The sequence below is a fragment of the Nothobranchius furzeri genome, chromosome 7, assembly GCF_043380555.1.
Source record: "Nothobranchius furzeri strain GRZ-AD chromosome 7, NfurGRZ-RIMD1, whole genome shotgun sequence".
Lineage (NCBI taxonomy): Eukaryota > Metazoa > Chordata > Actinopteri > Cyprinodontiformes > Nothobranchiidae > Nothobranchius > Nothobranchius furzeri.
The window spans coordinates 35,705,596-35,925,396 of record NC_091747.1 but is presented as its reverse complement, the minus strand read 5'-3'; the positions used below and the strand labels follow the sequence as shown (position 1 = coordinate 35,925,396).

Genomic DNA, 219,801 nt, shown 5'->3' with positions numbered 1-219,801 from the left:
TCTGTTACCTGTTCCTTCTCAAGTTCTTTTCTATCCCTGTTAAACCCCTAACCCTGAAGTGTAGCTCTAATCCTAACCAATCTTACTTTCTAGATGCTAATCATGAGGTGTAGCGCTAATCTTAATCTAGACCCCTTGTGGCCAATTAGTACTGATTTAGGAAGAATGTTTAAAACTAGGGAAGTTAGTTTGTGCCATCTACCCACTTTACTTTTCACCTATAAACTCTACACTCCGGCGTGATCTACCTGCTCATCTCTTTTTCCTCTCCCATTCCTTCTCCTATACTTAGGAGAGGGAATTGGGGGAGACAGGTTAAGCCTAGACCGGCTCGGGTGTGGTTGAGCGTCATACGACGACGCCACATCTGTTACCTGTTCTTCATCAAATTCTTTTCTATCCTTGTTTCTTTCTTCTTTTTTTCTTCCTTTTTTCTGTATTCTCTATTCTGTCTTTCTCGTTTGTTCTTTATTCTATCTTTTCAATCTTTTTCTATTCTGTTTTTCTATTCTGCATTGATACGAACCAACATTGGAGGGGAGTTTCTGAGTGACATGCGCCGGCCCGTGCATTGCCAGTGACTCTCTACTCCAAACTGTTTTGGTCAAGGTACTGATTCAGGGGGATGTCACTGAGATACATCTACTCCATCTACTCCACCTAACCTAAAAACTCAAACTGATGTGGCAGACCAGTCCAATAGGCTGAATTACCACACACTCACTCTCACTAGAACTACCAGTGAATCATGCGGTGAATGAACCCAACGTGCATGTTGTTGATCGGTGGGAAGAAATCAGTTTACCTGGAGAAGCTGTCTGTATGCACAGGGAGAAAGGCATCAGCCAGAGTTCAAACCTTCAACCTTCCCACTGCAAGTCAATAGTGCTCCCAGGTGCACCACCATCCTCATCTGACATGCCTTCTGTGACATTTTAAAAGCATTTCTCATGAATCACATTTTAAAATTCCAAGCCACAAACGGAGCTAACGCCTCTGATAAAAACACGACTGTCTGACATTTTAGATGCAACATGTAAGCATACAATGCACTGGCTGGTAGCGATTCAGCATTTACACCTGGAGCCAAACATGTTTAACACACATATGTTCATGTGAGATGATTTTTATATTCATGTTATTGTTGTTCAAACAGAACAAGAAGTCAAAAACAAAAGTGGCATTTAAAACAGAAGGTGGTTTTGCACCCTGGAGGTCTTTTCCCAGAGTATAATTGTGACACTGCCCCCTGGTGGTTAAGCCCTGTAGACACACTGCATCTAAAAATTAATAACACTTCTTTCATGCTCCGTTTTAGCCTGGCCTGCCAGACTCCTCCTCTGTTTAATTCTGCATAGAGAAAGGGTCTGGGAACTCTCCAATTCAAATAACCCCATCCTGTGAGAATTCTAACCGAGCCAATCAGCGCTGAGTAGAGTAGATCACACATCACAACGCTGTGCTTATCATAAACATGGTGACTGAAGTGGAGTTCGCTGCGGCTCTTTCTTTTGTTCTAAATTATTTGAACATTTCTTTAAAACCACAACAAATAGAAGCGCTAAAACTAAAAGCCTTTCTTCTAAACCAAGATGTTACCAGACTCTTTCTCTGTGCAGAATTAAACAGAGGACAAGTCTGGCAGGCCTTTGCCTTTTGGCTTATGCATATGCAGACTATTTATAAGGTCTTTTGTGTTGACCATTTATTACTGGGTGTGTAGGAGGCGACATATGATCCCAAACCACCTAAGCATATTTCTAGGACAGGTGTAAAGAAGGATTTGTGTGCAGCTGTGGGTACACAGTGTTTTGTAGGTCACAAACACAGTGGGGCAAAAAAATATATATATATACAAAAAAGCTGTCAAAGGACACCAGAAACAAAATTGTATACCTGCACCAGGCTGTGAAAGCTGAATCTGCAATAAGTAAGTAGCTGTAATCAACTGTGGCAACAAGTATTAGAAAGTGAAAGACATACAAGACCACTGATAATCACCCTCGATCAGGGGCTCCACACAAGATTTCACCTCATGGGGTCAAAACTCTAAAACATGTGGGATAGCGGCCCTCAAGGACCGGAGTGTCACACCTGTGGTCTAAAGGAAAAAGTGAATGGGGCCAAGTATCGTCAGATTTTGAGTGAAAACCTGCATCCATCAGCAAGGGCACAGAAGATGAAACATGCAGTGGCGGCTGGTGAAAAATATTTTTGGTGGGGCTGTGCTATTTTTTATTTTTAAACAAACTTGTGCTTTCTGAGCTTTGTGCACAACTTCACTATTTCCTGAATTAAGCACAGCTCTTTTATTTCCTGTCTTACATCATTGGACAAACTGATTAAACCAGGTGTGTCTGACTATTGGCACGCTGCCTTGCGGACCAAGGTTGAAAAATACTGCATTAAATTGCACATAAAATAACATGACCATAAATGGTAAATAGGCAATGCAAGAGGCAAGTAACAAAAACATTTTGTTTAATTTCAACATTTGAGTGAACACGAAAAATTATGAGCAGGTCACTGTTACAGTAATGGTAGTAAACACTACTTAGACAAAATGCCAGAAATTTACACAGTTAAATATTTCTGGAGTGTTGTGCCAAGGTCAACTTTATACAAAGATCAAGTTGATGCATGTGTGTGTGTGTGATACATCATTTTTACAGAAATTTTGCCCTTCTGTCCTTCTGAGTGGCAAAGCTCTCGATGAGCTTTTTATTGAAGTCAGGAATGTTTGTGACAAGCTTTTTTTCCATGGAGAGCATGGCAAGAGCATTCAGCCCATCCTGTGTCATGGTGTTCCTCAAGCAAAGTCTTAATCCTCTTTAAAGTAGATAAATAAAAAAACAACAGATAAGTACATAGGAAACACTTTCATAGGAAATAATGTCATCAGTATCCTCTTACAAATGTCATATTTCCCAGTTTTTGGGACAATAAAACATTTCTGATTCTCAATCAGATGTTTTTACATTTGAGGTAAAAACATCTAATTGAGAATCAGAAATGTTTTATTGTCCCAAAAGCTGGGAAATTTGTTTGCTGCAGCAGAAGTGTAACAAGTAAAATGGAATCAGATTGATGTATGTACAAATTTACATGAAATACACATTTACGTGATTAAATATGTATAATAAGTATGTTTGTTGAAATTAGTTTTTACAGTTATTGCACATTAAACATGTTATTAAACAAATGTCCCGGTTTGTGGGACAACCAAGGATTTCTGATTCTGATTGTCTTGTACAGCTTACCTCTGCACCCAGCTGCTGTTGTTCTCCCTGACCAAACGTCCTCCGTTTCTTCCGTTTCCCTCGTCAAGCTGTATGGCAATGTTAGCTCTGCCTAGCATGGCTAGCTTCACCGTGTTGTTGTCCACGTGTGCCCCGGATGACTCGTGTTTCTTCACCTTCTCAGAAAAATGTTTCTTGTCTGTAACTCCTGACTCATCCATGCCTCATCTGTCCCAGCCTTTTTGAATAACAAACACGGAAAGCAAAATAACGCATTAGCGTGATTGCATCCAGCTAGCCAAGCCTTCCTGGTGTACCAATTTCGGGAGAAACCTCGCGTGTACAGTTTACGTCTCTCCTTCTCCTGCTGGCTTATCTTTACGTCGGGCTGATCTGGTCCAAGCTCTTTGACATTAAGTTTTTCTACCATAGTTCTCCTCTCGAACGGATGCTGGAGAAGAGACCGAACTGAATTCAGTGGCTGCTGAGATCCGGTATCCATGCTGGTTGTAGTCACCGGCGGCGTCCATGTTACATCTGCGTCACGACCAAAAACGACTCTGCCGAGTTCTACCGAACACCAACGAAACCTTTGGCGGTAGCTCAATCGCCCATCATGCTTCTGAAACAACGTCGACGCTGATTGGATACATTCCCATTCCTACCCTTTCATTTCCTTGTCAGCAATTGGACGGCTGGTCCCGTCCTGTTTGGGCGATTCAAAAACAGCCTACAGCCTCCACCGCTTGGCAGAGACCGGCAGAGACCAATATATATATATATATATATATGATTTATTTTTGTTACAAAACACACAATTAACTTAGAATATGTGATTATTGTTAATTTTATTTATTTATTTTTTAAATAAAAATTAAAAACACTGGGGAAAACTGGGAGGGCGGCGCCCTATCGCCCTCTACTGGCCAGCCGCCACTGGAAACATGTCTTCTTCATGACAATTACCCCAAACACACCACCCGGGAACGAAGAAGTGGGTTTAGAAGAAGCATTTCAAGGTAGCCTGGCAAGCCAGACTAAATAAATGTATTATGCAAAGCAAGAATTTGGTCTAGTTCACTAGGCTAATTTCAAGGTCCTGGAGTGGCCTAGCCAGTCTCCAGATCTCTACCCTGTAGAAAATCTTTGGATGGAGTTGAAAGCCTGTGTTGCCTAGCGACAGCCCCAAAGCATTGCTGATGTCAGTATTGAGATGGACTTTTGTTATGGACCAAATACCTTTTTACCACCATAATTAGCAAATAAACTCATTAAAAATCTGAGAATGTGTTTTTCTGTATTTTTGTCTCTCATAGCTGAGGTCTACCAGCGATGGCATACCTCTCATTCAAGAGGGAGAACGTGCTTTATAAGAAGCTGACTAAGGCCTAGTCCACACGTAGCCGGGGTTTTTTAAAAACGAATATCTGCCCCTCAAAAACTTGCATCAACACCACCGCGTTTAAAAAAAAAAACTCTGCCCACATGTACCCGGATAAATACGTTGTTAAGGACATGCCAGACCTGTAGGCGGCAGTACTTCCCCCGTTCTTAACCTCATCCTTCGTCTGTGGTCTTCCGCAAGGAGCAGTAATTCCGCTTGCAAAAACAAACAAGCAGAAAGCGCTTGGACAATTGATGGATCGGGTAGTGACAGAGCGCAGCTCTGAGGGCTTCCATGATGCCGGCTAGTGTAAACACAGGTTGCACACGTGATGTCAGCATTTTTTTGTCGCGGAAAGTGACGTTGCGGACCTTAAAACTCCGGTTTTGTCTGTCCACACGCAGACACCCAAAACAGAGAAAACGCAGATCTTCACTTTGGCCGGAGTTTTTAAAAAGATCCGTTTTTGTGTGAAAAAACTCCGTTTTTGTGTGGATGACAGGCCAAAACGTAGAAAAATATCTACGTTTTGGCAGATCCCCGGCTACGTGTGGACAGGGCCTAAACTTTTTTTTTGCCCCACTGTTTTCTACATGTAATTTATTTTGGGTTTATTTCTGAGCTGAGGTGGGGGGTTTAGTAAGGATTCCATGTAAAGTTTAATAAATGAGGCAACTACCATCAGGCAAAAGACGGAGGACACCTTGGACAGGTCCCCAGTACACATGGCCACAGAGAGACAAACAGTCACAGTCTCACTCACACCCAGGGACAATTTACCGACTCCAGGTATGAATGTATGTTTTTGGTCAGTGGGAGGAGACTGGAGTACCCGGAGAAAACCCACACATGCATGGGGGAAACATAACCCTGACCCTGGATTGAACCCGCAACTTTCCTGCTGCTAGGCAACAGTGCTGCCAACCATGCCACCCTGCATGAGCTCATTCCCTCTGAAAACCTTCTTTACTCATTTTCCTCTACCCTTAATAATTAGCATTTTAAAACACTGTTCATTCTCTAACATCATTCTCTGCTTTATTTAATGGAGTGAAGGTTTTATTCAAAGATGCTTTATTGCCAAAACAAGTTCTGTAAACATCGTACTCCGTCAAGTACCCTAAATCTTATAGACATAAAAAACACGGTTAGCGTTTCTGCTTCAGTTTTGGATAATTACAGAATAACACCTACATCTCTTTTGTGTTTACTTTGCAATCTGCAGACATGAGCTGAATGATCACATGGCTGCATAAATATCTAGATTATCATCATCCGATCGCTTGTTTGTTGAAGGAGACGTTAAAAGCTGCTTGTATGTTTCTAGCATGACAGATACCAGACCCACCTGGTTTGGTTTAACATTTCTAAATCCTTGTCTAGAACCGGGTTACTTCATTTTGTTGGTGAAGTTTTGTTTTAGAATTTAAACACGACTTGTTTTAATTCTGTAACTGAGCCATTGTTTGGACCAGGTCCTCCAGGACGAAGACATTAGATCTCAACAGGACCTTCATGGTGAAACAGCGTAAAATAAAGTTCCACCAGATTTAACACTGATGGACAAAAGAAAGAATCATCTTGACCACCCAAACTCATTGGTTGCTGCCATGTGTGACTTCTGTCCACCACAAGTCACTATTAAAGGCAGATTGAAGCAGAGGATCAGTTTCAGCTAAATCTGAGTAGATTCTAATATCACTCACAACACACACTACTGTTTGTGCATGTGTGTGTTTGAACTTCATGAGTGTTTCTCCTAATAGACCACTTCTTGTCAACAGAGCAGATGGAGATGATGATGTCACAATTTATTTCTAAGATATTTTAAATCATAAAATATCAGAAAGATAAAAGTTTGTGTGTTGGTGAAAATGAGAATTTGGTGCAAAGGGTCATTTATGTCAGATAAATTATTATTATTATTATACCATCGAGCGAACATACTAGCAGAAGAACGAAACCGTAAACAAGAGGAGCAATCCAAAAAGCTGCGGATACCCGACATGGGCAATAAACAAAGGAAAACAACAAACAACAACAGAAAGAAAACAATAACAAAAACAGAAAGACAAGAACCAAAACCAGTGAGAACCCCTCCTTACGTCAAAGGCATTACAGAAAAAATAATTCCAACGATGAAACAACACAACAAAAACACACAGATGAAACAACACAACAGTAGGAAAAAGACTTGCACACCCAAAAGACCAGATATCAGCAGGGCATACGTGTGGAGTAATTTACAAAACACCAAGCCTCAGTGCTGCCCTCTCAGTTCTCCAGGCGACGCCTTAGGACTTTTCTAACAGGAAGTCTGGTTGAAGTAAGTCTCCACCACACTACTCACACTTTAACATTCATGGGCCCACCCATCTTGAATCACGACAGAGAAGGTAGTTGCGGGTATAGCGTCCAGGAAACAGCAGAGAACATCCAACTAGCAGAAGCTAACCATTAACATTAGCAACTCCAAGAACTCTTTCAGGCTTGTTTTACTCGTGGAGATAAAACATCCCTGTTTCAAGTCAGTAGAGCTGCATTGCTGTTATCCAATCTGAGGATAGAAGTCCAAATATCAGGAAACAAGACTCCAAAGCCTGGTGAGTGCACAGCTGTGATGTGGTTGACTTCAGTTCCTAGTAATGGTGCACCAGTATATTGTTTCCCCCAAATGACTTACAAGGAATGTATTCCCACTAGAGACAAATGTATTAATAAATAAGTTGCCCACACCTTTAGTTCAGCCAGCTGTTTTCTTGGTCTGGTTCTTCATCAACAGCCATGGTTTTAGATGAAGACCATAGCTGACGTTTGGAACAGAGATCAGCTGGTAAACCCAAAGCTTTTTTTCTGGTTTGTCCCTCTTTTCCAAAGCACTGTGGTCAGTGTCACATCAGCAAGCCAATCTCCTTCCATCACTCGTGAACATGATCCAGAAATAATTTAACTCCTCTCCTAGGACCTCCACCCTTTTCCAATTGAGAACCATGGCCTATAACAGCGGTAGTCAATAGGCGGCCCGTGGGCCAGATCCAGCCACGCCCCCACTCCCGGTCCGACAGACGAGCTGGAGGGGTAGGGACAGGTGTACAGTGCTGCTTCATTATATTGTAAGCTTTAGTGTTGTGTGTAGAACCACCAGCGCTTCAACCCCCTGCCCTCTGGTGCTCAAGGGATTAGGAAGGTGATGAAGAAACTCCTCTGTCTCCAAACACTTGAATTACAAAACATCCCTGGTCAAGGCTTGTGTGAAGATGTAAATGGCTTGGGGGGTACTGCCTTCAGGAAATAACCCTTTTCCCAAGCCCACCTTCAGATCCCAGATGGAACATGCAGTGAGACAGCATGGACAGAAAACAAGGGCATGGTAGGGAAGTGGGCAGGCTGGAGGTCAACAGAATGTGCTAATCGTTGAATGCTGGATGATTTGGGATTAAGTATAATCCTAAAGAAAAAAGTGGTTGGGGTGTGGCCCTGCCCCAAATCTTACTCAATACAGTCCCTTATTAGGCACCGACACACAGCTCTAATTTAGTTGCATGTGTTTCAATGACAATATATACATACACACACAGATATTGAATACACACACACGCGATTTTACTTGGGGTTTCTTTTTCTGGCCATTTCAGAAGCTGCCCTTAGGGTTGTCCAAGAATTAAGCAACATTTGCTGTAATAACAATAACAAACTAAATGTGTGTGTCAAATGAACACTGTGTTGGTCATTTTTCATCTCAGAGGAAAACAGCTGGAAAATTCTTAGTTTTATTTTCAGTTATTTTCCCATCATACAGTTTATGAAGCTGTAAAAGAAAAACAATTATTTATGAATTATATAGCTGTTATGAAAGACTAAATTCTGCTCTGAACCTGTTAGTTCCTCCTATACACAACAAATTCAGCTTGCTCAAATGAATGCTGTCAGAGTTGATTTCAACACTTTAAAGTGTCTATATGTGTCCACACCAGCAAGAGTTAACTTACCTCTTTCTGAAGAGTTGATACTTTAACTCTGATTTAGTGTTAAAAACCAACTCTTCTGGAGCTGATCATTTAACACCAGTGTATGTGTTGATACAGGCTAGGCAGTTATCCTTTAACTCTATAAGGTGTTGATGTGATTCTTCTTTCTAGAAATTACAATTTTTTTTTAAAACATTTAACAATGTGGAAACGTATTCTCTTACACAGTTTATCAAAGGGCCTTACACATGAGAGCTGGTCAGTGCAAATAGTAGCATGCTCAGTGTTTCTTTAAATAAAGGGTTCAAAATGCAGTGTGTTAAAATACAGCCTATAATGAAAGAAAGTTCACGTATTAACGAGTACACAAGCGGGCCACTGCAGTTACACAGAATAAACAGACTGCTCCTATACTAGTTTTAATTTAGTTAAGTTTAAAAAAATTGTTGAACTAAACTTTCTTAAACCGTTTATTTGATTAACTTTGAAAGCTACAGAGTTTTACTGATCTTGCAGTAGTGATGCTCTCAGTTCTTTGACTTTTTAGCATTCTTTCATGTTTTAAACATCATTTATGTGAACTGGTCTGATCAGGGCGATTTTAGCATTAGAGGTTTAGGGGTACTGAGCACCCAGAGATCTGCCTGGTCAGGCAAGATACATCTCAACATTTACTACATTCTCACATTTATGAAAGAAAACAAAAACACTGTTTTCACTAATCAAATTACAGTTACTTCACAATCTACATGTTTATCAGAGCAGAATCTGGTTTAGAGAGTCTAGGTCAGTGGCTCCCAATCTTCTGCCCTTAACCATCCCTTGGCTGTGTGGTAACCTCACTATCTCGACACAAATATAATGTAGAAGATCTAGAAGAAGAGGAAGAAGAAACAGTCTGGTATATAGCCTCTCAAGATAAAAATCACAAGGCACTTGAATGTGCTGAGATCCTCACACATTTTGTGGGGACCACGGACCCCAGGTTGGGAACCACTGGTCCAGGTGTAGTTTTAAACTATGAGCAGATTAAAGATGCTTAGTGAGAGGGAAAACGGGTTTAATCAATTTTCCCCTGGGATTAATAAAGTTTTTTTTATTAAATTGAATTGAATTGAAATGTCCTTTAATATTTGGAAACTTGACTTTGAAGCCTGTTTTTTATTTAAAAAATTTTTTTTAGCTTTGTCTGAATTTTCCAAGCCCCCACAACGCGGCTCAAAAATTGAGTCCAACCCGGAAGTACCAAAAACTGCAGTTCCACACTCATCCACTGGGGGCTGGTGTCAGAAGCGAGCAAATCCTCATTGACTCCCATGTTAAAAATACCAATGTCACAGCAGAAATAAACATGTTTACAGCCTGGTACCAGGACATGTTTTTGGTTTAAATGATCTAGTTTACACTCATGACAACTCTGAGGGGGGTGAACTTTTTTTCTCACTCTTCTGTTTAAGTGTATTAAAAGCCTAAAATTCTGTATAATTAATGAGCATCAAACCCACGTGACCACAGAGCTTGCTCCGTGGAAAGGCCTCAGTAGAGCCTCGATCTGGCTTGGAAACTGCTCCGGCATTTTGAGTCTATGTGTTTGTGTATTCTTTTTTGGATATTTTTTTGTGCAATTGTTGGACAAAATGACTTGCTGGCATTAATTGCACTAATAGAGCATCCAAGGAGTCTCCACTTCATTTTTTTTTCGGTAAGTAAAATTATATTTATGTATTTTAGGTCACTGCCGAGCTGAGCTTAGATTTTAACATGTACTGTTTAACCGTGAAATTTAAATGTAATAGGGTAAAACCCAGTGCATTTAACATAATGCTGCACTTTAGAAAATGGGTTGAATATAAGATGTTGGTGGAGCTGGGTTCCGACCATCGGCTTGTGGAGCTCTCGGGAGACCGATGTTTTCCACCCGTTCTCGCCTCCCTGCAGCTCGGCGCATCTCTGTCTGATCGCAGCTTCTGTGTGCTGCGTGGGCTGCCGGCTGGTTCTCCCCGCAGCTCGGCGCATCTCTGTCTGATCGCGGCTTCCGTCTGCTGCGTGGGCTGCCGGCTGGTTCTCCCTGCAGCTCGGCACATCTCTGTCTGATCGCGGCTTCTGTCTGCTGAGCGGGCTGCTGGCTTGTGGAGCTCTGGGATGGAAACCTTTCCACCCGGTTCTCCCCAGCGGCAGCTCTGCGCATCTCAGATCGCAGCGGCGCTTGTCTGCTGTGTGGCTGCTGGCTTGTGGAGGTCTCGGAGATCTCTGTGTTCCACCCGGTTTTACCCAGCGGTCAGCCCGGCGTATCTCTGACTCAGAAGCTCTGGTGTTGTGCACAATTAACTCCGATTGAAGCTAGGTTGCTACCTCCGTTAGCTCGGCTCCCACCTCCGCGTTAGCTTTGGGTTAGCGTCAGGTTAGCTTGTAGCTAGTTCGACCGGGTGTCGTCAGTTGATCCCAGCCTTACAGCCCCACCCTCAGCTCCACCTCTCTTCCCTTTTGTGGAATTGTTTGGGCTTGACGGAACCTGTGACACGGTCAAAATGGTGGTGGTGGCCACCTCCCATTTGGCCTCAAAAACGTGTTATTGGAGCCTATGGAAATGAATTGTCCAGTATATATGTCAATGGATTTTCCACAACAGAATGACCCTAAAATTACCAGTGATATTTTTAGATGCATTTATACTTACTTTCACCCAATTTTTCCCTAATATCAACATCCCATAGAAAAATATCCTAACTTTTTTTGATAATTTTTATTTTATTTTTCCTTCTTGATATTAAAAATTAACTAAAACAAAATGGTTTTTGTTAGTTAGTAGTAAAGAACGAGATCGCGGATACAAGCGGCTGAAATTAGTTTTCTCCAAAGAGTGGCTGGACTCTCCCTTAGGGAAAGGGTGAGAAGCTCGGTCATCTGGGAGGGGCTCAGAGAAGATTCGCTGCTCCTCCACATCGAGAGGAGCCAGTTGAGGTGGCTCGGGCACCTGGTCAGGATGCCTCCTGGACGCCTCTCTGGTGAGGTTTTCCGGGCATGTCCAATTGGCAGGAGACCTAAAGGTAGACCTTGGACACGTTGGAGGGACTATGTCTCTCACCTGGCCAGGGAACACCTTGGGATTTCCCCGGAGGAGCTGGCCCAAGTGGCTGGGTAGAGGGAAGTCTGGGCCTCTCGACTTAGGCTACTGCCCCCGCGACCCGACTCCGGATAAGCGGATGAAAATGGCTGGATGGGTGGATGGAAGCAAAATGGTGGTTTTGCAAAAATGACAACCAATCTCTTACGGTAGAGATTACGTTGATCTTTGCTCATAGGCTCTCCACTCATGGGATGGACCAAAAAGGTTGGAGCAGATTGGCAGTTGCTGAAAGAGGGGGCATTTGCGGTCTCATCCTGGGCTAGAGAAGCTGTTTCTTGGTACATAATCTCACACCTGTGGTCTGACTCACCTTGAAGCTTGGCTTTAGCTCCAGAACCAGTTTCCTTCAGAAGGGTTGGACATTTCTACTTTGGAATAGCCTCTACTGAGAGGTGCTGAGCATAAGTAAGCATACTTCAATTAAATACCATTTTTTATAAAGCACCTTCCGTTTTGTGTTAGAACTTCCAAGTGAGGTGAGTCGTCCGATGTCAGCAAGGAGGTGGTTCAGCAGTTTGGGGCCATGGGGTCTCCTGAAACTTATTGGAGGTAAAGCCTAATTTATACTTCACTGTCAGCTCTGTGAGGGAAATTGACGCATTGACAGAGATGTTTTTCTTTTGGACTTCTCCGTTACCTGGGGAGTGTTGCAAAGCAATTCCCCGTCATGACAACAGAGGGCGTTGCGCTGTTCTGAGGTATCCTGCCACCTGTACAGTCATGTATCTGGACCAAGGTAGTGTATTTACCATTGTGTTTACATTGTTTTAATTTATTTCAGAGACTTTTGAACATGGACAAATTAGTCCCTCATTCCCCTCCACCTCTTCATGCCATCAGCACTTCAAAACCCACATTTCTCATCATTTCCATCCATGAATAAAATGCTTGCTGCATATCTTTGCACTACTTCAGTCATGGATGAATAAATATTCCTATTTTCAGACGTTTTATGTGAGGCATTGTTCAATATGTTACACGTCTGCCCCTAAATATCTTTTTTGACAAGGCAATGGCAGTGCTGTTGCTGAATTAACAGGAAGTGACGTCCTGACCAATCACAAGCTTTCAGTCTCTGTCACTTTCGACGGATAGTTAAAAAGTTGGGCATATCTCCATCTCCCTCTGTGAGCCTGTTGGAGAGCCCTTGCTCCGATGCATAAGGGTGTTGCGTGTCTCCGTACCGACTCATACGAAGAAGTATAAAGTCTCTGCCAAGGCTGCCCTTTGTCATGATTCTACTCATAACTTTTATGGACATGATTTCTAGGCACATCCAAGGTGTTGAGGGGATCTGTTTTGGTGGCATAATGATGATTAACATCATTTATGAAGTCTGCTTTTTGCAGATGATGTGGTTCTGTTGGCCTTATCTCTAACTCTCAATACTCACACAGCGCCCTGCGGTCTTCAGCAAAGTGCACTTGGAGAAAATGCGCAGTAGGGTTCGAGTGTGTAGTACACAAGTGTGCAAATAATTGCAGAATTGATACAGGGAGCATTGCGTCATTGATCACAACTCATGCCGGGATGCTGGTCGCTGTGAAACTTTCTCAAAAACTTTTATTAACAACTTTCAAACAAATCAATTATTTGAAATAAATGTAACTTTATTGCTGCTTTGACTAAAACACCCAGAGCAACAACCAATGCTTTTAAGGATTCCGTCATTACTAACAGAGCAGTTTCAGTGGAGTGGCCCTTTTTGAACCCAGATTGGTAAGGGTCAAGCAGACAGTTTTGAGAGAGGTATTCTGTGATCTGCTGTTTTATACAGTTTCTAAAGAAAATGTACACCTGAGTCCACAGTATCAGAAAACATTTATTAATCTCCCAGGAACAACACAACAGTCTAAACATGCAAAAAAGACCAATTCACAGTTCTATCCATTGGATCTGTGCCACAACACTTTAACTTCACAACCCTTCAGAACACACAGAAGGTTCCACGTGTTTATGTTCTTCATGGTCATTCTGCATAAACGTGGATCAGATATGTTTGAGTGTGGTGATGTCTGAAACTCTATGTAGTCATAAAGGGAGTGGATCAATTTAAGGCTTTGATCTAAAGCACGTAAATCATTTTCTGCACCTCTACTTATGATTAAGTGACATCCCACAAGCTGGTTTCATAGTACCTGTAAACAGTTCTTTTAATAATTCAAGTGTAGCTTAGTACAAAATGTTGATTTCTCAAAATTATGTGAATATATGGTCCTCAAAAAACTTCAGGGAATTCTTTGAAAACAGCTATCGATTGGGAAAGCGACCATGCCTGTGTTATGGAATCTCCCCATGATCTGTGCTTGGAGACACAAACCTACTGTTTATTGCACATGTTGATGCAACATCCTGGTAGACGAGCACCTGTGCAACCCCTTATAGTACAAGTAGTGGACACCCTTCCCACACACTCACAGACACTCATTAGATGAGCCAACACGTTCTCACTCCCAGCGCGTCAAAAACAAACGCTTGGTCAGCCACCCTCCGCGTCAGACCCCCGATGCCAAAAGTGCCCTTTGTCGTCACTTATGTGCGAAAAGGGGGTTTTCTTCTTTCTGACTGCAGATCCCAATGCAGCGTAAAACTGACACGATGGGATATCCGCTGATGCGGCACTGAACCAGCTCATTTAACCGCACCTAAACCTTAACGTTTTACTATTTATAACCTTCCCCTCTCCCTCATCCCAACCATAACCCTCTAGCTACCTAAAACGTTACTCTCATTGTAATCAAGCGTTTGTTTCCCATGCATTCTGACTGTGAATTTTCGTATTTGCCGCCCAAGGGGACCGTTAGAATATACCATCTGGCGAGGGGGAGGTTACACATACCCTCTACTTTTAACCTCCACCTTGGTAGTTGAATCCTCAACCTCGCATTGCCTCGGTCCAAACCCAATCAATGACGAGGCAGCTCCCACCGGCTTTTAGAGAGACCGACACATCACTAACGTGTTCGCTAGCAAGATGGTTAAGGTTAGGATAGGGGTGAGGGGAAGGTTAAATAACAAGAGGATAAGGTTAGGGTGAGGTACAATGAACTTGTTTGGTGCCCTGGCTGCGGACATCACATCAGTTTTACGCTGCATTGGGATGCAACGGTAGCGGATACACCATCGCGTCAGTTTGACTCTGCGTTGAGATTTGCAGTCAGAAAAGGGAAAAAACCCTTTTTGCACATAAGTGACGAAAAAGGGCACTTACGGCGTCAGGGGTCTGATGCGGAGGGTGGCTGACCAAGCGTTTGTTTTTGACGTGCTGGGAGTGAGAATGTGTTGGATGAGCATCAGCTACTTCAGTAGTGTAACAGATTTTATGTAATAGGTAAATACAATGCTTTAATTTTTGACTGGTGTATCCATAACCCCCCCCCCCCCCCCCCCCCCGTTATGTCAGCATTGTCTTTATTCAGGAATTGTTATTTTAAATGCCGTGTCGGATTAAAGACTGAAGCACTGTCAGGTGGCTAGGCTAACCAGTTAGCTCTACACTAAAAGGTTTTACATTTATAACTTTTATTTTTATTGATTGATTTATTTTTGCTTTTGTTGCTTGAAATGTACACAGTTGTAATTGTTTTATAGAGCATGAATGCATTAGCTAATTTTGACCAGAAAAGTGGAAGCTGCTACTGTAACTGTGTTATTGCTATGTTATACTTAGGCATTTGTGAGAACTGATTTCTAGGGGTTTCTGCTATTTTTACAGTAAGTTTAAACAAATTATAATTATATTTGTAGTGTTATTCTATCTTTCACAACATAATACTAAATTACAAGGTACATTTGTTACAAGAGTGTATTGGGACCACTTAGATTTATCAGCATTACAAAATCCAGAGAAAAGTTAAAAATATTATTTCAACATTTCCATTACTCTGAGGTTAAAAGGGAAAGCAGTGGAGCAAAGACACTCCTAATCCCCCGTGTAAATGGGTTTCTGACATCCGAATAGACTCTACTTGTTTTTTTTAGCTTGTACATGGAAACTTATGTTTTTGATTTCAACACAACATGACTTGCATGCATCAGAAGCTTTACCACAAATCTATAATAACAAATATTTCATCAGCTTTAGATGTTTTATGGTCCATTTTTAAGACCTTTATTGTGAAGGATTGAAGCATGTCCTCTGAGATCCAATGCAGTTGGTCTGGGGAACAGTGGGTTCCCTTCATTAGGATTGTTCTGAAATAGCCGAATCTAAACATTTCTACTTGTTTCCTGACTTTTGTCCCTTCTGAGTGGCACCAATAGTCACATTTGTAAAGAACATGTGAACAAACATCCTGTTGGGGTGCAGTTTTAAAACCAATCACTTTAGTGACTCAAACAATAAAGCACACAATTTAACAGAAAATACATTTTAGTATTCAAAATATATGCACCGCTTGAATTATTTCGAAAATACTGTAAATATGTTCCTTCTGAAATATTTAGCATTAAAACAGTTTTTTTCCATACCTCTCTTTAGTATGTACACAATAGTTCATATAATAAATGAATGGCAGCTGCAGAACAGAACCAAACCCTACATAGATGCCAAGATTGTCGTTTGACACAAAAACAAATAAAAAAAGAATTTTTCTGTAGGTTCTACAAAAAGTACTCTACAGAACCTGTGATACACAAAACATAAGTCATGCATATGTTTCTGGGGTTTGGAAAAGGTCTACAAAGAATTGAACACAGGCTGGCTGCACAAATACTTATATATGTATATACGTGTGTGTGTGTTAAACTAATATAAAACATAAATGTGTCAAATATTCTGATATAATTACTGTACTACCCACACTACGGCTGATGCAAACACTTTCCAAACAGTTCTGTGTGTGTGTGTGTGTGATGTCACTGCTACACACACTGAAAACTTAAGACCCACTAACAATCCATGCCCTCCCTCCCTCCTACACACACACACACACACACACACACACACACACACACACACACACACACACACACACACACGCACGCACGCACGCACGCACGCACACACGCACGCACGCACGCACGCACGCACACACACACACACGCACACACACCCTGCCTGGTGACTTAATGGGCACGGAAGAATGGCAGGGAACTTTTTTGGTTTGACAAGAAACCTGCTGGTAGCTTTTATGGCACAAAGTAAAATCGTGTTTATAATTTTTTTTAGTAAATTAAACTAAACTCCTATAATAAGATTTAAACGCAGTTTTAGGTCATAATTGTATAGTGAGTTCAGGTTAATGCTACATAACCAGTTATGGCTACAAAAGTGAATTGATGGTTAGCACAGTGCAGTTTTCTGTATGAATTTGTTTTTAGAGCAGATAAATAATTAATTATGTACAGTACATATACACACAGTAAACCTGTGAGAGTATCTGGGGCAGAGATGGTGGATCAACACCACACATGTAAAAATCACCCCTTTAACTCATTCCATTTTACAGTGTTCCATTCGTTTGCCTTCAGATTTTAACCCGTTTAGATTTTAAACTCTGTAACTGGCTGCAAACACAATTCTAATTTGTGTTCAGGTAATAAACTTCTACATTGGGATAAATCAAAGGAAACAGTAGAATGACAACAGCTACCCACTGCTTTGTTATCTCTCTGTGATGGAATGGCATGGCTGGCATTTATGTAGCTAAAAGTTGGACAAAAAGGGTCAGACATTAACATCTGTTTGTTCAAAACCCCTGTGATGCTATCTGCTGTAAAATGTTCTTGTATGAGCATCCAGATGTTTTAAACGTTCCCTGAAAATTTACGGTTCACATCTTCATCCATCTTTGTGTGGGAGTAACTTTAGTCACCAAACTGTTCTGGATGTTGATCTGAGTTTATCGGCATCAGTGGTGAGTCAGTCCAAATCCTGATGACTCCATAAAGTCTCACAGAAGCTGTAGAACACAACAACGTCTGGACGCAGGGGTGGGTAACTCCGGTCCTCGAGGACCACTGTCCAGCATGTTTTAGTTGATTCTCTGTTCCAGCACACTTGCTTCACCAAGCTCTGCAGAAGCCTGTTAATCAGCTGCTGATGAAAATCAGGCATGCTGCAGCAGGGAGATAAACAAAACATACTGGATAATGGCTCTCGAGGACCGGAGTTGCCCACCCCTGATCTGGTTGCTGTTTTCATAACAAAGGATGAGCTCTATCAAAAACCCCGAACAACTGAGGGCGTCTCTGAAGGTTGGATGGAAAAATGAGCTGATGAAGAGCTGAAAGTAAAACTGAGCTGGTAGAACATGACTCACGGAGATAGAGGTCAGTTGGGTCAAACAGTGTAATTGTATTTACACATTGGGGTCAGTACGGTTGGGTACAGGACCGGGATTTGATTTCACACCTGGTGACACCACAGAATTATTGGCCAGCTGAAATTCACGCCTACCGTTTCTGATTGGAGAGTAGAATCAGTCAGCAGAGGTTTCACTTCCATGCTGGATGCTGAGTAAGCATCTCTGTCTGTAGAACGGAGCTCCCGCTCAGTGGGAAGGCAAAAGAGACAGTTGTGTGTGTGTGTTCTCTGAGCAGCAAATGTCTCAATTGGAGGAGAGAGCAGTGTGTGTGTGTGAGCTGAGTTTGAGGACACGTACGGCAGTGAGAGAACAGGGAGCAAATTATTAGAAAAATGTGGTTCAGTCTCCAAAAGCAACACAGTTTGCGTCCACCTTTTATTGTCTTCACTGCCATTGACGTCTAAAGTCGTCATTTGCATTTTTTTACCACGTGGGCATCGGAACGAGCCCCCGCACCGTGAGGACAAACATCTCGGCTCTAAAGCCGATCTTCATCCGTGTACATCACATGTCACGTGATCAGGAAGCAGAAAATCCATGCGTTAGGAGATCGTTTTGGGCCGCTGCTGTAAAAAAAAAAGTGAGGCGTGAACCAGAAAAGCTTTTGCCGATCACAATTCAATAACAGATTATGAAAGAACGGATAACACTCGAAATACGCGGATTCTTCCTGATGTAAGAGGTGAGTCTCCGCTTTGTTTTGGTTGTTTTGACGTCCACATCAGCCTAGCACGCAACGTTCTGCGACTCTTAAAAAAACTGTAAAATGGTGAGGAAAGTTGGCAACAAAGGGCTTTTCTGATCAGGAAATGGCTGGCAGTGAATGAGTTAATAAGGAGGACACCACAGACTTTCCCACAGATCATAAACGCCGCACGTGCTCGGGGATTTCAGCGATCCCGAGAACTCCTTCGGAATTACATGTGAACGCTACAAGGGCCGTATGAGACTGAACTGATGCTATCTTCCCCCGACCGTACTGACCCTAATGTGTAAGTGCCATAAGAGCGGTCTGCTGGGAGAAAAGGCCCAGTTCACCACGAACCACCATTAAACATGTGCTTTAAGACCAAATATTGATGTCACAGGGTCTTTGGAACTGGCTGCTGTTAAAGTCTGGATCGTTTTTGAGTCTACACCATATGCGGCAAATGCTTAATTCAGTGCAAGTGACAATAAATCTGACTTTGTAGCTACGTAATGAAGGCTAGGCACACTTATGGTTAAACAGTATTTTGTTGAAGACAGAATCTGTACACAAAAGTTACAATATAGAAAAAAGTTTAGATAAATTATTGTAATCATAATCGTTTTTGTAAAATATTTTTTTAGAGTCTACAATACGTTTATGTAATGCTAACTATATTAGCTGGTGTAGCACCGCCTTCAGGCATAAACAATATTTACAATTTTGGGAAGTAAACATTGGTTTCACAGCTACAACATGATCCTTTGCAGTGCTGAGTCTTAATTTGGGGATCTTAAAAAAAAAAAACTCCAAACCATATTATTCTGTAAAAGGTGCTTCAGCCCCCCAAAGTACTGCACAACATCTAAATCAAAATATGATTCTTTTTTAGGAACAACCACAAAAGGTACACCGTGATCTCTATAACATATAAACAGTTGTGCTTTAGTGTAAACACGTACAAAATTCATGCTACATAAAACCATCTCGTTTTCATGTTTTAACGGTTACCTGCTACCGGGTTCTCTGAAAGCTCTGTTAATTTGCTACGTCTTCGGAGAATCGTCCAACTTCATCATTATTCAGTCCTTGAAAGCAGGAGAGATCGATGTTCCCTTGTAGAAAACGTTCCTAGCATTATCAGGACTGTTGGCTCTCTCTGGAATCAGAATATTATTGCCTTTTCGCCGCAGTGTTGACTCTCGACTGGAGGCAACTGAGTGGATTTCTGAAGCAGTGTCTCCACCTCCTTCAGCCCCAGAGCCACTACCATCTCCAGGAGTGACCCTTATTGTAGAAAGGCCCTGAGGGTGGAGCCTCTGCTCGGACTGAGAAGCATTCTGGGTGTGTACAGTAACTACTGGTGGAGTCTCAATTGTGGAGGTTGTAATAAGAATGTGTTTACCTCGTTTTCGGTCAACAGACCCTTCACGCATTGAATCTGAGCTCTCCGAGTCAACGTTTTGATCATTGTGCTCAAAAGACTGCCTCAAACTCCCAGGTCCTGCAGCTGGCCCACCACCTACACAGCTGGTTTCTGTGCTTCCACCAACTCCAGTACCATGATCCAAAGACCTCCATCTCCATGACCCACTTCCATCAGTGGACAGCGCTTGCATTACTGGTCTGTTGTTTTCAGGGTGGGCATCTACTCTAATGATTGCGCCAGTGCTTCCTGACATGCTGCCTGTGATGCTGCCCTGTGAGCTGAGCCCTGGGGTGGGGATACGGTCTGGATCAGCTTGCACGTTGCAACGACCAACACTCTTGCAGCTTCCATTGGTGTTGCAGCCAATGCTGCTCTCATCTAAGCTCTTGGAGTGGCTCTGCAGTAGCCCCTGCTGTTTGGACATGGCGATCACTTGCATGATTCGTGGCTGGGTGTTTTGCATATCATTAGTCCTGCATGCTACAGTCTTCTCAGCTGCCTTTTGCCAGTTGGCCTGAACTGTGCTGTTTCCTGATGTCATGCCTTCACTTCCTCCTTCCATTTTTCTTTGGGAAAGGTTGTAGTTTTCATGAGCCTCTTCTGGTATGTGGACCAACTGTGAAGACCCAGGTCTGGACTGCATGGATATCCTGGCCCCTCCAGTAATGCCGCTACAGTTACTGGGTAAGGTGGTACTAGCACCTGTTGGCAGCTTGGACAAATATGCATGACTGTCAAAGACCCCATTTAGAGCCCCAGCCGTTGGTTCTGAGGTGGATCTGAGCTCCATGCTGCCATGATGGGGACGCTGGGAGGACTGGCCAGAGGATGAATCCATGGAGGAGGAGAAGGAATCTGAAATGATCACGTTGCACTTATGATTACTGTTCTTGCTTTTCCACTGAGAAAGAAGTTGCTTTGAGCGGCTGGAGTCCATGGAAGCATGGTGGAGAGTGGCGGCATGACGTCTGGCAGCTTCCTCATAAGCTGCTATGGCCTGTGGAGTGTGAACCCGTGGGAGAGTATGGCTAAAGGTCATAACAGCATCTTTACCCTGGGGGCTATGAGGGGATATCACTTCCACATTGGCACTGGAGCACTTCAGGCTGTCCTCAGGCCTTTGCTGCTGAAGGCTTCTGTGAAGGAGGCCCTCAGAGTGGGAGGTGGGTATGCCAGGCTCACCAACCATACCAGCTTTCATCTGTAAGTGGTGGAGGACAGCCTCCTGGCTTACATGGGGCAATGAGCAAGGAGCCTGGTGTACAAGTAAAGAAGAACTGCTACTCATCTCATCACTGGACTGAAAGTTCCCAACTGCATACAGTCCCTGGAAACACAAACGTTATCGGGTTTAGCATTTTAATTAAAAGACACCAAAAAAAAAACTGTGAATTATTTATTGTTCTCAAGAACTGATGGATTGAACTTCTCAAGTAGTTTTGTGCCAGGGAGGATGATTTGTCCACCCATGGCCTGAAACCTGAATGTAGAGAGAGCCTCTAAAAACTACAATAATCGATTTATGCACATGAAATTTTGTCATAGAACTTATTTGACACCAATTATTAGACACAAAACGGGCTCTTGGGTGAGGGTTAGGGTTGGGATCTTGTTTTGTTTTGACTCTGGGTTCATTTTTTTTATCCTGTATGAGAATGTTCCGGGGTTCAGGACATCTGGGTTAAAGTGCCTCCTTGTGTTACTGACAAGTGGTGCCCCTCTCTCCTTGGATCCTGTTTGTAAATGATGACTTGTGACTATCACATACAGAGAAACCCCGTAGAATCTGGGTTGCAGAACTGACTGCAATGAAGAAATCATACTTCAAAGATGGAAACCGCCTAATAACTTGTCTTTAGACTAGCTACAAGTATACATGAACACTGCCAATATGAAAGCATCAGCAAGAATAAATAACGCCATTTCAGATGCCAGTGTGTAACCTTAAGAGACAACTCGCCAAGTAGAACGGGACGTAATGACTGGTGCACCTGCGGGAAGGGGTGGGAGGGGTAGGTTTTGAGTTGATCATGTGTTATAAACACAATAATCATTGGTTTTGTTCTTCAACTTCCTGGCAAAATTTAATGAAAAGTGATAACAAACTTGAAAACCCAAACCTCTGACAGCTAACTCCAATCCAAAATGTACATGGGGCTCAGGTAGGTGTGGCAAAGGCTGGATGGAGACACATGGATGATCCCATGTAGAGTGTTAAGGGTCCGTATGCTTTTTCACAGATTAAACCCAAACTCATTCCACCATAGATGTCAAGAATATAAAAAAAAGTGGCCAAAGTTTTTGAATATGTTTTATCTCTTATTTGGAGAGATGAATCAATTGAAAATAAAAATAATAAAAATAAAAACTGCTAAGTAGCAAGCTGTGAAGAAGAAACAGTGTTCTGTAGTTAATGGCAGTATAGCAGTGACAAGGACAATCTAACAGGACATATTGTGAGGTGACAGTGGATATGCTGGAGCAATCCATCAAGACCTTTGTTTGCTTATTGTTGAAGTTGATGGTTCATTGTGACAAAGTTGTTTCCAGAAAAACAAGAGGGAGATCTGTGTGCTGTAGCTGACTTACCAGATAGACAGCAATGGCACCTCCAATCAGAAACCCCAGGTAAACATCAATGGCATGGTTCTTGTACTGAATAATCCGGGTCAAACCACAGATGATGGCACTCATGATGAAAGAGAAGACCAACAGGGGCTTGAGCAGCTTGGAAGAGTCAGTCAGTGTGCTGTTGAAGTACATCTGTCGACACAAATTAGACCACTCAGCATGAATATTATCTTCCACAGTCAGGGGCGGGGCTTTAGGGGGGACTGGGGGGCAGCGGGCCCCTGGCCCAGGCCACTGCAATGAGGTGGATGAGAGGGAATGACACCTCTAACACAAACCAAGGATGCTGGATAAGACAAGCACTTCCATAAAGTTCTCAAAAGTTCTCAAAGTTGTCTTTGTTGTCATTTCTACCACATGTGCAGGACATACAGAGAAACGAAATTGAGTTTCAGTGCACACAATTCAGAGATCAGACATACATGGGTAAGACAAGTGACAAGAATTGGTGACTGCGGTCATTCGCAACATGAGTCGCGCTACCTTACTAACTAGAGGAGCGTGAGCTCCATTCCTAAAGATTCCTCTCACACAAGAGTTATTTAGGGTTTATACAGCTGCCCCAGTCAGGATTGAGTCATGGTTGCTCAAAACGTTACAGAACCGACTGATTTTAGAGATGTAGAAGGTGTCAAATATTGAATAAAATGTTGAACTGCATGACTGGCTTCATTTTTACTCTCACATGTAGCTTTATGACCTGCACATTTCCAAGTGGATTTATTTTTTTCCCCAACTTGCCCACTTTCAAATGAGGAACACTCCTTTTGTTTTGACATTTTTTTTCTAGTGCTTGCTCACTATATTTTTTTGGGGTGCCATCTATCCAGCTCCACCTGCTGTTGTCGCATTTAACCACCGGTTGGTCAGATGCTGCTGCTGTCAGTCATTGCGGGAGCATGCACGGTGTCGGATAACTTGTCTTTTTTTTCTCCTGTGCCTGGACTGAAGGTGCTGTGCATGTAACGCGCCTCACGGCAGATGATGAGCGCACAATGTGGCATCTCATGGAGCGTGGGACATATCTGGAGGGGCAGCGATGGGTGGCCTGTGGATGTCTGATGTCTGAGGACGGAAATATATTTGATCAGAAATTTCGGAAATTTCAACTAATAAATGACAGAAATACTAAAAATTGGAAGAGCCCGTATTGGTTTCCCAATCTTTTTTGACTTGTGGACCCCCTGAGCCGTTTTCTTGTACCACGAGTACCCCCTTAGTCAATCGTGTTGACGATTCCCCAAAATTAGAACATAGAACTGATTATTACATTAATATAATTTAAATGAAGTCTCCTTAACTCTGAACCACATATCACTTTCTGTCTGGCTCAGGTGAATTCTTTAACTTTAACAATCCTCATGCAGGATCCAGACTTCATGTGGAAACTTTCTGGAGCTCTGCATCTGGGCCCGCATCACAGCTGCTGTAAATGCTCTGACTAGAGCATTTACAGCAGCATTTACAGAGCATCTTACTCTCTCTGACAGAGAGAGTAAGATGGCGCTTGCGCACGGTCACGCTGTGAGCTGCTCGTCCTCTTTACGCACTGATGCCTTGCATTTTATCGGTTTTTATTGGCGTTTTATTGGCTTTTATGCACTTTTCTTGTCGCTGATCCCTTTTTTGAATGGTGTGGATCCTCTGCTGACATATGATCGAGCTGCGCTGCTGAGGCTTCGTCCTTCCGTTGATGTAGCCGGCAGCGCGCGCTGGGAACCGGGCTGTGCGAGCTATGAACCTCACGGACGATGCTGCTGGTTGAACTGCCCGCGTGCTCTCTCCACCCAAGCCGTGATGTGTCAGCCCACTGTCCGCCCCAGCTCGAGAAGGAAGCATCGGAGAAGACGAGGAAAGAGAGGTAGCCGGCGCGTGAGACGTCGGCCTGGATCCCTGAACAAGCGGCTGGCCCGATCCGGCCCAGCTTCTGACCCGATGGTTCCGAGATGTCTCCTGGATTACTCGGCGCCCTGCCCAGGGAACTCGGCCGGCTCTGATGGTGTATCGGCACCGCGCCACAGCCGATCGGCTCGAAGATCTCGCCAGACTGGGGTTTGCTGGGAGAATCTGCGCTCGGTTACGGGCACAGAGTTAGAGGGGACTGGGTCCGTGCGCGATCTCTGTGCTGCAGCCCCGCTGCAGACCCGGTTTGGTTTGGTCAATGCCAGGTCTGTGCTGAACAAAACTTTTATTCTTCGTGACTTTTGTATTCAGCATGACCTGGGTTTTCTCTGCATCTGTGAGTCCTGGATCCCGTTTGGCGACACAAGTTCCCTACTCGAGCTCATACCACCTGGCTGCTCGTGTTTTAATACCCCCAGATCACGGGGCAGAGGTGGAGGGATGGTTGTTATTTTTAAATCCAGCTTTCCTTGTAAACAGCTTACACCCACCATGTCATTTTCTTCCTTCGAACTGTGCTTATTTGAGCTGTGCATCTCCCCCCGCCTGCTCGTTGTGCTGATTTATCGCCCTCCAAAGACTGACTCTAACTTCCTTAATGATTTCTGTGATCTTGTGGCAGACTGCATCCTAAAATATGATTATGTCCTATTTTTTGGTGATTTTAACATCCATATCTGCTGTCCTGATAATGTGCTTGCTAAAGGTTTTTTTAATTTGCTAGAGTCATTCAATCTAACTCAATGGGTATCATCCCCAACTCATGCCAGTGGTCACACCCTGGACCTGGTTATCTCTTATGGTCTACCCGTCATGAACCTTGTGACTTTGCCTCCTGTGTTCTCTGACCACTCTCCAATACTCTGTGATGTTACGTTGCCATGTCCTGTCCCTGTGTGTGAAGCTCCAGCTACTAGGTTCAGAGCCCTGGATGCAGAAACTATTTCAAAGTTTGTGGACTGTATGTCTGTAAAGTTAGAGACCTTTAACCCAGATCCATCTAACGTTGATCACTATTCACAACACTTTGATGTACTTTGTAATCAGGTCCTGGACGTGGTTGCCCCTCTCAAGCTTTGCAAGTCTCGGCCTAGGAGGGAGCCTTGGCTCTCTGATGTCACACGGGCTTGTAGGCGGGCGTGTAGATCCTCGGAGAGAAAGTGGAAAAAGGATGGCCTACAGGTCTCGCGTGAGTTGTTCAGAGCATCTCTGGTTGCTTATCAGGATGCAGTGAGGGCTGCCAGAATGGCCTATTTTGCAGACATCATTGAGACAAACTCCAATAATCCTAAGATTCTCTTCAAAACACTAAACTCAGTTCTGGTGTATCAGGAGCCCAGCTTCATGTCTCCTACAGCTGCTGGAAACTCTGAAGCTTTTCACAAATTCTTTGTAGATAAAGTGTCAGGCCGTAGAGCAGTCATTTCTGGTAACTCTGTTGACCCTGTTCCAGTTCATCCATTACCACTCACCCTGAGCTCCCTCAATACTGTTTCATACTCTGAGCTGAGTAAGCTAGTTGCGAGGCAGAAGCCATCTGGCTCTCCACTTGATGTTCTACCGCCTCGTCTCTGGAAGGCTGCCTTTCCGTGCCTTGGCCCATCACTTGGTCAGATTATCAATGGGAGCCTCAGCACAGGTGTTGTCCCAGCTGCTTTGAAAGCAGCAGTTATTCGGCCGACCCTGAAGAAACCTGGTGCTGATGTCTCTGTGATCGAAAATTACAGCCCTATCTCTACCCTACCCTTTACATTTAAACTGCTTGAGAAAGTCGTTTATCAGCAGCTGGTCTCACATTTAGCTGACTCTGATCTGTTTGAGGTTTTCCAATCAGGGTTCAGGTCTGGCCATAGCACAGAGTCTGCTCTACTGAGGGTCCTAAATGACATCTATCTATCACTAGATCAGGGAACATCTGTGCTGCTTCTGTTGTTAGACCTAACAGCAGCCTTCGACACAGTTGACCACGCGATTCTACTCGATCGCTTGGAACGATGGGTTGGGATCAAAGGGTCAGCTCTGGATTGGTTTAGATCGTATCTCCAAAACAGGACATTCTGTGTTAAACTGGGTGATGTTTTTTCTTCTTGGGAGGGGCTGCGGTGGGGGGTCCCGCAGGGGTCGATCCTTGGTCCACTTTTGTTTGCCATTTATCTGCTACCTCTGGGGTCAATCTTTCGTAAAAATGGCCTATCATTCCATTTGTATGCTGACGATTGCCAGATTTACTCTCCATTGTGTCAGGAGAAAGGTCACTCTATTCAGTCCTTTGTCTCCTGTGTTAATGAGGTGAAGTCTTGGCTAATGGCCAACTATCTACATCTGAATGAGGGAAAGACAGAGCTCATTGTTTTTCACCCCAACAGCAGGAATGTGGATCGTTATGCCGATCTTGGCCCTCTTTCTCCATACTCAAAACCAGTTGTTACCAGTTTGGGGGTGAAACTTGATGCTGGACTTAAATTTGATGCTCACATCAATTCTGTGATCCGGTCCAGTTTCTTTCACCTGAGACGCCTTGCTAAAATCAAGCATATGCTGTCGAGAGCCCACCTGGAGCGGGTACTGCATGCCTTTGTAATTTCTCGGCTTGACTACTGCAACTCTCTATATGCAGGGTTGTGTCAGTCAACACTGCGTCGACTACAGGTTGTGCAGAACAGCGCTGCCAGGTTCCTGACTGGGACCAGGAAACGGGACCACATCAGTTTAGTTCTGGCCTCCCTGCACTGGCTTCCGATTTCCTATCGCTCACAATTCAAAATACTCGTCTTTGTTTATCATTTCTTCCAGGGTGGTGCTCCCCCCTATCTGGCCACTCTCCTGAACAGACATTCCCCATCACGCGCTCTGCGCTCCTCTGACCAAGGCCTGCTCGCTGTCCCTCGGTCTAGGTGTCGTACCCGTGGGGACCGGGCTTTCTCAGTCCTAGCACCGTTACTCTGAAACCAGTTGCCACCCTCAGTTAGGCTGTCCCCTTCTCTGCCAGTCTTTAAGAATCACCTAAAATCACACCTCCTCCGCTTGGCGTTTCCAGAACATGTTTGATTATGGCCCTCTACTATGTTGAATCCATTCCACAGTTTTCATTGGTACACTCAATCCATCCACTCAATCCAATTGTGTTTCACACATTTGTATTTTACCGGAATGTTTCCTCTATCTTGTAATTTCCATTTTGTATTTTGTAATTTGTATTTTGTAATTTGAATTTCTTTTATTGTTGATTTATTCAATATAATTACATACAACTGTACCATGTTCAGCGCTTTGGGCTTCCTGACAGGGCTGCGGAAGGTGCTTTATAAATAAAGCTTTGATTGATTGATTGATTGATCGATTGACTAGACTCAATGATTTCTGTTCCATCCGAAACTGGATCATATCCATTCTGCATTTGATGTGATTGAGGTTTCAGGTCCTCTCTGAGTAGCAGCTGCAGCCCTGCTCTGGTTTTCCTTCATGTAGTGTTTTGGTCCTCAGCATCTCTCTGTTTCCCTGCAGCCACTCTGACCTAAATGAATGAGTGATTAACAGGTTTCTGCAGCACTTGATGTTGTTGTATGTTTTGGGTCATTGTCGTGCTGGAACACACACCCACAACCCATTTTCAGTTTTCTGGATTTGACGATACATGGCCCCATCCATTTTCCCATTGATGCGGTGAAGTTGTCCTATGCCCTTAGCAGAAAAACACCCCCGAAGCTAAATGTTTCCACCTCCATGCTTGACTGTGGGAAAAGTCTTTCGGGGTTCATAGGCAGCTTTTTTCTTCCTCCAAACACGGTAAGTTGAGTTAATGCTAAAGAGCTCAATTTTGGTCTCATCTGACCAAAGAACCTTCTCCCAGTCACTCTCTGAATCATTCAGGTGTCCATTGGCAAACTTAAGACGGTCCTGCAAATGTGCCTCCTTGAGCAGGGGGACCTTGTGAGCACTGCAGGATTTTAATTCATTGTGGTGTAATGCGTTTCCAATGGTATTCTTGGTGACTGTGGTCCCAGCTCCATTGAGGTCATTAACTAATTCCTCCCGTGTAGTTCGAGGATGATTTCTCACCTTTCTCAGAATCACTGACACCCCACGAGGTGAGATCTTGCGAGGTGCCCCAGACTGAGGTCGATGGATGGTCATTTTGTGCTCCTTCCATTTCCGAACAATTGTTGTACCTTCTCCCGCAGAGTCTTGCTAACCCCTCCTTTCCACCGGACCTATCAGCAGCACGTCATAGCTGCTGATAGGAACCGCTGTGGTCAACAGAACCTTTTCCACTGGAGCCGTCAGCAGCCGTCCGTAGTGCGAGTCGGCCGCGTCTCAGGAGAAGCATGTCACGGCCCTTACACGCCGGTTCTATTTTCTACGCGCTACGCCTCTGAAACGGGTCAAGTTCAACATTTTTGGGGAAGGAAAGACAGGAAATCGGACGTGGAAACGGAGCGAAGCTTCCCGAGATTTTCAGAATAAAAAAAGTACTGCCTTCCGGTTGCTTTACTTTAAAAAAGGTTACTAACTGTGCGGCCCTGTGAGAAGTTATCACCTAGCTAGCAGCCTCCTTTGTTTTTCAGGTCCGTATTGGCGATAATAAAATGGACAGAACATAAAACACAAACCTTTTGGAGCCATGTTGTAGTTTTCTCCTGCTTGTTGTTGTGTTTACTGACTAAGTCACTCGTGTGACTTTGTGCTCTGTCGGTGAAAGCTGCTACGCGTCTCTGGTGGGAAGGGCCAAGCAGCAGCTTATGTAAGCAAGACGTGCTGCTGCAGTAACGTGCTGCTGACGGCTCCAGTAGAAAGGAGGGGTAATGGTTTTGTAGCCCATTCAAGCCATATGCAGGTCTATAAACTTGTCTTTGATATCCTTGGACAGCTCTTTGATCTTTCCCATGTTGGAGAATTTGGAGTCCATATTGATTCTGTGGACAGGTGTCTTTTATACAGGTGACTAGTGAAGACAGGAGTCTTTAATGAGGGTAACTTATTGAGTAGGAGTGTCTAGCCACAACTCTTGGTGGTTGGTAGGGGTTCAAACACTTATTTCATTGAATGAAATGCAAATGATTTTCTATCTTTGACTTAAATGTAGTTTTTGGATTTTCCTTTTGATGTGCTATCTGTCACAGTTAAAATACACCTATCATTAAAATGATACTGTTCTGAGACTTACAAATTCTTTGTCATTGGACAAACTTACAAAATCAGCGAGGGGTCAAATAATTATTTCCACCACTGTTTGTGTTTTTTTTGTAAATTTATACTTTTTAAGTCGTTTTTAAAATCTGTACTTTTACTTTTACTTGAGTAAGTTTTTACAAAAGAATTGTAATTCGCTCCATTTCAAATCATATCCGTTACTGAGTAAAAATAAATTGTAGGCTTAATAAATTAAAAATATTACGTGTAGCAGCGTTGGAACAGAAAGAGACACCTGCATGAGCGCTGCGTCTAAACCGTGGGGGGTGTGGGTGTACACTTTAGCTCAAAGACATCGGTTCAGTTCCTCAACTCGCTGTTTACCTCCTCTCTCCTCCCTCTCCTGTGTGTTGGATCCCGCACCTTCGCGCACCGGTGTGACGTCATCAGAAATCTGCTCGGTTCGGTAGCGAGACTCGGTTCCGTGTTTGAATTGCGTTTCTCTAACGCTCAGCACGGCAGCGGCAAAATAACGTTTAGCGCTCATAACAAGCGGATTATCAGCGCTCTGCTCATAAAACAGAAGACCTGCAGGCCTCTGCAAGTTAAAACATCCTGATACTGTTCAGGTGTAAACATTGTGCTCCATCCCTGTGTTTGAACTCAGAAGATGCCACAGATATGTGATGATTTAGCTTGTTTCTTTATTTTACTCCAGAATAAGAGATTAAATTATTACTAAAGCAGTTCAATGTAGTTAAATTAGTCATTCACATGATTCTAACATGCTGCAGTGTGTGTGTGTGTGTGTGTGTTACACATATAGAACTGCATGAGACAGCATGGTTTCATCAAATCCATGCAGTCCTATATCTTGGCTGAAGTAATGGCTCAGGAAAATAACTTATATTTCATAAATAATGATGTCTCAATAGTGTCTATGATCATGTTTTATCTTATCTTTGGTCTGGGAGGTGTAACTTATCATGATACAAGCCTTTTAAAACATGTTAAAGTGTTACAAGAGGTGATTAATGCATACATTTAAAGTTCATGTTTGGAGACCAACCTTCACAGTTTGGAGGCTCACGCTGGTGAGGAGACACCGTTAATTCTAGTAACACCTGGGCTCCCAAGGCCTGTTCTGACAGGATGGACGTTACGGGACCCTTAAGGATTCCAGTCGGATGATTGGAGGATTATTTAGGAGGATTGGAATGAACAAACTGATTTCAGTGGTGAAGGGTTAAATGAGTAAGTGAACCCACTACCAAGGATGAACTCTGCTAGCTTTAAAAATCAGCTGCTCTAAATAAGCATGAAGGTCAGAGAGGAGCTCTAGGATGGACATGGATAAAGGAACTGTAATGCAGAGGTAAAGCAGGGCAGGGCCAACATTAGCAGCTGTCATACGGTCCATCTGAAATGTTTGACTTCCATTTAGCTTGTTATGTGACAGGTTAGAGCACAGTCTCATGTTAGAGTTTTGTCATGAGAACACTGAGATACCTCACATACTGATGGCATCCCGTAGATCCTCATAAACCAGCTGGACAGCATACTCTTGACCATTACTTTCTAAGAATAGCAGCATGTGTTATTGCTGTGCTTATTGCCCAATTATTTAATCTGTCCATAAAAACCGGTGCATTTCTGCAGAACTGGGAATATGCATTTGTTACTCCACTTTTTAAAGCTGTTATAGGCCTATCTCTATTTGGCCTCGCCTCTCTAAAGTCACTGAAAAGTTAGTCAACAAACAGCTAACTCACTATCTGGAATCCAGCAATAATATTACCCCCATACAGTCCGGCTTCAGAAATGGCTATGGATGTGTCTCTGCAACATTTAAAGTGCTAAATGACATCATGTGTGCCATTGACAATAAGGAATATTGTGTAGCTGTGTTTGTTGACTTGGCTAAAGCCTTTGACTCTGTAGACCATAACATCTTACTTAGCAGGCTCAAACATAAAGGACTTTCTCAGGCATCCATGGCTTGGTTCAGAAGTTATATCTTAGGTCATACGCTGAGTGAGAACAGAGGGTTACCAATCCTCTCCTCTACCTCTATCTATGGGCGTTCTTCAAGGGTCGATACTGGGCCCAACCTTATTCAAGATCTATAACATTGCTCATGCTGTTGACAGTTCTCTTATAGATTTATTTGTGGGCGACACCATTTTATATTCATGCAATTCTTCCTTGAATGCAGCTTTGTCCTCCATGCAGGACAACTTTTAATTGTCTTAAACATGCCTTCATCAATCTTCATCTTCATTTAAACACATGTAAAACAAAGTTCATGATTTTCAATCGTAACTTACTGCAATCAACTTTCCACCATTGTTTCCCTGGTACAGAACTACAACTTGGCAGTTCTTATAACTATCTGGTTATCTGGCTTGACAGCACACTTTCATTTAACATTCACATTAATTCATTGCCTTCTAAAGTCAAGTCAAGAATTGGGGTTCTATAACACAACAGGTCCTCCGTTACTCATTCTGCAAAGCAAACCTTCCCCTCTTAGATTACGGTGACATCCTTGATAGAACTGCTTCCAAAAACTGTCTTCATAAACTCAATGTCATTTATCACTCAGCAATCCGTTTAATCACTGGTGTCCCTTTCACTACTCATCATTGAGATCTGTACTCACTTGTTAACTGGCCATCCCTCCATTCCTACAGGTTGTTACATTGGCATCAGTTCATATACAAAACAATCATCGGTAGAACACCGTCATATCTTTGCTCATTACTCATCACTTTCAACAACCAGCACAATTTACATTACAGTAGCTTAATCTCTATGGTTATTCCCAAAGCTCACACCTCCTTTGGCCGCTCTGCATTTCTGTTTGCTGCTTCCAACGACTGGAATGAGCTGCAAAAATCACTGAAGCTCACTACCTACATTCTATTATCTACCTTCAATAATTCATTGTAATCAAGGGAAAGCTGGAGCGTGAGATCGATAGGCAAATTGGTGCTGCGTCTGCAGTGATGCAGGCGTTGTACCGAACATCGAAGTGAAGAGAGAGCTGAGTCAGGAAGCCAAAGCTCTCAATTTACCGGTCAATCAATGTTCCTACCCTCACCTATGGTCACGAGCTTTGGGTAGTGACCAAAAGCATGAGATTGCAGATTGCAGCCAAAATGAGCTTTATCTGCAGGGTGTCTGGGCTCTCCCTTACGCCGGGGACACACCGGCCACGGAAGCGCCGCGAAGCGCCGAGAAGCGAATCGCTCACGAAATTCGGCCGCTGCTCGCCGCTCCTCAGTTCAGATCAGACGCGCCCCAGTCGAGGCGCGCCTCGGCTCAGCTGTAGTTTTTCTTTTAAACACTTGGTGTCCTCCATTTCCTCTCTGCCTTTTCTCAGCTCTTTTCCTCTACGTTTGTGTGTGTGTGTGTGTGTGTGTGTGTGTGTGTGTGTGTGTGTGTGTGTGTGTGTGTGAACCTATGGTATGAGTTGTTTCTGCCAGTTGAATCTCTTGGAACCCGCTCCAATTCTGCAGCTGTATCCTAGCAGTTTCTTCCGAAATGGGTAAATAACCATGTTTATCGGGGGTCGTACAGCTCATTGTGTTTCTCAACTTCCATAATTAATTTAAAGTCATCCATCTTAACTGCTTGCCTCAGACTTTCTGCCTCTGTCCTGTTTGCTCCGGTGAAAAGACACCCAAAACCACACACCCCTTCACGTGGTCACACACGCACACAAGTTCAATGTGTGTGTGTGCTCGTGTGGTTTTTCTGAAGTGTCTGATTACGAACACATTTGACTATTGCAGAATTTTATTTTGAAATGCTTTATTTTGTTAACTTTACCGGCCTGCCTCTTATGTCTAGGTTTGACTTCCTACCAGAATTGACGCGATTCACCCGCGGCTCGCGAAAAAAATAGAGCCGACGCCGAAATGATCGCTGCACGGCGCGGGCTGGAGCGCCAGCGCGAGGCGCTTCACGACGCTTCGGCAGCCCATGTGCTCTATATAATAGCTTAACAAGGGCGCCGAATGAAGGCGGTCCCATTTTTTCGGCGCTTCCGCGGCCGGTGTGTCCCCGGCTTTAGAGATAGGCAGAGAAGCTTAACCATTAGGGAGGGGCTTCATGTAGATTTGCTGTTCCTCCACATCGAGAGGAGGCAGTTGAGGTGGCTCAGGCATCTGGTAAGGGTGCCTCCTGCACGCCTCCCTGGTGAGGTTTTACAGGCACGTCCAACTGGGAGGAGACTCAGGACACCCTAGAGGGACTATGTCTCTCAGCTGGTGTTGGGAATCCCCCAGTGAAGCTTCCCCAGCCACTGGCTGGCGAAAGAGACGTCTGAAGCTCTCTGATTAGGATGCTGCCCTCACTACCTGACCCCAGTTAAGTGAAGGAAAATGAATCTATGGATGGATGGATACCAGCATTCAGAAGCATAGGTATGATGACAAATAGTGTATAAAAAATCTTTGTTATTAACAACAATGTTGTGATCATTTTTGGCTATGATTGGATTAGCCCTTTTATTGTTATAATATTTGTCACCCTTGAGCAGTTGAGTTTCTGTAAGAGATCAATTACTCACCGAAACATAAACAGCAGCAAAGGATGCCAGTGTGGCATGCAGCGATGGAAAGGATTTTCTGGAACATAAGAAGGAACAGAAATAGATTCAGCAACAGTTTCATCTGCATGAGTGAGCTGAGAGGAGGAGGAAAGAAACAAACATAATGAGATCTCTCAAGCATGACTATCCATCCCCATGTTGCTGCTCTGAGTCAGATCACTCAACCAAATTAGATCTCTAGGTTTCTATCAGTAACCATAATTTTAACAATATTTCATCTTTTAGATGTTCTCTAAATAAAACAAATGTTACGCTACACAGTCAACGTACCAATGACATCATTACATACTGTCTTAGTTCTACAGTGGGCCCACCAGGTCCTGGACTGTGATCTCCAGAGGGAAGATGAACCTGTGGCCCAGTTTCTCACTGAGCTCCATTCTAGTGACCTACTTCTGACAACTCCTTCTAATCATGCCTTAAACCAGCTCAGCTCTGCATGTGTAGGGCTGAGTGGATCTTTGTGTGTCTCATTTTATTTTCATTCGTAACATCTGTGGAGTCATAAAAAATTAATTCATATAGGAAAACAGAGTGAGCTGCTTCTCCCTGCGCTGACCCAATATCAGAGCTGAAAACCTCAAACTAAGCATCTTTTACACCCTAGTCCCAGTTCTCATGCTGTTACTCACACTTGTAACGTATGGTGAAAGTAAAGCTTTTCATAAAGTGAAATACTAACAACACAATGAAATGAATACAATCCAAAAACGTCCACCACACAACATTGGACCCAAGCAATGCTGACATTTTATTTCAAAGCAATCGGACAAAATATTAGATTATATAATGAGTCTAATGATAAAGCAGGTATCTTGTGCATAAAATAACCTTGCTAAAACGTAAACAATTGTGCTAAAAAAGTCCAATTAAATATTTGCATTTAGGTCCGTTTGAGCTTAGCACGACATCTTGAGATTGGGATTAAAGCTACAATAGTAAATCTGCAAAACAAGCTAGCTTCAAACATTTATCATGCTTAATAACAACATACTAACATAGTATAAATGCATAGTGGAAATGAAAAAATAACCACGTGGTTCTTTCAGATTTGTATAAAAACCTCAGCCAATAACATTGCTTGGTGTGAAACTAATGATTGGACCATCCGGTTGTCTCACCAAACCCCGCGTGTCCATACTTCCCTGGGTCCTCCGTTCATTACACACTAGAGCTGGGCGATAGGGCCTAAAATTAATATCATGATATACTAGGGATGCACTGATCAGGTTTTTTGCTGCCGATCACCGATACCGATATCAAAGAATGCTGATCACCGATACTGATCACCGATACCGATCACGTGGATTGGCCAGAAATTTTCTACAACATTGTAATGAGTGCTACAAACTACATAATCTGGGAATAAAGGAAATGTAACCTAATCTAAAATGGTCTGTATTAAGGCTGTCACGGTGTGAAAATGTAACCTCACGGTTATTGTGACCAAACTTACCACGGTTTTCGGTATTATCGCGGTATTTTTTTAAACGTGCTACATTTTCACACAATTAAATAAACCCTGTATGTCAGGAAATATTGTCCTCAGTTTGTGTCTAAATTTTGCCTAAAATGTGTTATTTTGTAATTATGTTGTTTATTTGTTTACATTTTTTCCCTTTAGTCTTTAAAATACCAATATTTGCACATAACTTCTTATTTTATGTCTGTTTGATGTCGTCATTTAAAAAATATTAGATCAGATGATACTTAGTACTCAAGTAGCCTTCTAATCAGATACTTTTTTACCCTTACTTGAGTATTAAACCCTATATAAGGAAAATATTGTCCTCAGTTTGTGTCTAAATTTAGCCTAAAATGTGTTATTTTGTAATTATGTTGTTCATTTGTTTACATTTTTCCCCTTTAGCCTTTAAAATACCAATATTTGTCCATAACTTCTTATTTTATGTCTGTTTGATGTCGTCATTTTAAAAATATTAGATCAGATGATACTCAGTACTCAAGTAGTCTTCTAATCAGATACTTTTTTTACCCTTACTTGAGTGCTAAACCCTATATCAGGAAAATATTGTCCTCGGTTTGTGTCCTTCCAGTGAGCTTTGCAGATGTGGGAAAATGTCATCAGGCAGTAATCATTGTTAAATTCATAATTATTCTCGGAGAGAGACCAACTCTTATCTGGCCCTGGGAGCCCCATAATGCATAGCGCCATTTCAACATGGGGGTGTCCGCGACACGGTTTATCTGCAGGTAGCGGCACTGCGGCTGCTTTATATAGCGACTCGTTGCATTCTCCCTCAACCCAAATCCTCGGATCACGCATTTTAGCTAAAACGCTACCGTTAGCTTGCCTTGCGTTGACTGTAGAGTTGTGGGTGATGGTCACGCAGATGTGTCATGAGATTTGAAGCGTTGCTGCCTTTCACAGACACTTTTTCTGCACGTGCTGCAAACAGGATAGCCGTCCGTCTTCTATAAACTCCCTCGGCATTCTTCAAATATCTAAAAGATGCCCATACTTCTCACTTTGTCTTCTTTGAGGGATAAAAAATGTCCTCCTGAGCGCTGCCGTCTCCTCCTTTGACCATTATTTCAGCTTTAGCTTCAAGAAAGTTTTGGCTGTAAACAGCAAAGCGCGCATGTGCCGCCGGCAACTTCAGCAGATGATACGGTGGCTGGTAAGGGTCACCGCGCCTACACCGCAGACACGGTAATCCCACCAAGATAATATAGTTTTTTTTTAAAACAAGACGGTTATTATTATTGTCAATTTTGTTTACCGGGGTTTATCGCTACACCGGTTACCGTGGCAACTCTACCTGATCGGTCTGCTTTGATCTATTTTGAAAACTCAGATCAAAACCGATAGGGGCGCTATCGGCCGATTGGGATCAAATGCCGATCCATCGGTGCATCCCTATGATATACTGAGGATTTCACCTCTAACGATAAATGGATGATAACTACAGGTATGTGCAGAAACAAAAGTTGTCTACTAGATGGGGCTGTCACGTGAATTACATTGAGTCACATTTTTACGTGACTCAAGGTGGTACAACTTCTGAAAGGGACATGAACGTTGCCAACCTACACACATCTTTTCATTTTTTATTATCAAATTTGTTGACATGAGAAAAATTATCACAATAAGAGTCAGAAATTTCGATAACAATGAATTTCGATTTATTGCCCACCTTAAAGAGTCCTTAAAGAAAAACACCATCTAATGTTAAATTCCCATTAGTCATCACACACTGATGAAATTCATCTCTGTATTTGACCCATCTCTGAGGGGAGAGGTGAGCTGCAGCTGTATATGAGAACTATTTGGTGGTTTAACCCCCCAATCCAACCCCTTATAGGGATATTCCACTCCTGAGTAAAATTTTGTCTATTTCCGTATTCCCCAGAGTTAGATAAGTAAGAAAAAAGCATTTTGAAACCAGCGCAGTGAGCTTAGCATAAATAATGTATGTGAATAGCAGGAACTAGCATTTTGTGTATAAAAGTGATAAAAATTAGTCAATAATGATACCAATTATTCCTGGTGAGCTCAATAATCATGTCGCCTGCAAAAAAAAGTAAGACACGAATGATTTCTAGGAGCTGATTTAGACTTGGGAGGACAAGGAAGCCGCCGGTGCATGGATATAACATGGAGGTCGAAGCTTACCTAACTCTGGGGAATACAGGAGTTGACTAAATTTCCCTTAGGGGTGGAATCCCTCATCCCAAAGGTCACTGAGAAGAAAAACGGACACGGACAACAAAAGACCTTTGGACATAGAAAACAGCGACTGGTGTTTAGCGCTATCTCGTTTACCGTGGCAAAGTGGGTTTCAGTGTCCGGTAAACATAGCCTAGAGGAGATATCTGACAGGAAGGGTTAGAGTTCTGTGACCGTGTTTGGGTTTAAAAGCTAGCTTGTTCTGTAGATTTCCTATTTCAGCTTTACGGCAGTAAACTGGTTCAAGTATTCTTAATCAGCTTAGGTTTAATTATTAAGCTAATCTAGCTTAGGTTATCCTGACTCATGCCTTCAGTTATGCTGCTATAGGCTTAGGCTGCTGAAGGACGTAATGACCACTTTACTTTCTTTACTCTCTGTGTTGGCATGTTCTGGTTTTGATGCTATAACCTATATTGTCTGTTTTAAAAATGATGACTGGTCCTGTCTGTCTGTGTTTGTCTCTCCCTTGTCCTCTCCGACCACCGTCAGTCTGGTGATTCTTTTATTTAGGGACAGTTTCACTAAATGGTATTTTACAATGAATCTACTCTCATCACTTTTCCTGAATGGACCGTAAAGGATTTGTGTCATTACGAATCAACAGTTATGAGGAGAGTAACAGGCTTCTTTCCTTTCAAATTCTCAACATTTAAGAAGGAATACTCACTATTGAGGAGTGTGTGTGTGTGTGTGTGTGTGTGTGTACTTGTTCAACTATTCTACTAAGGACCAAAACTGGCATATTCACTAATCTTCTGAAGACCGATGGGCCATATTAGGACCAAAACCCGGTCCTAATATGGTGTGAGCCCCTGTTGTAGGCTTATGCGTGAGGTTTAGAGGTAAGATGTGAACTGAGTCTGTTATCAGCAATACACTGGTTATAGTTATGGTTAGGGTAAGGGTTAGGCATGAATGCAGTTACTAAAATGACCAGAAGTCAATACAAAAACCTAATATGGATTGAAAAACAAAGTTGTGTGTGTGTGTGTGTTATGTCTGGGTTTCAGGTTATGAGTTAAAAGTTTTTAATGTGAAAAAGCGATAAAAGAAATAAGTTCTGAGAAGTTTCTTTCTTTTGAATTGATATCTTTTTAATTTTCTATATTTAAGTAAATGCATCAGGCCCTAAAAGTACTTGCATCCTGACTTTTAAACAATACATCCTGAAATAAGAGTCAGCTTTTAACAGAAAAAAACATCTGTAAACATTTGTGTGTCACGTTGCGGTGTTGTAGGACCCAAAATGCAGAAACCCAGGATGACACGAGGCAGAGATGAAGAGTAAGAAAAATCCTTTATGTTAAGGAGAACAAAAATAAGTCCATAGGCTGGAAGCCAAAGTCCAAAGTCCAGATAACGATCTGGAGATCCAAAAATACTTGAGACACGAGAAGAACAAGAACATGAGTAATCCAAGACAAGACTGACAGAATTACATCACAATGGACCGACAAGACACTGAGACAAGACAGGGCTTAAATACACAGGGAGGATGAGCGGGAGATGAGCTGCAGGTGTGTGGGGTATGGGAGGAGGACCAGGTGAAGGCAATGACTAATCAGGGGAGAAACTAACTTGACCTAAGAATAAACCCTAATACAAAAGAGCAGGAAACATAACTACAATTCAAAGGGAGGTGGGAGAAAAATAATAAACACTGATAAGAAAAACATACTAAATGATGAAAGGCTGTAACTAAAGGAAATGACCTAAGAAACCTAGAGGGCTGGAGATCTAGGGGCAAATGGGGAAAACCAGAAGACACATGAGGAAGACGCAGACATGACACATGAGGGCGCTAGGACACAGAAGGAGCACCTAGAGAGGATGGAGAAACACCAGGAGGCACATGAAGGAAGGGTCAGACGCAGACCATGACATTGTGTCTTTTTCTAAATAAATGGGTGCGGTGGTCTGTTGATATTAACCAGGTTTTACACCCCCCCCCCACCCCCACCCCCCAGGAATATCTCTCATCCAAAGAACAAAATGCACAGTGTCAAGTTTAAAAATCTTTGTTAATGGGAAGTTAAAGTTATAGTGTGAAATTGTCAGGCTGATCAGACTGGATGAAGGAGACGAACAAGGTGAGACGTTTAACAGTTTTATTATTTCTCTGGTCATATCTCTGTGAGGAAGAAATGATGACTGAGATGAGAATCCGGTCACGGCGTCTTCCATATATAGCCTTGCTTGGCTGTGACGTGGAGGGAATCCCCGCGAGGAGCACGCTGGGAGCTCCCCACGAGGGGCATGTCGGGAGTTGTGGTCCGAAGGTCAGCCGGGAGATACCTGAGTCCTGACAGGACCCCCCGGTCCAGGGACGGCTCCAGAAGTCCCAGCGCGACCCCGGCGGACCCAGAAGTCAGAGATCAGGGAAGGGTCCAGGATGGACCGAGCCGGCTCCCAGGAGCGTTCCTCGGGGCCATAGTCCTTCCAGTCCACCAGGTACTTCCAGCCCCGACCCCTGCGGCGAGCGTCCAGGATGCGCCGGACGGTGTAGATAGGCTCACCGTCGAGGAAGCGGGCAGGAGACGGCGCCGGAGCCGGAGGCGGGAGAAGGGAGGACTCCACGTAGGGCTTGAGCCGGGAGGTATGGAAGGTGGGATGGATGCGGAGAGTAGCCGGCAGCCGCAACCGGTACGTGACCGGGTTGATGACCCTTTGGATGGGGTATGGGCCGAGGAACCGAGGGGCGAGTTTCTTGGACCCGGCACGGACCCGAAGGTCAGCCGTGGACACCCAGACCTTGTCCCCAGGAGCATAGGAGGGACCAGGACGGTGTCGACGGAGATGCTGGTGAGCATAGCTGGTGTTAGCTCTGGTTATGGAGGCTCATGCTTTGATCCAGGCGCTCTTGCAGCGTCTCACCATGGCTTCCGCTGCCGGAACGGCGACCTCGGGTTCTTGGTGGGCAAAGACCGGGGGCTGGAAGCCATAGCAGACCTCGAAAGGGGACAGCCGAGTGGCAGATGAGGTGTGAAGATTGTGGGACAGCTCCTCCCAGAGGAGGTATTTAGGCCACTGCGAGGGTTGAGCCGAGACAAAACAACGAAGGTACCGACCCAGCTGTTGGTTAGCCCGCTCCGTCTGGCCATTGGTCTGCGGGTGGTAGCCTGAAGATAGACTGACCGATGCTCCCATCAGCCGACGGAAAGCTTTCCAGAACCGGGCCGTGAACTGGGGCCCCCGATCCGAGACCACGTCGACTGGGAACCCGTGGAGGCGCACCACATTCTCCAGGAACAGTTCCGCTGTGCGTTGGGCTGAGGGGAGACCCGGAAGGGCGATGAAATGGACAGACTTGGAACAGCGGTCCGTAACCGTCATGACAGTGTTGAGGTTACTGACCGGCAGGAGACCCGTGATGAAGTCCAGCCCCACGTGGGACCAGGGGCGGCTGGGCACCGGAAGAGGTCGGAGGGCACCAGCCGAGGCCTGGTTGGGGTTCTTGGAGCGGGCACAGACGTCACAGGCGCTGGTGTATTCTTTCACATCCCTCGCCATGCCTGGCCACCAGAGGGCTCGCTGGAGGAATTTAAGAGTTCTGGAGAAACCAGCGTGGCCAGACAGGCGTGATGAGTGGGCCCAGGACAACGCCTCGCTGCGACAGGCCGTGGGGACATAGAGGCGACCCGCGGGGGTCTCTGGAGGCGCGGGGTCGTCCCGGAGGGCGTTCTGGATAGCTTCCTCCAACGGCCACCTCAGTTGGCCCAGGAAGCGGTGTTCCGGGAGGATTGGCGCTGGCTCGGACGAGGGCGTGGAGTGGGTGAATTGGCGGGAGAGGGCGTCCGCCTTCTGGTTCTTGGCTCCCGGGCGGTAGGCGAGATGGAAGTCGTAGGGTTCAAAGAAGAGGGCCCAGCGAGCCTGGCGAGGGTTAAGCTGCTTGGCAGATTTAATGTGGGTCAGGTTCTGATGGTCAGTCCAGATCGTGAAAGGCCGAGTGGTGCCCAGAAGCCACTGCCTCCATTCCTCCAATGCCCATTTTATGGCCAGTAACTCACGGTCGCCCACACCGTACTTCTGCTGGGTGGTGGAAAACTTCCTGGAGAAGTAGGCGCAGGGATGGAGCCTGTCGTCGGGCCCGCCTTGAGACAGGATGGCGCCGGCGCCGACGTCAGAGGCGTCGACCTCGACCACAAAGGGAACTGCAGGATCTGGATGGCGGAGGATCGGGGCCGAGGTAAAGCGGGTGACCAGGTGGCGGAAGGCCCAAATGGCGTCGGGAGTTAGACGAAACAGCTGGCCAGGGGAGCCTGGTCGAGTGAGAGAGGTGAGAGGGGCTACGAGGGTGCTATAGTTCTTTATAAAACGGCGGTAAAAGTTGCAGAAACCCAGAAAACTCTGCAGTTGTTTCAGGCTGGTTGGCAAGGGCCAGTCCTTCACCGCCTGGATTTTCTGAGGGTCCATGGTTATCCCTTCGTCCGAGATCATGTAGCCCAGGAAGGATATGGACTGCTGATGGAAGGAGCATTTCTCGGGTTTACAGTACAGGTTGTGGTCCAGGAGCCGGGTCAGGACGGCGCGAACATGATGGATGTGTTCGGCCTCGGATTTGGAGTAGATCAGTATATCGTCCAGATAGGCGAACACCCACCGTCCCAGCATGTCGCGGAGGACATCATTAATGAGACGTTGGAAGACAGCAGGGCTATTGCATAGTCCGAAGGGCATAACCAGGTACTCCCAGTGGCCGGTGGGTGTTATGAACGCGGTCTTCCACTCATCCCCGGCCTTTATACGGACCAGATTGTAGGCGCTCCGGAGATCCAGTTTCGTAAAGATCCGTGCCTGGGAGATGGCATCCAGAGCGGTAGTGAGGAGCGGCAGAGGATGGCGATCCTTGACCGTGATCTTGTTCAGACCCCGATAGTCTATGCAGGGGCGAAGATCGCCTTCCTTTTTCTTCACGAAGAAGAAGCCAGCGGCACCCGGAGAGGAGGAGGGTCGGATGAACCCCTGCTGGAGGGCCTGGGCGATGTATTCTTCCATCGCTTTGGTCTCGGGAGGCGCGAGAGAGAAAAGGCGCCCGCGGGGAGGACTGGTTCCGGGTAGCAGCTTGATCTCCATATCATATGGCCGGTGAGGTGGCAGGGAGGTGGCGCGCCGCTTGTCGAACACCGCGGCCAGGTCCCGATAGGGCAGCGGCAGGTGGGGCGGTGTGGAGCCGGGGCCCCCGTCCGGAAGACCCGCCGAGGATGGAGGAGGAACGAGGTGGATCTGGCACGAGGTCCCCCAGCCCAGCAGGCGGTTCTGGGACCAGGAAATATGAGGGTCGTGGAGACGGAGCCAGGGGAACCCCAGGATTAGAGGAGAAGAGGGAGCAGAAATGACCAGGAAATGGAGGGTCTCCTGGTGGCCTTGGGTGATCATACGGAGTGACTGGGTTCGGTCTCGGACTGGGTAGGGTTGGAGAGGCCTACCTTCCACCGAGGTCACTGGTATAACTCTCTCCAGGGGTTGTAGGGGGATCCGTAGGCGTTTTGCCAGATCTAGGTCCATGAAATTGTCCGCGGCCCCCGAGTCCACCAATGCGTTTACGTGGAGTGAGGCCTCACCATGGAGGAGGGTGACAGGAATAAGGAGACGGTTAGTAGCGACAGGGGTAGAAGAAGACCCAGACTGAGCGACCCCAATACTCAGTGGGGCCCCCCGTTTCCCGATCGTAGCGGGCAGTCCAGGCGTCGGTGGTCGGGAGAGCCACAGTAGGCACAGAGGCCCTCGCGCCACCGTCGTTGTCTCTCCTCGGGGGGAAGGTGGCCGAGCTGCATGGGCTCCTCCGCCAGCATGGGTACAGGAGCTGGCGTGGGTGAACGAGGGCGAGGCACCGGCGTCCTGGGTGGACGCGTGGATAACTTGGGTCGAACCAGAACCCGCTGGTCGATGCGCAGCGCCAGATCAACCACCTCATCCAGGGTCTGAGGCAGCTCCCTTCCCGCCAACTCATCACGGATGTAGGGTGCCAGCCCCTCCAGGAAGGCGGCCCGCAGAGCGGAGTCATTCCACTGCAGCTTGGCGGAGATGGTGCGAAACTCCGACGCATAAGCGCACACCGAGCGTTCTCGCTGGTGGAGTTTGAGAAGGCGTGTCTCTGCTCCCACTTCGCTGCTGGGGGGAACAAAGGTCTTCCGGAGAGCGGACACAAACGCAGCATAGTCGTTGCAGGCAGGGGATTTGGAATTGTAAAGCGCAGCAGCCCACTCCGCGGCGCGTCCGGAGAGCAGGGAGGTGAGATGCGCCACTCGGGAGCGCGCAGATGGGTAGCGTCCAGGTTGGCACTCGAACTGCATGTCCAGCGTGGTGAGCAGACCATCGGGGCTCCCCGTCTCCCCGTTCCACCTCTCCGGCAGGCTGAAGTGGGGCTCCTCCCTAGGAGCAGAGCGGGTTGGCTGCTGGAGTGCAGCGATCTGTTGCTGCTGATCGTTTGCCTGTTGTTGGAGAGCCGTGAGAGCCGTGGATAGACGCAGGGTGTGGTCGGACAAGAAGTTCACCTTGGTGTTGAGCTGGTCTACCATGGAACGCAGCTGCACGTTCTCGTGGCGGAGACGATCGATCTCCGTCGAATCTACTCGGATCTCAGTCATCCTGTCAGGCTGATCAGACTGGATGAAGGAGACGAACAAGGTGAGACGTTTAACAGTTTTATTATTTCTCTGGTCGTATCTCTGTGAGGAAGAAACAATGACTGAGATGAGAAGCCGGTCACGGCGTCTTCCATATATAGCCTTGCTTGGCTGTGACGTGGAGGGAATCACCGCGAGGAGCACGCTGGGAGCTCCCCACAAGGGGCATGTCGGGAGTTGTGGTCCGAAGGTCAGCCGGGAGATACCTGAGTCCTGACAGAAATTTGTTTTCCACATTTGGCCCATCTCCTGGGGGAGCGGTGAGCTGCAGATACGGCCACGCTCAGGAACACTTTGGTGGTTCAACCCCCCAAATCAAACCCCTTATAGCTCAGTGTCAAGTGGGCAGGCATTGGGTCCCATTTTTAAAGTCTTTGGTATGACCGGACTGTGGATTTGAACCCACGATCTCCCAGTCTCAGGGCACACACTCATACCACTAGGTCACCGAGCTGGTGACTCACAAATCTTTCCTGATGGCCTTGGTAGTCCTGGTCCAGATGAGAGATGCTTCTGTTCTAGGATTTGATTCAGCCTGAAAGCCTAAACCTCCTCCTCTATATGATTCTTTTTAGGAGGACTTCTCTTAGTCCTGACTCAAACCTTGATCTTACACCCTAAATCACGCTGACTATAACACAGAAACAACTCAGAAAAGAAGCATTGCACAAACAGGAAACACTGACAATATAACTATTACAAATCAAAGTGCATCCAACTCATTCAACCTACAGTGGTGGATACTAGTAACATGACTTTTACTTTAGCACTGCTGGTAAATGACTGAGTGCAATACATCTTTAGGATCAACAAGGTTCCTCTGATAGAAACTAAGGTATTTTTGTTGCTTGTGTCCTCACCTGCCCTGGTTGATAGCTGACGGGTCTGATCCCGCGCAAATATCCTCTACGATATAAGGGTTCTGCTCACAGCTGGTGTTAAGGGTGGTATAGTTGGGTTTGCACACAGTGAGGAAGTAGGGTGTTGGGTAACCAGTCATTAGTTGGAGGATGTCGGTAATCAGGGCCGTTGCACAAAGACCAAAAGCGTGAACACCTGAGGACAGAAGGCTGGATGTTAAGGTAGTTAAAGCAGAAATCTTGAGTGTTTTCTCAGACAGCACCATCTAGAGGTGGGAAAAATATAATGCCCCTCTCCTTACGGCATATGTATATGGCACTCCATTCAAATTGCATGGAGCTTTACCAAACGGGGGGGGGGGGGGGGGGGGGGTCAGACTTCACTATATCTCAGTTCAGGGTTAGATTGTCACTTTTAAGGAATTCTGGAAATCATTCACAATTCCTGAAAGGGGAAAACTCTGGAGGGCTGCAACACACAACCAGTGTGTAACTAGCTGAGTTTACAGAACCTTTACTCAGTTTTGGCACTTCTTGTCACTTTGGAGAAGGTATTCAGTAACTGCAGAAGCATCTTTCTGCATCACTTAAGTTAGTGGGAGGACGTTCCCCATTTAAAAAGTTAAATAAAAACTTTAGTTTCTGACACATTAGGGTATGAGCGTTAAATATAACATGACCATGTTGGGGATTTTTCGGCTTGAATCAGAATTAAACTGACTCCAAGCCTAAATTATTAATAAAACCATGTGGACTAAAAGTCTATAAAATTCCATTAATGTTCTATTATTTTAAAGTAGCCAGTTCATTTATTTAGACAGTGATGCTCAAGTGACACATACCAACGAATCGGACCACTCTGCGAATGAAGGAGTTGAAGTTGCAGCCGGCTGCGTTGATGTTGGCCTCAGCACCAGCACCACTCTTCCTCCGAGACAGGCAGCAGAACACGATGGCCTCTCCAATCATCATCTGTTAACACATTTTTCAGGCAGATGAGGTAAACATACAAACTCTTTCCATACTCTGTAATCTTTTATGTGTTAATGAACAGATTCAAGAGTGTTTCCAAGGAGCCACTTCTTCACTCTTTTTTAGGTCTCCTCAAAGTTTGATTTAAAGTGAGTAGAGCCAGCTGGCTCAGAAATAGCCAGCACCATGTCCTTTACATCTGAGTGTTTTGACTGACAGCTTGATGCGGGCGTAAGACATTGATTATCATTGGTTGGTCTAATTGAATGCCTTAGAGACAACAATCCAAGTGTTCTGTTTAAAACTCCACGCTTTCACCTACTGCAACATTTTTTTCCTCTGTCTCTACAAGCCTCGTACCTTCAAACAAATGCTGTTGTTCAGCCGATTTAGAAAAAACCTGGTCCTGATCCCACTTTTTCCTCAAATCTCCGACCAATTTCCAAATGACCTTTTTTTTATCAAAGGCACTTGAAAAAGTCATGCACAAACAGCTACTAATGCATCTAAATGACCGTCAATAACATACATTTTTCAGTATGGGTTTAGATAACATCATAGCACAGAATCAGCTCATGTTCATGTGTTTAACGGCATATTTATGGCTCTGGATTCAGGGTCCCATATGATTCTGTTGCTTCTTGATCTATAGCAGCATTGTAACATCCTGATCTCCAGACCACACATGGGCTGGCATCACAGGTTTGGTCCTTAACTGGTTCCGGTCATACTTTTCTAACAAGACCATCAGGGTCATGCTGGACGTACTACTCTTCCCAGTCGGCCTCCCTTCTGGGGGGGGGGGGGGGGGGGGGGGGGGTCCCTGAAGGTTCCATTCTCAGCCCATTACTGTTTTCCCTCTATATTCAGCTTTTAGGAGCCATTCTCAGACAGCATGCTATTTCATACGGCCGAGAACTTCCTCCATCTGAACAACTCTAAAATAATTGTTTTTAGTCCCGACAACATTAGAGCAACCCAGTCACCGGACCTCCACTCTCTTTCTCCTCATGTAACATCCTCCACTTCAAACCTGGGAGTAAAAATGGACCCGGAAGATGGATGCTCAAGTTAACAGCAAAGACCTGTTTCTAACACCTTGGGCGAATTTCTAAATTAAAGCCCATCCTGAGTGTCCGTCTTTTAGAGTCAGTAATTAACGCCTTCATTACATCCTGGCTAGACTACTCCAACTCCTGTTTATACAGCATCAGTAAAGCTGCTCTGTCCAGACTTTAGCTCATCCAGCATTTGGCAACAAGATTCCTGACTGGAGCTGACAGCACATCACAGCCATTCTTAAATCACTGCATTGGTTGTCCCCTCAATTCAGAATCAATTTCAGAATTCTGCTCCTTGCATTCAAATCTTTGAACAGTCAGGTCCCACCCTATCTGAGGAAACTCCCCTATTTCTATCACCCCTCTTGTGCTCTTACTGTATATCTGCTGATCAGCTCCTCTTCACTGTCCCTAAGGTGCATTTGAGGACTTGTGGGGAAAGAGCCTTTTCTACCTGTGCCCCAAAACTGGAACTCATTACCCTTTCAGGTTAGGCAAGCACCCTCACTTGCTATCTTTAAATCTCAGCTAAAAACAAACTACGTATCTCTGGCCTTTTTCTTAAAGCATTACTCCGTTTCATCCCCCTTCCACTTTGGTTCTTTATTTTTAAATCAGTGGTCTGGCTACTTTTACATCCCTGGTCTGTTTTTAACATTCCAGTTTGTTTTTTTGACCATGCTTTGTTGTACAATTTTTGAATAGTTTTTTTTTTTTATGATGTGACTATTTTATGCTTTAAGTTGTTTTAATAGGTGCAGTGTTTTGGTTATGTTGTAATGCCATGTTAAAAGTGCTTTATAAATAAAAGGTAGGGTAGGGTAGGGTAGGGTATGGCATGTATGTTTGGTATGGTATGGTATGGTATGGTATGGTATGGCATGATATGATATGATATGATATGATATGTCCTCCTGACTGTCACATTGTTAATGAACCGAGACTCTCTGGCCGTGGTGGTGGTGGTGGGGGGGGGGGGGGGGGGGGGGGGGGGCTTGCTGTCCCTGTACTGTTCAAATCTCCCACTTAAACCTCTTGCTGGGCTGATGGCTCCGACCAGTTTTGAAGTCTCAGTATTAGAGCTGGGCTTCTCTCCTCCCATCCTCGTTTTACTGTGCTACAGGTCACCAAGATACAATAAGGATTTTATAAATGAATTCTCCAACCTTTTAGCTGATGTGCTCCCAAAATATGAACAGGGGATTATTTTGGGTGATTTTAATATCCACGTCTGCTGCCCTCTGAAACCACTGGTGAGGGATTTTATGAATGTTTTAGACTCATTTGGACTACAGCAATTGGTAAATGTTCCCACTCGTGCTGACTCGCACACCCTGGATTTGGTTTTATCTTTTGGACTGGATGTGCATGATTTATCTGTGGATCTTGTGGCGTTTTCCGACCATGCTGTGATCACGTTCAGCATCTCACGTCTCCTTCCTCCAGCCCGGCGACAGTCTGCTCGTTACTCCAGGCGCTTATCTCCGAGTACGACTTCCAACTTTCTGTCGGTTTTGGACACTGATGCCCTCGCTCCGCCCTTGTCGGTTTCCTGCATGGATGTAGATGGCCTTCTGCATCGGTTCAGTGTGACCTGCTCTGCTGCTCTGGACGCTGTAGCCCCTCTGAGACCGAGGCGGAAACAGACAACATCTGATCCTTGGCTGAATGATTACACCCGTAGCCTCAGGCGACAGTGTAGGGTGCTGGAACGGAGGTGGAAGAGAGACAGACTGTCATGCTCTCGGCTGCTCCTGGTTGATGCACTTTCACGCTACCAGAGAGCAGTTAGATCTGCTCGTAATAACTATTTTTCTGCTATCATTTCACAGCATCATGGAGACCAGTCCAGGCTGTACAGCACAGTTAACTCCCTGCTACTGTTAAATGAGTCTGATGGTCTAAATCCTACTGTTGCTTTATGCACAGAGCTACAGAGCTTTTTCCTCAACAAGATCCTTGGTATTAGGCTTAGCCTCCAGCCTCAAATACACACTATCCATGTAGAACCGCCGGATCCACCTGCCTTCTCAGACTTTGCTCCTGCTCAGCTTGCTTACTTGATTAAACTGATTAGCTCCATGAAGCCAGCTGGCTCTTCGGTGGACTGCCTCCCGGCTAAATTGGTGCGTGACGCGGTGTCTGCGCTGAGCCCGGCACTCATGAACATTTTTAACATTAGCCTCAGCACTGGAGTGTTCCCTAAGGTTTTTAAAGATGCGGTTATTCAGCCGTTATTGAAAAAACCTGGGTTGGATCCCTCCACTTATGACAACTTCCGCCCTATATCGAAAGTCCCATTTCTCTCGAAGGTCCTTGAGAAAATTGTGCATGGCCAGATCTCTGCCCATATGAATAGCAACTCGTTGTTGGATGTATTTCAGTCAGCCTTTAGACCAAACCATAGCACTGAGTCTGCTTTGATTAGGGTGCTAAATGACATTCTGGTGGCATCTGACTCTGGGTCTACGGTACTGCTGCTCCAGCTGGACCTTTCAGCGGCTTTTGATACAGTCGATCACCATATTTTATTGGATCGGCTTGGGTCTTGGGTTGGGGTGACGGGGTGGCACTTAAATGGTTCCGCTCCTACCTATCAAACCGTACCACCTCTGTACAGATTGGTGACTGTGCATCCTCCAGTCTTCCACTGCCTTGGGGGGTGCCGCGAGGTTCCGTTCTTGGGCCATTGCTGTTTTCAATCTACCTTCTGCCTCTGGGCAATATCCTGAATCAGCATGGACTGAGCTACCACATATACGCAGATGACTGTCAGCTATACGTGGAAATGGACGAGGAAAATGCAGGCTCGAAATTGGCTGCATGTATGGATGACGTGAAGGGCTGGCTGGCATCCAACTTCTTAAAACTGAATGAAAAGAAGTCTGAGTTTATTGTTTTTGACCCCCGCAACCACCATGGCTCTCACCCTGTTTGTGACTTTTTAACCCTTAACCCCAAACAGTGTGTGACGAGTCTCGGGGTCAAGCTGGATGCTGGACTCACAATGGCCCCACAGATAAACTCTGTAGTGAGGTCTTGTTTTTATCAGCTTCGCCGCCTTACTCACCTCAGACGAATCCTGAAACGGAGGCATTTGGAGTCAGTCATCCATGCATTCATTACCTCTCGCCTGGACTATGCAAATGCCCTACTCATTGGTGTTCCGGACTCTGCCCTGAATCGGCTGCAGGTTGTTCAGAACGCTGCTGCCAGGTTTTTGACGGGTACACACTGACGTAGCCACATTACCCCTGTCCTGGAACATCTTCACTGGCTCCCTGTCATTTTCAGAGTGCAGTTTAAGTTACTGACTTTTGCTTTTAAAGCACTCAATGACCTGGCACCTTCCTACCTCTCTGCCCTTCTCACTCCATATGTGCCCACCCGCTCGTTGAGGTCGGCTGACCTTTTGCTGCTGTATACGCCGCAGATGAGACTCAAATCGCGGGGGGACCGAGCATTTGTCCATGCTGCCCCAAAGCTATGAAACTCATTGCCCATTGGAGTTCGGCAGGCTACATCTCTGGCGGTTTTTAAATCTCGTTTAAAGACCCACTTTTACACTTTGGCTTTTAGACAGTGACTCGTTTTAGTGTTTTATTGTGTCATTGTTTTAATGTGCTCTTAGTATTCATCATGTTTTTCTGCTTTTAATTGAGATTTTTATTCTTTGTTTTAGCTCCTTGTAATGGTGTGTTTTGTTTTAGCCTGTGCAGCACTTTGGGCAGCTCCCATGCTGCATTTTAAATGTGCTATATTAATAAACTATGCTATGATATGATATGATACGATATGATATGATATGATATGATATGATATGATATGATATGATATGATATGATGTGATGTGATATGATACGGTTTGGTAGGATGTTGTATAGTATGGCAGGCTATGGTATGGTATGATGTGATAGGGTATTATATGATATGATATGATATGATATGATATGATATGATATGATATGATATGATATGATATGATATGTGTAACGTCCAGCAATGGTCAGTTTTTAGGTACAGTTTGACTATTCAACATCTGGTCAAAAAGGAGACACAAGACTGCATGTGCCCCTTTAAATTGGCTTGCCTTCATCCCACCAGCTGGAGCTCAGAGTCTCTGCAGCTCTGAACACAAATAATGAAATGTCAACAATAATGTTCGCTCCTCAAGGTCCAATCTTTCAGGATTCTTCATGCATCCATATAAGGAACAATCATAGCCCGGATTAGTTGCTAAATCAAGGAAAGATTTCCTAAATCAGATATGAACTTCTACAACTTATAAGCTAGATAATCATTAAATAAAAGTTTGTTTATTGCTACTTATAATAATTATAATATAATGAAATGTTTCATTAATCTGTGCTCAATGATTGAAGTTTGAAATGAATGTTATGTTATGAATACAGTGATTGAAATATGTTTCAGCATGTTTATATGACAAGGTCATAACCATTTGCACTCACACAAGGACAAAGTAAAGTTAAGTTAAACTCATGACACATAGATAGTCCTTTACCCAGATCAGAGCATCTGGTATCAAGGAAGGCGTGTTTCTGAGATTCTTGGTAATATTCCTCAAACTTGTCAACCTCTGGTTGGCTACACAAATCATAACATGAGAACATTAAAACCAGATTACTCTGGTGATTCCTCAGTTCTTGAGAAAAGCTTCAGACCGGCCATCTGAAGCAAGACCTCTTTAACCCATCAAAGCTTTTGACACGTGGTCAAAACCTTTTTGCACCTGCGAAGCTGATAAAGCAACAGTTCCTGCAGAACAAGCTGATATTGTTTAGATTCCTTAAGAGTCCCCCAGACGCGTGGTTCCATCCGTCTGTTGTGACATGGAGACAACTCTAAGACCGGTCTAGTAGCGCCACAGTTTCTTCTATGGACCTCAGTGCCTGGAAGTCCGAGGATTTCGACATTCCGGATCTATCACGAGGGTCTTCGAGTGGGTACGTAGACATGACAGATTGCATCTGATGTGCTTTTGATAATAATCAACTTCATAGCTTAACTCAAACCAAATTATTTTACATCCAGAACTCAGCTCTCCTAGATACGGAAGTTCTGACAACATCACATTCACACATTGGTTTCATACATCACATCTAGTTCCATCCATCACAGTAAAATATTAGTTAACTTGTCATGTTTTAATTGTTGGTAAAATAAATTCTTACTTTTATAAACCTGACTCTTTTCTGAATCAAAACAAAGTGTGTGTACAATCCCTTAATAAATAAAGAATCCTAGAATCTTCTGATAAACACAGTAAAGACCAAGCAGGGTTGATATTCTATACAGTGTTGCCAACTTAGCGACTTTGTCGCCATTTCTAGCGACTTTTCAGACCCCCTTAACAACCTTTTTTTTCCAAAAAAAAGCGCCTACCGACAAATCTGGCGACATTTCTGACCCCCCTCAGCTACTTTGACTACAACTTTGTAGCAGACTTTACCTGCAGATTAGAGATGCATCTGAAGCGACAGGACCGTCCTTCCTTCCAGAGGATCAGAAAGAAAATGATCTGCGCATGTACGTGCAGCATGATCACGCTACCCCATTGACCATTCAAACCTTTTGTGGGTTTTCACATGTCCATTATTTGAGATAGCCACCGGAGCTACATAAGGGGCGACCGCTCCTTCCGCCATCCTGCTGCATTTTAGCAGCTGAGCTCGGCTGGCACTGGCAGGCAGCATCGCACTCAAACATGGCTTCTTGCACCACTTGTGGTGCATTCAAGGAGCATTGGAACTCTATGATGAGTTCAATAACGTAGCATATTTAAAACTTTTATAAAAAACAGAATAACACTGTAAGACAAACACCTCAGGTCATTGGCAGTTTGCATGTTACATTTCTGAATACTAAATACGGCCTGCTTCTTTTTACACAAAGGTACTAAAAACAACAAAACCAAACAAAAATAAAAAATATATATATTATCTGTTAGGTCAATATATAGCACTGAATCACAACAGAAGAATACATCTCAAGGCACTTGAAAACTACACGAGAAAATTCATTTTAATTCAATCATACATACATTCCTATCAATTTAATATTTTTGTGTTTACGAGTTCCATTCTCTTCAGACAAAATAAAAATATTCTTCCATTTTTTTGTGCCATCTTTCCTTGATGTTTTAAAGGCTGCTGTTTTGCATTCTATGGGGTTTTTATTTTAATAAAATATAAAAAAAATAAATTAAATAATTTTAAAATAAAATGACGTGGGTTTTATTTGATTTACTCTGACGTCATGACGCAAATGTGGTGACGTCATCACGCAAACCAGATGACATCATTGTGTTGTATGCAAAGTAGCACGTGACGTCATCTGGCGACATCTAGCGGCTTTGGGGGGGGGGGACTTCAGCTACTTTCAGTCAAAAACAGTTGGCAACACTGATTCTATATTTAGATAGAGTATCACAGCTTATTGGTCATAAGTAAAGGCAATATATGAGCTCTTAAAGCACTCAATTTCCTAAACCCAACATATGATATGATATGAAATGATATGAAATGATATGATATGATATGATATGATATGATATGATATGATATGATTGAATATGGTATGGTATGGTATAATAGGGTATGGTATAATAGGGTATGGTATGGTATGGTATGATAGGGTATGGTATGGTATAATAGGGTATGGTATGGTATGGTATGGTATGGTATGGTATGGTATGGTATGGTATGATAGGGTATGGTATGGTATAATAGGGTATGGTATGGTATGGTATGATATGGTATAATAGGGTATGGTATGGTATGGTATAATAGGGTATGGTATGGTATGGTATGGTATAATAGGGTATGGTATGGTATGGTATGGTATGGTTTGGTATGGTATGGTATGGTATAATAGGGTATGGTATGGTATGGTACGGTATGGTATGGTATGGTATGGTATGGTATGGTATGGTATGGTATGATATGATAGGGTATGGTATGGTATAATAGGGTATGGTATGGTATGGTACGGTATGGTATGGTATGGTATGGTATGGTATAATAGGGTATGGTATGGTATGGTATGGTGTGGTGTGGTATGGTATGGTATGGTATGGTATGGTATAATAGGGTATGGTATGGTATGGTATAATAGGGTACGGTATGGTATGGTATGGTATGGTATGATATGGTATGGTATAATAGGGTATGGTATGGTATAATAGGGTATGGTATGGTATGGTATGGTGTGGTATGGTATGGTATGGTATGGTATGGTATGGTATGGTATGGTATAATAGGGTATGGTATGGTATGGTATAATAGGGTACGGTATGGTATGGTATGGTATGGTATGGTATGATATGGTATGGTATAATAGGGTATGGTATGGTATAATAGGGTATGGTATGGTATAATAGGGTATGGTATGGTAGAAAATCTAACCGGTGGATGTTTGTGTAGATTTTCTGGCTAACAAAATAGCGGTAGCTTTAACCAAGTTAACCACATCTCTAACGTCAGAAAAGAGTCCCTAAAATGTCCCTTAACACCAGAAGGTAGCCAGATGCGTGTTTGGTTTACACAATAAAAAATGTTATAAGTGAAAAGCACATTAAATAAAGCCCAACATCTAGAGACAAATCTTAAATATTTATGTCATGAAAATCTTCTGTTTATTTCATGTTTATACTCATAAAGTAGAATGTTCGTCAGTTGTTTTGTGCCTCAGAAGGTCCTCTAACCACAGATCAGACCCACAGCTGGACTATGATCCAGAACCAAGTCAGCATTATTCAGTTCAACATTCAGACCCAAATCCAACTAAGACACTTCAAAGAAATTAGGTGCAAACATATCAAACTAAAATTAAATAATTAAAAATCAGAAGCAGTTAGGAGGCTGTTTTGTGCTTCTAGAGTAGACTCCTCTGGTAGGAAACCAGAGTACCTAGAGGAAGCCTGCACAAGCATGGGGATAACATGCCAGGATTCAAACCTACAACCCCCTCACTGCTAGGAAACTGTGCTATCAGCTGCATCACCGTGCAGCCCTCTTTTTAATTACTTTCATGAAATCACTCAAGTTTATTTCAGCCTTAGATAGTTTTCTTCAATGTAATTGGACATAAGCAAAGTTAGTAAACTCACTGTTATTATGTTCTGATGTTGTGTGTTTGTATGTGTATATGAGGCTTGTTCTTGTTATGGGCCAGGAAAAACAGAAGTGACACGTGTGTGTTACCCTTTGGCCTGTGACATGAGGAAATAAAAGCGAGCTTCTGGCAAAGATGGGCGTGTGAGCGCTACTCGGATGGGAAGGACTGGCCGTCTGAAGCCGAGCTCAAAAAGGGTGAATCTTGAGTCCGTGTGAGTTTTTATGAGTTAACCTCCATCGATGCAAAAGACTTACGTCTTGATTCCGTTGTGTGGAAGATATCGGCTAACACTCACCAATCAGAAAGTTGAAAATTAACTCAGTTTGTGTAAATGAAGAAGAGTTTCATGTTCCAGTAATACATTCTGATGGGAGCTGTAGAACACCAGCATCACCTTCCACTACCACTTAGTATAAAAGGGTCTGCAAGTGTACCTGACCAGGGTGGAGGTAAAATGAAGAAATATTAATTTACATCTCATTTTATAGCATAAATTGTCAGAAATCTTTATTAAAATTGTAACGTGAAGTCTTTTAGCACACTAATGAGTTAATCCATCAATGACTTCACTGAATTACTGCATCAAGCACCTGCATTCACTTCTAATTGGGCCAGTTTTGGTTCTGCAAAGTTTTCTCTGGCATCTTTGAACCAAATCACCAAAGCAAGGATCCTCAGGGAGAGGAGAGAAAGGACCCTCGTCACTGCGGTGCACTCAGCCCACAGTTGCACTCACAGGCTACAAATGCTTTCTTGCAAATTATTTTTTTATCACCGGTCTATAACGTCAGCTCTCATATTACTTGGACACACACACACGCACACACACACACACACACACACACACACACACACACACACACACACACACACACACACGCACGCACGCACGCACGCACGCACGCACACACACACACACACACACACACACACACACACACACACACACACACCAGGGTTTCCCTTACATAGGCGTAGCCGTGGCGGCCCGCCACAGCTGAAATCCCACCGCCACGTCTACAAGATCCCAAGTTTGTTTTTTGGTTTTTTTGCGCTGTTTCCTGAAGAAGCAGCGGGAACTACTATGTTGTCGCTTGTGATCACAGCCGGCAGGCAGCAAGGAGGAGCAGGCAGGGCAAGGTGAAGTTACAGCATAAGTTACTGAGTTTAAAATTAGAATGGTAGCAGTGGATGTAATGCTTTTTGGTTTACATGTTTCAATAGCATTAAGATAAACGAGTGTTGACGATCTTGCCAGGGTTTCCTCCAGTGCTAATTAGGCCAGGTTTCCTCCCCCCCACCAGGCTAAGCATCACTTATTCATGTAAAATTTATTTATTTTTTCATGTCTAACTTTAACTGCATCTAATACTGTATTACGGCGTGAGCGCAACAGCGACAACTTAAGATCGATGTGTGAGCAGCCTGAGAGGTCGGGTGTTTTCATCTGAACCCTTAAAACCTCCAGCAGGCTACGCTGCACTTTTGACGTTTTAGTGCGCGGCGCTAACAACTTAGCGACTTGACATGTCTCGGAGAAAGCGTAAAAACACGTTGGATGCTTCTTCTGAAGCAGGAAAATAACACTTCTTCTTAAGCAGAGCATGACGTCGCCTCGGCTCGTTCACCCTCTGCCGAGCCGGACTGAGCTCGATAACAATGACCCAGCACAGCCACTGGGTCGTTGGAGCTGCCACAGGGCCTGCCTGATGGAAAACCAGCGGTTTCATCAGACTCCTAAAGTTTCTTGTTTTTGCTGGGGACCCCCTGTATTTTACCGCTCCCTCCTGCAGTCTTCCCATATTAACATTTAAAATGATTCTGTAAATTTCGTGTATCAATAGAAAAAATCTCTGCCTCTGCCAGCTGCAGTAAATGTAGTCTCCAAATAATAAATAAGAGGTGCATTCATCTGTGTATCGCCTTTGATCCGCATTAGTGATATTCTCAGCACCAGAACAGTGAAGCAAAGAAAGATTCCTGAGTTTGTTAGTAATTTTATTTATTAGATGCATCTAACCTGTTCTATTTTTCTCTGAAATGAGATCAAATCAGTGCTTCTATGGGTTGTCTCCAATCTGCACTGGAAAATTTTTACTTTATCTAGAGACTTGTCATAATTTCTCCCCAAGCCCCCCCCCCCCCCCCCCCGGCCACAGCTGGAAAAATTCCTAAGGGAAACACTGCACACACACACACACACACACACACACACACACACACACACACACACACACACACACACACATATATAATATATATATATATATATGTACACATATAAAGATACATATATATATACATATATATATATATGTATATATATATATGTGTGTGTGTGTGTGTGTGTGTGTGTGTGTATCTATGGACATCATGATGACCATAGATCTGAGCAGCAGAAAAAGATGCTCAGAATATTATTGTTCAAACACATTTTTGACAACATTCAAACGTCAGTGACATTAGAATTGAACATAATTTGAATTATATCTGCTGAGTGCTGATCATGTGTGTAAATACAGTGTGTGGTATCAGTACTTACTGTGATGGCTGGTCCAGCAAAGGCCAGACTGAGCAACATCAGCAAAGGGATGGCCTCATGGTTTGGGTCAATGTAGGGTAGGCTCAGGCTGCGGTCATGACAGTTGAAGCCGGACTTGACAGGCTTGAACACGTCCGTCCACTCCAGGAAGTAAAGACTGACTACCAATGATACCAGAATGGGTAGCTACACAGGGACAGGAAGGGAAAGTTATTTCAGCCCTAGAAGTCATAACAGCAGCAACATTAGCAGATTGCCAATGAATAAATACATAGATAACTAAGCAGTGGAAATGGCAGATGTCCCCATATGGTTTGGGTCAGTGACCACAGTAATTTGATTTGATAATTGGGACAGAGGCATGGAAATATGACCTGAGGAGTGAGATGCAAGTGAAGATAAAAACCTATCGAACCCATCTGTGGTCTGCTCATGGACCTCTCCTGATCCCAAGCAGCAAAGTCTACATGTATTAAATCATGTTTATTATAGCTAGTTCTTAGACAAAAGAGACAATGTGTAGCTATTACCACTAATCTCTGGAATTATCCATTGAAATGTTGATCAAAAGGAATGAAATTATGTCGTTCTTGAAAAATATTGGCAGCTTTGTAACACGTAACCATAAAAATCGGGTCTAAAATACATGGTGCGGGTCTAATTCTCAGGGCGACGCCATATAAGACGTCGTTTTGTCTTCTACAGGAGCCCGTGAGGACAAAATGCAATTACTGATTTGTAACAAATGGTTACAAAACTTTCACCATTTACAAACGTTGTTGTTTTACATATTTACCTCTGCACTCCTTGCGAGTGATGAAAGGGAGTCTGATGTGCTCGTCATTTTGCTGACGGGATTTTTGACCCTAATGGCCTTCCGTTAGTAAGGTCTTACTCAAACACAAAAATACAGCTTGCTTGCAGGGATTTAGGTATGTACTCCACCCTTTTAGCCAGGGAAAATACACATCGTCACTTTAAAGGTTTAAAAGCTATTTGGAGTACTGTTGCTTGTGTTCATATATTAGGGCAAGTGAAAGTGCCAGACTATCAACATTCGAGTAGCACGTACTAAAACCATTCTGAAAATCTCTGCTGGACTCACTGAAAGGCTTTCTGCAGCTACAATGCAGCTAGCCAGCTGATGCTCTCTCTAGAAAATCATCCAAATCTGTCAGAAGGACCAGGAGAACAGAGGATGACAGAGTGAAGATCAGCTATCTTCGTCATAAATATGAGTTCTGAAACCACACAAACCCAGTGCCCCATTGGACTAAAAACCCAGTGCCTCACTGGTTCATCTGGCATATCTGGCATAGGTAAACCAGACTGGAGTGAAACTAAACCATGCCAAAAAGCCTGTGTTCTGGAGTTTAGGAGATAATGGGTTTATGCTTTTATCCAAACATCACCAGACCACATCAGGAGAACATGTGTGAATCAGAACGGGAAGGGGGCTGATGCAGATTGAAGGCGAACCTGCTGTAGATGTCTTCAGAAACTTTCATATGGGTCTCAGAGGAATGGTAAAAATAAAAACACTTCAGTCTGGGTGAGGCTAAAGGTCAGCCTCCAGGGACCTCTACATCCATCGTGCAGCCATTATGGATGAGAAGCAGTCTCCTCTCCTCCTCATGGCTGCATCACGCCTGTAAACCTGGCTGTGCAGCCTTTAATCTGCTGATGGAAATATTTCAGCATGAAGATTAAATATCATGAGAAGAAGTCTGACTCTAGACTGACAGATGAGGTTTCGCTTATATCATGATGATCCTGATGTTTCCAGTTAATATGATTTTATTTTTAATACATATTTAGTCCACATTCATCTTTGGATCTGAGTCTTCAATCTGCGTTGATGGAGCTGCTCCACCTTCTGATGGAACTCACCTCCACGAAGTAGAAACAGGGCAGCAGGCTGACGCTGTCTTTGGTCTGGACCCGGACCCCCTTCTCCCGCGCAGACATGTTCAGGCCTCCGTTTGTCCGAGCACAACCGAGATGAGACGAAAGGAGACGGCCGTCCAGCGGGATCAGGAGCGCTCCATCATCCAGGATGGCTCCAATCCGACCTGAAACCTGCTCTGACCAGGTCCGGATCGGTACTGATGGAGCTCAGAGCGCTGTTCCGAGCATGTCTTCCTGCCAGCCGTCAGGTGGAGCAGAACGTTACAAACGGAGACAGAGAAGGAGGCGGGGCGGGGGGTGGCGCATGCGCCCTGAGGAGTGATGCCACGGTTCAGATCTGAGAATTTTCTTCTTACCGGTTTGAACATGCTGGGAACCGCCGAGTCATTCATTCATTCATTCATTCATTCATTCATTTGTAATAAAGTCTTAAACACGGCCATACAAATGGATCACAAAAGCCTGCTGACTGCATTTCTTGAGCTGAGAGTTACATTTACACAAAAATGGAATTTACTGTTAAATATTAGACAATAAGCTTATTTTAGAAGAGACTAAAGGATGAATAAAATGTACTTTAAATCCATCATAATAATAATATTAAACACTATAATGAACCCTAACCCCCCACACTCAACACAAACCAGTAAAGGTCTTGTTCTCCTGCCAGTAAACTAACTGGTGTGACTTTTACATGATGCTTTTATGCTGATCTTTAGACTCAGTCTGAGTTTGCAACCAGCATCAAAGTCCCAGAGGGACACCTGGGAGAAGGTTTCACGTTAACCAGCTCATTTTTACAGCTTCCTGCTGCTCAGGTAAATGGACACCACAAGTCACGTGACCACTCATCTTCAGCACCATCTTCCACACATCACCTGGTGTGTGTGTGTGTGAGTATGTGTGTGTGTTACTGCCAACAGCCTACCTCCCTTCTATAAGATCCAGAAAGTGCTCCACAGGAGAAATATTTGTAAAGTTTAACATTAATATAACATTTGATTTATTTATTTCGTGACACTTTGGGAACATTTTGAAACAACATTAACATGAAGAATAACAATAAAACTTCTTCAAAAATAAACTAAGGTCCCTGTTTAAATTTCTGGATACGCATTTTATTTTGAAATGTTACGATAATAACTCATATGATTCATATCATTATAATAAAGTGCACAGGTACAAGAATCCAAAGTATTTTATGTAAGAATTACTATTCCACGACCGAAGATGCTGCGCATGCGCCTCAGCAGCTGATGAGCTCGTGAACGCGGTGTTCGGTGAACACCCGCCGTGATGTTGTGACGACCAGCTGGAGGCTGTCCTGTCCTGTGGGACCAGGCGAAGGACCGAGGAGCTGGTAAGAGGTCTGCTTGTGTCACCGAGGATCCGGTAAGGCGGAACCGTGCTCCCGAGTCCCGGTACCGTCCCAGGTAAGAAGTGCTCCCGGACTGGTTCATTCTACACCTTCATATCCCGAAGAGCAGAGCCAGGGGCGGGTCTACAATCATTGTATCGGGGGGCCGTACGGGTAACAATTGGACCATTTACATACAGACATAAGAATTATGTGGACTTCAATGATATCTAGTTTTTCTTTGTCAGTCATTCTTTTCATGTTTATTTTTACGGTAAATCCTGACAAAGTTGTGATGCAACAGAGCTTTCCACTGTAATACGGACATGTTACAGTTTTCAGACCATCTCTAATAGATGTGTGCAGAGACACAATACCTACATGGTTCTGTATGACTTTAAAGATCAGCTGATTCATGTCACCAGTGAGACGAGGTAGGCTACTTTTATTTGTTTTACAACGTTTATTCATCATGCACAAGTCCTTTAAATTCAATAGTTTTTTACAGAGATACTCAAGCTGAGCCAAATAATAATAATAATAATTAAAATAACTAATAAATGTATTATTATTATGAATACTACAACAACAACAACAACAACAACAACAATAATAATAATAATAATAATAATAATAATAATGTTTATCAATTTTGTTGGATTGTTGGTAGTTTTATTCAGTTCAGTTCATTGCTTCAGTGACATACTGTAATGGGACTAAAATGTGAGCCAGATAATCATGTTACAGGGTCACCGGGTTAAGGTGTGCTCCGTACCGCCTGCAGTTGGAAAGCACTTATTTCAGAGAAAGAACCTGATCCTGTGAGTCTGAAGGTCTTATCTGAGTCTCTCTTCACAACGGCAGAACCACACAGCAGAGGTGTGGACTCGAGTCACATGACTTGGATTCGAGTCAGACTTGAGTCATTATTTTAATGACTTCTGACTTGACTTGATAAAATCTATAAAGACTTACGACTTGACTCAAACTTGAACACCAATGACTTGCGACTTGAATCGACTTGCATCTGTTGACTTGATGATGACTTGAACATATTTGATATTTTAGCACAAAAGTGACACGACGTGGACAAAAATCATAAATCATTCTTGGTTCTGGGTTTGATTTACTGCTGACTGCAGCAGCACTTTGTTTATAATCAGTTTCACTTTCTGCTTGTTTGAGTAAATAAATAAAGCTTTAAGAAGTTTTATTTCTGGAATTTATATATTGTCATTGTCATTAAATAGAAGTTTGACAGATGACTTGATTATGACTTGAAAATTCAAAGTTAAGGACTTGGGCTTGACTTGGACTTCCACATCATTGACTGTGGACTTGACTTGGACTTAGTTGTCTTTGACTTGGACTTGACTCAATACTTGACTGGAAAGACTTACTTGTAACTTGCAAAGTGACTTGGTCACACCTATGCCACACAATGATGTTTACCTGTGTCAGATGGCTGCCATCAGAGAGAGATCCAGTCTAAAGTTTACCAGGTAGTCCAGCTGTGGATAATTGAGCCCTTTGTTGAAGTCAAACCCACACTAGTCCCATTTTAAAGGTTCTGCTGGGGAAGCCAGTCATCGGACCTCCGCTGTATCACGTAGAACTGGTGTCATGTTGACTGGAGGGTTTCTTCGGTTTTGAACGGTCAATATATGAGCAAAATATGAAGTATCTTTTTCAGTATTGGCCTAAGGATTGGAAATGGGGAAAAAAACGATTAAAATTCATAAACTATAAGCTGATTAGACTTACATATTTTTCTCTATGAAGGTGATTTATTTAAATAATTTGATTTGCTCTGAGAAGAACTGATTTATCTTTTCTTATTCTTGCAGAATCAATCAGCATGCCTTCAACACACCCGCGTAGAAAAGAGCAAAGGAAACTGTACCAGTCTCTGGGTTGGGAGGTAAGACCACATCCATCTCCCTCTTTCTAACACGGGACTCTAAAATGCTCTTTCAGGGATGCTAGCTCTGAGATGCTTTGTTATAGAGGTCGGATTCTCCTTGCTGACATCTTTGTCAGGGGTTGTTAAACATTTGAAACCACACCTTGTTGTTGCACCTTGGCAGCTTGGGGTGTGCTATATGATAACGACCTGCTTCCTGTGCAGATTAGTACTGTTGAAATGGCCACAGAGAAAGTGTTTAGTCTGAACAAAGCTGCCATAACTGGTCATTGGAGCTGTTCCAATCCACCTCACAATAAAGGTGGTGATAATGTACCACATGTGCCAACTACAAAGCAAGCCCAGGTTACTGCTAACGCTCCAGTTTAAAGGTGTGGAACACTGAAAAATCTTTTTTTAATGTTTTTTTTCTGATTGTAATCAGTCACTGAGATTTTCTTGCAGGCTGAACATGAAAATAGTCTCCTACACCTACCTCCTGCATTAGCTTCTGACAGAAAATAGACGGTGAAACTCTAGGATTGGAAAATCCTCACAGATCTACATCACACTCCCGAAAGTCAAAGTATTGCCCTAAAAAAACTCACATCGTTTTTGTTTAATTGCATGTAAACGTGTTAGCCTGGCTGAAGGTGAACTAGTTCTAATCGAGCTGATGCACCCAGATACTGCGGTAGCAATCCGATGAAATTCCGCTTGCAAACTGGTCAGCTGAACTAAACCGGGATGCTCGCGTTGCGGAAGTGAGGAGACCATGGAAGCGGTCGTCTGATAAGACTATTGTCACAAAGAAACATGCTTTCAACGACTCCTCCTAGTCGGACGTGCCCATGGAGCGCCCTAGGTGGATGATTGATTGCGTTGGGGGGGTTGAAGAATCCTAAGAAGGTGCTGTACAAATTTACAAGTTACCATAGGTAAACTGGCCAATCAGCATGCAGCTAATTTAATATTAATTTCTGAGTGGGCAGGGCCAAACAGTCTTTCTGTTGTAGGGTGTATTAAAGGTTTGTGTTTGGCTAGTTATCGGGGCTCTGGTCAGCAGTCCTCCACTCACAATATTAACAGCCTAGAACGAGCCCAGCTTTTCTTTTCCGAGTCACCGTTTGACAGTTTGCCAGAATCCCCTCGAGGCCAACAGGAAGTCCTTCTCCATGACCTCTTATTGTTCTCACACCTGAGATTTTCCTTATGCCATCACTAAAGCTACCGTCCTTTTGGCCATCTGGTACCTGTCAGCATACAGGACAGCCAAGCCCCAAAGGCCTTCTTTAGACTGACAGCTCCCATCACAGCTGGTGTTCACCAACGTGCCCTCTGGGTGCACCAATGCCCTTCAGGCCACAGCTCCTGTAGGCTGTAATAAAAACATATGTCTGTTTCACCACTGCAACAATGCACACTTTGTCTCTGTTATTAGCAGGACGGCTCTTCTAAAATGTTTTGGGGGAAATAAACTTGGTTACAAATAAAATTCACAAACTGTCTCATTTCAAATGTGTTTTCTGATTAACGGCACACACTAAACTGTTCATGTCATTTGAGTATGGTAATAAAAAATAACAAAGTCTAAACCTTTTTCTGTCATCAGGAGCTCTGGTCCCCTGCTGGGACCTCAGACCTCCACTTTACCACCCACAGAAGAATGCCTAGACCTTTCCTTGTACTTAAGAGTTCTCCTAAAATTGGATTTTTTAGGGTCATTCATTCCACAGAGTCTCGCTGGAGCATCTTTATTCTGCCTCCATCTAGCGGCGCGACAACAGAATTACACCAGCCCCTGTCTAAGCCCTTCCTACTCTCTAAAGAGAAGACAGAAGACATCATGGAACACCTGAAATCAGTCAGGTCACCTAGGGAGGGCTTGAGGAGAAGTTTGGTTCCTCATGGATTTGAAGTCTGCTCTACAGACGAGTTCCGGAGCTTCAGGAATCAGATCGGTTCCAATCAGTTATTAAAAAGTCTGGCTGGAGAGACGTCTAGGAAACTCTACATAGAAGACTTTTTAACAGGAATCCTTTGACAGATAATCTTTGGGAATGTTTCTGTAGTTTTGACTCTGAAAGCATCTGAATGAATGAAAAGTTACAGTCGTTTTTAATCCTCACATCTAAACCATTCCTTTGCTGTAGCTTGATTATAACCAAATTAAATCCATGTAAAGATGAATCTGAGTGTTGGAAGGTTCAGATGCTACATGCAGACTAAAGATAAGTTAGATGAATCTGCTTATTTATTCTAGAAATATTCATAAAGACACACAAACATTATAGAAACAGATATTAAACATTTACTGGAATAAAGTTTGATATTTTTCAGCCTCTGTTTAAAAAAATTAAACCAATGCAAGCTTTAGTTCCTCCCGTGGTTTTACCACTAGAGGGAGCCTTTTGTGGGGGAACCTTCAGTGGTTCTACTGCAGGTTCTACGTGTTCTGTTCTTATAGAAGAAACCAGCAGCCTTCTGGAGACCAGCTGGGACATCACTCTGGTTTATAGTAAATGGGCTCTACAACAACTAAACCAACATCAATAAAACAATCCATTCGTTTTCTTTGTGCATGCTTTAGTTTAACTGCTGCTGGGTGGCTCCTGGTTGGACTGGGTATCTCCACGAGGAGACACCACACTGCTGCAGATGGTTTTTCTCCGAGGAACTCGGTGAGAACCTCTGATCCCACCAGCCTCTCACGCCTGCAGCTTCACATCAGCCGGTTGGCGGAAAGATGCTGCATTAATTTCTTATGAAATCTGACATGCTAGATAAGGCTGGCTGCTCGAAGTGTAGAACTTTGATGTTTTCTTCTTCTGTGCTTTGCCTTTTAACAAGTCATGTTTATTTACGCTGCCTGCAGCGATATGAACTGCTGTCTGCTCCATCACAAACCAAATGTGTGCTATTATGGTCTAGCTTGTGATGACTTGTAGGCTGGTGTTCCAGTTTACCCCAGTCAGAGACATGGTTTGGGTTATGAGGCGTTGACCACCTGCTGAACTCCCTGCTCAGATATTAATAGCTCAATATCACAAGTCCTAACGGGTAATGTCAAAGATCTGGAGAATGTATTAAAACGGAAAGCATGTCTGTCAAATTATAATAAACACAATGTGATATGATTAAACATGTTTACATAAACAAATGGACTCAGCAGTATAAATCAGCTGATTTCATCCTGAATGCTTAAACCAGCCTGTTTACCTCCAACAGCTGATCAGGTGTCGCGGAGCTTTGAACTGGACCCTCGCTTTAGTCTGCATCTGGATCTGATCTGACATCAGTTCCCTTAACCAGCTGATCTGCTCCTTGCGCACACGCGCGCACGCACGCGGGTCGCGTTAGACCAGCCTCCTGCTTAGCGCTCTCTCCATAGGCTACCCTCTCCCCACTTCCACACGCTCCCGCGCGCTCTCGGTGCCCAGTCAGTTGCAGTGAGGTGAGCGGAGACACCGGGACCACCGGACCGCCGGGCCGTGATGATCGCTGCCGAGGAGGAGGAGGAGGAGGCAGGCTGAGGGCTCGGTTCTGATCACATGCTCTGTGCTTTCCGTCTCCATCATGCTGTATTTCCAGCTGGTGATCATGGCCGGGACCGTCATGCTGGCCTACTACTTCGAGTACACCGACACCTTCAACGTGCACGTGCAGGGCTTCTTCTGCTACGACACCACCTTCACCAAACCGTACATGGGTCCGGAGGAGACCAGCGCCGTCCCGCCGGTGTTGCTGTACGCCGTGGTGGCCGGTCTTCCCACGCTGCTGGTGAGTCCACTCCTCCATTCACAACACCTGATGAGTGTGTGTGTATGTGTGTGTGTGTGTGTGTGTGTGTGTGTGTGTGTGCGCGCGTGTGCGTGTGCGCGCGTGCGTTTGTGTGTGTGTGCATGTGTGTGTGTTCATTCATCTTTTCACAGCTTGGTAGTGATGAGCTACATTGTGGCCACAGCTGCCCCTGACAGAGGCAAGGCTGCAAGCACATGCACCATCAGTCCCCCTGTCAGGCAAGATGAGTTGAATGTCTTGCCCAAGGACACAACAGCAGAATTCTGTCCGCAGCCAGGATCTAACCTAGAACCTTCTTGTTACTGGACCCACTCAACCTCCAGGCTACTGCTGCCCTGAGTTTGTGGTACTGATCTGACTCAGTTATAATATACATTCAGCTGTTTCTAATGTAGCAATAAATATAGATTTAAATCTATATGTCATGGTGGGTGGCAGTTTCTTGACCCACGACATGCAGAATCACAACACGGAGAGCAAGAAGGTAAGTAAAAAGGTTTTTATTACTAAATAAGGAGCAACGGGAGAGACGGGAACTGACGAGATGCAGGACTGGCACCAGGATTCCAGGAGGAGATTCTGAGGAGGGAGACAGAGTGAATTTGAGGTGGAAATAATGGAAACTTATCTGGAGGCTGGGCTTACCGTTTCTTGGTAGTGGTAAATGTACAGGGAGGGTTGCCAGGTCCGGGTGAGCTGAGGAGATCCAAAGGTAAGGGAATTGGTTTATCCAGAGGCGTAGGAGCAGGAATGGATGTTGGTAGGTGAGCGGCTGAGAGCGGGCGGCCAGGGGATGAAGCAGTGTGGTCAGGTAGGCTGAGATCCGGGTTTGTTCCGGAGATGGTGAGAGATTAAGAGGAACCTGGAGGAGAGCAGGGAAGGGCATTCAGCGATTTTCAAGCGACAGGTTAACAAGAACAAAATACAAATATCAAAGTCAGGTTGGAGGCTAGAGCTACCCAAAAGAGTAATCATCCGGCGTGGTGAAGTGTCACACTGCTCCTTAAATCCCCTGGGCCTTGATGGTGAAATCAGCTGCAGCTGGGAGCTCTCAGACACGCCCACCTATGAAAACAATGCTCAGAGGAGAAAACAGGGTTACAGGCTGGCAGCTCACCATGGACCATGACACTATATATCAAATGTGGCGTAGATTTAGCTTGTTTATAATCTTATATTAATTAATCAGGGCACCAGCAGTTTTTGGAACTGGACCGTTGGATTTAATACCTATATCTTCGCAATGTAATCAGTCTCAGAGTTAACACCACAAAGTAATCTAAAGGATGAGTTCTTGACAGAATGCACCAATAATTCTCGAAAATTGCTAGACATTGATCCGGCGTTATTTACGTGTTATTACAAACACCAGTTAAGGTATGGACAAACAGGACCAAACACAGCTTATTGTTTCATGCATGGAATCAAGACAATTGCTAACCCAAAGCTTTATGGCAGTGATAGGGAATAACTGATCTGTAATAAAGTGGAAATTTGGTGACACCAAGATTATAGGAAAATGGTGTAGCATCATGAAGGTCCTCTAATTTAGGACAAAGGTTTCATTTTCCCAGCTGGGTCAAGCTGGGTCAGACTGTAACTTTTAAGTCCACAGATTAAACCAGGAGCCCTGATGTCTGCTGAGTACCACCCCTTATCTGCAGCTGTTCTGTCCCAGAAGAAGGACACTTCAAGTTCACGATAATAATCCAAATAATAATATTAATAAACTCTTAGACTTTATTACTGTTTATTATAATCATCATAAATAATCACTTGGTTTAGTATAAATGTATTTTAATTACTGAAATGAATTATTATGCTTTGGGTATAATTATGACTATGGTTGATGATCAGTAATGTGTGTTCAGTAATCAGAAGGTCAACTTCCACTTATCCATCCAACACAGAACTGATCCAGAGTAAGGGTAACTTTCGTCATATGTTTTTTTGACTCATGACCAAAGTTTTCTTGCTCTGAGAGGGCGTGTTCTGAGGACTTTGTAAAACTAACTTCCAGCAGCTTTCACACCAGTTCGTGAACCAACCACCATCAGAGGATCAGGGAATGGCCGTCCCTGAAGCCTCCACCTGCTGTTCTGTCACGCCGATGAGAATAGCTACGAATAAACGTAACTGTTGCCAGCTGAAGCAAAACTCAGAGTTATTGATTTTTGAGTTAAGTAAGACGAAACTCCTTCAGAGTAAGCCAGACGCTCGACACTGTGTACCCGGCGACATCTTCGGACCAGAGAGTCGTTTCCTCCAGTCTCCTCTACCGGACCGAGTACCTGGAGGAAGAAACCATCCTCCCTTGACCTCCAGATCCTCACGAAGGGTCGTCCTTGCTGGGTGAGGTAGCACACAGTGTCATGACTCGAGGGAGATGTTTAACCCAAGACATGCAGAATCAACACGACTTCAATGGGTGAGTAGAGAAAAATCCTTTTATTTCAAACAGGAACAAAAAGCGCACTGGTAAGTCCAGTGAGGGTGTGCCGTTCGGCTTTAGTCCATATAAGTGTCCAAGATGTGCGGAAAAGGTGGGTAGCCAAAGTGAGTGTAGGTGGTGGCTCAGCAGGCTGAGTCGGGTGAGGCAGCGGAGATCAAACGGGCAGGCGTTGATGAGGAGGATGGGACGTGGTTCTGGAAATCCGGGGTTCGAGTGGCGAGAGTAGTGTGTAGAGTTGAGTATCCTGAACAGAATAAACAGGCTTCAGAGGAAAATCCAAAAGCGTAATCCAGAAAAACAGTCGAAGGTTCAGAGCCAAAAAATCGAATATCTAATTCTAACAACCAAACGAGCAAACAAAGTCAAGAGGCTGGGGCTACCTAACAGGTGCAATCATCCGGCATAGTGTGGCGTCTCCATCCTCCCTTTATACCCAACCTCCAGATTGGAGATTCGGTGCACCTGCAGCTCCCTCCGCTCCTCACCTTTGGAAAATTGCCTCAGAGATGGTTAGTGTGGAGAGAGTGCTCACCTCAGCTCAGGAACATGACACCCACTTCAACGGACGCCCCTCGGCGTCCTTGCAGTGGATCGGGAAGCTTCAAAGTCAATGATGAGGGAGGGTTCTTCAATGTAGGACTGAGGTATCCAGGACCGCTCCTCTGGACCACATCCTTCCCAGTCTACCAAGTACTGCACACCCCTTCCCCGGGGGCGTGAGTCGAGGATCCGTCGAACCTTACAGACAAGACCCCCCTTGTAGAGCTGGGCAGGAGGCGGCGGAGCAGGCACTGGACACAAGGGGCTGGAAACCACAGGCTTGACCAGGGATACATGGAACACGGGGTGGACCCTCAGCGATTGCGTGAGGTCCAGGCAAACGGTCACTGGGCTAGGAACAGTCGCCACCCTGAACGGACCTAGGTACCTTGGAGCGAACTTCTTAAACGTCGCCTTGAGGGGTATGTCCTTTGATGACAACCAGACCATCTGCCCCGGGGAGTAGGTCGGCGCTGGGCAACGATGCCGATCCGCCAGCCGCTGGTTCTTCTCAGCGGTACGTAGGAGGGCAGACCTAGTGGACGCCCACATTCGGCGGGCCTGGCGAAGAAACTGAGGTGTGGAAGTGGTGGGACCTGTTTGGAGCAGAAACAAGGAGGGCTGATATCCAATAGAAGCCCCAAACGGAGACTGACCTGTGGCAGTGGAGACGTGGCTATTGTGGGCGTACTCCACCCAGGCGAATTGGTCACTCCAGGCAGAGGGGTTTGTTGCACACACACAGCGTAGCATGGCACCCAGCTCCTGATTCATGCGCTCACACTGGTCATTGGTTTTGGGGTGGAATCCCGAGGTTAAGGCGACCCGGGCCCCCAGGACGGTGGCAAACTCCTTCCAAACCTTGGACACAAATTGGGGGCCGCGATCCGAGAGGATCTCAGTTGGTATACCATGGAGCCGAAACACATGCTTGACCAGGAGCTGGGCGGTCACGACAGAGGAAGGACGGGTCTTTAAAGGAACCAGGTGACAGGCCTTGGAGAACCTGTCTACAATAGTCAGTACAGAAGTAAAACCATGGGAGGAAGGTAGTCTACAAACAAAGTCTATTGCTACGTGTAACCACGGGCGAGAAGGAACAGGCAGAGAACACAGTAATCCAGCTGGTGGTCGGTTGGTACCTTTCTGTTGGGCACAAACATGGCACGCCGACACGTACTCCTTGACGTCCTTGTAGATAGCGGGACACCAGAAAGCGCGCTTGATTAGTGCCAAGGTTCGTCCAACCCCGGGGTGTATGGAGAACTTTCCAGAGTGAGCCCAGTGACTTTTCCTCGCAGACTCTGAGGAACAAACAGTTTATTTGATGGTCCGTTACCTGAGCCAGGGTCGACCTTGAGAGCCTCCAGAACCTGATCCCTGATTGCCCAGGTGACCCCTGCCACTATGCAGGAAGGAGGCAGAATGGTTCCAGGCGTGGATTCATCCCCTGAGGTATACTGGCGGGAGAGAGCGTCGGGCTTAGTGTTCTTAGATCCTGGGCGATAAGACAATACAAAGTTAAAACGCGAGAAGAACAAGGACCAACGGTATTGCCGAGGGTTATGTCTCTTAGCTTCCTTGAGGTAAGTCAGATTCTTGTGATCTGTCCAAATCACAAACGGATGTTCAGCCCCTTCCAACCAGTGCCTCCACTCCTCAAGAGCCAGTTTAATGGCCAGTAATTCCCGGTCTCCCACATCATACCTGCTCTCGGTAGGTGTTAAGCTCTGGGAGAAAAAGGCACAGGGATGGAGCTTGTGATCTGCAGGGGATACCTGTGAGAGGACCACTCCCACCCCAGTGTCTGAGGCGTCCACCTCCAAGGTGAACTGCTGCGTGGTGTCAGGCCTGCAGAGTACCGGGGCCTCAGAGAACCTCTTCTTGAGTGCCCGGAAGGCTGCCTCGGCCTCTGGAGACCAAAATACAGTTTAGAAGTGGAGGTGAGAGACGTTAGTGGAGCAGCGGTTTGACTATAGTTTCAAATGAACCCTCTATAGAAGTTGGCAAAGCCCAGAAATCGCTGCAACTGTTTTCTGCTGGTAGGAGTGGGCCACTCTGTCACAGCTTGCACCTTGTCTGGGTCTGCATTCAGTCGCCCGCTCTCCAACACAAAACCTAGAAATTTCTCAACAGGTACATGAAATTCACATTTCTCTGCTTTAACAAGAAGTCTGTTCTCCAAAAGCCATTGTAAAACAACTCGAACATGTCTCTGGTTCTGGGTGATGGACCTGGAAAAAATTAAAATGTCATCCAGATAGACAGTCACAAAGTGATTCAAATAATCACCCAGAACAGAGTTCACCAGTCTCTGGAACACCGCTGGAGCATTGGTGAGACCAAAAGGCATCACCAGGTGTTCGAAGTGCCCCAAAGGTGTTTTGAAAGCCGTCTTCCACTCATCCCCTTGGCAGATCCTAACCAAGTGATAGGCGTTACGGAGATCCAACCGTGTGAAGATGGTAGCGTCTTGGACTGGCTCGAAAGTGGATGACAGTAGGGGTAGGGGGTACTTGTCCATGACAGTTATTTGATTAAGACCCCGACAGTCAATGTAAGGGCGGAGAGATCCATCTTTCTTGGCAACGAAGAAGAACCCCGCCCCCAGGGGTGAAGTAGATGGTCTGATGGTCCCGTTTGCCAAAGCCTCAGTTATGTAGGTCTGCATGATGTCACGCTCAGGTTTTGAGAGGCTGTACAGACGACTGGATGGCAATGGAGCACCCGGTAACAGATCGATGCCAAAATCATAAGGGCAATGAGGAGGAAGAGTGGCAGCACGGTCCCGGCTGAACACCTGTTGAAGGTCGTGATAAACCGGAGGTACCTGGGAGAGATCAGGAGGCTCAGTTGGTGCCAAGCCGGAGTCCTTAGACACTAAAGGTGCCGAGTTTAGACTTGTGAGATGACACTCCGGACTTCAGGTTTCGACTCTGCTGGCTCGCCAGTCCAGAAGTGGGTTGTGTTTCAGGAGCCACGAATGTCCAAGCACCACAGGGTTCTGCGGGGATGGGAAAACAAATAGCGAGAGTGTCTCTGTGTGGTTACCTGAAACCTGGAGCTGGAGAGGCAATGTCCTGTGGGTGATGGTGGACAGATCTCTTCCGTCCAGTGAGGTAACTGACAACGGCTCAGGAAAAAGTTCAGTTGAGATACCCCATTCACGGACCAGTTGTGGATCCACCAGAGACTGCTCGCACCCCGAGTCTACTAAGGCAGTAGTCTGGTGGCGTTGATTGACCCAAGTCACAGCACACTCTATGAGAAGCCGGGAGGATTTATTTCCTGTGTTACTACCCACCAGGACTCCGGGTCCTTCTGGTGGGCTCGACCTTTTGGCACCACAGGCATGTCGAAATAAAATGTCCTGAAAGTCCACAGTATAAACAGAGACCTTTGCTGATATGCTGTTGTCATTCCTCTGGGGTTAGATGGGCTCTTCCCAACTGCGTAGGCTCCTCCGATGACTCCATGGGAGGAGGTCTAGCGGTAGGATGGCGATGTGTAGAAGAAGGTGGAAAATCCACTGCTGACGTCCTCTGGACGTCCTCTTTTCTCCTGGCACTCACAGAGCACAGACGCTTCTGCTTTGCTCCCTTATCTTTTTTTTTCCCAAGGCTCTTTTGTCCTGTCTACCTACAGAGCGCTTCTCTGCATTTCTTCTGGAAATCCCTATTTTTCAGAAATGGATTTAATTAATTGGTCATTCAACACGATTGACAAGATTTTTTCTATGATGAGAATGGAGGAGGGGTCTCCCACTTGCCCTCATGGGACACACGCAGCGGGATATATGCTCGATTCCTGGAAGGAGTGGAAGGTCGTATGTCTCTCTTAGCTGTCCATTGAGGACGTCGAAGATATGTGGATATTTGGCCTGATGATCACTGGATTTCTTCTGATTGGAGTGGGAGGATATCTGGTTTTCCGGAAAATTGGGAAGACGGGAGCCATTGGAGGGCGACCCACACCCATGGACAGCACCGTCCGGGTGGAGACCTCACAGACTGGGACGTTACTCAAGGTGAATCGTAAGCTGGACAATGTCTTAGCCGCGTTACCGGTGTTAGTGCGCAAAATGGATGTCATCTCGGAGAGGGTCACCGGACGGTGTGGAGATGTTTAATAACCCGAATTGGCTTCACTGAAGGACTGGAATGACCAGTTACAGACTGAAGGCAGAGGGGAAAATTATCTCTGCCTGACCCAAACACAGTCTTGTTATCCTAATCTGACGCCAAGGCTGCCTTGAAGCTGCTAACAACAACCCATACGAAGGAAGGATTGCAGACAGATGCTGTGGAAACCCGTCCTACCCCCCCCCCCCCCCTCAGATTGTGGACTTCTGCATAGCGAGGCCATCAACCTGCAGGAACTCAAATGTGCTCTGTGCTTCTCCCAAGATCTCCCTCCCTCCTTGTGGATACAGCTGGCTGAGCGCTGCACATGGCTGCTTGCACTGGATAAACAGGATCCCCCCCCCCCCCCCCCTTTGTTTGAGGTGTTTGTTTTTTTTTTGCATAGTATAGCTACGCCCTGTCGGGAGTAACTCTGGTATGCATTTTTTCCCTCCCCCAACTTATCCTAATGTAATTCCCTTTTCATCTATTAAGGTAGCGCGACTCGTGTTGCGAATTACCGCAGTCACCAATTCCTGTCATGTTTCTTGCCCATGTACGTCTGATCTCTGAATTGTGTGTACTGAAACTCAATTTCATTTCTCTGTATTTCTTGCACATGTGGTAGAACTGACAATAAAACGACTTTGACTTTGACTTTTGACTTGACTTTGACCTCACGATATCTCTTATCGATCGAGATGGATAGTGAGTTTAATCCATCCAGGTTGGATGGCTCGGGATACAGAGCCAGCTGATTCTTCACTCTGTCACTCAGGGCCTCAATAAAAGCTGCCTTTAAGGCATCGTCATTCCACAACGTCATGGCCGCCAAGGTCCTGAGTTCCAAAGATAACTCTGCCTCCGTTCTCCTCCCCTGAGATAAGTGCAAGAGCTTATTCCTTATGTCAGTTGTGGTCTCGGAACTGCAGAAAGTCTGTTTAAACTCCTCCAGAAAGTCAGTGTAAGTCAGTAAGAGCCTTTCCCCTCATGAGTCCAACAGTAAAAGAAATCTAGAAGAGTCTGTCATAAAAGGATTTGGGAAACGCTCGAACGCCGGGCAGCACTGAAGCAAAACTCCATAACACTCCTCGAACTCACCCAAGAACGTAGGACATGACAGAGGTGGAGCTGAACGGAAGTGGGTGGTTTCCGTAGGACCGTCCATTTCCGGTCCGGGCGGACTCACTGTTCGCAGCGTTGGTTCCGAGCTTGAAGCGGAAATGGCAACTGGAGCTGAAGCTGGGATCGGGGCTGGAGCTGGAGCTGGAAATCGCTCATGGAGCTGTTGGACCATAGCCTCCAAATGCTTGTAACGGTGGTTAGCAATTGTCAGCTGCTCCATGAGCACCGGAAGAGTCTGCTCCTGCTGGGACATCCTGTTAGCCAGATCGGCGAGTGCTGATTCCGCTGGGTTAATGTTATGGCCGGATGATTCTGTCATGACTCGAGGGAGATGTTTAACCCAAGACATGCAGAATCAACACGACTTCAATGGGTGAGTAAAGAAAAATCATTTTATTTTAAACAGGAACAAAAAGCGCACTGGTAAGTCCAGTGAGGGTGTGCCATTCGGCTTTAGTCCATATAATTGTTCAAGATGTGCGGAAAAGGTGGGTAGCCAAAGTGAGTGTAGGTGGTGGCTCAGCAGGCTGAGGCGGGTGAGGCAGCGGAGATTAAATGGGCAGGCATTGACGAGGAGGATGGGACGTGGTTCTAGAAATCTGGGGTTCGAGCGGCGAGAGTAGTGTGTAGAGTTGAATATCCTGAACAGAATAAACAAACAGGCTTCAGAGGAAAATCCAAGAGCGTAATCCAGGAAAACAGTCCAAGGTTCAGAGCCAAAAAATCCAATATCTAATTCTAACAAGCAAACGAGCAAACAAAGTCAAGAGGCTGGGGCTACCTAACAGGTGCAATCATCCGGCGTAGTGTGGCGTCTCCATCCTCCCTTTATACCCGACGTCCAGATTGGAGATTTGGCACACCTGCAGCTCCCTCCGCTCCTCACCTGTGGAAAATTGCCTCAGAGATGGTTAGTGTAGAGAGAGTGCTCACCTCAGCTCAGGAACATGACACACAGATTGTGTCTGATGCTGTTTTCTCTAAATAAACAACAGTTAGCTGCGAAACCATCATTTCCAACCCAGAACGCGTTCCTCTCTCTGAAAGAAACTTTCTGAGGAATTCATTCACGCATCCAAACTCGTATTTTCCATTCAGCTTTCATCCAGCCACAGGTTTGCCCTTTCAAACAAGTTTAATATCAAAGCTGTTAAAAATTTTCATTAAATTGTCATCCATGAATTGTCATTTCTAGTTGTCATTCAAATCGTCAAGTTTAAAATTGTTAGTAATAAATTCTTCATTTTTAAACTTGCCTCAGTCTTTGAAATGAAACACAGAAAGGTATAATTATTTCTGGTTATTGAAAAAGCAAAGATTCCTAACTTCTGATTCAAAAATAAACTTTTGCTATTAAATTTAATTATCTTAAATTAAACGTTAATCTTTGGATTACAAATAGACCAACAGGTTGGTGTATGAACTTAGATCGATTATATAAGTATCCTGGATATTTATACATGATAAAAGCTTCATAGATTAATCTGCTTGGTCATTCTCAGAATCTACAACTGAATAGCAACAGTTTTGATTCTAGTATGTAGATAACCCTACAATGGGGAATAATCTCTAAACGGGGACAAAACGAGTGTGTGTGTGTGTGTGTGTGTGTGTGTGTGTGTGTGTGTGTGTGTGTGTGTGTGTGTGTAAGAGGGTGTGTGTGTTCAGGTGGTTGAGTGGATGCAACGAGAGTTGGCGTGTGTGTGTGTGTGGTAGCAAAAAAAGAGGATTAATTTTCAGAGCTAAACGTGAATTTGGATCGAAAATAACCCACCATAAAAGAAAATGAAATAATCTGAATTCACGAACTGGCTTATAGCAGGAAAGATCAGCTAGTTAGAAATGTTTTCACAGACCTGCTTTCCGTCGCCGGAAAGGTAGCCAGCGGCTGCAACAGCCTGGGGTCCTGGCTTGTGCCAGGGCCTTTTTGGAATAAATGGTGCTGGCTCCCTGGTCAGTCGACGTCGGTCATGAAAGGGAGTGTGGGACCTCCTCGATCGTGGCTTGACCCTTAGGTTCCTGCAGCTGCACCCAAACGTGGAATTCAGACCGTGAGTCCGAATTATCCAAACGAGATTGAATCAGAGAAACTGTTCCAACCTAGGTTTAACTCTTAATGCGAGGACTCGACCGGGCCGCGCCGACTTCCGGTTTCACGTACAAAGTCAAAACAAAACAAACGGAGCTCTGAGCTTACTGTAATTTTTGAGAGCTAATGGCTTAACAACTTTTATGAGCGTTGATTATCGTTTGCTGGGCCCAGATGGAAGAGCCCAGCAGAGGTTTGCTTAAGGCATCTTTCTTCTTTGTTCTGCCCCCATGAAGTCTGAACTTCTGGTTTTATAAACTTTCTTTGTCACATCCACATGTTTTTCACTCCTTAACCACTTGATGGCATTGTGGCTCTTTCACATAACCTCTGCCTTTCCAACAATGACCGCAATTTACCAAAGTTGGTCCAGATGGGGGTCAAAGTGTTACTTTAAACAGAGAAGAACTAAATTTATGTCTTAAAACTAGACAGTTTCACCATTAGCATGAATTGTAACTGGAGAAACACAAATAGACAGAGGTTTAACATAAAAGAAAACACAAAACAAACCATTTAGGTCTGTGACTGATAAGATTTTAAACTTAGAGCACCTTGATTTCTATTTCAAGGGTAAATGACCTAAACACCTTCTTTGATTGTAGATAAACAGGAATGCAAGATTTATAAAGACTCAAGTCATGAAACTCCCAAGAGGACATTAAGGGAAGCTTTACGACTTCCCCCATCTTGAGAAAAGGGTTAGTTTGAGAGTTGATGTAAAGCAGACCAGTTTCTGATATTTCTTGCATCTCCTGATTGGTGCAAACGAGAAAAACACGTCACTTGGTAAAATTTATGTCCCTGGGAAAAAGGTAGGAGATAGCCAGCTCCGAACTCCCCCCGTTGCTTAGTGTGAGAGAAAGGAACTTTGTGTGAATCCAAACTAAGTAAATCTGAGGATATAAAATGTGGAGTTCCTCTACACTAGTGATCATCCAGTTCCTTTTTGGTATTTTAGTCTAGTTTATAGAGACCAGGTTGTCTCTTTCTAACAATTCTGCCTTTCCGGAGATCCACTGATTACCTCTTTCTTAACCATTTTCTCTTTCCCTTAATTTACATTGTAAGGACACAAATTTTGCACGCATATATTTATAAATTTTATGATATTTTTGAATAATTAAAAAAAAATATATATATTAAAATATTTGTGAAGTGCCTCAGGATTTTTATCTTGAGAGGTGCTGTGAAACATCATTTTCTTTCCTTCAAGACGTGCATAATGACTCGGTTTGATTCCCTGTATGCTTTTTAGCTATACTTTTTTTTTTTTTTTACCAGCATTGTGTTTTTATCTCTATTGGTAAACTGTAAATATCAGGACTAATCATTGTTTCATTCTTTGTGAAGTGAAGCGAATTGCATGGGGAGATGATGCCAACTCGACGCACGCCTGGGGGAACATGCTAATTCCATGCATGCATGGGGAGAGCATGCTAACTCAATGCAGAAAGGCCTTAAATTGACAGTGTGTTTTTTCCTGGCGATAGGGGGCAGTAGATATCTAAACCGTTGCAAGGAAGCAGTATTTCTTGTGTTGAAGTAAGACCTTACCAATGAATACCCATTACCCCGGTTTTCCACGGGAGCCGTCAGCAGCACGTTACTGCAGCAGCACGTCATGGCTGCTGATAGGAACCGCTGTGGTCAACAGAACTTTTTCCACTGGAGCCGTCGGCAGCCGTCAGCAGCGCGAGTCGGCCGCGTCTCAGGAGCAGCATGTCGCGGCCTTTACGCGCCGGTTCTATTTTCTACGCGCAACGCCTCTGAAACGGGTCAAGTTCGACATTTTTGGGGAAGGAAAGACAGGAAATCAGACGCGGAAATGGAGAGAATCTACCGAGATTTTCAGAATAAAGAACGTACTGTTACTAACTGTGCGTCCCCGTGAGAAGTTATCACCTAGCTAGCGGTCTCCTTTGTTTTTCAGGTCCGTATTGGCGATTATAAAACGGACAGAACATAAAACACAAACCATGTTGTAGTTTTCTCCTGCTTGTTGTTGTGTTTTCTGACGAAGTCACTCGTGTGACTTCGTGCTCTGTCGGTGACAGCTGCTCCCCTGCTGCTTCGCGTCTCGTGGGAAGGGCCAAGAAGCAGCTTACGCGAGCAAGACGTGCTGCTGCAGTAACGTGCTGCTCAATCAATTTCAATCAATCAATTTCCCTCTGGGATGAATAAAGTATTTTTGAATTTGAATTGAATTTTTTTGATTTGTTAACAGCTCCCGTGGAAACCCGGGGTTAGGGTCAAAAACCCCTGGGAAGTGCAAACTTAAGCAAAAATAACAAGCACATAAGACTTCCTTTCATCACTGGCAACAAGTGAGGAGGTAAATTTGTAAAACAACAACATTTAACAATGGAGAAAGTTTTGTAACTGCTTGTTACAAACATGAACGTAATTTTCACTTTAGAAGTGGGGGGGGGGGGCATGGGGGGATCTTTACAGTATGCTCTAAAGGGAAACAGGTTTCAACACAAACGGCTATTTTCCGCTTGGTCTTAGAGCTCAACCAGTGTCAATTTAATATAGCGTAATATTGTTTTTGGATGGTAAAAAGTGCAGGGGTCAAAACTTGATTTTGGAAAAGGGGGGGGGGGGGGGCGCGCATGTGTCGTCCCCCCCCCCCCCCCCCAAATTACGTCCATGGTTACAAATCAGTAAATGCATTTTGTCCTCATGGGCTCTTGTAGAAAGAAACATGGCATCTAATATGGCGTTGCCCAGAGACTTAGACTCGCTCCCATGTACTATAACCCTTTGAGCGCCAAAGTTGCAGAACTGCGACAAGCAGCAATGTTGGATTTAATAAGCCACAGCAGCAGAAATGAGCCCTCATGCAGTTAATGCGTTACACTGCGGGGTGGCAGACAGCTGTAACTTCAATCCAAGCAGCATTTGTGGGTGTGTTACTATTCAAATTTATGGATTATTTAGCGCTTGAACCCCGCCCACCCAGTAGCGGTTTTAGGCACGGGCAGACAGGGCAGTTGCCCGGGGCGGCATTTTTTCATGACACAAAAGGGGTGCAGAAGCGCTGAGTAAAAAATAAAAAAGAAAGAAATCTGCGCCGCACCGAGGTTTTCTATTCTATCTGTCATATCACAGTGTCTGGATTGGAAACAGCAAGTTGGCGCCTCCTGCAGCTGCATGATGCATGTTTTCAATTTTTTCAACCAGTTAACTGGGATTTTAACGGTTAAGTTCGGTCAGCTAATTGCTAACAGAGCTAATAGGGCGGAAATATTGAAACGAATATTCAAATTGTTCGAAAAAATTCCTTGAATCGTTTTTTACTGATTCAAACTAGGATTTGTTAAATGCTCACTGCAGCCTGTGGCCTGCCTGAACAACAACAAACACATGTTGATCATGTTCACATAATAATAAATAAAACAACTCTACAAGCAGAAGAAAACTCCCCAGTCACCACTAACTATCCTGTTTATTTATTGCAGATGGCTGCACTGATTATTTTTTACATGGTTTGTTCTGTAAAAGTTGGCATTTTTGGTAGTCTACAGTTTTTTATGTCAGTTTAAATTACAATTTCAGAGGCAATTCTAAAATATTATGGGTCATGATAAAGATCTATTGGAGATCTACCCCAACTTTTGGACTGCTCTGCCAGTCACTGTGGCTCAAGCTGAGAGGAGCTTTTCAAAACTTGATCAAGTCATAACTGAGGTCACCTATGTTTCAGGGGCGGCTCACTAACCTAGCTCTGATTAGTATCAATCACTCAGTAGGGGAGCAGATTTCATATGATGACATTATTGATGACTTTGCATCAAGGTTAGGTTTTAATTTTAGTTTGTGTTTACTGTTCTAAGTGCAATGCTGCAGTGATTATCTTTAGTTTTTTATGTGTGAAATATTTTTGCTATTTAGAATATTTATTATATATTATGTTCATATATTCTTAATATTTAGTTATTGTTTGTTTTTGTATATTTGATTCTATATATTTTGATACAGTGTATAATGTATATGTTTATGTTTATTCATTTGGCAGACGCTTTTATCCAAAGCGACTTACAATCTATAACCTACAGGGCATGTTGTGATCTGTGGTACCCGAAGGAAACCCACGCATGCATGGGGAGAACACGCAACTCCACGCAGAAAGGCCACAGCCGAGTTTCGAACCTGCAACCTTCGTGCTGCGAGGCAACAGTGTTAACCACTGTGCCACCATGCAGCCCATATTGTTTTATAATATATATACTTTATATTGCTTTACATTCTAACAACTTCATAGTGGTGGGGGTGGGGGGGGGGATGTGGTGGGCCGGTGAAAACTCCGCTGGTGATCGATTCAGCCCCGGGGGTGTAAACCGCGGGAATTACAGCAGTAGGGGGAGGCGCCGCGGGAAAAAAGTCACTGCTAGCGGGGGGGGGGGGGGGGGGGGGGGGGGGGGGGGGGGGGGGAGAGGAACACAGCCTCAATGACAATAATGATGATGGCTGGGTTAGTTTGGGAGAAGAGGAACAGCATTCCAAGTGGATCAGGCATTTTGATGAGCCAGTTGGATACTGTTGAGGCAGGGATCTGTCAAATTCAGAACACACTGATTTTCTGTCAGTTTTTTTGGATGAGGAATTCTGGACCCTCATCACAACTGAAATTAACCAATATGCTCACCAGTATTTAGGGAGGGAGGAACTGAAATCTAGCTCCAGATATAATGACTGGTACGATGTAACTGTCCCAGAAATGAAAGCGTTCATCGCCGTTCAGTTCTGCATGGGGCTTGTGGAAAAGCCTGAGATTGAGGATTTATATATATATATATATATATATATATATATATATATATATATATATATATATGTGTGTGTATATATAACAATTATAACAAAATAAACCAAAGAAGGGATGAGTGAAATGTGTTCTTGATTGATACGCAGTAAACATAACAAAATGCCATTAAAGTAATAAATACTATATATATATATATATATATATATATATATATATATATATATATATACATGCATAGTCATATATGTCTACATAGGAATATGTATATATGTATCATAAACAATAACAACACCAAGAAAATAAGACAAAAACATAAAAAAAAATCTGCAAATGTGATGTAATCCAATATGGCTGCCACCTGATGACGTCATAATATGCAAATTATGTGAGTGAATTTGTTCCTATCACAAAATTTGGCTTGTACTGAAGATGTTTCTTATTCACAATATTCCTCTATCTCTAACCAGATTTAAGCTACAAGCTCTTTAAATAGTGATATAAAAAATTCATATTTTACTGAAAGAACTATGGCGCCTAAAGGGTTAAACCTGATTTTTATGGTTAAATGTTACAACGCCACTGGTATTTTTCAACAACTGGGCCTCATTTAATTCATTTTCAACAACATTTTGATGGAAATTTCCAGAAATGAATGATAAAAACTACACAATGCCTAATTTATACTTCCCAGTCTGTGTCGGGACGGACGCACGCAACGCCATTATCCATCATTTTGAGGGCTCTCCAGCAGGCTCGAAAGGATGGACGGAATCGAGTTCTCATTTCTAAACATCCATCCAACAAGATGGAGAACACAAGCATGTGATTGGTCAGCATGTTGCTGTCATCAACAGCACCGCCATTGTGCGCTCAAAAGCATAAAGAGAGCCGAAGATATCTCGAAGAATATCTCACGGAAAAACTCTAATAATATGTAGGAGTTAAAAGATACCAGTGGTGGCGAGCGCATGAAGAGGTGGAGGAGACATATTTGTCCGTGTTAAAAAGTCTCTTACATACAAAAACACAATAGTACATGCACAAACTTGGACCAGATACATGACAGCATACCACAGAACAGTGCTACGCCATCTGTTGTCCTGGCGGGAAATTGCTTTGCAACACTCCCCAGGAGACGAAGATGTCAGAGAGCAGAACGTCTGTCTGTGCGTGCACGTCAATTCCTCGCGGAGCTGAAGGAAAGTATAAATTAGGCTTTACTGCATGTTCTATGTTTGAGGAGCAGATAGTTTTTATTATTGAGTACTAAAAGCGAAATCAGTGATTTTATGCCTAAGTGAGTAAAACTAAACTCTGGCTTACTCACAATAATAGAATTACAATTTAATATCTCCAAACAAACTACTGTAAAATGAGTAATACAAATGATGATTTTCAGTTTTACATGTCTTTGGGCTCAGGAACAAAAACCCTTTTGTTTAGAATATGAATAGATGAGATAGATTAGATGCTTTAATTAGGCTTGTGCGGTATTGCAGTAATACCGTATACAGCTGGCCGGTGTTAAAATACAGGTGTCAGTTCCAATACCATCATGACAAAAAACTGCATGTAGGAAACAAGGATTAAAAATTGTAATTAAAAATTAATTAAAATTTATGAAGATGATTAAATGTTTAAAATGGATGTGTGGTTTAATTATCAGTTTCACTTACATAGTTTGAAATGTTTTGTCCAGATTTTGGAGAAGTTCCATAAAGTTTATGAGTGTAATGTCATCACGTGACAGCGCACTGAGAGGAAAATGGCAGAGATTTTGTGTGATGAACACTTATGTAGTTCCATGTAACTCCCTCTGCTTGAGGCTTCTTTACTTTTATTTCACTCACAACAAAAGCTTCTCTTGATGTTTCTGTCTGTTAAACTCTGATTGTTGTTTCTGAACTCAGCGTGTGGAAACCCTGATCCTCAGCTGTTCTTACCCTTATCCCCTGTAATGCTGCTCCAGATCACACTTCTTAATCAAAGCTAGCACCTCGTCACAAACTAAGTTTAGTTTCACTTCCATCCATCCATCCATCCATCCATCCATCCGTCGGTCCGTCCATCCGTCCGTCCGTCCGTCCATCCATCCATCCATCCGTCCGTCCGTCCGTCCGTCCGTCCGTCCATCCAATTTCAGCCACTTATCTGGAGTCGGGGGCAGCAGCCTAAGAAGGGAGGCCCAGACTTCCCTCTCCCCAGCTACTTGGGCCAGATCCTCCAGAGGAATCCAAAGGTGTTCCCTGGCCAGCCAAGAGACATAGTCCCTACAGTGTGTCCTAGGTCTTCCATTAGGTCTTCTATATGTCATTAGACTGTTTCTAAGGTCTGTTTGATTTGTCTTTTGACTGTTTCTAAGTTCTCTTTAGACCCTAAGGTGTCTTTAGACCAGGGGTCACCAACCTGGTGCGCGTGGCACCATGGTACCCCCTGGAACTATATAAGGTGACCACAGGCCTTTTTCTCTAAATTGCACATGTCCACAAACAAAAAAAGAAAAAAAAGAAAGAAAAGCTTCTGCCCGAAAATCAGCTTTTTAATCACAAATGCATTCATAGAGATTTGAAAATTACAATATTCTTTAAAAAATAAATTATGTTCATTAAAAATTAAGTTTAGTTTAACTCTGATGTATTCCAGTTCAAAGGTCAGTATTGTATCAACCTGGTAGCCCCTCGTATGGCTCAGTACCCAAGAAGTCGCTCTCAGCTTCACAAATGTTGGTTGCCCCTGCTTTAGTCTGTCTCGAAGATCTCTTTAATTCATCTTGTCTCTAAGGACTCGTTATGCTGTCTCTAAGGTCTCTTTATGCTGTCTCTAAAGTGTGCTTTTAGACTGTCTCTAAGGACTCTTTATGCTGTCCCTAAAGTCTCTTTAGACTGTCTCTAATGTCTCCTAAATGTGTCTTTAGACTGTCTCTGTCTCTTGATGCTGTCCCTAAAGTCTCTTTAGACTCTCTAATGTCTCTTTACTGTGTCTTTATACTGTCTCTAATGTTTCTTTTGACTGCTGCCAGCTCAGTGGCCTAGTGGTAGAGTGCGCGCCCTGAGCCTGGGAGATCAGGGTTTGATTCCTGGTCGGGTCATACCAAAGACTTTGAAAAAATAGAACCAATGCCTCCCTGACACTGAGCATTAAGGGGTTGGATTGGGGGGTTAAACCAACAAATGGTTCCCGAACACAGCTGTGTCTGCAGCTCACGACTCTCCCAGCGGATGGGTCAAATGCGGAGAACAGATTTCGCACACACATCAGTGTGTATGACAAATAATGGGACTTGGACTTGACTGTCCCTAAGGTCTCTTTATACTGTCTCTAAGTTCTTTTTTAATTTTAGACTGTCTCTAAAGTTTATGTTTATGTTTATGTACAGTATTTAGCAGAAGCTTTTGTCCAAAGCGACTTACAAGTGATAATCGGCATGTTGCCCTTGAGGCTAACAACAACAATAACAACAACAACTTGACATCAATCATGGAGAGGAGGGAACAAAGGAGTGGACGGTAGAGAGGGGGGACGGGTGCAGGAAGGGTGCTAGTTAAGAAGATGCTCAATGAAAAGCAGGGTCTTCAGGAGTTTCTTGAAAATTGAAAAGGAAGCCCCTTTAGAAAGTCTCTCTAAAGACTTTCTAAGGGCCACTTTATTTGTCAAGCGCATTTCAATACAGCATGAGAGCCGACCAAAGCAGTACATACAGTACAGAAAGAAGTACTAAAACATACATCAGATCTGTAGAGAAGATGTTCTTACATTTAATTAGAAACCATAGAATGTGAAATACCATAAAATATGAAATATCACCTTAATGGATCTTTGAATAAATATAACCAGAAGATCGGATCTTTTTATTGCAGGGATTGAGCAGCATGTCGTATCAACTCCAAGAAAGAGAGAGAGTCAGGTTTAAAAGTTAAAAGATTTATTTCCAAACAAATTAAACAAGACTAACTTTAAACACTAGGTGTATGGTGTAACTAAGGTAGAGTAAGACTGAGGATGGTGTATGGGTGAATATGTTCAGCACCAGCAAATCCAGAGAAACGATTAGTTGGAGATTATAACACACATTGAGACGCCATTCTGTCGGTCTACGTACCCCAACGGAAGTCCCCGTTTAGATCAGGAGATGTCGAGGTCCAGCTTGGACCTTGTCTGGAACCGAATCCTGTAGCAAAGCCGCAGTTGCCAACCAGTCCCGTCTTGAGATACTCCCAGGTCATGACAATTTATTGGCATCTAGCGAGACCCTGAAGGGGTTGTGATTGTTCAGCTTTTATTCTGAAGGAGCCGTTACAGCAGTTGGAACATGCAACTGATTTAATCCAGCTTGTCGTTAGGTTATTTTGGCTTTAAGAGGAAAGTTACGGATTGGCCACTCCGATAACTTCTCTAGAGCGCTTGGAACTCAAGATGACGTGGGGCATAGTTTTATAATTTGGATGTTTTGATTTACTGTCGAATCAGAATTTGACACAAAAGGGGATTTAACAAACAGCAACAAAACCACGCCTTGCGTCTGATCTGGAAGGTTCTAATTGGATCAGAAAAAGGAAATGTGTCATGTGACTTTAGCATTACGTGTGATCAGTCTAGTGTCTAGTTTAAAGTTATATTACTTATTAAAATACTATCATAGGATTATAATATCAAGTAATTAATATTCTCATTTCACAAACTGATTGAACATTTAGCTTCACATGATTACTTGGACTAACAAAGTTATTTGATTATTATTTAAAGAGAAGAGAGTTTTTCGTCTTCTCTTTCTTCTTTCTTGTGCTGTCCGAGGAAGCAACAGTTTAGATAAGAGCACAGAGCATGAGTGGCCTTGGCCCATATCTTTGTAATGATTTAAATGACGTGTTATTTAATAAGCCATAAGACGTGGGATTCCATAGGAAATATGAAATCAACCTTATGGATCTGTGAGGTTATTTTAACCAGAAGATTTGAACTTTTTATTGCAGGGATTAGATAACAGCTTCGTATTAATTCAGAGACAACAGAAGAGAGAGTCAGGTTTTTAAATTTTTAAAATTTATTACTAAACAAATTAAAACTAGACTAACTTAAACACTAAATGTATGGTGTAACTAAGGTGAATGAGACAGTGAATTGTGTGATGTGGAATGTTGCTCAGGACCAGCAAATCTGAAGAAGCGATTAGTTCTGATGGGAACTGAAGGTGATGTCTTCACATTAAGCTTTGATTAGGAGATTCATAAACACATTCAACGCCATTTGTCGGCCTACATACCCTTAGTGGAAGTCCCCGTTAGATCAGGATTGTCGAGGTCCAGCTTGACCTTCTCTGGAACCGAAGCTGGTAGGAAAAGCAGCGGTTGCCGACCAGACCAGTCTGAGATACTTCCGGGTCACGACAATTTTGTTGGCGTCTAGCGAGACCCAAACCTGGGTCTTGATGGTTCAGCTTTTATTCTGAAAGGAACCGTTGCAGCAGTTGGAACAGCAACAGATTTTATCCAGCTTGTCGTAGGTTCTTTTGGCTGAAGAGGAAAGAACGTTCTCTAGAACGCTTTGAACTGGTGTTAAAGATGGCGTGGGCATAGTTTTATACTTCAGATGTTTTGGTTAATGGTCAAATGAAAAGTTGACAGCTTTACCAAACACCACCAAAACAACGCCTCCGTCAGATCTGGCAGATTCTGATTGGATCAGTAAAAGCAATGTGTCATGTCTTTTAACGCTACGTGAGATCAGTCCTATAGGAACATTTAAAGTTATATTACTTATTACATTCAATAGAATTATAATAAAGTAATTAATATTTTGATTTCACAGATTGGTCACATCTTATTTATTGACTAACACTTTGCATGATTAGCTTATTAAAATCGTGTTCTTTGATTAATTAAAAGGAGAGAGTCCATTCTTCATTCTTCTGTTGAGCAGAAAAGAAGCAGTTTATAAGCAAATGCATGAGACCTTGAGGCCATATCTCATGCAGATTAGTTCTGTGTCAGAGGAGAGGGGAAACAGTCATTTAATTCCATTACATCTTGTAGATTAGGCTTGTGTCAGAAACTTATGGTTTTGCTTGGGCAGAGCAAATAGAGCAGAGCCTTTAGGTCAGAAATGGACAATCCATCACGCTACATATCATAAACACAGCTAAGGATAAAACAAGTAAAACTGCCAAAATGGCAATTCTAAAAAATTAATAAAACCTAATAAAATATGAATTAAAAACAACTACAAGTAATAATTTAACAAGAAACAAGTCAATATGTAAAAGCCAGGTCATAAAAGTGCATTTCAGTCGTGACTTGAAGGCAGCAATAGATGTTGACTGGCGGATTGTAAGAGGTAAGGCATTCCACAGAACAGGCGTCACATGTACAAAAGCACACTCCAGTATCAGCCAGTTAGACACGTTTCCACTACAAACAAAATGACCTGTATGAAGAAAAGAGACACAGATTCATCAGAGACAGTATCTGCAGCCGTCTTTAACTCTGCTCCAGGATCTGTTTGTGTTCTAGTCAGTTGCCTCGACGATTGAAACAGATGTGTCCTTTCTTACGAAGGTGTGAAAAAAAGGAGGGGACAGTTTAACAGACATGGCTGATGGAGAAGAGCCAGACAAGTTAGCCAATCATGGCATCCTGACTCAGGCAGCAGGGTTTAGGCCTGGAGGTGTCAGAAGGCAGGGAGGCAATGAACAGGTAACACATTGTTAGTGTGGCAATGTCAGCTAATCGGACATTAGGACAAACAGCCATTAGCTAGCAACAACGCTCAAAGGTGGACCTGAGTTATATCTGAGTGGTTTCAGGGTTTCTGGTGTTTTATCACAACTATAGCATAAATAATAGAATAGACTCGCTGTTTCTTGTGCTGACACACATTTTTAAACCTAATACACGAGTGTGAAGACTTGGCTCCATGGATTGGCTGGGAAGAGGCAAGTTAAGGGGTATTTCAGTGTGTTTTGACAAAATAAGCCGTGCATCAACCGGACAGCCTCCATACAGTGTTCGGTGTGAAACTGACTTATGTTTCTGTGCTGTCACCAGTTTGACTTGGTACATGGTCCCGTGGCTCTCTTGTGGGCTTCAGCTCAGGACTCGGGCTCCCTTGTGACCACACACACGTCCATGCACACATAGCTGCACAGTCGTATCAGAGCTTAACTCTCTGGATGTGTAGCCAAGTGGACACAATGAGTCCAGGTGGGTCAGGAGGTTACTGGTTCAAATCCCTGTGAGGAAACATGTGAATTAAAGATGAGCACATCAGAGCAAGGAGTGTGAAACCATGTTGTTGATTATGGGAGAAAGCAGACCCTGTCCTGGTGCCAGCAGCAGGGTTCTGTTCTAGAGTTGGGCCTGCTGACCCAACAGCAGGGATCAGAATAGACTCTAGATTTATTCCTGCTGTTCTTTAGCTTTACTGACTTGCTGGAGTGGGGTTAGCCAAAAACCTGTTCATCAATAACTGACTGGTGGGAGAAACAAACCAGAGCAACCAGCACAGAAACACACAGATCAGGATCAAACAGGTGTGAAATGATAGAAGCCAACATTAACCCTAACACAAAGTATAAATGATCCACAATAAAAACCCACAGAGGTTAACAAACTCAATCAGCAACAGAAACAGATCCTGGTTCGGTAAACCCACCAAATCCTGAACATTTATTTCTAGAGACCTGATAATTCTGGGATGTACTGCAGGTGTTTCATTTACTGTATATCATGACAGGAAACCAGGTCAAATATGAGATAAAAAAAAGTCGATTAGCTTAGTAACAAAATGATGAAGTGTTTGTGATGAGTGATGAGGCAGCATGAAGCTCAGGTTATTTTGGTCCCTGCAGCTGCAGCAGCCTCCAGTGACTGAAAATACCAAACCTTGTTTCCTCTACAGTGAGACAAATCAGCCAAGAACACAACCCCTCCTCCAAACAGACTCCACAGTGATGCTGCTGCCTTTTCACCCCGTTTGGGGATCCTCATGTAGAGTCAGAGGATGCTGCGGCACCAGAGATCTTCTGGTTCAGGTGGTTCTCCGGTTATCCAAGCATTTAATCCCGCTTCAGACTAAACATTTCAGTGTACCCATTCATCCATCCATCTATCTATTATCAGCCGCTCATCCGGAGTCCGGTCGCTGGGGGCAGCAGCCGAAGACAAGAGGCCCAGACTTCCCTCTCCCCAGCTACATAGGCCAGCTCCTCTGAGGAAATCCCAAGGCATTCCCTGGCCAGCAGAAGAAGATAGTCCCTCCAGCTTGTCCTGGGTCTTTCCTTGGGTCTCTTCAGAGTTGGACGTGCCCGGAAAACCTCACCAGGGAGGCGTCCAGAAGGCATTCTAATCAGATGCTCGAGCCACCTCCACTGGCTCCTCTCAATGTGGAGGAGAAGCGGGTCTACACCAAGCCCCTTCCGGATGAACACGCTTCTCACCCTATCTCTAAGGGAAAGCCCAGCCCCCCTGTGGAGAATACACATTTTGGCCGCTTGTTACTGTAATCTCATTCTTTCAGCCACTACCCAAAGCTCTTGACCATAGGTGAGGGTAGGAACATAGATCGACCGGTAAATCAAGATGATTGATTTCTGGCTCAGCACTCTCTTCACCACAACAGACCGGTACAACGCCAGCATCACTGCAGACACAGCACCAATCCACCTATCAATCTCACACTACATTTTTTTCCTTACTCGTGAACAAGAACTCAAGATACTTTAACTCCACCACTTGGGGCCGGACCTCATCCCTGACCTGGAGAAGGCATTCTACCCTTTTCCGATTCAGGACCATTGTCTCGGACTTAGAGGAGCTGATTCTCATCCCAGCTGCTTCACACTCTGTGACAAACTGCTCCAGCAAAAGCTAGAGATCACTGTCCGATGAAGCCAGCAGGACCACATAATCTGCAAAATACAGATCCCCTCAACACATTGGCTGCACCTAGAAATCCTGTCCATAAGATTTACTGCCAGCAGTGCGGACCAAGCTCTGACACTGGTCACACAGGGACTTAACAACCCAAATCAAAGGGCCTTGTACCCATACTCCCGGTGTACTCCCCACAGGGCTCCCCAAGGGACACGGTCAAATGCCATCTCTAAATCCTCAAAACACATCTAGATTGGTTGTCAAACTCCCACACACCCTCCAGGACCCCCTAAGGGTATAGAGCTGGTCCAGTACTCCACGACTTGGACGAAAACCACATTGCTCCTCCTGAATCTGACGTTTGACAATGCAACAAACCCTTCTCACCAAAACCCCTAAATATTCCTTATCAAGGAGGCTCAGAATTGTGATCCCCTTTGCAGCCCCCCTTTTTAAATAGGGGAACCACCACCCCAGTCTGCCAATTCAGTGGAACTGTCCCCGGTGTCCACCCAATACTGCAGAGCCGCGTCAACCAACACAGCTCCATCACATCCAAAGCCTTGAGGAAGTCCAGGCAGATCTCATCCATCCCCGGGTGCCTTGCCACCAAGAAGTTTTTTGACCACCTCAGTGACCTTGGCCCCAGAGATTGGAGAGTCCAACCCAAAGTCCCCAGATTCTGCTTCCTGGGGGGATTGAGGAGTTGTTCAAAGTATTCCGCCCACCGATCCACAACGTTCCGAGTAGAGGTCAACAGCAAACCGTCACCACTGTAAACAGTGTTGGTAGCACACCTCTTTCCCCTCCTGAGATGCCGGATGGTAAACCAGAATCTTCTTGAAGTTATATGGATGTCTTGCTCGATAGTCTCACCAAACTCATCCCACGCCCGGGTTTTTGCCTCCTTGACCACTCGAGCTGCATTATGCTTGGACTGCCAATACCCATCAGCCAAAAATATGCGAGAGGACTCTTTCTTCAGCTTGACAGCATCCTTAACTGCCGGTGCCTACCAGCAGGTTTGAGGGTTGCCACCACGACTGGAACTGACAACCCTGCTGCCGCAGCACCGGTCAGCCACCTCAAAAACAGAAGCATGGAACATGGCTCACTTCCCCGCTTCCCTTGAAACATGTTTGAAATTTCAATCGGAGGTGGGAATTGAAGCTCCTTCTGACAGAAGACTCTGCCAGACATTCCCAGCAGACCCTCACAATATGTTTAGACCTGCCATGTCTGACTGGATTCCTCCCCCACCATTGAAGCCAACTTACCACCAGGTAGTGGACAGTTGACAGCTCCGTCCCTCTCTTCACCCGAATGTTCAAGACAGTTCAGATTAACTGACAACAAAATTGATCATTGAACTGCGGCCTAAGGTCTCCTGGTGCCAAGAGCTCATATGGACACCTTTATGCTAGAAAATGGTGTTCATTATGGGCAATCCATGACATGCACAGAAGTCCAGTAACACAACACTGCTCAAATTCGGATCAGGGGGACCGTTCCTCCCAGTCACACCTCTCCAGGTCTCACTATCGTTGCCCACATGAGTGAAAAAGTCCCCCAGCAGAATGAGGGAGTCACTTGAAGGAGCACTCTCCAGAACCCCCTCAAAGGACTCCAGAAACGGTGGGTAGTCTGAGCTGCTGTTTAGTTCATAAGCACAAACTACAGTCAGGACCCGTTCGTCCACACGACGGCAGAGGGAGGCTACCCTCTCGTTCACTGAGGTACACCCCAAAGTACAGGCACCAAGATGGGAGGCAACAAGTATGCCCACACCTGCTCGGCGCCTCTCGGTGTGAGCAAGAGTGGTACAAAGTCTAACCCCTCTTGAGGAAACTGTTTCTGGAGCTAGAGCCATGAGTTGAGGTGAGTCCAACTATATCTAGCCACAACCATTCAACCTCACTCACCAACTCCGGCTCTTTCTGCACTAGAGAGGTGACATTCCGTGCACCTTTCAGTGTAGATAAATATTATTAATAATTCAGTTAATCAACCAAAATGTTAGTTATGATTAATTGTATGAGTTAACCCACAATTAATCACACATTAAACATAGATTACAAATGTACCGTAACATGCTTTTTCCAGTTTCTATAGCTAGCGTATGTTCTACAGAAACATTCGTCTGTAGTTTCCATCATTTCTCTCACGCCATCCTAAGAGCTTTGCTTTGGCAATTTGGATCAAAGATGTCAGAGTTCACAAATGTTGTGCATCTACTGTTGTTATTAGTTTGACATGTTAACAGACTTCATTTAAAATCAGCTGCATCTATCAGCCATTGGCTGACCATGACCTCTACAAATCAACGTCAATAATAGGAAAAGTCTTATGGGTGGATCTCTAATGCTGCTGGGAGAGTCTGGACCTTTGCATTCAGCCTCCAGTTGTTGTTCTGCAACAGGACTGCAGCACCAGGGGAGGTCTGGGACGTGACTACTAAAGTGGCGACCAAAGGAAGAAGTGCTCAAAGTCACCATCCACAATTTTCAGTTTTAGCCCTTTAACCGTTTAGCCCCTGCTAGCTCCTCTAGCTTCTGTGGTCCACAATATAAACCAACTAGGAAGTTGTGTTTGTGTCATCTTCTTCTCACCCAGAAACATGGAGACTTTTATTTATATATATATGTATATATATATATATATATATATATATATATATATATATATATATATATATATATATATATATATATGTATACATATGCCTGGTGGTAAGTTGGCTTCAATGGTGGGCGGAGGAATCCAGTCAGACCTGGCAGGTCTAAACATATTGTGAGGGTCTGCTGGGAATGTCTGGCAGAGTCTTCTGTCAGAAGGAGCATATATATATATATATATATATATATATATATATATATATATATATATATATATATATATATATATATATATATATATATATATATATATATGTATATATATATATATATATATATATATATATATATATGTATGTATATGGGTGTGTGTGTGTGTGTGTATATTAGGGATAGGTGAAATGGCCCAAAATTAAAATCACGATATGTTGAGGATTCCACCTTGATAACAGTAAATGGACAATAACTACAGGTATACGCAGAGAGAAGAGTTGTCCACTAGATGGGGCTGTCACATGTATTAAGTTGAGTCACATTTTTACGTGACTCAAGGTGATATCGCTTCTCAAAGACATGAATGTTGCCAAGGTACACACATCTTTTCATTTTTGTATTATCTAATTTATTGACATGGGAGAAATTATCTCAATAGGAGTCACAAATTTCGATAATGATAAATTTTTGATTAATCGCACAGCCCTAATATATATACAAACATTATTTTGTCCAGCTGGATCAGTCCATGTTGCTATGGAGACTGATTAAATCAAAACAAAAGCAGTCCCAAAGCGCTCTTCTGTGAGAGAGGGTGTGGGGGTGGGGTGGTTGCACAGGGCTCTAGTTTCGCTGCGCCGTTTGTGTCAGCGGACACGGTAGGGTCGGGTCGGGGGGCGGGGCATGGCGCTTAGGTGGGTGGACAAGCAAAGCCTGGCGGCCCGCCAGGCTTATAAAGCGCCGGGGGGAACCCTGTATATATATTCACTGAGATTGTAAATCCAGTCACAAAGAACTTCCACATAGCAGATGACATCATCGTCTCAGAATATAAAACAGACATGAAGGCAGACAGATGTATCATGGCATGTGAGCAGAGAGGCAGGCAGAGTCTTACTTTTCCCATAGAGATAAATCTTACAAATTCCAACTTGCAACATAAATATTTCCCAGCATCCATACTTAGAAAATCCCAAAGATGTGTAGTAATAAAATAAGAACCTGGTATTTTTCATTCAACTGAAACAAAACTGAAATAATGTAAAGTGTACGTTTCTAGTTTTTATCTGAAATTATTCCAGTTTTGTCTTATGTAAGCTGCTGAGTCTTATATAACCTCCAGTTTACCTGGGTGAACAAAAGCTATACAAATGTGTTCTGAACACGATATTAAAATAGACTAAAACTTATATTTTTAGTCTCCTGTCATATCTGTGACATTTTTTGAATTATATAGCCAGCAGACCAACTGGTCAACCTGAAACAGATTGTGTTTCTAATTTCTATCTGTTTCATCTGATCTGACCATTTACCAATAATAACGGCTTGCCATTCAGCAGCAGGTAACTCCCTGCTGCTGCTGTGGATCACTTGGAGATATTTCCACCTGCTGATTTGGAACAAAGCGTTCGCTCTTTAAGCTTCTGTGTTATTGTAAATCAGAGACTTCTCACTTGCCCTGATTCTGTTGTGGCTGTTAGCAAAATGCTGCTACATATAGCATGAACTTTTAGATTAGAGCTAGGAGATACAACATCTGAATCTCACATGGAAAAAAACATCTTCAATTCAGTTTTAATCAAATCAAGACCATTGCACTTTACAAAACTTAGTGTGGAGGGTCACGTTTGTATACATGTGAGAATATCTATGAAGATATTAAATCAAATGATTTGTTAAAAGATGGAACCAAGTCATGATTATTGCTGCACACTTTTATCCCCAACTTCATCCAGATCCATGCAACTTAAAACACCTGCTACGTTAGCCCCAAGTACCCAAAATGCAAAACGCTGAATTTTATAGTGACATCATTATTATATAGCAAAGGCGTTGTGGTATGTGATCCCATTATACCAGCCTGTGTCCACAGTCTCCATGGTAACCAGCTTCCAATAGTGGTGCCAGTACTCCAGTTGTGGTGGAGGTCAGGGCAGTTGAGGGTCATTGTCTCTTCTAGAAATCTGCTGCAGGTACAGGTCTGGCTTCTCTGTGAGGAACAGACATTAGTTTGCCCAGCTGGATCAGTCCGTGTTGCTATGGAGACTGATTAAATCAAAACAAAAACAGTCTCTCATTTTGTGCTACATGTATATATATATTACAACACCAACAGTTCAGCTGATTTTCTGAGCGTTAGTGAGGAAAGATGATGTCTTCATTCTGAGCTCGTTAGCTTTGGCCTGTTTCTGTTTCCTAATGCATCCCCCGTGTTCCCTCGAGGAAAAACAGCTGTGATAATGATGAAAATATGATTTGTAAAAGGTTTGTATACAGAATTGTGTTCAGTGTTATATTGAACTTCACTCATTCATTCATCTTCTGTAATGGACCCATTGAGCTGGTTCCTAACTCCTACAGCCGTGGGAGTTGTGACACACCCCGAGTTAAGGCTAGTTAACTTAAAAGGCATATTTTTGATCTGTGGGAGGAAACAAGGCTACCTAGAGATAACCCATATATGCACAAGCAGAACATGCTGAATCCACACAGTCATGAGGAGCTCATGCTAACTCAACACAGGCATGATGAAAACATGCTAACTCAACACAGGCATGATGAAAACATGCTAACTCAACACAGGCATGATGAAAACATGCTAACTCAACACAGGCAGGTGGACAACATGCTAACTCAACACAGGCATGATGAAAACATGCTAACTCAACACAGACATGATGAAAATATGCTAACTCAACACAGGCATGATGAAAATATGCTAACTCAACACAGACACGATAAGAACATCTTTGGTACGTTATTTCTGTGTTTGGCTTCTAATTCCATTTTTGGTTCTTTTTTAAAACACAGGAAAGGTTTCTCTTGACCTTGGTAACAGTTTCGTTTGCGTCTGCAAACATCCTCAGAGCTGACGCTGCGGTGGCGTCACTTCCTACTTTGCCTTCTCCAGTTTAACCTTAAATCTGTGTGGTTTAAAACAGACAGAACAACCAGATTAGTTTATTCAGTGGACTTTAGTTGTTTTCCTTTTCTATTTTCTGATAAAAATAAGTACAAAACTTTGTTCCCTGATGCTTTAATGTGATTATGTGTGTTCATTAGTGCTAACAAGCATTTAAACTTTACTTGAATCATCCCCAGAACCTAAAAAAGAGAGGACCAGAGGCATGTAGCTACATGGTGAAGGTGCATCGCTGAATTATTGTGCCCTAAACCATCTATAACTTTAGGTTACTGTCGTAACCCCGGTTCTCTGAGTAACATGAGTGAGATGTCTCACTATGGGATACACCCCTCCGCGGATTCCTCAGAAGCACTTATCTCAATACGCCAATCCTGATTGGCCAGTGACCATGACGTACGCGTCCCCCTGCTACTATAAGTAGCAAGCGTCCCAACGTACACACTATTCAAGATAAACACCTCTTCTCGCTTCGCCCAGCAAAAAGGGTTGTCTGGTGAGACATCTCACTCATGTTACTCAGAGAACCGGGGTTACGACAGTAACCTAAAGTTCTCTTTCTTAACATTCGTTTCGATGTCTCACTATGGGATATGGAAACTCCCGTATTGCCAGACAGCTTATCCAGCGATCACCAACCTACAGGGATACGTCTTGGCCCGCCAAAGACCCCACACTCAGAATCGTGTGAGTCATTGCAGGGACCGAAACATCAAGCTTATAGAAGCGTGCAAATGCAAGTGGAGAAGCCCAACTTGCTGCAGCACAAATCTCCTGGATTGACAGCCCCCGAAAAAGGGCCCAAGAAGCAGATAGGCCCCTAGTAGAATGGGCCCTGAGCCCAACAGGAGCCTGAATGCCCTGACAGGAGTAAGCCATAGAAATAGCCTCCACAATCCAGTGGGAAAGCCTCTGCTTTGTGACGGGTTTCCCCTTACGAGGCCCACCCCATGACACAAAAAGCTGGTCCCCCCTGCGAAGGTTCTCCGTCCGATTCACATACTCCTTGAGCGCGCGAATCGGACACAGCTTGTGCCACCGCTCCTCCTCAGGAGAGGAGAAGGGTGGCGGGTAGAAAGCTGTGAGGATAATAGGAGAAAAGGAGCCCACCACTTTAGGCGCAAAGGCAGGGTTGGGTTTAGGGACACCTTCATGTCACCGGGTGCAAACTGGGTGCAGGATGGGTGCACAGAGAGAGCCTGTAAGTCACTAATCGCTTTGCAGATACCAAAGCCAGGAGTAGCACCACCTTAAGAGACAGGATCTTAAGGTCCAGGCCGTCCATAGGTTCAAATGGAGGCCCGGAGAGGGCCGACAGCACCAAGGACAGATCCCATGAGGGCACCAGGGGTCGAGACACAGGGAGAAGCCTGTGCGCGCCCCTCATGAAGCTACACACCAGGGGGTGTCGACCTGCCAATTTCTTCCCAAAACCCAAGTGTCGGGCGGAAATGGCTGCTAGGTACACTTTAATGGTGGAGAAAGCCTTCTTCCCATCCAACAAGTCTTGCAGGAAAGACAGAATGACGTTCACCGGGCATTGGAGGGGTGAGACCTCCCTGCCCTGACACCAGGCTTCAAACACCCTCCATTTACAGTCATATAGGGACCTAGTGGAGGGGGCCCTAGCATTCTGAATGGTTCGAATGACTGCCTGGGGCAGCTCTGCTGACACTAGCCCGCACCCCTCAGGGGCCAGGCCCACAGGGCCAGCCGTTCTGGATGAGGGTGGAAGATCGAGCCTCCCGCTTGGGACACCAGGTCCCTGCGAAGCGGAAGTTTCCAAGGTTGGCCCTCCAGGAGCTGGAAAATATCCGCCACCCAATGCATGGCTGGCCAGTATGGGGCCACCAGAATGAGAGTGTGGAGCCGGGTTCGTACCCTCAGCAAGGTGGGTGGTATCAGGGCCACTGGGGGAAAAGCGTAAAGCAGTCCCCGTGGCCAGTCGTGTGCCCGCGCGTCCACACCGAGTGGAGCGTCTCGGTCGCGCAGAGGACAGTGAGCATTCTCCTTGGAGGCAAAAAGATCCACTACGGCTGTGCCGAACCGGATCCAAATCTGTTCCAACACTGCTGGATGCAGGCTCCAATCCCCGTACAGGGGTGTCCCTCTGGACAACAGATACGCCCCCCGATTCAGAACACCCGGGACATGGGTGGCTCTGATTGAGAGGAGATGCCTGCTGCACCATAGGATCAGTCTGCGTGCCAGCGTGTGTAACCGCATGGAGCGCAGCCCCCCCTGGTGGTTTATATAAGCCACAGTCATGGTGTTGTCTGTTCTCACTAGGACATGATGGCCGGAGAGAAAAGGCAGGAAGCGCCTCAGGGCTAGAAAGACCGCGAGGAGTTCCAGATAATTTATGTGTGTCCCCCAGAGCTCTCTGCTCCACACACCCCTGACAGAGCGACCCTCCAGGAGCTCCCCCAACCTGACAGGCTCACATCTGTCGTGACCACTTTCCTCACGAGAACCAACCCCAAAAAGGCACCCCCTGTGCCAAGAGGGAGGGGTGACGCCAACAGCGGAGCGCCGCAACGCACGCTGCAGAGACCGTCCCCCTGCGCGCTCTGTGGCGCACTGGAGAGAGACCCAGAGAAGCCACCCAGCGTTGAAAATCTCTCATGTGTAGACGGCCGAGTGGTACCACTGAAATAGCCGACGCCATGAGACCCAAAAGTCTGAGGCATAACGCAAACCGCACCGAACTGTGTAGGCGGAAGCGCGCCAGGCAGAACGAGAGCGCGTTCACGCGCGGTGTGGAGAGACGGGCCGTGAACGCCCCTGAGTCCAGATTCAGACCTAGAAAGGTTATTTTCTGGGAGGGGAGTAAAGCGCTTTTCTGCCAGTTTATTCTGAAACCCAGACCACACAAGTGAGGGATCACAACAAGCGTGTTTGACGCTGTCTCCTCTCTGGACCGTGCCAGCAGGAGCCAGTCGTCTAAATACGTGGCCAGCCGAATGCCCCTCCCTCTCAGAGGGGCGATCGCCGCCTCCGTACACCTGACAAACACCCTCAGGCTCAGCGAGAGGCCGAATGGGAGCACGGTGTATTCGTAACACACTCCCTGAAAGGCAAACCTCAGAAATTTCCTGTGTGGAGGGTACACGGGAACGTGAAAGTATGCGTCCCTCAGGTCGATTGAGGTGAACCAGTTGCTCTGGTGAATCAGATGCAAAAGGGATGAGAGCGTGAGCATTTTGAATCTGTACTTTCTGAGGCATCGGTTCAGGGCCCTCAGATCCAGGATCAGGCGAATCCCGGTCCCTCCCCGCTTCGGGACCAGGAAGTACCTGGAGTAGAAACCGCTCTGAGACCGATCGGGAGGCACAATGCATATCGCTCCCTTCTCCAGCAGGGAGGAGATTTCTCCCTGAAGGATGTGAGCTGACGACCCCTGGGCGTGGGAGAACACTACGCCAGAGAATCGAGGAGGAACAGAAGCGAATTGGAGCCTGTAACCCCTCAAAATAGTTCTCAGCACCCAACGTGAAGCAGAAACCGCTGTCCATTCCTCCATGTGAATGGAGAGCGGTGACACAGCCGTGACACACGGAGCACCAGCTCCCTCCAGAGGTTGTGGGGCAGCGGTGCTCGTGGCAGCCACTGCGCATGCGCGGGGGCTTTGTGCTTTGACGGCCCAGGCTTACGGTGACGACCCGTGGCGCCGCCCCCGCCTGGAACCGCTCATGGGTGACATTTTTATTGATTTTTGCTGCGCCCTTGACATCTTGTCTGGATGCGACAGCGAACCTTTTAATGCTCCTTGAGCGTGACATGTTTGTGAAAAACAATGTGAATGCTTGTGACGTGTGTTTTGAGCCGGCACCGCCGGCTGCACGTCCTGGCCCCACCCTGGACCGCTCGGGAACTCTGCCGGAGGGGTTCTGTGAGGGGGGGGAGAAAGCACCATGGCAACATCGAACAGGAGGAGCTGGCGAACGGGGAACCGCCAGCTGCAGCGTTGGGAGGGAAGAACTCCGACAGGCTGCCCACTTCTTCCTCCTCACCTGCTGACCGCCGTGTCTGGTGGATTGTCCCGGCGGCGGAGCAGCTTGGTTGCCAGATCTCTGAGGCCAAACTGGTCGAGGCTCTGAGCCCGAAGGAGCTGGTTGGACAGCTTGAGGCTTCGGGCGCTTTGGGATCCGGAACTGAGGCTGGGCTCGGGCAGCTGCCTGAGGCAGGTTCGGCCGAGCCGGCAGCGCTGGTGAGGGTTTACGGGGAAGGCAGAGATGAAGGGCTTCATCCTCTTTCTTTTTGGCCGCACACCGTTGCTGCATTGATGCCAGGGCAGAGCCAAAAATGCCTTCAGGCACGATTGGCATGTCCAAAATGTCCTCCTTCTCTCTCTCAAGGAGGTTGGTGAGGTTCAGCTATCGTGCACGTTCCTGAAGCACCATCATGCCCATAGCTTTCGCCGTAGCCTGGACCGCGCAGCGCTGCACACGCAGGCAGATGTCGGTCAGTACGGTGATTTCCTCCCACACCTCCGGGTCCGGCTTCGTATTAATGCCCTCACAGAGCTCGGCTTGGTACGCCGAGAGCATGGAGGAGACATTCAAAGCTCGGACCGAGATGGCGGCAGCCTTGTACGCCCTCTCGTTCAGCGCCGACTGGAAGCGGTCCGCCTTCGCAGGGAGAGCGGGAGGCCTGGAGGAAGTCGCCGAGAGCCGTGGGTGCAGGTGGGCTGCAACCAGCGGTTCCATCGGCGGCATGCGAAGCATGCCAGCCTTCTCCATCCCTTCGAAGTCCAGCGAGGAGGCTTCTTGGACAGGAGACCTGGAGCTGAACGGGTGTTTGTCCCAGGAGGACCTCACTTCTTGGAGTAGCTCCGGGAAGGCGGGAAGGAGGGGCTTTGCCGCCCTCGTGGCCTGAGGCAGCTTCTTTCCCTCGTAGCGGGATCTGATAGCCTCAGTGACCACGGTGGGCCAAGGGTTGTTGAGCCTGGTCGCAGCGCGTCGGCAGACTGACTGCATGTCCAGGTGGGCGGCCGGAAAAGCCGCTCCATCCCTGGGAGAGGACAGAAAGCTAGGCATGGAGGCCTGAGCGATGGGGAGAAAGACGTCGTCCTCCTCTGAAATGAGGAGTTCCGAAGTGTCCTCGTCATCTCCGTAGTCCAACTCCAACACGTCCTCGGCGGGGTGGCTCGGACCGGCCAGTTCGAGCTGTGAGCCCCAGCTGAGTTCGGCACACGGTTCCGGCTCCGGGAGGACATGTTCGCTGGCGTCCCCAGGCGGTGGCCCAGGGGCCGGCAGGCAAGGGTCCTTCCCCGACAGGCTAGCTTGGCGCGCTAGCCACCGGCGAAGGCTCTTCAGGGTGAAGCAAGCGCAGCTCTCACATGACCCGGGGACTTCCAATGCCAGCTGGGCGTGTTCCAGCCCGAGGCAGCTCGAGCAGACCCTGTGCGGGTCTTTGCTTGAGATTTTGTTCCCACAGGTACAGAGGCGAGCTCCTGCGCCGTCGACTCCTCTGGTGGGAGGAGCGGCTTCTATGTTGGCTAACTGGTGTGTTAGCATAGAACGAACAGATGCACTGTAGTGTGAAGCTGCTCGTTATGCCCCGAGCCTATGGTGAAGGCCAGGACAGAAGGACGGTAAGTTAACGTTCGGCGACGGAGAGAATATTAGAAGGCTCCGTCTGTGAACAGTTGAGCTAACTTACCTCAGAGATAAGCGACCACCGAAGCGAGAAGAGGTGATTGAATAGTGTGTACGTTGGGACGCTTGCTACTTATAGTAGCAGGGGGACGCGTACGTCACGGTCACTGGCCAATCAGGATTGGCGTATTGAGATAAGTGCTTCTGAGGAATCCGCGGAGGGAGGTATCCCATAGTGAGACATCGAAACGAATGTTAAGAAAGAGAACCTTATTTTGTTCTATTGTTGGATGGCTGCTGCATAACATGGTTTTATCTTCTAGTGGTTTTGTTTGAGATAATTAATTTCTTTTTTTTCTACCCTTCTTTATTCATGTATTTTTTTCTGTAAGCGTTGAGGATTGTTGAGAAGTTTGTGAGTTTAGTAAAAGGATAGTTCTCTGTTTCTAGCTTATGTGCAGTGTACAGAGCAACTATTCCTTGTTGACACTAATTCTGGGATACACACCAACATCTGCAGAGCGATCCAACTGGGTTACAACATGAATCAATGACTCCTGGAGCCACATATTTCACACACCCTCTACCTGTTGTGCTTGTGAGACATCTGCCCCTTCCTTTCACAGCTGTCGGTACAGATGGAGGCATATGAGCTCTTGGTGGTGTGGCGGAGTGTAAATAAGGTTGCTAACAATTCTGCCTCTGATAAACGTCCTCTCTTCTCAATATGTTCTTTTTATTCCTCCCTCCCAACTCCACCAGATCACAATAACAGAGACGGTTCTGTTCCTGGTTCAGTATACGTCCAAAGAGTTTGACCGGTCAGAGAAGACGGTGGCTACTGGGGACTGCTGCTACCTCAACCCGTTGGTGCGCCGGACCTTCCGCTTCCTTGGTAAGTCCCGTAGAGCTTTTCTGTGCTAGAGAATAAACTCTGTTTTGAATCAGAAGCAATGGGGAATCTGGAATCAATTAATTAAAGACAAATATTCAGTATTGTCCCAAAAACAATTCATGTTCCCTTCTAGGACATGATCTTGTTTTTTGACATTCTCTTGTAAAGATTTAGAGGACCCAGACTCCCAGGCCTCTGGTAGAGGACCTTAGCTCCTAGGCTGGAAGTCAAATTATAAACAAGTGTAAGCTCATCAAATTCAGTAATTTTCATGTTTTTTTTTTCTTCTCTATAAAAGTTTCTCTTCTTTGTCCGAGACATCTAATACAAAGTGGAATACCTTTATTGTATAACCACATGTCCATTAACACTGTCCATCTAGTTTACCAAGATCAGACTACGTTTGCACATATAGCTGAAGGGGCTATAGATGTCAGAGAACTACTTGCTGGTGAAACCTGGGACACAGATTCAGTCTCTGGCTGTTAAACAGACATGTATGAGAACCCTGGTCCTGTCTTCTTCATGCAGTCGTCGAGGATCTGATCTCTGAGGAGAAATCCACTTGCTAGTGTCAAGGTGCTTGACACTAGCAAGTGTGTTAATTTAGTCTGAAACATGTGATCCGAAAATGGAGAATTGAATGTCCTCCAAGATCACAATGAAGGTGTGTGTGTGGAAGATTAAGCCAATAAACCAGGAAACGTGACCTTCCGTTAGCTCTATGAATGATGCTGAACATCAGGCATATTGTTTAGTAAAGCCACTTGCTTTATATCCTCCAGCCTACTTTCAGTAGAGACGGTACACCATGTTCTGTCTGAGATGTATTTTAATGTGATGAATAAAAACAGAGAAGCAGTTTTATCCTTTAATGAAATGCTTTCAGCTCAGTGAGGCTTACAGCAGACATTCAGCATGTGTTACTAACTGATGTGTGTGTGGTGGGTGTTTACAACAATATTATCAGAATTCAACTCAATTCAACTCAAATTCAAAAATACTTTGTTAATCCCAGAGGGAAATAGCTAATCCATCTGAGGCGATTCATGCTGCCTTAGATCTGCGACTTCTGATTACTAACTGCTGACTTATTGAGCTTCTAAGGATACCTGATTGTTGCAGAATCTGTGTAATAATGATCTCTCTCATCCATCAGACTTTTAAGTTGTCTCCTTTTCTCTGATAAGCCTGATCTGTAGAGTTGGAGCTGAATCAGATTCATTTTCAGGTGGCTGCTGTTTATTGGAACCTTTAAATGACTCAGTTAATTTTGAACCCACTGTAACTGTGCTGACTGCTGGAAAGAGATGATAGGTAACGACCAGGGGCCTCTTTTATCAAGCTTGCTTACGCACAAAACGGGGTCGGAAAACTGCGTAGAGCAACTTTGCATGCAAAATTTGGGATTCATAAAAGAAAACGTAGCAGAAAATTGTTTGCAACTTTAAGTTGACTAAGGACGTGGCTTACGTGCATTTTGAACATAGAGCACCTGCAGTGCTCCTGCTGAGATGGATACAATTATGAATTCCAGCAGCATTATCACTTGTACTGCTTCGTTGTCACACAAAACAAGCATGCAAGGGAGATGTCTGTTTGGCTGACTGGTTAGTGCGTGGACGCTCACCTGGTAGTCTGGGGATCGAATCCTGATAGGGCCATATTTTTTAATCCGCCACGGATCTCTCTGAAGAACTCACAGCATTGACGGCTTCAGCAACGCTGTGCAACTCCGTGGATTTTCTATTTGTTTTGCAAAAGCACTTCCTTTCATTTCTCCACCTCACCCACAAGTACCTCAATTTCTGCTTCTGTGAAATAGCGCTTCCTTGATCTGCGGTCGCTATCGTTAATGTTGGAGCACTGCAACGAGCCGGCTCATGTATATGCCTGAGATCCACAAGCCACTTTGCATTTATCATTTATGGCAGATAGTGGGCGTGCGAGCGTGATCAAAAAACAGCTGAGCACATTCCTAGGAAGTTTGTGATTTTTAAGCGGAGATTGCGTGAAGCTGTGCGTACTCCATGTTTTATAGGTCACAAACCTGCCGTGTTCTGGCAGGGGCTCTCATGTCGGCAGGCGGGGTTAAACGAACTGTCATGTGAGATTTTATAAATAAGTTGTGCAACTATTCAGTGTTTTTATGCTGCAGTAAATTGTCTGCACAGCTAGACAACAAAATGAAATGCTTACTACACAGGCTTCACAAGTGACTCCAGAATGCTGTCGCTACCTCAGTTTGCTGGCCTGTGGCTTTAAATAGCATCTAGTGCATTGTAGCACCTCCATGTATTTCTCCCATTTCCAATCCAAAAAAAAAATCCATTTGGCTGTTTCAGTCCTTAACCGACCTAACTGTACTGCTCCAGTAATTCCTGGACCTACAACAGAAAGGGGCCAAAAAGAGTCCTGTGACTTGGCGCTGACCAGGCAGGCTGTCTGTACTGGTTTTACAATGGGGACAGAAAAGTTAGCAAGCGGACCCTCCCTGTTCCATGCCAAAACAGTCGGTGGAAATTAGGCTTAACCCTCCCACTGTCCTAATGGGTGACTCCACGAGGAAAGTTGATCATTGAGCAGGTTTGATGGTTTATCCCTTGAGGTCCATGTGGCAGGGGTGAGGTGGTGCTCACTCCTCACCCCTGCCACGTGGACCTCAAGGGATAAACCTGCTCAATGGTCAACTTTCCTCGCGGGGTCACACCCATTAGGACAGTGGGAGGGTTAAGGTGGTGGTTTAAGAAGGAAGCTCGTCCTGCTGACAGGAGGCCGCCAGGTTGGCCCAGGACTCACCTGCAGGCCACACCTTGGGATCCCACCAGTGGAGCTGGTTGATGTTGCTTAAGAGAGGATTGTTTGGGCTTCTGTCCTGGAGCTGCCCTGATAAGTGAACAAAAAAGGGTGGGTGGACTGTTCATGGACTGGATTAACTGGTCCACACTGGTCTCTGCTGGTCTACATCATGGATTTGGTGCCACAAGGACCCTCGAATGCTGCTAGCATGGTAAAAATCCATTAAAATCTCAGATAGTTTGTTCATGCTCAGAGAACCACCTTTTATGTTCTGCCTATACCCCAGACACTCAACATTCCTGCAAAGATCATCTAAATTCTGTTAGGCTGCTTCTTCTTCCTATACTTTTGGACTTTCATTACTTCACTTCAACACGGCAGCATTTAGAAGATTTTTCCTACGCCAGCAGGATGCACGTTGAGTCTGTAAATCTGTCTTTCTGTGTCATTAATCTCTTGTATAATTAAATCAAAAGCAGAAAACGAGCGGTATCTCTGAGAAGCTGTTAATCTTCCACCCATGATGCTCGTCTGTCCTCCAGCTTTCAGACGTCAGCCAACACTTCCAGCTGCTTCAGAAACTTTTTATTCATTTTTTAAAATGTTGTTGCTCATTTCAGAATTAGCCAGCGTCCACAGAAGGCATGTTTATGTAATGTTTTTAAAACTATAGTGTGTCCGAGTGCACACGCTTGCTGTCCGCATTACGAGCAGAGCCATCTCACTGCTCCACCCTCCTTCTCCCATTCATCTTGGTGTTGCTTTGCATAATGACTCGCAGGGGCTGAAGGATTAAATTTAGAACCCAGCCAAGGGTTCTGCTGTTCTCTAGCTGCCAGCTGAGCAGCACTTTAACCTTTCTACATTTTGAGGCTCATTGAAGTTTTGTCTCGTTTTTCCCCAATTAATAAAGACATTTTTGATAATGTTGTCATAATGAAATCAAAAAGTGCTGCTGATCCTCCAGGAAGTTTCCACATATGGTCTGATTTTTCCGGACGCCACATACAGATTGTCATGGGGTTGAAGAAATAACATGAGCTAGATAGGAAGTGAGACGTGGTTCGGCGAAGTGCATCCATCCATTTTTGTCCACTTCTCTGGGTTCCGGCTGCGAGGACTCCACTCAAAGTGGAGAAGCAGCAGATCTACTCCGGACCACTCCTGGATGACCAAGTTTCTCATCCTATCTCTAAGGGAGAGCCCAGGCACCCTGTGGAAAACACTCATGTCGGCCGCTTGTGTCCGCGATATTGTTCGTTCAAATACTACCCAAAGCTCGTGACCATATGTATGAATAGGACAATGGTAGGAAGTTAGATTGACTGGTAAAAGTGTGAGCTTTGTCTTCTAGCTCAGCTGTCTTTACAACAGACTGGTGCAACGCCCTGGACGGCATCTGCTCCATTCCTGGTGAAAACCGGGTGTGAGAAGGGATCCAGAAGCAAATGAAGGGCCGTAAAGAAACCAATTCAATCCAAACTCAGATCTAGAGATGAATTGATACCAGTTTTATTTTTTCAAATTGAATACAAGTATAAGTACTTATTGTATGTACCCGTTGTCCTCGGAACTCAGAATTTTTCAGCAGGAAATATCATAACAGGATCGTTTGGCATTCCAGCTTCGAACTCAGAAAATATTTATACTCAGGGTTATATTTTAGCCGTGATGTGTTTTATTATTGGTGTGTTTTTAGTTTTCTTCTATGTTTATTTTTAACTGTACAGCACTTTGATCCACAGCGTTGTGTAGAAAGTGCTATTGAGATAAAATTTGATTGGAATTGGATTGGACACCGCGTGTTGTTGAGGACTAAACTAAAATAATTGTATAACCAAGTATTCTCTGCACCTAAATAATAGTGACACAGACACCCTTCAACAGTCGCCACACACAACCAGAAAAACATTACAAATCAAATGTAAAAATATAAATGCCAGGAAAAGTAAAACCCATAAACAACGGTCAATTTTGGTGGCAATGTTCAAACTTTCAACAATGTAACTATTGATAACAACAATAAACAGCTTACCGGTGCTGTTAAATATCAAAAAGAAAGAAAACAAAACATATAAATGAGAAAGAAATAGCGATAGACGATAAATGCTTCCTGCACTGCACTGGACGCAGCCATCTTTAAATATGGGATCTCGGGGTCCTCTGAAACCTATGAGCTCACAGCTTGGAATTCCGAGTTCATTGTGTTATTTCTGGCCAACTTAACTCAGAAAAACAAGATCTGAGGACAACTGGAACAAACCATTACAGTGGGTACAGAAAGTTTTCAGACCCCTGTCAATTTTTCACTCTTTGTTATATTACAGCCAATTGCTAAAATCAAATAAATTAATGTTGTCCTCATTAATGTTCACACAGCACCCCTTGTTGACAGAAAACACAGAATTTTAGAAATTTATCCAGATTTATTTAAAAAATATAAAAGCTGAAATATCACATGGACCTGAATATTCAGGCCTTTTGCTGTGACTCTCATATATTTAACTTGGGTGTTTTCCATTTCTTCTGATCATTCTTGAGATAGTCTTACACCTTTATTTGAGTCCAGCTGTGTGTGATTACACTGACTGGACCTGATTAGGAAAGCCACACACCTGTCTCTTTAAGACCTTACAGCTCACAATGCATGTCAGGCACATGGAAGCTGGACTGTTCAGGAATTCGGAGCGCTGACTGTTCGGCACGGCGCGTGTTTTGGATTCCGGCACGGCACGTGTTTTGGATTCCTTTGTGGATAGCTGGGCTTCAGACTGTGCCGTTTGGCAGTGTTTGTGTGTGGTGGGAGCTGGTGATTAGTTCAGCTTGAGTTGGTGTTGGGTATTTTTATATCCTGAAATGAACCACAAAAGAGAAATGTCAGTAGGTTTTATATGCTGCGAGAGGCAGCGGAGAGCAACCGGCCAAGAGCCTTCAAAGGCCCATGTCCGATCAACTCTGGCCTCCCCTCTGCACCACAGGTTTTATTGAAACACTGGGAAAAAAGGACAAAGAACAATCCATCACTGTCTACACTTAGCCAATTACAGTGTTGCTTTTAGGCTAAGGTGGGACATTCCAAAAAGGAAGTCTTAATTTATGACTGACAGCCAGAAACTCAGTAACCATGGATACCTGTTAGGCAGGCTACTCCCCAACCCCCATGCAGACAAACATCAGGGCTTATCAGCCGCATTCCAGAGCCAAGAGGAAGAAGGAGAAAGCCCTGTAGCTTACTTTACAATCATAAGATTAACATGTGATTACTTAAAAAGGAACATTTAAGACAGTAATACATTAAAATTCCAAACAGTTGGCCTGGAGGAGTGTTCAGGATATCGGCCGAGGGCCTGTACAAGCCCGGTACGACAGTGTCACGGCTCTGGTCCGGGTCCTCCCTGTTTGGATAGGGATATGTTTGGATAGGTATGGGACAGAAGGCTGTAGGTGTAGGGAGTATGGGGTCACAGGCGCCTTCTCCGGGGATGGAAGGTGGCGGCGCATCTAAGAGGGATCGGCGAGGTCAGAGCGATCCGTCGCCGGAAGGTCTGGGAGTTGAAGGTGTGGCAAAGCAGAGGAGGTCGGATGGAACTGGTGCGGTGGACCTGGCAGTCCGAGTCCGTGCGGTGTCAGGCAGGGGGTTTGTTGCGTCGAGACCAGCTCAAATCTCTACTGCTCGTAAGGTTCCTAAGAGCACAGTGACCTTCATAATATCTAAATGGAAGATGTTTGGGATGACCAGAACCCTTCCTAGAGCAGGCCGTCTGTACAAACTGAGCTACTGGGGGAGACAAGCCTTGGTGAGAGAGGTAAAGAAGAACCCAAAGATCACTGTGGCTGAGCTCCAGAGATGCAGTCAGGAGATGGAGAAAGTTGTAGAAAGTCAACCATCACTGCAGCCCTCCACCAGTCAGGGCTTTATGGCAGAGTGGACCATTAAAAGCCAGTACAAGACTCGTGAAAGTCCTCATGGAGTTTGCTAAATGACACCTGAAGGACCCAGGGATGGTGAGAAATAAGATTCTCTGGTCTGAGATCAAGATCGAACTTTTTGGCCATAATTCTAAGCGTTATGTGTGGAGAAAACCAGGCACTGCTCATCACTTGTCCAATACAGTCCCCACAGTGAAGCATGGCAGTGGCAGCATCATGCTGTGAAGGTGTTTTTCAGCTGCAGGGACAGGATGACTGGTTGCAATCGAGGGAAGGATGAATGCAGCCAAGTACATGTATATCCTGGACCAGAACCTTCTCCAGAGTGATCAGGACCTCAGACTGGGCTGAAGGTTTACCTTCCAACATGACAGTGACCCTAAACACACAGCTAAAATAACAGAGGAGTGGCTTCACAGCAACGATGTGATTGTTCTTGAATGGCCCAGCCAGAGCCCTGACTTAAACCCAAATGAGCCTCTCTGGAGAGACCTAAAGATGGCTGTCCACCACCGTTCGCCATCCAACCTGACAGAACTGGAGAGGATCTGCAAGGAGGAATGACAGAGGATCCCCAAATGTAAGACACTTGTTGCACCTTTACCAAGAATATTCATGGCTGTACTAGCTCAAAAGGTTTTTCTACTAAGTATGGAGGGATTAGATACTCAGGACCAAGTGATGTTTCAGTTTGTCTTGTTTAATAAATCTGCATACATGTATAAAATGCAGTTTTTCTGTCAACATGGGGTGTTCTGTGTACATTAATGAGGAAATGTCTGCAATATAACAGAGTGAAACATTAACAGGAGTCTGAATACTCTGAGTACTCCGTACCCACTGTACTTGCTGATACTGAGTACTGATAAAAAAAAAGAATAAATATCATTACATTTTTTAAATGAGCATATAAACTGTTAATTTTTATCAGTCACAATAAACATAAACTAGATCCGCCCTCTTAATGTAACAATGTCACATTTTACCTTGAAACTTTCTCTGATGTTTGCAAAATTCACTCGGTTGGTAGTACATTTTAAAAACATCATTAATGCATAAGTAAAACGTCTAATTTTTGAAGAAGAAAAATTCAACTAAAATTAATAATAATAATAATAATAATACAGCTGTGCTGTTACGCCAAATGTTTCTTCAAATCTCAATGTTTCTGAAGTTAGATAACACCATCACCAGCACAGAGTACAGAAAACTCTATGTGCTCTTTAGATTACACCAATATCCAGCTATTTCCTCTGTTGTTGTTTACACACAAGTTGTTGACTGCTGGGTATGTTTGACATTGAGTTGTCCTGCTTAAAACGTGACTTGTTGCATACGTGACCCCCCTGAGCGAGGCAAAAGAAGAAATCCTATTTCTCTTTAGAGAATAAATGAGAATAACCAAAATAAGGAGCACACAGTGACCTCACTCCCATTACTTGTTTGGAAACAGTATAAGTAAAGCGGCTTTCACGTGCTCACTTTTGGCCGATGCGGTGCTCGCATTTAGTAAACAGATCCCTACATGGCGGACAACATGGATTCAGAAAGTAGCAGCAAGGACAAGGAAAAATCACCAGAAAATTCAACAAAAATGAGTAAACTTGTAGGAAAACTGCTACGCGCACAGCATCCGTGAAGCAGGAGCAGGATTTTATGTTTACTTGATGGAATATTTACATGTAATCCATCACAAAATGGCTTGGACTGGTGATAGTCGAGTGTTGTTATCGAGATATAGAATTGTAGAATATTCCCGACGCCTCTGCCTTTCACCCCACCAGCTGCAGACGTTCTCTTGATTAGAGATGCACGGAACAAGCTGAGAAACGTATTACACGTGAGGACGCCGTCGCTGACGTTACAGAAGAACATGTGGATGTGCTGCAGAGTGAAACCAGCAGCACAAAAGAAACTCCAAAGAATAAAGTCTGATCCAGATCAGGCCTACCAGCTCATGCTGGTCCTGTGCTTCTGAGCCTGTGTTCACGGAAAACGCCAGAAAGCACAGTTGGTGCAGGCTGAAACATCTGCTGATCGGTAGCACTCGCTGTCTCACACTCACACACACACACACACACACACACACACACACACACACACACACACACACACACACACGCACGCACGCACGCACGCACGCACACACACACACACACGCACGCACGCACACACACACACACACACATAGACAGAAATTTAAATGTGAGGAAAAACATCATCATTTTCCTTCATGAACTGAATTAGAATTTTTGAATTGAAGGCCAGGTGCATAAAGCTGCTGAGAAAAAGCAAGAGGATAACATTCTGTTGCTCATAAGGATCAAGAGTGTGTGTGTCTGGAGGTTTGGTCCCGCACACGCTGTTACAGACAGTGCACCAAATTCTTGTCAAGACCTACAACAACGGTAAGTTATGTGTTATTATATTTATCATTGTTATTGTTTTGATTGCATTTGTATTCATAAATTCCCTTGATGTATTTTATGAAGTCTCCTTTCTGACCAGATGTTGAATAGATGGTGAAAGGTCAAGCTGTACCTAAACTGACCATTGCTGGACGCTACACAACTATTGTATTATCTGTCTGGGTTTGTGTTTTCAGAAATGAGCCCAGCGTTGATGTCGGGTACCAGATCTTCTGCGAGAGGAGAGGAGAGAGGAGTTGAGAGCCAGGAGGTGCTGAGTTTGAACCAGCTGACAAAGTCCTTTTCAGATCTGGTAAGACAACATGAAGGTAGTGATGTTTCAAACCACAGGTGACTGTAACAAGTTCTGCTACAGACTGACAGTGTTTTTACACGGTTTTGCTTTTGTAAACCAGCGAGGCACTCCCGTCTGTCCTTACAGTAACTTTGCAGCCTGTTGGAGAGTATTAGAAAGTGTTAGGAAGTTAAAAATCTATAAAAATGAAAGGTCAATGTGAAAATATACCCTTATTTGAATCCTTATAACAAACTTTTACTGTATTTATATTTTTCAGACGAGACACATTGAAGAGGAGGTTGAGCTGGTGTCTCATGCCTCTGGCAAGCACAGAGCTGCTTATTGTGGAGACGTAGACAGAAACGCTGATAGACAGGCTGTTTGTTCTGTCAGACACCTCACAGGAGTTGGTAACAGAACAAGAAGCGTTGAATTCCCTAAGGTTTCCTCTACCTCTGGCTACAGCCTGTGTTCAGCGCTTATTGGGATTCAGGTTGTGACTCTGCAAGTGCTTTTTATGGGAAGGCCAAAAGAACGACATGTTCTGTTGCTTGTAACTGCATGACCAGCCAGCTGCTCAAAATGTAAATAAAACTAAATACAAAGCATTCTGTATGGCTTCATCAGCTTTTCACCCCCCCCCCCCCACCCTACAAACGATGCCCTGTATCAACATCTGGATGACTAGAAAGCCTGCCCCTGACAGTGTAATGCAGGTAGTCCACTGCAGTTGCAGGAAAGGCACACGTGAGACAGCAATGTGTTGCTGTACGTCCGCAGGACGGTCGTGCACATATTCATGTTGGTGCCAAAATGATGCAAATGATAAAAAACAACCATATCTAACTACAGCTCTGAGAGCAACAGTGATGAATGATCAATTGTACACTCAGTTATTGTAAATACGTAAAAATGTTTTGTGAGAATTCGTTAAAAAATCTTCTGTGAATCTTTGAGGAAATCGGCACAGAAGACTGGGTGATGCAGTAAATGCACACCATTAAAAAAAGTGTTTTCTGTGCATCTGTAAACCACGTTCATGCAATTATTGTAAAATATCTTTCTGTAAAAAAGTTGATGTTCTGATTTATTGATTTCGACATTTGTTTTGACATTTGTGGATAGACTGTATAAATGTTGCTCATGAAAAATACTATGTATTAAAGAGGCAATGTGTAGTTTTTACCACTGATCTCTGTAAATATCCATCAAAATGTTGTTGAAAATGAAGGAAATGGCCCAGTTCTTGAAAAATACTTACAGCTTTGTGGCATAACCATAAAATACATGGGAGCGGGTCTAACCCCCAAATTCCACTACCTCCGCTCCGCTCCGACACGAACGCCGGAGCAAAATCGGTCCCGTTGTAGTCAATCAGAGCAATTCCACTACTGCGGCCGTGCTCTGGCAGTGCGGCGCCGTGCGCTGCCCTCTGTTCCGGCGTCCGGCAAAAATAGAATCTATCCTATTTTTGCCGGACGCCGGAGCACCTCCGCAGTAAATGGACAGAAATCACAACGGCCCAACAGGAAAAGGAGCAAGCACAACTTCCGTTTTTCACAATAAATAGATAAACAAAAGGCGTTTTTTGTTTCATATGCACAGGTTTAACAACTTTTAACAACTATCAATGGCGGCTGAACTTTAAATGCACAAAAGTAAGCCATAAATACAGTTTCCACTATCAAAGTAGTCACACTTTGTTGATCCAAACACTGCTGATCTCAACACAAATGATGGGCAGATTGAACAGTTCATTTCGATGCTTCTCCCACACAACGGGTGTTTGGATCTAACTTCCGCATTTATTGCTCGGACTGTATCGCAAGATCTCGAAAATCCCGCGCATGCTTGTTTGCCCACCTCAGGTCTCCGCACCGGAGCGGAGCCGTTGTAGAGCGCGTACCAGTAAAAATTGAGTTCGGAAGCGAGCGGCTGCGGAAGGCGGGGGCGGACCGGAGCGGAGCAGAGCGAAGCGGAGGTAGTGGAATTTGGGGGTAAGGGTGTGTCCGAATCCACGGGAAGGATGCTTGTAAGAGCGCATTTTGAGGTCCATGACATCACAGCGCAGCGACAAGTACTGTCCGAATTCCAAGAATACTCATTCTCGCGTCCTCAAATGCGTCCTCGCTCCACCCACATTTCGAGGACAGGTCTGCTGTATCCTCACAGAACAAGGCTATCCCAGCATGCTTTGTGCGCCAGCTGTGGATTTTCAACAGGAAGAGAAAATGGGGAGAGCTACGAAGTTTTAAACGTAAGTTTGTTAAAAACTAGCTGTAGAAACCTAAAAAGCTTAAAACGGTTCAGTTTATAGACATTTTTCGTTTGTATATTTGTTTTTAAATTATATTTTAGGCAGAAATCAGCCAGAACGAGTTTGTTTCACGGGTCCCAGTTATTCCTGTGTGTGTGTGTGTGTGTGTGTGTGTGTGTGTGTGTGTGTGTGTGTGTGTGTGTGTGTGTGTGTGTGTTTGTGTGTGTGTGTGTGGTGAATTAAACTTGTCATTTGTTTTAAGGACGATGGAGCAAAGAAGCGTTTTTATTAAGCTTAGAGTTGAAGAGTGAAGCTGTTTACACACAACCACAGAAGTTCTTCTGTGAAAAGTAGTTTTACATTCAGGGATTTACACAGCTGACACGTTTTAATGAAGTAAAAAGTTTGTGTGAAGAATATAATTTTTATCTTCTCATGTGGATAAATGTAAAAATGTGTTTATTGCCTTTTTGTCACCCGTGGTCTCTGATTTTCTCTGTAGGACTGCAGGTGTCCAGGGTCAGGAGAGGCTTTTGGTCATCCTGGGAGAGAGGCCTTCTACTGTCATCATGCTAATGTTATTTAGCTGTTTGATATTTGAACACATTTATTAAAACAAATACTAACTGATAACTCTTTCTGATCATTGATTTTATCACCAGTTTTATTATTACAGATGTTTTTGAACATGTTACATGAACAGAAAATGAAAAGATGGTAAGGAGACAAGATTATTTATAATACGTTACACTTATTTACAGATCAAAACCAGTATGGACCAGTTTTGTATGGTTAAAGCAGGATTAACCTGAGTGACTCTTCCTGGATCATTTATTTAAACTGAGTGAGCAGGAAGTCTTTAACAGTGCAGCTGGATCTGCTGCAGGAGGATCCAGACGTGGATGGTGGGCTGGAGCAGACCCATGCCTGGATGTTTCTGGTCAGAAGAACATCATACAGGACGGTCTGCAGAGAGAGCTTTGGGACGCTTCCTCTCACTGTCCACTCCATCGTCCATCTACAGGGCCTGCTGGGCTGGCTCAGACGACGGCTGTTACATCTCTAAGCTGTATTCAGAAATATGAAATGAGGAGATGGTCCATGGATCCGCTGGTATAACAATTGTGACTCTTCAGCAAATAAAACCACAGTGTTGTTTTTAATAGAGGTTCTACATAAATGACTTGCCTGTTAACAGTAGTGGTGGTCTGCTGGTACCTCCTGCAGGACAGAGCACCACTGACCTCCTCCACACACATCTTCCTCACGCTCATCCTCCAGACCCACAACTTTACCAGCACAGAGGCAGATGTGCAGCACAGTGCATGCTGACCTGTAATAGATTAAATAAGAGTTTTTTTATTGAAAAATGTAAAACAAACCCATAACCTGCAGTACACTGGTTCTGTTCAGTTTAAAGAAAAGCAGCAGGGAAAACTACAGAGAATTTACATTTTTAAGACAGATCTAATCATTATTAGGCTTAAGTTGAATAAACAAACACACATTGAAAACACTTCAATGCTAGTTTATTTAAAAGCCTGTTTTTTAAAACTATTTTACCCTCATTTGATGCAAAATAAGAAGTTCTAAGGTCCAATTTACATTAGAAAACATCCTGCTGCATTCAACATTTATAATGCATTTGGTTTATATTAATTACCTACATGATAATACTCTGTAGAAATGTGTTGTGTACATTTAACAAGTTCAGTTTGTAGCTTAAAACATACATGAAACCATCTAAAGTTAACATGTAAGTCCTGAAAACTTCTAGAATAAACAAAATTACTTTACCTCAAAACGGTTGTGAACAAACGCTGCTGATGGACTTGAAGCTGCTGTAGCTCCTTAATATTCCTGCTCGATTTTTGCTAGCGTTAGCAGTTTTCACTTGCGTGTAGTTGCCGCCAGGCTGTGATGGGACCTACGGGTCACCGTAGAGGTGAAGGCTAGACTGTCCGAATTCAGAGCCGCTGACTTCCGGTTTTAGCGGTCTAGCAAGGACCGGCGAGGACCCGTACTCATAAGCATCCTACCCGTGGATTCGGACACACCCTAAGTCTCTGGGCGATATTAGAAGCCATGTTTCCTTCTATGGGAGCCCATGAGGACAAAAAGCATTTACTAAATTGTAACAAATGGTTACAAAACTCTCGCCATTCTTAAATGTTGTTGTTTTACACATTTACCTCTTCTCTTGTTGCCAGTGATGAAAGGGAGTCTGATGTTCTTGCTATTTGCTAAAGTTTGCATGCTTCTGGGCTTTTTGACCTAATGGGCATCCGTTGGTAAGGTCTTACTCCAACACAAACATACTGTTTGTGTGCAACGATTTAGGTATCTACTGCCCCCTATAGCCAGGAAAAATACACACTGTCACATTAATGCTTATCTTCATTTCATTCGGGGGGATGGCTTACAAAGTGATCTTTTAAGTTCTCAAATTGTAAAAACCTCAACTGAAGTATCTGAATATGATTGCAATTACATTCATTCATTACACTTTAGTAAGTAATGACATCATTTCATCCAAACAAACAGTCGTTACTTTAGAAAACCAAATGCTAGTTTAGTAAGATAGATTATGGCAAGGTAGAGCTGGAACCCGGGCTAAATAAAAGTATGTTTATATCTTCATAGAATATTGCTTATCGGTATTATCGTTATTGCTCTAATAATGTAATTTCACAATCTTACAATATAGATATTTTTCATGTTTGCTCTATTGTAAAAACATTATAGAGCAAACAACATGCAATATCATGTTTGTCCGTTGTTATTATTATCAGGCCTGAGCAGTGAAAGGGCTGCGAACGCCTCGTTATTATTCTGTTTATACAAATTAATATAACCGTAAAAACGTGAAACATTTCAGTTAGAATGTCAGATTACACTGTTCAAACATGATACATGCAGAGTAAAGCTTCTCGTTATCTCGCTCTAATGTTTCTTTGCACGTGCGACAGCTCCACGTTTCCATAAAAATCACTTTTTGCATGAATGTATATTTTTTAAGGTATTTAAATCATAACCACTGCTACTCTCTGACTCTGAGTTCACCGCCATGATGGATTTCTGTTTACTGAATGCGTGCACCACATTGGTCTAAACTAGCGATCACACGAGAGCCGCTTTACTACTTTCTCATTACGCTCAAAAGAAATTAGTCCCGAATTAAAACAATGATCGTAATAAAACTGCGGGACTTTCAGAGGAGAAACTTTACTTTAAACCAGTACGAATGTACTTTTCATGAAGCGAAGAGCAAGTAGCCATAAGAGGTCAGAATGAGATGAAACGAAAACGAGGTTCACCTCACGGCCTATTCGCCATCTCTGCCGTAAGAGTGTATAAATCATCAGTTTAACCGGTGCTGGCATTATCCTGGCACACAGTAACATCTGAGTAATATCCAGTATGTGTTTAATATTTGTGCAGTACTGCATGTACTTTAGTAAATCTGTGTCTCGTATTCTGTCCTTCATTTACTATAGAAACTAGCGATGGGTACCGAATTCGGTACTTTTTAAGGTACAGACCGAATTCCATAGTACCGACTGAGCACCGATTCACGTCATTTGAAACGGTGCCTCGTTTCGGTACCCGTCCTTCATAACGAGAACTTGCCTGGACAGCTGCGCATGCGCAAGAGCGTTACGTCTGTCGCTGCGAGCCAGTTGTAAACAGAGCAGCATGGTAGAAAGAACGCACGCTAAAGCTTGGGTCCACTTCACTAAATGTGATGGGTAACTGGGTGATGATGAAACCAGCGACAACGATCTAAGTGAGACATCCTCATCTTAATCTGCTCCGGTAGATAAATAAAATGTTTAAGATAACGTTAGCTTGATTTGTTAGCTTCCATCACTAATGGTGCGTTCGCTTTCTCCTCGGAACTCCGAAATTCCGACTAGAAGAACATGAACGCTTTCTAAAGTTTGGCTTCACTTTACTAAATGCGACGGGTGATTGGGTGAAGATGAAACCAGCGACAATGATTTAAGTGTGAGGCATCATCGTTTTAATCTGCTCCAGCAGCTAAATAAACGGTTTAAGATAACGTTAGCTTGATATGTTAGGTTCCATTGCCACCATTGTTATCAGCTAATGGTGCGTTCGCTTTCTCCTCGGAAATTCTAACTTCCCAGTAGGAAAAATCAAATGAAAAAGGACGGCAAAAGGAATGAAGATACACAGTAAATTTAGTTCACAGTAAAGATGTTTGCTTCAGTTTAATTTTCAGCTTATAAAACTACAAGGACGATGTTAAAATACAAATAGTTGTATGTTACTTATCGTGATATTTATCAAATATGGTTATATATTGAGAAAAATATATATTTAATTATAAAAGAGAATTAAAATATTAAACACTAAAAAGTATCTAAAATTGGTACCGTTAAGTACCGGTATCGATTCCTAGGTACCGGGTATTAGTACTGAATGGATTCAAATGTCAAAGGTACCCAGAAACAACTTTAGAGAAAGGTCTAGAAAGACGAAAGCGGAACGCTTTGTTGGGACCTGCACTTGGGTCAGTCTCAGAACTGTGAGAGGATCCTCTGGAAGACCAGGGCTGCTTTGAGTAGAGTTTTGACCTTTCAGAGCAGAAGCATTAGCATGCTGTTTTGGTGGTACCGCGTCAAGCAGGCTCGTCCTACCAAGTGTTGAAATAAAATGTCAGATGAATGCATTTCATAAAATATGAACCAACACTTTCACACTGTGTCACACCCAATTCAACACCCTGGCCTTGACTTTCCAAGTGTTGTGTGTGTGAACGGTGCTTGGGGAGTTCAGGGGATTGCAGCAATGTCGACTTGTGCATGACACAGTGGAGATTATGGTTTAGAACAACAACTTATGTATCCTGTAATTGTAAACAATCCAACAAGAGGATCAATGAGCCTCTGCGGCTAGTCAGAACAGAGACAAGCACAGCTACCCAGCAGCTCTGCACCCAAAAGGAGTTAGATTCACGCTCTACTAAGCAATTTTTCCCATCTTTCGGTGTCAGGATGAAAGGGCCGTGGGGGTGGGAGTCATCCGTAAAACACGGAGCGCTCATATTTCCGCATTTACATCAGAGAAATTGGGACAATGTCAGAAAGATGAGCTGTGCAGTTACCACTCACAACTGACTCACACAGGCCTTGACAAAACCTATTTGATGCTTGTTAGCAAATGGATCTGTCAGCATCCACGGCCGGACCGTTCTCCTCTTGTTGGCTGGTGGGAAATGAGGAGAGAAATGTAAGAAGATTAATTCTTAAACTCCTGTGAAGGAAGAGGACGCAGCCTCAATGGCTGTGATGTTGTCTCATTGAAATGCTTTACAGAGAGATGGCGTTTAGTGAGACAGCAGCACTCAGACCCAAGCCACCTCCTTGTGCCAGGGGGGCCTCCTCTTCCCAGGATCTGAGGAGAACTTTACTTACTGGTAATTCGGTATGATAGACAATAAGCCAGATTAATTCTGTTATCAAAGAGCCATAAAGCCTGGCTGACTGATTTGGCTAGGATCTGTGGAAATGGAGCAAAGCAGCAGAGCAAAGGCCTGGTTCTGGTCCATCACTGACACAGGTGATCCCTGTAGAAGTGAAAAGATCAAGTGTGAAATCTCTCTGGACGTACCAATGATCTGATGTGATCAGACCCAATTCCTCAGGTTTATGGAGTCTTGGTGTAAATGTTGGGTCAAAGGAAGACCACAGTACTGCGATGTTTAAAGCTGCATACTTTCCAAAGGATACTGCAGAGAGTGCACCATGGGGCCGTTAGAGGAACTGCTATCAGCATAACAAGCTTCCTGGGATGTTCAGACACATTTAGTAATATTTACCTAATTTTTCACCTCTTTATTTTTTATTATTTGCTCTAAACCTCAAACTTATATAACAGAAAAAACTGTGTCGGGGGAAGCGCTGGAAAGAGAGGTCGATGATCATTGGCGGGGGACATCTCCCCCCCCACTTTTTCCAAAGTCAAGTTTTGACCCCTGCACGTTTTACCATCCAAAAACATTATATTACGCTATGTTAAACTGACTCTGGTTGAGCTCATGGTTGTCCTTAGCCTGGCAACTGCTCCAGTGACAGCTCTCGGTCATGGGCCAGGTTCTGCCACTGTCTTTCAAATGATCTCCATGGTCTTTCATGTTCACCACAACAGACGCTGGTAAACGAGGCAGTCCGCTGTTGAAGAAGGCAAAAATACATCTTTTTCTAAAGAAAGGACTTACATCCATCATCTGCTCCTAATTCTAGTTCAAGTCCAAAAGCCATTTTAAATTGTTCTACTCCGTAGCATCATCCCACCCACCAGGCAAATGGAGGGCCCTGATTGGCCCACAAAGCTATGATTGTCTGACCACTGTGGACCAATCACACCGCTCCATCATTTTGAAACCCATAGAGAGCAGTGATGGGCCAGCGAGAATGCTATGGGCTTGCAGAGGTTCCAATTGAGCGTTCATAGACCAACATTTTCAAAGCAAGGGTTTGATCTTGTTCTCTAGGCTAGATTAAAATAAATCTGAATGAGTCTCCTGTTAGTCCAATAAATTCCCTGGGCATTTTGATCAAACTTTTCTTTTCACATCTCCAGTTTTAATATCCTTGACACACCAGATTACTAAAATGGCTTTTTGTAGTGGGTAGGAGCGTTCTGGTCTGCTCGCAAAGACGTCAGGACTGCTCCGATCATAGATCCAGACTTTCAAACACGTTGTCTAGGCTTGATCCAATTTGTAGAGACAAAGAAATTGGTTGCCTGTTAAATGTGATGTTTAACCAATCAGAAGGTGACGTGATAGAATAGAATAGATTGTACTTCATTATTCCCACAGTGGGGAAATACACTTGCTACAGCAGCACACATGAAAAGGAAGAAGAAAAATAATAACAAGACTACAGGTAGACACACAAAGGCAGTAAACTACTATTGTAACCTTAAACCACTAAAAACTACAAATAAAAAAGAAACTTGGGTTCCAGACCTATGCAGAATAAGACATACTAATGTACATCCAAGCATCGAACACATACTGAGTATTGCATTAGTGTCATTGTGTACCAGGATAATGCCAGTACAGCTTAAACTGAGGAGTTTTACACCCTTACTGCAGAGGGGATGAATGACCTATGATAGCGTTCTGTTTTACATTTGGGATGTCCCAGTCTGCCTCAGAAGGAGCTGTCCATGGTCTCCACATTGGAATGGAGTGAGTGGGAGAGGTTATCCAAGATGGAGCATCTTCCCCAGCATCCTCCTTTCACATGTCTCTTCAACTGAATCAAGTTGGAAGCCCAGAGCTGAGCTAGCTTGATGGAAGCACACTGCATGCTCCTCCTCCACCATGTTTTTTTACTTCAAAGTCATGTTTGATCAATCAGGATTTCCCGTTTAAGCTGGGATAGTTTATGTGTGAAAGCAGTTTATATCCATGGCTTATTTAATTATCACATGCGGCCTTTTAAAATCCTTTAATTTTGTTGAATAAATATTACAGAATATGTACCATTGTGTGCTGAAGGTGATTCTCCTTAAAGGTTTCCGAAACAGAAACAAATCCTGCTGTGATTAATGCAACTTACTCAAGATTTTTAAATTCATCTCATCATGCTCACTTCTCAGGAGACATTTTTTTCCACAGCATTTTCTGAAGACCAATTAGTGCTTCAGAATTTATTATCCACATTTTTCCTATGTCCTATCAGGCTTTGCATGAAAGATGGTAGCAACTTCCAGTCCGCGTTAGTTTACATTGAGACAATGCGATACCTACCATACCATACCGTACCAACTTTATTTGTATAGCACAATTTAAGACACAGCGTGAGAGCTGACCAAAGTGGTGAACAGGTAGGGTCAATTAAAACAAAGAAAAAAGCAATAAGAAGGTAAAACACAGCAATAAAAACTATAAGATCATAATATGATAACATGAATCACTGTCTAAAAGCCAAGTCATAAAAGTAGGTTTTTAAACGAGATTTAAAAACAGGCCGATAGGATGCCAGCCTAACTGTAATGGACAATGAGTTCCAAAGCATGAGGGCAGCATGGACAAACGCACGTTCACCTCGTGATTGCAGGACACCCGAGGAGTGCAAACCAGTAGACGGTCAGCTGACCTCAACATACGAGTAGGTACATAGGGAGTCACCAGGTCGGAGAGATAAGGAGGAGCTAAGTCATGTGGGGCTTTAAAAACAAACATCAATATCTTAAAACACACACGAAATGTGATGGGGAGCCAGTGAAGATGTTCTAGGACTGGTGTAATATGGATATGTCAGCTTGTGTTTGTTAAAAACCTAGCAGCAGCATTTTGGACAACCTGCAACCAGTTCAGGGCAGAGACAGGAGTTCCAACTAATAGTGCATTAGGGTAGTCCAAGAGAGAAGTGACAAAAGCGTGCATGACTGATTCCAATTGCTTCCGCTTTGAGATCGGTCTTAAACGAGTTAGGTGGCGTAACTGATAAACACAAGACCTCACCACTGAGTTGATCTGAGGAGTCATCGAGAGGTTGGCTTCCACTTTTACCCCACGGCTTTTTACATACCGCTTAGGGTTTAAACTATCAAAAGTGGAATGAGAGCCAGAGGGATTGCAGGTATCAAAGACAATGGACTCAGTCTAAATCATTCAACCTGAGCGAATTGGCCGCTAGCCAGCCCTTTACGTCTGCCAGGCATGCCGAGAGACAAGAGTCCACATTTCCATTTTTTAGTGCCACATATATTTGACAATCGTCAGCATAGATGTGATAATTAAGACTGTGCCGATTTAGGATTTTGCCCAGTGGTAGCAGGTAAAGAGTGAAAAGAAGAGGCCTCAGAAAAGAGCCCTGCGGTACATGCCAAGGCAGAGGAAGAGTGGAGGAGGAGAAATCGCCAAGCTGAACAGTAATGGATCTGTTGGATAAATAGGAGCAAAATCATTCAAGTGCAACCCCCTTTACCCCAGCCCAAGACTCAAGACTGTCCAACAGAATATGGTGGTCCCATGGGCGTCGCACCCGTGGGTGATGTGGGGGTTTCAACACCCACACTTTTCTTATTGAGATCGTTCAACACCCACACTTTTCCAGCAGTTTTGCTCACCTCCACACCAGTCTGGTTTCTCTACTTTGCACTCACTCTGTTTGCCTCATCTCCTTCTTCCCCTCCCTCTCCTATTTCTCCTTGAAACCAGACATCGGCTGTCGGGTTTCAAGGATGAACAGGAAAGAGAGGGAGGGAGGGAAGAGCTCGAACATTTTCATTGTTTTACATCTTGACATTAGCTGTGCAAAATCTGAGTTTGATAAAGTGAAGAACAACAATTTTCAGAGGTTTATAACAGGCGCGGCGCCAGGTTTTCATTTTTGGGCGGGCCACAGTAATTTTGGACGGGCCTTGATAAGCAGTGGCTTGAGTGAAGCAGGCAGGTTGCGCTAGAAAAATTTGTTTAAAAAGACGTCATAAATGTTTTCCCCCGTCATTTTTATTTCTAAAATATAAAGTAAAAAATCCCAATTTTTTTCCATTCTTTTTTCATTAATATTTAGTCTACACCCGTGCGTTAAGTGGACACACCGGTAGTTTTTACGGTTATTCATGGGGCAAAATCTCCGACATAAAAAAAAAATCCATCTTAGTAAAAGCAAAGCACCCGCCCACCTCTACAAATGCGTAAAATATGCATCACAGCCGCTAGGCGCACCGCACGCACCGTCAGCTACGTCAGCCCAGACAAGAGCAGAGCAATTAGAGAAAGAATAGAGGATAATTCTGTCTGGATGTGGATGGAGATTACATTTTACAGCAGCCTGATCATCATTTAAATACGTAAACCATCACCTGGCTTCTAGTCCACGCTATCAGCATTATTTTAATTGGTGTGTGAGCGTGTGTGTGTGTGTGTGTGTGTGTGTGTGTGTGTGTGTGTGTGTGTATGTGTGTGTGTGTGTGTTTTCCACTTTAAACACTGGTCTAACCAACCAGACCAGCGTGTCCAGTAACATATTAATATTACAATTAAACAGTTTCACTTCATGTAGACTAGGAACATTTCACCTGCCGTGGCCTGACCGCTTCTGCTCCACATAAACTTTGTGCGTGATCAAATGTCTCTACAGGTGCTTTCTGAGCTGAAGAGGCTATTCTGCCTCAGACTGGATGCGTCATGCGTCTCCATGTTAGAGATGGGAACAAGCGCTATTCAGCCAAAGTTTCATAATCAGAACATTTTTCCAAGTGACACATCCCTCAGAGAGACAGGCTTTCCAGACCGCTTCAGTGGGAGGAAATCTTCCCGCATGCACCGTGGTTCTGCACTGCACTGCGAACCCCTCTACAGATCTTCAGCTCACTGTCCACCATGTGTGCTGCGAGCTGCGCTGAGCACAGTGTCCAGTATAAAGCTCTGATGTTCTGATGGGAATCATTTCTTGATTGATTCAGTCCCCTCCGCGATGCACGTAACGATTAAATTGTCAGCTCATCTGTGTGCGTCGGGGTAACAACCAGCATTCTTGAGTTTATCCGTCAAAATAAACAGTCAAATGGAAATATCTGTGAGCTGCCATTTAACTGTTTTGCCTTCTTGTGAAGATTGTTGCAAAGAGAAACAATTAAACTTGATTAACCCCAGAGCCACGCGCACTGCGCTGTACTCCGTGACTGTAACAGAGGGGGGGAAACGATTTAATCGGATCCTTTTCTTTTCAACATGGTTTAATGTAAAGTTTCATTCAGTAAAAACTTTAGTTACACCAATCTAACGAGACAGAGCCTGGATTTGTATTCTGATCAGTTTAAACATTTTCAATACGGAGACATGCGTGATGCGTCTAAAATCCGCACCTGCTCAGCCATTGTGGAAATTAAACTAACAAGATGAATAACATTAAATTATTTTAGGCACAGACAACATCCCCCACACTTTTGAAAAGCTTGCAACGCGACTGGGTGGTCCACAGTATCAAAAGCTGCTGAAAGGTCGAGCAAGAGCAGTAATGCCGACCAGGGGTGTCAAACTCATTTTAGCTCAGGGGCAACATTGAGGAAAATCTAGTCCCAAGTGGGTCGGACCGGTAAATTAAAAACAACTTTAGATTGTTTTCTTTGGTTGAATACAATCAATATAAAACAAAGCTGGAGCCTGAGGACAGTGTATCCAAAATAGTACAAGTACAACATCACTATTAATAAAACACCTAAAGTGTACTTGAAACTTTGAAAAAATAAAAAAAATTAAATTCCTCAGTGATTCAAAGAGCTTACAGATCACATGGCTAAATCAGTTTCATGCAGCACTTTAAGTTAATTTGACTCATTTTACTTTACATCTTTTAACTTTCACCAGAGCATCAATATCAGGAGTCACATCCTGAGTGGCAGTCAACTTCAGGATGTGATTCAAGTTCTTGTGTGTGAGCCTTGAGCGCAGCTTTGTTTTATTTATACTCATTACAGAGAAAACTTGCTCACACAGATAAGTGGTTCCAACCTCTGCAAGTCTATTATTTCAAGTTGGATGCTGGCGGGGAGATGAGAGGGATTCACGGTGAATGGGGAGCAAAAAATTTGGAAGTCCTTTTGAAGTTCACCAAAAATCTGAAAGCGTAGCTCAAACTCCCTCAACAGTCCCGCTATTTTATCTTTGAACCGCTACATGTTAGGACGCACACACTTTTTTCAGTGTGGACTCTCCGGGGATTATTTTGAGCTGAGAGGTGCAGAGCTCTGATCGTTGACGTGCTCCAGACAGATGCGTCCTGAGCACGGCCACAGTAACATTCTCAAAGTGTCGCCACCGCAAAAACAAATTTAACACACGATCGTTCATGCCGGCTCATTTCCTTTTATGTTTTCTGTCTTTCATTTGTGCCCGATGCGTTTCGCTGCTGTGGAGCGGCGCGCACTCCGCTGTTTTTGCGGTCGGTAGATCTTTTAGAACTGCAGTTCAAAGGTAACTCATAAGGTGAATATATATGAACCCAGGTAGCAGTTTTTCTTTAGGATTGAGATGAGATGCAGGAAGATAATAAACAGGCAGGACAGAAAAAGAGTCAAATAAAAACAAGTTAGTTTTTGTACCTGCTGGTTGCAACAAACAGACACCATTGAAGGTAATCAGAAGTGAGGAACAGAAAATTAAATAATTATTTTAATGTTTTGAGCAGCAGGAACTCTGAGAGGCTGCAGGCGCATCAGTGAGTTTGCAGCCGCTGCGCAGGGGGAGGGGGGGAGGGCTGAAGCAGGGGGAGGGGGAGGGGAGAGGGCTGAAGCAGGGGGAGGGCTGAAGAAACAAACTACCGTTGTTAAAAGAGACGTGTGTTAACTTAGAAAATGTTTAATTTAAACAACTCGCTTGCTTAACACAATGCCTATTCCACCATCTAGTGGATGTATTGGGAACAGCAGTTTTTTATAGAAAATTTTGAGTTTATTTTCACTCTGCATCGTAAAGTATGAAAATAAAGTTTACACAACCATCTCGGGGGCCAGAGTTAATCCGTTTGCGGGCCAGATTCGGCCCGCGGGCCGCATATTTGACACCCTGCCTTAGACCTATATGGGCTTTTAAAGACAGAACATGTTTAAACACCAGCTGTTACAGTTCAAATGGGACCCTGCCTGCTGCACCAGAATCTGGCCAAAGCTATTTTTAGCATTTTAGCTACTTAGCTAGTAACAAGGCTGGTCGAGTTTGTTGAAAGAGGTGATACTTAGAAGCAGACGTAGAGCCGACTCACCTAGCCTGGGTTTTAGTTTTAGTTTCCACATCAAACTGCAGGATGGCACTTTTAAGTTAACAGCAGTTTAAATGTACTGTGTCCTTGTGAGAATGCTGTCAAATTGCTTTACTACAGTTTAAATAAACCGATACTAGCAACAAAACCTCACCAGGTAAACCAAAGGGTATGTGCTAGTTCCGGTATCTCACTGGGTTGCTACCATCATCGTTTCTCCATAAAAAACATAAAAAATTAAGGTGGATGCCAATATTGAATGACCGCCCCACCACACACACACACCACCACCACCACCAGCTCAATCACCTTATTAACTGGGTCTATTTTTCCTGTCATCATAAAAAGCACAGCTATCTTCTAACGTATTCTTGTTCCTTGACAGGAGTCTACACCTTTGGCCTCTTCACTGTCGACATCTTTGTCAACGCAGGGCAGGTGGTGACAGGAAACCTAGCACCCTACTTTCTGACCGTGTGTAAACCAAACTACACTGCGCTGGGCTGCCAACAGGCCCTACGCTACATCAGCCACCAGGAAGCTTGCACAGGAAACCAGGATGACATCCTGCGGGCCCGCAAGACCTTCCCCTCCAAGGAGGCAGCTCTCAGTGTCTATGCTGCTCTCTACCTGGCTGTGAGTTTATTTACCTACACCCTACATATTTTTGGTCCAGTGCATAATACGTTGGTTCGTTATATTTAAGTGCAGTGGTCTCTAGAAGGTTTGAGTGCCTTGTAAGTCGTACTCTGGGGAAGAAAAGCCCAGAAGCACCTGAATCAGCACAGAGAATTCAGCTGGAGGACAAAGTACCGTAGCTTCACACGGCAGGACTTACGAGTCTGATATTTGGTCACCTTGCCTCTGATTGGCTAACAGCAACACAATTCTACCACTGACTCCATTTGCTTTGCAGCATTGATGTTTCACCTACAAATAACACAGTGGAGGAGTTCTGCTATGTAGTGTATTTGCTAATGCTAATGGTTAGTTTCTGCTAGCCGAGATGGTCTCTGCTGTTTCCTGGATGCTAGGCGAACAACAGCCTTCCCCATCGTGAGTCTGGGTGAGTGAGTGCTTGCTGGTTTCAGTCATCTAACGGCTGGGACTACTCACTTGAAGAGATCAACTAGAGGAGCTGAGGTAGTTAACATAAACAGCTTGTTCTCCAGCATCTAAGGTGTACTCTCAGTGGCAGGGCTGAGACAGAACAATAATGGAGAGGCATCTTGCAGAAAGCGCCCATCACACACCCAGAACACCCAGAACAAAACATGTAGAGTTAGTGGCAGACATCCAAGAACGAGTCCCATGTACAAAAACTTGGATTACACCAGATCCTGACATTATCCACACCTCCTGACTCCAGAAGGTGACAGATAAACACCTGCAGCACAGATGAACCAGTGACTTATTGAAAGACGCCCCTCAGAGTGGATGACCCAAAGCTGGACAATCAGAAAGAGCCAATCACATGCGTCTATACAACATGGAACCTCCTCTCAACCATCATGATACTTACCCAAATCACGAGTTAAAGTTTGGGGTCTAACCCTTAACATCTAAAGTTCAGTCTAAATGGTCACCCTTCATGGACTTTCAGGTCTTCTGTTGACTTGAGGAAATCAATAATTGGAATTTTTTTAAGCAGCTGCTTTTATTCTGTGTTTAAAGACGACGACTCGTGGCAGGTGGTCGAGGATTTAAGTGCCTGTCTCAAAACTGCAGGGTTGTGGGATCGAGTCCCGCCCAGTCTGATGCTGTCGTTATGTTCTTGAGCAAGACACTCAACCCACCTTGACAGCTGGTGGTGGTTAGAGGTACGGATGGCGCCTGTGCTCGGCAGCCTCGCTTCTGTCAGTGACCCCCAGGGTCGCTGTGGCTATGTTGCAGCTGACAACAGAATGTGTGTGTGTGTGTGTGTGTGTGTGTGTGTGTGTGTGTGTGTGTGTGTGTGTGTGTGTGTGTGTGTGTGTGTTGTAAAGTGCTTTGGGGGGTTGTAGAACCCTAGACAGCACTATACAAATACAGGTTATCTACCATTGAAAGTCCTACTGTCACATCAGGTCTTGGTTCCTCCTGGTTTGAGGTTTTCCTGTATGAGCCATAAATGACTCTGGGCGTGATGGGGGAGCAGGTTGCTTCTGTTATCTAGGTCATTTAGTGTGGCTATTGAATGTGCATACAGTTCACACACACACACACACACACACACACACACACACACACACACACACACAGACACACACACACACACACACACACACACACACACACACACACACACACACACACACACACACACACACACACACACACACACACACAGCTCTGAGGAGACAAAGATCACTCCTTGTGGTCATTTTCCAATCAGTGTTTGGTTTTATGGGTCAAACAAGCTCTGAGCTGCTGATGTTGCTTGTTTCTGATGACCAGAAAACATTTTAAATATGGCTGAGGAACTGCATTTTGATTCTGCTTCTGCTGGTCAGGGTTAGCAGTCACTGGGACTCGGAGAGTAACATGTATGTTTTGTTGCATCTGTGTTTTACACACTTCTGTCTGAACTCTTTCATATGTATCAAAAAGATTTCCTGACTTCAGAGGTCTTTATAGTATCTGCTCCTGGAGAAGGTTTCTACATATTCAGCAAATACTTGTGGTGGTCCTAAACTCTGAGGTAAAAGCTTATCCACAGAACAAAGGTGCAGTAATCAGAAACCCAAGCAGTCACACTTTATTAGAGTGAATACACACTGAGCTGATTCTGAAACAACAAATGTGTCTCATTAATAACAGATCTGGCCTTGATTCAGAGCCAGTGGAGTAAAATGGATGCGCAGAAAGGAGGTGGAGGAGGGGCCGAGTCTTTGTTGTTGGCTCTGATCTCATGTTGAGGCTGCAGAATGCCTCCGAGGACCTAAATGTGTTCTTCACTTGAGTGTAAAATCTCCTCCAAAGCCAGATCAAATGTAGCTCATTTTCTTTCCAATTAATTAATTCCTTCACTTGTTATTTTTCAGTAAATCCTGCTCTTCCTCCCTTAGCTCATGGTGCAGAAATATGCTGTGTGTCTATTTATAGTTTTCTTTTATCAGTGAATCTGTATTTTTATATTGCTGTTCTCCAGAACACGGCTGCTGTAGTAACAGCCCATGATTAACATGTGTTCCTGACTCCTGACAGAACCAGAACCACTGGAAGCCTATTGGGCTTTTATAAGCGAGAACAACAGCTGATTTTCTCTTGGCACAAGTCATAAAGATCACATTTTTAATCTAACCCAGTAGTTTGGTTCTTGTTGCCATGGTTACAAGGTTAGGATCAGCAAAGTAGAGGAAGTTTTTACAGATTGTATTGTAGTAAATAAAGGACCAAACATCTGACTGAGTTTCTGTTACACAAAATGATTTTTCTTCTTTTTTTCTACTTCTGATAAGAATCCGTGTAATTCTGCAATCCTGTCCACTTTATTAGGTCCACCTCACTAGAAACTGGTCGAACCCCTTTCTACTTTTAGAGTCTCTTTAATTCTTGTTTTCGTGGATCTAACTGTAATGGAGACCAGGAGATGGGACCGGGAGATGGAGAAAGAATCAGCACGCCAGGACCAAAGATGGAAGAGTATGCAACATCAGTTTCAGCAACTCCAGACCCAAGTGAGGAACTGGAGAGTAACAGCAGCATGATGGTGACAACATGGGGAACCTTCATGGCTATGATGAGGAAGGAGACCACCCTGACGAAGGACCAAGCCAGGTGATGTTCCAGCCACCAGCGACCCAGAGGGATCTGAAGCTGCTTCCGCTAACCTCTGATGATGACATTGAGCACTTTCTAACAACTTTTCAAAGGATGGCTCAGGTCTGCCACTGGCCTCGAGAGGAGTGGGCTGTCCGACTGGTTCCTCTACGTACCGGGAAAGCACGGAGTGCGTACGTTCTGATGGACATTGCTGATTCTCACAGATACGACAAGGTTAAAGATGCCATTCTCACCAAATGTGAAATAACCGCCGACACCTACAGGAGGAGGTTTCGATCCCTGGACATTCATCAGGGTGAGACACCAAAGAACTATATGTTCGACTCAAGGACTTGTTTTACAAGTGGGTCAAACCAGAGCAGTCCACAGTGAAGGATGTTTCAGAACTGATGATCATGGAGCAGTTTTTGAGGATGGTGAATCCTGATTTGGAAGTGTGGATCCGAGAACGAGCCCCAGAGTCTGCATAAAAAGTGGCAAGTTTGGCTGAGGTCTTTCTATCAGCGAGGACGGGTGCCAGAAGAACCAACTTTGGGCGTAACAACTTCTTCCTGCAGAGAAGTTAAGTCTGATGGGGTTGAAAGGGGTGGTGGTGCAGCTCAGGCTAGGAATTATTCAAGTAACAGATCATTTCCTGTAGCTAAACCAAATCCGGCTAAACGAGTATTTTCATTGTCAAAGCAAGATGTGAGGTGTTTTCAATGTAACAGGATAGGTCATACACAGTATACATGTCCTGCCACTACACAGAGTAAACCCTCCCTTTTGTGTTCAGTCCCAAGACCAACTTCTCCATCCCTTGTTCATGAACCTGCCCGAACAGTACCTGTGCTAGTAAATGGTCAGCGTGAAGTAGCTTTATTAGACACGGGAAGCTTTAAGTCCATGGTCCTTTCCAGTTTGGTGCCAAGAGAGTTGTGGGGTGATGCTAAAACAAAAATAAGTTGCATTCATGGTGATGAGATGGAGTATCTGGTAGCAGAGGTTAACTTGACTATAGGAGGTCAAACATTTTTATTACCGGTGGCATTAGCTCCAAGGCTGCCTTATGCTGTCATTTTGGGTCTAGATGTTCCCACTCTGCCTGACTTGGTGTCCAGTATAGTTTCTGATCTGACTTTTGCAGATGGTCAGGAAGCTGCAGGGTTACAAAAAGTAGTCTCCATGGCTAATCCGGAACCTCCTGCTCCCCTGTGTAGTCTGGTTACTACTAGAGCACAGAAAGCACAAAACCCAACTTCAGGACTTGCCATTCTATGATGTTGAATTGGAAGCAGGTTCAGTAAAGCCAGCAAAATCTAGAGCTCAAAGGAGAAAGGAAAAGTTTTTAGCGTCACCCAAACCAGACGTGGAAGAACGGAGTAAGCCCTGCTCTTCACTTGACTTTGACATTCCTTCTGATATATCTGCACATCAGAGGTCAGACCCAACATTAAAACCATGGTTTGATAAAGTAACAGAGGGGGAGGGACAGACACATGGCAAAGTAGACATTTTGGAAGAGGCAACTTATGCTGTGAGGAAAGGTGTCCTTTATCAGATTAAAGGTAAAACGGAATCCATTGCTTTACCACAGCAGCTGAGACAAAAAGTGATGGAAATTGGTCATTCTGTCCCTTGGGCTGGGCATCTTGGATTTCAGAAATCCCTCCACAGAGTAGCAAGTCGGTTTGTGTGGCCAGGCATGTACACTCAGGTTCAACAGTTCTGTTCTTCATGCCACACATGTCAGTTGACATCTAACAGAGGTGTTAACCGAGCCCATCCACAGCCTTTACCAATTATAGAAACACCTTTTCACACAATAGGAATGGATGTGGTAGGTCCATTAGAGAAGAGTTCCTCTGGCAACTGTAACATTCTAGTGATTTGTGATTATGCTACAAGATACCCTGAAGCTTTTCCGTTAAGATCTGTGAAGGCTAAACAAGTAGCTAATTGCTTACTGCAACTGTTTTCACGTGTAGGCATTCCTAATGAAGTCCTTACCGACTGTGGGACTAACTTTCTGTCAAAACTGTTAAAGCAGATTTATCAGCTGTTAGGTGTAAAGGGTATAAAAACCACCCCATACCACCCCCAGTCAGACGGACTGGTTGAACGTTTTAACCAAACGCTGAAAAATATGCTACGCAAGTTTGTTTCAGAGACTGGTGCAGATTGGGACAAATGGCTGCCCTATATGCTCTTTGCATATTGTGAAGTTCCACAAGCCTCAACGGGATTCTCCCCATTCGAACTGTTATATGGACGACAGGTGAGGGGGCCTCTAGATCTTCTAAAGGAGCAATGGGAGAGCCCAAGCCCATCTGGAGAGAATGTAGTCTCCTATGTGATAAAAATGAGGGAGAAACTTGAACAAATGGCTGTGCTGGCGCAACAAAACATGAAAATAGCTCAAACCAAGCAGAAGGCCTGGTATGACAAAAATGCCAGAGAGGAGTTTTCATCCTGGACAGCAAGTGTTGTTACTGCTTCCCACCACTGACAGTAAGCTTCTTGCTAAATGGCAGGGACCATATAAGATCACAAGATGTATTGGGAAGCTTAATTATGAACAGTTTTTGCCTGAAAGGAAGAAAAAACATCAAACCTTCCATGTGAATCTTCTGAAGCAGTACCACAGTGCACAGCCCCAGTCTGCCATGTCATCTGCTTCACAGCCATCTCAACCGGAGCCATTGGAACAGGAGAAGCCCACAGAGACAGTGTTGCCTCAACTCTTTGTGTGTGTGTGGTGGAAGATGACGAGGAAGGTGAGCTATTCTTCCCTGCCAGTGCTTCGGAACCAGCTTCACTTCTCCTCTCTTATCTCCAGCCAGCTCAGCAAGAGGGTTTAAAGCCTCTACTGGATCCAGAGTTGTTTCAGGAAAAGCCTGGCTTCACCAATCTGATTCAACACAAGGTTCACCTCAGAGATGATGCAGCGCCCCGTAGGAAGTTCTATAGGACCCCAGAGCGTCTTGTCCCACAACTCAAGAAGGAAATTGAGTTCATGTTGCAGCTGGGGATTATCGAGCCTTCAATGAGTGAATGGTGCAGTCCAGTGGTGCTAGTGCCCAAGAAAGATGGCACTTTGAGATTTTGCATTGATTTCAGGTATCTTAAAGCTGTCTCTAAATTTGATCCCTATCCAATGCCTCGCATCGATTAACTTTTGGAGAGAGTCGGGAGATGCAATTTCATCACAACCTTGCATCTGCATGGAGGCATATTCTATATTCTGAGCTGTTCATATTTATGCCTTGCAAAATTGAGTCTTGTCATACCATTTGTGCCAGCGGTTCAATAAAAAGGTTAAACAGGCTCGGACTAACCGGGCAGCCCTGGCGACATCCTCGTCTTAAATGTATGGGTTTAGATAAACTTCCATTTACTTTGATTCTTGCTATAGGATTTGTGTACAAAGTTTTAATAGTGTTAATAAAATCCTGATGATAGCCCAACCTTTCCATAACTTTATAGAGAAAATTCCAACCAACAGAGTCAAAAGCTTTCTCTGCGTCCATACTAGTGTAAGTAAGATAGCCTGTGATTTTTGCTTTTGTATGTGTTCTATGATGTGAAGGGTCCTCCTTATATTATCCTGTGTCTGCCTTCCTGAAATAAACCCGGTCTGGTCCTCTTCGATCAAGAATTCCATGCCCTCTTCCAATCTTTTTGCTAGTATAGTTGTGAAAATCTTCTAATCTTGATTTAAAATGCTGACAGGTCTATAGGATCCGCACTGGGTCAAATCCTTGCCATCTTTTGGAATCATTGAGATTATGGCTTCCCCCCAAGATGGGGGCAGGAAACCCTCCTTGAGAGTATAGTTAAAACTTCTTACTAACATTGGAATCAGTTGTTCTCTCATTGATTTATACCATTCTCCAGGAAACCCATCGGGACCCGCGCTCTTTGACGGCTTTAGAGAGGAAATGACCTTGTCTATTTCTTCCTCAGTTGTAGGTTTGGTTAATGTTTCATTATGTATCTTGCCAAGAGAGGGTAGGTCTAATTGACCCAAAAAGTTGTCCATTGTACAACTATCAACTATGGCTGGTCGTATAAGTTCTGATAAAAAGTTTCAAAGGCTTTCCATATTCTGTCTGGGTCATATTCTAATTGTTTGGTTATAGGGTCTCTGATTTTGTAAATACTGGCATCTGATTGCTGTTTGCGCAGTCTCCAGGCAAGTGTTTTAGAGGCTTTGGCTCCCGCTTCATAATATCTTAGCTTCGTAAATCTAAGTTTCTTTTCTATTTCCTCACTGTAAAATGTATCGATTTGTTGCCGGAGTGTTCTCATTTTTATCAGTGGTTGATGATTTTTTGTTTCACTATGCTGCTTTTCCAGTTCCATAAGTTGTTCCTGCGCATTGGTTAATTTCCTCATTTTCTCTTTTTTAGCGGTAGCAGTTTCTGATATTATGAAGCCTTGTAAGACTGCTTTAGAAGCATCCCATGGTATAGCAGGGTTTACAGTACCTTCATTATTTTCTAAATATGTTTGTAAGTGCTGTTTCATTCTCTCTTCAAGTCGAGTCATTCAGTAGGCCAACGTTCAGTCTCCATGATGTTGATTTGTGGCTCTATCCAGGTGCAATTTTAGATACACTGTGGAGTGGCCTGATAGGTCTCTTGAGTGATTTCACATTCTGTATTCTGTCTCTTTCACTTTTGTACATAAGTAAGTGATCTGTTCTAGAGTGAACATTGTGTCTATGTTAATAGAATGTGTATTGTTAACCATATTTGTGAAAGTCCCTCCAGATATCTAATATACCTAAATCTTCGATTCTCCTTTTGAACCATGTTTCAATATTTGTAAGCTTTCTCTTGTTATTCGTAGTATCTAATTTTGAAAAAATCACATTGAAATCCCCTGCGCAAATCACAATTCCTAAGGCTCGTGATGTCATCAACTCTAGGATTTTCTTGAAAAAATTCTTTTTCTACCTGGTGGTGCATAGACGTTCAGTAAGGTAACCTCCTTTCCATCTATCCTGCCATTGACCATGACATACCTGCCATCATAATCTTTCGATTCTGACTGGAATTCAAAGTGAACAGAGTTAGGAATCAATATGGCCACACCATACACGTGTCTCTCTCTGCACCTTAGCTCGCTCCCAGGGGAAAGTCAGTTCCTCTGGTCCTCTCCGCGTGGGCGTCAGTTGTACGGGGAAGTCCTTTGTATGCAAGTCCTCCGCGGCTTGGTCTGCATTGTTATAGGTGACTGTCTCAAAGTCTAGAAACACACGCAGCCTGGTCATAGTCATGTGGAAACGAATCCCTCGTTGTTTTAACATCTTTTTCATAGGCAAGTATTCTCTCCTCTTGTCCATCACGTCTGTGGCATAATCATGGTCGAAAAAAACCCTCTCCCCATCGACACATATCTTCTTCTTCCAGGTGGCACTGATAATCTTCTCTGTTGTGATTTGAAGTTGTATATTTATACACTGTAATTAGATAATTTAATTATCTGATTTTGTATATTTATACACCTTAATTAAATCTAAGTAATCAATCAGAAGTGGTTGTTTTTATCATCAGGGAGTTTACTTAAACACTCTGTATTGACTGAGAGACAAGAAAAGATAGAGAGTTGGGATTGTTTAAGAATCTTTAATTTCTATAATTATAAATTCTTAAAATCTACCAGGACTATCTCAATGATGAATGCATATGGATTTAGATGTTTCGTGTTGGTGTGTGTGTGTGGGTTTTGTTCAGAATCTCTAGGCTGAGTAGCGAATCTGGTTTGTTATGACTAGGCTACCACGAGGCTTCAGAAGCTGATGACATGAGCCGCCATATTGCCACGTACCGTAGATGGAGTCTCCCGTGTAGATCAGGAATTGCCAGGTTCTAAGACATCGGTTGTACTGGAGCTGGTGAAACAGCGGTCGCAGCACACAACGCCCGTCTGAGGATGACTCCGGTAGTAGTCGGCAGGCGTCGGCAAGTTCACTCTTATTTTGAAAGAACGTAGTCTCGTTGGTACAAACGACGGAAATCTCCAGCTTGAACAGTTCTCAGCTTAAAACAGGAAATACAGATGGCCAGCCTGTATTCCTCTTTGCGGTGATGGATTGAGAGCTGGTGGAAAACAATGTTGAGAGTATGATGTAACTCCTTGGAGCTCGGATCGAACAGAGCTGATGTCAACGTGGAACTTAACGTGGAACTCAATATAAAATGGCGTTGTCTTCTTTTATATCTCCCAGTTGTTTACCAATCTTAGTAAACCGGATTGGACTACTTTCATAAACAAACCAGATTCTGCCCTACCACAGACGAAAGTTCTGATTGGTTGAAAACAATGTGTCATGCGTTTCCATGGTAATGCATATCAGTCTGTCTGGTGCAGCCCTGTTTATTCATTTAAACACATAACTCATGACATCTTTATTTCACAGATCATTCACCTGATTATTAATGATCAACAAATGCTTTGATTAGCGTATCACAAATAAAGTACTTTGATTAATCAATGGAAAACGTTCTTCTTCTGTTCTTCTGTCTCTTCTCCTGGAATGTAAACATACTGAACCAAGCGTCCGACCTTGGCGATGTTACTGTGTGAAGGGGCAGCTGTTAAGGGCAGACCATTATAAACTTCCTAACGCTACATCTCCTTTGTGGTATATTTTGAGAATTTCACAATGACTGACTGCGGGGGTGCACCGTTTTGTGGTCTGGGGGCCAGGGCTCTGTGCGCATGCTCTATCTCCAGTTTTGTGACTCCCGCACTCTCCGACAGCTCGTTTTTAAACAAGTTTTCCACAAAGTGTACCATGGAGGTCCTCTCGACACCCTCCTTCAGGGAGTATATGCGGATGTTATTTCGACTTGAATGGCCTTCGAGTTGAGCCACCTTAGCCTTTAAATCCTCCTGAATTTTCTTCATGTGTGCAAAGCATTCTTTTATGTCTACGCCAAGTGTCTCCACCGCGTCTATGCTATGCTCAGCTTCGTCCAGTCTCTGCAATGTAGCCTACATCTTCCCAGCCATATCCTCGACCATCTGCCGAAGCTCATTCCGTATCTCCCCCAAGCTGCTTTTTCACATCCTCTGAGAAATTGTGTTGAAAGTACTGCAGCTGTTGAGACAGTTTCTCATCCCATTCGGTCATACACTTGGCCATAGTGCCGTTGATGGCCTCTCGGATAGAGGTTAGCGAGGGAATCTCAGCTAGCTTAGCCTCCTCGTTGCCCGCATTCTCGAAGTCAAGCGGGTTTTCAGCCTTCTTCATACTCCTCAACGTCTTTCTGGAGGCCCCCCTTCTCCCCCCGGCATAGTTGCACGTCAAGAGTATTAAACAAAATCTCCTAGTTTAAAAAATGGGGGATTTTTGATTAGTCAATTTGGAGCTCACGTTTTATGCTGCCATCTTGTCCTGAGCGCCACCGGAAACCCCGGTTTGCTAGTTTTATTAATAATTTTAATGTATTTTTTTTCTGATTGGTCTTTGGTCATATTGCTTCCAGTAATTTTTTTGTTTTTTACTGCTGTGTTTCCTAAATGTGCTTCTGGTCCGATTTAATTTAATAACAAGCTGCATGTGAACAGAAACATGGCTGTTACTTCGTCTCTGATCAGTAAAGAGCTGAAGCACGCCTCACTGCTGTTTTAATCCAACAGGAAGTTTTGAGTGGACAAATGAAGTCTTACAACTTCAGCTGTTCGGTTTTCAGGACTTCTGATCCCACCGTTAGCTAAATTTCTATAGACTCACTGGTCACTTTAATGGGTGCACCTGTTCAACTGCTCACTAACGCAAATTAATAATGATCCAATCACATGTTGTCAGTCAAGACGACCCGCTGCAGTTCAAACCGAGCTTGAGAATGGGGAAGAAAGAAGATTTAAGTAACTTTGAACGTGGCATGGTTGTTGGTGCCAGATTATTGGTGTCTGATTATTGCGGAAACTGCTGATTTTCTGGGATACAGAGAATGGTCCGAAAAAGGGAAAATATCCAGTGAGTGGCGGTTTTAGGGGTGGAAATGTCTTGTTGATGCCAGAGGTCAGAGGAGAATGGCCAGACTGGTTTGAGCTGATAGAAAGAAAACCGTAACTCAAAAAATCTTTCGTTACAACCAAGGTATGCAGAAGAGCATCTCTGAATGTGAAACCTTGAGGCAGATGGGCTACAGCAGCAGAAGACCACACCAGGTGCCACTCCTGTCAGCTAAGAACAGGAAACTGAGGCTACAATTCTTACAGGCTCACCCAGATAGAAAAGTAGAAGATTGGAAAAATGTTGCCTGGTCTGATGAGTGTCGATTTCTGTTGTAACAATCAAATGGTAGGGTAAGAATTTGGCTTCAACAACATGAAATCATGGGTCCATCCTGCCTTGTATCAACGGTCCAGCCTGGTGGTGGTGTGATGGTAAGGGGGACATTTTCTTGGCACACTTTGAGCCCCTTAGTACTAACTGATCATCGCTGCAACGCCACAGCCTACCTGAGTATTGTTGCTGACCTTGTCCATGCCTTTATGACCACAGTGTACCCATCTTCTGATGCATACTTCCAGCAGGATAATTCACCATGTTAAAAGCTCAAATCATCTCAGAATAGTTTCTTGACAATGAGTTCAATGTACTCAAATGGCCTCCACAATCACCAGATCTCAGTCCAATAGAGCACCTTTGGGATGTGATGAAACAGGAGATTCACATCATGGATGTGCAGCCGACAAATCTGCAGTAACTGCATGATGCTATCATGTCAACATGGACCAGACTCTCTGAGGAATGTTTCCAGTACCTTGTTGAATCTATGCTATGAAGGATTAAGGCAGCTCTGAAGGCAAAAGGGGTCCAATCCAGTACTAGCAAGGTGCACCCAATAAAGTGGCCAGTGAGTGTATGTATGTATGTATGTATGTATGTATGTATGTATGTATGTATTTATGTATGTATGTATGTATACAGCAGGGAAAACAAGTATTTGACACATGAGCATTTTATCAGTAAGGGTATTTCTATGTGGGCCATTGACAAAAAATTTGTAGCAGATGTTGACATCAAGCCAAATATTCATTTTATACAAGGAAATCAGAAAATTTAGGTACCACCAGCCCCTCTGACTACTATCAGAAGGCAGCAGGGTGAAGTGTTTTGCCCACACACACAACAAATGACCCAGATAGTTCCTGGGTTTGAACCGGCAACCCCCTAGTAATAGGTTGAACTCCTAACCCCTGAACCACAGCTACCCATATTTTGTGAACAGATAAAACCTGTGAATGTTCTAATCCAGAGCTCTCTGTTTCCCTGTAGATGTACGTGACATGCACATTTCAGGCAAGGGGCACTCATCTGGTCAAACCAGTCTTGTCTCTGGGCTTCATGTGCCTGGCCTTCCTCACTGGTCTGAATCGTGTGGCTGAATATCGAAACCACTGGTCTGACGTCATCGCCGGCTTTATCATTGGAATGGCTATTGCCACCTTTCTGGTGAGACTCACCCTCTGACCAAATTCTACCCCAAAAATGAATGAATAACAATGCAATTGTTGTTTATATTTAGTGTAGCAGAAATCCACATTTTATATCCTCAGGTTAACTTTGTATGGATTTACACGGAAAAGAACAATAACATTTTCACACAAAAGGTTCTTTCACATTTAGCAGAAGAAAATAAAGAGGGGAATTTGAAACTGGCCCGCAGTTGGGCATTCTGGTTTTCTCCTACATTTTTCTCCCAGGAACGTAAATTTTACCATGTGACTTGTTAAGCCGGACATTATCAGGATTTGGTCTGTCTTACCTCAACCTGCCAATAACTGACTCTTCACCCCCCAGGCCAGGTGCTCTAAAACTTCTCAAGGGTCATTCTGGAAGATTCCAGGATCTCGTTTTATCAAAACCCTGGCATTTTTCTGTTTATCTATAATCAAAGAAGGTGTTTAGGTTGTTCACCCTTAAAATTGAAATCAAGGTGCTCTAAGTTAAAATCTTATCAGCCACAGACCTAAACTGTTTGTTTTGTGTTTTCTTTTATGTAAACCTCTGTCATTTGGTGTTTCTCCAGTTAAAATTCATGCTAATGGTTAAACTGTTCGGTTTTAAGACATGAATTTAATTTTTTCCCGTTTAAAGTAATTATTTGATTCTAAAGTGATACTTTTTGAGGCTTTATATGAATAACTGTGTTAAATTGTGGTCATGGATTTTCCATCTTGGAGAAGGTAGAGTTTATTTGGAAGAGCCACAGTGCCCTCCAGTGGTTTTTGAGTAAGATACAGGAGGGCGTGCCCAAAAGGTTATATAAGCACCCATCCAAACCTTGTGGCGGCAGTTTAAGAACAAAGGACACCTTAAGCTCATGCCCTGCGGGCTGTTTTCCATCTGGCCTAGCAGAACCTGGCGCTTTAAAGTAATTAGCTCTCAAAAGTAATGGTAAAAACTTAGAAGCAACGCCGTTGTTTTGTTTTGACTTCCTACGTGAAACCGGAAGTCTGAGTTTTCGTCAAGTTTTCATATTAAGAGTAAGAACAATTTGGAACAGTTTGATGATTCGGCGGTGTTTGGAATAATTTGGGCCCGCGATCTGAATTCCACGTTTCGAGGCCGCTGAAGTGAAGGAACCTAAAGTCCAGCCACACCCGGGGAACGAGATTCTCCTGAACCCCAGACACCGTTGACCTAAGCTGAGGTGCCAAAAAGTCCTACGGCCCCTGAAGGCCGCATTCAAGCTTATGGACTGGCTGAATTCCAGCCCTTAGGAGACCTCTTTGGCGACGGAGAAAAGGTCTGTGAATCATTTTCATCTGGCTGACTTTTCCTGCTAAGCCCGATTAGTGAATTCAGACTTAAACTTTTATGGCTTGTTATTTTCGATCCAAATTCTCGTTTATCTCTCAAGATTTATCTTCTTTCTCTGCTGTACACAAATCCTTATTCACACACCCACACACCCACACACACACACACCCACACACACACACACACACACACACACACACACACACACACACACACACACACACACACACACACACTCCTGTATTACACACTCACTTGTTCTCCTTACAGAAGTTATTCCTAATAATTACTGTATTCCTATGTGTCACCAAAGTTCCACTTTTATTATGGACTATTTATGTCATAGTACTGCCATAAAGCCTTGTGTTTATCCACTTACTTATTCTCATGCATGAAACAATAAGCTGTGTTTGGTTCTCTTTGTCAAGTGTAACAACTGATGTTTGTAATAAATTCACAAAACTTAAATCATGCCTGATTATTGCCTAGCGATCTCGAGAATATCCAGCATATTCTGACAAGAACTCAGCTTCAGATTAAAATGTGGTGTAAACTTTGAGAAGATATAAATATTAAGTCCAGTGTCCCAGTTCACACAGACAAAACTGGGTGGTGCCCCAATTATTTAATATAAATCATAAACAAGTTAAATCTACGCCACATTTGAAATATAAATATAAATGTATATGTATCGCTACATTAAAATATTAAGTGTTGTATTTGATCCAGTCTGCAGCACTAGAATCAGGTAAAGACAGAGGTGGTCAAGAGGGTACTTTCTATCATGTGTGAAGTATTTCCCAGTAGACACCCATGAAAGGACTGCACGAATCCCATGAATCTGTTAAATTTGTTAACAGAAAGAATAAGACTGGAGGGGGAGTTGCTGTATATGTGGACCAATATGACAACTGCAACTGACAACTTATTGGAATGTCTAACAACTGAAATTTGTAAAGAAAACCAGAAAAACATTTTAATCAGTTGTATCTACAGAGCACAAGGATCTGACATTCAGCAATTCAATTGGATTGAAGGGACATATTCAGGAACCAATCAGAAGGTTGTTTTCATTTGTGGCGATTTTAACATCGACCTGTTCAATCCTAGTAAACATAAACTTACAGACGAATTTACCAATATAATGTGCAGCCTAGTTTTATATCCGAGAATCACAAGACCAAGCAGAATTACATCCCATAGTGCCACTTTAATAGACATAATTTTTACTAACGATTTGGAAAGCAACACTACTAGTGGACTGCTGATTAATGATATCAGTGACCACCTACCAGTTTTTATTATTTATGACAGAAATGATAAGAGAAATCATTCAGTTATCAATCAGAAAACAGGAAAACATAAATGCATTAAAAATGATCTACTGCTTCAGAGCTGGGAAAAGGTATACAAAGAAAGGGACATTGACAAGGCATATGAGTCATTTTTACAAACATTCAGGTCCCTGTATGACAAAAACTGTCCAGTAATTCAGTTTAGTACAAAACAAAAACAAGCAGGTCAGCCATGGATGACAACGGGTTTAATAAATTCATGTAAAAAGAAAAATACACTGTACAGGGAATTTATAAAACAAAGAACAAAAGTATCAGAAAATAAATATAAAAAATATTTAAAAAATTAACAAACATTCTAAGGCAGTGTAAAAAATACTTTAGCAAGCAAGTGTATGATAATAGGAACAATATAAGAGGAACGTGGAAAATATTAAATGGCATCATTAAAAATAATGCTAGACAAAACTATCCGCAATACTTTATTGAAAATGATATCGTACAGGACAACACTAAGGATGTGGCCAATGGCTTCAATAAATTCTTTATAAACATCACACCAAAACTAGCAGCGACCATTCTAGAACCACAAACCTCTGAAAATTGGACCAATAATCTGATAGAGAGGAACTCTACGTCCATGTTCATCACAGCAGTAGAAGAACGGGAAGTCATTGATATTGTTAATAAATGCAGACATAAAACATCCACAGACTGTCATGATTTAGATATGAGCCCAACCATCTCAGGCCCTACTGCTTCATTTTCCTCTTTTTCCTCTGTCACTGAGAACTGTGTGTCCAAGCTTCTCACGTGCAGCCGCCCTACTACATGCCCACTTGATCCCATTCCAACTAAGCTGCTCCAAGCTTTTGCTCCTACAGTAGCCGCAGCAGTCACACATGTGATCAACGCATCACTGACATCTGGTACATTTCCCACCTCTCTCAAGCATGCTCAGGTTAAATCGCTGCTAAAAAAAACCCATCTCTTCCTCCAAATCATGTGGAGAACTACCGACCTATCTCTCTCCTCCCTTTTCTGTCCAAAATCATTGAAAAGGCGGCTTTCAAGCAGATCACAGAATACCTCTCACAAAACTGTCTGCTTGACCCTTACTAATCTGGGTTCAAAAAGGGCCACTCCACTGAAACTGCTCTGTTAGCAGTGACTGAATCCTTAAAAGAAGCTAGATTGACAGGCAAATCCTCCGTGCTTATCCTGCTCGACTTATCAGCTGCATTTGACACTGTCAACCATAGCTTCCTTTTGTCCACATTCTCTACCATGGGCATCACAGAGAAAGCACACACCTGGTTTGAATCGTACCTCACAGGACGATCATTCAGTGTGTCTTTGCTTGGACAATCCTCTACCGTGCACCAACTTGCCACAGGAGTCCCCCAGGGCTCTGTACTAGGACCTCTTCTCTTTGCCATGTACACCACCTCACTGGGTGAGATCATTCGATCACATGGCTTCTCCTACCACAGCTATGCAGACGACACCCAGCTCTATCTGTCATTTCCACCGGACGACCACACTGTCTCTGCACGAATATCAAACTGTCTCTCTGACATATCAAAATGGATGAAATCCCACCATCTCCAACTCAACTTCTCTAAAACTGAACTACTTGTCATCCCAGCAAAACCATCCATACAGCACAATATCTCAATCCAAAATGACTTCCTATCTCTGGCTCCTTCAAAGGCAGTTCGAAATCTGGGTGTTGTGATTGATGAACACCTGACCTTTAAAGCTCTTGTTGCCTCTGTTGCCCATTCATGCCGCTTTGCGCTGTATAACATATCAGACCATACCTAACACAACATGCCACCCAGCTCCTGTTGCAATCTACTGTCATCTCCCGCCTCGATTACTGCAATTCAAATTCAAAAAAACTTTAATCATCCCCGAGGGGCAATTGTTTCAGTACAGAAGAATTGGTACTGTGGTCATTCGCAAAAAGAGTTGCGCTACCGTTAATTAGATGAAAAGGGGATCACATGAGGATAAATTGGGGGAGGGAAAAAAAAAGAATACCAGAGTTGCGAGAGCAGCCCTATGGCGCTCAGCCACTGTAGCCACAGGTGTGAGGGAGATCCTGGGAGGAGCGCAGAGCACATTGACACCTGCAGGTTGATGACCTCGTCAGGCTGATGTCCACCAATCTGAAGGCGGGGGGGTAGGTCGGGTTTTCTTTTTCTTTTTATTTTTTTTTACCGTGTCCTGTCTGGCTGTGAAGCAAGCAGAATTGATGTCTGAATGCTGGTGACAAGCCTTACAGATTTATTCTCAGGTGGAGCATCAAAGCGTTTGCTTTTAATGTCACGCCTGATACTTAAAACTTTATTGTTATTGTTGTTGAATGCTTTGTAATTCCGACCAGACACGGAGACAGAGGTGAAAGAGAAAGGAAGATAAAAGGTGGAGAGAGAGGAGGGGGGGGGGGGGGGGGGGTCCACAAAAATAAACAATGAACAAGAGTCTGCTTCTAGACCTGCAGAAAGAGACAAAAAAAAAAGAGGACACAACAACAATACAACAAGATCTACCTATCACTGCGTCAACTTGATGAAAAAAAAAACAAAAAAAAACAATATATATATATATATATATATATATATATATATATATATATAATCAACATTGCTTAACTGAAGAATCATGATAATAAATCACAATGCATTAAGTGCCCCCCATAGTCTTAAGACATGTGTTGAACGTGCCCAAGCCCATACTTTTGAGAGCACCATGTGAGCACCTGTGTGTGTACACGCGCTTGTTTATTTAAGGTTTCTCTATAGGAGCGTCCAACAGAGAGTGTGAGGGACCACAGATCCGCCCCCCAAAGATGTGCAGGAGACGGGGGGGAGCTCCAAGTCCCAGAGATCCAGGCGTTGCCCCAGAATGCAGGAACCCCAAGGAGTGCAACCAGAAAGGCCCCCGCCCCCCTCGAGAGGCACAGAGGATCGCCCCGGGGGGCCACAACCAGCAGCCGGCAGAGTCCCTGGAGATATCAGCGGCAAGCCCACAGGCCCGCCCGCAGCCTCCCACCCCCTAGCCGGCCGAGCCCGGGACCCAGCGACCCGGGACCCAGGGGTGACCACCCCCGCCGGGGACCCAGCAGAGCCCAGGGACCCAGACCCCACCAGGCAGCCACCGGGATCTATCAGGCGGATGCCAAAATCTTAAACCCCCAGACCCGGTTGCCACGAACACTCAGGCAGACCATGGCACAAGCCCCCACACCAGGTGTGGCAGGGGGAGGGGGGACAGAGATCTATATCATCAAGAGAAGTTCCAGGAGAGGGGAGGACCCAAAGGCCCCACCTGACATATACAGTCATACACAAACACAGTCACACACTCCCTCCCTCATGCTCTTACATGCACATACAACCCAAGACTTACAAAAATGCACGCCGGACACTCACTCATGCTCCCCATACACACCCTATTAACTCTGGTCCCGGTACTGCTGCACATGGGGTACAACCATCACTGGTAACCAGAGTTTGACCCTTTCTGCTGGGGTGCTGATGAGCAGGCTCCCCCGCCCAACGCTGAGCACAGCAACCCACCACCCCAGACCCCAACCAGACGGCCAGATCTCCCTCCTAGCCTCCAGCCCCAGGAAGCCAAGCAACAACAGAGGTGGCTAAGACCCCTAGTCTCCCTCCGCCTGCTCCAATATAGTGTTGTGTGATCATGAGGTGTATTCCATGGCTGTGGTGAGTGGGCAGTGCGGGCATCATCCGGCATATGCCAGCTGATGCCACCGCACCACCCCACTTACACCCTCAGCCATCAGTGTCTAAGTGCGGTTTAAAATTGGAAGTGGGCACTGGCACTCGGGAGGAGGCTGAAATATCCCCCTGCCAAATGCCGTTGAATGTGCTCACTCCCAAGGCCCTAAGTGTGTGTTTGTGTGGAATGTCGTCAGTGGAAGTGTATAAGGTGCAAATAAAATTGGGGGGCAGGTTGCCAAAGGAATGCGGAAATGGGGTCCATACCCGCACTCCCTGACTTGCCCACCCCCCAAGGTCCTATGTGTATGTTTGTGTGATGATGTGAGGGAGCAGGAGGAGAGAAATATGCGGGGATGGGGAGGAATGGCTGGTTGGGCTTAGCCCTCCAGGGAGCCAGCTCCCCTACTGGCCCCAATAGAAACCTCTGTTGTCAAACTGCCACCCAGGGCATGGAGACTCCAGCCCATCCTGCCAGGGCCCAAAGCAGCAGCATTACAGAGCCTCACGGAGTCTGAGGGCACCAACCCAGCCCCATCCCAGCAGAATATCTATGCCCACCCCTGCATTTGCACAACTTCCAGAATATATAAGACATGGGACATCCAGGTAAGGTTTGGTCCTCCCCGTCCTGGACCTCCCCCTCCCCTGTGATGGAACGGCAGAGGAGCCAAGGTCTACCTGATGCCCCCGAACCCGGGCCAGGCACTGCTGAGTGTTTCTGCCTTCTTCCCGGCAGCATACATGTCAGGACCCGACCCCCAAGGCCCCGCCCAGATCCCCACACGGGGCCGGCCACCCCCAAACCCCGAGCCCCCAGGCCCCCACCCAGACCCGCCCAGGGGTATTGCAGCCGCCAGGCAGTGACCCATGGCCGCCGCCAAGATCCCCAAGGGGCCCCACTCACAACCGCCAGCAGTCCACCCCCCGAGGCAACCCAAGCACCTCCAGAGGGGGGCAACAGCCCCCAGTCCCAGACACCCCCAGTGAACCCACCTCCAGGGAACATCCGGATACTCCAACTCAGACCCCACACCCCCCCACCCACACCATCCCGCAGGACAACATCAATGGCCCCCCACCCTCGCTATGTGATGGAACCGATCAAAGGAGCCAAGAGAGATTCATCTGAAGTGGAAGCAGAGGCTATATCAAGTGCAATATGATCTAACAAAAGATTTCTATACTGGTTGATGCAGAGAGTTTCTCTATTTTTCCAATTCAAGAGGATAGTTTTTTTAGCGATGCACATGGCAGTCAGAACCACGTGAACCAAAGATGTTGCAATCGGGACATCGTGCAGCTGTCCCAGTAAACAAAGAGAGGGGGAAGTTGGGATATGACATTTCAGACATTTTGACAGATCCTCACATACTCTACCCCAAAATTCCTGGACAGGTGGGCAGGACCACAGTGCATGAATGTAATTGTCAGGAATGTTGTTTGTGCAGTGTGTACAGGTGTCAGACGACACAAACCCCATCTTGAACATCCGATGACCTGTATAGTGTACTCTGTGTAGAATTTTGTACTGAATTAATTGTAAATTGGGGTGTCTGATCATTTCAAAAGTTTTTAAACAAGTTTGGGACCAGAAGCCCTGGTCAAAGCTAACTGATAGATCCACCTCCCATTTTTCAATAGGGATTGCAATTTTATCGTCTATTTTGGACAGTGTCTTATGTACTTTAGACAGTAGTTTGGGGGGTTTGAGATTATAAAAGTCTAATACCCTTGGTGGTGTTTGTAATTCTATTTTATTGAGCTTAAATTTTTGTTTGACTACAGATTTAATTTGGTGATATTCTAAAAAGCTATTCTTATCCATTCCAAATTGGAAGACTATTTGATTAAATGGGATGAAGGTCGGGTTTTCACAGCATCTGTCTGCATTCCTTCGTGGGGGTTTGTTGTTGGCATTCACAAGGCAGCCATGGCGTCAGATTCGGATAACAAGACTTTGTTTGGGTCAGGCAGAGATAATTTTCCTCTCTGCCTTGAAGTCTGTAACTGATCATTCAAGCCCTCCAGTGAGGCCAATTCAGGCTTTATACATCTCTACACCGTCCAGTGACCCTCTCCGAGATGACATCCATTTTGCGCACTAATACCAGCATCGCAGCTAGAACATTGTCCAGCTTACGATTCACCTTGAGTAACGTCCCAGTCTGTGAGGTCTCCACATGGACGGTGCTTTCCGTGGGTGCGGGTCGCCCTCCAATCACTCCCGTCTGCCCAATTTCCAGAAAACCAGATATCCTCCCACTCCAATCAGAAGAAATCCAGTGATCATCAGGCCGAATATCCACACATCTTCGACATCCTCAATGGAAAACTGAGAGAGGCATACGATCTTCCACTCCCTCCAGGAATCGAGCATATATCCCGCTGCATGTGTCGCTTGCGGGCAAGTGGGAGCCCCCTCCTCCGTTCTCATCGTAGAAAAAATCTTGTCAATCACGTTGAATGACCAATTAATTAAATCCATTCTAAAAAATAGGGTTTTTCAGAAGAAATGCAGAGAAGCGCTCTGTGGTCAGACAGGACAAAGAGCCTTGGGAAAAAAAGATAAGGGAGCAAAAGCAGAAGTGTCTGTACTCTGCGAGTGCCGGAAGAACCTGCTAATGCCCTTCTAACTGGTCTTCCAGGCAGTACTGTGAGACCTCTTCAAATGGTCCAGAACGCAGCGGCGCGTCTGGTCTTCATTCAGCCAAAAAGAGCACACGTCACCCCTCTGGTCATTGAGCTCCACTGGCTACCGCTAGCAGCACGCATCAAATTCAAGTTGCTAACACTAGCATGCAAAGTCCGAGATGGTACGGCTCCCATCTGCCTGAATCCTCTTGCAAAGGCTTACGTCTCGGCCCGGCCGCTCCAGTCATCACAGGATCGTCGGCTAGCAGTGCCAACACCATGCTCAGGACAGTCCAGACTTTTCTCATGCATTGTTCCACAAATGTGGAATGACCTTCCAAGCACTACCAGAACTGCGGCTTGCTTCCTTTTCAATTTTCAAGAAACTCCTGAGGATCCTGCTCTTTAGAGAGCATCTTCTTAACTAGCACCTTGCCTGCATCCATCCCCCTCTCTACTGTCCACTTCTTGTTCCCTACTCTCCATGACTGATGTCAATGTTGTTGTTAGCCTCAAGGACAATATGCCGATTATCACTTGTAAGTCGCTTTGGACAAAAGTGTCTGCTAAATACATAAACATAAACATATGACCACTGTTAAAATAGTGATTGAAGGAATATCTAAACCACTAACTTACATCTGCAACTTATCATTCCAGAACGGTAAATTTCCTAACTTAATGAAAATAGCGAAAGGTTTACCACTGTATAAAAGTGGGGATAAACATCACTTCACAAACTACAGACCTGTTTCCTTACTTCCTCAATTTGCCAAGATACTAGAAAAACTGTTTACTTACCGCTTAGATAAATTTTTAGAAAAACATAAACTACTTACCAACAGTCAATATGGATTGTTCAACATCACTGGCACTAATTGAAACACTAGAGGACATTACAAATGCTATAGATCAGAAAAAGTGTGCAGTAGTATTCATAGATGTAAAAAAAAAAAGCATTTGAAACGATCAATCATAACATCCTACTAAATAAACTGGAACGCTATGGAATTAGGGGGGTGGCACTAGACTGGCTCAGGAATTATTTGACCGACAGGACGCAGTTTGTGAAGTCGGATGGAATGAACTCATGTGTGGACATTGCCGTGTTCCCCAAGAGTCAGTGCTTGGTGCAAAACTGTTCAGTCTTTATATTAATGACATCTGCAAGGTGTCACAATCATTCAAATTAATTTTATTTGCAGATGATACAAATATTTTTCTGTTCTGGGGATAATTTCAAGGAACTCCTACATACGCTCAACTGAGAACTACAAAAAATAAATTATTCTATTCAATTCAATTTTATTTATATAGCGCCAAATCACGACAAGAGTCATCTCAAGGCACTTCACATAATAAACATTCCAATTCAGGTCAGTTCATTAAGCCAATCAGAAAAAAAATGTTTCCTATATAAGGAACCCAGCAAATTGCATCAAGTCACTTTACAGCAATCCCCATACTAAGCAAGCATATAGCGACAGTGGAGATGAAACGCATATAGTGACAGTGGAGAGGAAAACTCCCTTTTAATAGGAAGAAACCTCCAGAGGATCCTGGCTCAGTATAAGCAGCCATCCACCACGACTCACTGGGGATCGAGAAGACAGAGCACACACACACACACACAAACACACACACACACACACACACACACACACACACACACATACCAAGCAATGTGTCCATGGTTACACCGTGATTGCTTAGTAAATATTCTATTTGGCGAGAGATAAACTTTATTGTATTTATCCTCGTGAATCTATTGTTAAACGGGTAAACTAGCAGTAGCACATCCAGCGTCAAGGAAACAAAAAGTTATTATCAGGAGAGGGAGAAAGTTTAAGTGGTTAGCAGCAGTGTGCTAGACGATGGCCCCCTCCATGAGGCCACCACAGCTCAGCAGAACATCACCGTAGCTTCATCTGGGGAGAAAAACACTTAGAGAAAAAATAAAGTTAATAGCTGAAGTAGCAGGAAATAACACAGTTAAAGAGCAGATTGTAGAAGAAAGTAGTAGAGTGTGAAAAGTGGTCAGTGTATCCTCCAGCAGTACAAGCCTATAGCAGCATAACTACAGAAATAACACTGGATAACCTAGCCTTTTCAAAATGTTTTGAGCCTATTCTTAAAAGTAGACAAGGTGTCTGCTTCACGGCCTAAGACTGGGAGCTGGTTCCACAGGAGAGGAGCCTGATAACTAAAAGATCTGCCTCCCATCCTAATTTTAGATATTCTGGGAACCACCAGTAAACCTGCAGTCAGTGAGCGAAGTGCTCGGTTAGGAACGTATGCAACAATCAGATCACCGATGTATGATGAAGCTTGATTATTAAGAGATTTATATGTGAGAAGAAGGATCTTAAAATCTATTCTGATTTAACAGGTAGCCAATGTAGGGAAGCTAAGACAGGAGAGATATGATCTCTCTTTTTAATTCTCATCAGAACTCTAGCTGCAGCATTTTGGACAAGCTGGAGACTTTTAACTACATTCTGTGGACTTCCTGAGAGTATTGAATTACAGTAATCCAGTCTTGATGTAATAAATGCATGAACTAGTTTTTCAGCATCACTCCTGGAAAGGATGCTTCTAATCTTAGCAATATTCCGAAGGTGGAAAAAGGAAATCCTACAAACCTGATTAACCTGGGATTTGAATGACATGTCCTGGTCAAAGAAAACACCAAGAATCATTACTTTGTTCTCGGACACTAATTTAATGCAATTCAGGTCAGGTGATTGACTAAGCAATTTCCTTTTCTGGATTTCTGGTCCAAAGATGAGAACTTCCGTCTTGTCTTTATTTAAAATCAAAAAGTTTAGAGTCATCCAATTTTTTCTGTCCTCAAGACAAGCCTGTAATCTACCTAACCGATTAGGTTCATCAGGATTAATGGATAAATATAAATGAGTATTGTCAGCATAACAGTGAAAGTTTATCCCATGCTGTCTAATAATTTTACCAATTGGGATCATATATGTAGTAAAAAGAATTGGTCCAAGCACTGAACCCTGTGGTACTCCACAAGTAACCCTGGAGTATGAAGAAGATTTGTCATGTACATTTACAAAATGAAATCTGTCAGGCAGGTAGAATTTAAACCAGCCTAGCACTGTTCCTTTGATCCCTATAACATGTTCAAGACTTTCTACAAGAACATTGTGATCTACTGTGTCAAAAGCAGCACTGAGATCTAACAAGACTAGAACAGACACAAGATTCTTATCTGAGACCATTAGAATATAATTTGTACCTCTCACTAATGCAGTTTAAGTGCTGTGATACTCTCTAAAACCAGACTGAAATTCCTCAAACAGATCATTAGTGTTTAAATGCTCACATACTTGGATGGCCACTATTTTCTTAAGGACTTTGGATAAAAATGGAAGGTTAGATATTGGTCTACAATTCTTTGGGTCATCTGGATCCAAAGAAGGCTTCTTAAGTGAAGGTTTGATTACAGCAACCTTAAAATCCTGTGGTACATATTGTAACGTGAGGAAATATGGGTTTTCTGTGCCAAAGGTTGTATTTTGCCCGGCTGGGTCAGAGCTGGGTTGCTCAGAACTTTCACCCACAGTTTGAGACCTTTGCCGACATGAAGTCTGCAAGAGTCTGCTGCAAACCATAACATCTGCCACCTGCAGTGCCAGAAGATGTTGTTCTCATGGAAGCTAGTCATAACATAACAAAGTCTTAAACTTCCTTTTCTTTATTTTAAATGTTAAATAATCATTTGATCACGTTGCTCATTATAAATGTGTTTTAATCAAATGAATGATTATTATGACAAGCATAGGAAATAACAATCAACATTGGCAACTTTGTTGGACAATCTTTAACAGTTGATATTTTAAACTTGCTCCAATAGACCTTGTGTTGAATGTGTGAAGATGGAGAATGATGTGATATGAATGCGGGTGTGTGTCTGATTTTGGTTCAGGAAGGAACAGGTGTCTGAGTGAAAAGTGATGGTTTGAATAAATTTAGGTTTCATTGGAAAAGATGCATCAAACGCTATCTGTCGTGGACTGCCTCACCGTATTCGGACCCTCTTCTAGATCCGGGACCCAGGAGGGTGGTACTCCAGATGACACCTTGGCTGGCAGAGGAGACGAAGGTGTGCTGGCGACCCGGTCCAGAGTTGCCCTCGGTACACGTGATGATAAAGCATTTGCAGATGTGCTTTCTTAAGTTTAAATTACTCAGAAATCAAAAGACTCTGGACGAGTCTGCGTTAGCTGGTTGCAATTCGGCTATCCTGTCTGGCTTGGCAGGAATAGCGTGTGTGTGTGGGGGGGGGGGGGCTCCATTCCCCCGTTAGCGTTTATTCACACGTCTTCTCTCTTTCGTTGTCAAACACGAACTGAATCAAGAACTGAAAACTTACCAAAAACCTTTCTCTTCTCAAAGCAAACGTGTGCGTCAGAGCAAATGTGTTTTGGAGTTTACTGTGAGAGTGTGTGTGTGTGTGAGTGTTTGAGTGAGTGTTTGAGTGGGCGTGAAGGTCGTTACCAAACATCCTCAAACATTATTTAATTAAGTATTGATTCATTATAGGTCATTATGATTACCCAAAGCATAATAATCATTCATTTGATTAAAACACATTTATAATGAGCAAAGTGATCAAATGATTATTTAACATTTAAAATAAAGAAAAGGAAGTTTAAGACTTTGTTATGTTATGACTAGCTTCCATGAGAACAACATCTTCTGGCACTGCAGGTGGCAGATGTTATGGGTTGCAGCAGACTCTTGCAGACTTCATGTCGGCAAAGGTCTCAATCTGTGGGTGAAAGTTTTGAGCGACCCAGCTCTGACCCAGCCGGGCAAAATACAACCTTTGGCACAGAAAACCCATATTTCCTCACGTTACAATATCCATTTACTAAGGATAGATTGATTATATCTAGAATGGGGGCAGTAACCAAAGGAAATGCATCTTTAAATAATTTGGTTGGGATTGGATCTAAAATGCAAGTGGAAGGTTTAGATGAAGCTAATATTTTTGATAACTGAACGCTCTGAAAATGGTTCAAACTAGTGGTGTGCATCTCTACCTGCTTCACGATTCGATCCGATTCCGATTATCTGCCTAACGATTGGATTTGAGTCTGAAATGCATCACGATTCTTCACACAAAAATTTTCATTACTTAATAAAAGCAGTAGAATAGTTTTCAATTTCTTTTTGATTTCGAAATCCATGAAAAACAGAACATTCATCTATTCACTATAGTGAGCAATAATTTTTAAAGTGTGCTGCCTATAATTACTTAAATAATATAAGAAATAATGTCTTCGGTAGAGCAGCTTTAAGATAGAATATTACTGAACTTAAAAAATAGTAAACAAATACGGTGTTAAGTGATTCTTTCACATCCAGGATCCCAAAACTGAAATTAGCCCAGACATCCGATTTAAATGTAACGGGTACATCTTTGATTACTGGTAATGTTGGCCCTGTATCCCTGTCTGTCTTTTCTGTTTTAAATTGGAGCTAGGACAACGCAGTGCGCATGTCATTGCAACTCTGCCCCCAGAAGTAATTGTAAAACCTCAAAACTTTATTGTCCTCGCATAGACATAGACCAGGAGTCGGCAACCTGTTCCCATCAAAGAGCCATTATTACCCGTTTCCCACAGTAAAGAAAACACCGCAGCAGCCGCGGCGTTGTGGGCGGGGCCTACCCTCAGACAGCAGAGAGCTGCTCACAACAGGTGACAGCAGCCAGTACCGGTCGCTCGTGTACGTCAAAGTTATCTTTCATAAGACGATAATCAATAAAAAAATTTATATAAAGTGGATCCAGAAGTTGTAGCCCGTCTCTGCCAACAATATTTTGATATTTTTCACCCTGTTGGTGGTTTTACTGAGCAGGTGCCATTTTTGTCATACGTTTCTTTTTAAAACATGTTTAGACTGTTCAGAATACAAATCCAGGCTCTGTCACGTTTGATTGTTGTAATTAAACTTTGTAGGTGGAGAAGGTCAGAAAAGGATCCGATCATTTTGTTTTTCCCTCATTTACAGGGACGGAGATAACGGCGCAGTGCGCCTGGCTCTGGTGTTAATCAAGTTTAATTATATCTCATTGCAACAATTTTCACAAGAAAACAGAACAGTTAAAAGCAGGGCGTGTGTTGTGTTGACCACATAGTTCCCGTATTTGACCGTTTATTTTGACGGAGAAAGAATAGAAAGAACTACCCCGACGCATGCAGACGAACTGACACTTTATTCGTTTCGCGCAGATGTAGCTAAATCACTTAAGAAAAGATTCCCATCTGAGCTGGACACGGAGCTCAGCGCAGCTCGCTGTCAGCGCGTATGTACGGCGCACAGCGAGCTGAAGAAGTGGAGAGGGGCTTGGAGCGCGTCGCAGAACCAAAGCGCATGCAGGAAGACTCCTCCGACTGAAGCGAGACTTGTCACTTAGAAAATGTTCCCTGATTATGAAACTTTGGCTGAATAGCACTTGTTCCTGTCTCCAATGTGTCTCCAGAAGCTGAGGAGAATCCCAGAATCTCACATCCTCGTCAGCTCAGAATGCGCCTTTATGATTACGCACAAGTGTGACGCGTCAACCCGGTCTCACAGTAAGACCGGGTTGGAACTGTCCAGGTTTACGCAGACAATCTTTACATTTAGAGTTGGCATACAGATGTAAAATTAATGCAGTAAAATATAAAGCATTTTATTTAAATATCCATTCATTATTTTACAAGCACAGAGATCCACATCAGATGGATGGAAGAACCGCATGCGGCTCCAGAGCCGCGGTTGCTGACCCCCGACATAGACATAGGGAGAGAATCTCATTATGTCATGTTGCTGCATCGATCCGGAATCATGCACGGCTGAATCGCGATGCATCTTAGAATCGATCATTTTTCCCACCTCTAGTTCAAACACAGATGAGGTTCTACAGTTACCTCTGATGCTGCCTCACTTACTGAGGTATAAGAAATCGCATTAGGGAGGATGCTAAAGATTTTGTTTTTAATAGAATTAATTTTACTTGGGAAAAATCCCATAAAGTCATTACTACTGAGGGCTAAGGGAATAGGTGGTTCAGAGCTATGATTCTGTGTAAGTTTGGCAACTGTACTGAAAAGAAATTTGGGATTATTCTTATTCTCCTCAATTAACACTGAGACATAAGCAGTTCTAGTTTGTCAAAGCTTATTTTTATATAGCACAAGACTATTTTTCCAGGATAGGTAGGCCTCCTCATGGTGTGTAGAGCGCCATGTTCTCTCCAATTTTCTAGAGTTTTGTTTTAAAGCTCGTAAATGAGAATTAAACCAGGCAGCCGACTTCCTGTCCCTAATTACCTTCTTTTTTAAAGGGGCAACATCATCTAATGCCACACATAAAGAGGAAGTAACATTATGAACTAAGGCATCAATTTGTGAGGGGCTAGAACTGAAAATACTGTCCTCTTTACGTTCCTCTGAGATGCTGAGGACAGTAAAGATGGAACAGTTGATTCAAAAGACGCAACTGCGTTGTCAGATAGAGACCGACTACAGTGAAATTTACTTTCATGTCTCGATAACTCAGTTATAAAAAACTCAAAGGTTATCAGAAAATGGTCCGAGAGGACTGGATTATGTGGAAAGATCATTATTTCCTCACACTCTATGCCATAAGTCAGCACAAGGTCCAATGTATGATGGCAGGAGTGGGTGGAGCTATGTATTCTTTGAGTAAAACCAATTGAGTCTAGGATGTTACTAAAGGCTACATTGAGGCTATCATTTTCAATGTCAACATGTATGTTAAAATCCCCCACTACAATGACCTTATCAGTATTTAGCACCAAATCAGATAAAAAATCAGAGATCTGATCCAAAAACTCAGAGTAAGGGCCTGGTGGACGATATAAAGCTACAAACAGGAGTGGTTTTACAGTTTTGCAATCTGAATTAGGAAAACTAAGAGTAAGATGTTCGAACGAACTGTAGCTATTAATTGGTAAGAGATTGATTAATAAGTCCGAATGAAAAATGGTTGCTACTCCTCCTCCTTGCCCTGTACTTCGAGCAATATGATGATTTAAATAATTAAAAGGAGTCGACTCGTTTAAGCTAACATAGTCCTCTTGCTGCAGCCAGGATTCTGTGAGAGAGAGCAAAGAAATCTGATTATCACAAATCAAGTCATTAACTAACAATGTCTTAGAAAAAATAGATCTAATGTTCAACAACCCACATTTAATTTTTCTAATTTTCTGTTCAGTTGAATTTGTTCTAATATTTATGAGATTTCCATGATTTGCTTTATTAAGCCTGATATTTAATCTGTGTGATTTTGGCCGTGGGCAGGACACTGTCTCTATGGGGTAGTGGGTGGGTAACAGTACAGAAGCTGCAGAGGGGTGTGTTAAACTACAACTCTGCTTCCTGGTCTGGACCCTGGGTTGTCATGAAGAACTAATAAAACTGGCCATGTTCCTAGAAAGAAGAGCTGCTCAATCCAAAGAGGGATGGATGCCGTCTCTCTGCATCAGACCAGGTTTTCCCCAAAAAGTTTTCCAATTATCAATGTAGCCCACATTTTTTTCAGGACACCACCTAGACAACCAGCGGTTGAAGGACAGCATGCGGCTAAACATGTCGTCACTGGTACGATTAGGCAGGGGGCCAGAGAAAATTACTGAGTCCGACATTGTTTTGGCAAACTTACGCACCGAAGCAACATTAATTTTATTGACCTCCGATTGGCGTAACCGGGTGTCGTTACCGCCAGCGTGAATAACAATCTTACTGTATTTACGCTTATCCCTAGCCAGCAGTTTCAGGTAAGAGTTAATGTCGCCCGCTCTGGCCCCAGGTAAACATTTAACTATGGTTGCTGGAGTCTCTAATGCCACGTTTCTGACTATGGAGCTGCCAATGATCAGAGTCGGCTTGTCAGTGGGTGCGTCACTTAGTGGGGAAAATCTATTAGAAACGTGCACGGGTTGGTGGTGGCCCACGGGCTGGGTTCTATGCTTCCTGCGTACTGTCACCCAGCCGGCCTGAGGTCCCTGCTGCTCGGGTTCTGCTGGAGGGTCACTACGGGGTGGTTCTAAGCTAGTTAGCCCCGCGCTAGCTAAGTAGCTGTGGCTGTTTACGGGCTTTTCAACTGCGCAGAGCCAGGCCTCCAATTCCGACACCCTCACCTCCAAAGCTACAAAAATGCCACATTTATTACACGTACCATTGTCGCTAAAGGAGGCAGTGGAGTACCTAAACATCTGACACAGAGAGCAAGAGATAGGAGACGGAGAAGCAGAGACAGAAGTAGACATAGCCATGCTGAGGCTAAGCTAACTGGACGAGCAACTCGTTCAACACCAAATAAACTGCGTGCGAACTCAAATGGTTCCCTAAAAGCTAGGTGGAACAACAGAAAATGTGTGTTTTAGCATGCTTATAATAACTCAGAGATATCCTAGTACAGAGAAACTAAATCAGTTTTAGCAAGCCACAAACACCAAACAGCTACACGTAGTGCAACACTGAAAACAGGAAACAGGAAATGCCTTACCGCCAGGGAGGGTTTGAATGGACTGAATGGAATAAATTATCACTAAACTTGAATAAAACTAAAATCATGTAGTTTGGGAACAGCAGCCTAAATTTACAAGAACAAATCCAAATTGATGGGATGAGAATTGAAATAGTGAAGGAGATCAGATTTATTGGTGTAATAATAGACAATAGAATGAGCTGGAAAGCTCACATTAAACATATAAGCAATAAAATCTCAAGAAGCATCTCAATATTAAATAAAGTCAAACACATTCTGGACCAAAAGTCACTCCACATTCTATACTCTTCACTTATTTCCACATATTTAAATTACTGTTCAGAGGTTTGGGGAAACACCTATAAATGTGCATTATCATCATTAGCTGTGTTACAAAAAAGAGCTCTAAGGATCCTTCACAACACTGGTTACTAGTGTTGTCAAAAAAATCGATACCCAGATATAAATCGATACTAAAAGTGGTATCTAAATGAGATATTCCATCCCTGTGGTATCGATATTATCGACTATTATACACAGCCTTCTTCAAGTACACCGACACGCACGACAGCCAGATGCCGTAAAGCAGCCTCCGCCTCCCAGACAAACAGAAGAAGACGCCGCATGGCTACATAGCAATTTCCCACGCGAGTTGTCTCCGATCCAAGTTTTGTCTGCCAAATAAATAAACAAAAACATAAACAGCGAATTTGGGAGGCGCTTCACAGCCCAACTTAATTAGCATACCAAGTCCGACACGTAGTTGTATATTCACGTTTATGTGCTTAAAGGAAACTCCCGTTTATTGCAACCCGGACTTAATTTCTAGCATGCAGTACGTTTGTTTACTCACGCTGACAACTTTGGTGCTACTTGGATTCCCCGGGGTATTTACCGTAGGTCCATCGCCGAATCGCCGTCAGCGTATATCCATATAACGGGTGCGGACGGGCACCCATGGTGCAGCCTCGAAATAAGACATTATCTGCACCAAAACATCTTCATGTCGAAAGGTTTTGTTAGGAATCATTAACGTGATTCCCCTGTTCGTTTGGAGCGGGTCTGGTCTGGGATTTCTAGGCGTAAACAGACTAGCTGCGACTAATCTAACCGGCGCTTTTAATGACGTCACTGCCGTGCGCCAGTCTGTTTTTATTAAGATTACCGGTAGATGTACCTTTGTCCTACTGTGGAGAAATTTGTTTTCTCCCTTTATTGACCAACAGAGTTGTTCAAAAGTACAGAACAAAACATATGGCATTACATCTTATGACAAAAATGCACCTTAAACAGAGTTTAAGCAGCAAAACATCACTCTGCAAATAGTGTATATATAGTGAGACAATTCATGATTTAAAGTGTTAACTTTCACCAGTTTTTGTATGCACGTTTTAAAAAATGCTGATACTTGAAAGGTTTAAGCACTTAATACACTTAATTCTTAACATTTAATTTTTGTAATATAAATTGAGGAATGTTATTTTTTGAATAAACTTGTTCGATAAATGGGTGTTTTTAAATAGTATCGAAATCGAGTATCGAGTTTTTTCAAGTATCGAATCGAGTTTGAAATTTTAGTATCGTGACAATCCTACTGGTTACAGAGATCATACAAACTCATTATTTTTACAATCACAAATCTTAAAATTTCCAGAGATAGTTCAGTTTAAAACAGCACAGCTAATGTATAAAGTAAACAATTAACTACTTCCAGACAACATATTAAAACTGTTTCATAAAAGGGAGGGGAGGTATCAGTTAAGAGGGGAGTTAAAATTCAAACATGCTCGAGTCCGAACAACATTAAAGACTTTCAGTGTGTGTGTGTGTACGTGTGTGAAACTGTGGAACAGAATGAGTGATGAATTGAAGCACATGATGTTTAAAAAAAGGCTTCAACTTATGATGTTCACCAAATACAAGGAAGAAGGTCCAAAAGTGTGTGCCTAAACACAAAATGTTTGTATTTATGATATGATCTTGATAAACCATGTGCCATTTGTGTGAATATGTTGCAAAGTAATTTGCCAAAAACCTACCAGACAACATTAAATAACTATTAGTCATTTGATGTCGAGAAAGGGGTGAGATTAAATAAGCTGATGCTTCTTCCGACTCCCTTTTGAACATGTGTAAAAAAAACCAGAAGGAGAAGTTACTTGTGTGTATTACAATGTGTATGTACGCATGTTCAAAATAAAGACAAAGACAATCCCCACATGCTTTATTATGCACGTTAGCCATCACATCACATGCAGAATAAGCTTGTGTTTTGTTGCTTATCAGCATTATAATCACGACAGTGCAGGTAGTACAACACAAAAAATAATGCAATGCTGGTGTATTTTTATTGTAACAAGACTGTAGCACCTGTTAAGTGTGGGTAGTAGGCTGACAAGTATTGTTCCACGTCTGAAAGCATCACATCAGACAGGAGGTGAGATAAACATTAATTTGACATTTTCTGGTTTATGACTCTTTTTGTCATTCCCTCTTTGCTTAATTTGAAAAACACTTAAAATAAACACACTGTTGTTTGGCTGTTCATCTGCTCAGCAAACTTTTAATTGTGCATGCTGTTATCGGAGGAGCTTTGTACAACAGTTTTACCCACCACAACCATAGCGTCCAAAGGAAATCATGGAATTGCATTTTACCCAGACGTTTTGCCAATAATCAACGTATTGTGTTGTTTTTAAAGGTGGTGTGTGTGGTGCATAACTTCAAAGGCAAGTTGCTGCTCAGCGAGGACTCACAGGTAGATCAGCAGCCCAACACTGGCATGCTGAGCATGGGTCGAGTAGAGAGTCCGCTGGAGAAATACATCGCCTCTCAGGTCAGTTCAGCTGTGTTGTGTGTGCAGGAAGAGTAGAAAAACAGTTTTTGTGTCAAGATCATAAAAACTTATCTTGTTCTCTCAGGCCCAAACCTAGGATAAAATATTTAATGAAAAGTGATAATATATGGTGGTTTTTACCGAGGCAAAACACAGAAATGTTTGTTTTAAACAAGAAAAGTAAATCTCAGATTTCACAAGCCTCCATTAGCATGTTTCTATTTGAAAAGAGCAAATCTGGATTAAAATGTTTCAGACAATGTTTGTACGTTTACCCAAAAGGCCAAACCGCACATTTGGAGCAAACCAAATACAACATATCAGCACAGTGGTGGAGTGCTGATGGTCTGGGCTAGTTTTCAGCCACAGAACCCACCAAGTCCACCCTAAACTCCTCTGAACTACTAAGTATTTCAGAGTCACATGTAGGGTTGGGTCATGCGACAAATTATTCGACCATTGACGATGGGCTGAGAAATTATGGTTGTTCTTATGAGAGGCGAGTTGTTTGTTTGTTTATTTGTTTGTTTGCCCATCACTAAGTTTGTTAATGACAGATATTTTACACGTTATGCACAGAGAACAACGCAGAGGTAACAATCAAGAAAAGATCTCCTTGAGCGCATCTGAGCATTTTCTCACACTTTCCCCGCCTCTCGCTGTTGACAGTACGCACAAGCGGCGCGCTGAGGAGGAGCTCGTCTGTGACGCTCTCAACATCGTGCACAAGAGCGCAGTGTCGAATGGAAAATGGAAACCTTTCTATCTTTCAGAGAGCCTGGTAGACTTGTTATTTCATTTGGAGAAAAGTGTCCTGATTTTCAAACTTTGGCTTAAATGGCACTCGTTATTCAGAACCTGCTTCGAGTGTGTCAGCGGAGCGTGGATTCATCCAGAAAAACATTTAAACAGAGTTGTTCTGAGGCAAGAATCCAGAACCTCATAACTTCAGCAAGCTCTCTAGGGACCAGCTCGGGTTTACGCGGAGCAGAAGGAATATGCGTTCGGTGAAAAAGTGAATGTAAATTTAACGGCATTGAATAATGATTTATTTTTTGAAAAATAGAAAGTGACGGGGATAAGATCATGCAACTTCTGGCTGCATTACATGCTCTCTCATCAGAGTCCAATTGCTGCAGTGATTCAGCTCATTTCCTACTCAGACTCATAAAAGAAAGAAACCCAGTATACTGTGTTTGGAAAAAAAAACTTTGCTTAAATAAAATACCACAATAGTGGGCACCACAGGGAAACAAAGAACAGTTGAACTGTGTTTAACGTGGGCTGTTTATACATCACTCTACCAAATAACGAATACAAAATTAAACAAAAAGAAAAATGTTAATTTGTCTTCCAGCATACATATGCACTGCACTTCTATTTTAAAAAAAAATCAGTGTTTGGGCTTCTGGGTTTGCAAATCAGACCGTGCATCATGAGAGTCACATGCACGGACGCCTTGCCCATCGTCATTTATTAGACTGATGATTGGCGGTGGGAAAAGTTATACAAATCGCCCAGTGACATGTGATAGATCAAATTTGTTCAAACCATGCGTCTTTCTCAATGTCAAGGAACCTCGCCTTGATGTCTTGGTCCTGCGCCGGTTGCCTAGGAGATACATCATCAGGAACTGCCAAGGCGTGTTCCATTGTTCAAGTTCTACCGTGGCGTCTGTTCTCCGTTTGTTTACTCCGTGGTCACGTGATGCCAGTCTGTTCCATTTGACCAAGGAAGGACAGTGTCCTCACAAGCAAGGTGCCTTGGGGTTGAGAAACACCCCATACCATTTCGATTTAGTTATGAAGCGCCTTACACATGACCTAAGAGCCCACCAATATGAATATAAAATATTAAAACAACACGCTCAGAGAAAACCACCATAAAACAATGAAAAAATGCAAAAACAATAAGAGTATAGTCATAAAATGTGAACCCAAGCACTGTTACTAAGCATATGATGGCCTAAAACCCAGCAGTGAAACCATGGATAACAAGATGAGTCAAAAGTTAATATAAATACTAAATCTACTGTGACAAAGGCATGTTGCCTTGACTGATGAAACATAAACACAATCTCAAACACCAGATATAGGCCAGAACAGGTCCTCAGAACAAGAAAGTAGATGTCAGGCTCTAGGACCCAAGATGGGGTCTACCATACCAAACATGATGATACCACATAGTTTTATTCAGGATTAAATATACATGAAGTAACTCAAGTAATAAACAGTGAACTGATTAAAGTAAAAAAATGGTTTGATATAAATACTGTCATTGGACCTGAACAAAACAAACTTTATATTGTTTAACAACAATTGAAGCTGTGATGTATCTTTAACCATAGATTAAATGGAAATTCAAATAGTAAAAGAAACCAAGTTTCTTGGAGTCATGTTTGAGAGTCTCACTTGGAAATCACATATAAGTAATATAAAGGGGAAAGTTACCAAAGCCATAGTGGTATTATATAGAGTTAAGTTCCTACTAAATTGGTCTGGGCTATTAACGTTGTATCACTCACTGATTGAACCATATTTAATTTATTGTTTAGAAATTAGGGGAGCCACATGCAAAACTTTTACTCAACCTTTGTTTGTTTTACAAATTTAGAGCATTGAGGATCATTAATAACAGAAACTACAGAGATCACTCTAATCCATTATTCATTAGATATAAGATACTGAAATTTCCTGACTTGGTAGAGTGGAAAATATTGCAAATAATGTACAGAGCGAATATGAGTAATTTACCAACTAATATTCAGAAAATGTTTCATAACAGAGTAAGTGGGTACATGTTAAAAGGGACTGACGTCTTTAAAAACCTAAATTCAGAACCAAAATGATGGAATATAATATTTCTGTAAATGGTGTAAGATAGTGGAATGCCCTTAACAGAGAAATTAATCGAACTCACTTGCTATATTTAAAAAATGTATAAAATTTTATGTATTAAGTAATTATGAAAAGGTAAATTAAAATGTCAACAATTATATATAAAAATTAGAAAGGGACTGAGGTTATACTGTGTATGTTTTATAGATAATTTTCTTTTGTAAAAAGGGGCAGAAATTATAAGATTTTTCTTCTATCTGCTCTTTTTCATTCAATTTTTTTCATTATGTTTATGTATTGTATTTGCTTGTGTTTATTTTATAAATTTTGAATGAAATTTAAAAAAAAACAAAAAAAAAACAGGTCCCAAGATGGGGTCTACCATACCAACCAGGACCCAAGATGGGGTCTACCATACAAAATAGGACCCAAGATGGGGTCTACCATACCAAATAGGACCCAAGATGGGGTCTACCATGCCAAACAGGACCCAAGATGGGGTCTACCATACAAAATAGGACCCAAGATGGGGTCTACCATACCAAATAGGACCCAAGATGGGGTCTACCATGCCAAACAGGACCCAAGATAGGGTGTACCATATGAAATAGGACCCAAGATGGGGTCTACCATACCAAACAGGACCCAAGATGGGGTCTACCATACAAAATAGGACCCAAGATGGGGTCTACCATACCAAATAGGACCCAAGATGGGGTCTACCATGCCAAACAGGACCCAAGATAGGGTGTACCATATGAAATAGGACCCAAGATGGGGTCTACCATACCAAACAGGACCCAAGATAGGGTCTACTATACCAAACAGGACCCAAGATAGGGTCTACCCAGGGGCGTCGGACTGGGGGGGGAAAGGGTACCGTTTACCCAGGGCCCACTGCAGGGAGGGGCCCTGAGACAGCTTTGAATAAAAATGTTTTATTGTTGTTGTTTTTTCCCCCCAACTTACTTAATGTCTTAATAAACTTCCCTTTACCTGGATAAAGAGGTTAAGAAACAGAATTTCGCCTTAAAAATAATAACTGAATAATCTCTGAGGCATCTATCACCCCTTAAAAATGTGCAAAGTGGTTTAGTCCACACCAGCGGCCAGGGGCTGCACTGCCGCATGTGCAGTGTTGCCAACTTAGCGAATCTGTCACCATTTATAACGACTTTTCAGACCCCCTTAACGACTGTTTTTCAAAAAAGCGACTAGCGACAATTCTGGTGACATTTCCGACCCTCCTCAGCTACTTCGACTACAACTTTGTTGCCGAGATGCCGACTTTACCTGCAGATTAGAGATGCATTTGAAGCGACAGGACCGTGTCCTTCCTCCAGATGATCAGAAAGAAAATGATCTGCGCATGTGCATGCAGCATGATCATGCTACCCCCGTTGACCAATCAAACCATTTGTGGGTTTTCACCCTCCAACTAATAAATTTGTTTTACAGAGAAAATAAATTTAATTGTACAAAAGAAATATCCAAGAATTTAAGACCAATTTTTTCCTTTTGTTAGTCACACACTGGCCACCCACCAACAGATATCCACCTATTTTCAGACTTTGTATCAGTTCTATAGAGAATTGAACATACATTAAACAGCCTTTTTAAAGGCTACTTTACACTGTTTACTTTTGCTTAGAAAGCAATAATTTCTTTAATTCCTATATACGTTTTTTCATCTTTTAAACATTTATTTCTCCTTCCTCTTTCTAAAGTGTCCCCAGCCTTTTTTTATTGCTTACCATTTATTAATTTCTCAGTTCACCTCACATTTTCCCCAACTCAAAATTAAAAAAATTCTTTTTACTTCTTTCATCCTGTCCCACCTCCTTGTTTTCCCTTCATCATAGTGACACAGATTTCGATAAAAAACAGACATTGAACATTTTATTAGACAAATTGGCAAAGTAAATACATTACAACAATGACACAACCAAAATCCTATTTCCAAAAGTACCGCAAAGAATGGGAGTCACTACCTGAATTTAAAGGTTGGCTGAAACCACATGCAGGTAGTGACATTAGAGCTACCTGCATGTACTGCAAAACAGACCTCTATGCAAAGTTGTCAGACATTAAAAAGCATGCAGCTACCCAGAAGCACATCGAGAAGGCTAAGCCTTACAATCAGGCAAGCCAACCCAAACTGACATTCGTTGCCAAAAAAACGGACACACTGAAGCAGGCAGAGGCCACAATTGCTTTGGCTATCAGTGATCACTGCTCAATTTTGTCATGTGACCACATTGGTTTAGCATGCAAAGCAGCTTTCCCTGATTCTAGTATTGCCCAAAATTTTCGGATGCACCGTACCAAATGCACTGAGATGATAAATGGTGTTTTGGCTCCATATTTCATACAGCGGTTGGTGGCTGACATTGGCAGTAACAAATACAGCCTTTTGCTTGATGAAAGCACAGATGTCAGTGTCTCCAAATATCTGGGCATTGTGGTTCGCTATTTTAGTGAGGGAAAGGGACACGTGGTGGACACCTTCCTTGGCCTTCTTGAGCTGGAGGGAGGGGATGCGAAGAGCATCGCCAAGGCAGTTCTCTCCTTTCTCCATCAGTCTGGCCTTGAGAAGGAGAACCTGCTTGGCATTGGAACAGACAATGCATCAGTAATGACAGGGATATACAATGGTGTTCACAAAATTCTTAAAGAAGAAATAAAACACCTTGTTCTCATCCGTTGTGTATGTCACTCCTTGCAACTGGCTGTCAGCTCTGCTTCCAAAACCACTCTTCCTCGCAGTGTTGAGTTCCTGGTCAGGGAAACCTACAATTGGTTCTCCATCTCCCCTAAAAGAAAAGAAGCATACAGGACAGTTTATGAAACCATAAACTGTGGCGAGAGGCCATTGGCCATAACAAGAGTCTGTGCCACACGCTGGCTTTCAATAGAACCTGCTGTATCAAGACTACTCAGTCAGTGGGAGGAGCTAAAGCTCCATTTTAGTCTGACCAAGACAAGCGAGCATTGCTACATGGCAGACGTTTTGCATTCAATGTATGCTGACCCACAGAACCTACTGTACTTGACCTACCTGAAATCAATCCTTGGTGAGGTGCAGGCTGCAGTGAAGGCCTTTGAGGGAGAGCAAACAGATCCTCTCAAGCTCCTGGACTGTTTAATTCTACTAATTAAATCTGTGTGCAGCAGAGTTCTTCATCCTGGGGCTACAATTGACATCCTGAAAGACCCAATAGAGAACCACATCTCACCCAGGCCGTATCTTGGCTTTGCATTTGAGTCCAAAACAGCAGAGCTTACCATCTCCCCTGAGGATGAGGACTGTGTGAGACGGAGGTGTATTAGTTACACCGTTGCCCTAGCCAATGAGCTTCGAGCAAGACTTCCGGACAGTCTGGAAATTCTTCAGCACATGTCATTGTTCAGCATCGGAGAGACCCTGAAACAAAACAAGAACCCAGATGACATGGCAAAGCTGATGGTCTTATTAGGATATGATCCTGAAACAACTGACCGCATAATTAATCAGTGGAGAAGTGTCCATTTTCAGAGATGGGAGGAAACAGCCAACACCACTGGGTTCTGGTTTGAGGTCAAAAAGCACAGGGATGCAGCAGGCCTTAACCCATTTGAAGAGTTGGCGTCTGCAGCAGTTGCAGTTCTTTCGCTGCCTCACTCAAATGCTGCAGTAGAAAGACTCTTCAGCCAAATGGGTGTCATTAAAAACAAATTAAGAAGCCGCATGTCCCTCCAAACTCTCACCTCCATCCTCCACATAAGATATGGCTTAAGACTAGCTGGGAACACGTGTTATGAGCACAAGTTGCCAGATAAGGTGCTAAATCTCTTTGCCACGTCTGCTGCCTACTCTTTTAAAGCAGACAGTTGTCCAGGTCCAAGCATGCAGTCATCCAGCACTGCTTCTCAGAGGGAAAGCACTGATAGTGCTTGTATAGAGGACATGGAGTTCTGCCTCAGGGCCCTCGACGATCTAGAGTAAGCAGATTTAAAAAAAACATTAAAATTAGTTAACTTTGTAAATATTTGTCAATAGTTTATGTGATTTGTTAATAAAAAAAAATAAATTGGAACTCCAATTAAAAAAAACTCTGTTAATATTGTAAATAAGTCAATAGTTCATGTGATTGGCCTTTAAATCAAGCTGTATGATAGCTAATTTATTGTAAGTAAAAAATATCAACTGGAACTACAATAAAAAATCCTTTTTGTTAATACTGTAAATATGTCAATAGTTCATGTGGTTGGCCTTTAAATAAATATGTTAAATAGTTAATCTATTGTTAATAAAACATCTGAACTGAAACTAATAGATAAAACTGTTTCATTGTTGTTAATAGTGTAAATATTGAAATAGTTACAGCTTTGCAGGGTGATGATAAGTTTTCTTACCTTTTGAGTTTGTGCTCATCTTCGCTGGGGCGAGGTAGTCGTCGTGAGTAGCTTTGTTAGCTTTGTTGTTAGCTTTAGCCATTTTCTTCTTCCTTTGTTGACTCACACACACTTTACGTTTTGCTGAAACTCCTTCGTCTGGTTGTGAAGGGTGATATAATATGACCAGTGAGTTTTTTTCTCTCGCATGCAAATAGTTTATTAACAAGTTCATTATTTAAGATAGCCACCGGAGCTAGATAAAGGGCAACCACTCCTTCCGCCATCCTGCCGCATTTCGGCAGCTGAGCTCAGTTGGCACTGGTAGGCTGACCGCAGGGCAGCGTCGCTATCGCACATGGCTGCTGGCTTCTCACACCCATGTCGATGCTCGCACCACTTGTGGTGCGATCAAGGAACATTGGAACTCTATGATGAGTTCATAAACATTGCACATTTTAAACTTTTATAAAAAGGTGCTGTTTTGTATTCTATGGGTTTTTCATTTTAATAAAATATTAAAAAATAAATTAAATACATTTTTTATAAAATCACGTGGGTTTTATTTGATTGATTTACTCTACAAGACCGATGACGTCACGACGCAGACGTGGTGACGTCATCACGTCTTATGCAAATGAGCACGTGACGTCATCTGGTGACATCTAACGTCTTTCGGGGGGAACTTCAGCTACTTTCAGTCAAAAACAGTTGGCAACACTGCGCATGTGCTAGTGAGACATCGCAGATGCCGACAGCCAGAGCTGGAGGCAGGAGAGTCAGTCATGTCTTTTCCCAAGAAAGGGAAATCTGGCTTCCAGAAAAGAAAAGAAGGAGAAGGAGAAAAAGTTAATCGAACAGAAGCAAGTATTGACTAGATTCTTCAAGAAGGAAGGTGAGCAGCAGAACACAGTTTTAGCTGATATTAGCTAGCTCTCAGAAGCTGCATTCATGTTAGGTGTTCAGTGTTCATTTTGGGAGCTTATGATAGACAGTGTCCTCTAAAATATCATAAGCAAAACTTAAAAAAAAGGTCCCCACCCTGGATTGTTAGGGGATTGGAAAGGGCTTGCCAGAAAAAGAAATCACTGTATCTGGATTTTATAAAAAATCCAACAAAGGAAAAAGAAAAAAGGTATAAGGAATATAAAAACAAATTAACTACAATAATAAGGAAGCAAAAAAAGGAATATTATGATCAGCTTTTCCTAAAACACAAAAATAATATTAAAGGTACATGGAATGTGTTAAATAAATTAATAAGAAATACAAAAGAAGCAGGTATAGATATTCACAATAAAAATGGAAAGAACATTGCAAATGAGTTTAATAAATATTTTGTGAATGTTGGCCCTAATCTAGCTAAAAAGCTGCCAGAAGTTGACATTAACCATGAAATAAATAAAAATATTAATACAATGTTTTTGAGCAGTGTAAGCCAAAGTGATGTGATCCAAGCGGTACATAGTTTCAAAAGTAAAAAGTCCTTAGATTTTCATGGGATAGATATGTCTCTCATGAAGGAGGTTATCCATTGCATTATTGAACCTTTTACTTATATTTGTAATAAATCATTTTCAAGTGGCACAGTCCCTGAAAAAATGAAAATAGCCAGAGTTATTCCTATTTATTAAAGTGGTGATAAATTATTAGCTTGTAACTATAGACCTATCTCTTTACTGCCACAGTTTTCAAATATACTTGAGAAACTTTTTGTAATTAGATTTGAAGCATTTACCAACAAGTTTGATCTTTTAAATGACCATCAGTATGGGTTTAGGAAGAATCGTTCAACCTCATTAGCAGTTATGGATTTGGTAGAGCAGATTGCAACAGCAGTGGATCAAAAACTTCATGTAGTGGCTGTCTTGATTGACTTGAGTAAGGCATTTGATACAATTGATCACATATACCTGCTCAAGAAATGTGAATACTATGGTCTTCGTGGTAAAACCAATCAATGGCTTGAAAGTTATTTAAGCAGTAGATTTCAATATGTAAATGTTAATGATATAGATTCACAGCTTGAAAGAGTAATATGTGGTGTACCGCAAGGCTCGTGCTAGGACCGAAATTATTCAACCTATACCTGAACGACATCTTTTCTGTATCGTCTCGGTTAAAATTTATTATGTTTGCAGATGATACAAATTTCATTTGTATGGGAAAAGATATGAGTAAATTATTACAAGAGGTTGAAAACGAATTGGATTCAATTAACCCTCTGATGCATGGATTATGAAATCTTCAACCAAGATTTTTTAAACAATTTTTTTCATTCATCTTTAGGTGTGAATGAAACAAATTTCAACAAATATTTTTTGTAACATTTTGTTAATTTACAAATAATTTATTACATGTCCATCTCAGTGGACAGCGTGCATTCTGAACATGGAATATGTTGGCTTGACTTACTGAAGTCCAAATGGAGGGGCTCAAATGCAATAAAGTCTTCAACAGCTGTGCTTAATAGCAAAAATAAAGAAATAACAATTTTGAGTACCTGTCCACTGTAGTGACCATTATGTATCAAAGGGTTAAAAAATGGTTTGATTACAACAAGCTATCACTAAATGAAAATAAAACCAAATTTATGATATTTTCAGGGAAAAGGGACAATGACGGAGCTAAGCTGTATTTAAATGGAGTCCCAATTGAACAAGTACATGAAACTAAATTCCTAGGTGTGACTATTGATAGTAAACTCAGTTGGAAACCACACATTGAATATATCAAACAGCAAGTGTCTAAATCTATTGCTATACTTTATAAAATTATTGATATACTAAATAAAAAAGCCTTGTTTTTGATTTATAGCTCTTTAGTTATGCCTTATTTGTCTTACTGTGCAGAGGTTTGGGGAAATGCAGGTAAAACGTGTGTTGAGACTGTATTTAAATTACAAAAAAAGGCGATTAAAATAGTTAATAAATTGGGATACCTCGAACCAACCCATTATCTATTTAGTCAAACGAAAACGCTAAAATTAGGAGACATTATTAAAGTAAAAATCTTAGAGATTCTTCATAAAGTAGTTAATAATAATATCCCAAATTGCATAAAAGTTTATTTCAAACCAAGAGATGATCATTATAATCTCAGAGGTGTATTTATGTTTGAATGTGTAAAAGCCAGAACTAATGTGAAATCAAGATGTGTTTCCGTTGTTGGTGTGAAATTGTGGAATGAGTTAGATGATGATTTGAAGAAATGTACTTCTTTACTAAAGTTTAAAGCAGGTGTAAAGTGTCACATATTTACAGGGTACGAAAAGTATGTATAGACATTAATGAATTTTCATTGTGGATATTTATATTGGGGAAAATAAAAGAAATGTATATTGGTTATGTATATTAGGTGGAAAATAGGGTAGGCTAAAATAAGCATTGCTTCTGCCTATTCCTTCTTTGGTTTAAATTCAAATTGTTAATATTGTTTTGTTTGAAAAGAAAAATTTTATGTTAATGCTATAAACCAAAATAAAGACCGAAAGAAAGAAGAAAGAAAGTGTTAAACGCCTTTAGTTTCACCATCAAGATCAAATATAAATTAATTAGTGTTATCAGTGATAACACTAATTAATTTATATATATATTAATCAGAATTATTATCGCGGGCGGCTGCCGCCAATTAATTTGCGGACCTCACAGTAAAAACAGGTTCACTCTGTGTGGATATTTCAGCTCCTTCCCAGTCATGGACCAGGACAAACTTGGTATCGATGGATTCGTGGTAATCTCAGGAATGGGAAGCTGCCACTGTTTTTCGTATAGCATGATGACACTGGTGTTAGAGGATTGTTATTGACTTGGTTAGATATTTTAAGCCTATTTTAAATTTCTTTATATTTGATCTTGAAAACGGACAACCTTATAATTTGGCTGATAATGCAGGGATTATAAAATTTAGAGTATATTACATTCACAGAGAGAACCTGGTTTATTTCATGTCATATGTATTTAATATATCAATATATATCAGTATTAGCAAAGCTTAACATCATGAACCACATGGCCCTTTAGACGCAGTAGCAGCAGCAGCAGGGCCCTCATTGTCTCCAGAAAGCACTGAGGAGATGAGACAAGGTGAGCTCACTCAGAGGCGGCGTTAGGCCCAGCTACTTGGGCTGAAGCCCCGGATGTTTTATGAAAAGCCCCGGATCTGAAACGTGGAAGTAACATGCAGTAACAAAGTCCAACAGAGAGGGAGCAGCTGGCAGTAGTTTGTATACAGCCTGCCTGAGCCTCCACCACTGAAGAAGAAGCCCTTCAGCAGCCAGCTTCTTCTACACTCTCTGCCTGAAATGCATGAGTGAAGATGGACATAAGGACTTTTTTTTAGACAAAAAGTACAATGACAGAACCCCAGCTTTGATGAGACTGGTGTTGACTCAGGTTTGTGAGTCTTATTTGAAAATATTTGTTGTGTTGCTGGTTTGCCTAAAGTTAGCTTCTCAGGTAAAGTTGCTGGAAAGTGAATATTTACTTTCATCTCACACTAAACACTAACAGGAACAATATTCTGCCCTGAATATGCTTAATATGTAGCTTTAGATTAAAAAATTATGTGGTACAAGACAAATATATATGATGTTGACTAGTGCGTGTCACGTGTGTGTGCGTGCGTGTTTGTGTGTTAAGCCCCGGATCTTCTTCAGTCCTAAATCCGCCCCTGAGCTCACGATACAATTAAGTTATTCAATTTACAAGCAATCATTAGCAACAGATTTATCTGAAAGGACATGTTAGGTTATATTTTGCTGACCTAATTCATGATCCAATTTGCTTGTGTGGTGTCTGTCCCCCTTGCAGCAGAGAAAGAGATAGAATATGTGAAAGAGGATGATGTAAGTGAAGATAGGGAAGGGGATGGTTGCTCTGAAGGTAGTGAGGATGATGAGGAGAGGCCAGAAGAAGAAGAAAGTGAGAGGCTGAGCAACACAGATGAGTGTCTGCCAGAGGATCCAGGACTATGGCCAGAGAAGCTCACTGGTCAACAGAGAGATACAGTTGTCAGAAGACTGGCGAATAAAAGTGATCAAACACCAGGAATCGACAAAATAACACCCAAAGATATGGAGGGCAAGCCATTTCCAAATTATCTTCAATATGCTAAGTCAGCCAATGGGCATGAGAAGATAAGAAGAGACTGGCTTATTTACAGTGAAAGTGCAAAGGCTCTGTACTGCATCCCATGTCTCCTCTTGAGCTGCTTAATTCCATCTACAGGATGCAATTACAGAGCATTTTTGGAGAAGTTTGTATTGGACTGAGGATTTTTTGCACACTACCTGTGACTGTTGCTGGGGGTGAACGGGCTTTTAGCAAACTGAAACTGGTGAAAAATTATTTGAGATCAACAATGTCCCAGGATAGACTGAACAGCCTAGCTCTTCTTTCTATTGAAAGCCAATTAGCCAAAGGATTGGACTTTAAAGATCTCATAAGGGATTTTGCTAACATGAAGACCCGTCAGTGGGCATTTACTGGAAAATAAATTCCAGGATTAATGTTTGAACACATTGTTGGCAAATAAAAATAATTATATGTGAAGTCTGGGCATTTCACTTTTATTATGCTGGCATTTGTATTTGCTCAATATAGAGGTTAAACTGAGATCATATTTATTATCTTGTCTTATAGCATGACATAAAATGTGTAAGAGAGATATTACACAATTGAGCATGGGGCCCACCTAGAAGACTTGTACCTAGGGCCCAGAATTTGGTGCTACGCCCCTGGGTCTACCATACCAAATAGGACCCAAGATGGGCTCTACCATACCAAACAGGACCCAAGATAGGGTCTACCATACCAAATAGGACCCAAGATGGGGTCTACCATACCAAATAGGACCCAAGATGGGGTCTACCATGCCAAACAGGACCCAAGATAGGGTGTACCATATGAAATAGGACCCAAGATGGGGTCTACCATACCAAATAGGACCCAAGATGGGATCTACCATACCAAACAGGACCCAAGATAGGGTCTACCATACCAAATAGGACCCAAGATGGGGTCTACCATACCAAATAGGACCCAAGATGGGGTCTACCATGCCAAACAGGACCCAAGATAGGGTGTACCATATGAAATAGGACCCAAGATGGGGTCTACCATACCAAACAGGACCCAAGATAGGGTCTACTATACCAAATAGGACGCAAGATGGGGTCTACCATACCAAATAGGACCCATGATGGGGTCTACCGTACCAAATGGGACCCAAGATGCTGACTGGGCTGATACTCCTGAGATAATCCTGAACATAATGGCAGAATGTAAGGTGCAGGCAAGCAAAGCATAAATGGAAAGCCATAACAGAGTAGTTGAAAGACTGTAAAGCGGCATCTGAGTCTAGAATCGTCTCCAGTTTGAAACTGAGAGGTGATGGCTAACCAACAAGACATAATGATGGTCAACAAAGTACAGAACAAGGAAGTGGTGTTGATGTCAAGAGGGAACATAAGAAGTCAGGCAAATAAAACGGGCTGAAAAAGGAACTTGAGATGGTGTGGATAGTATCTGAGGGTCATCAGAGTACTCTGGATTGTGACACTAAAACTGTTAGAATGGTTCCAACACATTAGAACATTCTTCGAGATCTTCGTCCAGAACAGCACAGGTCTAGGAACAGCTAGGATAATGAAAATATCCCACAGGCCTTTGGTAAACGATCCATGTTTAAAGTGAAAGTGTAACCACCCTTTGGGAGTAGATGATCTAACATATGAGAAGATATGATCACCCATTATTTAGAAGAAATGTTCAAATGCAAAACTGTTTGTACTGAATGTTGTCCTTGCTGTATCTCACATAATGCTGCTGCAGGAGACATATGATGAAGATGAGGAGTCTTGCTACATTAAGGAGTGCCTCCAGGCCTTCCTGCAATGGCTGCAGGGTCTCAGCATGTTCCGGCATTTCAGACAGAAAAGGCAAACCAAATTTAAAGTTGTTTTGAACAGAAGCTTTACCATTTCTCTGGACATGTGCTTGTCTAAACAAGTGAGTTTTGAGTCTTGATTTGAAAAGTAGGAGGGAATCAGTGGTAAAGGGTCAGGGGTAGAGAATTCCAGAGGTGGGGAGCAGAGCGGTTGAGTGCTCTGGAGTTAGGTTAGCGAGTTTGTCCAACCAGTCCAACGGTTTGTGGTGCATCTGGAGAAGGTGTATTAGTGTGTTTCCAGAGCCTGTGGGGTGCACTCAGGACATTGGGCATGAGACTTTGTCAAGATCCATTCAGTCCAGGAAGTGTGAGTTTTTTCCATCTTGCCAGTAGTAAGTCGAACCTGGTTCAGGTGGGGGTTGTATCCAGCCAGGACATTATGGAAAGAATATCTAAGCAGAGCCTTAGGGAGGGGGGGTGGCAGGATCAGATTTTTGCTTTTTGACGATGATGTGAGCTCTGGGCCAGTCTCTTGTAGTGAAAAGGGAGCTAACACTCAATTTACTGGCCATTTACCTTCCAGTTCTCCACTGTGGTCATGAGCTTTTGATGTTAGCAAAAGAATAAGATTAGCATGTAAGCAGAGGCATTCGGTGGCCATCTTGTGATCGGGGGGGGGGGTTGCGGGATCAAGTCCTGCTCAGTCTGTCGCAGTCATTGTGTCCATGGGCAAGAATTTAACCTACATTGATGCTGGTGGGGGTGGGAGGGACCAATGGTGGCAATGTTCAGCAGCCTTGCTTCTGTCAGTGTGCCCCAGGGCTAGCTCATCACCAGCATGTGAAAGTGTGTGTGCATGGATGAGTGACTGGGTGTGTTGTGAAGCGCCTTGGGGGGTTGTAAAACCATAGAAGGTGCTATACACATACAAACCATTGTTCTTACATGAATTAAATGTTCCGTTGCAGAATGGTTAGGCCCTAACCCTAACCCTCTACTCAGAGTAGAACTCTGCACCTCCTTGTCAAATGAGCCAGTTGGAGGGGTTTGGGTTTTGTGCTCAAAATTAACCACTTAAACTGTTTTAAAGCCAGCTGTGCCCCTGTCCAGAATTGTGTGTGTGTGTGTGTGTGTGTGTGTGTGTTCTCTATCAGTTTAACTCTACGTCCTTTTAAATCTCCAAGTATGACAGCTTGCTTCTGGCTATTCTGGTCTTTTGCAATAAGAAATGCAAAGCTCAACCATGATGATTCACTTTGGTTTGGCGCTGAGCGAGTCCACAAACAGCACCTCAGCTCTGATGGACATGGAGCAAAATTGCATGACCTAAAAATAGCACTGGATAAAGATGCATGAGAGCTAAACAAACCAGAGAGGAGAAGAGCCAGGGCAAAAGAAAGTCCATCGTCTCATTGAACCCATCCAGAATGTTCATTTTAAATGATGAACAAAGAATTCACATAAGTGCAATAAAGCAGTCAAGAAAAACAAATGAATATAAACATTTTAACTCTAGACATCCAGAAAAAGGGATTTTAATGCCATAATAAATAATGTCCCCAAATGATGGAAATGAGATTTAAATCCCCACTCAGGACCCCTGTTACAAGTTCAGTACTGAGTCAGTCTGTGAGGTTTCTGAACAGCCAGTTTATCAGACTGGGAAGCCCCCGCCAGTCAGAGTTCACCTAGCAGTGAGAGGAGACCCTTCAGACACAACTGTCATACAAAAGAACAGTTAAGGTTGAAATGAAAGAGTAACCAGGTAATTAATCTATTCACACTAAACATAAACAACCCCCTACACCAGTGGTTCCTACCCTTGATTGCTTTGAAGACCCCATTGGGGTGTCATGGACCCCAAATTGGGAACCACTGTGCTAGGAGGAAAGCAGACTGATTAGCTTGTAGAAAGGGAGCAGTTACCTGTGATCCCCCCCCCCCCCCCCACACACACACACACACACACGTGCGCGCGCGCACAAACACACACGCACACACACTGCATGCAAGCTCTGCTTCTACCTGCTACTATTCAACAATTTTCAGTTTTAAAGCTCGGGGCTTGTTGAGTTGGAGTGCTGCGGTGCTGTGGACTGACTGGGTTTCAGGAACGTTCAGGAACCTTCAGCCTGGTGCATTTTACACCACTTTACTTCTAAACCAGAGAGCCCTCTGGACAGCCTCAGACTGTTGTTATTGGTCCACCAGGCTGAAAAACACCTGGAAATTCCTCCAAACCCTTTACGGCTCAGAGCAGATGCATGTTTTCCGATGATGATTTGATCTGTTTTTTCTCTCCTGCACTTTTCTAGAACCACATCGCCTTCGCTGAGGTCACATGACGTGGAGTCGGCCGTGTGGCAGACCCACTGGACGTCCACGCTCTTCACCGTCCAATCCTATTAACCAGAGAGCAGCACTGAATTAATCATCTGTGTGTGTGTGTGTGTGTGTGTGTGTGTGTGTGTGTGTGTGTGTGTGTGTGTGTGTGTGTGTGTGTGTTGTTCTGTGTGCAGTTTTGAGTATCCGAGGAGTTAGAGGAGTCATTAACTCGGTGCGACGAGCTGCTTCTGTGTTCTCCATCTATGCACCAATCCCAATCCTCTCCAGACCCCCCCCCCCCCCCCCCCCCCCCCCACAGATGTCAGATGGACCACTGGCGGCTGAGAACATGTTTCACCATCAGAGTTTGGACTCTTGACTTCAATCCTAAAGATAATTCCAGCGGAGTCATGTGTACCTAGTCCAATAGGCCCGACCCAAACACAGCGGAGAAAGGATTTGCCTGAAGGTCATCTGTTCTCCGTGACCACCATCCATCACGGAGATGGATGGTGGTCACGGGGCCGGAACACAGACAATACCATAAGGATTATTTTTCTCACAATAAAGGCTCAATATTTGATGTTGTAATATTCTGACACCTGTGTGAGAGCCTCTGAACGTGTTCATGATCTAACCACCGATGCTGGTGGAACACCTTAGGCTCAGATTAGCAGCAGCTGGTTGGGTCTTTGCAGAGTCACTTCCTGTGATGGAGGCGGGAACGTCATTGTCTATCAGACTGCTACAAAAACACAAAACCTATTATTAGCATCTGGTTGTCTGCCTGGTCCCTGTGTCTGGGCCACAGGGCCAGGAGCTTTGTTCTCTGGCTGAGCTCATCATTACAGCTCCTCCCTCACTCATGAACAAAACCCTGAGGTACATTACCTCCCCTGACCCAAAGCTGTCAATCCTCTCTCTCCATTAAATATATAGGATTCAATATCATTTTGTTGTGATCCAAATATCTAAAAGTAGAATCATTTCTGTGTTTGTTAGTCGAGTCCCACAGATGTGGTCAGATGTTTGAGACTGGCATCAGTGTTGGTTCCTCAACTCTGACCCTGATTTAGTCTGTAAAGGTCTTTGGATCAGATATTTTAATACTTCAGTAGAAATATGGCATTGCACAAGTTTCAAAGACTTTTATTATATGAAGCTGATCCAAAGAGTCTTTAGCCTGCAGTTCCCCTTCATGTGCAGTCAGACTGGTGATGCTCACTCTTCATCATCAGTGTTTGGAGTTTGTCAGAATTCGTAGGTCTGTTTGTTCTTCTGCCTCTGGAGGATTAAACTCAGCGGGCTTAAGGTCTGGAGAGTTTTCTGGCCCTAAAAGTTGTTTTCCTCCATCGTGCTGGAGAGAAGACAATGTTCCTCATCAAACTGTAGGAGAGTTGGAGGAGTTCCTCTGGGAGGATGTTTAGGTACCGTTCTTTATTTACGGCTGATCTGAGTCTAGTGTGAGTCCACTCCCTTGGCTGAGAGGGGGTAAGGTGTTTGGGCTTTTTACTTTAAAAGTCTTAAATGGTGTGAGTCTTTATTATAAAGGTGCTACAGTTTTACTGAGGATCTATGAGTTAGGAGTGAGACTCTAACAAACTCTAGAACGTTTCTTCTTATGTTGTGTGATGGTTTCCATCAGAACCATTTTCTCCATCACTTCTTCATTTGTGTCGCTTTATACAGAGTAGACAGATACCTTACTGTTCCTGAATGACACATGTTTGATTTAAATATTTACTGCTCAGTTATTACAAAAATTTCAGGTTAGAACTACAGTTTTTACTAAAGCACATGGGCTTGTACAAGCACACACTCGCTCTCTCGCTCTCTCTCTCTCTCTCTCTCTCTCTCTCTCTCTCTCTCTCACACACACACACACACACGCACACACCAGCTCATTTCAGGCTTTTCAGCTGTTCTTTAGTTTGGTCTTTGAACAGACGGGGCATTCCGTTATTCTGGATGACATATTTTATCAGACATCTTCCGGTGACTCTACAATCTGTCTACAAACACACCAAACATAAACGCTGCATGCAGCTTTAAAGACGGTTTTATTCTCAGCTGAAAAGATAAAAAAAAACTGCATTTGCATTTTTCTTTTACCATGCAGTAAACGCTGCAGAATGTGAAGAGCACCGAATCCAGAATGGTGGTTTTACCTGTAGCGTGTTTCCTGTCACCAACAGAAGGTGATCCAACGGGCCTGGGTTAGTGTTAAACGTTCTAACCACACGTGTTACTGCAGCATCAGAGGAAGCGTGTTTTCTCAGGAGTTTAGAAAAAATAGATAAAAATAAAAACCAAATGAAAAGACAGCAGTTTCCGCTGTGACATCTTCATCCCTCACCTTTATTTAGCAGCAATAACATGCTGAACAGTCTTTCACACACGTTCTGCTTGTTGGACTTCTGGTTCCATGTATGTATGTTGTGTATAGTAAAATTGAAGGTGGTGAGAAAACCCTCGTGCCCTTTCAGATCTCTATTTTTGTACCGATGACAGTAGCACTTAACTCTGTAGCTCGTCTCCCGATGAAAGCACATCACAGATGCTTCACAAACACAAACCCGCTCTAACGTGTACTCCTGACTTTTACCATCCGTATACGAATAAAGGAACAGATCTCTACATACACTTATATAACTACTATTTTCTTATGACTGTGCACTGTGTCATTTCTTTAATTCTGTGCTAAATGTTCCTGCTTCTTCATGTTGTTTCTGTGCTGTTTCATTCAGAACTACAGGCGTGTTTTTTCCTGTGCTCTGTGACCACCATGTTTGTCATGCTGCATACTCCGCGTTTCCTGTTCAAGACGACGTTACTCACTTTTCTTGACTTGTAGTTTTGTCCCACAGACTTCTGGAAGACCGTGTCTCACATGGCTGCTCTACTTTTAGCCTGATTCTCTTTTACACTCTTTATCTGTATTATTTCTCCTGTATTCAGTTTGAGTTCAGATTGTAATCGTTTGCACTGTATGAGGAAGAAACTGGAACCTTTCAAATAAAACCTAACCTTTGAAGTATTGCTCACTGCTTTGAAAACAAAGCAGCAGGTTTTTGATGGAATTTAAAGAAACGTATAAATATCAGTATATTTAAAGAAATGTTTGGTTGATTATTTTCTTTGTTGTAACCAAACCTCTGAGTAATAAATCATCTAATGAATTATTAATGTGGCGCTCTGTTTTAGCAACTCCAATAATCCACGCTGAATTAAAACATGTTCAGGTATGCAGAATAAACCAAGTGAAGTCATCTTTAGGTTGGATTATCTGACTGGATAAACAAATACAATTACAGCTCCCAGGTCATATGACCAAGACATTCCCAACGTTTGCTGAATTCTGTCACTAAACTGATCTGATGAGGCACGTCGTAAAACTTGGTATTTAAAAAATATATTTTTATGGAATTTTTTTATTGTTTTTTTTTCTTCCAGGTAAGTAAGTAAATTGTATTTATATAGCACTCATCACAGACATAGAATCACAAAGTGCTTCACATTGATCAAAACAAAATAAGACAAAGTTATAAAATCAAAGATTAACATCATAAAATCAAAATGCTCTCAATGCAGAATCAGATTAACGTCAGAAAAAATAAAATCATAAAATTATAAAATTTCATAAACAGATGAAAAGATTAAAAAATTTGAGTTAAAAACAATATCCCATATAGTGATCTTATGTGTAACATCCAGAAAGGGTCAAGAGATGTCGGGGGGGTCGGGTGACCCCAAGGCATTGAAGTTCGTAGATTAACCGCAATGCAACCAGGTCAGTCCAGAGTCTTCTCCGGGATAACAACAGGCATGAAGGTTGGTTGCGTCTAAGAGGATGGACTCTGAAGGAGTCGTAGCGGTGCCAGCGTGCAAACAGGTTTTGACTAGATGTCAAAGAGATGTTTCAAAAGAGGCTGGTTCCCAATCTGCCACTTCGGAGTGTCAGCTGGAAACTGAGTAACTCGGCAGTCACTCTAGTTTTAATAATCTTGAGTTTATCATTTCTGCGAATCAGAATTTGACATGTTTGTCGATGTTACCAAACATCCCTTAGAAACCACACCTTCCAGATACAAGATGTTCTTGTTCTGTGGATAAATAATCTTTAAACCTATGTGAGATGTGGCCTTAACCTGAATTTATATCTTATGAATGTTGTGTTTGAGTGTAGATAATGATTCACGTGTTAAATCAAACATTACTGATCATAACATATATGTTACGGGTCCGGTCTAGGGGGGGCAGACCCGCCTCAGAAGAAATGTCTGAATAACAGGAGAAATGAGGAGACAGCAGGCAGTTAACTGGGTTTGATGCAGCCTTGCTTCCTTGTATTTTATTTACAAAAATTATATTAAAAAACATCTCTTCATTTACATTTCTTTTGTCTTTTTTCATAACCAAACTGGACTATATTTAATAAAATTCCATCATTTTACTATGACCTTGAAGGTCTCATCAAATTCAGCTGGTCAATTAAAATATGTACTGTCTTTGACTAACACACATATTACCAGAAAATAGTACCTTTATCTCTATGTTCATTTGTAGCTCTCTACCTGGTAAACAAGCTTATTTTATTACTTGAGGTTCAATTGAAATAACATTTCGATTTACTGTTGCTTGGCCTGCTTATCAACCCTCTTTTTACATATTTTATTCCAAAACAGAACCTTAAATATCCAAAAATAACAATATAAATCTCATTATGGTGTTACAAAAAAACCCGTCTTTTCCAAATAAACAAAGACGTTTACAATTACAATAGGGTCTGAGCTGCTACACTCTTTAAGTTCAAATTCGGGTTTAACTTTGCCTTTTAACAGTCGGAACATAAGTGAAAGTGGAGCACCGCCATTACAGAACCTCGTGTCTGCCTTTAGACGACGAGTACAGCTTAACCAGCCTCTTAACGTGGTCTACTTGTATGAAAAACCCACTCAAAAATTAGCTATACAACGCCAGAACAATATACAGTCATGTGACTTGTAATTTTATGTATATTTTATACATTATTACCTGAATAACAGGAGAAATGAGGAGACAGCAGGCAGTTAACTGGGTTTGATGCAGCCTTGCTTCCTTGTATGAGGAGAGCTGCAGCGTGCGAACAAGAAGGGTGCCCCCGCCTGGCGAACCCACAATTGCTCATTACACCGCCCCCTGGTGGCACACTCCACAACCATATGCACTTGGAAATTAACCAGAGAAATGATTCATTCCTGCCAGAACTCTCATACCCCCCTAACTCAAATGCAGCAACCAAGATATCGGCTAACTTCCATTACAAAAATAAAAAAACAAATGTGACTGCACAACTTGTGCGCGTCACATATACATGTTTCATTGTAATAATGTTCATTTCATCTTCACCGAATTAGGCACAGATTATTCAAACATTATTATTATTATTCATATAACATTTGGTTCATTCAATCATGATTACTTAATGATTATTTAAATTATGAGTTGTAAAAGTTCACTTTTCATTCAGAGTGTGGAATCCTGCACACGTATCAGAAGAAAGCTTTGTTTGGGAACATAGGCTGACAATCTTGTCTTCATTGAATGTCAACAAGCACTGCAGAAACTTCTGGGTGTAAAAATGGAATTGTATCAGTAGATGACCAGTCACTATGAAGGTCAATATGTAGTAGGTGAAAACTGACCCTTTCTGGACGTTACACATAGGATCATTTTAATGATTTTAACAGAAGCGGTGATGAATGCCAGAGCTGGTTGAAGCTACACTCAACATCACTGTAGTAGAGACTTCTGAGCTCTGAGAGAGAACCGTGAGCTCCTCTCTCATAGAAGCTAAGCATCAACATCAATTTACATAATAAACCATTACCATGACCAGGAGGAACATTGTACCAAGTGGTGTTTTTGTTTGTGGACTCCTGTGTTTGTTTGGTGGGGCTTCCTAAACAACAAGGAAACCAGGGCAGCCCAGGTCATGTGGTTCACCTACAGCATTTGTTTTATTTCTACACAGCAGAACAGCTCATCTCTGTAAAATCTCATAGTGCAGTTTCTTTTTGCTTGGTTTGCTCCGTCTCTGACATCATGCAGTCCCACTCTGAGCCTCGAGCCGACACAGACTGATGTCTACACAGACATAATTGGACCTAATGAGAGTGACTGACTCTGATGGTACACAGAAACAAGACCTTGAACTGTATTACATCCCTGATTTATTTTATTGTTATAATTTGACCTGTTGTAGAAGAGGGGTCATGTGTCAGTATTTTATTCATGTGCAGTAGCTGTTTAGTTAGTGGCTGCAGATAAAAGAAAAGCACACAAACAAAACAGACGTCCACGGACCTTAATAACATTAACAAGTTTTTATTCTGTCAAAGTGAATCGTAATTTGACCAGGAGAGTGGTTGTGATGTAAAATGAGGCAGCAGAAAATCCATGTGTGAGGAGATCGTTTTGGGCCGTTCCTGTAAAAAAAGTGAGGCGCGAACCGGAAAAGTTTCTGCCGATCACAATTCAACAACGGATTATGAAAGAGTGGATAACGCTCGAAACAGGCGGATTCTTCCTGATGTAAGAGGTGAGTCTACCCTTTGTTTTTGTAGTTTTGGCGTCGACATCATCCTAGCGCGCAACGTTCTGTCACTTTTCAAAAACAGTAAAAACGGCGAGAAACGCTGGCAGCGACGGCCTTTAGCGATCAGGAAACTGCTGGCAGCGAATGAGTTAAGGATTCTGTTATTAGTGCAGAATAACCCAGTCCAAGTGTTGGAAACTTGTAATAGAGCATCTTTTTTTGCTTTTTGTAACAATTTAATCTCTTGTTCTTGAATAAATAAATACATTAATAAATAAATAATCACATCATAACCCTCTTATGAGTCTTTAAACCTCCATCCTTTTCCCATTAAAACCTGCTGCTGGACTCGACCTGTGGATCTGCTGCTGGTTATACTTACACACATAAACAATCCCAGACTTCCACATAAATGAACACATGATGTGAGACTAATGGTGGGATCTTTAGGAGGTTGGAGCTGATTTGATCTTTGGTCTCAGCTGAACTCATCAGTCCTGAAGTATGTAAACTCCATTTCTCTGAACAGAGGCTGCTCAGGAAGCGCTGAGACAGAACTTCTTCATCAGTTTTACACAGAAATGCACTTTAAAATGAAAGACATCTACATTCAGGGAATGTTTGGTAACTTCTCAAACAAAATCTAAAACAAAAGAAGTCTCAGTGGTGGCAGAGAGGTTCTCTAGGAGGAACTGATTAATAAAAACAGCCACAGCATTCAGTCCAGAACTTCATTTATGCATTAATCCAATCAAAGCTTCATTTATACATTATTTTAATTAATATTTTAGTTTTTAGGCTCGGAGATGTTTAAAAAAATCTTTAATTGACTTTCTCTGACTAAAGTGTTAGCTGTGGTAGCATCTGGTGCCTCAGACTCGACATGTTCACGTCCTCTGAGAAGCTGCTTGTGGATGAAAATACTGGAGTTTTTATTTTTAGCCCCGTGATTCTTGTTGACTTCAGCAGTAAAGGGTTGGTCTCATTAGACGTGATCCCTGGAGGATTACTGTCAGTCATCTCCACGTGTTACACTCAGATGAAAATGGCTTTTCATCGAGGGAATTCTCTTTTCTAATCACTAATTCCCTGTTTCCCGTTCCTGCCATTGTTCTCTCTTTGTGGTTTCCTCCTTTATATTTTCGCTCAGAAACAAAAAAGATGAAAGTCTGAAACCTGGTTAAGGTTTAACCCTGGAAAACAGGAGGAAGCTGCTGACCAACACGCCTGGAATGTAAACATGATTAGGATGTGTACGTTGTTTCTCATCTCAGTCAAATGCAAATGAAAGTGACAAAAGTATCATGACACAAACTGTGAGCCCCTGCTGCCATCTCCTCAGTGGAGCCCTTGTTCAGATCCCCTCCTGTTTCCTACTCCGTTCCATCCTGGTGTGAAAAACAGCATCACGTGATTACAGCAGCGATAATCAGAACCCATCAGAACAGAGGCCAACCCCAGATTACAGCGGATTAAATAAAGAAATGTTGCTTTTATGGCTCAAGTCTCAGACATATGGTGAGTTTATGTGCTGATGTTCGCTATGACACAACCCACTTAATGGTGTGATCGCAGAGCTGAATCTTCTAGGCACGAGGACTTGTGGGTCTCAGAAATGTCCCATCACATGAACCCAGAGTCCAGCCAGCTCAAAGCTCAGAGTGCAGTACAGACATTTTGTAAACTCCTCCAGTTTACACTGGGATTGTGTAAAAACCATCAAAGATAGCAGAACACCAGTTCAGCCAGGTAAAGTCAAACTTTCTGTGGGCTTTCTCACTTGTTTCACCTGACACTGTGACCATGTGACAATGCTACCCCATCTGCTCTCTCATTTAGCCATACTTTCTCCCACACTTCTCGTGCATCTGGCCGAGGTGGTGGAACGGGCGTGTTAATTTCCAACAAATGGATATACAGTCAGTTGCTACCCATCACTAAATGCAACTCCTTTGAATACCATGCCATCCAGGTAACTGTACCGAAAAAATTATTTTTGGTTGTCATATATCGTCAACCAGGTCAACTGGGAGACTTTCTTGATGAACTCGACACCCTGCTCTCCTCCATTCCTTAGCACGACTGTGCCAAAATGGTCCTTGGAGACGTGAATATTCACCTGGACAATCCCAGCTCATCAGGCTTCCTGTCACTAATGTCATCATTTGATCTAAAACTAGTACAAAGTCCTCCAACTCACAAAGCTGGAAAAGCACTTGACCTCATTTTCACCAGAAACTGTGCCATAGACACAATCTCTGTCACACCGCTGCATCTTTCCGATCATTACTTCATCCATTTCAGCACAACTCTACAAGGGAGGTCCACTGCTTCCTCCCCAATGGTCTGATTCCGCCGAAACCTCCTCAGTATGGCACCTAACCACTTCTCCTCTCTTGTCGCCTCCAATCTTCCATCTCCCAGCACATTCTCTGCTTATGAACTGAACGATGCCACCGAGTCACTCTGCTCCACACTCTGCTCTTGTCTTAACAACTTGTGCCCTTTAGCCAGGGCCAGATTAACACTTTGTTGTACCCTGGGCAACAATATTCAAGGGCCCCATCATCACGACCCAAGGATCACCATAATATGGTCACATACAGAATATATTACTGTAAAATGCAGTAAATATACTCAATACTTGAATGCCTGACATTACGTAACCCGCTCAGGGTAACCTTTGACCCACCTCGTGTGGACTGACCAATGAGGAGAGGGTCTTAACTTGAGGCCCTCTCTTCATTGGTCAGTCTGCATGAGACTGACTCTCAACCGCTCCCAACTGACGTCCAAAGTCATAGGCAGCGAAGCGTCTCTGTGCAGCTCAAAAGCCCGGGTGGACAGTTTGTTTAATATAGGGTGACCATATTTCCATTTCCAAAAAAGAGGACAGGGGATCTGTGCCTATGACATCACACTATGGCAACGCCACACAAACCACGTTGGGACCCATTTTTTGTAAGAACTAAACTAATATCAGATTCTGCCAATAAAAGGGCTCAAAAACAATTCATATGTAAATATTTGGCCAATTTATTGCAAAATCTAATTTTTCTGCTTCAGTGCTGCAACAAGGTTTAATTAATAAAAAATTATTATACCTTTTGTTTTACTACAGCATCGGTAAACTTCCTGTGCACAGATTATTAAGGATGCTTGTTTCAGCTGTGAGATTAGACGATAGGATCAATGATAAAATAAGTTGTCACACACTCCATGGAAACTTTCAGAGAATCCACAAATAGTGGCTTTCAAATGGTTTTGTTACTTTTTGCAAGTTTAGAAAAGAAGCAGATGAGACAGCATGTCTGATAATTTAGTTTTTCATCTGATAATATTAGAACATGTCAGCAATGTCTGAGGGGTTTTTACAAACACTGTATAACTAATACTCCTGGAGAGGGTATGAATTACACAGAGGCTTCTGGGGATCCCAGTTATGGGGGGTGGTGGTGGTGGTGGTGGTGGTGGTGGGGGGGGGGTCATTTAGCCTTGGCCCCCCAAAATGTCTTGAAATGGCCCTGGGTGTGTGAGTTTTGAAGGTGATCAGACTGTATCAGATGTATAAATACTACATATGTATAACATTGCTTTATACAAGTAAAAACGAGTAGTGGAGATAAATCTACCTACATTTGACTTTTCAACACTTTGTTTTGTTTTCTTGTTTTTATTTAACTGTTTTCCTGTCCTGTCTGTCTCTCATCTTCCTGCATCTCCTCTAAACTCTCCAGAAAACCTGCTGCCTGGATCCTTACTTTTTCACCTCATCAGTTACTTCTGAGCAGATCAAAGGGAACTATCTCCCTACCACAAAGCGGAGTGCGCGTTTCGATGCTGCATCAGTGAGGTGAAATCACCGCAGCACAGGTGATGAGCTCCGCAGTAGCAGAGTGCTTCAGGCACAAATAAGACAGAAAATAGAGAACATGTGCGGACATGAACGATCATGTGCTAATTATAGTTTTTTGGGTGCGCCACTTTGAGAATGGACCGTGCGCTGGAAGCAGCAGTCTGGAGCGCTGCGCAACAACGCGCTGTGCCGCTCTCTGTGCTCTCTGCTCAAAAGAGTCCATAAATGATGTAATATACGTAGGTAGAAAACTTTTTTCCGGCTCCCTTGGATGTGTAAGATATCCAGCTCCCCCATAATTCAATGCCTGCTCCTGGATGAAAAGCCGGACATTTTCATCAATACAAGAACCCCCAGTCCGGACGCCCGGACAGAGAGTGAAAAGTGGACATGTCCAGGGAAAACCGGACATACGCTCATCCAATTTTAATATAATGCGGGAGATTACAGATAGGCCTACAGTATTTTGCTCGTGCCCTTGCTGCCCTGGGCCCCTTAGAGTTCGTGGGCCCTGGGCAATTGCCCAGTTGCCCATATGGTTAATCCGGCCTTGCCTTTAGCCACTAGACCAGCTAGATCCTCTCAGTCGCACCCTTGGCTAAATGATACCCTCCGGTCTTTACGCACCAATCTTAGAGCTGCGGAATGGAAATGGCGCAAAACAAAAGATCCTGGTGATCAATTGAAATTTCATGAATTACTGTCCTCATTCTCTGCCAGCATCACTGATGCAAAGAAAGCTTTCTACACTGACAAAATGCTCAGCTCTACTGACTCTCAGAAACTATTTTTGACATTCAAAACTCTGTTCAACCCTCCGTCTCCACGTCCTACCAACAATCCATCAGCTGAAACCTTTGCCTCATTCTTCACTGATAAAGTGGCAGCTATAAGCAAACAGTTTACTCAACTGGCCACTTCTGAACATTCGCTACCACAAACTCCTTCTAGCCCAACCATCTCAAGCCCTACCGCTTTATTTTTCTCTTTTTCCCCTCTCACTGAGAACTGTGTGTCCAAGCTTCTTACGTGCAGCCGCCCTACTACATGCCCACTCGACCCCATTCTGACTAAGCTGCTCCAAGCTATTGCTCCTACAGTAGCCGCAGCAGTCACACAGGTGATCAACGCATCACTGACATCCGGTACATTTCCCACCTTTCTCAAGCATGCTCAGGTTAAACCACTGCTAAAAAAAACATCTCTTCCTCCAAATCATGTGGAGAACTACCGACCTATCTCTCTCTTCCCTTTTCTGTCCAAAATCATTGAAAAGGTGGCTTTCAAGTAGATCACAGAATACTTCTCACAAAACTGTCTGCTTGACCCTTACCAGTCTGGGTTCAAAAAGGGCCACTCCACTGAAACTGCTCTGTTAGCAGTGACTGAATCTTTAAAAGAAGCTAGAGCGACTGCAAAATCCTCAGTGCTTATCCTGCTCGACTTATCGGCTGCATTTGACACTGTCAACCATGGATTCCTTTTGTCCATACTCTCTAGCATGGGCATCACAGAGAAAGCACACGCCTGGTTTGAATCATACCTCACAGGACGATCATTCAGTGTATCTTGGCTTGGACAATCCTCTACCGTGCACCATCTTGCCACAGGAGTCCCCCAGGGCTCTGTACTAGGACCTCTTCTCTTTGCCATGTACACCACCTCACTGGGTGAGATCATTCGATCACATGGCTTCTCCTACCACTGCTATGCAGACGACACCCAGCTCTATCTGTCATTTCCACTGGATGACCACACTGTCTCTGCACGAATATCAAATTATCTCTCTGACATATCAAAATGGATGAAATCCCACCATCTCCAGCTCAACCTTGTAAGGTTATGAAGTTCATGGTTTTCAACTCCATACAGCTGGCCCCTGGGCACAATAACACCGTGTAGAAAAACCAAGGTCGGGTTGTTCCTCAGACTGTTTACATTCCAGGAGAAGAGTCCGAAGGAGAAGAAGAAGCTTTACCTAATCAAAGTACTTTATTTGTGATTAAAATTATTAAGCAAAACAGATGTTGATCAACAATAATCAAGTGAATGATCTGTGAAATAAATATGTCATGAATTATGTTTAATGAAACCAGGACTACGGTGCAGACATACTGATCCTCATCTCCATAGAAATGCATGACACATTGTTCCAACCAATCAGAGCTTTCGGCTGCCGCAGGAGAATCTGGTGTTGACTTCAAGTGTCCAATCTACTTTACTGAAACTTATCAACAATTCAGAGATATAAAACAAGGCAACGCCATTTTAAGTCAGTTCCATTTTGACTTCAGTTCTATTCACCATCATCCTAAAGACAAGCGCAGCCTGGCCGGATGCGTTTTCTTTAAACTAAGAACTGTGAAACGGGAGATTTTCGTCGTTTAACAACCCGACGACGTCCTTTCAAAATAAGAGCAACTGCTGACGCTGCTGAATCGTACCGGGCCGACCCTCCAGACGGGTTTTGAAACGTTGTGACCGCTGCACCGACAGCTCCATCGTACATCCGAGGTTTCCAGACCTGGCAATTCCTGATCTACTTGGGAGACCCCACTGGGTACGTACACGGCAAAATAGCGGCTCATGTCATCACTTTATAAGCCTCGTGATATCTAGTCATAACAAAGACGACCAGATTCGATTACGTCATCCTAGAGAATCTGAACCAGACCCACACACACACACACACACGCACCAACACAACATCCGAATCCATTCTCATCCATCACAGAGTAGTCCTGGTAGATTGTTTAGAATTTATAATTCAGAAATTAAAGATTCTCAAACGATCCCATATATCTCTCTTTTCTTGTCTCAAAGTCAATACAGAGTGTTTAATTAAACTCCCTGATGATAAAAACAGCCTATTCTTCTGTTTATAAAAGTGAACTACTAACAGTGTATTAAAATACAACTTTGGTTAGTTACATCACTTTGATTCCGTTACAACCTCTCTAAAACTGAACTACTTGTCATCCCAGCAAAACCATCCATACAGCACAATATCTCAATCCAAAATGACTTCCTATCTCTGGCTCCTTCAAAGGCAGTTCGAAATCTGGGTGTTGTGATTGATGAACACCTGACCTTTAAAGATCATGTTGCCTCTGTTGCCCATTCATGCCGCTTTGCGCTGTATAACATACGAAAGATCAGACCATACCTAACACAACATGCCACCCAGCTCCTGTTGCAATCTACTGTCATCTTCCGCCTCGATTACTGCAATGCCCTTCTAACTGGTCTTCCAGGCTGTACTGTGAGACCTCTTCAAATGGTCCAGAACGCAGCGGCATGTCTGGTATTCAATCAGCCAAAAAGAGCACACGTCACCCCTCTGTTCATTGGGCTCCACTGGCTACCGCTAGCAGCATGCATCAAATTCAAATTGCTAACAATAGCATACAAAGTCCGAGATGGTACGGCTCCCATCTACCTGAATCCTCTTGCAAAGGGTTACTTCCCGGCCCGGCCGCTCCGGTCATCACAAGATCGTCGGCTAGCAGTGCCTACACCACGCTCAGGACAATCCTGGCTCTTCTCATGCATCGTTCCACAAATGACGAATTACCTACCAAGCACTACCAGAACAGGGGCTTCCTTTTCAATTTTCAAGAAACTCTTGAAGTCCCTGCTCTTCAGAGATCATCTTCTAAACTAACACCCTCCCTGCACCTGTCCCCCCTCTCTACTGTCCACTCCTTTTTCCCTCCTCTCCATGACTGATGTCAAGTTGTTGTTGTTATTGTTGTTGTTAGCCTTAAGGGCAACATGCCGATCATCACTTGTAAGTCGCTTTGGACAAAAGTGTCTGCTAAATACATAAACATAAACATAAACAGACACTTGTTGTGCTTTTTGTAACGTTTGCATTCATCCAACCATTGTCCCAACACCAGTAGTCACTGCTCGCCACTCTAAAGCCACAGCATGTGTGTCAGTTGTGTCTAAGGGTAAAAGCTAAAAATCTCAACTAAACATAAGAATAGCAGGTGCTTTGATGTATTCTCACCCTTAAATAGTTTCCAATTTGTACATATGTTGGAAACTGATAGGGGAAATCCTGTGCTACTTGTTTTGTTGGACCTTACAGCTGCATTCGACACTGTGGACCACTGTGTTACTCCATCGTTTGGAGTATAATGTCGGAATCTCTGGTCTGGCCTTAGACTGGTTCAGATCTTATTTGAAGGATAGGACTGTAAGTGTAAGGTTGGGTGAGTTCAGTTCTGGATTCACACACCTGCGATGGGGGGTCCCACAGGGTTCAACATTAGGACCACTATTGTTTTTGATTTACATTTTGCCACTGGGGGGAACATCATGAGGAAGTATGGAATTCGATTTCATATGTATGCTGACGATTGCCAACTTTACTTACCCTTGGATTATAGAAGCGACTGTCCCATTATTACCTTAATGTACTGTCTAACTGAAGTTAAGTCATGGTTGATGGACAATTTTTTATGTCTGAAAGAAAGCAAGACTGAGGCAGTGCTGTTTGGGTTACATCGTGATTTAGAGCGATCAAAACTGGATTGTAGGGATATGAATGCCCACCTACGTTCTTCGGCAGTCAACTTAGGAGTGACATTAGGTAACGCTTTCGCCTTTGACGCACATGTGGGTGCGGTTGAATCATCCTCTTTTTACCACTTGCGACGTCTGGCCAAAGAGAAGTCATTTTTAACTAGAAAGGACCTCGAGACTGTTGTGCATGCGTTTATCACCACTCATTTAGACTACTGTAACTCTGTCTTAATTGGGGTGAGACAGAGTACAGTAGCTCGTCTGCAGCTTGTGCAAAACGCCGCGGCAAGATTCCTAGAAGGGAAAAGGAAATATGATCATGTAACACCCATCCTGGCAGATCTGCACTGGTTACCGGTCGTTTTTAGAGTGCGTTTTAAAATTCTTTTATTGGTTTTTAAGGCATTGAATGGGATGGCACCAGAATATTTATCTGACTTGTTACAGCCATATATACCTAGTCGTTCGCTCCGCTCAGAGAGTCACCATATGCTTCTAGTCCCCGCAACTAGGCTCAAAACAAGAGGAGACAGGACATTTTCAGTAGCAGGCCCGAAATTATGCAATGATCTTCCATTATCTGTGCGACTCTCCACGTCAGTAGAGGTTTTTAAAAAGGCGCTGAAGACCCATTATTATAATCTGGCTTTTAAATTGGTGTATATGAGTAGTAGTTTTTTTGGTGCAGAAGCTGCTTCACAGGAACATGACATTTAGATAAAGTTAATGCGTGCATGAGATTCCTGCTTTCAACTAAAGACAAATGAAAGATGAACAAATCAGACATTTACTCAGTAAGGAATGACAAAAACTGTGAGAAAAAAATAAACAAACCTTCAGCAATGACTTATTGTCCTTGACACGAAATAAATCTACAATGAAGCCGACACCAAGATAGGAAAAAAAAGAAAAAAACTACCTCTGTGTCCTTAGCTTTTGTTGGAAGGAGAGAAAATAGGTCATGCATACTTAAATAGTGGAGTGTGTGTGTGTGTGTGTGTGTGTGTGTGTGTGTGTGTGTGTGTGTGTGTGTGTGTGCGCGTGAGTGTGTGTGTGTGTGTGTGTGTGTGTGTGTGTGTGTGTGTGTGTGTGTGTGTGTGTGTGTGTGTTGTACACACATGTAACCATGTATGTCAGCACATTTCAACAGATAAATACATAACATGCCTCTAAGGCAGCGAACACAACTGCATTCTGGGACTGAATGTTCATGTTCAGATAGTTTCATTCCCTCTGCTTTTTACTTGCAAGGGTTTCCTCTTTGACGTTTATGTAAACATACAAAAAATAACAATTCACCAGTAAAACAAGCACAAAACAGAATAATGTCCTAATAATGTTACAAGGAAGGGAACTTAAACTGATTTCCGATTTCCATTGGGGGGTTGTCAGTTTTTCTCCTATTAGAAAGGCCAAAGAGGGATATAGTCCTTGTTTACAATCTGTCTCACGTTCATACTTGCTGGTTTCAGAGCCAATCATATTTAAGCCTGCAGTGTTGTCAAGTCTGCTCAGGCCATGTTGTTGTGCCGGCATTTGTAATTCAAGACCCTCTGGCAAAAAGCAGCAATGTTGTAGAAAGAATGTAAGCCAGTTACCAGGAGTGACCCTGAAGTTATTTTGTAATCCCAAGAAGGAACAGCATCCTTTGGTTTTACTCTTGCATTGGGAGCCTAAGTCACTTCCGCATCATGGGTCCCTGGACAAATGAAAAAATGAATGCAAGTCAACGGGGCTAAAAGAGCTATTTTCTAATCTGCTTTGCCTTACGCCCTGGATCACACATATGTTGTACTTCAATTCAAATGAAAACTAATGATGGGTGTTTCGACCACACCTGTGACGTACTTTGAGATTTATCAGCTTGTAAAAGTTCGTAAGTAGCACGACTACACACCAGAAATCGGCACGTCACCATATAATCTCCTCTCCCCTAGCGTAGCTGCTACTTACCAAATGGCCAGACTTATGGTGGTTCATTCCTCCTGAAGGAAAATTTTGATATTTGTTCAACTTACAGCCATTTCCGCTCAGTTTTCTCCGTGTCTTGTTCGATGACGTCACTTTCGTGATGCATATTTGTAGTCCTGGACTTATTTTCACACAAAACCTAAAATAGCTTATCCACCCGTTTGAAATTAAGCGTGTTCTTGGTATCAAAATGTATTTTTAAAATTCATGGGCATCATATGTGAAATGCATGGCACATAACAAACAGAATCGGAAAATAGCATTTTTAGCCCCGTTGACTTTTTCTTCCGGGGACCCGTGGTGCAGAAGTAGATGGGTGTGACTTAGGCTATTAGGTAGAGAATGCTAAAGGCTAATTTTAAGCTAACCATGCCAAAGGTAATTTCTTTAGTCCCGCTGTAACACTGATTGTATCAGTCTCAGACAATGGCGCTCAGATGTTTCTGTGTGTTTACCAACCAGGTTCAGCTCTTCTGTGTTTGGGTCTTACCCAAGTGAGTAAACTTAAAGAGCAAGTTCAAATCAATTCAATTCAAGTTTATATATGTGTGCTCCCAATTGGTAAAGTCATTAGACAGCATGGGATAAACTTCCACTGTTCTGCTGACGATACTCAGTTATATCTATATATTAACCCTGATGAACCTATCGGTCAATTAGACTACAGGCTTGTCTTGAAGACATAAAAAATTGGATGACTCAAAACATTTTGCTTTTAAATCAAGACAAGACTGAAGTTCTCATCTTTGGACCTGAAATTCAGAAAAGGAAATTACTTAGTCATGGAGGAATGGGCCAAAATACCAGCTACTGTGTGTGCAAACCTGGTAAAGACCTATAGTAATCGTTTGACCTCTGTTATTGCCAACAAAGGTTATGTTACAAAGTATTGAGTTGAATTTTTGTTATTGACCAATTACTTATTTTCCACCCTGATTTACAAAAAAATTCTTTAAAAATCCTGCCATGTGAATTCATGGATTTTTTTTCACATTCTGTCTCTCACAGTTGAAATGTACCTATGATGTAAATTACTGACATTTTAAGTGGGAGAACTTGCACAATCGGTGGCTGACTAAATACTTTTTTGCCCCACTGTAAGGAACTTTGGCATCATCTTTGACCAGGACATGTCATTCGAATCCCACATTAAACAGGCTTGAAGGATTTCCTTTTTCCACCTTCGGAATATTGCTAAGATTAGCTGCATGCTTTCCAGGAGTGATGGTGAAAAACGAGTTCATGTATTTATTACATCAAGGCTGGATTACTGTAATCGTTACTCTCAGGAAGTCCACAGAATGTAGTTAAAAGTCTTCAGCTTGTCCAAAATGCTGTAGAGTTCTGATGAGACCTAAAAAGAGAGATCATAGCTCTCCTGTCTTAGCGTCCCTACATTGGCTGTCTGTTAAATTCAGAATAGATTTTAAGACCCTCTTTCTCACATATAAAGCTCTTATCAAGCTCCATCATTCATCAGTGACCTGATTGTTCCATATGTTCCTAACCGAGCACTTCGCTCTCAGACTGCAGGTTTACTGGTGGTTCCCAGAATATCTAAAAATAGGATGGGAGGCAGATCTTTTAGTTATCAGGCTCCTCTCTTCAGTCATTCAACTAAACAGAGAGACTATTCAAATGCTCAGGAACCCTTTGCATGTGTTTTCTATTAGTAATTATACATTTTAGTTGATTTGGGTTTTGTTTCATATCACACTGTGACATTTGAATAATTAAAATGCATGTTTTTATTAAAAGCTTTAGTTTACAGTAAAAACCATGTCTAATGTTTGATTCTCTGTCTCATAATTTTAATTAAAAGTTTTACTTTGAGAGCACATTTTCCTGAACGATTAAAATGCGATTATTTTAGATTACTTAATTACAAAGCCTGTAATTAATTAGATTAAAATTTTTATATATGTGGAGAATCAAGTCCCAACCCTAATATATATATATATATATATATATATATATATATATATATATATATATATATATATATATATATATATATATATATATATATATATATGTATGTATGTATGTATATATATATATATATATATATATATATATATATATATATATATATATATATATATATATATATATATAGTAAAAAGAATTGGTCCAAGCATTGAACCCTGTGTTACTCCACAAGTAACCCTGGAGTATGAAAAAGATTTGTCATATACATTTAGAAAATGATATCTATCAGACAGGTAGGATTTAAACCAGCTTAGCGCTGTTCCTTTGATCCCTAAAACATGTTCAAGTCTTTCTAAAAGAACATTGTGATCAACTGTGTCAAAAGCAGCACTGAGATCTAACAAGACTAGAACAAACACAAGATTCTTATCTGAGGCCATGAGAATGTCATTTGTAACTTTCCCTAATGCAGTTTCAGTGCTGTGATACTCTCTAAAACCAGACTGAAATTCTTCAAACAGATCATTAGTGTTTAAATGTTCACATACTTGGATGGCCACTATTTTGTCAAGGACTTTGGATAAAAATGGAAGGTTAGATATTGGTCTATAACTCATTGGGTCATCTGGATCCAGAGAAGGCTTCTTAAGTAGAGGTTTGATTACAGCAACCTTAAAATCCTGTGGTCCGTATCCTTTTACTAAGGATAGATTGATTATATCTAGAATTGGGGCAGTATCCAAAGGAAATGCATCTTCAAATAATTTGGTTGGGATTGGATATAAAATGCAAGTTGAAGGTTTAGATGAAGCTAATATTTTTAATAACTCTGAAAGCTCAACTGGATCAAAATGGTTCAAACACAGATGAGGTTCTACAGTTACCTCTGATGCTGCCTCACTTACTGAGTGTCATGTTCTGTGCTGAGCTAACATCCATCTCCTGAGTTTTTCTGTTTGCAGGTGGGCATGTCCCGGAGAGCAGCTGCTGTGGATCTCCTCATCAGTGGTCAGGGGATTTAAGGAGGGGCATGACAATTCAACAGCACCGGATGATTGCTCTTACTGGACAGTGTCTCGTCAGCTCTAGACCAGTTTCTAGCTTGTTACCTCCTGATCTACCTGCTAAGGCTTGTACTCACCTGTCCTGTTCCTCCGACCTCCTCCCAGGTACCCTCGTTCGTCTGACTGCTCACCACAAGGAAATAAGAAACTTCTGGATCTCTCTGTCTGCCAGCCATGCCACTTCCCCTGACCACCTGCTCTCCAACGCTCACTCTTGGACTCCTGGTGCTCAGCTCCCAGCTCTCACCTCCACCCATGGATCCTCTCGCTCAGCCAGACCTGACTTGCCTCCTTCTTTAAGCTCCCCTGTCATACTGGAAACCATAAGCCTGCATGTCTGCATGTCTGCGTAGTCCTGCAGCGTCTCCTAGAAAACCGCCTTTTCGTTAAGGCAGAAAAGTGCAAATTCCATGTTTCCTCAGTAAAGTTCCTTGGGTTCGTTTTGGAGGGTGGGCAGTTGAAAACGGACCCTGACAAGGTTAACACAGTTCGTGAATGGCCAACCCCTTCCACTCGCAAGCAGTTGCAACGGTTCCTCAGCTTCTCCAAGTTCTACAGATGGTTTATCCATAACTACAGTCAAGTAGCATCCCCCCTCACTCAGTTAACTTCCACTAAGCAGCCTTTCATTTGGTCGGACGTTGCAGACAAAGCCTTTTTGGACCTAAAGAGCCGTTTCACTCAAGCACCTGTCCTGTCTTGCCCCGATCCCTCTCTTCAGTTTACCCTGGAAGTAGACGCTTCAGACACATGGGTAGGTCCTGTTCTATCCCAGACCTCCCCCTCTAATAACCTGCTCCATCCCTGTGCCTTTTTCTCTAGGAAACTCTCATTGGCAGAACAAAATTATGACGTGGGAGACCTGCTAGAAGTAAAACTGGCACTGGAGGAGTGGCGCCATTGCCTGGAGGGAGCTGAGCACCCCATCGTAATCTGGACCGACCACAAAAACCTCACCAACCTCAAGGAAGCTAAAAGGCTCAACCCCAGACAATCCCGTCGGTCCCTCTTCTTCACCCGGTTTAACTTCATCATGTCTTTCAGACCTGGAACAAAAAGTGTCAAACCCGATGCCCTATCCTGCCAATAGGCATCAGAAAAGGACCAGGAGCCCACTACCATCCTCCCTCTGTCCTGTGTGCTCGGGTCAATCACCTGGGATACACAGAAGGTCCTGGGTGCCCAAGGAACAGACCCCGGCCCAGGTAATGTTCCTCCCCACAAGTTATATGTGCTCCAACAGGTTCGAGGAACGGTAATCCATTGAGCTCATACAGCGAGATTCTCCGTCCATCCTGGAGTGAGTCGCACTCTCGCCCTGTTTCGTAAGTCCTTCTGGTGGCCCTCCATGTTCAAGGACATCAAGGAGTACATCAATGCTTGTCAGGTCTGTGCCCGCAATAAATCTGTAAACCAACCTCCTGCTGAATTACTCTGACCCCTTCCCATTCCCTCTCGCCCATGGTCCCACATAGCACTCGACTTTGTCTCCGGTCATTCTCCCTCGAAAGGATTCTCAGTCATACTCACCATCATCGACAGGTTCTCAAAAGCCTGCCACTTCATTCCCCTAAAGTCTCTTCCTTCCTCCTCAGTCACAGCCGAGTTACCGATCAAACACGTCTTCAGACTTCATGGCATCCCTGACGAGATCCTGTCCGACCGTGGTCCCCAGTTTCTCTCTAAAGTCTGGGAGTTTGCTGTCTCTCTGGGAGCCAATGTCTCGTTAAGTTCCGGTTACCATCCCCAGACCAATGGCCAATGTGAGCGGCTCAACCAGGAGTCGGAGGCCATGCTCCGTTGTGTGTGCTCCTCCAGTCCTACCAGCTGGAGCACCCAACTTCCCTGGATTGAGTACGCTCACAACACCCACTTTTCATCAGCTACAGGTCAGTTTCCATTCTAATCATCTCTCGGCTATCAACCTCCGCTTTTCCCATCAGACCTCCCTACCACCATCACGGTTCCCCAGTTCATCCGCAGAGCCAGGAGGACGTGGATCCAGACCCTTGCGGCCCTGCAACGGACAGCTGAGCGTAACCGACAGTTGGCTGACCTCCACCGTCATCCTGCCCCTCCATATACCTGTGGGCATCAGGTCTGGCTCTCCACCGGGAACAAAAAGTACTGTCATAGTCTGTGCTGAGCTAACATCCATCTCCTGAGTTTCTCTGTTTGCAGGTGGGCGTGCCCCGGAGAGCAGCTGCTGCGGATCTCCTCATCAGTGGTCAGGGTATTTAAGGAGCGGCATGACAATTCAACAGCGCCGGATGATTGCACTTACTGGGTAGTATCTTGCCAGCTCTAGACCAGTTTCTAGCTTGTTACCTCCTGATCCGCCTGCTAAGGCTTGTACTCACCTGTCCTGTTCCTCCGACCTCCTCCCAGGTACCCTCGTTCGTCTGACTGCTCACCACAAGGAAATTTGGAACTTGTGGTTCTCTCTGTCTGCCAGGCACGCTGCTTCCCCTGACCGCCTGCTCTCCAGCGCTCACCTGCCCGCTCAACTCTTGGACTCCTGGTGCTCAGCTCCCAGCTCTCGCCTCCACCCATGGATCATCTCGCTCAGCCAGACCTGACTTGCCTCCCTCTCTAAGCTCCCCTGTCATACTGGAAACCGTAAGCCTCTACTCACCTTGTTCATTCCCTGCCTGTTGTACAGTTACTCACCATTATCTCTGCCACAGAACACTACTGGACCCGCCCGATCTCTGACCCTCTTCTTCATCCTCATCAAATGTTAATAAATAACTTTTACTTACCTTTTGTCTCTGAGTGATTCTGCATGTCGTGGGTCAAGAAACTTAATCCAAACATGACACTTAGGAAGAAGAAAACACATTAGGGAGAATGCTAACGATTTTGTTTCTAATAGAATTAATTTTACTTGTGAAAAATCCTGATTGAAATAATCTTTCTCTTTCCACCATTTGGACAGGTGAACACCTCACCAGCTACATGGATGGCCAGAATCTCAGCTTTGACACTCGACTTCCGCCAGAGAACTTCCTCAACGGCCATTTCATCGCTTGTACAGATCAGCTTGCCTCTCGGGGTGAGATGGTGGACACATCATGGGCCCTGAAACCCTTGTGGCCCCAAGATGACCCCATCTTAAAACCACCTGAAGGGTTTGTGTCTGTTCAAATTGGCTTTTCTGTAGATGACCTTGTCAGTCTTCAGGTCCAGCATCCTGCTGTCAGTGGGATGATCTTGAACCCTTTTGACCCAAAAGCTTTTCAACATCTTTCACAGGGTTTTGACTCTGTTCCAGAGCTGCGTGCTCTATCTTGTGCTCGTGTCATCTCTCTTTCAGGTGTTGGCCGCTTGTGCTTCGGACTGATGGGAGAAACCAGTTTCTCTAAGATCAGTGAGGGCCACAGAGCCTCTGTGGCCTCGACAGCTAAGATCCTGCAGGGATCGGTCATCCCTCCCGATCCAGGAGGAGCTGATGCTGACAGGGATGCTCCACCAATGACTCCACACCCTGTCACAGGGAGAGTTGATGGTGGCACAAGGACTCCAGCTGACGCTCAGTACTCTGAGGAGGGATCTCTACCCACCGAAGGGGGGGCCGACGCACTCACTGACCTTACTCCACTACAGCAGGCGCTGATGACCTCTAAACTTCAGGGGGGTGAAACACCTACCAAAAGGGGGGTCAGATGTTGCCCTGTAAATCTGCTGGTGGACCCTGATCTCTCTGAACGCGCCCACGTGTCAACCTGGGACCTTCCTGGAAGCACATCTGCTCCGGATCCTCGTAAGCCTGCACCTGTCTACAGCCTTAAACATTGTTGGTTTCAGTTTTCAGGACAGATGATGTTGCTCTTGCTAGTCACATGTCTCTGTCTGTTTTCTCAGCAGCACTCTCTAACTCGACCGTGTGGATCTGGGTTCCCTCTGGGTGCCACATCCAGGGGACCACCAGATATCTTGATGTCCATCCATCACTTGTGGGTCCAGCCAGTTCAGTCTGGTGGCGCTGGGACTTTTTCTAGTGAGCGGGCTCTCCAGAGCCTCATCAATATACCTGTGTATCCTTTCTGTCCTGTTCAACAGACATGGCATAAGATACCAGCAGGGGGCAGTTGGACTCCTCATGATCTGAGGGCTTCTCATCTTGACTTTCAGTTTGCTACAAATCCTGGTCACACAACAGTCACCTCTGGTAAACTGATTAATAACCTTTTGCAGGAAAAATCAGGTCCTGACCTACCAACTAAACCACTCTCTCCGGTCGTGTTTCTCATTAAGATCTCTAAAGGTAACAAAGCACCCATTTATCTATGGGTCCACCAAACCAAATTGAAACCGCACAAAAATCCCATTGATTTAGATATTGTTTCAACCGAAATAGCTGACTACCAACTCGAATCGTGCCAAAAGGGGGGTGAACGTCCGTCTGCTCTCGCTGGGTTCTCTGATTTCGGATCCTGTCGTGAGTATGTGTGTGCATGGCCTCCATGTCTAAACATATTGTACAGGCTTTGTGAATTTTGGCTGTGGTCTGCTGTGGTTCCAATAATCATGTGTTTTCAGAACATAACAGTTAAAAGTGGACGTCTCCACTACCTGGTGTGTCAATCCAAATTCAATCAAAATCCTTATTTGATAATTTTTAGTGGTCTTGATAACTTTTGAGGTTTAAACAGGTGATAACTGCCTTCAGTCAGTTATCTTGGTACTAACCCTCACATTTAGGGACTAACTCCACTGATTTACATTTTTAGTGTTGACTTACATTTCTATCTTTATATAGTGCTTTCGTTAGGGTAATTAAGTTTGAGAACTTTAGGGATTAACTTAGTTAATTTCTCTTAAAGGGCTACAAGCCCTTCATTGCCCTTCATTCTTAGATAAAGCCTTTAATTAGTGCAGGTGATTTTTCCCATACCAGTTAGGGTTTGATTTATTTTATTTGTTTCTTTCATGCTTTATGCACCACATTTTTCGGCGTCACACATAGAGCAGTGCACCCATTTATTCATTTAAAGGTTAAATCCATATAATGCTGACACATAGTACATAGGTACCCACAGTGACAGGTTTATAATTTATTTCTTTGATTTGCATAAAACGCAATCTTCATGTGTCTGCCTCACTTGCTGCTCTGCTGTTCTCACTCATGAGCTACACCATTGGTCTTTGCTGCCTGAGGGACTTCGCAATCTGAGGGTCCTCTACACCTGTGGCTGCCCGCCTGGTGTTCCTGTCGCATGGAGCTTCGCTTCGGTCGTGGTTCGAGACGTTCTGAGTGCCCTGCGCTGAGAGGTCGCCTGGAGGCCATCCGGGGACCTGCCGCTGATGGCTGGTCGTCTGTCTACATCCTGCCCGGCTCTGTGTGGGAACACAGGCTACTTTATCCTTTTGCATACGCCTTTGGAATTACTGCTTATGATAATCAACTGCTATTGAAATAGCCAACTTATCAAGGATTACTTTACAATGATCTGCAATTGTTGACTTAACTAACTTCTCAGGATATGCTCCTGTCTTCACTGGGTGAGGAAATGCTTACCTCTCTCCAGCCTTCACCTGGACTGCAACAGCTTCTTCAGAAAGAGAGTCCCTTCACATCTTTGGTTGCCAACGACAGGTGGTTTTCTGCGACCACCTACCATTGACAAAGGGGGGTCTTGTAGCATCATCAAGGTTCTCTGATTTGTGGCAAATGTCACATTTACCCAGCTGGGTCAAGCTGGGTCAGGCTGCAACTTTTAAGTCCACAGATTAACCAAGGAGCCCTGATGTCTGCTGAGTAGCACTCATTATTTGCTGCTGTTCCGTCCCAGAAGAAGGACACTTCAAGTTCACGATAATAATTAAATAATAATATTAATAAGCTCTTTGACTTTATTGTTTATTAATCATCATAAATAATCACTTGGTTCAATATAAATGTATTTTAATTACTGAAATGAATTATTATGCTTTGGGTATAATAATGATTACTATAAATATGATTATGGTTGATGACAGTAATGTGTGTTCAGGAAATCTGAAGGTCAGCTTCCACCTTATCCATCTAATACAGAGTTTATCCACACAAAGGGTAACTGCCAACACATGTTTTTGACGCATGACCAAAGCTTTCTTGCTGAGAGTGGGTGTGTTCTGAGGACTTTGTAAACTAACTTGCAACAGCTTTCACGTCAGTTCTTGAACCAACACCATCCGGAGGAGACGGTACGGCCGCCCTGATCCTCTGCCAAGCTGTTTTGTCATGCCGATAAGAATAGCTAAGAATAAACGTAAACTGTTACCAGCTGACGAAAAACTCCTTCCAGAGTTATTAATTTCTGAGTTAAGTTAAGATGCAAAAACTCCTTCAGAGTTATGGACTTTGAGACACAAATAGTTTCATCAGTCGTGTGACCCACGGAGACAACCCAGGACTGATTTGGTCGCATCGAGGTCCTTCTACCATCCTCGTGCCCGGAGGAAATCATCTCCACTTGACATCTCGGATCCAAAAGGGGGTCTCCGGAAACTGGGTGAGGTAGACACTTTCGACAGATGATGTTTGATGCTGTTCTCTAAGTAAACAACTCAGTTAGCTGCAAAACATCATTTCCAACCCAGAACGCTTTCCTCTCTCTGAAAGAAACCTTCTGAGAAATCTATTCACGCATCCAAACTCATATTTTCATTTAGCTTTCATCTAGCCACAGGTTTGCTTTTAATACAAGTTTAATATCAAAGCTGTTAAAAATTGTCATTAAATTGTCATCCATGAATTGTCATTTATAATTGTCGTTCAAATCGTAAAGTTTAAAAATTGTTAGTAATAAAATTCTTCATTTTTAAACTTGCCTCATTCTTTGAAATGAAACATAGAAAGGTATAAATGTTTCTGGTTATTGAAAAGCAAAGATTCCTAGCTTCTGATTCAAAAATAAACTTTTGCTATTAAATTTAATTACCTTAAATTAAACATTAATCTTTGGATTATAAATTGACCAAACAGGTTGGGGTATGAACTTAGATCGATTATATAAGTATCCGGAAATATATACACGATATAAGCCTCATAGGTTATTCTGCTTGGTCATTCTCAGAATCTACAACTGAATAGCAACAGTGTTGATTCTAGTATGTAGTTAACCCTACATAATCTAAAGCATCAATTTGTGAAGGGCTAGAAATGAAAATACTGCCCTCTGCTGTGTTCCTCTGAGATGTTGAAGATAGTAAAGATGGAACAGTTGATTTAAAAGATGCAGCAGCATTGTTAGGTAGAGACCAACTATAGTGAAATTTACTTTAATGTCTCGAGAACTCAGTTATAAAAAACTCAAAGGTTATCAGAAAGTGGTCCGAGAGCACTGGATTATGTGGAAATATCGTTACTTCCTCACACTCTATTCCATAAGTCAGCACAAGGTCTAATGTATGATGGCAGGAGTGGGTGGAGCTATGTATTGTTTGGGTAAAACCAATTGAGTCTAAGATATTACTAAAGGCTAAATTGAGGTTATCATTTTCAATGTCCACATGAATGTTAAAATCCCCCACTATAATGACCTTATCAGTATTTAGCACCAAATGAGATAAAAAATCAGAGATCTGATCCAAAAACTCAGCGTAAGGGCCTGGTGGACGATACAAAACTACAAACAAGACTGGTTTTACAGTTTTGTAATCTGGATTGGGAAAACTAAGAATAAGTAACTATTAATTGGTAGGGGATTGATAAATAGGTCTGAATGAAAAATGGTTGCCACTCCTCCTCGCCCTGTACTTCGAGCAATATGATGATTTAAATAATTAGGAGTCGACTCATTTAAACTAACATATTGTAAATCCTCTAATACAGGCCCGGGCCTGTATTTGACTCAAGCTCACCAAGCTACAGGCCTTTATTGGAAGGAGGGCCAGTATTAGAGGCAGGCCTCTATTTCTATTTGAGCAAAATGAACTAATGGTTCGCTGGAGTTTTTGACAATTAAAATTGCGCCCACATTTTCAAAGTTAAACACATTTCTTTTAACAACGGTAGTTTCTGCTTCAGCCATCTCCCCCCTCCCCCTGTGCAGCGGAGCAAACTCACTGATGCGCCTGCAGCCTCTCGGAGTTCCTGCTGCTCTAAACATTAAAATAATTATTTCATTTTCTGTTCCTCACTTCTGATGACCTTCAATGGTGTCTATTTGTTGCAACAGCAGGTACAAAAACTAACTTGTATTTATTTGACTATTTTTCTGTCCTGCCTGTTTATTATCTTCCTGCATCTCCTCTCAATCCTAAAGAAAAACTGCTACCTGTGTTCATATATATTCACCTTATGAGTTACCTTTGAACTGCTGTTCTAAAAGATCTACCGACCGCAAAAACAGCAGAGCGCTCGCTGTTTGGCGGCCGTATCAGTGATCAGTGCGTCGGAGGACAAGGTGATGCGCACAGCGCCCCGCTCCACAGCATGCAGCGAAACACATCAGGCGCAAATAAAAGACAGAAAACATTAAAGGAAATGAACTGACATGAACGATCGCGTGTTAAATTAGTTTTTGAGGTGGCGACACCTGATTGTTACTGTGGCCGTGCGCAGGAGGCAGATCTACCGACCGGAGCGCTCGCTGTTTGGCGGCCGTATCAGTGATCTGTGCGTCGGAGGACAAGGTGAAGCGCCCCGCTCCACAACAGCGATACACATCAGGCGCAAATAAAAGACAGAAAACATTAAAGGAAATGAACCGACATGAACGATCGCGTGTCAGTACCTATACGGTCTGGCACAGCGCGTTGCCCCCACCCCCCCACCCCCACCGAGCGCAGGAGCTTGTCACAGCAGGCTGCTGTCTTTTCCGAGGGCTGCATCTTGCCGGTCATTATCACGTGACAGCGACTAGTCGACGACAGGCATAAAAAGTCACTATAGTGAAGTTGACTAGTTCATGCAACCCCTACTGCTGCTCTCCAGAGTGTTCTGCAGCATAATCAGCACGTTCTCTTTGAACTTGATAGTGTAATGACCTGGCTGGGGTTGTAAGCCAGGTGCATTCTGGGTATTGTGTTATATGTGTTTCCTATTGTTTTGCTAGTTCCTATGTGCTGATTTGCGTGTTTGTGAGTGTTATGTAAGCCACAGGGAAGGTGATGTGTGTTCTGTGGAGCGGGTTGAATTAGCATGGTTAACTGACACCGTGACTCTGTGTGGTAGGAGCATGATAGAGGATCGTGCCTGTAGCGTTACAAAGCGTAGAAGAAAAAGCCTAATAAAGGTCTGCGTGAACCTCTACTGCCTCCTGCTGGTTGATTTGGGGACCACAACCCTACCGCTGAGACGCTCATACTTGCTTGTTACCACATTCCACCTGGCCACAATAAGAGACCGGCCATTATTTACCTCTGCTGACTCCGACACCGGCCAAAATTGGAGACCCGGCCTTTAATTGAATACCGGCCTGTATTAGAGGATTTACGGTAGTCCTCTTGCTGCAGCCAGGATTCTGTGAGAGAGAGCAAAGAGATCTGATTATCGCAAATCAAGTCATTAACTAACAAAGTCTTAGAAAAAATTGATCTAATGTTCAACAACCCACATTTAATTTTTCTAGTTTTCTGCTCAGTTGAATTTGTTCTAATATTTATGAGATTTCCATGGTTTGCTTTATTAAGCCTAATATTTAATCTGTGTGGTTTTGGCCATGGGCAGGACACTTTCTCTATGGGGTAATGGGTGGGTAACAGTACAAAAGCTGCAGAGGAGTGTGTTAAACTACGACTCTGCGTCTGGACCCTGGGTTGTCATGGAGGACTAATAAAATTGGCCATGTTCCTAGAAAGAAGAGCTGCTCCATCCAAAGAGGGATGGATGCCGTCTCTCCGCATCAGACCAGGTTTTCCCCAAAAAGTTTTCCAATTAACAATGTAACTCACGTTGTTTTCAGGACACCACCTAGACAACCAGCGGTTGAAGGACAGCATGCGGCTAAACATGTCGTCATTGGTCCAATCAGGCAGGGGGCCAGAGAAAATTATGGAGTCTGACATTGTTTTGGCAAACTTACACACCAAAGCAAAGTTAATTTTAGTGACCTCTGACTGGCGTATCCGGGTGTCGTTACCGCCAGCGTGAATAACAATCGTACTGTATTTACGCTTATCCTTAGCCAGCAGTTTCAGGTAAGATTTAATGTCGCCCGCTCTGGCCCCAGGTAAACATTTAACTATGGTTGCTGGAGTCTCTAATGCCACGTTTCTGACTATGGAGCTGCCAATGATCAGAGTCGGCTTGTCAGTGGGTGCGTCACTGAGCGGGGAAAATCTGTTAGAAACGTGGATGGGTTTCAACGTTTTGGCTGATAAACTATATAAATGAGTATCTAATCATGCTGTAGACATGTGTAGTCAAAAATTTCGAACTTAAGTGCATCTTAGTTAAAATAAAAATTTTCTACCTAAAACTGTCAGCGTTGCGCCCTCGCCAGCCTGGCCTGCCAGACTCAAACTCTGTCTATTCTATCTCCACAGAGGACGAGTCTGGATACTTAGAGGCAGAGAGCACCAAGTGGGCGTGAATAGCCAGCTCAAAAATAACCAGTCAGAAAAAAGGAATTGGAGCTGTAGTTTTTTTCAGTCATGATCAAAGATGGCATCTGGTGCTGGTGCAAACACCTTTCTTTAGAAGACAAGCTTTTAGTGCTTCTACTTGTGGTTTTAAAGACATGTTCAAGTCATTTGGAACAAAGGAAAGAGCCGAAGCAAACTCCACTTCAGACGCCGTCTTCATTGTTTATGAGAAACAGCTTCGTGGTGTGTGACGTATGCTGCTCAGTGCTGATTGGCTATGTTAGAATTCTCAGGGGGTGGGGTTATTTGAATGGGAGTAATACCAGGCACTTTGCTTCCGACAATGACGCATTGGCATGGCCGGCCAAAAACTCAGAACTTCATTTGAATTTAAATCTGCCCTCGCTATTGGCTAAGAGGTACCCTATGACGTTAGCTGGTACCATATTATGTCACAATGCTGCTGTGAGCATGTGTGTGTTTGTAGTTGCTAGCGGCTCCACCCTCTAAGTCTGCCAGCCAACACTTGCTTGAGACACATTTTTCAAACAGGAAATGGGAGTGCATTTAAGACTCTAGTAGGGGGTGACTTGCTCTTTAAGTGCTTGATCAGATTCAAATTCAATTCAAATTCAAATATGCTTTATTAATCCCAGAGGGAAATTAGTTTCAGTACACACAATTCTGAGATCAGGCATACATACATAGGCATAGACACATGACAAGAATTGGTGACTGTGGTCATTTGCAACCCGAGTCACGCTACCTTAATAGAGATCAGAGGGTTTATATGAGGCTTGAGTCAGGTGGAGGGAAAAAAGGCCCTTCAGAGTTACCCTCCACAGGGAGGGCAGCTTTGCTGTGCAAAAAACACCTCAGACAGAAATGCAACAGACTTCAGACATTACACAACATAAGTGTCCACTAGGTGGGGCGATAGGGTTGGGGACTGTCTACACATCAGTGCATGCAGCCACATTAAGCAGCGCTCTTCACCTCTGTTTGGACAGGGGGAGGAGGTCGTTGGGTTTTAGAGAGCACAGTGACTCCTGGAACAATTCAACGGCCTTCGGTCGCAGTCCCGCCCAGGCTGGGATAGGGAGACAGCGTTGCCATGGCGACAGCAGCATTCCACATTTCTTCTGAGGGGGGTGTATTCGTTTCAGCCTCACAGGCTCAAGGACACCAGATTCAGATAAGAAATTGTTTTGGGGCCAGACAGAGACAATTTCCTCTGTCTTAAAGTTCTGTTGGTCCTCAACCCCTCTAAATCCAATAATGGCATAAATTAATCTATCCCAATCCATGCTGATTCATCAACTCGCTCCTTGATGGAATCCACCTTCTGTGCCAGAGTCTGAATTTCAGCCAAAGTTCCAAGCTTATGACTCATCTCTGCAATTATATGAGTCTGTACATTAAAGGAGACATAACATGCTTTTAAGTTATTCCTTTTTACATCTAAATCCTTCAGTTGGGGTCTAAATACAGTGGAACTGCAGTTCTTTGGTCTGATTTCCTCATTATTGTTGCTCTACAGACCCTCATCTACCCCTGTTCTGAGGAGAGTCTTGAGAACGAGCCGTTTTGGGGTACTGTCTCTTTAAACTGGAGGAGGAGCTGTAAACTCCGCCCAGTGCAGACCTGTACTCTCCTCCCCCAGTCGAACTTTGTAGTTCTATAGAGAAATCATTATTTAGCATAGCAGATTTAGCATAGCATATTAGCAAACATGTGGGGAGAGTAGTTCATCAAGCTGTTTCAAGGCTGCTAACTCTCTCATGCATTTGCCTGTAGTCACTCACACACACCCGTCGGTCACGGCCGACGGAGGGACAAGCGAGCAGGCACGTGCGCGCACACACACACACACACACACACATCCGTCACGGCCGACGGAAGGACAAGCGAGCAGGCACGCGCGCGCGCACACTCACACACACACACACACACACAAGGAATGCTGCTTGCTTATTTATTTCTATAAAAATGTTTTAAAAAATGATACAGCTCATTAAAACACCATTAAAAGAATATATTTTATTAAGATTTCTATCTATATATATACATACATATAATTATAAATAATTTTATAAGTAGTCTTATTTTATATTGGGTGTCTTAATGGCTGAAAATGGATAAAAAGCAGTTACATTTTAATTTAAAGATTTGAGATTCTAGTCAAAAATAAAGAACATTCCTCCAAATGTTCTTTAATGTGATCATTATAATTCTAATGCTTACAACTTTGTTTTTATTGTCTGCAATGCGTAGCCTATATCTTTATTAAATGTGTTTAGCTGTAAAGTGGTAATTCTCTCTAATGTGTACACAGAGGTGGACATCAGTGCTGCAGTGAAATTCCCAAGATCAGTCTGCTTTGCTAACAAATATAGTTAAATCTTACCTGCATTCTAAATAAATACCGTTAGGTGAAAACATCAGTAGGCATTGAGTTATTGATACAATCCCTAACAGCCAGAATGGAAGAAGAGCATGCTGGGTCATCCTGGATCTGAGCCTGTTCTGTGTATTTACCTACAGGATGCAATAAATGTCTACAAGGCGGAGTTTGGACCATTACATCTAAAAGAAAACATAGAATCAGTGTTTTTTTTAATTGTTTACATTAATATACAAATTTTCTAAGTATTAACCTCACAGCAAATAAGTAGAACAATATAATAAACAGGCTTTAGTAGTTAAACAGGCGTTGTGCACACAGGTGCTTTGTGTCTCGGTGCTGGCGGTAGATACCGCTAGATACCTAGATAGGTCTCAGAGTTCCTGTCCTCCTGCCGTCTTCTATTGTCCTCAGGATACGGATTGATGTTTCCTGATGATGAGGGAGGGGAAGTATGTGGGCTTCAAACTGGTCCTGGATAACAGTGGGAGACCTCCGTTGTCTGAATACTGAGACCAGAGGGTTGGTGAGATGCAGATCTTCTCTACCTCATCTAGAAACGGAGTTGGTTCAGGGAAAACTTTTCCAGAGACTAGTTCCATGATGTCATCGCCATATTCTGCAATGATAGACAATAACTTTAATGGCATATTTTGTTTACAAGCGGCTTTAGGAAAGTTGTTTCTTTAGCTTTCATGTTTATAGTCACGTTTGTGTTTGTTCACAAGTTCACTTTGCTGCAGTGACTTCATATTTTCTTACAAATGTAATAAAATAGTGACACTAAAATTATACAAATGATTCCTTATGAAAGGAAGCTCATTAGAGAGCAGCGCAGACAGACTTACTACATGCTGCAGCTGTTTTTGTAGGCCAGCTGCTGCTGAATTTGGGGAAAGTTATTCTGCACACATCCAGATCAGATGGTCGACTACAGAAAATAATGTAATTCAATAATTTCTAAACAGACTAAACAAGTAAAACATCAAATAAATCACTCTGCTGTCATCAGACGGAGTGATTCAGGGGGTGAGGTGTTCTTAATGATGAGGGTGGCTGAGGTGTGTCATCACTCACGTTGGTCTGGTCCAGACCGTCTCTTTACTGGTGGGTCTCCTTCCTCAGTAGGTGACGTGAAGCTCCAACATCTGAACGTTCTGTGTTCCTTAGAGGAGAAGAAAAGTAACATTAGCAAGCTGGCTAAATTATTTTTACTAGCATCTCAAGGACTTGGAGAAGCAGATCTTCACTTACCTAAACATCAGACCAGTTTGTCCCAGCTGAGCTCATCAGGGCGTTAGTCTGACAGCCTGTCAGTGAAACATGGCTCCAGCCTTCTGGATGTGGATTCTAAAAAGCAAAGGAACATTTTTACTGTTGTTTTAATTATTTTACAGCTGATGTTATCAGCTTTCCGATGCTCACGCTCATACAGATGGTGAGCTTCGCTGCGTCTGACTGATGCAGAGTTAGTTTTTATATCTGCAGTGAGACAAAAAACTAACCTCACTTCACTCAGAGATCGTTCTTAAAACTCTATTAAATCCACTGTGTTGACGCACTTTAATGACTTTGTCATGCTGCATTTTAGCTGATATGGGACTTTATTTACTGGATGCTAAGATTACATCACACTCATGTAGAATAACACACAGGCTCTCTGCTGTTACAATCAGTGGAAGGTTATCATCTGGTGTAAAAGAAGGCGTTGATCAGAAATCACGTTTTATTCCACGAAAATCAGCCCAATTAATCCACATTAATCCGGGTGCTAACTTTACTAGCATACTGTGCTAGCGATAGCAAGCCGGATGCTCACGCTTTAGTGCTGCTAATGCCTGTAAATCTAAAGTAAAGTTTAGAGTTATATGAAGCTTACCGCTCTGCTGCTGTGTCCCGTCGCTGCCACATTCAGATGGAAATGACTCCTTTTAGATAGATGAAGCCCTCAGTACTTAGCCACTAGCCTGGAGACCAGTCTATGTACAGTCTATGCTGGAGACACGAACGAACGAACCACACGCGCGCGCGCACACACACACACACACTCACACACACACAAACACACACACTACTTTTTCTTCTGTGTTTTTTTAGCAGTAGTGTCATCAGCTCCTGGGTTTAAATACTGCCACATCACCCTTCCTTAAAACGAGGAACAGTTTTGAGCTGTGTGTGGCTAAAATAACCAGACATTCTGCATTTTTCCAATAGGACTACAAAAAATCTTAGCGAGAAGAAAAAATGGCGGATTGGCTCTGTGTTTAGCCGAGGGCCATTACCATATTTGGTAGTTATCCTGACGAAATAAATTACTGATGTAATAGATAATGTGAAAAACTGAACGGGTGGACAAATATGCCCAAAACTTAATTATTAAATATCTAAATAGCAACTCCAGTGAATAATATAAGCCTTTTTGCTCACTTAGACACTTAAAATGTGAAACACACTGTGTTAATGGATAAAAAAGTGGGTTTTTCATGTTATGTCTCGTTTAACAGCGTGGTGTAACCCATCTCTGAACTCCGGGATTGAGCCAATATTCCTTGATAGCTCGTTAATTTACGCTAAACCAGATAACCTCCCAGGCCAAAAAGCAAGAAACCTGACACCAACACCACGAATATCCAGAAATCTTCAGAATCCTCCACAGACAGTTGAGATAAGCAGATCAGGTTCGACTGTTTCCAGGAGTCCATGATATGCCCAACTGGATCTGTCCCAGAGGGGCACCCGGGAGCTCCTTCTCCCATTCTCATTGTTGAAAAAATTTTGTCAATCGCGTTGAGAGACCAACTGACCAGGTCCATTTTAAATAATTTCCAGTTTCCAGAAAAAATGCAGAAGCGCCGCACATCCAAAGACAGACAAAGAGCCTTGGGGATAAGATAGGGAGTGTCCCAAAATGTCCCAGATGAATGTGCCTGACCCCATCTGCAGGTGGATCACTGACATCCTGACAGACAGGAAACAACAAGTCAGGCTGGGGAAGAATGTCTCGGACCAACGGACCATCAGCACCGGCTCACCACAAGGCTGTGATCTTTCCCCTCTGCTCTTCTCCCTGTACACCAACAGCTGCACCTCCAAGCATGAGTCTGTCAAACTAATTAAGTTTGCTGACGACACCACCATCATCTGATTCATCTCTAATGGGGATGAGTCCGCTTACAGAATGGAGGCTGAACGGCTGGTGTCCTGGTGCAGCCACAACAACCTGGTGCTAAACACCCAGAAGACAGCGGAGGTTGTTGTGGACTTTAGGAAACACACACACCCCATCCCCCCCTTAAACCTGTCTGACACTCCCATCACGATGGTGGACTCATGTCGCTTGCTGGGCACCACCATCACCCAGGACCTCAAATGGGAGCCCACCATCACCACCATCAGAAAAAAGGCCCAGCAGAGGATGCACTTCCTGAGGCAGTTGAAGAAATTCAACCTATCACCACAGTCAATGAGGCATTTCTACACCGCTATCATAGAGTCCATCCTCACCTCCTCCATCACCGTGTGGTACGCTGGAGCTACCACCAGGGACAAGAAGAGGCTGCAGCGTGTCGTGCGCTCTGCAGAGAAGGTCTTTGGCTGCAAACTCCCCTCTATTCAAGATCTGTACACCTCTAGGACATTGAGGCGTGCAGGTTGGGTAATAGCTGACTCGTCTCACCCTGGACACAGTCTCTTCGACCCGCTCCCATCTGGCAGAAGGCTCAGATCCATTCGGACCAGAACCTCTCGCCACAAACACAGTTTCTTCCCTTCTGCAGTTGGACTTTTGAATGAACATCCTAGGGCAGCCCACTCAAGTTGATTGGTCCCAGTCACGTGACCCGATGCTGTGCTTGAACCATTCAACAAATACTCAGATTAATACCTACACGGAGTAGATAGCTGCTTCTCTAATTCTTGCCACTTTTTACATTAATAATTTTATCATGAGTGTTTTATTAGTTCTTATATTTGCTTATCTCTTAATTAATTTTTTTTCTATCTTACGTTCTGCACCAAAATACCGCAGCAATTTCCTAATGTTGAGACTTGGCACACATATGGCAATCAAAACTTCTGATTCTGATTCTGAGGAGAGGAGGAAAAAAGTGTCTGTACTCTCCAAGAGCCAGAAGAAGAAGATGTGCCTGTTCTAATGTCATTTTTGAAGATTTTTTACACATATACTGTAACTAGATTTCGAGTAATAGAAACACTAGTAAAAACACACAGTTATGTGAAACAGGAAAAATTAGAATACTGTGCAAAATAACTTTTTTTCATTAATTCAACTAGACTGAGAGACTACGTAAAGGCTGAGGAACCCTTTGTAGATGTTTTCTATGTGGATTTATACATTTTGTGTGACATTTGAAATGTTTAGTGTCGTGTTTCGTGTTTGTAGTTCATCCCGTTAAGTGTCCATTTATTAAGTTGTATAATAAACATTTAGACATGTGTTTTATTTTGTTCAAGTCTTTTTACTCATTTACATTTTAGTATTGTAGAATCTTATAGTAAATGAAGAGGGATCCAATTTTACTTACATATTTTTCTGAATTATTTTTTTCTTTGTATTTTATAATCTTGTAACTCAAAAACTAACTGAGTGACTTTTTGCCAAAGTAATTACAAACTACAGCTAATTACTTTTCAAAGTATCATTCCCAACACTGATCAACACTGGCAGCCGTTGCTCAGAGTGGACTAGTTTTGTTACCTATACCCACATTTGACCACAGGGGGTCAGTCTTACCTTAGGCACTTTTAATGTAGCCAGATTAATGATTGTACAGGCCCTTCTCAAAAACATTAGCATATTGTGATCAAGTTCATTATTTCCTGTAATGTACTGATAAACAATAGACTTTCATATATATTAGATTTATTACACACAACTGAAGTAGTTCAAGCCTGTTATTGTTTCTAATATTGATGATTTTGGCATACTGCTCATGAAAACCCAAAATCCCTATCTCAAAAAAATAGCATATTTCATCTGAGCAATTCAAGAAAAGTGTTTTTAATACAAAAAAAGTCAACCTTCAAATAATTATGTTCAGTTATGCACTCAATACTTGGTCAGGAATCCTTTTGCAGAAATTACTGCTTCAATGCAGCGTGGAATGGAGGCAATCACCCTGTGGCACTGCTGAGGTGTTATGGAGGCCCAGGATGCTTTGATAGAGGCCTTCCGTCTCTCAACTTTCTCTTCACAATATCCCACAGATTCTCAACGGGGTTCAGGTCAGGACAGTTGGCAGGCCAATTGAGCACAGTAATACCATGGTCAGTAAGGCCATTTACCGGTGGTTTTGGTACTGTGAGCAGGTGCCAAATCATGCTGAAAAACGAAATCTTCATCTCCATAAAGCTTTTCAGCAGATGGAAGCATGAAGTGCTCCAAAATCTCCTGATAGCTAGTGTTACGGCTGGAGCCTTTTTGTGTTGTGTTTTCATTTTCTGTGCATTTTTGTGTTCCAGTGCTGCATCTGAGGAGCATGCCTGCAGACTATGGCCTGGTTGCTCACCCTTGCTCCTCCCTGCACCAGCTGAGCTGGGTTTTCATCAGCCGCGGATTGCTTAAAGGACCTGCTGGAGCTCGTCACCAATGGGGACAATAGTGCACAGCTGCCTTTCCTCTGGTCTGTTGTCTCCCATTTAGGGTTTTGATATTGATTAGCAAAAAGAAATAAGCTTTAGGGGTAATCTGTTACCTTTTTGAGATTTGTTATGTTACATTTTAGTGCTTGAGCCTGTTTTGGTTAAATGGGTTGTTTCACTGTGGTTTCTTTTCTAGAGTAAGACAAAAAAAAAAGGAGAAAAGTAAATGAAACCTTTGTTAATTTTCCTTTGTGTCATGTGTCCTCCATGTTACCCCAGGCCCCCTAAACACCTGGGTTGTAACAACTAGCTGCATTGACCCTGCCCTTGATAAAACACAGAGGACCAACACCAGCAGCTGACATGGCACCGCAGACCATCACTGACTGTGGGTACTTGACACTGGACTTCAGGCATTTTGGCATTTCCCTCTGCCCATTCTTCCTCCAGACTCTGGCATCTTGATTTCTGAATGACATGCAGAATTTGCTTTCATCCGAAAAAAGTACTTTGGACCACCGAGCAACAGTCCAGTGCTGCTTCTCTGCAGCCCAGGTCAAGCGCTTCTGCCGCTGTTTCTGGTTCAAAAGTGGCTTGACCTGGGGAATGCGGCACATGTAACCCATTTCCTGCACACGCCTGTACATGGTGGCTCTGGATGTTTCTACTCCAGACTCATTCCACTGCTTCCGCAGGTCCCCCAAGGTCTGGAATCTGTCCTTCACCTCTTCTCGTTGTGCAGCGTTTTCTGCCACACTTTTTCCTTCCCACAGACTTCACACTGAGGTGCCTTGATACAGCACTCTGGGAACAGCCTGTTCATTCAGAAATGTCTTTCTGTGTCTTACCCTCTTGCTTGAGGGTGTCAATGATGGCCTTCTGGACAGCAGTCAGGTCGGCAGTCTTACCCATGACTGCGGTTTTGAGTAATGAACCAGGCTGGGAGTTTTTAAAAGCTTCAGGAATCTTTTGCAGGTGTTTAGAGGTAATTAGTTGATTCAGCTGATTAGGTTAATAGTTTGTTTAGAGAAACTTTTCATGATATGCTAATTTTTTGAGATAGGAATCTTGGGTTTTCATGAGCTGTATGCTAACATCATCAATATTAGAAACAATAAAAAGGCTTGAACTACTTCAGTTGTGTGTAATGAATCAAGTCTAATGTTTTATCAGTACATTACAGAAAATAATTAACTTTTATCACAATATGCAAATTTTTTGAGAAGGACCTGTATGTGGGGAAAACCATCGGGGAAAACCAATGACTGTAATAACACGATTGACAAATCTCACCCATAGCTTTCTGAGAAGCCAAATGGGCAAATCCCACCACCGCCATCTTGTTCGTGTAACTCGTGTCTTCACTCCATCAAATCCAAAAATGGGCAAAAAAGGTAGAGCTAAACGTGGGACTGTAGTGATGGGAGTAAATGATTGACACCAATTAAACTCTGAACCAATGCAGCTAGAGCTAACCCGAAATTAGCACAGAGCTAGCCAACGGAAGTAGCCACCCATTGCCAGCTGAGCTTTTTGGACTCTTTTAGCCGGAAAAACCCAGTTGAGCGACTCAAAATTGAAGCACGCATCAACTCAAAGAGCTGCAGTGTTTCTGTGGTCTCCCTCAGAGAGCTCCAGAACAACTAGTCTTGCATGAGAGCCGGACAAAACAAGGCGGCTGAGTGGCTTGTATGCCTCGAGAGACAGGAGACTGGCCTGCGTATTCCCGGCCAGGAGACAGGAGAAGCCAGCAGCCTACCTTGCTTGGCTGCCTCCGGGAGGCTGGAGCGGCAGATTTGCGGATCTCTGATCGCAGGGCGGCCGCACCGCTGCTGAAGGGAGAGACAGTACCCAAACTCAGTAATCCTCCCTTCTGCAGCAGCGACCTCGCGGATCTGATCACGATGGACGGTAACCGTGGATATTCATAAATTCAAGCATTTAATTACACCCCGGCAGACTTGTCATGACTGACAACTAGATCTATTAAACCAAAAATGTGTTTTTTAACCAAGCTTTAAACATGTTAATTCCTGCTGTGACGTTGACATTTTTAACAGGGGAGTCAACTAGAATTGGCTCATTTCTGGTGCCAGCTCCTAGTGGATGAGGGTGGAACTGCACGTTGTCACTTGCGTGTTGGCCTCAGGTCTGGGTCCGTGGAGTTTCCCCTTGAGGAAAACCTGCTCCAGCATGAAATGTACAGATAATCATCGTGCAGAGACAGAATTGTTTTTTTAGTTTATATTTATACATTTTTAGAATCCTAGCTGAGGTGGCTCTAGCTCCTGGTTAGATCTGGTGAGGTTTACCAGGCACGTCCAACTGGGAGGAGGCCTAAAGGAAGACCCAGGACACGATGGAGGGACTATGTTTTTCGGCAGGCCAGGGAACACCTTCAGATTTTCCT

At 43.5% G+C, this 219,801-nt stretch overlaps 2 protein-coding genes across 7 annotated transcripts; one reads left to right on the top strand and one right to left on the bottom strand.

Annotated features, from left to right (window-relative positions):
• Positions 1 to 15,112: 15,112 nt before the first annotated feature.
• LOC107382612 (phospholipid phosphatase-related protein type 4) lies at positions 15,113 to 60,499 on the bottom strand. Its single transcript, XM_015954820.3, has 7 exons — positions 60,206 to 60,499; positions 58,316 to 58,501; positions 46,447 to 46,576; positions 45,605 to 45,800; positions 34,383 to 34,440; positions 22,733 to 22,906; positions 15,113 to 21,470 (listed from the first exon to the last, which is right to left on the bottom strand). Exons 1-7 carry the CDS (start codon positions 60,281 to 60,283, stop codon positions 19,797 to 19,799), a joined length of 2,496 nt encoding a protein of 831 aa, XP_015810306.3. The 5' UTR covers positions 60,284 to 60,499; the 3' UTR covers positions 15,113 to 19,796.
• A 965-nt stretch (positions 60,500 to 61,464) lies between these two features.
• On the top strand, positions 61,465 to 205,645 carry plppr5b (phospholipid phosphatase related 5b). 6 transcript variants are annotated; one of them, XM_070553038.1, is made up of 9 exons: positions 61,465 to 61,656; positions 63,428 to 63,501; positions 67,075 to 67,263; positions 103,363 to 103,495; positions 128,322 to 128,572; positions 140,982 to 141,158; positions 162,380 to 162,514; positions 201,810 to 202,002; positions 202,188 to 202,315. In XM_070553038.1, the coding sequence occupies exons 2-8, from the start codon at positions 63,439 to 63,441 to the stop codon at positions 201,954 to 201,956; spliced, it is 1,095 nt and encodes a 364-aa protein (XP_070409139.1). In that variant the 5' UTR covers positions 61,465 to 61,656; positions 63,428 to 63,438; the 3' UTR covers positions 201,957 to 202,002; positions 202,188 to 202,315. The 6 variants fall into 6 exon arrangements, with proteins under 6 accessions (XP_070409139.1, XP_070409140.1, XP_070409142.1 ...); XM_070553039.1 differs by having other exon boundaries at positions 61,466 to 61,656; positions 65,096 to 67,263; positions 202,188 to 202,313; XM_070553041.1 differs by lacking the exons at positions 201,810 to 202,002; positions 202,188 to 202,315 and adding an exon at positions 178,929 to 182,120 and having other exon boundaries at positions 61,468 to 61,656.
• Positions 205,646 to 219,801: the final 14,156 nt, after the last annotated feature.

Bases quoted from the DNA above. Each gene is read 5' to 3' on its own strand.
- plppr5b (XM_070553038.1), top strand. From the start codon at position 63,439: ATGCCTTCAACACACCCGCGTAGAAAAGAGCAAAGGAAACTGTACCAG. The intron at 128,573-140,981 runs GTGAGTTTATTT...GTTTCCCTGTAG, and splicing joins ATGCTGCTCTCTACCTGGCT to ATGTACGTGACATGCACATT. The intron at 141,159-162,379 runs GTGAGACTCACC...TTGTTTTTAAAG, and splicing joins TGGCTATTGCCACCTTTCTG to GTGGTGTGTGTGGTGCATAA.
- LOC107382612 (XM_015954820.3), bottom strand. From the start codon at position 60,283: ATGTCTGCGCGGGAGAAGGGGGTCCGGGTCCAGACCAAAGACAGCGTC. The intron at 58,502-60,205 runs GTGAGTTCCATC...GTCCCTGTGTAG, and splicing joins CCTGTTTCTACTTCGTGGAG to CTACCCATTCTGGTATCATT. The intron at 21,471-22,732 runs GTAAGTCAGCTA...TTGTGTTTCCAG, and splicing joins GTGCCATTGCTGTCTATCTG to GGACTGTATGCAGTTGGGAA.